General features: G+C 26.3%; 11 protein-coding genes across 59 annotated transcripts; 6 read left to right on the top strand and 5 right to left on the bottom strand.

Moving 5' to 3' along the window:
- Nucleotides 1-11,868: 11,868 nt before the first annotated feature.
- LOC129611779 (BRCA1-associated protein) lies at nucleotides 11,869-14,049 on the top strand. The gene is made up of 5 exons (XM_055525085.1): nucleotides 11,869-12,044; nucleotides 12,108-12,426; nucleotides 12,490-12,660; nucleotides 12,721-13,527; nucleotides 13,590-14,049. Exons 1-5 carry the CDS (start codon nucleotides 11,978-11,980, stop codon nucleotides 13,909-13,911), a joined length of 1,686 nt encoding a protein of 561 aa, XP_055381060.1. The 5' UTR covers nucleotides 11,869-11,977; the 3' UTR covers nucleotides 13,912-14,049.
- Nucleotides 14,050-14,078: 29 nt separating this feature from the next.
- On the bottom strand, nucleotides 14,079-14,756 carry LOC129611780 (mitochondrial pyruvate carrier 1). Its single transcript, XM_055525086.1, has one exon. It carries the CDS (start codon nucleotides 14,651-14,653, stop codon nucleotides 14,291-14,293), a length of 363 nt encoding a protein of 120 aa, XP_055381061.1. The 5' UTR covers nucleotides 14,654-14,756; the 3' UTR covers nucleotides 14,079-14,290.
- Nucleotides 14,757-21,146: 6,390 nt separating this feature from the next.
- On the bottom strand, nucleotides 21,147-42,405 carry LOC129612102 (V-type proton ATPase 116 kDa subunit a 1). Of its 8 annotated transcripts, none has more exons than XM_055525598.1 (12): nucleotides 42,249-42,405; nucleotides 33,551-33,719; nucleotides 33,313-33,489; nucleotides 33,129-33,257; nucleotides 25,429-25,526; nucleotides 24,664-24,711; nucleotides 23,628-23,754; nucleotides 22,400-23,558; nucleotides 22,105-22,328; nucleotides 21,814-22,045; nucleotides 21,572-21,743; nucleotides 21,147-21,514 (listed from the first exon to the last, which is right to left on the bottom strand). In XM_055525598.1, exons 2-12 carry the CDS (start codon nucleotides 33,665-33,667, stop codon nucleotides 21,406-21,408), a joined length of 2,592 nt encoding a protein of 863 aa, XP_055381573.1. In that variant the 5' UTR covers nucleotides 33,668-33,719; nucleotides 42,249-42,405; the 3' UTR covers nucleotides 21,147-21,405. The 8 variants fall into 8 exon arrangements, with proteins under 8 accessions (XP_055381573.1, XP_055381574.1, XP_055381575.1 ...); XM_055525599.1 differs by lacking the exon at nucleotides 42,249-42,405 and adding an exon at nucleotides 41,809-41,943; XM_055525600.1 differs by lacking the exons at nucleotides 24,664-24,711; nucleotides 25,429-25,526 and adding an exon at nucleotides 28,502-28,626.
- Nucleotides 42,406-44,274: 1,869 nt separating this feature from the next.
- Nucleotides 44,275-49,843, top strand: LOC129611842 (set1/Ash2 histone methyltransferase complex subunit ASH2). Of its 5 annotated transcripts, none has more exons than XM_055525232.1 (7): nucleotides 44,275-44,505; nucleotides 44,559-44,897; nucleotides 44,951-45,126; nucleotides 48,569-48,952; nucleotides 49,046-49,326; nucleotides 49,378-49,635; nucleotides 49,701-49,843. In XM_055525232.1, exons 1-7 carry the CDS (start codon nucleotides 44,405-44,407, stop codon nucleotides 49,803-49,805), a joined length of 1,644 nt encoding a protein of 547 aa, XP_055381207.1. In that variant the 5' UTR covers nucleotides 44,275-44,404; the 3' UTR covers nucleotides 49,806-49,843. The 5 variants fall into 5 exon arrangements, with proteins under 5 accessions (XP_055381207.1, XP_055381208.1, XP_055381210.1 ...); XM_055525233.1 differs by having other exon boundaries at nucleotides 44,464-44,505; nucleotides 44,588-44,897; XM_055525235.1 differs by lacking the exons at nucleotides 44,275-44,505; nucleotides 44,559-44,897; nucleotides 44,951-45,126 and adding exons at nucleotides 47,252-48,303; nucleotides 48,363-48,496.
- Nucleotides 49,844-49,906: 63 nt separating this feature from the next.
- On the bottom strand, nucleotides 49,907-52,060 carry LOC129611843 (uncharacterized). The gene is made up of 2 exons (XM_055525237.1): nucleotides 51,706-52,060; nucleotides 49,907-51,391 (listed from the first exon to the last, which is right to left on the bottom strand). The coding sequence occupies exons 1-2, from the start codon at nucleotides 51,821-51,823 to the stop codon at nucleotides 50,352-50,354; spliced, it is 1,158 nt and encodes a 385-aa protein (XP_055381212.1). The 5' UTR covers nucleotides 51,824-52,060; the 3' UTR covers nucleotides 49,907-50,351.
- A 1,794-nt stretch (nucleotides 52,061-53,854) lies between these two features.
- On the top strand, nucleotides 53,855-55,733 carry LOC129611861 (methionine aminopeptidase 1). The gene is made up of 3 exons (XM_055525265.1): nucleotides 53,855-54,851; nucleotides 54,923-55,062; nucleotides 55,251-55,733. The coding sequence occupies exons 1-3, from the start codon at nucleotides 54,076-54,078 to the stop codon at nucleotides 55,481-55,483; spliced, it is 1,149 nt and encodes a 382-aa protein (XP_055381240.1). The 5' UTR covers nucleotides 53,855-54,075; the 3' UTR covers nucleotides 55,484-55,733.
- Nucleotides 55,734-60,064: 4,331 nt separating this feature from the next.
- Nucleotides 60,065-79,411, bottom strand: LOC129611886 (uncharacterized). Of its 2 annotated transcripts, none has more exons than XM_055525299.1 (4): nucleotides 79,291-79,411; nucleotides 61,619-62,131; nucleotides 60,303-61,388; nucleotides 60,065-60,245 (listed from the first exon to the last, which is right to left on the bottom strand). In XM_055525299.1, exons 1-4 carry the CDS (start codon nucleotides 79,303-79,305, stop codon nucleotides 60,126-60,128), a joined length of 1,734 nt encoding a protein of 577 aa, XP_055381274.1. In that variant the 5' UTR covers nucleotides 79,306-79,411; the 3' UTR covers nucleotides 60,065-60,125. The 2 variants fall into 2 exon arrangements, with proteins under 2 accessions (XP_055381274.1, XP_055381275.1); XM_055525300.1 differs by lacking the exon at nucleotides 79,291-79,411 and adding an exon at nucleotides 70,095-70,481.
- A 2,332-nt stretch (nucleotides 79,412-81,743) lies between these two features.
- LOC129611673 (bolA-like protein DDB_G0274169) lies at nucleotides 81,744-82,458 on the top strand. The gene is made up of 3 exons (XM_055524934.1): nucleotides 81,744-81,841; nucleotides 81,914-82,149; nucleotides 82,203-82,458. The coding sequence occupies exons 1-3, from the start codon at nucleotides 81,784-81,786 to the stop codon at nucleotides 82,350-82,352; spliced, it is 444 nt and encodes a 147-aa protein (XP_055380909.1). The 5' UTR covers nucleotides 81,744-81,783; the 3' UTR covers nucleotides 82,353-82,458.
- On the bottom strand, nucleotides 82,419-84,021 carry LOC129611672 (protoporphyrinogen oxidase). The gene has a single exon (XM_055524933.1). It carries the CDS (start codon nucleotides 83,911-83,913, stop codon nucleotides 82,477-82,479), a length of 1,437 nt encoding a protein of 478 aa, XP_055380908.1. The 5' UTR covers nucleotides 83,914-84,021; the 3' UTR covers nucleotides 82,419-82,476.
- Nucleotides 84,022-86,515: 2,494 nt separating this feature from the next.
- LOC129611797 (calcium-activated potassium channel slowpoke) lies at nucleotides 86,516-210,185 on the top strand. 37 transcript variants are annotated; one of them, XM_055525119.1, is made up of 28 exons: nucleotides 86,516-86,784; nucleotides 89,384-90,005; nucleotides 93,032-93,370; nucleotides 108,146-108,304; nucleotides 110,821-110,932; nucleotides 111,195-111,346; nucleotides 111,423-111,590; nucleotides 119,398-119,489; nucleotides 145,689-145,799; nucleotides 158,717-158,822; nucleotides 165,292-165,444; nucleotides 165,507-165,662; nucleotides 166,020-166,132; nucleotides 175,942-176,100; nucleotides 177,105-177,181; nucleotides 177,931-177,966; nucleotides 189,918-189,968; nucleotides 195,088-195,108; nucleotides 199,200-199,277; nucleotides 203,968-204,000; nucleotides 204,061-204,208; nucleotides 204,578-204,643; nucleotides 204,753-204,927; nucleotides 205,848-206,352; nucleotides 206,775-206,911; nucleotides 206,979-207,121; nucleotides 207,187-207,406; nucleotides 208,080-210,185. In XM_055525119.1, the coding sequence occupies exons 3-28, from the start codon at nucleotides 93,035-93,037 to the stop codon at nucleotides 208,215-208,217; spliced, it is 3,645 nt and encodes a 1,214-aa protein (XP_055381094.1). In that variant the 5' UTR covers nucleotides 86,516-86,784; nucleotides 89,384-90,005; nucleotides 93,032-93,034; the 3' UTR covers nucleotides 208,218-210,185. The 37 variants fall into 37 exon arrangements, with proteins under 37 accessions (XP_055381094.1, XP_055381106.1, XP_055381084.1 ...); XM_055525109.1 differs by lacking the exons at nucleotides 119,398-119,489; nucleotides 166,020-166,132; nucleotides 177,931-177,966 and adding exons at nucleotides 133,726-133,817; nucleotides 171,657-171,769; nucleotides 185,733-185,813 and having other exon boundaries at nucleotides 86,517-86,784; XM_055525118.1 differs by lacking the exons at nucleotides 119,398-119,489; nucleotides 166,020-166,132 and adding exons at nucleotides 133,726-133,817; nucleotides 171,657-171,769 and having other exon boundaries at nucleotides 86,517-86,784.
- A 26,957-nt stretch (nucleotides 210,186-237,142) lies between these two features.
- LOC129611739 (RNA cytidine acetyltransferase) lies at nucleotides 237,143-240,282 on the top strand. Its single transcript, XM_055525030.1, has one exon. It carries the CDS (start codon nucleotides 237,224-237,226, stop codon nucleotides 240,194-240,196), a length of 2,973 nt encoding a protein of 990 aa, XP_055381005.1. The 5' UTR covers nucleotides 237,143-237,223; the 3' UTR covers nucleotides 240,197-240,282.
- Nucleotides 240,283-243,356: the final 3,074 nt, after the last annotated feature.

Here is a 243,356-nt window from a genome sequence, read left to right as displayed (position 1 = left end):
CGACCAGAATCAAAAACCCATATCTATTTCGGATAACAATGATATTCATACCAAAGTATATTTACTAACAAGTAGTTCGACTCTCCGTTTACATCACACTAATGCAATCACTCACCAATATTTGTATACAAAAAATTCGCTTAGTTAAAAGAGTTAAGCAGTATACCTTGTTATTTTCATTTTTATACACATAAGAGTTTTTGGGAGAGGGAAAGAGTACGCAATAGATGTCAACCTGTTTTTTTATAATGTATTTTGAAAGGCGACACTTTATTATTTGCTCGTATATAAAGAATAGGGAAAAATATTAAGAATTTTAAAAGCGACGCAATATTTTCTGTAATTCATTCCAGTACAGATGGCAAAAAAGGTGTATTCATATTATAAAAGCGAAACGGAAAAAAGTGTTTAAAAAAATTATTACAATTTATATGAAAAATAATAAAAATAAATTTTAAAAAGACGTATAATATTAAAAAAAATTTTAAGTAGTTGTGAAAAAAGAAAAATTTTTTATAATAATGGGTAAGCATTAGTTGAAGTGTTTGGGATGTAATATTGTGTATGAGGCAAAAAAGCCGACACTAAAATTTCATTTCTTGCCAAGAGATGTGGAGAGCTTTGTTCTTTTAAATGAATCGGTAATAACTATATTTCAGTAATCAGTTCAAATTATAAAGTAATCAGTATGCATACACCTTTTTTTCTTTATAAATCACTTTATTTCTATGTCACTACCTTATGCTGTGTATCTACTGTACCTGGTACATGCATGTGTACATTCATACATGAAATTTCAAACTCTTTTGCTTTCATACATTCGAATTTTTTACCTAACTTTAAAAAATGAAAAATAAATTTTGTTATTATCAAAACAAAAATAACAAAATTTTTACCTAACTTAATTTAATTTAATTTCAAATGTTCAATGTTTTTGATAAACTCGTTTGTTTACAATATTTTGTTTCTTTCTTGCCTACACAACTCTTATTACCATTTATTTCTAAAAAAAATGGAATATTTTAAGAATTTGGAAGCAAGATGCAAATGAAAACTAACGGAATGGAACGAGTCGAATTACTTATTAGTAGATATACTTTGATTCATACAATTCCCAAAAAAAAGTGTTCGCAAACAACGATAACTTCAGTTTTATTTAAAATAAAATTATTATACAAAATCTGAGATTTGAACTACGATAGTCTCTTGACATATCAGACTTAATTTATCTGATTGCGCTCAAACTTAGTGTCAAATTTTAATAAATTTACTATAATTTAAACCAAAATAAAAATCACATAATCGTTGCTTCAAACTTTCACAAAAAAAAATTGTCGCTATTTTACTTTTAAAAACTTTGACAAAGTCTGATATCAAACAAGACTTACATAATACAACTTTCATCAGACTCAGATTAAATCCATAGATTTTGTTTAAATGTAAACAGTAACTTTTGAGAAGTTGGTAAAAATATTCTTTTTCAAATTTTTGCAAATACATTTTTATAGACAAAAATTTATTGACGTTTACTTTATGCAGTTGTCGTCTTTTTCGCTTTCAGTTGTAACTGATGTTAATTATAATTGTTAAATATAATATTCCACAGTCACTTGAACGTGGCTTGAACTCTTGGGTTTGAGGAGCAGTGCCATAACCGCTGCATCATTGGCCAGGTCGACACCACAATGTAGGATAACCAAAATGGAAAATGGAGAAACATTTATTTAGAAAAAGATGTTAGTGCAATTTCTTCAATCTCAATACTTGTAATGTCCGCTTTAAGAAAAATAGAGTTTTCAAATAAAACTTTTTTAATTAGGCTTTGATTTAAGCGTCTACTTAAAATTTTCAAATAAGGTTTATTAGAATAGTTCATATTTTTTTTTCGTGTTAAACTTTTGTATCGGAGGAACTGTTAACCTTTAGCATTTGCTTCTAAACAATTTTTAACTATTATTGCAACAACGTTTTCAAAAAAAACAAAAAAAAAATTAATTTTTCCTTTTAATAAATAAAAGCTTGAGTTTATATAGTAGTTGAACAAATATTATTGGTTTATGCACATTAATATTAAACACTATACTTAATATACATTAACTAACAGAAAAAACTCAGTCAGACATACAATATTGTTCATGAATTTTGTTTTTAATTTGATTAAAATTTAATGAAAGTTCGTAAACGTTCGGACGTTATATTTGACAGATAAAACAAAGCGCATCCAAACTTTTAGTTATTTCATTTGTATCAATTATTCAAGGCGGCAATTCTGAGCTTCATTTAATTGTTTTCACATTTATGCACATCAACGCTGTAAAATTGAAGATTTATCTTCAAAATGAAGGTTTTTTGATCATATATAGGTTCTATTATGATTTCCTTTGCTCTATTATACTTTTACATTTGGAGTTGAAAAAGGAAAAATAAAAATATAAAAAATCAATTAATATAATTCTTTTTAGTTTAAATTACATTTTATCCGCACTACATTACAGATTAATAACGCCACGTGCAAAACTGCCATTGATAACTGACTTGGTAACTTGGTAATTTCGTATTTGATTTGGTAATTTTCCTAAATTCTTAATATATATTAAAGAATACTGAAATTCTTTAATTACCTTTTTTTTATTTCAAAACGGAGAGTAGTGCTGTTTGTAGATCTCATTCTTCCTAATACTGAAAATAACACCTTTTAAGTAAGGACTATTAACAAAAAAAATGTTACTTTTTAACTTCATTGGCAATATTATTATAAATGAAAATTCCATTTTTCAGAAAAAGTCCGCTGCGACCGTTCCAAGAGCTACAATATCATTAGCATAATCCTGGACTTCAATTCCCTGACGGAGCAGTTCACAAGTGCACCAGCAAACTCCACATCAGTAGAGACAGAATTCCACTCTGTGGACACTTCCTTGACGCGACCTCGAAGCTCTTCCACACCCTTTCCAACACCAGTGGATGCCTGGCCATAGTCCTGACCGAGGCGTCTGCCAGCTAAGCATCCAGATCCCCACTGTATCCCTCCCAATATGTCCGATTTGGGTTTCTAAAGGTTTCTTCTCCATTAACCCACGTAGATCAAATCGGATGATTTTATGGTCCTGCAAAGAAATCGCCTTGGGCTGTCAAACGTTGGATATCACAATACTTTCTGTGGAAGTAGTGCGGGTATTTCCTTTTTATACCCTAGTCACTTCACGATTGGATGTAGTGCAAGTACTTCCTTTCTATATCCTAGTTATAAAAGTCGGAGCATTGCCTACATTAATTATTTCCAAATTTTCCCTAGTCAAAAATTTTAGCAAAGACTAACCTCTAATGTTTGCGTTAATTCTTCCCCACGTCTCGTGATATGCCTGATGATGAGAGGTCGTCTCTTTCTGTTACACTGCTCTATCATTTTCTGTCTTTCCGGTGATGGGCCCTGATAGGTGTGATATCTTTTGTCATGACTCTTAAAGTAAAATAAACTTATTATTTTTTCTTATCAGAATGCAGGCTTCTGGAAGGTCTTATCCATAATCCCATACAACTTGTGTATCTCTAATTGACAGCTCTTTGATCTGTCGCCTCTAAACCCAGAATTCCTGTATCATTGCTATACGCAGATGTTCCTTAGTGAACATCTTTTCCAAGACAGTCGAAGCTGCCCTGATATGATGAGGGTTCACCTAGGCCATCCCAGTTCCTTCCTCCCTCTCCGTCTATTGTCTTTTGCTAGTAGGGTGATTTTCAGGTAAGCTCTGAAAGACCACTTCTTCTGGAGATGGCCCTTTAAGGAAAAGGAGAATTAGCTTTATCTCATCTGCTATCTCCGTTATCGATCTTCCAGGAATCGTTTTTCTTCGGATGTATCGAACTCATCGGACAAGCCCTCCTCGTCGCTTGTGACCCGGTCTATTTTTGCATCAGAGATTTCTCCGACCCAACAGCTGCCAGACCAATGCCATCAGCTCTGCCCGCTTTCAGCTAGTGTACGGAAATTTTCCCGAAACGATACCTCAGAAGTGTCCCACCTTTTCAATGGCGCCTGCTATGCGCCGTCGGTTCCAATCTTCAGTACCTGACTTCCTCTGTCTTTCTTCTGGCCTACCAGTTTCCAGACCCAGGTCCATATTCCCCTCTTCTGTGCCAAGATCTTGCTCCACTCTTGACCCGTCACAAAGACGGTGATGACTTGGGACTTGAGGATGGCATCTTCGATTTCTACAGACAATTCTGAGCCTTTCCATGCGCATAACGTTAGTGCCTGTCTCACTAGCAATCTGGCAGTCCCTTCGTCTACACAGTCGACAAGAATCATTCCCGGTTTGAAGTGTATTCCCTCAAACTGGAAAACCTCGTCCCAGTCCTTGATTACCCTGTCGATGATAGCCTCCTCCAACTTGGATAGCTTGTCGCCAAAACTGAAACCTTTATGACTTTGACGGCCGCAGCACAGCTGACACTCGGAGTAGCACCCGGAGCTTCAATATGCAATATTGACAGTATTTGCAATATTGTGTTTTTTGAACAAAAATTGTCGTTAACAAAAAAAATTTATTTATTTTGGGTCAAACAGTGGTAAATTCTATTTCAGGAAAAATAAAAATTAAGAAAAACAAAATACACTTTATAAAATAAAGAAAAAAAATACACTTTATGGTTGTTTATGAGTGCTTATTACCTCATTATGTTCGTCCGTGCATATGTTTACAAAATGTTACAAGATAGAAAGCTGAAATTTCATATGTGCATAGATCTTTTAATTTAATGCGTTTTAAAATATTGTCGCTTGTAATATTTTTTACCAAATTTTATTTCCGAAACTACAAACTTTTTCAAATTTTTATAAATGCAGAAAACTAACAGTAAATGCTATACCATTAACAAATATAATTATTTTTCTTAACTCACAAAATTGACCCTTAAAATCCAGCATTAAGTTAACGCCTCTCTAAATTTTTTTTTTTTTGCTTTGTTTCAAAGACTGCATAAATTGTTTATCCTAAATGTATGCATTCCTGGAAATAATTACAATCCATTTGTTTGACCCGACTTCATTTGTGAATTAGGTTACATATTATGTACGTTTAATCTGCACTCTATACTTCAAAGTTTTCCAGCGTCTGCGCATAGATGTCAATCTGATTAGGATTGGACATATGTATGTATATGTACATATATTTTTTAAACATTTTATGTATATGAAAATTGAACAGTTATGGTTTTCGTTTTTTTTCAAAAAATTTAAAATATTTTGGTATCAAATTTTTTGAATTTTTTTGAAAAATAGTAGAAGGTAAAAAGTCTTTAGGTGAGACAATCAATAGATTTAATTATGAATAAGCAACAATTAAAAGTTAGAAGGAGGAAATTTCATGGGCTTTAAAATGAGTGCCTAAAGTATTGAGTGGCCTACCTGTCATATTTTCCGAGTTATAAGGCAAAATGTGAAAATTGGACGCTTTTCATGAAATTGGAATTCATTGAACTTGTCACCTATAGTAACAATGTTAAAAATGTTTTATTATGTTTTGTTGCAGGAGTAGCATCGAGACAAGTTTCTCCTAATTCCCCAAAATACACGTATTCATAGCAAATTCTTAATTTAAAAAAACTGCGTTTATTTTTTTTTGTTTGTTTTTGTATTGTTTTATTTATATTTATCGTTTTTCTATTTTATAACATTCTTTTATACGAGTACTCTTTTATTTATACATATCAAATGTACATACGCATCACAATATTAAAGAAAATATTGTATACATTATCCATAATATGCCATTTTTTCTCTTATTTTTTCTTATGTTTTATTTGGATTATGTATTTTGAGTTATTTTTTTAGTGCCGTGTGAGGCATTTTTCAAATATTTTTAAATTGCACATTTTTGTGCATTTTTCTGAGCAGCATTTTTCACTTGCGCGTAAGTGAAATGGAAACGAACATGCTTCATCCTTTCATATTTAATATAAGACAGCGTTTAATTTGGATGGAAATTTGATTAAAATTTGATGTGTAAAAATCAAGCAAAATCGTATAAGAAAAATAGAGTTTTATCCAATTCTCATTTAACTTTTTGACATTAAAAAAAAATAAAATGGCGAGGACAGATTTTACTCGTTAAGAGTGCAGTGATAAGCGGTTTAATTGAGAGCGAGAATATCTTGCCTATATACATACATACATATATATGTATATGCTACATCTATATCTGGAAATAAATTCAATGAAAATTATATGTTTTTAATAATTTATTTACTTTGCAAATTATTTTTCCTTAGAATTAATTATGTTTGATTATACATATATGTTTCCTATGGTTTTAAATTATTTACTTTTTCTTAAAATTTTTATTTCTCACTGAACGTATTTTTATTTTTCAAATTAATCACTTTCACTTTGTTATATACTATATATCTACTTCGATAAAAAAATTAAATTTAACACCAGATTTGATCAAATAATGCTTGGTATGTAAACAGCATTTCTCATCCAATATCATAGTTGTCAAATTTAATCGTCAGATTTTCTGCTGAAACGGTATTAATTTATTGCGTTATACGTACTTTATTTAAAAGAGTAAAGTAAGCGAGTTTGCAGCAAGTAGTATTATTATTATTTCATACGAGTATATAAAACATGTACACCGACACTAATTTTTTCCAAGACTATATATTTTTATTTCTTTTATTTAACGCGAAAAAATTTCTAAAATGAGCTGCGGTATCTTTTAGCTCTCACAGAGTTTACATAATATAACAATATACTCACCGTTGAAACCCTAGTACATAATTTGAATATTTGCTCGTGCATTTATTTTTGTTTATTTTGACAATTCGTTTAACATTGTTCGACAAAATCAGAAATTAAAGGGCTTATTATGGTTCGCGAAACGAATGTCATTGTTCTCAAATTCGTCTAAATGTTATTATGGTTCGCTAGGAAAAAGTGTTTGCTGTCGAGATTTCAAAAAAATTACATTCGAAGCTATTAAAAAATAAAGGAAGTGAGTAATATGGATTATAAATATAAAAATATTTTTCATAAATTTTATATTTAATTGATATCTTAACATTTTTACTTTATGAAATAATGAAAATATGTTTTCATCGAGTGCCGATTTATTCTATTGTGATGAGTACACCAGTAATTGTAGTGAAGACGATGCAAATGCAAATATTCGAAGGACACGAAAAGGTATAAGGGATTAATCAAATTCATTGGAGTTACAAGAAACTGAGTCAGTATAATTGATTTTTTTGGAGGTCCCAGAACGTTTGACTCCATAGCAAAGTTCACATTTCCTCTCAACATACTTTTATTGAATCCAAACTTAACTCTACCGCGAGCTACGTCCTGATTGCTTTACATTACTAAAAATTTATGAATTATTATCTTATGTATTCGCAAACGCTCCTTTTGTTTTGCCATGAAAAAAACAAATATTTTTATTACTTGCAATAAATGCTGCAAAGATTTATCAAATTTTTTTGTTTTCAATAAGATTTAGATTAATATAAAGAACTAAAAATTAAAATTTATTTTACTACTAATGTTTTATCTTTTTTCACAATAACCTCCACCATAAATTCTTAAAATAATATAAAATATCAATTGAAAATCACAACAAAGTTTTAAAAATTACTTGTAATCACATACAATTTTTATTCGCCTAGTTTTAACATTTCCCTCGAAATAACTTTATTCGCTTCGCAAACCAGCAAACTATAATACCATTTAAGCGAATTCGAGAACAATGATATTCGCTTCAGAAACCATAATATTCCCATTACCCGCCTGTGTAGGAGAAATTCACTCGTACTTTATTTGGATTCCGGCTTTGTTTCCACTCCAATTGCAGCTTTCCACTCTTCTCTAAGATTCCCCTTTTTTCAATCTGAAATTCGAAAACTATTTTCATGAACTGTAACTCCAAATTAAGTTAATTTTAAGCAACTTGCGAGATAAATTGCTTGTTGGGGTGTAAAAGAAAAAGTAAAATATTTTTGTATCCAGGGTTTAAATGCTAAAAAAAATAAACAAAAATAAAAAATTTTTAAAAGAAATTTACTGTTCTTGGTATAACAAAAATAGAATTATGAGGGTAGAAATGCAGAAAAAGAAACTACTTAAGTTTTTGAGGCTTCCCAAAGATGAAATAGTGTATGCAAAGTGGTGAAAGCTTGTGATATAAATAAACAGTGTTTTTTTATTTTGTTCATAATCATAATACAAAATCATAAAAAAAAGTCAATTTTATACATAAATTAAATCATAAAATATATAATTTAATTTTTGTTTTTAGCGTGAAAGTATTTATAAATTTAAGAAATTGGAAATTTCATGACAGAGAACGCCTTTTAAGTGTACTCGTTTTTCCGTCGAATATATTCAGTAAATATACAAAGGCCTCCTTTGGAAATCTGTAATAGTTTATAAATCTGTGAATAAAATAAAATGTTTGTAACTAACTTACTTGAAACAAGTAAAAACGTTTCAGTCGGTATAAACCGATTGAATTATACCCTGCACCTTTGGTTGTTGTATACCAATTTCTCGAACCTGTGAAACCATTCTATAGAAACTTCACGGATATTTCTGACATTTAACTGGACATCCAACTGCCAAGTTTCATGAATCTGCTTTATTATTTTTCCAAATATTTAAAATTAGCTTTTGGAATTGTATGGCAAGTACCCGAACCTGTCAAGCAGTTCCACTAAAACTTCACAATTATATCTGATCTATAATTGGACACACAACTACCATGTGTCATAAATCTAACTTTATTATTTTTACAAATATTTAAAATAAAGTTTTGAACTTGTATAGGAGCTGCTCGAAACTGTCAAGCAATTCCACCAAAACTTCAGAAATTTATCTGGCATATAACTGGACGCACAACTGCCAAGTTTCATGAATCTGACTTAATTACTTTTCCAAATATTTAATATTAGCTTCTGGAGTTATAAGACAGGTACCCGAACCTGTCAAGCAATTCCACTAAAACTTCACAAATATATCTGATCTATAAGTAGACACATGAATGTCAAGTTTCATAAATCCGACTTTATTATTTTGCCGAATATAAAAAATTTGCTTTTGGAGTTGCATGGCAGCCACCCGAACCGGTGCAGTTATCCCATTAAAATTTTTAGAGCATATGTGGAATATAATTGGACGCATGTGTACAAAATTTTATATTTATACCTTTATTAGTTTTTGAAATATTTAAAATAAAGTCTTTGAGTTGTATGGCAGCTACCCCAACCCGTTGTCTGAATTAGTCCAATTACAATAGGGTTCGTCCTTGGCACAAAAGAAACAACTTGTGAAAGTTTGGCGTCGACTGCATTATTCACAAATTCTTTTCACAAAGTGCAGGGTATAAAAATTATGGTATTGGCTTACACTCCATTTGACAAATTCAATGGATTAGAGCTGTCGCTAATCTTAAATCTCTTGATCCTTAATTGTTGTTTTTTTTAATTTCATCACTACCGAAATGAGATGAATCCGTAAACCATAATGCAAATGTCATTTTTTATTATTTAAAAATATAAATATGTATACTGAAAATTTTTTTTAGTTTGAACTTTACTCGCCGAAATTTCTTTTTAAAATGTATCAATTTCACTTGAAACGTTTCATTTTCGATTATTTCTCGCACTCACGTCGCTCGACAACCAGAATACCACATTTCAAATGATGTGATAACGACAACGACAAATGCCACGTAAGTGACGCGACAACTAAAATAAGGCTCATAGGTATGCCATGTCAGACACTTTTGAATTGAAAATGTATTCATGTTTTTATACCGTTTCGTTTTAAGTTGAAAATGAAACATGTACACATATTCATTTCTGCATTTCATATTCAAATGTTAACCTTGGTTATTTTACAAGTGAAACACACTTTTAAAAACATTTAAAACTATAGAAGTGAACTTATTTAGTTTTGATTGATATTAATTGCAATTGAAAAAGTGTAACCATTTTAATACTATGTAGCAACATTTTAAATGCTAACGTTTTAAATTAACTAAATTTTCCCTGGCTTAGTAAAATAAAAATAACACAAAAAACTTTCAAAGGAGTTTTATTCGAAATGGCAAAAATGAAGATATGATGTTTTGACAGAAAACCCTAGATTTATCAAACATAAATTAATACAGTAGCCACGCGTTTATATGAACTAATTAAAGCAAAGCCAATTCATATAAACGAAGTTTTCATATAAGTGGGGGTAAATAAAAGACATTATTTTTACGCTAATTGAATGTGTTATGTTTAATCTCAAATAAAAAAAAACACAATTCATAATTTCATAAATAAAACAAAAACATTCAAAAAACAAAGTTAAACTGATTTTAACCAATACGTATGTAGTCTGAAATTTTTTTTTGAACACAAGGTGCTTGTATTTGTTTTAAAACAGCTTTTTCTCGTAACTTTCTGAGGGTTTCTATATCCTTATAATCGTCAGAATTTTCCGTTGCCCATTCTAAAACCGTATTTATTGCTTTTATTGCATCTATTGTTGAAATACATACAGGACTGGATGCGATTTCTGTTGAAGATGAAATAGCATCATCGTCTTCAAGCTCACATTCAATATCTGTATTCCATCTTTGAACATCAGCTGTAGTAAAGTTAACCTAAGAGTTTTTCGTGTACCAGGCCCCAAAAAAGTGTAGCTAATTGCTTTTATAATTCCAATTTTATTTTTATTAATGTTACATAAAGTCGATTTTGCCACATTATATTCATTTGCTAAATTAGTTACAGTTGCACCTCTTTTTAATTTTTCTATTATACACTGTTTGTCATTAAGCCTTAAAACTTTGCGTATTTTACGAACCATAGCGAAAATAATACTGACCTACAACAATATTGCTTAAAACAAAACCAAAAATTGAAATGTTTATGTATTTTTAAGATCATGTATGAACACAAAAAAACCGTTCAAGAATCAACATGCAGTTTCCCTGATAGCAAAAATTCGGCGATTTTACCAAAGCATAAAGCAAAATACAGATGGCTTTGAAAGATTTGCATGCTATCTGGGTATCAATTTCATATTCTTCATATTTTTGGTACCGTAAATTTTTATTTGTATTTATGTGATTACGATTTTAAATAGAGAAAAAAAAAATGTTCATATAAAAGAGTGTGAATTTTTTAAGTGTTCATATAATAGAGTTGTTAATGTCAAAAAATCGCTGTTCATATAATCCCGATGTTCACATAAAGCGATGTTCATATAAACGCGTGACTACTGTATTTTTCCGTTATGCAAAAAAAAAGAAAATTTTTATTTTGAACTATATAAGTGTGAAACTTTGAGAAAATCATGAGAATTCAAAAGCATTGTGAATCCATTTTCCTTATCTTATTTTATTTTTAATAAAAAAGTTGTGAACAAAAAATTATTGATGATGAAAAATTTTTTTTTGAAAAATAAAATCTTCTGACATAACTAAGAAAAGCATATGTTTTGACAGCTTTAAGATTTTAAAAAATTTTTAAAACACTAAATTTTAGTTTACAGAAACTTGAAAAAACTTTAAACATTGAGAAGATGAAAACGTCATCATTTCCTCTCATTTTTGTAAAAAAAAATTATCCACATCGATAATTAGCGCCCATTAAAGTTAAATGGTTGAATGGTATTTTTGTGGGAAGTGACCGTCAATCAGTATCATAAACGCTTTGCATGCAAAAACTTTTTTCAAGTTTTATAAGGTTTTTAGAAATTTTCTTATATCAGACAGACCTAATATCAACTATCGATATTTGTGGTACGCTATCGCAACAAGAAGAAACAAATTCTTTACTAACAACGATATCGATTCTTTATATTAATCACTCATCTCTATCTTAGCTTAAATCAGCTGACACGATAATAGTCGATAGCAATTAATTTTATGTACAAAAAAATTTTGGAAAATTCATAAACAAAGGAAAACAAATGTTGCGTCAATAAATGCCTGGTAAAATTTCTTTGTGTATAATTAAAATTGAAATTGACTTCGATTATCGACAAGATCAAAGTATAGTTAAAACTATTTTGTAAATTAAAATTTATCGACTTAATTAAAAATTTTCTTTGCTAGTGGCAGAACATGGAGCCGCATCAGTTGACTCATCTGCAAGTAATTCTCGAGCACAAAAGGAGCGTGAACGTGATAGAGGGCTGCGAACAACTTCTGGAATAATTATTGAATCTTATGAAAATCAACAAACTAACCCAAAACCGCCTGTCAGGGCTATATTACCGACAGGATCAAGAGAAGTAACACCGCTTGAAGACACAAATTCAATTGATCTACCGTTATCCGCGACTAATACAGAATTTCCAAAAGAAATAAGTTTTTTTTCTGGAAACCCTTTTGTTGAAGTAACTAATGGTATTATTCATCTTTTTAAGAAAAAGTAAAACAAGTTTTTGATTTGATGTTGAGTTTGCATGTTGACTTTAATTATTATGGTTTTTAGTGAGAGAAAGGAAGTTGAAGACATACCAAGTTCTCAACTTTGTTTATTAGCAGTACCAGCGAGTTTAAGTTGCCATGACCTGCTAAAATTTGTTGCACCTTGCCATGAATTTATACAACACATAAGAATTATTAGAGATGGTAGTCCAAATCAATTTATGGTGATACTAGAGTAAAAAACGAATAGTGCAAATCGTTACCACGCGTGTATAACAAATATATTTCATTTTAGATTTCGATCTAATAAATCGGCTCTGGAATTCTATAAAACTTACAACGGAGCAGCCTACAATTCGATAGAACCGGACTCTGTTTGCCATGCTGTTTGGGTTTCAAATATAGAGTGGGGTGATGATGGACTTCCGCCGTTGGGGCATACGGAACTTCCAAATTGTCCCGTATGTCTTGAACGAATGGATGAAAGCGTTGACGGAGTGTTAACTATTCTTTGCAATCATGCTTTTCACGCGAATTGTTTGATAAAGTGGGGGGATTCTACTTGTCCCGTTTGTCGACATGTTCAAACACCCGAACTAATGGAGAATTCTGTTTGCATGGAATGCGAAGGTAATGAAGCGCTTTGGATTTGCTTAATATGCGGCCATGTAGGTTGCGGTCGATATCAAGGAGGTCATGCTGCGGCACACTATCGTGCTACCAATCATACTTATGCCATGCAGTTGGGTACCTCGAGTGTTTGGGACTACGCGGGAGATAATTTTGTTCATCGTTTGTATCAAAATAAGACAGATGGAAAACTCGTAGCATCACAAAATCCTCATGGAAATGGGGAAGAAGATGATGGAAAGGAAAAAATTGATTCCATGCAATTAGAGTTTACTTATCTCCTCACATCGCAGTTAGACACTCAACGTAAATACTACGAAGAAAAATTGAATTCAATTGAAATGGACTGGGCGAAACAAAGGGGAAAAACTGATGAAATCTTAAGTAAATTTGTAGATATGGAGCAAAAAATTCAAATATTAACAAGAGAAAAATCATCTTTGGAAAAAAAAATCAATCAAAATCTAGCAAAGTTAGAACTTTTAAATTTCTTATTTGAAGCATTTTTGTCTTTACAATTTTATTTAATTCCAGACTAAGAGAAGCTCAGAAGCAATTGGCAGAAGAATGTCAAATGACGAAAGCGTTACAGGATAATCAATCTACTTGGCAATGTAAATATGCCATCTTGGAAAGAAAATTTAAAGAATACCAGGAGAAAAAGGAATTAGAATTGACCGAAGTCAAGGAACAACTACGGGATATTATGTTCTACATGGACGCTCAGAGCAAAATTGCTGAATCTGACATGAAAGAAGAAATAAAAGAAGGCACAGTGCTTGTTCCTCCAGCCCTAACAGATAAAAACGGACCTAGTTCAAATTCAAGTAAAAAAGGACGTAGAAAAAACAAATAGTATTCCAATTCCACCTTTAATCTGCATGATCTCTTGAAAAACGTGGATTTATACATTTTGTCGGCTTGGAAATTAATCTGACAAATACAACTGCTATTTAAAATATAATGTATGTAATTAAAAATAAAATTGCGTATATAAACGTTTAGAAAAGAAAAACATTGGCATATAAATTAATCCCCTTCTTATTCAATTTCTAATTAAATTCTATTTACATTTGACTTCAATATATAATTCAAAAAGCTACAATTAAAATTATAATAGGAAGGTGCCACATAAATTAACATTTTTACAAAATTTTCTATCTATCATTTGTTCTCCAATTATTGTATACGAGAAACAACTTTATCCGTATTTTTTGTTACTTTGTAATTGCTGATCAATTACCTTGTTTAAGATCTTTGGATGAACTTAAAAAATTATAACTTACAAAACGAAGCCCCTGTGTGGTTTGTGCTGTAACATTAGTGAGGTGGCACGCAAATAATAGCATATTCCTTGGCTGAACACACCATGCAAATCTCATAAAAACAGAGGAATACAAAATCAAAGCAGTTGTCATTTTACCACTAATAAATTTGGGATCTTTCGTAGAAATATCTGCAATTGCTGCTAGTGGTATGCCCCAATTAGCAACGGGACCCCAAAAATGTGTACTCATTAGATAGTCTCGAAATTCTTTACTTTTCAAATTAGCAAAAAATTTTTGAGCTAATCCAGAAAATTTTGGTATTTGTGACATTTTGATTCGATATATTAATTTTTGTCTTTTATTCTACTTCTAGTTACGTAAACTACTAATTAAATCATTTATCCACTGTGTGGTGTAGTGTCACAAGTCACACTTCGGCCTTTAATTTTCACATAAATTTTCTATTGTCAATTAGTTCTGTTTAGAAATGGTAGGTGGCGGATTTGACTCTGATACAGAAGAGCTGCCACTTTTAAAAAATTTTAGCCAAATTTAGAAAAAGGAACGAAATAATATAGATTTGGCAATGTCAACTCTGCGTACCCGTAAAAATGTATAAACTTATCATAGCCTTTAAAATTTTCAATTCATGAGTAAATTATTTTTGAAGTTATTTAGTAGCTATAGTAAATACTTGTAAAAATGCAGCTTATTCCGTATGTCCACACTAATCGTGTTCTTCTTCCATTACTTGAATTTTCACACTAATTTTCGTTCCTCATTTCCCTATATTAAATTTGTAGTTTTGCAGAGTTGGGATTTTTATCTTCTTTTTTAAATCCAAATTCTTAAAATATTCCATTTTTTTAGAAATAGATGGTAATAAGAGTTGTGTAGGTAACAAAGAAACAAAATATTGATCTATTTGTAAAAATTTTTAATCTTGAGCACACTTCTACGTATAGCGCAATTCATTTTTTGAACAACCGAATCTACGTTGTGGATATATAAAACACAATCGTCACACAGAAATTTTAAGCTCTTGTTCGTTTCCAAAATACTACTCTGGTATTTATCTATACAAAAAGATTTTATATAATTTTCAGCGATTTCTCGTCTTTTAGCCAAAGTGGGCATGTCAATGAGCTTTAATCTATGTTCATAAGGAAGCAAGATTAATGAATCTTCTCAGGGAATGCGACGCAAAGCGAATCTCAAGAAAGAATAGTCTCAATTCTGTTCCTGTGAACGTCGCAAATTGAAGACCAAGCTTGCGATGCGTACTCAAGATGTGAGGGAACAAGATAAGAGTAAAGAAATTTCAATGTGTAGGGGTCATTAAACTCATCAACTCTTGACCAACTAACTTTAAGTCATTCTGAAGACCTTGGAAATCAGCATTATCGGCATAAATTAGGATCCTACTGTCTCTCGACCTCGGAAACATACAATTCACAGAAATGATGAATTACAATGGCCCAAATTTGCTGTCCTGTGGCACCCCCGAAAATGCCACAAATCAAGATGAAACAGATGAACGGATAATTATGATTTTCAGGAAAACCAAGTAGTCTTAACTTTAAGATAATTATTTCGTGAGGAAGAATATTGAAAGCCTTACTGAAATCAGTATAAATAACGCCAGTCTAATATCCATATTATTAGTAAAAATTCTGGTTGATTGGTAACCACTAATTTCTTATTCAGAAAACCGTGTTGATTTTTTACAGTTAATTGCGTGCTATGTTCGTAAACGGAATCATATAACATCAATTCGAAAACTTAAGGCCCTTTTATGTATAGGCCTTATAAACGCTCCCTTTCAAAGAGATGGAACTTTCGACGAGTATGATTTATTAAAACTGAAAGCCAGGGGTACAGCCACCGATCCTGAGTAATTCTTTAAAATTATCTCGGTGACACTATCCGGCCCTGGAAGTAAATAAGAGCCAAGACCATCCAAGTATTTACATATGTATATTAATTAATACGCTTCATAATTCGTTAAAATTATTGCATATACCGCAATATGTATTGCCTAGTTAAGTGAAAGTGTTACAGAAGATTATGAAAATGCATTTTAAACACTTCATTCATTTTTACGGAAGTCAGCAAGCTTTTAGTTAACATACTTGGAAAAATGTACAATCTGGCTCTTAGTACAACTTCGTTCCACCAGTTAGTTTCGGTAACAACCAGAACTCAAATATAAAATTTAAAGAAATTCCATCAATCCGTTCCGTAGATATGGTAAATAATGCAAAATCGGCCCCGGGATTGGTTTTCCAGCCCTGATATTTCCAAAAAATGATCTATATACACTTCTACAAATACTTCATTATTTCTATAAAAATAGTTGCATATTGAATCCGTTTGAAAATTGAACGACATATACTCCATTCAAACATACAAAATCGAAATCAGAATAAATAAATCTGTTGAATACTTTCTTCAAAATGATCAAAAATGTAAAACGGGCCCCTTAAGAGGTGTAGTTTCCCAAAAATAATCTCAGATATATCCCAAAAGTTAATCAATCCGTGCCATAATCGAAATAAATGCATCCTGCTTAAAATGTTCATAAACATGTAAAATCTTAAGATAATATTTCAATTTATTAGGACTAAAACTGGGGCTGTGTTGCTGAATTCTTCCATAATGGAGTGCTCTGACGGAAACATAGTTGACTCTTTCTGTTGATAACTTAGAACTTTTTGGTTCAGCTTTTTCCGTATTCAGAAGGGACCGTTATGGGAATTTTTCTCAGAAACATGCTCCTAAGGGAGGTGGGATACTTGTTTCAGTCAAAAACTCATTGTCCGCTAGTATTTTGAGGTGGGATACTTGTTGCAGTTAAAAACTCATTGTCCGCTAGTATTTTCAATATTTCCGGTTTGGTGGTAAATTGTTATACACCACTAAACTTTAGTTCTGACGTATATTTTAAATTTTGTTCCATAGTAGAAAACATTTACAATTCTATTAGTTCACACGACGAGGTTTTCTATTTTGGAGGCTGTAATCTTCCCAAAATAACGTAGACGACACATGATGAGGAACCACTTTTGGTTCCAATAGATTGTAGTGGCGAGCTGGAGTTATCATTTGTGGATTCCTTTCACTTGAATAACTTAAAGCAAATTTCATTAGTTTTGAACCACCAATCGAAGCAATTGGATTTGGTTTTTACTTCTGATTGGTATAATTGCGTACCTCTCGTTCTGTTTCATAATGCTAAATTATTTCTTTTCTGCTTACGATTTTTCTTCAGTATTTAATATTACTGATATCGAGTCGATGACGGGTAAATTTTATGAAATCATATTTGCTGCGTTTGATTTATTCGAACTATAAGGAATAGGAATTCCCATTCTGATCCTCCATGGTTTTCTATGGAACTTTGAAGGTTGCGTAATTAAAAAAAAACAAATTTTGGCGCAAACATCTTTCTTCGAGGAGTGCTGGTGATTACAGCAACTTTCAACTTGCGTATGATATATTCAAGTTAGCAGCTAAACACATTATGATATGTATATTTTAAGAATTTCTGATGATATTAAACATAATCCTAGAAGAAGTGCTACCCAACTTTTTTGAAATTGAACGATTCTTCAAGGTGATTTCTGAATTTTTTCGTGACCTTTTCGCCGAATCGTACTCTTCTACTCTATTTGAAGTGAATTTGGATGATTTTCGATACATTAATAACCAAAAACCGCTTATTCTAATTATGTCACAAACTCGACTACAGTTGGAAAATACCTACTCAACTTAGGTTCCAGGCCTTTTCCCGGGCCTGAAGGTATTCCTAAAATAATAATGAGTAAGTGCTGTTCTTCTTTAGCGGATCCGTTGTCTTTTGTTTTCAATAAGTCTTACTTTTTAGGAATATTCCTCTCCGTTTGGAAGGAAGAATTCGTTAGACCGATTCATAAGAAGGGCAATAAAAGTGATGTGGTAAACTATCGTCTTATTGCTAAACTTTCGGCCATTCCAAAAGTTCTCGAACTAATGATATATGACGGCATTTACTCCCACTGCATTCCATTTATTAGTAGTTGCCAGCACGGTTTTCTGAAAAATAAATCAACGGTGACTAATCTGGTGCAACCTGCTTCTGTTTTTTTAAATAATATGGAAGATGGGTGTCAAACAGATGTGATTTACACTGATTTTAGCAAAGCCACACGACGTATGTAATTCTTTTGAAATTGAGGTTATATTGTTTTGCCAACAATTTTGTAAATTGGGTTGACTCTAATCTTTCTGGAAGGAAATTCGGGGTCCCCTTTCGTTCATCGGTGTTGTCCCCGCTTGTGGCTAGCTCTAGAGTTCAACGGGGCAGTCACCTGGGTCTATTGCTCTTCATCATCGCTGTTAATGACGTAGCATCCGTTTTGAATTGCAGTGGAGTGTTAATTTATGCTGATGATATGAAAATTTTCAAGAGGATTCGTTCTGCAAATGACGCAGTTTCTCTACAGGGTGATCTGGATCATTTTTGCAGGTGGTGCACTAGTGATAACTTGAAAATCAACGTTAACAAGTGCGCGCTAATGTGTTATTCCAGGTAGAGACAGCCAATAATATCAAATTATACTTTAAATGGTGAAGTTATTAGTAGGGTTGATTCAATTATGTACTTAGGGGCTGGTTTTGATAATAAGCTATCATTCTCCAATCACTACAACTATGTGGTTAGCAGGGCAAGTTCTATGTTGGGATTTATTAAACGCTGGTCAAGGGAGTTTATGACCCCTATATTTTGAAGTCCCTATATTTGTCTCTGGTTCGTCCCCATCTTGAATATGTCTGACAAGTTTGGTCCCCTTTTTACGATATTCATATTAATAGGATTGAGTCGATCCTATTTTTCTTTCCCTTATGAGGACAGGCTCAAATTGATTGACTTACTTTTATTGATTACCCTTGACTTAAACATTTATTGGTTATCCTTTTGTTTTTTTTTCGTTTTCTTCTTTTTTTTCTTTCTTTGTTTTAAGATAAATTCAAGCTGTAAAAGCTACCAGACAGATAAAACAAATTTATGGTAAGTTGGAGAACAAAACTTTTTTTAGCTGTTCTCTACTTTGCGACAAATCAATAAAATTTTTATATTTATTAACATTAACAAACATCCTATTTATTGGTTCGTATTTCCCATAATTAGTTCGATGAAAAGCCGTAATATATTTTCTGACCTAAAGCGAGTACTGGTATTTAAACTAGAATCAACAAATGTTTTAATTCTTGTAGCATTAATTTGCCTATTTTTAACCTGGATAATGAACAAAATATCGACAACAATTCATCTAGATTCAAAAGTATTCAGGCTTAAAAGTTTAAGTCGGTCTCCATACGGCGGCAGATTTAATGGATCTTGCCAATTTAAACCACACAATGCAAATTTAATAAAGTTCCTTTGAACCGCCTCAAGTTTTCCTATATGGAAAGAATAATGTGCCAAAACTTGACTTGCATATTCAAGATTAGACCCAACCAATGATATATACAAAGATTTCAGAATACAAGAATCATTCTACCCCACCTTTTTACAAACATTAAGTTGGCTATATTGATTATTGCATTTGAGTTCTAAAAGTCAATTTTCCATAAAAGACAACACCCAAATCTTAGAATAAATCAGCTCTTTCTATAAGCTCATCATTCTATAAGCGCGTATAAGTAACAATCGCACATTTCCCAACATTAAGGAACAAATTCTTCAACAATAAAAGGAACCAATTTGCGCGTATAAGTAACAACCGCACATTTGCCAACATTAAGGAACAGATTCTTGTGGTTGCATCAGGTCGAAAAGAAACCTCTTCTTGCAATTTATTATCTTCCAAGCAGGTAGTGACTTTAAAAATTTTTATATCATCAGCATAAATTAAAATTTCACTGTACCTAATGACAGAGGTACCATCATTAATTGCCATTATAAATAACAAAGGGCCTAAATGACTACCTTGCGGAACCCCTGAATTGGCAACATACGGACTTGAAATGCACGATCTAAAAGAAACATAATAACTGCGACCCACCAAATGTGATTCAAACCAGTTTAACAAATTTGGAGGAAAACCAAGTCACTTAAATAAGATCACACTATGCGGTAATAGATCGAAAGCTTTCGACAAGTCCGTGTAAATAACATCAGTTTGGAAACCAGACTCCATAGCATTCAAATAGAAAGCAGTCACATCAACTAAATTACTTACGGTTGATCGTTTTTTTACAAAACCATGTTGATTCGACACCAAAAGGCCCGAACACTGATCATGATTTGACAAATTTGATTTGAATAATGGCAAGGTAATTGTCGCATTTGGACTGAAGGGCAGCCTTATAAAGATTAAATAGATAAGCAAATTCGTTATATCTATATCAATCTTTATATTTCATATATGAATTCCAGGCTCGTTTTTTTTTGACAGGTTGCTAAAAATAGTTTATTTACACTTTCCTACCATGGAGAAGCGCATTCCCACCGAAAACTCGATATGCAAAATTTGTTGCCATCGCATAACCTACCTTATTGTATACGCAATGCGGGCGGTAAAAAAAAGCAAATTTAAATAATTCCAAAGCAATAAAATTTTTGTCAGAACAATTAAATAGCCTTTATTTACTTTACGTTACATTTGTGGATAATATTTAAAATTAATTGCACAAACATCTAATCTAAGACAAGATTTAAATCTAATTGTGATTTAAACTACAAGACTTCGTATAAGAGTTATTTATAGTGATTAACAAAAACTTTGTTTCCTTTTTTTAAGCTTTGCAACGGTATTTTTTAATATACATATTTTATATACGTGTTTACATTTTAAATGAATGAGGTAAGTAACAAAAAGAAGAATTTTTACATTATATTTTCTTAACAAAGTACATTATTTTCTTCGCTTAGATTAAGATTAATCAAAACGAGAAAATTTTATGTGACCTAATAATTTTATTTATAAATTTAAAAATTCTACTAATCTCAAATCAAAATTCATATTCTCAAAGTTTTGTCATTTTTAAACATTTATACATAAATAATTGAAAGTATTTTGCAAGACGAAGTAATTCATTTATTCTGAAGAAGCTACCTCCGAACTTCCTGTATCTAACATAACATCGAACGAAAAAGGTTGGAAAGCATACCCTTGCCCAGCGTAAAATTTACTTTGGAATTCAACCCTACAATTTATAAAGTTTTTGAGGAAAAATGTGATTATAATTTTAAAGAATCTTTACCAATGCAGTCGTAAAGTGTGCAAGAAGGCAGAAAGACCTTCCATAAGGACAAGAATACTAACAGTAAGTACAGCCCATATTGAAAAAACTACCCAAAGCATTACTCCACCTAGCCATCCTTCTTGTTTAAGTCCGATGGAAAGTACCATGCTCCACAACACATCAGCTAATTCTGAAATATATTTTAAATATTAACGTTAAAACCATAATTAAATTCTTTAACTGGAAAGGCAATTATTTACGAGCATGAGCAAGAGAAAGAGCCCATAGACGCAAATAAGATGCGGTGTGAGAAATAGAACCCAAAACGTATTCAATCGTGTGTATTCCTTGATGAATAAATATTTCAGACATTTCTTCGTTATCATGGCTTCCTGCACCATGGCCTCCTGCTTCAGCTGCCGTCGATACAATGGAATCAGGGTTCAAACCAGTCTCTGGATCACCATTTCCAACAACTTGAATAGATTGAATCTGTAAGAATTTTTTATTCATTGAAAGAATAACATAATATAAAAAAAAATAAATCTTACATTTGCTATTTTTCTTTGTTTTTTGATATGCAAAGGCTTTCCAAGTAACATCCATGGAACACAAACAAGAGCAATTAAAACAAATAAAGGTTCAAAGAAACCTTGACCAGAATAAATGTATTGATAGCAACCTGTATTTTGTGGAGGTTCTGGTTGGCCCTTGAAAAGTACCATATTTATAAATGTAATCAAAATCGATGGAGCACAATAAGCCGAATATGGCGCTAAAATTAGTTTCAAGAGTTACATTAACTGAGTATGCATACAATTCATAGTTATATTTCTTGGCTCATACCAGGATTATTTGCAGCATATCTATTCCATTTAATAAACATCAATAGAACCATATAGAAAAATAACAATACCAAAAATATCACTTGAGGAATAAATTCGTAAACGACAGCAACATGATTTTTAAAATATTTGTGGTTTTGGTAGCTCATTGCAACACCAAAAATCATGTGAATGACTCCTAGTATAATAGAAATTTTCATTTTGTAAGCATTCATAAAAATAATTTTATTTCCGGTAGCGACTTGCCAGATCGGATCTATTCCAAAAGGATACGGGTATTGTAAATAATCTTTTCCGTCAGGATTTAGTTGCAAATCCTTGTTTGTCATAACAGTTGAAACATTATAATTTATTTTCCAATTTGTACCAAAGATATTCAAAGACTTTGAGAACATATCATTGTATATCAAACCGGTATACATCGAAAATACCCCCATAAGAAATATTATATAACGTCCTCCAAAAAATATATTCCAAATTTCATTATCAGTTTTTTGTGCTGCAAGTCCTTTTTCTTTTCGAATCATCCACAACCCAAATAATGCCATGATCATACCATGTCCAAAATCACCAAACATAACAGCAAATAAGAATGGGAACGTGATTATAGTGTATGGAGCTGGATTCATTTCACGATAAGTTGCAACACCATATGCATCAATCAAAGCTTGAAATGCTTTTGTAAACTTATTGGTCCGGTTGTATGTCGGTGGGTTTTCAAAAGTTTGCATTCTATTTAAAATCGGCGGCACAGAAGAACCAGAACGTTCAGTTCCACGTCTTAAAGATAGTTGAATTGTTTCAATATCTAGGACTGGAACCCAACATTCAGCAATTAAACATTTTTGTGTCACATCTAAATTGAATAAATTCAAAGTGTGATAAATGGCTTTGATCTTGCGTACTTTGATAAACCAATTTTTGAGATTTTTAGCGGCTGCAACTAATACGCGATGCCTATGATCTTGCGTTTGCCCTAAAACTGTATTCAAATCCTCGATTCGCGTCATAACCCCCATAGCCATTTCTCGACGATCGGCTGGCGCTTCAGGACATGGATACAATGTCGCCCGAAAACCTTCACAAATTTTTTTTACGCGTGTTTTCAATTGATCTCCTTGAAAAAATATAATGAATACTGATTTGTAAACTTGGTCACCCTAAAAAATATATTGAAATATATTTCAATATTGTTCAATTTACATACATATATATGTTTAAAAACGTACATTTGATGGATCCTCAAGCGGCGCCTCAATCATAGCTTGCCGAAGAAAAACATTTCCCCGACAGGCCCGCCATAACATCCTTTCAAAAGCTGGCAATCTTTCACGTAAAATTACACCAGCAACAAAGCTGTTACATTAGAAACGGATGAAATTTTAAATTTTTATACTATGATATAAATAAATATGGCTATTCACAAAATTTATAAACAAAATTATTGTAGAGAATTATTCTGTTAGTAGCTTACAAAAGGCAATGTTTTATTCTCATACTAAGACCTTTACTCCCTCCTTTTTTTATCAATGTACTTTTTTGTCTTTATTCAAATCTTTTAAAAAACAAGTTTTCAAATCAAAATTGCTTTTCACAAGAGTGAAGTTAAGGGTGGAGTAAGGTATTGTTTTAAAAATCTAGTGACATACAAGTTTGTTTTTACTTTTTCGTTTAAAGCAAAATCCAAACACTTTAAAAAAATTTAATAATTGCTTTTCAAATGTTGTTGAGTTGTAATAAATAATTGTAAAATGCACATATTTTTTAAACAAAATAAATACAAAATTCTTTTATAAATTTTTACAAGCAAAAACAAATTAGATGAACATTTGATGCATAACAATAGGTAATCAAATTCACTAACATAGTTAAACATGATGTATACATAAAGGAATGTACTAATTACTTTATCAAATTATTCCCATGAACAAAACATAAAACAAATAAAAAATATAGAATTAAAACATTTATACAAGCAATAATAAAATTTTTCATTAATAATTCAAAATAAGTAATCGGACTCAGAAATTTATAAAATTTTTAAACATAAAACTAATAAAATAACAAAATTAAATATGGTTAATATAATATTTAATAAAATATGTGAAATATTATGTTATAAAATAACAAACATGTATTTATTAAACTCGCATTAAAAACAATAAAATTAGATGAATATTTTTTCTGATTTAAAGTTTATGAAAATGAAGAAATACACATAAATGTATACACAAACATATTCATACAGTATCGTTCTTTACCAACCATGGCAGATAATCTTCTGTAAGTTGTTCACGTGATTTTTCCAGAAAACTAAATGTTATGAAAATTTTTATTATTAGAAAACTTAATTATTTCTCTAATTAAATTTAATTATTAAAATATGCTTAATTATATTTGGAACCCACAATTAAGTTGTTGTATATGTTAATTATAAAAAAACATAAGTTAATCTTTTTGTAATTTTCATTTTTACATTTACGGCTTTTGGGTAATATTAAAAATATTTTTGTATTTTTAGTATTTTAAAATAAAAAAAAAAGTTGTCTAAAATTTGAAGTAGATACCGTGACGAAATAAGTTTAATACATTTTAATTTAAATTTTACATTACTGAATTAAGAAAATCAATATTAAAATTATTTAATGAAAGATTTTCAGTAACAATCGAAAAACAAAATTTCAAATTCGAAAAATTTACTTTACTTCTTTACCAGAAAAAAATATGAGAATAATCAAAATTAAAAGTGTGTTTCATTTTTAATTTCATTATATAAAGGGTTACATTATAATGGTTCACTAAATTACATTAAATTTATGAGCTCCGTTCTACATCTAAGATTTCAAATTTTTAAACAAATATTGATATTCCAATTTTATATTTCCATTAATTTTCATTTAAGTAAAAAATTTACACGTATTTATTTTCCTCATTTATGTTTTCCATAGAAATTGTTAGTTGTTTTTTAGACTAAATTTTAAATTTTTTATCACTACAAAATAAAATTCGTTTTCAATATAAAATACCTACCCCAATTGAACGGGACCCATAGAATGTCCTGTTCGTGCTTCATCAGTTATTAAAGCTCTTGTCATTGATTCGGTTGTGGTATTAAGACCAACCTCTTGCTACAATTGTATAAAAGTTGTAAAATAGATTTTTTTCTTGTATTTTCGATATCATAAAAGTTACGAAGTGTTTTATTTTTATTTACTCTTAATTGAATATTTTTTTAAAAAATATATATATGAGCATATGTTACGGCATTGTCTGTGTTTTTGGAACTAAAACACACGAAATATATTTATATTCAAAATATTGAATATGGGGGAGAATATTTTTATGAAAACTTCCTATTTCTTAAATTTATACATGAAATGAAAACGATGAAAAAAAATTTAAAAATATACAAGTTCTTGAATTTTTACCTTTCATATGATTTAAAAAAAATATTTGATTATGTCGAAAAAAATAACCAATTTAATGGCTCTTTTAAAGTATTTACAAGACAAAATATTTTAAAATATTTAAGCCTCATGAAAATTATAAATAAAAACCTGTGCAAATTTCTTTTGCAATGTTGTTCTGTATACAAATACATATACATATGTACTCGTATAGACGTTTAGCTTATAAAATTTAAAATATTCTTTAAACTATATTATAATAGTACACATATTTTCAACAATGAAGTATTACAAAAAAAATAAACAACTAAGCTAATGATGATTTTGAAAAGAAGGCTCTAATTTATTTATTTTTTTTTTTTTAAAAATAAAACTATTCCGCAATGTTTAAATGAGAATGATTTATTTGAAAAATTAACAAAAAATAAAACAAATCGAAAACCATGGAAAAGATAAATATAAAGTTAGTATTTATTGATAGTAATATTAATATAATTAAGGTAATGTTTTGATTAGAGTATGATTAATAAGGATTAGAAATAAACAATTATTACTTGTTCTCAAAATCGTGTTTCTAAGGTGAAATTTCGTTTTACAAGCGAATATCAATTTAAAAATAAATTAATAAAATTGAATTGCAATGAATTTGATTTTTTCACTGTATTTTGAAGAATTTGAAACCAAAACAACAAACGAATATATAAATAGGAGCTTCATATTAAAACATACATATGTAGCATGTGTTTTATTTTACAAGACGTTTGAGTCTTGCATGTTTTCAATAAATGATTAAATTTGTGATAAAAAATATATATTCTGTTTGCTGTATTAATCAAGTATGAACGAACGTGATTGTAAATAAACCTTCGCAAGAAAATATATATTTTTTCTGATCAACTCAATTATTACAAGACTTTAAATGATAAAATTTCGTGTTTACCTTGCGCAATTTTTATTTAAAATTTGCGTAGGTCATTAGAACACACAAATTTCAAATATAATATATGTATTATCAATAGGCGATTAACAAGTTTAATAATTATTTATCTGAATTTTTCTGAAAATAGTAAATTATGAATGAAGAAGTGGTATAGTTTTGACATTATAACCTTATTACTTCAATTAAACTAATATGTACATATATATATAAAAAGCAACCTAACACAACAATAATAAATTTTTAGTATTATTTTATTTAATAGTTATTACATACAGAGACTCCCACTCGTATTCGCACAGCATTCATATTTTAATTCAAACTGATAAAAAAATTAAATATTTTCCAATTATTTTAATCAAATATAATACTTTAATAGAAGTAATTAACAAACATAAAAACAAAAGTTCATTAAAACAAATTAATTATATAATTATACATACACAAATATTTAATAAATTTAACTTTTAATAATTTTCTTATAAAGTCAATTCCATAGACCCAAAAAATCAAACTGCATGCATCAAATAACCATAAATACATGACACAAAAAATATGTGCATTTTTAAAAAAATCATGTAATTAATATAATAAATTCCTTTTGTATGCTTTTTTAATATTATAATCAATCAAAGTACGTATTTATGTTGCAGACAAAGCAGATTCTGGCCGATTTTACGAAATTTTAAAAAAGGTAAGCAAAAGCATCACTTTATGAAAAAAAGTACATAGACAGCTATGTATATTTACATCAATTTTTTTTATTTTATCACTAAATAAATGTGGGATGTACTTTATTTTTTTCAGACACAATGAGTTGTAAAAAAAGCTAACATGATTTAGTTTTTACAAAATTTTGTTAAAAAATACATAATATATGTGTTCCTATATTCTAAAGGTAAATCTTTTTTCAAACCAATAAAATAATTTTCAACATAATAAAAAATATAATGTGTCATTTCTATCGGACTTTAAACATACATATGTGTTCATGTACATAAATTACCCGTTTTTTTGCATAAGGTAGTTAGTAATTTCAGAAATGATTTTTTAATTTCTTTAATTTCCAACAAAAAATTGTATAGGTAGGGGGAGGGGTGCATATCTACTCTTAATCGAGCTGCAGCCTGTTCAAAATAAAAGATACCAGATTTTTCCTCCACATAAATAAATGTTTATAGCTTCGGAACTATGCGTTCGAGTAACTCTTGCCTCTCCCGAGTATTACGTTCTAGAGTATCAATTTACGTTTATTTTTTTCTTCGATAGTTTTCATTATATAAACCCTAGAAAAAATAAAAACGCTCTATATTTAAATTAAAAAGGGAAAGGTGTCATTTAACACGCCATAGGTTTGACAAAAAATAATTTTTTTTTGATAGATTCTCTTTAAAACACAAAATTATGAATTGTTACCCTTTAAATAAAATAAGAGTATTTTTATGTATCCCTACAACAGTATGTGGTCAGACATTTAGTAACAGTTGTCACTATTAAAGCAAGTAGAATGAAAATTAATCAAAATAAAAAAGCGCAAAATAAAAGAAAAAAACACAAAGAAAAACTTTCACTAAAAAATGTCAATAAAACACAAATATTAAAACATAGGACAAACAGACTTCAAAATACATAGATGTATATAACTACATTTTGTACAAAACAAAAGCGATCAGAATAATTTCCTATATTTTTGCGTTGTAGATATGTCTTTTTTAAATTCAAAAATATTTTTTTTATGAAATTGTAAGTAAATATTTACCCAAGTTTAAGATTTTGTCCTTGTTGAGCACGTACTCCCTCTTCGCCTAAAAGTTGGACCTGCTCGTCATCATTCTGATTTTCCGCCATCTGTTGATAGCGTGTATTAAAGGTAAGTGGGGCTGTCTGGCAACACAATCGAAATAAAACGACGTAACGAAAAAAACAAAAAAAGGAACGAAAAAAACCGAACCAACGTATGCAACACAAAAGTTTTCGAAAACCAAAATTTAACAAAATTAAAATTGTTTTTTTAGGAGCGATTGTTTTTATATATAATATTGTAAGTTTTTCAGGATGTTTGATATTTCATTCATGTGTAATTGATATTTATGTTGATTTTAAGAAAAAGTAATGTACGTACGAAAAACAAAAAAAAAAATTATATTTAATTAATTAAAAAAGAAAAACAAAATATAATCTGAATACGAAAGAAATAATAAAAAGTGCACAGAATTCAACTAACAAATAAAAATAAAAACAAATATGTTACAGGATTCTACTTTTTGTTAATAAAACATGAGATTTAATTCAACCCTTAAATAAAAAAAAATATTTCTTTCTGTTAATTTAAGTATCATTTTTTTAAATCTTCGAAATTTTTCATGTTACCATTATCGGAAATATGTACATGCTTTAGCATGATTTAACAATACTTCATATATTTTATTAAAATCTTAGAAACAAATTTGCCATATTTTTGTATTTAAGGGTATAACTTGCAATTAAATTAATTACTTTTATAAAAAGCAAAATAAATATAAAATTATTTTAAAATAATTGAAACATGCATACAAAAAGAAAATAATATTGTTCAAACATATTTTAAATTCCAAAATTCATTTTTAATGCACATCCTAGCACCTTTAACAACAACAATATTGCAAAAATAAAGAACTTTATACGAGAATTAGTTAAAATATGCAGTAATTTATGAAATATTAGCCAAATAAATATGTTATTTGTATAAAAGTAAAAAAAAAAGAAAAAAAAAAGTAACTTTTCAAACTAAAAAACATGCAACATGTCTCAACTTAAAAACTTTAGAAAGAAAATGCAACATGTCTCAATTTAAAAACTTTCATAAATAACATATAACTTTATATATATATTATTATAAATAAAATTTTTGTAAAAATTGTACATTCACATTAAATAAATGTTAAGTAATTTTCAAAGCTATTCAAGTCTTTCTTAATAAAATTAAAAACGAAAAAATGTGTTATACGTTTGATCAACAAATAGTTGTTACTTTTATTTGATTTTATTTTAAGATATATAAAATTAAGATAAAAAATGTGACATTATATAATCGTAAACAAGTGATTAAATTTCTTTTTCAAAAATAATTTGATCTTAAAATAGTTTCAATCAAATAGTCAAATAGCTTTGATCAAATAGTTATAGAACGCTTCGAAATCAATCATTATGCCTATGTTAAGATTAACATTTTAGTTTTAAAAATGCACATATATAATTTCATTTACAAACGATATGTTATTTGATGAATTAAATAATTGACAACTATATTGTTTTTGGTTACACAAAATCCTAAAACAATGCAGAATATACATATGATCACGTTTTAATCAAGTAAAATTTGTTTTAAAACATTATAATTTATCATAAGAAAAAACAAAATATATATGTATTTTCGCAAGTTTCAACATGAACATCTTTGTGTTCCTCATAATATGCTGTTTTGTATTACTTAAAAATACTGGTATGCTTTACTATATTTAGTTTTATATAAAATCGTAAACTTTTTTAAGCGGTTATATTTTACACAAAAAATTAAATATACACGTAAAATTAAAAAATTTTGCATCTACACCTAAGGAAAAAAATAAAAAGATAGTACAAAAACATAGAAAATTAAAAAGGTCCTTTATTTTCATGATATTTTGTTCGAAATGCAAGATTTAAACTAAAAAACAAAACAAAATATTAAAAATATAAGAAAATTTATGACACTTCATATTAAAAAAGGAAATTTTTTCTCTAAATCTAAACTAAAATATATAAGAAAAATCGTGATTGATGGAAAATAACGACCACACTTTTTATTTATGCAAATTAAGTTTTTTTAATAATATGTAAGTATAATTATATCAGAAAAAGTGAAAATTACGCTTAATTTTGTGACTTTTAAGTTTTACATAATTAAAAAATTCTTATTTTTTATTTTTAAATATAAGCATTTAGTTTTTCCACTTTACAAAATAAACAGTTACATCAAAAAATTATCTTTTCCAAGTACACATTATTATTTATTATTAAATTACAAATATAGAGAATGTTAATTTCATTTGTGTTGTCAAGACATGATATAACTACTAAAAAAATGTTAGTTTAAAAGCAAACTTTCATTAAACATTTTTTCTTAAATATATGAGTAGAGTTATTGCAAAATGATTGAATTTGATTAAAATGTTTTTATGTATGTATGCTTTCCACCATTTCAAAGTGATATTGCGATTTCCTACAACATAAATAATATTCATATTGCAGAGTATTAAAGTAAATGTGTTTTATGAATCAGATGGATTTGATAATTTTTATATTAATATATTAATGTGAAATTTTAAAATTAATAAAAAAGATTAAATTAATAAAATAAAATATTAAGGTGCCGATTAATCAAAAAAAAATATTTATCAAATAGGCAGTTTAGATTTCGTTAAAATATAAAACGATTGAATAAAAAAATGCTATTTATAAGGTACTATTGAAAGAATATACACAAATTCATGTAATTTCGAAAATCAATGTATGTATGTATAACCCGTAAATGTAATGATTTTAACATAAGACCTAGCAAAGTTTTGAATACACCTAATCCTATCGTAGGTAGTAAAAAAAACGCTCTTTAAATAAACATTACTCGTATCAAGAAAAAAAAACGTTAATTTACGTTGATAGCTCAGTTTTAAAATATTCCAACAGTAAAATAATAAGAAAATTTATACTTATTAGCAATTTTTTATTTATTATCCAAATTTTGTACTTAATTTTATTACCAAAGAATTATTAATTTACTTTATTATTTGCAGGTAAGTACACGAAGTGCACCAAACATTTAAATTATTTATAAGCTAAAATGAATCGCCCTTAATTCAATAATATTGAATATTATGAATGTTGTGAAACAGATATCGCCAAGAGAAAGTATGCGATTATGTGATCGAGTTTTAATACGTGTATACATTTTGAGAATTAAAAAAATGTCCGTGTATGTGGAGATATTACTTTTATAAGGAGATCAGATTTATTAAAATATATTGCATGAATCAAGATATATGACATTAAATGTCAATGTCATAAACGAAAGTAGGGGTACAATCGGGAAGTAATCGATGCAGCATCGATGTGTAATCATGTAAAAATCATGTACGAAAATGCATCAATACGGTAATGCTTTAAGGTTTGGTGTCCAAAAATATCAGAAATACGCATCGTATGCGCACCATATTTAATCAGTTGTGCATCAATTTGTTATTTTGTATTGATGCAAAGTTTTTTAAATGGAAGCTGAGAAGTAAATAATTTAATATTTTAACTCAATAATAAATAAAGTTAATTATGCACGGTATTAATATTTTTAAATGTTCTATTATATTAAAATCTCCAAAACTTAATTGAAATTTAAAATTTTTTTTAAATAGATTTTCAGTTGTTAATAATTTTAATACTTTTACAGAAAACCTTTTCAAAATAGGCTCCAAAAAACATTGAAAGTGTCCAAAAATGTCAAAATAATATTGCAACAGCAAGGTAAACGCATCACATCGCGATAGCATTAGCGACTTTTGCTTGTATCGATGCTGCGTTGATGCACGTTTTTGATTACTTTCCGATAATACCATAACACTGCTACAAGAACTATAATTTTGCACTTACTTTACATCTTAATTTCAGTAAAACAAATAAATAACAAATTGGAATAAAGCTAAGAACTGGAATTCTTATATTCTTGAAAGGCGTGAAGACTATATAAAGTTTTTAAAAAATTTTTTATAAGTTAGGTAATTGAATTTACGAGTATTTAACAATAGTGTTGTTTTTTCTTTACCTTTCTCCTTAAAATATATTTGAAGAACTGCTAATTTTCTTAGAAATTCTATATATGTATTTGTATAAAAATGTTTCCATCATAAAATAATTTTAAACCAAATGTATTAGCATTTCCATTTTATTATATTCAATAGATACAAGAAAATTTTAATTACATATACGAAATCAAATTACCAAATTAAAAGGATACAAGTTTGCTAATAACTTATGTTATTTAACTTCCCTTTGCCCTTTTTTTCCATTTTTTGAATTATTATAACAATAAACTACATATTTGTCATGCAATTCTATATTTAATACTTCTCAAAACTCGATTCCTATATCGTTTCTATAAGATATTTTTAAATCCTATTTAGTTTGTAAATAAAATAATGAATGCATCGCGTTAAAACCTTTTTTATAAAGTAGTTTTTTATAAGTAAGTTTTTTAGTCTTCATCAAACAATTAAAGGCAATTAATAAAAGAAAAGTAAAATTTTAAATTAATTTTAAATACTTATCGACAAAATTGTATATATAAGATTGAAATATATGTAGTAAAAAAAGAATCATACCTCATCAAAAAACACTTGCGTCTTACGTAAAATATGCTTTAACTCAGTTAATTCTAAAAAATTTCGTTTTAAAGCTTCGGCGTTTTGATTGACTTCACGTAGTTCATTTTCTAACTTTTCAAAAGTTGCCTAAAACATAAAAAAAATGTATGTTATGAAATTCAAAATAAATTAAGTTTATTACTTCTAAATCTATCATTTCACGTGGTTGTGGTGCCTCCGGGCTTTCACCAGTATCAAGCATTGGAATACCATCTTTTTTTATTTCTTTTTCAAGATAACGTAACTTTCTTTCCATTTCATCACAACGACGAACTTCGTTAACAAATTTCCGTTGAAATGCATTAACATCAGGATTTAGCTGAAAACATACATATTTTTAAATTTGTAATATCTTTAAAATATAAAATATAAATCATTACATCGCGAAACTGAACAAGACCCAATTCTCCTAATTCTGAAACACAAGCATAGGCTGCTTCGCTTTGCAAGAAGAGTTGACATAAGGTCATTTCTTCACTTCTAAACAACGAACCCATACTAAGCGGTTAATAAAGTTTCACCCTTTATAAGTTTAAAATTGTTCTTCTCCTGAAAAGAAATAATAATTTTTAAATAATTGCAATATCTCCAAATATTTTATGTACAAGTTAAAATTTTTAATTTACTAAAAAAATTATGTTCGTATGCATATGTACATACGAATACGTGTGCATCAAGAAAAAAGTTTTTTAAAACATTTATAATTTTTATATGTTCAGGCACTGCCCTGGTAAGCATAAGGATACCAGATAGAGAGAGCAACTTTATTTTCCTTTTTAGAGTATAGTGAAAAATTAAATATAGTGAAAAATTCTGTTTTAGGAGAAATAAAAATTAAGAAAAAGAAAACTGAAACAAAAAAATGTTACTTTTAAGTACAATAATTAACAATGTAAAATCAAACTGCAAAAATTAGTAAAAAAAGGTACAACTGACTTAACTGCACTACTCATGGTAATTTAAATATTTTTGTGATAGATTAGCAATATTTATGAACAAACTTGATTAACAACATTTGTTTATGAACACAAATATAGCGCAGTTCTTGCTATATATCGCGATATACTGTGTTTATGAAAAGACCTCCAAATTTTTTTAAAAATATATTTCCTAAAATTTATAGAAAATCAAGCGATACAGACCTTCCTCATTGCCTTTTAAAAGGGTACTGAATTAAATTACGATAAAAAAATCAAAATAAATTTTAAATTTTCATAAGGCAAATTAAATAAACTCTAAGCATTGCTTAAAAATCTTTACATTGAAAATATTGGGTATTTTAAATAATCACCTTAGCAATCTGAGTTTTACCAGCGTTTTTCAGACGGAGGTGCACGCCATTGAAATGTGTGTGCAGTCCAACCTTGAGAGACGATACCGCGGTCATGAAATATTAATCATGTCGGATAGTCAGGCTGCTATCAGAGCTTTGAACTCTTTTTCAGTATCCTCTGAGGTAGTATGGGGCTGTCTTGAGAAGCTCAACAAATTGGGTAAGTGCAACCGGGTCACACTGTGCTGGGTGTCTGGACATGTGGACGTAGAAGGAAATGGAGAAACGGCGTTCGGAGCGCTGGAGGTGTTTCCAGAGCTTCGACAGGCTAAGGAGCTTCTGGGAAATTATGACCAGGGGCGCTATAGGAAAATAATGGGACTCGGCAGGAATCAGATGAGAATTCTCCACGGGGTCTTGACGGAGAATTGTCGCCTTACGGCTTACCTTAAAAGGCTTGGCCTGGGAAGTTAAGATATATGCAAGTTTTGCGAACAGGCCCAGGAGTTCTCGGCGCATCCTCTAAGGGAATGCGGGGCCCTCGCCCGCGTGGGAAGGGAGGTACTGGGGAACTACGTACTCACGCCGGCGGAGAGAAGGAGACCTTCTTTGCAATGTACAATCTGAGTTTAAAATTTGTTTTTTTAATATCTAGAATAAGCTCTTATTGTTATATACCAAGTATTCGAACCTGACAAACCATTCTATAGAAACTGCATGGATATGTCTGACCTATAATTAAACACACAACTGCCAAGTTTCATGAACCTAACTTTATTGTTTTTCCAAATATTTAAAATTAGCTTTTGGAGTTGTATGCCAGCTACCCGAACCAGTGCAGCATATTAAAATTTTCAAAACATATGTAAAGTGTAATTGGACACATCTTTGCAAATTTTGATATTAATATCTTTATTGGTTTTTGAAATATTAAAAAAAACACTTTGAGGAATCTGTCAAGTCGTTCCAACAAAACTTCAGAAGTATATGTGATGTACAATTGGACACATGACTGCCAATTTTCGTGAATCTAGCTTTATTATTTTTCCGAATATTTAAAATTAGGAGTTGCATGGCAAAACCCCAACCCGTCAAGCCATTCCACCAAAACTTCAGGGATATATGTGACCTATAATTGGACACACGACTGCCAAGTTTTTAAATCTAACATTATTATTTATCCAAACATTTAAAATAAGCTTTTGGAGATGTATGGCAGCAACCCGAACCTGTCAAGTCATTTCACCGAAACTTCAGGAGTATATGTCACCTATAATTGGACACACGACTGCCAAGTTTCATGAATCTATCTTTATTATTTTCCCTAATATATAAAATTTACTTTCGAAGTTGTATAGCAGCTACCCGAATCAGTGCAAGCGTTCCATTAAAATTTTCAGAATATATGGAGAACATAGGACACATCTTTGCAAAATTTGATATTAATATCTTTATTAGTTTTTGAAATATTTAAAAAAACCAATTTGAATTGTATGGCAGTTATCCGAACCCGTTGTCCGATTTGGACAAATTACAATAGCAGCACAAAATTTTCGTTTGCACAAAAGAAACAACTTGTGAAAGTTTGGTGCCGATTGCTTTATTCGTTTTTGAGTTATCGTACGATCGGACGGAAGGACATGGCTAAATCAACGCACAATTTTACGCTGAGCAAAAATATATATATATGTCCATACCAAAGACGACACCTTAAAGTGGTTACAAACTCCATACCAAAGTGAATATCATTCACTTTCGTGAAGGGTATAAAAAAATACGTTCGAAATTCATAGCATGTCTAAATTTCTAAAACATTATTAAGGCTTTGTTTATACATATATGCAACAAAAATATTTCAAGTTTGAAAAAAATCATAGAATAGAAATAATAGTTTCTTGTTATTGGTTAAATTTATGTACAAACATATACATAATGTAACTAATATAATTTAACCAATAAATGCGCGAAAATAAAATTTTAAACTTTAATTATGCAAAAATATATTTTTAAGATTGTAGTTAAAAGAACGTTAAAAGGAGCAATTAAATCCCTTTAATTTGCCATTTCTCTTATAATATAGGAAAACAAAAATAAAGAAATATTCAATCGATTTTTTCAAACTATGTGAAAAATAATTTCAACAGAAAATAAATTGAGGAAAAACAAGCTTTTAGTTTTATTAATTACTTTACAATAAACTCAATAATTTCCATCAAAAGAAAGTTATGCGATTTGTTCACTTCTCATTATTTTTTATATTTTTTTTGAAAAATCAATATAGTATTTGATTCTTAAAACTAATTAGAATGAGCAACTTTATTTTAATTACAGTTTCATTACATGTTATTAACAGGAAAAATTTTAATGAACACACATAATTTACTCGTTATGTCGCCGATTTATCAAAATTTACACTGCTTTCAAAGACAATGAAAAATAAAACTATGTTAAGGAGTTTGTTCGGAATCATCAAATGAAAGTTTTACGAGTTTGTCAAAATCGAATTTTTATTTCAATTTATTTTAATTTAAAAATTTCTACTTACATTACAACCTTGATATTACAAAAAATCTGATGTGATCAGCACATAACCGACCGCAACGTGTATTGTATAGTTAAGTAAAAATGTTAAAGAATATTATAAAAATGTCTGCTAAATACTTCTTCCCAATTTTTAGGAAATTAGTAAGCTTAAAGTTAATATACCTAGAAAAATGTAAATTTGGCTCTTAGTAGAGTTTCGCTTTCTGCTACTCGAATTCCCTGAAATTATTTTTTCGCCAGTTATTTTTGGTAAAAACCAGAACTCAGATATCAAATTTCAAGAAATTCCATCAATTCGTTCCGTAGGTATGGTGAAAAATAATCGGCCCGCAGATCAGTTTTCGAGCTCTGATCATTCCAAAAACTTTATGGATTCATTATTTTACCACCTCGAATTTAAATATCAAATTTCAATGAAATCTGTTTAATATTTCTCTTTATAAACGCAAAAATGTATATTTGGCCCGTAGTAAACGTCCAGTTGCTGACGCCTGATTTCTTCAAAAGTTAGGATTTTTCGTGGATGGTCGAGCGAAGCTTATATATGAAATTTCAAGTAAATCGGTTGAATATTTTCTTCAAAATGGTCAAAAATGTAAAACAGGCCCGCTAAAAAGAGCAGTTCCCGAGGCCTGATATACCCCAAAAGTTTATTAATCCGTGCCATGGTCGAAATAAATTTACATATATAATTTCATCAAAATCGGTTCAGCCAAACTTGAGATACACGCGTGCGCACACAGACCGACAGTTTGCTAAAAGTGGTTTACTTACACTTCCCTACTATGGAGAAGTGCATTCCACCGAAAACTCGATATGCAAAATTTGTTGCCATCACATAACTTACCTATTTATATTGTCGGTAAAAATCAAGCCTGGACCCTGCTTTGTTTGTGAATTTATTTGTAAAATTGCGTATGTATTTTTAGCGAAATGACATTTCTTAAGTATAATTTTTTTTTGTTGTTTTTTTAGAAAAATTACGATTTTTGCATATTTTCATTTTGAGTTTTCTATATGAAAAGTTGACTAAAATGTAAATTTTTTTACATTTTAGTCAACTTTTCATATTAGAATTAAGAGTAAAAAATGATAATGCAGTGGATAAACAATGTTAATAAAAACTTTATTAGATTTTAATTTAAGTTTGCAATTATTTGATTTTAGGTTTTATAATTATGATAGTGCATTTAAAACTTTATAATCATTATAAAAAATGCGTCGTTTCAAATTATCTCTTATATAAAAAAGTTAAAATATTATAAAGAAACTTGTATAAGTTTTTAATTTTCTGATGCGGTAGTTTAGGTAAATTAGTGAATTAGCCTTACTACCAATGTAAAAGTATTTCCTTATAAAACTAATATAACATACATACCTAAAATTTGTTCGCAAATAAATTCGGGTCTGGACAAAAAACTAAATTGTGCAGGTCTATTTGTTGATGTTACTAAAGCTTTTGACATGGTGAATCATAAAATTCTTTTGAATAAATTATTTGCGCTAGGTTTTCGTGGTTTTATATTGGATTGGTTTAAATCTTACTTAAAGTGCAGGACTCAAAGAATCAAAATTGGTAACAAAATCAGTAGTGTTCAATATGTTAGTTTGGGAGTTCCCCAAGGATCTGTTTTGGGACCAATATTATTTCTTATATATATAAATTCACTTTTTGATTTGGAATTTCAAGGTAATTTAACAGCTTTTGCTGATGATCTTGCAATTTCCTATTCGTGCAACAGTCCGCTCAATCTAACATGTGCAATCAATAAGGATCTTAGCTTATTAAGATATTGGTTCTTCCGACATAAGCTAATTGTTAGTGATAAAACAAAACTAATGTTTTTTAATCTTATGCAAAAGGAACTTTCTGATATTAATCTTGTTTTTCATTCTTCTGGTTGCAAAAGTGTTTCTATGGATAGTGATAATAACCATAATGTTAACATTGTACATTCTGGCTGCTGTAACTCCTCTTGCTTTATAGTAGAAGAAGTCAATCAATTCAAATACTTAGGTGTGTTTATTGATAGTATGTTGAATTAGTCAGCGCACACAAATGCCATTAAGTCTTATTTGCGCTCTACATTGCGTTATTTTTATCGCTTAAACAAAATTTGTTCGCAGAAAACCCTCTTGATGTTTTATTATGGCATTTTTCATTCTAAGTTACAATATGGCATAAGTTGTTGGGGTGGTACTTGTAAGAATAAAATTTATCCCCTTCTAATCTTACAAAAATGTGTAATTACAAAAATTTGCAATAGACATCGTTTATTTCATAGTATGGATTTATTTAGAAGTTTGAAAATTCTTCCTGTTAGACAACTTTATTATTATAGGGTCTTAAAGGTTTTTTTATATAAGAGGAGGTTACTTAAACAGTAGGGCTTCAAATCGCTTTGGTTTGCACATTAATCAGAGATTCTTAGTTAATGTTCCAGTTTTTAGAACAACAAATTACCGAAACTTTTTTGATATAACTTCCGTCCGCTTGTTTAACAAACTTCCACAACCAATACGTGCTATTTGAAATTTAAATAAGTTTGTCAAAAGTATAAAAGAATGGCTTTTATGTTTTGAGCATAGTGAAGTAGATAAATTGTTAAGTAGTCTAATTTAATATTTTTATTTTTTTTTTATTGGGTACTTATTAATTTTATATCTTAATTTAAAATCTATATTTTTGGTAAATTATAAATTAAGTATGTATAAGTGTATAATTATATTGTACTGTTAACTAGTATTTTTGCAGATTGAAATTAATAATTGTAATAATTTAATATTTTTTCTATAGAGTATTTGTATTATTATGCAAATGTTGATTTAAATAATAATTTTTAACAACACAATTAGGCATTTACATTATTTTTCTTTAAATAATAATGCCGTTTTCTTATTCTCTTAGTTTAAGTAAAATTATTGTAATAATTCAGAGAATAAAGTATAATAAATAAATAAATAAATAAAAAAAAAAAGAATTATGTGGACTTTTAATATAAAAATAATTCACATAATAATTTTTATGAATTATGAAGCATATAAGTTTAATTAATATAGTATACACATAAAAAATATTTAGATATATGTATATGTGATTATATCAGAAGTATGCATTTTGCGAGGTATATCGTACAAAATTAGTAAACTAGTTAATATTAAATGTACATTTTCTCAAATTTGAAAAAATACACTAAAATCAACTAAATACTTCGAAAAAAATAATTGCAATATTTTTTTTTCCTGTAGTATAGCATTTATTGAAATCTTAAAAAAATTAACGGAACCTGGAAGTTAAAAGTTTTTTTTAAATCAATTTTTTAATGTTTTAATAACACAAACTTTAAGAATGTAAGCACTAGTAAAGTAGAAAAAGATTGAATTTTAACTTTTTCTAATCTTATTATAATTTTCATAAGTTGATCTTATGGGAGATTTATGATGTTAAAAAGGGTTCTTTACAGATCCCATAAGAATACGTCTAAATTCAACGAAAAGTTCGTCAGAAACTTCTGGTAACAACTATTTATTTATTTATTTATTTCAATCTACTGGGAAATCTCCCTTACAGATTTCAGATGTATAATTAACTTAAAATAAGATAACAAAAGAATAAACTTAACAAAATATAAGTAACTAAAAATAATTGTAAAAATAAGTAACAATTTATCTCTCTCTATCTATAGTTTCCGTAGGAATTCGTCAGCCGTGAGAAAACCTTTACAAAGTTTTAAAATAACAACATCCAATTATAGTAACCTTACAGATTTTTAGAATAACAACATTATTCTAAAATTCAATATTCGTACAATATTTAAAAAAGTTGAGAAAGAACTACAGGCTCTGAAAAACCATAGTCGTTACATTACTTTTGCATTTAAGAATTGGAATATATTTTAATTTACATTAAATGACATCTTTTCATTGTAATTTAAAAATGTCAATAGGAATATAACACATCATTTATTTAAATATATGGAACATAACATAGATATCTTAGTTCATAATGTAAACCAAATTTATTCCACTATTGAAAAAGATTTCAATATAAAAAGAAAGCATTTAGTAAAATTTAACAAAAAAAAATAACAAATTCCAAAATTCAGAAATAAATTTTAGTGAAAATGGACAAGGGAAAGATAGCCTTTGATTTATCAGAACTTGTTTCTGGTTGTAACAAAAAACATGAGCAAGATGTAATAAAACATAAAATTAAAAATGAGGAGGAATTTCAATTGCTGGAGCTCTTTAGATATTTCAAGAAAGCAGATTTTCATAAAATTAAACAATGTTTAAATGATTTGAATAATGAAAATATTAAATTTACACGAATTGAAGTTCAAAGCGAAAGAGGACCCTTCTGTCAGAACAAAACCAAAAAATTTCAAGTTGCTTTGCTTACAGGTAATTTATTTCATGTTACAATAATATTAATATGCATGGACATGTGCACATATTATACATATGTATATAAATAGATTATATTAAAATGAAGAACCTGGAGTTGAAAATTAGTATTATTGAGACCAAAGTATATTTTATACTTAAAGCTTTAAAACATGTTAATTCATCTGATCAATTTAACGTAAATGATATAGAATTTCCAGATTTCATCCCAAAACGAGACAAATTAAATAAAATTGAAAAATCCAACTTAAGCACTAAGCGGAATAAAAATACGAAAGCTCTTAAAAAATTAAGGCAGAACAAAGGAAATTACGATTTTAACAATATTTTTTATGAAAAAAGACAATTATTTGTAAATAAATCAATATATAAAATTACATCAGATTGGTATGCTTAACCAAAAAAAGTACTTACATATGTACATGTTAATATAACCTTTGTCTTGCAAATAGATAGCATACAAACCAAAATTTGTTTCTTTTTATAAAATTACCATTCAGTGATTTATTTTAATATGTAAATGTTAAACCTTTACTTTTTGTGATTTAAATACGTCTTGTACAATGAGTATTGAAAATTGTATATTAACTCATGTTTTACATTTAATAATTTTTCTATTAATTTTTTGATTCTGTAGATACATAAATGCATATGCATTCATATACACATTTAAATGCTTTTACAAACACGTATACCTGCATGAATTTAGGTAGATATACATACATATGTATACGTTTAAGAGTTTTATATAAAAAAGAATTTCTAAACTTGACATTAAAATACACTTATTAAATTGCAAACTAATATTATGCTTTAAATTAAGCAAATTTTTAATTATTCAAAATTTTACTTACAAAAAATAACACTTAAATTCTTTATTAAATTTTTAAGAAGCTGCAAGAAAAAAATTTTAATGACTGATTGATAATACCAGATATACACAAAATCGTTTTATTTCTGACAATAGTAACTTAATTTTGGTCTTTTATAAAACGTGTCATTGTTTTTCTAAGCGTTCAGAAAAAAACTTATACAGACCACGGCTAACCACGGTTGACAGAAATACAGGCCTGGGCGCTAAGAGAGAATGACAGTTCACAGCAGACGAGTTTACACGTATTCTTATGGGATCTATAGAGGGTTCTTTTTAACATCATAAATATCAACAAGATCAATTTTTTTCTAACTTTGTATTAGAAAAAGTTAAAATTAAATTTTTTTCTATTTTATAGTGCTTAAATTCTTAAAGTTTTGTGTTATAAAAACATTAAAAAATTGATTTAAAAAAACCCTTCAGGCTCAGTTCACTTTTTTAAGATTTCAATAAATGCTACACTACAAGCGGAAAAAAATTATGCATTTTTTTTTTGTGTATTAAGCTGGTTTCTGAAAATTTTTTTTGAGAATATTTGAGAAAATGTTCATTTGATATTAATAACTTTGCTTGTTATGTAGAAAATGTCTCTCACAATGCATACTTCTAATATGAAATACTTAATATAATTCTAATATGAATAAAAATGTTTGTGGTCCAGGCCTTGATTTTTTGTAACGAAAGTTATAGACGGAAAGCACGAAAATATTTTCCGTCCAAAATTGGAAAACAACTGTGTTCACAATTATTTATTATTTTCTGCAAGTAAACTGTTCACTTTTATTTTCCACTTTCTAATTAAATATTTTAGTTTATTTAAATTTTTTCAAAATATTTTTTTTTAGTCTCTGCAAGTACTAAGATTTTTCAGAGCCAATTCCTTCTTAGTTGTTTCCCTTGTGAACACAATCCACTCATATCTAATTTAATTTTAATTTGGCATTAAAGCACTTTAGGAAAATCTAAAAATGGGAACTCATCTGTCATCAATTTTAGGCAGAAAATTGTTTTGTAGCGCCAGTCTAGATTCTAGATTTTATAGATTTTACATGTCAATCAAACATTGACATTCATGAATGACATTGATGAATTTTTTAAACTTAAAGTACAAAGAATTATAATCATGATTGTGATTGATTAAGTTTTTAATTTTGAAGTACATATAGAAAGATTGACTAAGATTGATTAGCTAAAATAGAACTATTTTTTTGTGAATCAAAAATTTGATGAAAATGATTGATTCTTGATGTTTAGATAGTTAATCTTCATCTATCCAATCGTGATTGTTGATCTTTGATTGATATGTAAACGCTGACTGTAACGTTTATTCTTAATATACTGTGCATCAATATACAGGTTGATTCACCGACAAGGTAGGAGTCATATACCACCGGGTAGAGGGTCAAAAATGAGTCAAACTTTTGTTCGGAACATAGCGTTAAATCGGAACCGTTTTGAAGATACATTTATTATTTCTTCGACCTTTTCTCTTTAAAGGTTTATCATTATGTAAATCATATACATATGCATTCCTACCATATTTTAGTAGCTAAAGCAATTTATATTTTTGCAATAGTGTTAACTTTAATTCATGATTAGTCAATTTATTATGTTTTTAATTAGTGAAAGAAAAAATTCGTTTTTGTTTGTTTTAAACAAAAATTACTTCGTACGACTTAATTACCTGGAGCGGCTTTTTTTCTGAGCAAAATTAGTCCGTTTTTAATAAAATGTAGATAGATACATAGGATATTTAAAGTGGATTATATTACATTAATGTGAAGTTTTCTTAAAAATGATGGCATGAAAAGAAAATGGATTAGACTTATTTAAGAAGTTTTCATTTCAAATGTTTTATCTAATTTCCGCCATCGATGAGTCATACTCAGTGTTTGAACTCATGCCGACTCACACATATATAGTTCTAACGACACATCTCTGAGTTGGAGCTTTAGATTTAGAATCTTTCGAAAACTTGTCATTCGTTCATTTGACAATTGCTGAATTTGCTGTGTAGTTGCCGGTGCTTTTGTTTTATTTTTTGTAAACTCTGTATCTAGAATTATTAACTTCAATTTTAAGTAAAAAATTGAATTAAGTTCTGAAATATTTATGTTATAAATTTCATAAAATAAAATGGATGACCAAAATAGTAGTAGTCCAACGGAGCTTTTGGAAATACAATCTGAGTATGGATTAATTGATAAATCTAGAGGAATGGAAAAATCTTGTTACTGGTAAATCATTTACTTTGTCTAGGGTTTAAGATAACTAAAAAATTTTCATTTAGTGGAAAAGAGCGAAATTTAAATATTGTAGAACTCCTTTGCGCAAATTGCAACAGATGGTTTCATGAATCTTGTATAGCAATTCAGTTAGGAAGATTGATTCCATTCATAACAAATTATGTTTTCTTATGCAAAAACTGCTCTCCAAGCGGTCTTGAAAGTTTTAAAAAAAGTCAAGCAACTATATCGCAGATGTGTGTAACTTCAATTGCTAACATGCAACAAGCTGCAGCTAAGCAAGGGGTAATTAAAACGATATTTAGCAAAGAAGAAATAATTCCATATATGGAACAATATTGGGAAGCAATGACAACAATACCGAGACGAATAACGCAGTCATGGTGATTCCTCCAACCAAAGAAAAAAAAAAGTGAAATTATAAAGTTTTTTTCAGGTATGCAACTGTCCAAAGAGCGTTATTAAAAGAGGTGAATACAACTTTTACTTATGAAGAAACAATCACCGATATGAAATATGGACTTTGTGTAGATCTAAGTCAAATCAAACCGAACTATGATTTAATGTTAAAGATTGGAACTTTGAAAATCACTGATGATGGGCACACCCAAGGTATAAGTGTATTTTTTTTTTCATGATCGTTTATTATATTACTTATAAAATTTGAATATAGAGTATTTAGTAAGTTTATTGATTATGTTTTATGGCACACATACATAAATGTATATGTATGGATACACAGATTTTTGCAATTGCGTAAACATTAAAGTTTCAAATGCATTATTCAGCCAAAGCAGATAACGCATTAGATTTCATTTGAATTATTATTCAAAGTAAAGTGAATAGATTTACCTAGCATAAAAAAGCAAAGACTATATCTTAACAAAAAGGTTGCGAAATTTCGTCACAAAATTGCTTAAACGCTATACTTTAATTTTGCCCATGACTGCGATGGTAAAATTAATATCCATAAAATAATTAACAGAAAAATTGAACTGTGATACGAAAAGTGTATTAAGAAAACGTTGTGTCCTTGGATTCGTTCTAATATTTCTAACGCCTCGTTCAGCTGCTTTGGACTCGATGAAAACCTAACTACGTAATTGTATATCTTTGAACATACGTGGAATGCGTGGAACATAATTCCAATCATCTTTAAAATATGGCGTATACAATATCGAAGCAATCAACTCTTCAGCCGGTTTTAGGGGTGAGCCTCTATTATTGAAATATCATAAAATTTTGATATTTCGTATTCTGGTGCTCCAGTAAGATATCTTTAAATTAATGACTACTCCAAACGATTTCAATGCAACTACTCCAAATTTTTTTAAATCAATGATCGCCCTTAGTGGCAAAAACATCAAACTATCATCTCCAAAATAAACATCAAACACGGGTAGGTAACCAAAAGCGCGTTTGCTAAGATATCTGGATATTATATAAAATATGAACCATACGGTACCCCTTTGCAAGTCTGTATTCTTTCACCACTTGATAACCTAACTGACGTGTTAATGAAACATTTCACAATTTTTCTCCATTTCCTTTACTCTTGTGCAAGAGTATATTTACTAGTAAAATCGATCTTTTCTTCTAAAATGGAGAATGCATTACGGATAAGCCATGCCGGTACTGATGAATCAAAATGACTATAGTCAGTCATAACATATTTCATGGTTGGACCATACTTTGTTACCTTATTATTGATCCATTCCATACCTCCTAACATCATTTCTATACCATATCCAGTGTTACGGACATATTTCGGATTGATACAGTCCTGTATTATATTATAACCGTATCGTGCCTCCTGTATTATTGCTTGCAAAGGATATGCCCAGACTGGACGGACATTATTGACATCTGGACTTGAAATATGACTTCTCGCAAATGCAACGTAATCATGAATGGATTGCGCGGGTCTATTTATGGCAACCCTATCCCAGTATTCCTTAAACACGTAGGAATGCTTCTTAATTACATCTATCTCCTTTAAACCAGATCCAATCCATGGTAATCCAGGACTGCTATTATGTGGAATTACGGCGCATGCTTCTTCAAATGTTAATATTTCAACCTTTTCTACTACCTTCATTATTGATCGTACATCCGCTAAGGTATTAGCGTAAACAATATTATCCAATCCTTTAACTGATTTTTTCAAAAATTCAACCAAATTATTGTATAAGTCGTTACATGTGATCTCCTAAACTTTCGCAATATTTGATCAGCTAATGGTTTCGAACTGTAATAACACATTGTCCTAAACACCTGGGTAGGTCTACTCGAAAACAAAAGCCCTTCGATTTTGGTAAAATGCCGCCAACCATTTTATCTGGAAGTTCAACCCTTCCAATTTCATGCAAACCAGGAAAAATGGGCGTAAAGCCAGGGTTTGTTATAACGTTTATCTACTTTAATGCTGATACCCATGTGGCACATGGGAGCAGTAGAAAACAAATGCGAATTAATATACTTCTCAATCAGCTTTGATAAAGTGCGTGTGTAGCGCACGAAATACATTAGTAAAAATAAAAAGTATTTTATTCCGAATAAAAGAGTTTTCTTTTCATACACCTATTGCGGAAAAATTATCAATCATTGAAGAAAAAATGTTGGTTTTTAAAAATCACAAAAAGGCTGCAAAATTTAAATTAATTAATCAAAAGTTATAAATTTTTAGGCAACATTTACTATAATTATGAATAAAGTTTATTTAAACGTTCGTAATAATATCTGTCAAGCATGACCACACAACTATATATTTGTTTTTATGGTGTAATTACATTTAACTTTTCAAGAACACTTCAATAATATACATTAATACATACATATGATAGTTCAATAATTGCCAAAAAGTAATTTGTTCAAAATTTGTTAATAGTTAAATTTCTAGTTCACTCGCTAAAAAGAATACGGCCTTCGAACTTACGTTGAAAATTCAAAATTGTAAATTTTTAGAAGTAATGTAACAATCAAGGTTCCCAAATTTTTATTTCATGCTCTGTAAAGCTTTCCAATCTCAACCATTTTAATTTTCTTAGCTTCAAAAAATTTTTAATTCTTGAAAAATCTTTTTAATTTAATTTTTGTTCATATTTAACGTATGAAATAAGCTATCTATTAAAAATTACGTAATAAATAATAGTTATGTAAAAATTTTAGTTAAAAAATCTCTTTTACTATTGGTTTGTAATGTAACGAAATTCGTATTATTCAATTATCAAAAACATCGATTTAATTACACTGTGTGCGCTCAAAGATGCCTCTGCAATATCTACGACTTCCTTTTAATTTTTATTTAGCTTAAAACAGATTTCACTATCTGACAACATTGACATTGTTATTTCGCTTTTACTCTGAAAAACAATTTGCTCTTCACATTGCGAGTTTTGGATAAATGTTCGTAAATATTTCTATTGTTTTCATTTTGCTTATTCTAAAAATCATATGATTATGTGAGGTTATCTTTTTTGGTGTTATACTAATAAAATATTTAGTAGTTACATATGTACGTACAATTTAATGTATAATTACTAATTTAGAAAAATTCAAAATAACTTCGAAATTCTTTTTTCTTTTCGGAGTTATCCATCTGAATAATTTAATTTTATTATTCCAATATTGAGTAAAATATGACATAAATGGATAAAATTTTATTTAGTGTTTTAATAAGTAACTATCTATTATGAGGTACATATGTATGTACGAATATAATAGAAATCAGATTTGAAGCAAGATTCTAATTTGAACCTATTCTGTTTTACATAAGTAAATATTAAATTGGTAATAATTATTTAAAAACATTCATGAGTATCTAGTAATAATTTGTATTGCTTTAATAGTGCAATAATAAAAAATTCAAAATATATGGGTCAAAGTTTAAAAATCTAGATTTGGGAAACAAACTAAAATTCCGTATTTGTAATGGAAAACAATCATAAAAATATTGAAAATGATCCAGTTTACACCGGTAAAAGTAACAATAAAAAACTAATATATTGCGTATATTTAAGTAATATGTGATAACCTAAACATTTTTATATGGCAGCTTCACTATCTAAAAATAACCGTCAATATAAGCGAAAATATCCAAATTCGGAAGCAGGTCCAACTGGAAAAAAAGGTCGCCCAGCCTCTGATGCGATTGCTACAGTAAAGCTTCCTCCTCACGGCTATCCTCTTGAACATCCTTTTAATAAAGACGGATATCGATACATATTGGCCGAACCAGATCCTCATGCCCCATTTCGTCAGGAATTTGATGAAAGTTCAGATTGGGCAGGTAAACCAATACCTGGATGGTTATATAGAACTTTAGTACCAAACTCAGTACTGCTGGCATTACATGATAGGGCCCCACAATTGAAAATATCAGAAGATCGGTTAACGGTTACTGGAGAAAAAGGATACTGTATGGTACGATCCAGCCATTGTACGTATATTTTAACATATTTAATGTGCATGATAATAATACATAAACCATAACAATTCAAAATTTTTTAAATTATCTGTGTATTTTATGAAGATGTATGCAGAGGAAAATGGTACTACGAGGCTACCATAGAAGAAATGCCTGAAGGATCGGCTACAAGAATTGGATGGGGACAAGAATATGGCAATTTGCAAGCACCTTTAGGGTATGATAAGTTTGGCTATTCTTGGCGTTCACGTAAAGGAACAGTATTTCACGAAAGCCGTGGAAAGCATTATAGCGAAGGCTATAATGAAGGGGATACTTTAGGATTTTTAATTGATTTACCTGAAGAAAGCATTGTAAATTGTTTACCAACAACATTCAAAGATAGGGTACTCAAATTTTTTAGAAATTTTATTCATTTTGACTGTTTTTACTTACAGCCGTTAGTTAAATTTAAAAGTCATTTATATTACGAAGATAAAGATAAGGTACAGGAAACATTAAAAGCATTAAAAGTTTTGCCTCAGAGCAAGATTGTGTTTTTTAAAAATGGTGTATATAAAGGCGTTGCATTTTCACATATATATTCTGGTTCATATTACCCCACAATATCAATACACAAAAACGCAACTGTTACTGTTAATTTTGGCCCAAAATTTAAATATCCGAAAATTCTGAAAAACTTTAAATGCTGTGGTGTAAGTTTACAATTACGCAGTACACAATTTTTGCAATTTAATTTATTAAACAAAATTTTTTTCAGATGAATGATAGAATTGAACAGTTAATAAGTGAGCAAACAGTATCGGATCTTCTATTCTTGACCGAAAATGATGGGCGCTTACGTTTAGATACCTTCAATATTTGACGGACAGGTTATTCATTGATATTTTAAACAAGTATTTGGTCTCATCATCAGTATGTATATTAACAGCCTAAAAACATTAGTGTTTTAAATAAAATAAAAAATTTTATATACCTATTAATTAGATAATTTATTAAAACCGATAAATAAATTTTTCACTTCAAATTACCTCTATAAATATAATAAAAGTTTATTTAAACAAATATTTTAATTTTGATTAAATTAGATGCCGATTAATAAATCTTTCAATTTTATTTTAAATTCAATCAGCTGGCAAAATATTTTTAAGGTTTTGAAAACAAAATTGTGTGGCAACACAATAAGACAGCAAATTTGAATTCACGATATTACCAATTTCAAAAAAATAATAATTTCTTCTAATCACAATTTAGGTAGGTACTCCCTAAGTAAAGTTATTTTGCTTAAAATACGTACTTGTCCCAAATTTTTCTTAATAAAATATTTTAATTATCTTAATTTAAACACAATATTTTTTTATTAATTTTGTACACAAAATAATAAACTTTTAGTGAATCAATTAACTTTAATTTATGGATGGTATTTATAGTTATTTGAAGCACTTAATGAAGGCAAATATTCTATTCTCTTTAAATCTGAAATAGTTTTAATTTGCCTGTTTCCATAATGCTTAGAATTGATTGCTGATATAGATCTTACGTCTGATCTTAAATTTGATTGCAACGGCACATCGTTAGAATGAACCGCATTTAGCGAAGGTAAATTTGGTAGTACAACTTGTTTACTAGATACACTAGTGGCTAATCGTGATACTCCTACACTACCATATCCGTGACTTTGATTAACTAAGCGATTTTGATAAGATGATTGTGCAGGTATTCCTTTTCCTTTGTGATTGTGATTATACACAGGTGGCATACGAAAGTAAGTTGCTGAATGTGGTGAGATTTTCTTTTCAATTGTAACAACTGAATTTGGATATTTTTCCAGTAAAAATTTCGCCGATTGGCTAGGATAAAATGGATGGAAATTAGGGTTAGGAAAATGGCGCTGAATAATTTTCATTGGAATAGTTTGAGTTTGTAAATTTTGTACCGTTGGAACAAATGAGTTATTATGATTTATAGAATTCCGTTTATTGCTTTTCGGAACTGAGCTTATTCGTAGATTTTTAGCAAAATTCTTGTTTAAGGTATTCATGCTTGAATCATTTATTAATTTGATAGGAAAGTTTACGGATTTTGCGGATTGTTTTTCGGTATTTCGTATTTCTTGTTCTTTGTTTTTTGGTATGTATATTGAATCTCGTAATAGGGTTTTTTTTGATTTTAAATTGTCAAAAGAATATTCAACTAACGTTTCATTATCACTTTCTAAATAATTTTCAGGTAATTTTTTGTCTGCGACTTTTTTTGTATGGTAAACTTTTTTTTTATTTGCTGCATGTCTATTTGCGTAAGGAAAAAACTTTTTCCATTCGAGAATTTCGCGGAATAGTTCTTTGTCCACCGTTGGCAAATGTTCAAGATTTTCGTTGCAAAAATAGCTTTCTACACGCTCCCATTCCTGTTGATTTTGCTTAATGGCATCTTCTGCCCAGGGTATTGAACCTGAAAACAAAACAAACTGATAACTAAATGCTTTTTGTTTCAATGTGTTCATTCAAAATATGTATTTTTACAACTGCTATTGAAATTGCAAGATTAAACTATTTATTTATCATTTGATAAAGCGGTAGAAATCAATATTACAATATTTGCGAAGCATTTTCAAAATTAAACAGTATTTATCGATTTTTATATGCATATTGTAATATACATATAACTATACCTCAAAAAGGTTTCTTCAATTTTATACAAAAAAAAGCAAATTGATATAACGCAATAAATTCGGTGGAATTCATGAAAAGGATCGTGACCCTTACCTGCACTGCTTCTATCAAAACTACGCACTTCTTGATAATCATAATCAATATCGATATCTTCTTCATCCTCTGTTGACGGCGATGAGAGTTTGCTTTCAAAATATTTTCCAGCTAACATTTAAATTTGCCCTTATCCATTTAATTTGTATATTATTATAGTCAAAATAAAAAAAAAGTTATAAACTACCATTTACAAGAAGTTGAAACGATTCAACATTAATTATATTTTATCAACTTTTTAGTGACTTTTCCTATAGATGTAAATATACATAATATCTACTCTACTCTTCCGAAGAAAATTAGCCAGAGCAACATGCGAATAACACCAGTGTTGCCAGAAGTTCTAGAGAAAGAGATCTACAAATAATATTGTAAAACCAGAACCAAAACGATGAAAAATTTCCTTTGTTTTATTCTTTCCGTTGGTAAAAAAATCAACTTTATAGTATTTTTATATAGGTTCGTCTGGAATAAAAAGGTTTTTAAAAACTTTTAAAAGCTTTTTAGTTTTTGCATGCAAACTGCCTGGTAAACAAAAATGAGAGAAAATTATCACTTTCTCAATGTTTAAAGTTTTTTCAAATTTTGTAAAGTAAAATTTAGTGTTTCAAAAACTTTTCAAATCTTACAGCTGTCGAAACATATGTTTTTCTTGGTTATTTCAGAAGATTTTATTTTTGAAAAAAATTTTATTCATCAACAAAAACTTTTTTTTCAAAACGTTTCAATTAAAATAAAATAAAATGACCAAAATGGATTTACAAATGGTTTTTTTAAGTTTCACACTTTTATAATCTAAAACCAAAATTTTCGATTTTTGGCATAACCGAAAAATATTTGTTTATGCTTGATAAATACTTTGAAATTTGACGTTTATCACCTATTTATAAAGTTTTTAAAAGTTTTTTCATGTTTTCTGTCTGGTTTATTTTTTTTTTAAGTGAGAATTTTTTTAATTTTCGAGTGAAAACTTCGTTTGGAATTTATCTACATACATGCATGTATATAATACTTATAATTTTTACTTTTCTTGTAATTATTTTGTAGTTTAATAACCAAATAGAATTAAAATGTGCAAGTAAAATCAAAAATTTTTCGAAAATGACGTTTTTAAATTCGTACTATGAAAATAGTACGAACTGAATAATTTGCACTTAAGAAAATGAAAACAAGAGCGCAACGGCAAAATCAATTAAACGGTATTTTACATATAATGGCATACACACATAGAAACAGATTATGTCAAATAAAAAACCGCCAGCTGTAAAATAGGAATTTTTAAACTCGCCTCTGGCCGTGAAGTCGCGGTGGTCCCATTTATATGTGTATTCTTACCCATTTAAATATGTATTATTCCCCATTTAAAAATGAATTTTGACAAATCTCCCTTGGTCTGTTTTTTGCTTAAAATTTTATAAAATTGTAACTCAGATGTTTTTGGCAATAAACTATTTCAGTAAGTAAAAATTTTGAATGATACTATATACCTATACGTACTAGGTGAGACCACATACTACATAAAGATTTCTTAAAATGTTTAATTTAAGGACGAAATTTGAAACTGAAATAACAAAAAACCATTTTGTATTGAAATAGAATATTTTATGAATTTTATTTAGATTTTTTCCGAATTCTTTTTTTCATATGATCCCCGTGATAGCAAAAAGGTAGATTTTTTAACGGCGATTTACTTGTTCGAAATTTGATTTTAGAAGTTCCGGTTTATTTTTGGGAAAAGCAAGACTTTGAATTCTAATTAGTATGTTATGTGCATTCGTGTTATTTGATATACTTACTTCTAAAATGCTTCTAATTACTACACTTGCGATTTTATTAAAAAATTCTTTTTCTACTCTATTTTGTAAAATAAAATGAGATAAATTTTTTTCTACTTTAGCAAATTTTTGCAGTATCCTTGCTAGGGCTTGTAAAAGTTATAATCCACTTCTCAAATTTATTAAACTCTCCACATTCCACATCCCCTTCCCCAATTACTTGCGTACAAATCGAGTAAGGGCAATTAAATTCTAATTTTGTTGGCTCACATTCTATAAATGCCTCATTTTTGTTTTCTAAAAGTTTTTAGGGTTATACGTCCATTACTGCGACGTGACGCTGTTGTCATTTCCAAATATCTACATACATAATAATTATATGAACTATGAAGGTATACTGAATAAGAAAATGTCATTGAAAAAAGGGTAATTACGAAAACTAACCTGAAAATATTTAAAATTTGAAATAAAATAAATACCTACATACACACAATAAATAACTATTTGGGAATCTAAAAGCCCAATTTTAATTGGCTTTGGACTTTCGTAAGCAATCTATGTATATATTATTCGAAAATATAAATTAATTAGAAGGATGTCTGCAGTTGTCGAACATAAATGTGAAACTCCAAATTGTGAAAAGAGAGCTACTCTGCAATGCCCAACGTGCCTGAAAATTGGTATTTTAGGATCATATTTTTGTTCACAAGACTGCTTTAAAGGCTATTGGAAAACTCATAAAGCCTTACATGGTATTGCTCAAGGGGAAGGAAAACTTAAAAATAAAAACTCTATTAGTGGCGAATATAATCCATGGCCATTTTTTACATTTACTGGAAAATTAAGACCATTTCCATTAACACAAAAACGTGAAGTGCCTGCAGAAATTGGACGACCTGATTATGCTGACCACCCGAAAGGCAAATCTGCTTGCGAGGAGGCCTTACGAGGGAACACTGCGATTAAAGTATTGGATGATGACGAGATTGAAGCAATGAAAGTCGCTTGTAAGCTGGGAAGAGAATGTTTAGATGCTGGAGCTGCTATTATTGAAGTTGGGACTACAACTGATGAAATAGACCGAATCGTGCATGAGGCTGCAATTGAACGTGAATGTTATCCATCACCTTTAAATTATTATCAATTTCCAAAATCTTGTTGTACATCAGTTAATGAAGTAATATGTCACGGTATCCCCGATATGAGGCCTTTAGAAGATGGCGATATTTGTAATATTGATGTTACTGTGTATCACCGAGGCTTTCATGGCGACTTAAATGAAACGTTTTTTGTAGGAAATGTTTCAGATAAACATAAAAATCTTGTTAAGGTAACTTACGAATCTTTATGCAAAGCTATCGAAATTGTTAGGTAAGCTTAAATAAATTCTTATAAATACAATAACGCAAATTATTATATCAAATATGTAAACACTATCTTAGGCCAGGAATTAAGTACAGAGAAATCGGTAACATTATTCAAAAGCATGTACAACCGCATGGATATAGTGTGGTAAAGAGCTATTGTGGCCACGGAATTCACAGACTATTTCATACAGCACCAAATGTACCACATTATGCCAGTAAGTTTATATTTTTAAAAAAATTTTTTATGATATTAGATATTATGTAAGTGCTTACAAATATTATATTCTTATTAAATTCTACTTTTGAATAAGTAGTGGCAATTCCGCAAGAAATCGTTCTTTAATATTATTTCTAAACCCAGCTACATCTACATATAAGTATATTGTTACTAATTTTTTTTTAGAAAATTCGGCTGTAGGTGTTATGAAATCTGGACATTGCTTTACTATTGAGCCAATGATTTCTGAAGGTACTTGGAGAAACGAGTCCTGGCCAGACGATTGGACCGCTGTTACTAAAGATGGAAAGTGGTCGGCACAATTTGAACATACATTGCTAGTGACAGATAATGGCTGTGAAATTTTAACTAAACGAAGAAATGAAAATGGGAACCCGCATTTTATGGACAAAATGTAGTTGTATTTCGCCATGCCGCAGTACGTATATACATACATACATATTTATACGTATTTTCGATTTAAATTTAATGTGTCTACACATAATATCGAATATTATAAATTTGTATTTAATTTTAACCATGTAAATTTTTAAAAGAGATTGGTTTTCTCTACAGCATGTGTTATTGAAATTAATTTACATATTTTGTACAGTTCATTTTTGTTGTTTGAGTTCATAATTAAATAAATAAATAAAATGACCATGTTGAGAAACTTGATAATTTTTCTGCAAGTTCTTCCTTTTGTTATAAGAAAATTTTAGACAAGTTAAAAATATTACTTACTCATTTTAATTAGGTAGGTATATGTATGTACTTATTTTTTAAATGAAACTTTTTCAACGCTTAATAAATATTTGGGCCACCCTAAATAACTTAATAAAAATAAGTAAATTATTTTAACACCAGCATAGTTCGTTTAATCAAAATAAAAGATCATTTTTTTGTCTTAGCTGAATCGAAAACAGTTTCAAACAAATCAAAACTATGTGGTTTTAAACGTTCTAAATTCATTATTATGTGGTTTTAAACGCTCTAAATTCATTATTTTTTTGCTTTATACATAGGTACATACATATGTACATGGTAAAGACTGTCTTTCTACCAGATATTTTAACCTAACTGAATCAAAAATTGTTTCAAACAAATCAAAATTATGTGGTTTAAAACGTTCTAAATTCATTATTTTATTGCTTTATAGGTGTATTATGTATTTGAGCTATTTGCACATTTTTATAATAGATAGTATTTTATTTTCTAATTTTGATTGTCTCAAAAAACTACTAATTAATATTAGGATTTGTTTTAAGAATTATTGAGAAAAGTAAATGGGTAAATATTTTGAAATTTTGCGATTCTGTGTCACATAAAATTATAACTTGCGAAATTTTAAAAGCATAAATATTTTAATGGCAGCAGATGCTTTATAAGTTGCTGTTCCCATTCTATGAAATATTAATTTGGCTTTTGAAAATTGAGAATGTATACCTTTCTTTAAATAAAATTTACATACATACATATATATTTTCCTATTTCACAAAAAATTATTTAGAAAACTTAAAATAATATGAATATTATAGAAAGCTATTGGCTTATACATGTGTACATATGTATGTATAAATAAATTTCAAAATAAAAAATAATAAAAAAGTTTCCAAATTTTTTGTAATTCATGTGGAACATAAAAAATTTTAAGAATTTTAGGAATTACAAATTTGGAAAGTGCAAATTTTGTAACGACTAAAATAAAAAGAAAGAAATGATAGAGGCGGTAGACTCATAGAATTCTGTATTGAGAATAAATTATGTATAGCCAATACTTATTTCGAACTACCAGAAAGAAGACTCTATACATGGACGTCCCCTAGAAGCACTAAAGACAACATCATACGAAATCAAATCGATTATGTACTTATAAGTTCGAGATTCAAGAACGCCATCAAGTCAGTCAAAACGTATCCAGGAGCTGATGTGCAGTCTGATCATAATCCAATCGTTTTCAAACTCAGAGTTGAATTCAAAAAGATGAATAAAAGTAAAAGTACTCCTAGACCAAACTATGCGTTGTTAGATAATCAAGAATTGAAGTCAAGTTTAAGCAACAAAATAAATAACTTGCTTTGTAGGAGTGCTAACGAAATAATACTAGACAATAATGTGAACAACAATTGGATAAAGTTCAGAAATCCCTGCAACACAGTAGTAAAGGACCTTTCAAGAAAATATACCAAAAGTTCTACTAAGAGCTGGATGACCAACGAAATATTAAACTTATTCGACGAAAGAAGAAAATGGAAAAATGTTAACTCGCAAAAATATAAAGAAACCAACCGAAAAATAAGAGTAAAAATAAGAAGGGCGAAGCATGAATTCTGGAGCAAACAATGCCACGAGATTGAAGAGCTTGATAAAAGTCATAAACATCAGCTAATGCACAAAAAAGTCAAACTTGTAACCAATACCACCAGAAAAAGAAATTACGGCGTACTGAAAAACGAAAACGGCGAAATGATAGTTGAAGCAGAAAAAAGATTGACCAGCTGGGAAAAATATATTGCCGAACTCTTCGATGATACAAGGTGTGATGTTCAACTTTTAAACAGTGATGAGGGTCCATCAATATTGGTTGATGAAGTTGAATTTGCCATTAATAGAGCCAAAAACAAATTAGCAGCAGGACCAGATGATATCCCGAATGAGATTTTAAAACTGCTAAATGAGAATAGCATCAAATTGTTGACAAAAATCTTTAATAATATCTACAACACAGGAATAATTCCAGACGAATGGTTGAAATCAGTATTCATCGCACTACCGAAAAAAAGTAAAGCCGAAAAATGCAGTGATTATCGCACCATTTCTTTAATGAGCCACACACTGAAATTATTCCTGAAAATTATACACCAGAGAATATATAAAAAACTAGAGGTAGATATAAGTGATGAACAGTTTGGTTTCAGGGATGCACTTGGCACCAGAGATGCTCTTTACACTTACAATACACTAATACAAAGATGTGTAGAGATGAATGTCGAAGTTCACACATGCTTTGTTGATTTTGAGAAGGCTTTTGACAAGGTGAGACACGACAAAATGATGGAGATCCTAATGAGCAAAAACCTTGATAACAAAGATGTCAGAATCATAAAAAATTTGTATTGGAACCAGGTTGGACAAGTACGAACTGTAGATGGCGTAACAAAAAACATTGAAATTTTGAGAGGTGTAAGGCAGGGGTGCATTCTTTCTCCTCTTTTATTTAATATGTACTCGGAGGAAATTTTTAAAGAATCAATCAATCAGCTCAGAATAGGTGTTAAAGTGAATGGAGTCATAATCAACAACATAAGATTTGCAGATGATGCCGTAATTCTTGCCGAAAACGTAAATGATCTGAAAATGCTGGTTAGCGAGTTGAACAAAAGCTGTGTCAAGTTTGGTTTAAAAATCAACATTAATAAAACCAAACACATGGCGGTAGGTACAAACATCACAAATGGCCAGTCTTTAGAAATTGAAGACGTAACCATAGAAAAAGTAACTCAAGTGAAGTACTTAGGCACAGTCATCAAAAATAATGCCGAAAATGGCAACGAAATCAGATCAAGGATCGAGCAAGCTAGGAAAGCTTTTGGTAACATGAGTAAAATTTTGTGCAGAAGCGAGGTAAACCTTAAATTAAAAATGAAAATTCTAAGATGTTATGTTTGGTCGATTTTACTTTATGGAGTTGAAACCTGGACATTAAAAAAGATTGACATGAAAAAATTAGAAGCATTTGAAATGTGGTCATACCGTAAAATTTTAAAAACAAACTGGTGCGACAGGGTGACAAATGTGGAAGTTTTAAGAAGAATGAACACAGATAAACAACTGCTCTACACCATTCAATCGCGAAAATTAAGCTACTTTGGACACATTATGAGAAACAGCAAGTACCAATTACTACAATTAGTAACGCAAGGCAAGATTCTTGGTAAAAAAAACAGAGGAAGACGTAAAACATCATGGATCAGCAACCTTACAGAATGGTTCAATATGCCGGCAAATAAACTGATGAGAGCGGTTAAGTCCAAAGAGGATATAAAATTGATGATTACCAATCTCCGTAACGGAGTGGCACGCTAAGAAGAAGAAGAAGAAAATAAAAAATTAAAGCCGAATATATCTAACAGGATACCAAAACTCAAAGATTAAATCAAAAATAATTTCCAAATGTGTATGAAAATAGCAAGGGGTTTGGAAGTCATTTTTGTAAAGGAAATTGACTAATACGCACATATTTTTAGACCTACTGATTCTAAATATTATTTTAATAAATTTATCGTTTCAAAACAATTAAATTTTAATAAATAAATTTCAAAACATTCGGTTTGTAATTTCCCTAGAAAAATGCATTTGGAAAATAAACTAAATGCAAGTTTGAACGTATCCCAATTCTCCTGTCTTCCAAAAAACTTTCTGTTTTTATAATGATACTGACTATTGAATTATAGAGAATATGCGAAAATTTAAAACAAAAATATTAATGCAACTATTTTCATCACAATTCATCATACATTTTAGCTGTTTTTTATTCTTTTCACGATGACTATTTTTTTGACGCTTCTACCTTTTCAGTTTGCCATTTGAATGCCCAATGCCCATATTCTGCTTTTTGTTTCTAATGTATTGACCATGTACGTGTATTTCAAGTTTCATGGTTTAGGCACCTTTTCACCTAAAATTCACGTAAATATTATTTTATAATTATTTCGTTTTTATATAAATAAGTAGATTTTAAAAGTTTAATATAGCCCCCATTTTTGACAAATGAAAAATGCAATTTTGCGGCTGAATGCAAAAAATTTAAATCTGAACAGTTTATCACTCGCATTTTTGGTTTACAATGTATGTGTATGCAGTTTAAAATTTTTTTTTGTTCGAGAATTGTTATCAACATCTTAAAAATGTCAAAAGATAGTTTTCGAATGAAAGACATACATACATAATTAATTTGTTTAAGTCCCCATAACCGGCATTTTGGAAAAAATAACTACATCTTCAAAATAAATTATTTATTAATTTAAAAATCATTAACCCTTAACACGATTAATTTTGCTACTACGAAATCTCAGTACTAGTTTTATTTCCACCTTCTTGTTCCTGTTTCACAGACTTCTCTTGTTTCTTGCTTTGTTTTAATTTTTTTTTTTCATCAGATCTTTTTTGGAGAAAGATTTTCTAAAAATAGAACTCATTAGCTTTATGGAGCTAAGTTATGTAAAATTAAACTGTTACTTGGTCATGTCCAGCTAAATCGTCATCTGGGACAAAAATTCTAAGTGGAGTAGATCCCAAATGTTCTTGCAAGAGTCTCTGATGCTCATCGTAAGCAGAAACTGCTGGTTGCGTTGCCGGTGCATCTTGGTCCAATAATTGTTGTTGTAATTGTTGTTGTCTTTCTATATTAGCTTGTGCCAAAATTTTATCATTTTCTCTTTGCCTGTTGGATAGTTCTACGTATTCTTCATACGAAGCAGGACTATTATATTCTTGATCGTCATTAAAATAATTTGAAACGATAAAGCCACCGTTGGCTACTGATTGATGCAGAGGATTTTGTTGTATTAAAGCTGCAAAAGTTGGAGAGTTCTGAGTTGATACGTCGAGAACGGCAACTGGATCAAATGTCGGGTGTATTAAATTAGAAAAATCCTTAGCTGACTGTATAATTTGGCCATCGCTAGCTACTTCTTGAGTTAGGTCAGTATTTGCATAAGAAACTGGACTTGGCTCAAATAAGTATTGATGTTTTTGTTTTTGATATTGTTGGTACAAATTTCTTGACTGAGTAACTAGATATGTAGGATCGTAAACAGCCATCGGAGCTGCTTGCTGAAGTTGGATAAATTGTTGAAAGTGTGGATGATTGGCTAATGTAATTGCGTAAGACTCTGCAGGTATGGTTTCCACTGAAGGAGTATTAGTGAATTGAACTATTGAATGTTTTTGTGGCTGCAAGTAACTATTTTGAACATCTAGTGGCAACGGCTGTCCATTGCTTGGCGTATTAAATGGTTCCGTAGCAGGCCGAATTTTTTTTGTTGGTAGTGATGGATCTGGGTCTGGTGCAAAATATTTTTGTTTTCCTGAGAGCGGGTCAACTATAGTATGATCATTGCTTTGTTCCATTTCTGTAACTTGATATTGATTGGCAAATTTTGGAGTGTTAGAAACTGGAGGTAAAGTATATAATGGTTGAATATCATGGAATATATTATTATTATCATGCTGAACAAAATTTTCGTTTAGATTCAAATTAGGTGCTGGTATGGTGTGTATTGGTACGAAATTATTATGCCCAAAATTTATCTGGCTTTTCAACTGAAAATAAAATTACAAATCAGTAACAGAGTACATACATATTATACTTTATTATTAAATTTATTAGAACATACCTACATATGTACATATGTATATGCATACATCATAAAATGAACTCGTATGTATACGATACATATCATAAAAATAACGATGCATATCATAAAAATTAAAATTAACCAGAATAGTAATAATAAATACAAATATATACGTACTTATACATTCAAACTTACCGGTAATTTTTGCGTGTCTGAAACGGAGTTTAAAGAAGGCTTTTCGTATATGTATGGTTTTTCTGAAACTGCAACATGTAAGGGTTTTGGATTTGTACTTGTTAATTTAATTTTCAAAGTACTAACTGGTGCCTTTCGTACAAGTTTTGCAAAAACTGGATTAGAACTTTTTGTCAAAAAATGGTGGTGCGGCTGCATATATGCCATCTTTATTGGTCGTACTAAAGGTCGATGAACTGACATCGGTACCGAAGCAAGTGTTGTTTGATGATAAGGGCCCCGTTTTATCATAACCGGTACTCTTTTATCACTTCTGATTTGAAATAGTAACGTTTTTTGTTTTGTGGCTGGGGCTGATAAAGCTATTCCAGACAGTTTTCCATGAGATTTATGAGTGAAATCGATTTGCTTCGACTTCGGTGGCCAACTATGAAAAACTAGTGGTTTCCTTGACGCAGAAAGTTCAGATGTCGACAAAACGGTTAAGGATGCAAGTATCAAACATTTAAGTAACTAAAAAAAAATTTCAAAAGTCAAAATCATGGAAATTGTTGAAAATTATAGAAATTTGCTCCTAAAGAATATGAATAAACCATAATAAGTATATAAATGTCTTATTTTATAGTAACTCTTTATAATATACAACAAACATAAGGTCGCCAAAATATTCCTAAAATAAAGTTTTTTTTAAATATTGATACTGTTTGGAATAATTTGTGTAATTTTAGAAACGTAACATTTTAGGAGATACATACTACTTTTAGTTTGTTTAATAATAAAATTTTTAATCTCTTAAAATTTCGGCAACTTTTTATTATCTTAATTTTGTTTAAATTGATATTTTCATAAGTAATAAATAGAGTTTTCGTTGTTTAAATTTTTACAAAATTTAAACAACAAAAGCCGGATCGCAGAAAATTAGTTAACAATCAACTAACTTCTTTTATATATAGCATACATGTTAGGATGTATTGCTTTTTATTATGAAGAATGAAATGACTTATCTTATAGTTATATTTTGTCAAGTTAATTATAACCATTTTAAAGTATCGGCACCTTTAACAACCTTTTCGCAGTATAATAATATTTTTTTTTAATTAAAACTACTTTTACGTATATGGGAATCCTCTATAATGAAAGTTTTAAACATAGTAGATAACATTATTCTGGTGCTTTTTATACCCTGCCCTTCGTGAAGGGTATATTTACTATGGAGTTTGTAACCACTTGAAGGAATCGTCTCCATTATGGGCATATATATATATATATATACTCTTGCTCAGCGTAAAATTCTGCGTCGATTTAAACATGTCCGTCCGTCCGTCTGTCCGTCCATCCGATCGCACGATAGCTCAAAAACGAATAATGCAACCGACACCAGACTTTCACAAGTTTTTTCTTTTGTGCCAACGACGGCTGTTATTGTATTTAGGCCAATTCGGAGAAGTGGTTCGGGTAGCTGCCACACAAGTCAAAAAGATTCAATATTTCAAAAAGTAATAGAGATATTAATATCATTAATAATGTAAAGATGTGTCCAATTATATTCCACATATATTCTGAAAATTTTAATGGAACGGCAGCACTGATTCGGGTAGCTGCCATACAATTCCGAAAGTTAATTTTGAATATTTGGAAAAATAATAAAGGTAGATTCATGAAACTCGGTAAACGTTTGTGTAATTTCAGGTCAGATATAACAATGAAGTTTTTGTGAAATGGCTTAAGAAGAAATGAATATAATGATGATTATGAAATAAGTGCTGAACTTATACATTTATATTTTATAACCCAGTAAGAAATTTTCAGATTTTAGACCACCGTCGAGATTGTCGCTTAAAAATCGTCTGTTATCATTTTAGCAATGTTAGCGACACAGCTTGGAATTATATCGATAGAAAGATTTAATCAAAATTTATACCGCTTTTTTATTATTGAAGGCTACAAAATAAAAAGCGTACTGCAGATAGCTTACTAAACGCGACTAATTTAATGTCCAGCGTGGTCCGAAACTGTTAACAACACTTCGGATTCGTCAGGAAACCTAAATAGATTTAGATAGATTGGAAGCGACATAATTATATAATTTCTTTATACAGGCCATTTTAGTTTGAAAACATCTTAAGCCCGGTTACACCCAAATGGTTTTTGCAGTTATCGTTCGCTATAGAAATATTAAATGTAAACAATTTGTTTAAGAAAAAGAGAACAAAGCTGTATAAATTAACGACGGGGACAACTAACTTCCATTATTTGCTTCATCATGCTATAATGTCAAATATTCTCGAAGTACGTTTTGAAAAATACGAATGCCTTTTATTTCGAAAATCATTTAGAGATAATTAAAAGAATAAATAATATGGTTATATTATGGTTCGCGAAGTGAATAAGTGCTCGAATCGAATAACTTACTCGAATATTCGCCAAAATGATATTATGGTTCGTGGACAATTTAATTCGCTAGGATGAAATCGTTGTTAACAAGATTTTTAAGAAAAATGATATTTGAAGTTATGAAAAAAGGAAACAAAGTGAATAATATAGATTGTATCAATAAATACCCTTTCAAAAATTTAAAGTTTAATTGATATTTTAATATATTTCATTAATGAAATAAATGAACTTCAAAAACCCCAAAAACATTGAGTAAAAGAGTGCAGGGAATACAATATACCCAAGTGGCGAGGGGTGAAACATAACCATACCAAAGAACGAAGAGATTTACCACATCAAAAACCTGCTGAAAACAATATAAATATAGTGCAAATGATGCAAAATATGATAAAAACTATGAACGAAATCTCATTGAGATTGAACATATTAAAAGACAAGCATGATAATGTTTGTACGCCAAAAAGAATAAAAAATGATGAACGAAGATAAAATTAGAATTGCGACGTGGGACGCAAATGACGTTCTCAATAAAAAGCGTATATTAGAAATATTCCTAAGGACCCAAAATATTGATATATGTTTAGTAACGGAGACACATTTAAAACAGCAAACAGATATAAAAGTAATTGGTTACATAAAATATAAAGCGGTGCATCCTCTTTATGAATCAAAAGATGGTTACGCAATTTTAATAAGGAATAATATAAAACATAATGAAATATGTAAAGTAGAAAGAAACGATTGCCAATTTCTTGCTGCACGAATAGAGCCTTCTAAATAAAATTTCGATGTTGGTGTTTTTGTATAATTCCAGGCAGCGCTTTGTATGATTTTATATAAACTCTCTACCTCTTAATTTAATTCTTAGTTAATTTTATTCTCTATCTCTTCTTTAAATCAACATGAGCTTGTTTCGTTTCTTGATAACTGTCTCAGTTAAATTTAATATAACTCCAGTATGATCCGAATCAAATCATAAACTAATGAAATTTGGCGAGATTTTCTTGACAATAAAGAAGTCTAGCAGATCTGGTATTTAATTTTTATCACTTGGCCAATATGTTGGTCTACCAGTAGATTGATAGTGTCAACCAGTGTTCCCACTCGGTAAGAACAAAATGTATCCAATTTCGAGAAAAACATGTACCCAAAATGTATCCAACCTCTTAAAATGGCATTTTTATACTAAGTCGTCTTATTTTGTGCAAAAATAACCCATAATTGATATTAATTTGCTTTATTCCACAATATGAGTTTTATTTTTTTTAGTAAATTTTAGTAAAGAAAGCACATACAACTTTTATTACATTTTAAATGTAAAAGTTAAGGAAAGAAAAAACATAATTAAAACATTTGTTTTAATGAATTCTTTTAATGAAGGTTAAAATATTTGCCTAATGCTTTGAAGGTGGCAGAAGTTATAATAGTCCCAAAACCTGGTAAACCTTTAAATGAGACCAAGTCTTATAGACCGATTTCTCCGCTACCAATTATGTCGAAACTTGAAAAGTAATTACTAAGAAGAGATCATTAATTCCGAATCACCAATTTGGGTTTAGAGCAGCTTTTCTGTTTTTTTCTTCTTAACATGTTCTTTCCATTTAAGCTTAAAAACAGAATTAGAATTAAAATAAAAAGAAATGTATTGGCTCCTAGGTCGCAAGTCAAGGTTGCCGTTACAGAATAAAGTCCTACCTCATAACCAAATTATTAAACCGGTTTGATTATATAGTATCCAGTTGTGGGGATATGCCAAACGGATACATGTCTAGCGAATACAAACGTTCCAGAATAGGGTTTTCGGAATATGGTGGATGGCCCTTGCTATGTGAAAAAAGGGGATTTGCACAGAAATCTAAAAATTCCATATGCAGTTGACGAAATTAAAGAAAGAGAGGTGAGACATACAGCTCGCCTGGAGCAACATGTCAATATGGAAGCCTCCCGGGTCCTTGTTATCCAGGATTCTCCTAGAAGGCTTAAGATGTCTTTGCCTTCTGATTTAGCACAAAATGCGCTTCACCAAATCGGGGAGCGTTGAATTTCTTTCAATCTATATCAAAGCAAATTTGATTGTTGATCAGAATATAAGGAGGATGTTTTGGTGGTAAAACACATAACTAACTATGGTTTGCCAGGGAATGACATTTTATGTTTTTATTCTGCAAAAAATAAATACAGTCTAACATATCATATAACTACCACTGAAATAGGAATACCCATTGGGCTCATTTTGTCCCTTTGTCTTTTCTTCGAAATACCAAAAACTAGAAAACAACAACTATATTTAGATATTGTAATTAGAAATTTGTAATTTCCACACAATTTTCATATTCACGCTCATTTACATACAAATGCTCTGTTATTTTCTCTGTTATTCATATTCTTGCTATTCCTATTCTTAGGTTTTAACAATTCTTATTTTTTTGGAATATATTCCCAAAATTGTACTCAATCAAACAGAAACGCAAAAAGAGCAAATAATAAAAAAATGAGAAATTATTGTGTAAGTATGTTTATAGATAATAAATAAAATTAAAGTTTTTTTTTAAACAAATATAATAAGAGAGACTTTATGCAAAGTCAAAAGATGATTAAGACACAGCAATCGCATTTGATTGCAGAGAAAAAAAGTAAAATAATATTTTTTATAAATATTAAGTATGTATGTATTTTGTTACTTTTTTTGTTTATAAAATAGAAAATTGACTTTTAGAGAAAATTAAATAATTGCTTTTAGGTGGTGATTGAATGAACAAATTATTTAGTGAGAATAAACGGATGAAAGTATAAAGTATGTATATAGTACGTGGTATTGATAATATGTGGAATTTTTCCAATAATTACTTTCATCGACAGTTCAGTAATTACTTACATACTTATATTATAAATATGTACATATGTATGTACATGTTTTATATACTCAAATTAATTTTTTTGCTTCATTTTATTTCTTTATAATTTTGCTTTTATTTTCGATTTGATTTTGTAAATCAGTGTTATTAAATAAAAAAGGATTTCCTATTGTAGATACTTGAATTACTCATATAATTTTCCAGAAAAGGTAAGAATGATAAAAACAAACTTATTAACTTACGAAATTAGTTGCACCTTGCATGTTAGTTATGGTAATTATATATAATGATGATTGTGTTGAATATTTGGATGCACTTAGAAACATCAATATCCATTACTTTTATTGAAAATTATTGTACAAACTGAACATAAAAGTAAATTATATAAATAAATTTACATAAATAAATTTTTCAAAGCTTAAACCTTAAACAGATTCAAATTTTTAATTTTTTACACTGCTATATTATTAATTAACAGTGATTTCTAATTAGGAAATTTTATTGATTTGAATTTTATCTTCTATAAATACGAGAAAAAAAGGAGAGTTGACCTTGTCAACTCTGTGATACCCGTACGAATTTATTATCCTATGTGCGAATAAGGATGCCATAACTAATTATGAGGCAGAGTATGACTTTAACTCGCCGTATTACCATATTAATTTATGCAAAATTTCAGTACTATGTGTTTTTCAAAATACTGTGTATGCCAAAGTACTGAAGTTGTATGGCAGCTACCAGAAAGAGCCAAGAAATTTTAGCGAATTTTATCAAGCATATTGGCCCTACTAATATATTTGCTTGTGTGAAATTTCAATATCACAGCTTTTATAGTTTCTGAGATATAGCCAAACAACTTTTGAAGTTGTAGGATAGCTACCAGAAGGAGCCAAGCAATTTCAGCGATTTTTTTTAAACACATCAACCCTACTAACATATTCGCTTGTGTGAAATTTCAATACCATAGCTTTTATAGTTTCTGAGATATAGCCAAATAACTTTTGAAGTTGTATGGCAGGTACCAGAAGTAGCCAAGTAATTTCAACCATTTTTATGAGACGCATTGGCCCTACTAATATATTTGTTTGTGTAAAATTTCAATATCACAACTTTTATAGTTTCTGAGATATAGCTAAATAAGTTTTGAAGTTGTATGGCAGCTATCCGAACCGGTACCCCGATCATGTCCAATTTAAATAAGGTTCTGGCACTTACTACAATAAATCATTTGTGAACATTTGGTGAACTTAGCTCAATTAGTTTTTGAATTATCGTTGGGACGGACGGACGGACGGACAGACAAATTTAAATCAACTCAGAATTTGGCGCTGATCAAAAACGTATACTTGATTCTATATCTAATACCGTTATTTCTTAGCGTTACAAACGGTAAGGCAAATTTAGTATACCCTTCGAACATACGTTCGTACAAGTATAATAATAAGTTTGATTATTAATATGATAATGTGGTAAACTTTATATAACTTTAAAGTGCCAGCAATTTTTTAGATTGACGGGGAGGATGGAAAAATTTAAAAATAAAGTTGGGTCAAACCAATGGTTTGTATTGTAGTACTTTTCCCTTCAACAACTAATAATATGCTTTTAAAATACAGTCTATGTATAAAATTATTTTCATTCATAAACAAAACTATTTCTACGATTGCAAATATTTAAGATCAACGATTTATGCAGTCTTTGAAATAAAGCAAAAAATAATATAAGAAGGGGTTAATATAATGCTCGATTTTAAGGGTTAATTGCGTGAGTTAATGTCATGGGATTGACCGTTAGCTTTTTGCGTTTATAGAAATTTGAAGAAGCTTGCGGTTTCGGAAATATAAGGCGTCGAAAATTCATATTTTACAAATTTCAAAAGGCGATAACTTGAGAGGGGGTGGAGATAGAAAAAAAACTTCTTCTAACGAAATAAAGTATTTATTAGTGTCTAAAATCTGCTAACGAACGGCCATTTTGTTTTTTTAAAGTTTAACTGTAGTATGTTGCGATAGGAGAAGCAAGCCACTACCTTTCTGCGTTTGCAGAAAGGACGGACTTGTTGTGCATCAACCTGTATATATGTATATAGTAAAATGATTCTTTATTAGCACTTAGGACTTAGGACTGATTAGATAGAATTTAAAATATTGAAGACAAATATTGTCTTAAGACCAGGCATGTCAAACACGCGGCCTGTTACGATTTTTGAAAATTGTGAAATTTAATTCTTATAATTTTGTTACAAATATTGATTTAGATCAGTTGGGAAGTGTTAATCAGTGCAAGTGCTGGTTTGCGGAGGTTTGTTACATATCCAAAAATCAAACTTAAAATTTAGCGAAAAATACACAGTTTCGAGAAGATAAAAGCGACTGTTTTATAAATCAAATACTTGTATATTTGAATCAGTTCAATGATTCGAATATATTTTAATCAATCAAATTATCAAAAACCAAATTTGAAAGAAGATTTTTAGATTTTAATAGACGTCAAAATCAATTTAATCTATTTATTTTTTCATTTTTGTTGATATTGAAAACTTGATTCAATTTGAATCCATATACTGTGCGATTCTGTATTAAGCAACACAAAAATTTAGAAAACCTGAAATTATTAAATTTTATAATTATTTACCTATAAATCAATTAAGCGTGTTTTTGCCATGTTTGGTAGCACATATTGGTGTGAACAATTGTTTTTGATATTAAAAAATAATAAAACGGCTAAAAGGTCAAGATTAACAGATCAACATGTTCAATCAACGTTAAAAATATTAAAAATTACAACTGCGAATTAATCTCAACCAATTCTCAGATTTAGTACTCATAAAAATGATTTTATATTTTTTGTGTTGATAACAAAAATCAAGATTTGGGTATAATTTAGTAGTTTAAGTTGTTTTATTGTTCGACCCGAAGCAATGTGTGGAAACCCTAATGGTGATGACAAATGAGCTTGACATACCTGATTAAAACCATTATTTAGTGTTTTTGCTATATAAAAGATATCAATATGAAGAAAAGATTACGTAAAATATTGGTTTTCATAAGCTTTTAAAAGAAAAAATTAAGCAAATACAACATCGTTAAGGTTAAACAATATTTATTTGTTCGATGCTTATTAAATGTAATTATTGTGTAAATTCATATTAAATTTTCTTAATGGCATAGATATTTAAAATTTTATTGCAAAGTTGTAAACACAAATTGACTTCAATACTTTCTTACCTTCATTTTTTTGTTGTATAACAGTTTTTAAACAGTAATATTAAACTCTCTTTCACTTTGAGTGTTCTCTTCTCTCTTTAAGTGTTCTAAGATTCAGAGCACTAAATATATTAAACCCGAATAGTTTACAAAACCAAATTTTTTCAATCTTTTTATGTATTTTTATTATTCTCTGTTTAATTGACTCTATTAAAACTTTTACGATTCTTACAAATAAAACTTTTCTGCTTCTTTTAGTCTGACATTGCAAGAGAAAGTATCTTTTTACACACTTTATACACATATGTATATGCAATAATCGAATAGAATTACAATTTCTTTAGAAAATCCGTACAATTATTTGTTTACACTATCCAAAACTCAAAAATACTTATTTTAAAAGTTAAAAAAAACACGTTTAAAATTAATTAAATATGCTAATTCATATTGTTTTTTTATAGCTATGTAATATTAATACACTAGTACATATGCATAAACTTATACACATATATATGTATATCTTTGCAAAATATTATTTTATCAACACTATATTTGCACACACATAATCTACGTATATACTTTAAGTGAAATGCATTCCTTAAGAGTAATAAATTAATTTTTTTGTACTAAAAAAACTACTGAAGAAGAAATTTCCATGATCTGAACGGTTCGAATGTGTAATGAAAACTGAACTACTTTGCTGACCGGCTTTGATACTATAACCACTATAACCATACCACTATTCATGATTTAAAAAATATGGTACACACATTATAAAAAATCTGATGTGATCAGCATATAACCGACCGCAATGTGTATTGTCTATTTACGTGAAAGTGTTACAGAATATTATAAAAATGTCTGTTAAATACTTCTTTCCAACTTTTAGGACATTAGTAAGCTTATAGTTTACATACCTAGAAATATGTAAATTTGGCTCTTAGTAGAGTTTCGCTTTATGCTACCCAAATTCCCTGAAATGCTCGCCAGTTAGTTTAAGTAACAACCAGAACTCAAATATCAAATTTCAAGAAATTCCATCAATACGTTCCGTAGATATGGTGAAAAATGTAAAATCGGCCCGCAGGTCAGATTTCGAGCCCTCATTTTTCCAAAAAACTTATATGTTCATTGTTTCAATACGAAGAATTTAAATATTAAATTTCAATGAAACCGGTTGATTAATTCTCTTTATATATGCAAAAATGTATATTTGGCCCGTAGTAAACGCCCAGTTTCTGATGCCTGATTTCTTCCAAAGTTAGGAATTTTTGCGGACGGTCGAGCACAGCTTATATATGAAATTTCAAGAAAATTGATTGAATATTTTCTTCAAAATCTTCAAAAATGTAAAACAGGCCCACTAAAAAGTGCAGTTCCCGAGGCCTGATATATCCCAAAAGTTGATCAATCCGTGCCATGGTGGAAATAAACTTACATATAAAATTTCATTAAAATCGGTTCAGCAGAACTTGAGGTACACGCGTGCACACACAGACCGACAGACCGACAGGTTGCTAAAAGTAGTTTATTTGCACTTCCCTACTATGCAGAAGTGCATTCCCAACGAAAACTCGATATGCAAAATTTGTTGCCATCACATAACCCACCTATTGTATTCACAATACGGTCGGTAATAAAAAAACAATGGCATAGCATTGCATTAAAATTTTACTACTGAACATGAACTACAGTAACTAAACTAACAACTTATTTAAAAAATACGGCAAGAAAAAAAGCATTTGAACCAGCCATGAAAATTGCTTTTCCTTGTCAATTATTTACGAAAGAGAAAAAAAAGAAATGAGAATAGTGGTTATTTCTGCAAAATAATTTTCAATTCAAGTGCATCAAATTGATAGATAACTTTAGTAAAAGTATAAATAAAGAAAGTAAATGACTGTGATATGTTGTACATGAATTAATCACAAAATATTTCTAAATTATTTGCATGATTAACGTACGTAAAAATTCTGGAAAATGCTAATTTTTTTGTGTTTCAGCTTTAAGTTGATTGCGACGTATTAGCTTTTGCCGAAATTTGTACGTTAAAGAAAGCGTTAAAATTTTTTCAAAATGTGACCTAGTTGAATTATTATTATTAGCAGCTTATGTTTTATTTATAGGTAGTAATAAAAAACTAATTTGTAGAATGATTTTCCGACCTCATGCATAAAAAAAAAATCAAAAATCGACATTTTTTTGCAAAATCTGGCTGTAAAATAAATATGTATGTTTTCTACATGTAATGCACATTCATATAATATGCTTATAAATATATAAGTATGTACATATTTAAATTCTAAAACAGTCAAATTTCGCAAAAAATGTCTTATTTTGGTATTAATTATTATTAAAAATTGCCACTGAAGTATCTTTGCACCTAACCGCGAGTAAAAACAAGTGAATTTTATTGTCACGCTTAGGGATAAAAAGATTAAAGTATACAAGTAAATACATATACAAGTAAATATTATATATGCAAGTAATTTTTGAATATAAAGGTAAATATGGGTATAATCGGAAATTAATCAAAAATGTGCATCAATGCAGCGTCGATACAAGCAAAAGTCGCTAATGCTATATCGATGTGATGCGTTTACCTTGCCTTTGCAATATTATTTTGACATTTTTGGACACTTTCTATGTTTTTTGGCGTTTATTTTGAAAAGGTTTTGTGTAAAAGTATTAAAATTATTATCAACTGAAAATCTATTTAAAAAAATTTTAAATTTCAATTAAGTTTTGAAGATTTTAATAAAATAGAACATTTAAGAATATTAATACCGTGCATAAAGAAATAATTAACTTTATTCATTATTAAGTTGAAATAATAAATTATTTACTTCTCAGCTTCCATTTAAAAAACTTTGCATCAATACAAAATAACAAATTGATGCACAACTGATTAAATATAGTGCGCATACGATACGTATTTCTGGCATTTTTGGACACTAAACTTTAAACTATTACCGTATTAATGCATTTTGCAACATGATTTTTACATGATTACACATCGATGCTGCATCGATTACTTTCCAATTATACTCTATTGTTTGCATTTAATCTTATAAATGTATATAAATATACAGGGTGATTCAGAAGGAGGCTCGCAGATGGGTAAAACTTTTTTCCGGTCTAGGTGCGAAATTTCAAGGGTTTCCGAGATATAAGGATGTTAACGAATTTTCACGAAATTTCTACCTATGTAAGTTTTTTTGATTATAACTTTCGTCACGAACAAGACAAGGGCTTCAAACAAACAGTTTCTGTTAGACCTAGCAAACGGATTAAAATAAACACGTTACATAATTACGTATTTTATGTACTTTCGGAATACCAAGCGTTCGAACTTTGGAAAAAATTAAATTTTTTCCTTCTTTTATTTTTACCGACCGTATTGTGTAAGCAATAGGTAGGTTATGTGATGGCAAATTTTGCATATCCAGTTTTCGGTGGGAACGTACTTCTCCATAGTAGGCAAGTGTAAATAAACTATTTTTAGCAACCTGTCTGTCGGTCTGTGTGTGCACGCGTGCATCTCAAGTTCGGCTGAACCGATTTTGATGAAATTTTATATGTAAGCTCAGCTCGACCGTCCGCGAAAATTCCTGTGTTTTGGAAGAAATCAGGCATCGGCAATTAGACGTTTACTACGGGCCAAATATACATTTTTGTGTATATAAAGAGAAATAATCAACCGATTTCATTGAAATTTAATATATGAATTCCTCGTATTAAAACAATGAGCATATAAATTTTTTGGAAAGATCAGGGCTCGAAAACTGATTTGCGGGCCGATTTTACATTTTTCACCATTTTGAAGAAATTGTTCAACCGATTTAGCATTTAAACAATAATCAGATTAAATTAGTTCAGTTTAAAAAAACATTTAAAGAAGAAATTATTATAAGTATTGATCCAAAACAATATTCTTACTTTATTGACAATCACTTTCAATCTGTGGAAGTGATATATGATAATGCTGCAAATTCGGCTTCCCAAACCTTATAATTTAAAATATTTAAATATAATATAAAGAAATTTCATCAAAAAATTCTTTATTTTTTATTTTCAATTTATTTCTTCTTTTAAGATGAAACTTGGAAAATACTTAAGATCGAGAAACAGGAAAATTAAAAGGAAAGTTAAGAAACCAACAATAAAACAAACTGAGCATGGTCTGTACACCTTTAAAAAAATATTTACGAAAAGCAAAGATACGAGTATAACACTACAAAAAATAGAAAACTTTGTTTCCAGAAGACATTACACCTTTATTAGTATATTCAACTGGAGCAAAATCATACAGGTTGTTGCGGGAAAGGGAGAATCTTTTACCGTTGGTATCTGTTTTAAAAAAATGGGCAGCCGAATTTCCAACGAAACTCGGTATGATAGGCAGCGCTTTATTCAAAAATTTAAATTCAAATATTTTAAATTTATTCAAAAATTCCAGCAACTATAATAAAGCGGGAAAATTATATATTTCATCATCCGATGAAATAAACACAAAATCTATGTATTAACTCGACAAGAAAAATGATAATGTTATAAAACCGAATATAAAAAAATAAAATTGGGCCAAACCAATGGTATGTATTGTAAGCACTTTTCTCTTCAACAAATGAACATACTGCTTTTAAAAACAATCTACGTATACCCACTACACTACTAAAATTACTTTCATTCATAAACGAAACTATTTCAAGAATTGCATACATTTCGGATTAACAATTTTTGCAGTCTTTGAAATAAAGCAAAAAAAAATTTAAAGAGGCAATTATGTTTTTTAATGGCATGGAATTTACCGTTAGCTCTTTGTGTTTATAGAAATTTAAGAAAGCTTGCGGTTTCGGAAATATAAGGCGCTTAAAATTCAAATTTTACAAATTTCGAGAGGAGATAACTTGAGAGGGGGTGGAGATGAAAAAAATTTTCTTCTAACGAAATGAACTATATTTTATTGTCTAAAAGCTGTTAAAGTTTTCGGCTTTTATAACCTGCGGTATGGAAGAAAAAAGAGATAAAAAAATTTGACAAAAACATATTTCTGATAACCGTAAATTTTGACGCCCATTTTATTTTTCTAAAGTTCAAATATGGCACCCTGCGGCAGAAGAAGCAAGCCACTGCTTTGCTACGTTTGCAAAATTTGAAAAATGCTTATAGTTTCATTGTAATAAATAGTTAAATAATGATATTTTTAAGGTTTTTAAAGAGGGGAGATAGTTAAAACTTTTCTTCTACGGAAATAAGTTTTTAGTAAAGATAAGTTTCCACGGACGCACGGACGGAAAGAGTGAAACTAATAAGTACTAAAAAGTTAAAGGCAAATTAATAAAACACATTAACTAAACAATAACATAAAATTACGATACTTTTTCATATGCAATAATACTACATTCATATAATCTTTCAGTCTCGTGTCCAATGATGTCATATACAACTGTCAATAATTTTGTACGCTGTCTGGTTTTGGTATGCAGTGGTTCAACAGCATGCATCTAAGCGAATTTTGAGTTTAACTAGAAGAATCGATAATCGACACGCGGGAATAATAACTTTTACTTATTTCCCGAGAACGAGAGAGCAATCTCATAAAAACTTATATTTTCTGGTTTAAGGGGTTGTGGAGTAAATTTTTAAAGTTTTATAATTTATTTGTTCTTTGTGATAGACACAAAATCTGCGTTTTTTGGAAGTCGATAAAATCTGCAGCATAATAACTTTGCAATTTAAACTTTACATACTTAATAAGTATGTAAATAAAATAAAATTTTGTTTACGTATACCGTAATCCAAAGTTATGATATAGGTAATAGCTTTGCACCTCGTTTTTGCTTGCCTCTTCTTGACAGGTGCAAGTATATGTACTCGTATATTATTTTACTATTAATGGCACGAGGTTTACATACGAATAAATGCACAAAAGATATACGAATAGCTCTTAAAACTAATTTAATTAAAAATATGTTAAATATTTGCACGCATAAAGCAGTATTGATACTATGCTGATTGCTATTGTTGACGTTGCAATTTAAATAAAGAGCGCCAAACAATTAATAATCTACATCTTTGTACTAATTTTTGTATTGTAAAATTACATACACATATAATTTAGGCAAATTTTTATGTATATTTTTATCATATTGAGCTATAGACCTTGTTTTAGTGTAGATATCTTCCATAGTAAGTTCATTACTATATTCGATAGTTTCAATATATTTCATGTTATTCTTGTAATTGGTGAAAAAGAAATACCTACAAAATTATTAAAAATATTTTGATGTACATAAAACCATGACACATCGTAATTGAATAAATTAATACATATGTATGCATATACATATATACATAAGGCCATAAAAATTTCCTTAAATAAACATTGTGAATTTAAATTTACTTAAGTCTGTTTAGATGTGCAAAAGACAATTTCATAAGTTTTACTATTATTTGAAGAAAGTAAATACATAAGTATACAATGTATGTATTCTTTTGAAACTTTATACCTGTAATGTAAAATCGAAAGTAATATTTAAAGAAAGTAAAACGTAAACCCAAAAAAATGTTTATTGTTTTATTAAAAATACATATTTAGTATTTCTATTTTACTTGAACATGTATATGATCATATACATATATACATACATATGTATTTCCTGTAAATTTTGGAGCTTTTCATTTAAATATAGAATTTAAATTTTCAAAATGTTAACATCCGCATTTTGCGATTATTTTTAGTTTATCATGTTTAATTTTCAGTATTAATAATTCATAAAATTTCTTTGGTATTAACTCCGACAAATATATGAAAGCTAAAAAATTTCGATCTTCTTTTAGACAAGAAAAAAAGTTACAGAAAAATAGTGCCTTGCTTTTATTTGTTCACAATGAGTATACATATTCAAACTTTTCAAAATTTAACGTGTTTTTTTACTGCAATTTTTGTTTGTATCCCTTCATTATATTTATTGTTTACAGGATTTTTTCGTTATAAGGGAACGTTATTTTTTATTATAAGATGTGTATGTATGTGCATAAATATATAATTTTAATTTCAAAATTATTTGGTGGTCAACATCAAAAATATTTTAGCGGTAATAAAAATAATTAACAGAAAATATCAATAGTATTATAATACGACAAACTGTTTAATGTTGAATATTAGTTATTAAATAAAAAAATATATTATATTTATATAATGTATGTATGTTATATACATACATATCATACTCGTATGTAATATATGTACTTACATTTCATAATACCTAAATATGTATATGTACATATGTATATTAGGTATATTCATTCTTTAATTTTAAGTTATGTAAAATGTTTGAGCTAAACATAAATAAATAAATAATAAATAAATTACATTAAATATTAGCTATAGGACTCGATACATTATATAAAATCCATATTTATATTTTATATCAGTGTAAATTTAGAACCCGTTTACATACATATCCATACATATATAAATTTACACATACATTTACATATATTATGTCAATGCAATGCCGAATTATACAAAACAGGTCATCTACACAGAAAAGTGCTAATAATGTTTTATATTTCGAGGTAATGCCGAAGTCTATCAACTCAAAGAGGTTTTTTTGAATTTTTAAAAAACTAATAGAGATATTAATTTCAAATTTTGTAAAAATGTGTCAAATTAGTTCTATATACATATATTCTGAAAATTTTAATGGAATGGCTGCATTGGTTAGGGTAGCTACCATACAACTCCGAAAGTTAATTTTAAATATTTGAAAAAATATTAAAGCTAGATTCATGAAACTCGGCAGTCGTGTTTCCAATTTCAGGTCAGACATATTTCTGAAGTTTTGGTGGAATGACTTAACAGATTGGGGTAGCTGCCATACAACTTCAAAAGTTAATTTTCAATATTTGGAAAAGTATTAAAGCTAGATTAATAAAACTTGGTAGTTGTGTGTTCAATTTCAGGTCAGATATATTTCTGAAGTTTTGGTGGAAGCCATGAAACTCGGCGGTCGTGTGTCCACTATACGTCAACAATAATATCCGTGAAGTTTCTATTGAGTGGTTTGACAGGTTCCAGTAATTGCCATTTAGCAATCAGAGTTAATTCTAAATATTTCAAAAACAAATTTTTAAACACAGATTGTCAAAGTGTAGGGTATTATTCAGTCGGTTTATTCCAACTGAAACGTTTTTACTAGTTTCAATTGCATTTTCTACAAAATAATTGTTTTGTTAAAAGCATTAAAAGTGCTGCCCCAAAGATTGACGGTCACTTCCCATACTTCCCATTTGAGTGTTTGAGTTTTAACCGATTTTTAAACTATTTGTGTAAGTCCGATTAATCTCAAATTTTGAATTACCTAAGCCCGATGACAAGCCGATATCTTTGAATATATTCAAATTACATTTCTCAGAAGTTAGAAAAAGTTTTCGAGTCTTGTGCCTGCAAATATGCTACGATGTGGAGTTTGAGGAGGGCTCAGTTCGATCGGCCGAACAACTCCTTTTCTGCCCTCGCTAACTTAACAAAGTTACGTACTTGAAATGTACCGTACATTGTTGTGTCTAGGAATATATTACAATATGAAGGTTGAGGGATGAAACTTAGTTCGAAGAGTCGCCAAATAACCCTTTTCTGCGCAGCTCTATTACAGTTACATTCCGACGATTAAAAATTCTTCGATTAAAAATTAAAAAAACTCGGTTCGTTGAACTCCCGAATAACTCCAATTACGCCAGCGATTAAATGATATAATTATGACATTATCAAATGTTGTGCCTGAAAAATTTATCTATATACATTTGCTTTTACGTAAATAAATTGGTTAAGGTCGATAGTGAGTGAGAAAGCTATAAATGGCCAAATGCTGGGAATGAAGCTATACGGTAATTGATTTTGGGTCTTCGTTGTTTCAAAAAGGACAAGTATATACCTATCTTAACCGACTTCAATCTCTAAACGGCCTCTATATTAAGTAAGTATTAAGTAAACTAAATTATTAAAAAATTAAATTATTATAATGTAAATATTTTGTATTAATAAAAAATTAATTACTTAATTTCTTATTATTCAATTTCTGAAATTTGTTGTAAAATGAAACATTCAAGCTTAATTAGTTTTGCCTGAGGTAGCTGAGTTATAGCAATACAAATTGTATTGAAATAACTTTTTTTTCTAAAATGATATAATATATTATAGTGTACTTACATCTTTCGCAATCATAATTTCTACAATGTACTCTCCGAATTTTTTAATTCTTGTAGTTTTCTCGCTTTTACTTCTTTTTGGTGAGCTTGGTGGTATTTCTGGCACTATTGTTTATATTGATGAGTAGGTTTGTCTTGTTTTTGATAGTCGTGACACTTTTGGTGGTGTTTGTGCCACAGGGGTAATTTGTGCCACTTTTGGTGATGGAGTCAGTAGAGGAGTTATATGTGGCACTTCCGGTGAATTTGAGCAGCTCATGGGTCTTAGCGGTCTACAAATTTATAAAATTATTTAATTCACTTTTCAAATATTCAAAAAATTAAGAACTTACGAAACACTTGCAGAATTTAAAATTACTTTCGCAAATTCGCCCAACTCTTCTTGAATTGCGTCTTTAATTTTGCCGGCATCAAATGTAATATCAATTTGATGCTTTTTAAACAAATGCTGTTTAAGGCAATAGATCCTGCCACCATTTTTTTCCACGTTTTCTTTTTATTATCTCTTACACACGTCAAGCAAAAGTATATAATCATCTTTACGTTCCTCTTTCTTATACCCCACATACTTCCATAACAACGATCTTTTATTTTTTTCGATACATAAATCACGAAACTGAAAGTAAATGTTAAATAAATTAAAATTTATAATTTAACATAAATAATTTAAGAAATAGATACATCACTTTCCTCGAGTTTACTCATTCTGAAAGAAATAAATCTACATAATTAGATTAGATAATTACATTTAAAAAAAATTTTATATGTTAATATAAAAATTGGTGAAATGTGCTTTTTTGGAAACCTTTAATATTATGCTAACTAATTTTTGAATAATTTGTTGAATGCTTATGAAAATATTTCTTTTTTGCTTATGAAAATTTTTGTTTCTTTTTTGTGTAAAGTTGAAAACAAAAACAAAAATATTGCACATTGCGAAAAATAACGGCACAACTAAAAATATGAACAAATTTTCTGAATTATTTTAGGTAATTTAGGATAGGTAAAAATTATGTTCTACGAAAATTAGTTTCTAGTAAAGATCTATGTAGATATAAAATTTCAGGTTTCTATCTGAAAGGGTGTAGAAGTTTTGTAAACAGACACACGGACTGACGAACGGACGGACAGGAACTAATAAGCATTTTCTTTCAAAATTTTTTTGGAAAAGTGCTAAAAATCAATTTGGAATATACATATGTACATACGGACAGAGTGAAATTAATAAGCACTTTGTTTCAAAATTTTTTTGGAAAAGTGCTAAAAATAAATTTGGAATATACGGACAGAGTGAAACTAATAAGCACTTTTTTCTAAATTTTTTTGGGAAAGTGCTAAAAATAAATTTGAAATTTGCATATGTACATACAGGGTGATTCAGAAAGTTATACAATAACATATACAATTCGGTAGAAGATCGAAAATAAGTAAAACTTTTGTTCCAGACGTAAAATCTTATTTTTGGTATATTATTAGAGCAGAAAAAGTATATACTTATTTGAATAAGATGAGGTAAGGTATTAATTATGCACATTAGAATGTTAAGTAAACACCAGATAGATAGATAGGTAGTTTGGATCGCTATCTTCGAAACCTTTTTAAAATACCTGCTACATCTAAAAAAAAAAGTAAAAAAATGTTACATTATGATAAACTGGAATCAAAGATGTTCTAAAATAAATATTAATAATTTGTTCACTCACTTTTATATACTTGCAATTTTAGTTTCTTTAGCTCTTCCTTACATGAATTAAAATATTTCCAACTCACACATAAAAGGAAAATAAGATAATATTAATGTTTGTTTGTTTATGTAATTAATTTTGTGTAATTAAATATGAAATGTCCAATTATATTAATATTAATATGTACATACAATTATATAAAATATGAAATATATTATTATCACTCATTTCATTATGAAAGAAAAAGAAATGTATACATATCTCTATGAATTATGATCTCACGAATCACGATATCACATTTTTGAGTTTTTTATTTGCAATTTTTTTCTTTATCTCTGTTTTATTCAAATGGTATGTTTTTCAGATTCAGCTCCGCTTATAAATAATAAATTAGAACCAATGGCAACAACAATTCCGCTTTCTAATTTTAATGAGAAGAAAGTGGAAAAAGTAAGAGAATGGGAAAGTGATCAAGGCAAAACAACTTTTGATAATTTTTTTGTATGAAAATGGCTTTATGTTAGAAAAATGTCGTGAGCTTTAGAATGTTGAATGTTATATTTATAAATGAAATGAGTACTCAATGAATGTACTCTGTTACTGTTAATTTACTACTTCTGTAAGCCAAAAGTGGACCTAAGTGTAGTATAATCTAAATCTGATATTTGTGTTGAAAACAAATTTCTAACTTATCAAAGATAAGAACCTTTTGATACAAAAATTTATTATTTACGAAATTTCAAGAACGTTGATAGCGTAAACCATGAAATATCAGCTGTTTGATATTGTTTGTAAGTTATTTTCAAATCATGATTAGAAATTTTATTTCTTTCGTTCGACTTAAAAGTGAAATTCCGTTTTATTCAGGTGAATAACTAAATTTTTTTTTAAATGAATTTGATAATATAATTAAAAAATATTTTTACTTTTCGAATTTAGAAGTTCCTGTTAATTTTACTTTAACACGGCGCACGGTAGGGAATAATAATATGTCAGATAAGTCTAATTCTGGACCAATTGAAAACGCTATTCGTGAGGCTTTAACTGATGGCCTCAATCCAACTCATTTAGAAGTTATAAATGAATCATACATGCATGGCGTTCCAAAAGGAAGTGAGTCACATTTTAAAGTGCTTGTAGTATCACAGAAATTTGAAAATACTCCCCTGATCAAGGTAAAAAGCTAATTCGTATTTTAACTTTTAAAAGTTAGTCTAGTTTTTTTTAGCAACACAGGATGGTAAATGATTTAGTTATGGGAAAACTGAAAAGTGATTTTGTTCATGCATTGTCGATTGTTACCAAAACTCCAGCACAATATAATCCATCATACGAAGTTGAGCCTAGTCCAAATTGTCGAGGGGGTTTTGGCAAATGAGTTAAAACTTTTAGAATTGCGCTTTTATAAGCTCTAGGAAGTATTCATAATGCGAAAAAAATAGTATAAAATTGAAACAATGATCAACATTTTATTATTAAATCAATACCGTTTACTAAATTTTTTATAGTTTAAGAAGTGAATATGCTTGAGTTTTTGCAGATAAAATTACGTCATTGATCCCAACACCATCATAAGCAGCGCCACACAATGATACTGCTAAATTGTTTTTTTCAATGTAATTTCTTACTTCTTCAATTCGCTTTTTATGTCCGACTGTGTATTGTGGAATACAATTCCTAAGAATGTTAACACGAAACATATCAGGCTTTTCATTTATATGTAAAATCTTTGCAGTTTGTTCCAAAGCTATGTCTAATATTTCGCTTTGAGATGGATTTTTTCCAAGATATTTTTCAAACCACTTTCCTCCCATCATTACAGTAAGAACGGTTCCAGACATATTGAAAACACAACTGTCAAATATAACTCCTAGAATGGGAATATTTTCTGATGGTGGTATTAATAGTCCAAAAGCGTCATTTTTTAATAAATCTTTACTACAGAATTTTAAATTAACAACAGCGACATCGACATATTGAATATCTTTTAGCTGATTATTTAAAAAAGGATGCTGCAATTTCACTAGTTCAGCTAATTTAAAACTAGGTATGGCGCCAATAATGTGATCAGTCTCAATTTCTTTTCCATTTATATTGATAACAGCACCATTTGTTGTAAACGTTATTTGTTTACATTCAGAGTTAGTGTTTACTGTAACACCTTTAGATTTTATATTACTATTCAAACTATTTATTAAAGTCTCCATTCCATTTTTAAACGAATATATACTCCAGTTATTTTTCCTTGCCGATTCCACTAATTTGGCGTCCTTAGACATTAGAGCGAAACGCTCCATATTTGACATTTTTTTAATTTCTTTTGAGAAATAGTCCTTTATCAAACCTTTTAAAACTCCGCCATGTCTCTGTTCTTTCTCAAATAGATCATTCATTATAAATCTTACACTAATTTCTTTGGCATCTCCAGCACAAATGCCACATATCATTGAACTAATGATATAATCTGCTATTTCTCCCCCAAATCGTCTTTTACAAAAATTGTAAATGGATTCATCATCTAAACTATGCTTTACAGAGGGGGCTCGGAGGTCTTGAAGAAATCCGCTTACTAAAGGTTTGGAAAATGGTGGAGTTGTTTTAAACATGTCTATTAAACTTGATGGTAAAGTACAGAGATTGTTTTTAACATATATCATTCGATTTTTAGAAGCTTCGGAAGAGCAGCCTATAGGATAAATATCTGTTTCTAAGCCTAATTGCTCCACTAATTCCATTGTGGTAGAAGCTCCTAAGCCTTTTGAACGAATTGTATGAGGTCCAAATTCGAAAACCAAGGATTTTTCAGGATGTGACTCTGAACGAACCCACCCGCCTAATCGAGTTGATTTTTCAAATAATTCAATTTTCTTTGCAAGCCTACTTGTTAAATAATAAGCTGCTGATAAACCAGCCACACCTCCACCCAATATTGTAGGCATATTGTTTCCTACAAAACAATATCTTTCCACTTTTTTATATTATAATTTTAAAAAACACCACATGGTTTACATAATTAAAAATCCTGAAGCTACATACATACATTTTCAAATGGTTATGCCTTTTATAGTGTTGATTTGTTAAACGAGTTTCACGTAGGGCTTGCGCAATAATATCGAAATGTCGAAAAATCGATTATATATCAACGAATTTTTGACTATATTCATTCAATAACTTTAGTTCTATTATATCAGAAAAATACATTATAAATGATCATTTATGTAAAGTAAAATTAGCTTTACATAAGCGATGCGAACACATCATACATAAACAAGGCAATGTACAAAATGAGTTGTCAAATTGACAGCTTTTTGGAGAGACAATTAAACATGTTTGAACTATAATCTTTGTTTGGTAGAATTCTAAGAATAAAGAGTAAGGGAAATTTTTTCAAAAAACGATTGAAAATTAAGCTGTAAAGACTGTTTAAGCGTATCGTGTTATTATGTACTATATTAAGTGTTAAAAGTCATTCAGTGATATTTATTTATAAAAAAAAATAAAAATGGGAATGTGAAATAAAAAACTGTAAAAATTATGGTTTCCTACACTTAGTCCGTTCTTGTTCAATAACTTAAATGGAAAAAATATCAAAAGAGTCTGGAAATATTACCATTTGGGAACTCAAATATTCGCCATAATATTCACAGGAATGGTTGAAAACTCCACATTGAAGCAAAAAATATAACATCGTTTAACATTCCAAAACAACTCAGAGTGTAAACTCTGTGATACCCGTACGAATTTGCTATCCTATGTGGGAATAAATATGTCATAGCTGGGACAGACTATAACTTTAAGTTACTATATTAATTTATGCAAAATTTCAGTACTGTGTTTTCAGTATTAGCTAAGATATGGCCAAACTACTATTGAAGTTGTATGGCAGCTACCAGAAAGAGCCAAGCAATTTCAACGAATTTTATCAAACACATTGGCCCAACTAATTTATTCGCTTGTCTGAAATTTCAATACCACAAATATATTTGCCTTACTAATACATTCACTTATGTGAAATTTCAATACCACAGCTTTTATAGTTTTTGAGATATAGCCAAATAAATGGTAGATATATATATATGTATAGCCAAATAAATGGTAAATGTATGGCAGCTACCCTATATTCAATTTAAATAGGGTTCTGGCATTTACTATAATAAATCATTTGTGAAAATTTCGTGAACTTAGCTCAATTAGTTTTTGAGTTATCGCTGGGACAGACGGACATAAAAAGCTAAATCGACTCAGAATTCGAAGCTGATCAAAAACATACACTTGAGTTTTTTATTATTGGTGTGAAAAGAAAACTTCCTTTTATTCGGAATAAAATACCTTTATTTTTCGTTAATATATTTCGTGCGCTACATACGCACTTTATCAAAGCTGATTTTCTTCTTTATCAGAAAGAAACTTTTAAAAACAAAGTGAATAAATTTTATATGCATTTTAGAGAAAAACGAGATACGCAATACCAAATAATTCATTATTTGGTATTGAAAATTGCATTATACAAATATAATATAAAAATAAATAAAAAATATTTTAATTACGCAACAAACAAACATCAATATTTTCCTTTTTTTCTCTTTTTGTATGAAGTTGGAAACTAAGTGTATGCGACTAATACACACTATGTTTGGTGGAAACTCATAAATTTTTATATTGAAATATGAAATATTTTGAGAATAGTGGAAGTGGCATGCAAACGAAAACTACCGGCTTGGAACGAGTCAAACTACTTGTTAAATAGATATGCTTTTTTAAACTTTAGTCTGACAATAATATATACATATATTATTTAGTTTAAAAAGTTTTATTTATTAATATGGACATTGCACATATCAAGTCTTAATACACGTATCTACGTATCTTAATACGTTTATGTAGGTAAAGTTTCAAAGTGTAAAATTCTCTAACAATTTCAAGAACGAACAATAATTTTTAATTATAAGCAAGAATTGTTTTAACATAAACATTACATTTTAAGATAAGCCTACTTTAGACGTAATCTTAAAATAGAAGAAATTTATGAAAGATTAACTTAAATAAAAATTTTGAAATTTTAGTACGAGTACTAAATAAATAATATGAATTTTAAAAAATTGTTAAAAACAGTTTTAAATTGATATATGTAGAATGAAAAGCTCTTAAATAGTGAATTCACGAATTTTTGGCGCAAATCTATTTGTTCGTAAACAAAAATACGTACTCATATTTCTTTTGTTTGAAACAATTTAATTTAGTTATTTATTTAATAATTAAGAGTATAATTTAAAATCTTATCGAAGATTCCGTATATATAACAAGCGGAAGAAATAAAAATATAATTTAGAAGCACTTCCAGTCGTTAAAAAGAAACATCACTTTAAAAATTGAGAAAAGAAATAAGGAAAGCTATCGCCGCATTACAAAAAAGCTTTCCATTAAATCTATATAGGTGCTAAGAAACTTTTCATGAACGACGTGAAAATTTTAAAATTTTCCCCATTTTTCACATAATAATTTTAGAATAGTGTTCGCCTTAATTGAAGAAGGTTTGTTCGCTCGCCGTGTATTTTTTCCTTTATATACATACTATTATACAAAAAAAAGAAAAGTGAAAATTTTTTCACTCAAATTTTCATTTTAATTTTTCTTCTCTTAAACGTTCAAAAAACTACAGAAATTAACTAAATATCTTTAATTAATATAATAAATTTTAATCAATTTACAAAATTTTTAAGAAAAAACTTTAAATATTACAAAAAATTATGCAATCAATAATTAAATGAAAATTTATTCTTTATACGATTACGATGAAAGTGTAATTTAAGGTGATTTTCGAATATTAAAAGATTTTTAGTAAATTTTTGTAATCCAAAAAACATAAATTATGTACAAGGTTTATGATTATAAAAAAAATTAATTGAATTAAAATAATAATAAAATTATTAAAATTTTTTTAAATATAACTTAAAAAAAATTATACTGAAATAATTTTCATTTACACAAATTGTACATATATAAATGTATGTATGTATGTATGTACACATGTGAGTAGATATAACATAGTGAAAAAATCGAAACTAGGCCAGTGCTTTCTATTTCAGGCCATTGTGTAAAGAAAAAAATTCTTAAAATCCTAGGATAAAAAATTATAATTTTTCTTGTGCAGTTGTATTTGTGAATTAATATATGTACATATATTATATACCGAAGAATATATGAATTATCTGTATAAATACACAAATACACATATGTACACAAATACATATGTATATTAAAAAAAATAATTTATTTTAATTTTAAAATATCTTTAAATTATTTCTAAATTATTCATAACATTTTTTTAGGCAAGAATGAGCTGAGCGGATTATAAAAATTTATAAAATTATTTGCGTGAAAAATAAATTTAAAAAAAAATTGTTGATAAATATAAACTCAATAATTAAAAACAAAAAAGAATAAAAAACCAATGAAACATACATGTATACATGAAAATAGTTTTTTAGCTTTTTCATTTTCCTTTTTCTAGAAGCTCATTTTTTGATTTACAAAAAGATAAAAAAGCTTATTGTGAGAAAATATAGTTTTTGTTTACAACAGAATTTTGACCAAAAACTACATAATGTATGTACATACATTGTTATCTTTTAATTTTATAACTTCGGGATTTAATCATGTTTTTCTGCTTTCGTGTTGATTATGTTTAGTTTTTGAACTCCCAATGTTGTTCTACAACATTTTGTTTTCCTTTTTCTACTCTTACATTATTTCTTAAAATACTTCTACGAGTATTTCTTGCGTATTTTTATTTTTTGCGAAAGCTTTCTTTCTTAGCGGGCGATATGATATCTCATATATTTTCTAACAAAATTAAATTTTTTTTCAAAACTTTAAATTTTAAAATTCAGCATGGCAAATTTTCAAAATACGATGTTTTAAAAAAAAATAAAGGTTTTTTATAGGAAACCAATCGATAACATTTTAATTAAAGTTTTAATAAAAATATGTGTTTTCATAGTATTTAAATGTTTCACTATGTGTCTGCATCTACATATATGTATTTACCTATGTATGCATATAAATATATGTATATATATATATATATATAAGATAACGAATAATATATATAAGATAACAATATAATATATATATATGTATATATGTATGAATTATTTAAATAAAGTAAATTAAAACACAGAAAATAGGGAGATTTCCAAAATTTTCTTATTCCTACATTCGCGTGCTTTATTTTTTTTGTCTAAATAAACTAAGCTGTTGTGTTTTAAGCCATCAGATTTAAATATATGTACGCATGTACATATTTCAATATTTTTTCAAACCAAACATAGGTTTCAACTCATTATATTCTGCGAACAATTATTTCTATTATCTTTGCAAAGAGTTGACAGTTGATCAAACTTGCAAAAACAAGTAGAAATAAAATTAGCATTTAACGTAATTTTAAAATATGTAATTTACAATTGCGAAAATGCAACTTTAGTTCCAAAATAAAGAGTTTTATTTATTTTATATATCTAAATACATACATACAGATATATGTACCTAAAAAGTAGCATACACATGTACATTTATATTTAAATTTAATTTTAAATTAAAATACATTTATATTTAAAACGCATGTTCGTGTATGTAACTCTACTCAGTAATTTTAGAATAGTTTAAATTAAATTTGGATTTGAGAATTATATTTATATGACAGAAATAATTCAATGAAGTTAATTAATAATTTTATATAAATATTTAAATAACACAACACAACGTAACACAAAGCGAAGTTTGAATTGGAATTCACAATACAGATTTTCGCTAATAAAGAATAATTAAGATTGTTGGATAAGGAAGACAATTTTTGTTTTTATAAATTTACGTACAAAATACTTATTTTGTTTTTTCATTTGCCACTATTTAAAATAACTAACGTAAAATAGCTTAAATCACACGCAATATGGAATTTTAATTACCTTACGTTTTTAATTTATAAATTATAAAAATAAATATATTAATTTCAAATGTTTTCCCACAAACATAAAAATAACAATATACGCATAGTTCAACTTTTCTGCGTTGTACTTCCTTTGAACGGTATTCTGATATCCTTGCGATCAGACTGAGTAATAATAATAATAAAAAATTCTAGGAACGCATGAAAATAGATTTTTGTGCGTACAAAAACATTTCATTTATTACTTACATGAAACAAGTTCCGCATTATTATGTAAAACTTTAAACTAACTACTTATTTATAGTTTAAAATAAGTATTATATACCAAAAAATGTGTAAGTGAATGATATATAAATATTGATTATATATTGATGGTATATAATAAGAAATATATTAAAACATTAAAAAATATAGATTAAATAATTACTTTTATTAATATGTACCGTAAAATATATTTTATTTAGCAAAAATCAACGAAATTGAAAACAAAGGAGTAAAATATTAATTTCTATTAGAAAACTAAAAATTACATCAAATATGTTCAACCCTGCAATCGCTTTTGTGTAAAGTACTACAAAGTAAAATAATGAAATAAAAATAACTAAATCAAGTGTTCGTTACTTTTAAAATTGCAATATACAACTGTATAGTTTTATTTTTTAAAATAAATAATATTAATGTAATGAAAATATAAATTATCAAATAAATTTAGAATATATAAATTAGGAAAAATATGTAAAATCATTGCAAATTAAATTACTCAAGAAAAACGCACAAGCATTAAAGTTAAAAAAACATAAACAAAAATTTTTAAAATTCATCGAAGCAAAATACATATTCCTATAGTTGAGAATATAAAATTGTCGTTATAAAATCCATTCTTAAAAATATTCAAGTATTGAATATCAATTTATTAAAAAGTTGTGTCATTTATATATAGTGAAAATAATTACCAAAAAATAAAATAATTAATTATTGTAAATATAAAAATAGTTTTTTTAAAATTAAATGCTATATTTCGATGAATTTTCCCACAAAGTGAATGTTGGCAGCCCTGGAGTGCCTCGGTATTGCTGCGTGTACTAGGTAAGATCTGTATTATACTATTGACTAGGTAAGGTATTTATTTAAAACACTAACGGCGCCTGTAAGTTGATAGTACTAGTGTATAATAAAAGTCATCAATTTACAAATTTTGTCTGTTTGTGTACTTTACATATGGCATTGTCCTAACAGCGCGTATACATTAGATTAATAAAAACTTCTTTTTTGAATTAAAATTAATCTTTTAATTGTACTACTTATTATATTTATAATAAATATCAAACTGGAAGTGTGCAAAGTTAAAAAAAATTAGTGAAGAAAATTTCTTAAAATACTATATTTTAAGAAAACATTTTTAAAATAATACATTTTTTAAAATAATACATTTTTATTATACTAGACTAAAAAAGTCTAAGTCTTGATATTCATTGGTAAAGAAATTAAGTTATATGTCGTTTAAGTAGCGAGCATATTATTATAAAATATGCAGCATATCACCAATATTAAGTATTTTTAAACCTATTAATAATTTTTTTTTATTAAGGATTTTGTAAGTTTTTCATTTGAAAAACATAAAATCTAAAAGATAAACATTCACTCACCGCTTTATTGTGACTTTTTGTTTCAAAATTAATAAAAGAGAAAGGAAAAAAAACTGGTATAAGAAATTCCTCGTTTATTAGTAAAGTTTTTAATTCAATACTTCATTATTTGAGAGCGATTGTACTTTCGAATTATTAAGAAATTAGATTCAATTACTGTATGTGTTCAATTAAGAATTAAATTCTATATGTGAGGTATATGTATGCCAATTTATAATAATTATATATCTTATTGTTAATTAAACATTCCACTAACATTAAATTATTTTTATAAATAACTTTGTATGCTCAACAAAATAATCAACTTTGTACATTCATTTTGAATGTCATAAAGTTCTTATTCTAAAAGTGTATCAGTCGTGTCGAAAAATATTTTAGTTTCAAAAACATTAAGTGAAATATCAAAATTTTTGAAAATTTTTCCAATAAATTTTCCTTAAATCGTCATTTATTCATATCACAACTCACTAACCTAACGTTTTCTTTTACAGGAAGTGTGGTTTTGTATTTTGACCTTGATTTTGATTTGACGTACCGTTGCAAAAATCTCAGAAATAATATTGTCTATCACGCCAAAACCTGGGGTCAAAACATTAAACATATATCTAAAACAATGTATTTTTAAAACAAAAATAAAATTTTTGAAGCTTTATTACGCAGAGTTATTCAATATCAATGTGCAACTTCTCATTAGTATACAAAGGTGACTTTACCCGTCCTATTTTCCGAGTTATTATTTGTTACCGAGTTGATACGGTTTTCAGAAATTCCAACTTTGAGGCCTCATAACTCAAAAAAGTGGATCCACAATGTCACCTAGCGTTTTTGTCCATCGAGTCTCCAACATAGTGTATAACTTGCGTACAAATTTATACATGCAAAAATAAGAATTCTATAATAATTTATGTTACAATGAATACTTATAAATTAACCACAGAGTGTATTTTTTTTTGTTCTATAAAATTTTCATATTTTTCTTTCATACTTCCGTCGAAATAGCGAATTATATTGTGATGTCATCATCAAACTGCTCTCTCAATATGGGTGATTTATTCGCGTTATACATATTCAATATCATTAATATAATATAAGTATACATATTCTTATGAACAATGTATTTTTATAATATTCATAAAATTTTATTTCATCTCATTCTCATTCTTTTTTTCTTTTTATAGTTTTTTTTAAATATTTGTTATAAATATAAAAGGGACAATATTACTTTTAAAAGTTTCGTTATATATTCCATTGTACACACGTCGATCGTGAAAGAAATTGCATGTTTCCAGTAGTGTCAGCAAGCCAAAAAAATTTTAAGCGTGTATTTTAAAAAAAGAAAAATATTTAATAAAGAAAATAAGAGTGGAAAATATAAAAAAATTATTTCGATTTTTGCAGCGTTTCGGTACGAATTTTATTCAGGTTCTTAATTTATGTGAGTTGCATAAGATGGGACAAGGTTATTTAAAAAATATAAGTGAGAGAGATGTTAATGAATTTTAGTCAAAAAAAAGGAAAAGTTTTGTGTTCGTTTTTAACAGCAAAAAAATAAAAAAATTTTCTGTTTTTATTTATTGCAATAAAAATTATAATCAACACAGAAATATTAAAAAAACAACTCTCGTTAAAAGCTGAAGTATTTAATATCTATTTTGTGCAGATAGTTAAATATTTTCAAAAATAAAAGGACTATAGATTCGAAATAATAAATAAAATTAAACAATAATAAATAAAAATAAAAAATCGTCTCAAATAAATAAATGTACAGAAATTGATGAAGAAATATTTTTCAAATATAAAATTTTTCGTATGTGTTATTGAAATTTGAACATTAAAAACATTTGCGCTTTTAAAATTTAAATTAATAAATATAAATAATCTTTTTTCCAAATTAATTGCAGAAACTAAAGCAAAAAAATTAATTACATACTTTCAACTTGTATTTTATTTATTTTTTACTAAGTTTTAAAAAGCAATTTGTATTTTGAAAGCATTACGGTGAACCTTACTAAGTTAAGGTATATATCAAATTCATCGCACTTAACTTACTGCAAAGTATTTACAATAATATTTTTGTATAAATTAAATCTATGCATAAAAGAAAATAAATATATATGTAATTCTGACACGTTATGTTATTCTAATTAACCTGTTGAAAAATAGTTTGCAAAGTAACGTAGAATGATTAAATACAAGTTTTCATAGAATATATACTAGCGCTCTGGATATTTTTTCAATAAAGAGTATTATAATTAATAAACACTGTTATATTAATATTAACAATATTTTTTTTAAGTAGAAAAAGTTATTAAATTTAAAGTTTTAGACAAATTCCATACGAAATTGAATAAAAATTATTGGTTATTTATTATAAAAACTATTAATTACTTATTTGAGTAAATTACATATTTACACTGCAGGCTATGTCGATATATAATTCAATTCAATTTTATTTATTTAAAATAGGGGATGTCGGGGTGTGACGAAACCGGAGTTGAAGCAGTATCAGCAGAATCAACCGATTCACCATATGAAGACGACGATTGTCTTAAAATACGAAAATGGTGGTGTTTTTTATTATCCAGCATTTTCACCTTTTTGGCTGGATTATTGGTTGTACTGCTATGGAGATTTTTTGCATTTATGTGCTGCCGGAAGGAACCAGAATTATCTCCAAACGATCCAAAACAGAAGGAACAAAAGGCCTCACGAAACAAACAAGAGTTCGAAGGAACTTTTATGACAGAAGCAAAAGATTGGGCTGGTGAACTTATATCAGGTCAAACAACTACTGGAAGAATATTGGTAAGATAACAGCTTGTTATTCGATTTTAAACACAATATAAAACAAACTATATTGTATAACTTTTTAATTTTAAAACGTTTTTATAAAAATTTTTTTCATTTGTTTAATAAACTAATTTTGAAATGTTTCATTTTAATTTGGTGTACAAACTTAAAAAAAAATGTTTTATTGGTTTCTGTTGTACATCAATAATTAAGAATGATATCTAATCAAAGACAATTATTTACTATTTTGCTATTTCATGAATAGCAAAAAATATACATCAAAAAAAATTTTTTGTTCATTTAAAAATTAATACTTGGTATTTGCCAATGATTATTAAAAGATCCCATTCTTACGTATCAAAATCCATACATATGGCCTAGTGTTCATAAATAATTTAATTTGAAATGAGATTATTAAATTTTAACTAATTGATTCTGAGCATGGAAGTAATCAAAACCTAAAGTTTGAGTCTATTTAAGTTGGATTAAATTTCCAAAATATGTAGAATCAAAGAAAGATATAAGTATTGATGTAGGTAAAAATCGCATATAACCAAAGACTTTGAAAATTAATTATAATGTCTTTGGTACAACTTAAATATTATAAAAATGTGTTTAAAATATGTCATTGAATATGCGTAAAATTGAATTTAAAAAGTTCATGATAATGATAACGATGATGAATGATGGTTTGTGTATAGATATAAAGAAATTTAAAATACATTAGAAGACGAAAGTTAAAATACATTAGTTTACATGTCCAAAAGCAAATTGTTGCGTTTGTAAAAGGCATTTATTATACAACTTTCGTTAATTTTGTAAAATGAGAATTTCTACGTTTATACATATCTAATGAAAATATTCTAAATTTTTTTAATTAATTGGAGTGGAATCAAATTTAATGACATTGCTGCTATTCCTTTTTACCATACAATATTAATAATTTTGTGGACATTCTATTGGGAATCTGTTTTTAGATCTCCTTTGAATTTGTTAATGTTGTTAAAATATAAAAATAATAAAAAATGACTGTTTCAAAAGGAGTGCCACGTCCTTTTTATGGACTTTTAATTTTATTCCAAAGTATAGTTTTTAATTAACTCTTTTAGAAAGAATGAAATAGAACAACTTGTCATTGAATTCACTATTAGGTCATAAAGGATTGGGAACTTAAAAAAAAATTAAACAGTAATGTAAAAATTAATCATATATTTGAGAATGGTTTCTTTTTCCTTTGTTTTAATTTAGCATTGAATATTTTGTTTTTCATTGTCAAAATTTACTTTGAGTGTTTCTTTTTAAAAGAAGCGCGCTATCAATTAGAATTATACACTTTAAGGCGCGTTTAATTATACGTTTATGAGCATAAGCATAAGTTTAAAAATGAACAAATAATTTTAGTAAAACAAACATTTATGTAATTTATATTTTTCACCTTTTTGTAAGTTACACGATTATTCTTATGAATTGGCAAAAAAATTACCGTTTTGGTTAAGAATAAAAAACTTTCGAAGATTGGAGATTTCTCTGAAAAGTTTTTCAATATAATTGAAAACAGAAAATTTTCCTTAATTTCTATTAATTATATTCTATTAATTATATAATCCTTAAATTCTATTAATTAAAATTCAACCAGGGAAAAATGCATTCTCGTTGAAAGCGATAAATGTTTAGGTATTAAAAAGAATTTTTTTTTCATGTTCTATTTATTATGCCAAAATTAAATTTATATTACGATATATTCCAAACAAAACTAAATGAATTCTATTTATAATATAAGTATCAATATTCATTGCTGCATCAGTTGTACCACTCAAACTTTAATTAAAATTAATATACTGCCAAATCGCTTGTTATATTCTTTTTAATCTAATTTTATACACTTGTGTTATTAGTATAAATTATAATTAAATTTTATAATATTGGAAAAAGATTTGTGGCAGAAAAAAAACCAATTTAAGTAAAAAATTTTTATATTAAAATAAAATCTTAACTTAGTTATGTACTATACTAAACCTAGTTAAAAAGAAAACAAAATTCTATAATTAATTTTCAACTTCCAATTCTTTGAAAGACAACCCTGCCAAATTGTTTTTGTAATAAATACTGAGCAATTTTTACATCATCATTTGCGGAGTAAAGCGTAAGATCGTTTGCAAAAGCTATACTGCGATTTGGCTCTAACCCTTTACTTAGGGAATCCAGGTGAATTATATATATTATAGGTAAATATAGGTGAATTAACCGTATCGTGTTGGGAACCGTTAACCACCGAAAATATGTTGGAGTAGATATTCCGATAAGAAACTTTAAAACACCTGTCATGTATCATGTCGTTAATAAAAAGTATCAGATGGAAAGGATACTGATACCTAAACATTTTGTACATAAATCCTTGAAGCCATGCTGAATCAAATGCCTTCTCAAAATCAATAAAACTTGTAGCAACGCTGTAATATCAAAACATGATTTGTTGTAAAAAGAATCTACGGAAATAGTTTTGTTCTCATATAATTTTACATAAATTTAGGGGAAATTTAGCATATGTAATAATATTTAAAATTTATAATTTATAAGAATATAAAGTTTTTATCACCTTTAGCTTTTAGTTAAGAAGATGATTATAAGGTGGAAAAAAATTTTCTTTTAACGAAATAAACTATTTACTAATATCTACGATCTGCTGAAATTACAGACTCTTAAAAACTGACATCTAGAAAGAACGATATCAAAAGTTTTGGGAAATCGGATTTCAGATAAGTTCAAAAGGTATACCGCAGTAGAAGAAGTCAGCCACTCCTTTTCCGCGATTGCAGAATTTAAAAAATATTTATAGTTTTGTTACAATAATTATTTAGAAAATGTAATGTTTAGGACTTAGGGAGCTATTACTTTCAGAGGGGAAGAGATAAGAGGTGAAAATATTCTTCTACGGAAATAAGTTTCCAGTAAAAATCTATGTACTTATGAAATTTCAGTTTTCTACTTTCAAGAATATAGAAGTTTTGTAAACATGTCCTTGGACAACCAGACGAATGGACGGACGGACAGAGTGAAACTAATAAGCACCTTTTTCCTGAATTTTTTTGGAAAAGTGCTAAAAACTGTCTTTTAAGTTTGATTAAAAGGCGTTGACGAATTAAAATAAATTTTGGATGTTTCTCTAAAAGATACTTGAAATTTTTCAAAAATGACGTCAATTCTTACTAAAATGTATAATAAAAATTCCTTATTTTCAATAACTTTCAAATTATTTTCGAAAAATATAATAATTAATAATTTTTTATATGTTAATTATTTGTATTAATCTCAAAAGAGTTTAACTTCATGGCTACGAATAAACGAAAAATTAAAATATTAGAATGATATATACAAATAAAGGAAAAAATCCAAAATTAACACATTCTTATTTATATGTACAGCACAGTCTTCCCTACGCAGTATTTAAAAAAAAGAATCTTATTGTCTGTTTAAAAATATACATATATGTATATTAGCATACTACATATATATAAACATATTTGTTTGAATGCTAATATGATGCATAATAATAATAAATCCATATATTCGTAATATGACGGTATGTAGGAAAGTTTATAAACAAAAAAAAAAATACAAATATGAAATAATATGTTTTTGTGGTAAAAATTCTGAGGCGAATTTTTTTTATTCCTCATCGAGAAAGCTTTTGCATAAATAATAAAGCTTTTATTATGAGAAAGAAAAGAAAGTGAAATTATTCATGCGCATCAAATACTTTAGTTTTTTTTTTCCCTACAATAGATTTTAGGCCCATGGCATAAACATGGACATATATGCCTTAGTTTTTTAAGTTTCAAATCAGTTTGTGTCTAAATTTTCATATTTGTACATACATATATTATGTATAAATTTATTTCATTAAAATCAAAATTCAGGCAATAAATTAGAAAAATGAAAGAAAGCAGCATCTTGAAAAATCATTGAAGCCAGTTGTCTTTTTCTACGAACTGAGCATTGTTCGAACTCGTAACAGGGACGTATTTATTTTATTTATATTTCAGTAGAAGTATTTTGAAACATTTATTTATTTGAAATATCTGTAATATATGTACATATCTATTTGAAATAAATTTCACATCTGGGACCTTATTCACTAAAACTGGCACTACTTTATGTATTAGTATAGTTCATTAGTTTTTTGCCTTTTGCAACAAAAACTTTGCAAATTTTTTTAATTTATTAATTAGAATAAGTAAAAATTGGTTCGTCTTGCAGAAAAAAAAAACAAATGAGAAAAGTTTTTATTTTATGAGATAAAATTATATGTGTACGTTATTGAAATATCACAATATCTTATAGTGTCCTTCGAAATGAACATATTTTGTAAAAAAAATTTCAATATTATCATTTTTACTTGAAGGTTTTACTTCATGTTTTATTCTATTATTAAGATATGTGTAGCAAAAGTAAAGTAAAATTATTTCATTCTGGCTCTTATTCTAATATTTTATGATTATTTAAATTTATAAAACATTATCGCCTAAGAATTGGCAAAAGTTTATTTACCATAAACTTTTGTAGTAATAGCAATTCCTCCTTCCCGACGTGTTGCTATAAATTAAATTTTACTTAGCAAAATTAGTTTATATTTAATTTATTAACTCAATTTTAAAACGGAACAAAGTTAACACAGTTGCATATATAATTTGTTTTAGCTATTAAAATAGATGATATTCTTATATTAAAGTATATTTTTTTTCCTACGGCAGGCTACTCACCTACCTAGTTAACTCTATGACGCTATGAAACTAGTGCATGATATCATGCACTATAGTCGTATACTCCTCCTAGGAACGAAGAAGGAAAAAAAAAAAGTATATTTTTTAAAATTTTTTGTTTATAGTAAGAGTCCATTTTTAAACTTTTTTTTTACATTTTTCAATTGTTCATTTATAAAGCATGCTTATTTTGTAGAAAATCATGAAACTTTGTTGGCTTACTTTTTATTTGACATATACTTACAAAAAAAACCCAACCAATATAATCGACTTTTAAAATATTTATGTATGTATATATAAATGGTACAAGGAAACTGATTGAAGCTTTGTCTAACACTAAATCTACAGGTATTATTGATGAAGTTAGTACTGAAATAGTAAAATATTGTAAAAATGATTATTGTGAAAATGGCAACTAATTAACGCTGCTTTTAATGAATGTGAAATGCTAAATCCTTTAAGATAAACAAAGTAATTAATTTATATAAAAATGGTGATTATAGGATCGTGAACAACTACAGAGTAATGTAAATGTGTACACTGTTTAGCAAAATAGTGGAAACATATGTGAAAAAGTTGACTGAACACTTGTAAAATATTATTAGTAAGTAAATATAGTTACGAAGTAATATAGGTAGTATGCATGCATAGGGAGTATGCCAGTAAAGTTTAGAACATTTATTTTGGTATCATACAAGGTAGCTGCTTATGCTCGACACTTTTTAATTGTTTTGTAAATAGTTTTATTTAACTTGAGCTACAAAGTAAAGCGTTCCAATATGCGGATGATTTAGCAATCATATATATGCAGAAAATACATTTGGTTTAAATGAGCAACAAAAAACAAAATACATTTGGTTTAAGTCAACATAACAATGAGAACATACAAAGAGCAGATAGCTATAAATACTTGGGCATATAATTATAGACTCTAACCTTGATTGGAAAGAGCAAATTAGTTTTTTTTAGGTGTATAAAAAGAAAACTCGCTTTTATTCGAAATAAAATACTTTTTATTTTAGCTTATATATTTCGTGCGCTACATACGCACTTTATCAAAGCTGGTTTTAAAAAAAATTGTAGATTTCGGAAAAATTATCAACCATAGGAGAATTTTTTGAGTAAATTAGTGTTCAAATTGTAAAATTGAGAGGAATAGCGCGAATATTCAGAAGAATAGGTTATAGAATACCAGAACAACTAAAACAAACCTGCCTTCTTCAGTATATGTCATAGCTCATAGATTTGTATATGGTATAATTGTATGGGGAAACATATACAAGAATAATTTGCATGAGCTACAAAAAATTCAAAATTAAACTATAACAGGTAAAAACATTTCGACTGAATAATACCTTGCCCTTTGACAATCTGAGTTCAAAAATTTGTTTTTGAAATACTTAGAAATAAATTTGATTGCTAAATGGCAATTACTTGAACCTGCGAAACCACTCGATAGAAACTTCACGAATATGATGTCTGACCTATGAAAGGGCACAAGACAGCCGAGTTTCATGAATCTAACTTTAATAATATTTAAAATTAACCTTCGGAGTTGTGTGGCAGCCACCTGAACCTGTCAAGCAATTCCACCAAAATTTCAGAAATATATCTGGCTTGAAATTAGGCACACGACTGCCGAGTTTCATGAATCTAGCTTTAATATTTATCCAAATATTTAAAATTAGCTTTCGGAGTTGTATGGCAGCCCCCTGAACCTGTCAAGCAATTCTACCAAAATTTTTCCAAATATTTAAAATTAACTTTCGGGGATGTATGGCAGCTACCCGAGTCTGTCGAGCAATCCAACCAAAACTTCAAAAATATATCTGAGCTAAAATTGGACAAACGACTGCCGATTTTCATGAATCTACCTTTATTAATTTTGCAAATATTTAAAATTAACTTTCGGAGTTGTATGGCAGCTACCCGAACTAGTACAGCCATTCCACTAAAAATTCAGTACATATCTGAATTGTAATTGGACATATCTTTGCAAAATTTGATATTAATATCTCTATTGCTTTTTGAAATATTTAAAAAAATCTCTTTATCTTGTGTGGCATGGTAGCTACCCGAACCCGTTGTCCGAATTGGTCTAAATACAATAGCAGCCGTCGTTGGCACAAAAGAAAGAACTTGTGAAAGTCTGGTGCCGATTGCATTATTTGTTTTTAAGTTATCGTGCGATCGGACGATAACTCAAAAACGAATAAATTATACAGTCATATCTAGAAAAATATTTTCCATCTTAATACACAGAATTTTTAATCACACGATTAATTCAAATACAACTATAAAATACAACTTTGTTACTTATTGAGTTAAAATAATAAATTATTTGCTTCTGAGCTTCCATTAAAAAACCTTACATCAATACAAAATCGAAAAAAAAATTTATGCATAGCTGATTTAATATGATGCGCATACGATGCATATTTTCGACATTTTTGGACACCAAACCTGAAAAAAGTATTACTGTATTGATGCATTTTCGTACGTGATTTTTACATGATTACACATCGATGCTGCATCGATTACTTTCCGATTATACCCATAACTTTTATCTTTTATTTTTAATTGGTTTTTATTTTTTTACTTGAATTGTTTTATATTTATACCCGAATACATTGTTGAATTATGTTTTTTTGAATTATATAATTACGTTGTTACTCTACTCAAACAAAACTTTTTTTTAAAGAAATGAATAAATAAATAAAAATAAATAATCTTTTAATTTCAATCTGGCAATTCTCGAAGAAATAGAGTTACTAATTTTGTAAAAAAAGTGTCCATTACTTGCAATCCATCCGTTAGTCGGTGTATCGATACACCTCTTTACAAAATTTTAATATACTTTAAGATATTTTATATCTCTAAAAATTGCAACCAAGCGTGCTCTATTTGTACTTAGAGCAATTGTGTAAAAATTGTTATGTATACAACACATTTTAAATTTTTTTTTGATGACAAAAATCATATAAGTTTTAAGTATTTAAGACATATGCATATGTCATACGATGATCCTACATTTACATACATATATAATCTTACTTTTAGTATTTCTTTCCTTCGTTAATTTAATATTATTACCCAAAACTGTAATACGATTCATACCGTAATCAAACAAATAATAAAGATATGATGACAATTGCATAATACGTGCAAATTAATTTCACATAGAATTTTAATAATTCAATTATTTTAATGAAGAAATATAGATTGACACAAAAATATTCTTGATAAAAAAACTAATTTATATAAAACAGAAGAAACCTTCATACTGTTTTTTACTTTATTTGTAAAATACTCGTATCATGGAATAGAGGGACTTAAAATTACTTGTAGAAATAAAGAGACATGTATGAACTATTATATATGTATGTACACACATACTTAATCGCGTTATTTCATAATTCATTTTGAATAAAATAAAAGCCTTTATCAATTTGAATCATTTTGAATAAAATAAAGGCCTTATTAACGAGCGAATCCGATACGCGATATACAATATCCAAATAGCGTATCGTTATCGTTTTTGTTATTTTTTTGTTTTTTGAGACGATAGAATATACTAATATGTTATAAATATTATAATATATGTATAATATATCAACGACGGTACAACCATTTGTATAAGAATTTTGAAAATTTGAAAAGTGCTTACCTATACGAATTATTTTCAAATTACAAATTATAAAATGTGTGTTAACAGGTTTTATGAATTTCAAAAATTTTTATAAATACAAAAAAATCTAAATTAATACTTTTTGTTTTAATTTTCGTTTTGTATTCACATTTCGTAGCTTGCTGTACCTACATACATACATATGTATATTAAAATTTACTGAATAAAATTTATCCAAAATGGCGTAAAAAATTTCGTAATATTAACCAAAGTATATCTACTAACAAGTAGTTCGACTCTCCGTTTACATCACACTAATGCAATCACTCACCAATATTTGTATACAAAAAATTCCCTTAGTTAAAAGAGTTAAGCAGTATACTTTCTTATTTTCATTTTTATACACATAAGAATTTTTGGGAGAGGGAAAGAGTACGCAATAGATGTCAACCTGTTTTTTCATAATGTAATTTTGAAAGGCGACACTTTATTATTTGTTCCTATATAAAGTATAGGGAAAAATATTAAGAATTTTAAAAGCGACACAATAATTTCTGTAATTCATTCCAGTACAAGGTGGCAAAAAATGTGTATTGTATTATAAAAGCGAAGAAGAAAAAAGTCTTTAAAAAAATTATTATAATTTATAATATAATTTTTACAAATAATAAAAATAAATTTTAAAAGACGTACAATAGTAAAAAGAAATTTAAATAGTTGTGAAAAAAATATTTTTTTTATAAATGGGTAAACATTATTTGAAGTGTTTGGGATGAAAAAAAGCCGACACGAAAATTTCATTTGTTGCCAAAAGATGTGAAGAGGTAAATATGTACTTTTGAAAATATTTTAAATATTTAGTGTTAGGCATTTGCAATTAATAAATAAAATAAATAAATTATCTTTAAATTTTTTATTTTTATTTCAATCTTAATAAATTTAGAACATATTTGCCATGAATAATATATTTCCCGGTAATAATTATATTTCATAAAGTAATCAGTACCTTTTTTTCTTTATAAATTACTTTATTTCTATGTCACTACCTGATACTGTGTATCTACTGTACCAGGTACATGCATGTGTACATTCATACATGAAATTTCAAACTCTTTTGCTTTCATACATTCGAATTTTTTACCTAAGTTTTATAAAATGAAAAATAAATTTTGTTATTATCAAAATAAAAATAACAAAATTTTTACTTAATTTAATTTTATTTTAGTTCAATGTTTTTGATACACTCGTTTGTTTACAATATTTTGTTCCTTTCTTGCCTACACAACTCTTATTACCATCTATTTCTACAAAAAAAATGGAATATTTTAAGAATTTGGAAGCAAGATGCAAATGAAAACTAACGGAATGGAACGAGTCGAATTACTTGTTAGTATATATACTTGATATTAACACTGCAAAATATATCGGAGATGTCGTATATCGAGCGCCTGTTTTTACCAACCTTGCATTGCGTGTAATATGGGAGTTTCGGTGGAAACGTACATTTCCATGTTATAAAGAAGCGTAAATAAACTATTTTTAGCGAGATCTCGATCTGTCGATCTGTGTTTGAATATTTAATATTGAAATTGGAGATGTTACAACAATGAACTTATTAACTTTTTGGGAATATCAGACATTTTTTGAAATATTATATTTAAGTTCTGTTTGCTATCACAACTAACTCACGAACTTCTCACAAAATTCGGAATTCATAATTGTAAAAACATAAAACGGTGAACGGCTACCGCAGACGATTTTCGTTGCTAACCTAGTATAACAGCGGAACGGCAAAATATGTTATGCTTCTCTAGTACAAAAAAAAACTTGACGATAACGTAAAAGCTTCAAATAAAAATTTTACATTATTTTCTTTTATTTAGTATAGAGGTGATTTACTTGTGTTGCTAAAAGATGCATGAAAAAGGAAAATGTGAACGAAATAGTTGGAAAAGTAGAAATATATACTATGTATATTTTTTGTTTTCTTATTGAAACGATTGACGCCAATATTATTAACTAGGTCACTCTCTGTACACAATTGTATATTACGCACACAGTCTCCTGTTACGTAGTACTTTTTGCTTATACTCGTAATAAGCGATAATTATATTGATGTCTATGTATGCACATATATAATAATTAATTATGAAAAATCCCCATGCAGACGTAATAACTTTAAGTTAAAAATATTTACATACCCAGCAGGAAATTTTTAGAAATAAGACGATAAATTGTACCTGCGATATTTTTTAAAGATTGCCTGCTATTATTTTGAATCACTTTACTATCATCTATTCTATATGAAACAAATAGAGAATCGCTTACGAGGACCATTTAATATTTACAATTATTACTTTGATAAGATATTGACATTTTTTGCAAAGACTGGGCAAAATGCATCTAAATTGATACAGAAAAATTAGACTAAATACAGGTCTTCATATTATCTGCATTTTTTACTTCATTTTACCCGTACGAACGTATGTTCGAAGGGTATACTTAATTTGCCTCAACGTTTGTAACGCTAAGAAATAATGGTACGAGATATAGCCTGAAGTATATGTTTTTGGCTAACATCAAAATCTACCAGTCAAAAGTTGCAAGTATTCATCAATAGATGCCTCAGAATAATATGCCGCATATTCTAGCCAAGACAGATAAGCAACAAAGACCTCTGGATAATAACAGGCGAAGAAACTATCGGAAGGCAAATAAGAAGAAGAAAGTGGAAATGGATTGGGCACACTCTAAGAAAACCCGCCAATAATATCGCTAAAATGAGCTTAGAGTGGAACCCGCAGGGTTCAAGAAGACCTGGACGCCCCAGAAACACCTGGCGTAGATCTGTAAAATCAGAATTAGAAAACGCAGGTCTAACATGGAGTCAAGTCAAGCAAATAGCCCAAAATAGAACAAGATGGAGATGTCTAGTGGAAACCCTATGCTCCCAAGAGGAGTAAGGAAAAAAAAAATAAGTTTTTGATCAGCGTCGAATTCTGAATCGATCTAATTATGTCTGTCCGTCCGTCCCAACGATAATTCAAAAGCTAATTTAGCCGAGTTTACAAAGATTCACAAATGATTTATTAAGGTAAATGCCAAAACTGGTTCGGGTAGCAGAAATTATTGAAACTATGGTAATGAAATTTCGTATTTAATAAAATTCATTAAAATTGCTTGACCACTTCTGGTAGCTGCCATACAATTTGAAAAGTTTTTTTGCTATATCTTAAAAACGGCTCAACCTACACTACTCAAATTTTGCAATATCAGATGTGGTAAAATTGCTGAGATTTCAGAGCACTTGTGATAGCTGCAATATAACTCCAAAAGTTATTTTTTCTATATTTTAGAAATTATCCAGAGCATAGTTTTGAAAATTTGTACAAACAAATATTTTGTTATGACGGTTATGTTTTATAAAAGCCGTTGAAATTTCTCGACTTCTAGTCAACTCCAAAAGTTATTTGGCTATATTTTAGAAATTATCCAGAGCATAGTTTTGAAAATTTGTACAAACAAATATTTTGTTATGACGGTTATGTTTTATAAAAGCCGTTGAAATTTCTCGACTTCTAGTCGCCATATAGCTTTATAAGCTATATAGTAGTTGTCATATAATTTCATAAGCTGTTTCTTCATAGCTCAGAAATTATTGAAGCTACAAGGCGGAAGTTTTAAGGGAACGAATTTGGTGATGTGGCCATCACTTTAAATAAAACTCTTTTAGATTGTATGCGTTTATATGGTAACCACTATATACACAAAAAATAGCACTAGAGGTTGTATGAAACCGTATGTCAATAATTTTCGACATATAAAGTTATTTATTCGTACGAGTATCATAGAGTTGACACGGTCAACTATATCTTTTCTCACTTTTTTTTGCCTTTGTTTGAGCTTCGTGCTTAATTTTCCGAATGAAATTTTAAGTAAGAATCAACAGCATCAACATCAATGAATTAAAAATATCTTGTCATTGGACAAAGTGTTGGACAAAAAACTTTATTTCACATGCGCATTTCAACCTTTATCACCCCATTTGCATGGTTTCTCCTTATTTTATATCACGATATAACCCTTCCGATTGTATGTTTAATCCATTTCCATTTTCTTCTTTTTATAGTGGGTTTTTTTCTATTGTCGCCCAAATGACATTCTTGCCATTTTTATTCTATGCGTGATGTCTTCATCCGCTCCACCCTTTGTGCTAATGATACTAACAAGGTATTTAAAGTGAGCGATATCCTCTATTGGGCTTATGTTGACTACAAAGCTGCCCCAGTTATCTACATTTACGCGCACGACAATTTTAGTTTCACCTGATTGATTTTAAGACCACTTTTTCGGCTTGTTCACTAAGTTTGGGCAACTTTGCAAAAATGTCTGGGAAGGTACGAGACAGTAGGACTATGTTATCTACTGAGTCAAGGCCCTCTAGGTGATGTATAATAGAGCATATACCTCTTGGAGACGCTAATGTTTTCTCATTACTTCATCAAGTACTATGTTGAACTGTTTGACACACTTTTCCATTCTAACTGGATCGCCAAGTACTTCATTGTGTAGCACTCTGGTGTCTGTATTTCTCTACATTTTCTTTATTAGTGTAATTAAGAACCTTATTTGCGAGTGCTATCCATAAGGGAGTTGAATTCTGTGAATTGTTCTATTATCAACTGCAGGTTCTTGATTACACTAATAAAGGAAATGTAGAGAAATACAGACACCAGAGTGCTACACAACGAAGTACTTGGCGATCCAGTTAGAATGGAAATGTAATTTATGAAGTTCGAGTTTCAATAAATAAAAGGAGTTTGCTGTATTTCCCACAATATTAAATGGCTTTTATATCCTCATAGCGCTTTTGTAGAAGATGTTACACGCATTCCATTTTCACACATTCGCAAAAAAATAATATTTTCACCAAATGAGTATCTATATATATATACATACACGCATGTATGTATATATATGTAGATACTCATTTGAGCACGTATGCCGGTTATATATTACATATGTATTTGTGGAAAATATGTAATAAATAATTATATGTAAATATATATAATGAAAATATAAAATGAAAAATATATAGTAACATAGTAAAATATTTTGCACATCGCGATGGGAGCAGGCTAAACGCAATATGAAAATATTTGTGAACGCCTCAATCTGACCCTTAAAAGGAAGTTTATAGAAAAATAAAGGCGATACTCAATACAAGAAACATGTGTTATAAAAATTATAAAATATGTACATGTATGTACGCACATCATGTACTATATAAACAAAAATTATATTTTTGTACATTTACATTTATATAGGCCGAAGCAACGTTTTTATAGCACGGTTTAAAAGGAATGACCTTTGAAAATATTTTTTCTCAAAACGTTGTTGTATTTTGTAGGTAAATATAGTCAAACACGCTTAGGTTGAACTCTGTTTATTCTTCAAACCTCGCTTAATAGAAAACTCTCGTAATTCATAAGCTTTCTTAAAATCACGTAATTTTCGACATCATAATGTCTAAATTCGTTCAATTTCGCTCGCTTAAAATCACATAATTAAAAATTGACAAAAAAAAAATGCAAAAAAAAATTGAGAGGCAACTTCTTAACTTTTTAAAGTGTAAATCTTTTTAGTTAAATCTTTGGCATTTTTTTTCAAAACTGTTGAATGTTTTTTACCGACCGCATTGTGTATACAATAAGGTAGGTTATGTGATGGCGACAAACTTTGAATGTCGAGTTTTCGGTGGGAACGCACTTCTCCATAGTAAGGGAGTATAAAAAAACTATTTTTAGCAACCTGTCGATCTGTCAGTCTGTCGGTCTGCCGGCTTGTGTGAGCACACGTGTATCTCAATTTGAAATGAACCGATTTTGATGAAATTTTATATGTAACTCTATTTCGACCATGGCACAAATTGATCATTTTTTGGGATATACCAGACCTCGAGAACTGGACCTTTTAACTGGCCTGTTTTATATTTTTGATCATTTTGTAGAAAATATTCAACAGATTCACTTGAAATTTCATGTATAGGCTTCATTCGACCGTACGCAAAACTTCCTAACCATTGGAAGAAACCAGGTGTCAATAATTGGACGTTTACCACGGGTCAAATACATATATATTTTTGCGTATATAAAGAGAACTAATTAACAGATTAGGGTAACTGATCTACAAGACGATTTTACATATCTTGCCATATCTCCGGAATGAATGATGGAATTTCTTGAAATTTAATTTCTAATTTTCAATATAAAAATTATTTCAAAAAGCTTTTTTAATATGTATAACGTTTTATAATGTTTTAAGAGATAAATTTGTGTTATAATTTGAGTATAATTTTATATTTCACTAATTGTTTGAACTATTGTTTTCTTTTATTTTAAGGTGGTACTCGTTTTTATACTCAGTATTGCTTCGCTTATTATATATTTTATTGACGCTTCAAACGAAGAAGTGGAAAGATGTCAAAAGTGGAGCAACAATACCACACAACAAATTGATCTCGCATTCAACATATTTTTTATGGTTTACTTTTTTATACGGGTAAGTAGACATATTATTAATTTTTTAGTTAATAATCATTAATAATTTTTATACTATTAATTACACAAATAATACACATAATAAAATATGTACATAAAATATTGCCAACTTTAGCCTATTTCATTGTTAAAAAACTACAATTTCACATTCAAGAGCTACAATTTCCTGTTAAAGAGCTACAATTTATGTGAACGTCATGAATTTTTGTGAAGAATTTTTGAAAACTAATATTATTCAAATTTTTTTAACCGAAACCTTAATAGCTCACATTTACGAATGTGTATTTCATAATAAACTAAATACAGTAGAAATCTGCTCGAGTGAACATAATAAAAACACAGGCTGTTCGTTCTATTGAACCTGTTCACTGTATTAAATGTCAAATAAATTAAACTAAAAAGTAGTTTTTAAAGCTTTATTGTTTAGAAAAGTATTCAGTTACTTTTTTTTGAATTTTTTTTTTATTTGAAATTTTTAAAACAATATTTACTCTTGTGTGACTTGGTCGGTTAACAAGATATCGTTGTCTGCAGCCCATTGTATAGTCTTATTTAGCGGTTCAAGGGCTTCATAATCAGAAATTTTTGCTTCAACTGTTTCTATCACATTTTCGGTTAAATTAGTAACCGAATTTGGCTCTTTAACTTCATTTTTCTGCTATTAATCGCGTACACGGTTGATTTAGCTATACCAAATTTCTTAGATAATGTTGTAACACTTACTCCTGACTCTAAAGATTTTATAATTTTAATTTTTTCATTTAAATTCAAATGTTTTCTTTTAATATTTGTTTTCGGTATTTTAAAAAAAAACTTGAACACTTTTATTTTATCGAAATTACACTTTAATTGAATGCCATTACCTAACACAATGTATGACTTATATGTTAAATAAACAAAATAATGCTCTCTTTTGTAATTCAACTTGAAAAATCCCGTTACGATGAGAAAAATAAAAAGAATAATATAAAAAAAAAACAGTTTTGTAAAATTTGTTCACTATACTGGGCACTTATAAAAATTTTTGTTCACAGTGTAAGGCAGTCAATGCTAAAATTTTCGTGTTCACTCGACTGGGAAGTTCATAAAGTCGGGCGTTCACTAGAGCAGATTTCTACTGTACTTTATATTATTTATTCTTGTTTAAAAAATTTGTTTCGAAATTTCTTTTAAAACATTTTTATTAACAAGGAATTTTCTAATGTTTTAAAGCTTTTCTTATAAAAATATATTTCATAATCTTTTCCAAAATTTCTATAATTACGTTTATTGTTACGATATGCAATATTATAAATTTTGGATGTCAATAAATAATGGCTCTTACAATATTGTGAATATAATTCTATGTATCCACAGAGTGTTTCATACAGTGGCGCATTGACACAAATTTTTTTATTAAAAAAAAACGACGCTTTTTTTTTAAATTTCATCTTAAATTTCGCTCGTAGACACGATATTCCTGAAAGTTTTAGAAATATTTTGTAGAGAAATAAAGGTATTGCAAATGTCTTTCATTTTGGAAAAGAAAAGATACATGTTAATAATGCATAATACTGCGAAATAAAGCTTAAAGAAATTTGTTTTTGTTTGAAAAAATTCTATTTTAACAAATTTTGACTTTGCCCTTGAATATATCTGAAACTAGAAAAATCTTTGAAACCGCTGAAATACCGTTTAAATGAGGATTTCATTAGCTTTAAAATGAGTCTAGAAAGTTAAATTTATCTGTCACATTTCCAGAGGTGTAAATATAAATATGAAAATCAGGCGGTTTTGGCGTGTTACAACTGGCCCCATAACTCGAGAACAAAGGCCCAAAAAGAAAAATGTTACTAGGAGTTTTTTATTCGTCTACATGCTTTCTATCACCTTGCTTCGGGAATACCATTGAGTTCCAGACACCCTGCATAAAAGTATACAAGTATACTTTTAGTTTATACGCTAAAAACGTTTAAAAGTGGATTTTTTAGAAATTTTCTCGCTTATTTTTTAATAACGGTATTTTTCAGGATGATGTAATATTGTATCTTTTCAAAATTTCCCTGGTGCAAATTAGTAAATTTTTTAGAATTGCAACAATTAAAAAGCAATTTCTCTATAACTAGGAAGGTTACGACTATGAGTGGCATGTTGACAGAATGTTTGGAAAATGCGCAATTTGTTATTATAGAAATTTCCTGGAAAATACCGTTATTTAAAGAAGGAAAACGAAAATTTTCTAAAAATTCATTTTTCAAACGGTTTTGACATCTTACTTGCAAAGTTCTTTGCATGCTTGTTGGATAACCTATTGTAACCTATTTTCCAACGAATGTCAAAAAGTACCGCTGTTTCTCGCACAAATAGATACAACGGTACTCTCCTTCCTAAACAGAGATCGTTTCCTAAACAGGTTCCGAAAGAGGCCTGCTGTAGAGTAATTTTTTCCTTAAACATGAAATTTTACAAAAAATAAACACAAATACTTTTTTGTAAATATTTTTTGTTGGCCAATTTATAGCATATATATATTTTCAGTTCATAGCAGCGTCGGACAAACTTTGGTTTATGCTAGAAATGTACAGTTTCGTAGATTATTTTACAATACCCCCGTCCTTTGTATCAATATATTTAGATCGGACATGGATCGGTAAGTTTAAAAATTTATTATAATAAACCAAATTTATACCTCTTATTGAACCAAAATAGCTTTAGTTGAACCAGATTCTTATTAAGGATTTTGTTTGGTATACATGAAAGCACATTGGTGTATTTCAATTTAATTTACACCAATAAATTTGTCTTTTATTTTCTGTTACTTTTATTATATATATTGAAAAATATATTTACGTTATATATATACTTTTGCTCTAAATCAAATTAAAATTCGTTATTTATAATTATTACTCAAGGTCTTCGATTCCTTCGAGCGCTTCGTCTTATGACAGTTCCAGATATTTTGCAATATTTAAACGTACTGAAAACATCGAGCTCTATACGTTTAGCGCAATTAGTCTCAATTTTTATATCAGTATGGTTGACAGCGGCTGGGATTATACATTTGGTAATTTGAATTTTGATTAATAAATAATTTGTTGTATGAAATATGACAGTACACAATGTTTGTTTAAAATTTTTAGTTGGAAAATTCTGGTGATCCATTCGATTTTAAAAATCCTCATCAATTATCCTATTGGACTTGTGTCTATTTCCTAATTGTGACCATGTCAACGGTAGGATATGGTGACGTTTACTGTGAGACTGTATTAGGTAGAACATTTTTGGTGTTCTTCTTACTCGTCGGGTTGGTAAGTATAAAATGTTTCATTTGCAAAAAATAAAAAACCGAGTAATTTCAATCAAATAAATAACAAAAACGGAAAAAGTATCGAAAATTATAATTAATTAATAAAAAAATTAGTTTTGTTTAAAATTTAATTATATAAATTTAAAAAAAGGAATAACATATATTATTACAACTACATTTTTTTGTATATATATATAAATTAAATAAAATAAAAAAGAAAATGAAATTCAATTGAAAAATTTAGCGAAAGGTTAAGGTGTGAAAACATTGTGTATTAGGAAGAACCTTAAATTCTAAAAGTAAATATTTTGCGGCTATTTATTATATATTTAAGGTAAAAAAAAAATTAATTAGAAAATCAAATTGCTAATTTTTAAAATACAAAAGTATGACTTACAAAAGGATGTGAATTATAAAATAAATATAGTGAAAATTGTTCACTTTTATTATTTTACTTACTGTTTGTATAGACTAATCTATAGGTACTCGAACAGAAATAATTAATATACTTGTATATTTTAAATTTTTTTCAGCATTGTTTATCTTGTTTTTTTCTTTTTCCTATCATTTTTTGTTTTTTTAACAGTTTCCTTAAATGTCAATAACATTTTGTTATGAATAAAAATATTTTCTTATCATTTCCGTCATAGTTTTTCATCTAGTTTTTTAATAATTGTCTAAAAAGGAAAAACATTGTAAAAATTAGAAATATTGTAATATTATTTATAACAGTCTCCTTGTGTTGATATTATCATATATATATATATATATATATATATATATATATATATATATAAATATATATATTTATATATTCACAAATACATAAAATGTATATAATATATATAAATATATATGTATATATATATATATATATATATATATATATATATATATATATATACATTATAAATAATATTTATATATATATATACACGTTGATTCAGTAAAGAGTACAATATTACGAGTATATATCAATGTTTAGGGCATCAAAAATTTTTAAAATGTTTTTTTGTAACTACTTGGCAAAACTCCACGATTTCCACGATACAGGGATTGTAATTTTTTCTTGCCCAAGCTTTTTTGCTTATAACTTCCCTTCTGAAAAAAATAGAAGTTTCAAATGAATAGTTTTTGAAAGGGCTATTAAGGGCTTGAAAGCCCTTATAAAAAAAAATTTCGTGAAAATTCGCTAAAATTCCTATCTCGGAAATCGTTGAGTTTTGAAAACTAGTTCCAAATAAAAATTTTACCCATTTTTGATATTCTAAACCGTAGACAGCAAATCATTGGCACGCGTGCCAAGCTTGGCACGTTTCGAATATTCTATAGCAGGCGTGGAATTGAACATTTTCATATTTTTATTTTTTAAAAAATTTTAAGGGAAAAATAAATTAAAAATTTAAAAATTTTTTTATGTATAAAATTTTAGGAAAAATTGTTTTAGCTTGTTTATCACTTGCATTTGTTTTAATAAAAGCCTAAATTCGTCTCCGGTATGGAGATGTATATATTTTTTTGGTCAGCGAAAAATTATGCGCTGATTTAGACATGTCCGTCCGACATGTTCGAGTAATTGCCATTTAACAAAAAAAGCTAATTCTAAATATTTTAAGAACAACTTTTTAAACTTAGATAGCCAAAGTGCAGGGTATTATTCTATCGGTTTATATCAACTGAAACGTTTTTACTTGTTTATTACTTAGATTTTGCAAAATTGAACTGGTATATTTTTTTTATTGAAATAAAAATTATTTGATGCTTAGCCAATTTTTTACAATTGTTATATAAAGTTATTTTTCAGTTTAATTCCCTGATAAAAACTTCGCGGTACGTTTGCATAACAAAATAAATAATTTTTAAAAATTTGGCACGCAGGTTTCATAAGTCTTGCCACCTAGGCCCTAAACAATGGTATATAATATTGTGCTCATTACTGAATCACCCTGTAAATATTTTTATAAGTGAGTATATATTTATGTATTATTTACACATACATAAAAATCTATTTTAACATAAGCATGTAAAATATAATATGTTTAAAATATAATACAAACATATTATGTAAGGAAATGAAAATCTAAATTATGTTCACAATTTTTAACTTTATACTAAAGTAAGTTGATCTACATACATACTTTCGACTTTGCCTACGTACCTACTTATTTAGCTATCTTATCTACTTACTTTTACAATAAAAAAAAATTTTTCATTTTATGTGGCTGCTATCACCGAACTTTGTTAATGAGCTTTTTGATCTGATTTAAATTTAAAAAAAGCTGGATTTGTCTTTGGATTTTGTTTGACATTAGATTTTATTGGATGGAAAAAAGAGGATATCGTTCAATTCCTATCAGATTAAAAATGGCGGAAACTGAAATACACTTTAATTCAGATTAATATTCATTGTCTCCAAAACGAATAGTTTAAAAAAATTTTTTTTGAATGGCGAATTCAGCGTGAGTAATATTTTAGGGAAAACTCGTTTTTAAAAATTTTTTTAGTTAAACTATAAACTTTATTCCCAACTAAGAGATAACACATAAATTGCATTCTTTTCTATATGGCACCAAATACGAGTTATCTCATCCTCAGTTTACTTGGTATTTTTGTGCAGCTATATTTAAACCCGATATATATTAGTGCTAATATCGATAGATGGTTTCTGGAAAAAAAAAAAAACAAAAATCAATGCTGTTTTGAATGAACAGAAAATTAATTAAAACTGAATAAAAATATGATTATAAAAATTTCATAAAAATTTCATTTGATTTCTGCGAATTGTTGTTTACATTCATTGTAAAATTTACCTTTTTTATATTTATCTTAATTTTCGAAAAAGAAGATGTAAATAAAAAAAGGTGTAAAATAAATATTTAGCTGGTAATTATTGGAAAATTTAAAATAAAAAAAACTAAACCGAAGAGACTTAAATTGAAGTTAAAGTGTATTTTCTGTATTATCTTGCAGGGATGGTGAACAGAATTTGGATTTTGTTTCATAAGAAGAAAATGATCAATGTTTGATATATAAATGTTGTCTAAGGCAATCAAACATTGTTAATTTGTTTTTGGATTTCGTTTGATGAAAAAAAATTAGATGACCATCCAATTCTTATCAAGCAAAATTCATTTGAAATGTTTGATGTTTTGATGTTTAACTGACTTCAGCTTTATTAATCAACCTTAATTGACTTTTTATTTCATATAATTTTACATTAATTTTTATTACATTTTAAAATGATTTTGTCAAATGATATATAAGTAACACAATTATAACACATGTAGTGGGTTTGGGTATTATAAAAATGTATCGGGAAGAAGAAGGGTATTAAATTGCGGTTATTTCATCCGTATTTCACGTATTTCGTGAAAGGTATATTCACTTTGGTGAATATATAGTGGTTCAAACTCCTTCAAGTGGTTTCAAACTCCATACCAAAGTGAATATACCCTTTACGAGTTTCATGAATCTAGCTTTAATTGGTATGGAGTTTGTAACCACTAGAAGGAGTTTGAACCACTCTGAAAGTTAATTTTAAATGTTTGGAAAAAAATTAAAGCTAGATTCATGAAACTCGGCACTTGTGTATCCAATTTTAGATGAGATGTAACCCTGAAATTTTAGTGGAATAGCTTAACAGGTTCGGGTAATTACAATAGAGCTCCAAAAGCTAATTTAAAATATTCAAAAAAACAATAGAGTTAGGTTTATGAAATTTGGCAGTAGTATGTCAAATTAAAGGTCACATATCTTCTTGAAGTTTAAACTTCTACACCCTGGAAGATAGAAAGCTGAAATTCTACACGTACATAGATCTTTACTAGAAACTTATTTCTGTAGAAGAAAATTTTTACCTATCTTCCCCGCTCTTGAAGTTATACCCCGCCAAAATCCTAAAAATGCCATTTTTTAACTATTTATTGCAGTGAAATCATAAGCATTTTTCTAATTTTGCAAACGCAGAAAGGCCATGTCTTGCCTCTCCTATCGCGGCATACTATAGTCAAACTTTAAAAAAACAAAATGGCCGTTCTAATTTACCATTATCTAAAATCCTTTTTTCCAAATTTTTGATACTGTTTTTCTACACCCCAGGTTGTAGGTTTCTGAAATTTCAGCAGCTGTTAAATAGTTCATTTCGCTATAGGAAATTTTTTTTCCATTTCCACCTCCTCTCAAGTTATCGCCTCTTGAAATTTGTAAAATTTAAATTTTTGACGCCTTATGTTTCCGAAACCGCAAGCTTTTTCAAATTTCTATAAACGCAGAAAGCTAACGGTAAATTCCATTCCAGTAAAAAATATAATTATTTTTCTTAACTCATGCAATTAACCCTTAAAATCGAGCATTATGTTAACCCCTCTTCAAATTAATTTTTGCTTTATTTCAAAAACTGCATAAACCGTTCATCCTAACTATATGCAATTCTAGAAATAGTTTCGCAAATGAATGAAAATAATTTTATCAGTGTAGTAGGTATACATAGATTGTTTTTAAAAGCAGTATTTCCACTTAACCCAACTTTATTTAAATATCTAGCTTTCATTGTTGTATACCAATTACTTAAACCTGCCAAACCATTCTATACAAACTTCACGTATATGTCTGGCTTCAAATTGAACACACGACTGGCAAGTTTCATGAATTCATTATTTTTTCAAATATTTCAAGTTTCATTATTTTTTCAAATATTTAAAATTTGTTTTTGAAGTTGAATGGTAGCTACCCAAACCTGCCAAGCCATTCTATCAAAACTTCAGAGATATATGTGACCTAAAATTGGACGCACGACTACCAAGTTTCATGAATCTTACTTTATTATTTTTCCGAATATATATAATTATCATTTAGAGTTGTATGGCAGCTACCGAACCCGTTGTCCGAACTACTCCAATTGTAATAGTAGCCGCCGCTGGCTGAAAATAAAGAACTTGTGAAAGTTTGGTGTCGATTGTACAATTCGTTTCTCAGTTGTCGTGCGATTGAACGGACGGACTGACGGAAATGGCTAAATCAACGCAGAATTTTACGCTGAGCTAGAATGTATGTATATACATGTCCCTTCACGAAGGTGCAGGTTATAAAAAAACAAAATTATAATATTAAGATATTATTTTGTAAGAATTTTGAAAATTAATGGTGGGACGTCTTTCAAGCGTGATAATTATAAACGTATATTACTTGTCAATTCAAAAGAAGTGCATACTTATTTATAATAATTATCGAGGTAAAAAAATATAAATCATTTGATCTGCAAAAAAAATTATGTTTTTTATTGATTTTTGCCTTTTTTGAGGTTAGATTCTACAGTCCAAATTGAGTAACATATTATTATCAAAATATACGTAAACAGATACATTATTGCAAAAAAGTTTAGAACCCGTAAATAAAGTTGAAAAAATCCTAAAATTTTCATATAGTCGTATGTACTGTAAAATGCATTTTTCTTTTATAGAGACATTCTTTGAATGTCTTTATAACCTACATACAGGCATAATAAATTTAAATGCAAGTTTTGAATTAAAAAAAAAACAATTGTGTTCTATTTGTCCAATTTCATTACATTTTAATGTAATACATCTTCTGCTGATAGTATAATTCAAGTCTTGTGCCGATAGTTCTTAATTTACCATTCGTTGTCCAAAAATTTTCATTTTTTCTCTTTTGAAACTTTATTCGACTTATAATATATAGTATTGTTTTTAAATAAAATACACTTATCATAGTTCAATTCATTTTCATGAAGAAATTCATTGCATTATTTCAACTCTACAACTTAACTAACAAAAATATTCGTTTTCCTCTTACTCTTATATAGATTTTTATTTTAAACTATTGATAAAATACAGAAAGCGAAGTGCTGTGATCGCACCAAATTTCATACGTTCACTTTTTAAAGAAGCATTATTTAATACCAGGTATCGTCGGCGTATTCAATTTTCGGTTTGTCAGTCTGTCGTATATCTTAATTTCATGAAAATTTATATCTGAATTAATTTTTAAGACGTAATGACTATTGATTTGAAGTTTGTAAAACAAAATTTATCAATTTTACTTAAATTTAAATATTAAATATTTTATATGACTTTAAATTTTGCTTCCTGTTAACGTAAAACTCGAACGAAATAATAATTGCCAATTATTGCTAATATCTGTCACTGAAGAGAAGGTAATTAGTGTTAGTGTTACAGAAAGAGAAAATGATGTAAAGGAAAACGGGCTTACTAAAAAATATTACGGCCCTAATTCGACTGCGGACTATCTTTTTTCCGAAAAACTATATAGCTTAAAATAAATACATGTTTTAAAATTTGACTAGTAAAATTGATAAAACAAAAACAATAAATTAATAAAATCTTTTCAGTTAAATTTCCTTTGCTTTTTTTCATTTTCCCTTCAAGGTTTAAAAATTCCCACGAAATGGGAAATTTCGCACGATTTGACAAAACTGGTTTACATTATCAAACTTTGTTCATGAGTTTTGTTTGATTTCTTTAAAATTTGATTTGAGATTGAGAACGGAAATTTTAATATACATGTTTTTTTTTAGTAATGATTATTAACGTAAATAAAATGTAAGATATACACATAGTTAAATTAGTTAATAATTAAAATAATATATGTACCTATTTATTATTTTGTATATACACATATCAAATTTTAGAATAAGAAAGTATGCGTCTATACATGTTTTTTTTGCGTGTACACATACGAGTATGTGTGTGCCTAATCATGTAATGTAAATATCTATTCATAATTTGAACATGTATGTATTCACATATATGTGCATATAAATATTTTTAGGAAGTCGTTAAAAACTGAAAAAAATTTTTTAATGAAAAATCATATTAGTTAATTATCCTCAATGTATATTGCACCAGTTATAATATAGCTATAATAGATTTATATAGTCAAATTTCATCTACAATGATTCACTATTCTTCTACACATGTATAGAGAAATACTGTAAATATGGCTGTTAGAGTAACAAAAGCATTAAATATATACATAACAAAATTTACAAAGCAGATGATACTGGATATGAAACTTTTATCCATTTCAATAAAAAAATATTTTTCATCTAATTCACTATTAATAATATCAGAGCATCTTTCAATTATTTTCATTAAATTATTTTATCGATAATTGTATAAAGTGAAATTGATTCAAATGCTGGCTGCTGTATAACTTTTCAATTTAATAAAACACATATGTACATTAAATATACAAAATTGTTTATTATCATCATTGTTTAAATACATCATTGTTTATAAGAGGCTCTTTGATGTACTAATTTAGGTAAAAATCTCAATATATGTAGCTTTCATGCCGTTGAAATGATGCAGTGGTGAAGCTTTCTTAAGCTTAAATTTTCAAATAAACTTTTGCGAAATTTAAGACTTATTTAAAAAAAATTTAAAAATAGTTTCATAATTATAATTATACCTTAACTTTATTATTATAAAATTTATTTTACCGTCATTAATTATTTATTCCTATAAATAAAAATTATCTTTCAAACAATATGTTATATATGTATGTACATGATGTAAAAAAATATTTTAAACAAATTTTGATATTCTTGTTCTAATATTTATAGTGTAAGAATTTTAATTTTACTTTTTTATTTTTTTTTTAATTTCGAAAATTTAAAATTTTTTTTCCCATAATATAAATAAATATTTTATTTATAAAAATTTAAATTGCATTTAAAAATAACATTAAACAATCAAGTTACAAAAACCAATAAAATTCGTTTTAAGTTTTAAAGACAAAAAATCATAAATCAAATAAACTAATTTTAGGCAATGTTTGCCAGCAGTATACCAGAGATTATTGAACTAGTTGGTAGTGGTTCGAAATATGGTGGTGAACTGAAAAGAGAACATGGAAAGAGGTAGAAATTCCATAATAACTATATAGCTATATAAAAAAACTTTTCTTATTGAATAAACTTACAAATAACATTTAAAAAATTTAAAAAATCTGAAAAATTTTTTTTATTTCAAAAATAAGTATTTTTCGATTCACAAAAGCACTTAACAATATTGTAAACTAAACTATTTTAGTTCTTAATTAGAATTTATCATTCCTTTTTCTTTTCCTTACATAACATCTATGTGTATAAATATAAATGATCACAAAACTATCTATGTGACATACATATAAAAATTGAAATTCCCTTATATTTCAATTCCCCTTGTTTCAATAAAAATTCCTTTATATTCAAACAAAAAAACTTACTTTTTGTATGCTTAATGTGAATACAAATACTCATTAAGTCAATGTATGAATTTTTTGAAGAATTTTACCTCACACCGTTACGAAAAGTCTTCATTATCAAAGTTTCTTATCATATGTATACATATATTTTGAATTGATCTAATAAATATAAATTAAAAAAATCTATGTTATATTATATAATTAATTCTAATCACACAAAATGTATTTACAAGTCAATATATAAAGGAAAATTTTTGAATTATATATTTTGATTTTGTGTATAATTTTTAATTTTACGAGTACATACCGTACGATTTCCTATGCAATTCCATCTATTATAATTCCAATTTTAAGCATTCGAAGCTTAAATTTCAAAAAAGATATTTTGACTATATCGATTATTTTATGTAACAAATTTACTTACAAATCGATTAAAAGATTAATCAATAAATTAATTTCCTAGTTGACATTTAGTTATACCTTCAAAGAAATACGTTATATGTTTGAGAAGAACATAATTTTTGATTTTTTTATATACTATTCTTACTTTTATATATATGTATGTACATGTAAACCATTTAAATTTTGAATATATACACATTTCTATTGTATAGTTTAATTAACGTTAAATATTATTTTAATTATTTATTTTTATTCATTTTTGTGTACTTTTTTTTAAAGAGAAACATAGTCTGTTACCCTATTTGTTTATTCCATATAGTATATTGTATCATTTTTGTTTTGATTTTCTTTTAGATTATAAATTTTTAAGCCAATCTCAATACATACATATTTTTATTTCAACTATATTCAATAAACATGTTAAATAACATTTTGAAAAAATTATAAAATAAAATTTATAAAATAAAAGCCAGAATTGTCAAGAAATTTTTTCGAAATAATTCAAAATTTTGCAAAATGTAAAAATGAAAATAAATTTAAAAAATAGCATTATTAAAGACGACAACAAAATTAAATTATTTTAGAAGTCAAAAATTATCCTCATATCGTAACTAACAACAATTAATTTATGTATATTTAATCATTTTAATATTAGTAAACATTAATAGTATATATATATTATATACATATATATACATACATACATATATATATATATATATATATACATATATATATATAAATAACTAAATGTTAATATATAAATATAAAATACATATATTTATATTATATAATATAACGGTATTTTTTAATAACTGTTCGTTCATTTGTTCTTTAATTTTTGTTGACGTTAATTGATTAAATTAAAGTATTAAATATGCACCAAAATGATCATTAGGATTGTAGAAAATTCATTAAATTGATTCAACAATATGGAAATTACATTTCAAGACGAAAAAAAATTGATAATTTGATTTATTTTTGTTAATGATATTGTAACATTCATTCATTGCATTTCCGTTTCGCTTTATCTTTTAGAAATAACTCTAAAATCAAGTATAATTACATCGACTTTCATCGTTTTAACTTGTTATTATCAACTAAAAGAAATATTAAAATGAATTTACAATATTATTGTCTTAAAATTTGATTAATAAAGCATTATTCTGGAATTTTGGTCACTTAACTGTAAATAAAATGAAAATATTTCGGTTATTATGTAAAAAAGCATCAAATAATGGTGCTTTATTTTCATTTTAATTTCTTGTAATCATAACAATGTGGGAAATTTAGTTCAAATAAATGAATTATACTATCTAAAAACTTTTTCACTAAAATGATTTCTCAACGATTGACTTTGTAATTTTGCGTAAATTGTTACTAAATTAAAAATGTCGATAAAGAATTATGTAAATGTTAAATATAAGAAGCGAATTAAAAAATATTTTAAATAATTCGAAAATTCTTTTATCAGTTATTTGATTAATCCAGAAAGTGTATATTGAAAAAAACTAAAAAAAATTTTTATTGTTCATAATTTGTTTTATTATTTTTTTTGTAGAATTGAATGATAAAAGTCGTTTATTTTTTAATAACGATTGAAATTATTTAAAACTTAAATGCAATAAAATAAATTTTGATAACTTCATTATAACAAAAAAATTTGATATCGAGATTTAAAATAAAATGGAACATATTTTTGTTCGATGATTGAAGTGTTTGTTTTTATATACATATTGTCATTGTATATCTTGGCAGTTTATTCACAATAAAATATTTTTTTTTTGATTATTTAATTAAAATTAAACAGTTGTTTAATGATACAATTTATGTGTTTTCCTAAATATTTCATTGTTATTATTTAAAAGTTTACAAAAAAGTAATTCAAAACTTTATAAATAAGTATATTTTGGTTAACTTTAAATTAAACAAAATTAAATAATTTTTTTCTACTCGAAATACTATTAAGCTTTCACTATTGTGAAATTTTGAATTGCTTTCTTATTAAAATTAATTTTTTTTGTTAATTTTAAAATAAATAATTTTAAAGTAAAAAAATTGAAAATGCTGAAGCCACCTAATTATAAAAAAAAATATTTTCTTTTTAAAAAAATTGACTAAATTTTTTTATATTTTTTTTTAATCGGAAAAATTCGCTAAATTTTAATTTACATCGAAAATGAATTCGTAGAATAAATTGTAAATTATTATTTTAATTTCTAAAAATCTTATTTGAAAAAAAGGTTTACTGGTAAATATATTTTTGTGAAATTCAATGTTTAAATCAACTCCAAGCAAATTGTATTAAATTATTAGTATAACGTATACATTTTATTTATATAGAGTGTTACATACGAAAGTAAAATTCAGATAAGAAAATAAATTAGTATAATATTGTCTTTTTAGTTAATTTAGAGTTAAAATTTCATTTAAATCGTTGTGTTATCATATAATTAAAATAACGCTACTAAAGTTATAATAAGCAAAGGAAATCGCATTCTGAATTCAAAAGTAAAATAATAGAGCAACAGCTTTTTTTTTTATAAAAGTTGAAAAGTATTAAAAAAACATTTAAGTTAGTTAAAATATAATGAAAAAATAGAACTTATTTGAACGCAATGTTCTTAAATGTATGTTCAATTGAATTGAACTTAAAAAATAAAAGGAGAGGAATACCAAAAATTAAACTTATGAATGGCTTAATAATGTCAAATTGTATAGGTATCTAGAAGTTTTACATAGAAAACAAAATAAATTTTTAAAATTTAGGTTTGAAATATATGATTAAAATATAAGAAAAATGTTTACGGAGAAATATGCACAAATAATTGTATTTTAAAAAATATATTAAAATCTTAAAATGCTTGTATAGTCAACACGTATGGAAATGAAAAAGAAAAAAAAAAAACATATTTTGAAAGATCATAAAAAATAATTTTTTTAAGAAATATCGAAAATTGAACTGGAACCTACATATACTCTATATATGTATAATTATTAGGCTGTGTTCGCCAGTTGGATACCAGAAATAACTGAGCTGGCCGCCCAGAGGAGCAAGTATGGTGGATCTTATACAAAGGATATAAGAAAGAGGTACACCATTTATGATGTACCAACAGTTTACTTACATATTTATACATACATATAAAGTTTATGAAAATTTTTATATAACTCTTTTATTTTTTGTAATTTTTTCGTTTTTTAATAATTGATTAATTTGGTTTTTATAATAGTTAATACTTATATAATCTTATATTATTTTCATTTAATAATATTAAAAATCAAAGAAAACATTTTTAATTTTGACTTATAATACGTTGATTGCTTTCTGGAATAGCTAAAAAAATAAAATTAAATTTTTTTTCGTTTTTATTAAATTTTTTTTTAACTCGCGGTTAAAATTTTCCAATTTTAAAATCCCAAATCGATTTTTAATTGTTTTGAAATCCGCAAGTTTAATTAAGAAAAGAAATTTTAATGAGAAATTGCAAAAATTTGATTGAAACTGCAATCAACTTGTATTTAGAACGAAATTTTAAATAATTTTCCAATATCTTTTATAGAACTGTTTATATAAAAAAAATTATTTGTTTTTTAATTTGTTTTTTTTTTCCTTTTTTTATTTACTTATTTTTTTGTTACAAATACTAAAGATATCATGATCAACTTCCATTGTGTTTTCAAGAACATTTTGAGAGTATTTAATATAAATGTATATACATTACTATCAATTTATATATATATAAAATAATTATTATAAAACTAATAATTATTTTTAATATACAATAACAAAGCATAATTTATGAATAAATAATATTTGAACAAATTTTAATTATGGCAATAAAAAGGACACTAATTGCTATATAGTATAAATAAATATAGAAATTTTTCATTTATTTTTTTTTCACTACCTCGTTATTTTTGAATTTTTGTACTTTTGTTTTAATACAATATTCTTCTTTCATCATATTCAATAATTATATAGTTGAAATTTAATTTACATTATTTTGTATTAATGAAAAGAATGTTTTAGGCAAACTATTCAATTCACTAATATTTTAAATTATTCTATATTTATACATATATAAAAACATTTTTATTGGTTTGATTTTTTTATTACAATTTTTTTTAATTATATTAAAAATCGAACTTCAATAGAATATTTTCATTTAAATGACTAATGGAAAAAATTAAAATTATTACAGATGTACTCGTATTTAAGATTTTGCACTTTATTTAAATTGAAAATGTTAGCTTTATTTTGGCTTCGTTCTTGGAAAAAAAAGAATATAGAATACAAAGATTTCAGTTAAAAGTGGAATTTAATTGGCTTCATATTAAATATCAAATACTTTTTAGTTATAAAACCATTAAGATAAAGATTAAGATTTTTAAAATTAAGATTTTTTATTCTTAAAAGCACCTTGGTTTCAAATATACCATAAAAATTTTCTGATAGTATTCACTTTAATATTTTATCAGGTTATTAAAGGAATTATACTTTTACTGTTTATCAGCAATTTTTCTCATTCAATTTAGCGCACCTAGTAATAATTTATTTTCATATGTTATATAACAGATTCTGAAAACATATTTCATTGCATTAAAACTTTAGAAACACTGCTATTCATTTTCTTATTATATTTTATTAAAATATAAGAATAATATTGTATACGCATGAACTCGTATGAAAGATATTTTTACTTTTTTTTATTTTTTCTGAATTAAAAAATTGATTGCTTTAAAAGCTCATTCCACTTTTAATTGACGTTTTTTATAATTGTATATTGCATTTAATATATTTTTGAAAAAGGAAAATTCATAAAAAATAAAGATTCGAAAATTGTTTTTATATTTGCTAAAAGTTCAAAGAGTTTAAATTTTACAAATCGAAATTTAGTTGTTTTTTTTAATTAAAAAAAAATAGAGTTTTCATATAATTTTTATTTCTGTCTTTGCAAAAAAATTGGAAAAATAATTTTGTTTTTTAATATTTTTTTTAATTTTATAATATATGTATATTTTTTAACTATAATATATAATTTTTAAAATAAAATATAGTCTTAAATTATGTCACGTTTTTTATTAGAATTTTCACAAAATCAAATTGAAAAACTCTTGTATTTGTCAAAATTTAGTTTTTTTTTTAAATATATAATATATACATATATACACATATATATATATATATATATGTATTATTAAGATTACCAATAGTTTTTATTTTTCAAAACATATAATATAAAAAAGAGATTAAAATATTTTTCAAAAGGCATTGGTTTCTTGGCGGCATATTATTTATATCAGCTCATTTTTTATCTATTTTATTATTAGTCAAGCATTTGATTAATTAATTTTGATTTTTCGAAATATATTTTTATACTTAATTCAGATTAAAATTGATTTCATTTCATCACTTAAATGCGAAAAAAAGTAATTTTCTTTTTTGTAATTGTCAAATGATAATATATATGTATATATATAGAATATAGATTTAACATAGACATCATACATATATAAATATATATATATAACAGATATATATAATATATATATATATATATATATATATATATATATATATGTATCTACATATATATATGTATATGTATATATATATATATATATATATATATATATATATGTATATATCTAAACTTAACATTGGCGTAATATATATATGCATATATACATCCATATATGCATATATATAAATATATATATATAACAGATATAAATGTATAATATATATATATATATATGTATCTACATATATATATGGATATGTATATATATATATATATCTAAACTTAACATTGGCGTGATATATATATGCAAATATACATCTATATATACATATATACATGGGTATATATTTACCTATATATATGTATACATCTATATATATGTGTGCATATATATAACCATATACATATTTACATATACACATATATATAAAACTTATAAAAATAGTTTGAAAATTAAATTTAATCTATTTTAAATTTTGGTTTGGTTTCTTACATATATTTCTTATATATATTGTATTTTTCTTATTTTATTCGTATTCTCTCCTTTGTTAATTAATGAATACATTAAAACATTTTAATCTTTTATGAATAAGTGATGTTGAAATGTTATTTATTTTCTGGAATTCGAATTTCTTTATGATATGAAAAACTGAAACGCTAGCAAAGATTAAAATTATGCTTCCATCAATTCTGCTTCTCTCAAACATTAGCGCATTTTTAGTTTGTAAGATGTATGTATGCGAGAGTCCCCAGATTGTTGCGTCGATTCAAGATTGTGTTTAACGCATTAAGGGGAAAATAAATTATGAATTTAATTATATAATCGACTCATAAGCTGGAATAATGCTATATATGCACAATGCTGAAACCAGGAATTCCTCGAAAAATAAGTTGTAAAATAAAAACAAGATCATATTTACTTCGTATTTTTCAAATCAGTCTAATTATTTTTATTTGCAATTATAGACTACTTCTTGATTTTTGAAGATTAAAAATTTAAATTTTCATTTTACTCTTAATGAAATGTTCCCTTTAGATAAATTATTCTTCTAAACTTGACAAGTATATGACACTGCATAATCAAATGATTTATTTGCATATTGAGAAATATTGATATTAGCAAACAGTAAAATATAAAATTTTTTTAAATTAAAATAATAATTATTTTATCGTATAACATGTGATTGGAGAAGGATTATATCTGTTCATGTGCAATTAAAAGGGACTTAATGTAATTAAGGGATTGGAGTATATTGTATAAAGTGAAAATGTAAAAAATTTTCCAGACTAAATTTATTTTTACCAACTATACAAAAGCCATGTTAAGTAACTATAAAATTTTGCAATAAAGTTCGCAATTTTTGATTTTAAATATAGAATTTAGAAATAAGGTTACCTTTTCATCATTACTTTTCGAAAAAAAAAACTAAATTTTAAAAACACAAATTTATTGACCTTGCATATGTTAAAGCACATTTATGTGTACTTTAAATTAAAAAGTCATAAATATTAACTTGCACAATAAAGAAAAAATTTTAGCATTATAATAATATATTTTATTATAATAAAAGTATATGAACATTCATTTTACATACTTAACGAAAACTTTTTGCTACACTTATAATATAGTAAATATTTTTCTTATATAAAACAATGTTGTCTACGATCAATGTATTTTAAAAAATACTCTAAATTTCTGTAAGTAAAATTAAAAAAAAAAACTTTATATTTAAAATAAAAAATTAGACTTACTATATTTCCAGTTAGCATTTTAATCAGTTTGATGTTTTAGACATTAATTTGAAAATGAGGAATATATTGTTGAGACCACATTTTTTAAATTAAAAGTTTTCAGTCTTTTTAAATACACTTTCTTCTAAATCTATAGTTGCAAATATTTCAGAATTGGATAAACACATTGTGAATTCTTTTTATAGATATATGTCTTGGGTTTTCTGTCAGAGCATGATATCTATATTTTTGACAAAAAACATTATAACTAACCAATTGTTCCAAAAATTTTTTTAACAAAATTAGATATGTATCAACAGTTATTCACTTCTCGAGATCATATAATTTTCCAAGAAGTCATTGAAATATAGATATGTCTCGTTATACACTTTTGAAATGAAAATTTATTCTAGTTTTTTTTTACCGTTTCGTTCAAGTTGAAAATGAGACGTCTGCACATATTCATTTCTACACTTCATATTGAAATGTTCAAATTGGTTATTTACATATAAGTGAAACACACGTTCAAAAATATTTAAAACTAGATAAGTAAACTTATTCAGGTTTGTTTGATACTAATTGCAATTGGAAAAAGTGTATATCTCATTTTGCATAGAAACATATGTTAAAATTTTAACACTATGTTATATTTAGTAGCAATATTTAAAAATGTTAACTTTTTAAACCATCTTCATAACTGTTTTAACCATCTTCTAAATATTCGCCAATGCTTTAGTTAAATGCTGTAGTAAAATAAAAATAACCTACCTATTTTATTCACAATACGACCGGTAATAACACAAAAAAAATTCAATTGTATTTTATTCGAAATAACAAAAATGTAGATATCATATTCTCACAGAAAACAATGATGTATTCAAATAAAATTAAAGTTGAAAGTAAAATATTCAAAGTTTATATTTAATATTATTTAAAAGGAAATGCCATTCGAAGGTAGAAAAGCAACGTTACCATATTTATATATATATATATACATATGTATATATTATACTATATATACATATACATATATACAGATAATTTTTTAAACTATTAGAGCAATTTTCATAAACACAATACAGTAGAATAATGCCAATGACTAATGGGTTATAACAATTTCACTGTTTTGTTGATTGTTGATATGTTTATTAATAAAATTGTGGCAACTTTTATTAATAAACATTAAAATCGCACAGTTCAGAGCCTTTCCGATGTTATATTGCGTTTATGTAAACTTCTCTCATTTGATTTTGTTTTTAATTTAATGTTCATTAAAACATTTATATTATGCGACACACGTTTATGTTTACAAGAATAATTTTAAAATAAAAACTGATATCAATCAAATATACACTTGACAAAAATTGTACATGATTTACCACAAACATTTTTAAAACCATGTCAACCAACTGATATCAATTGTATAGTAAATAATGTACAAAAAACAAACATTAGATATTTTTTTTAATTTCTTAATTTTTATTAATTATTTTCTTTTTTTTTTCAATCTATATCTTTCTCTGTTTCGAAAAAAAATTCTTTGACCATACTTGTGTAAAACGTTTATTATAGTATTAATATAATATTTAGTTCATACAAGTTTGCCATTTTTGATCAACAAATAATACAAAAGCATTTTGCACTCAACATACATATAATTGAATCCCGTCCCTACACTTTCCGTTTAATTTCGGTAAATTCCAGTATTATGCATTTCGTTTGTTTTCTTATATATTTTTTATCTTGAGTTTTTAATTTTTCGAAATCCTAAAATCATAATTGGTTTTAGAATTTTAGAATTTAGAAGAACTAAATTGCTAAAATATCAAAAAGAAAAAAAATTTTTGCTTAATTTTTTAACACGTGTTTTATTTTTTGTCTTGTTTTTTTAATATTTTAATTATTTGTTTAATTTTAAATGAAATAACATTTTATTTCAACATAGTAATTATTATTAATACAAATATTATAATTGTTATTTATGAGTTTTCAATACGATGTTTTTACGATGTTTTTTTGTAAATGATCAAAACATTAATTTATTTACAATCATTTATCTATAAATCACTATTTTATTTGAATAAAAATGTTTTATATATACTGTTTATATTTATTAAAAAAAGAAACTTATTTTAGTACAACGTTGTATGAGAAATGTGGCTTATTTATAACCTAATATTCAATACATTGGCATAACAATTTAAATTTCATATCGATATTTTATTTTCATTAAAATTAGAATTGTTAGTATAGAAAAACTAAACTGAGAGACAAATTCCTTAAAAGTGAACTTCTATATACGATAATTCAAAAAATATGCAAAATTTTAAAATTAATAAAAGAAACATATGCATACTGTATTATGCATGTACTGCATTATTTATTGTAAGTAAATTTTTATTCTTCTCTCAAAATAAGTCATGTTTCTGAAACAACTTCCTATATTTTGCTCACCTTTTTTTAATATTTTTTAACATTATCTTTATTTTTATATACAACCTTTGGTCTATTTTTGCATATTGTAATATTTTTATATATAAATTGAAACATAAATTTATAAAATATCAAAGCAAAATTTATATATTTATAACATTTATTATACATACATACGTAGATTTTATATTTTCTTTTTATAATTATATACAATATAAAAATAAAATTTATATGAAAGTTTTTTGCTTGCACCAGCCTGTATGCCGCAGCCACGCATATTAGAACAAATTTTTTTTCAATTTGAAAAATTTTTATAATGAGAATAGTTTTTACTATTCCTTTTTTTAATTTTTATATTTTATCGTTTTCATATAAAAATTAAATTTTATTTTAGGTTCTACTTTTATTAAAACCAGAAACGTTTAAGATTAAAAAAAAATATTAAAAATAATTATATAAAAATTTAATTTAAAACAAAAATATATGAACAACGAATAAATTTATTTTATTTAAGACAAAAAGAAAATAATGATTTTAATTTAAATGATATTTTAGTAATAAATCCCAGATATTAAAAATTAAATAAAACAAAATGTATTGAACACTACTGTATAGGAGTAAATGTTATTGAAAATTAGAAATATTTTTAGGGTATAATTTACTTTTTTTTAGTATTTTATGTCTAATTACTATATTTGTAATATAGTCTATTAAATAATTATTAAAAACAATAACATTGAGCTTTTCTTTTTATTTTGTAACTGAAGTTAAAAGAAAACAGTGCCTTAAATCCCATACATAAATATAAATAATATTGAAAATACAGTTGAGAAGTAGTGACATAAGTCGTATATAATATAAATAATGTGTATGTAAATGTTTTGTCCCAAGAAATCAACGCCTTCTATGTTAAAATAATCAAGTGCATTTAATATTATAGATTAAAAATTAAAATTTATCCGCCTTGTAGGTTTTAAAGTAAAACAATTAATTATGTTTATACATATATGCATAAATAGTCAAATATTTGTATAGATATATATATATATACATTACGCAAAATATATGTTACATTATATATACTAGGTAAGACTTATGTTTATATGAATAAACATACTATACTTATAATATATATATATATATATATATATATATATATATATATATATATATATATATATATATATATATAAATATATATATATATATATATATGTATTTCACAGATTTGTTTTAGTTTTATGCTTGTCATATAATTAACAAAAAAAAAGATAAATATTTTACATATAAATTTAGAAAAATATTTTGACAATATACAAATTTAGTAAGTCTCATACTTTATACATACATATGTACATGTTGTTCAATCAATTAATTTTTGTATTAATTAATTTTTTTATAAAAGTTTACAAATAAGTAATTGAAGAATTTTTTTTTTGTCATTGAAAGTTTTTAAGTAAACATTTTGATTTTGTGAAAGTTTTTATAATAAAAAATTGTGTTAAATATTTTTACGTATTTGAATCATATATGTATATATATATATACATATACATATTTGTACGCACACCCACACACAGCCACGCACACACAGTACACACACACACACACACACACACACATATATATATATATATATATATATATATATATATATATATATATATATATATTTATATATATATATATTTATATATATGGGTGCGTGTATGTGTGTGTTGAGTGCGTGTGGATTTGTGTGTTTATACACATAGATGTTTATATATAAATATTTGTATATAAGTATTTATATATATATATATATATATAAATATATGCAAATATACATATCTATATATAAATATATACATATATACACATATAAATCAGCATAAATACATACATTATATGTACAAATATGTATTCTAAGTATACGAGTACTTTATAAATAAATTTCTTGACTTGAAAACTGCAAAAAAATTTAATTGGTGTACAACTTAGCAATTACAACTAGTAAGGTGAATTGTTTTTAACACACTTATTAACAACGTGTTATTGCAGTTTTGATGTCAGAGATTATTATATATATTGAATATGTCTATACACAAGTATACCTCTATACATATATATTTGTATGTATATATATACTTTTATATGCACAAACACAATATTTTACAACAAATCTTCTCAAAATTGTTTTTGAAAACCTTGATTTTCTTGATTACAGCCTGTTTAGAATAGATAAAATTGTGGATATTTTTGTTGAATGACTTTGATTTTGAAAACAATACTACAATTTTGTCTAAAAATGTTAAAATATTAAAGTTTATTAATTTCCAGCTTATTCGAAATTTAATAAATGACCGTTTATTTCTAGTATTTCCGGTAATTGTCCCATTATCACTCTATGATTCGAATTCGGAATCATAGAAATATGAAATACCTTTATTTTTATTAAAGAAAGAAACTAATTTTTCTACACAATTTTTTTCATTTTTCTTTCATGATACCAAAATAATAATCTTAAAAATGAAATATTTTTCTTTACAAAAAGATACGTAAAAATTTTTTGCACATACTTTAAAAAATGTTTTCTTTAAAAATACAAAAGCAATAAGTATATAAAGAAATATTACTAAAAATATTATTTCAGTCGAATAAGCAAACTTTATATCAATAAAATCTTTAAATACAAATTTTGGTTTTATATTAATTTCATCTTATATTTATTGTAAATCATATTAAAATCTTAATTTTATCTTAGTTCAGTTTTATTTAATGTTTTATATTACATTATACTTAGTTCCTTTAATTCTTATGTTTGAAAATTGCTGTTTGTAAGATTTTTTTTTTAATTATGAAAATAATATTTTGCATTTTAAGGTCAAAAAAATTATAAGCTAAAACAAGCAGAATTTCAAACTATAAAAACTTATTTTATGATTACAAATATTTAATTATACAGCATTAAAATATTCTTATACGCAAGTTATCATCTCAATTTCAAGCTGTGTGCACCCAAAAGTGAGTAAGAAAATCATTTGCGGCTTTCATCATGTACAACAACAGTATAAATGGAAATATTTTAAAATAAAGTATTTCCAACTAAAGAAATATTACTTAGAAGAAAAAAGAATGTAAATATTAATGTTATTATAATAAACAAAATGAACGAAAATAAAAAAACCTATACAATTTGCTGTAATATCGTCTGGATATGAATAAACCAATCAAATTACCATTTCATTTTTCTTCTGATTTTAAATCAAAATTTTAAAATATTAATTCCATACCTAATAAACATAAATAATTTAAAACAATGATTTAATAAAATAATTTATTATAAATACAAATAAAACTCATCATAACTACATACATATAATTATTTGTATATATATATATGTATATGTATTTACATATATGTAATATACATATGTTTATATATAATATATACATACATAAATATGTATATTTATATTCATGCATAAATATATGTATATTCACATTCGTACATGAATGTATTTCTACATAAATATATATGTGTAATACATATGCATATACATATACTTTATACATTTATAAAAGAAAAACAAAAAAAACATAAAAATCTACTTCGCAGCCAAATTTTATCAGCCGTTCGACGTCATAAAATTGAAAAACAATATTATGAAAATTTAATATAATGTATAATTTAAGTTCAAATTAAATTTATTAAAACAAAACTAAGAATTTTTTACTAAATTTTTATTAACCATATATGTACATAATTTTGATTTAAAAATAGAATAAAATTGAAATTTTTAACTACAAAAATTACAAATTTTAATTAAATGACAGGCGATATTTGCAAGTTGTATACCAGAGATTATAGACTTGATTGGAACTAGAGCAAAATATGGGGGAACATTAAAAAATGAAAAGGGTCGAAGGTGAGAGTCTATAATGCAATATAGAAAAGAAAAAATAGTTAATATTTATGCATAATTATATAAAAAACTAAAAATAAAAATTATTTAACAAAAAAGGTATATCGATAAAAAATAAATTTTGTTTTTTTAAATAAATATAAAAAAAAACAATATTTATAATTTCTTTATTTTTAATTTTCAATTAATTTATGAAGAGGTTTTTTATTATCTCATAAAATAAACAATTTTATTATGTTAACCATTTACCAAAGACATTTTTGAATTGCGAATAATATTTAGCTTAAATAAGTGCCATTTATCGTCATAGATTTGTGTGTCATTTCAAAATTAAAGCTAATTTTTCCTACATTAATATAAAAAAATGCAATTGCTTTTAAAATTATAGTAAATTTACTGCATATAGAATTTTGTTGCGATTTTGTAGTAACGTATGTATGTTTTCTATGCAACAACATGTTTGAACTTAAATTAAAAGCTTCGCTCATATTCAAAAATGGCTTTTATATACATAAAAAATAAAATTTAAAAGTAAACTTATTCTGAACATATGTGACACAAATTTTGTTATTAAAATCTTAGAAATTTATCATTGCCAAATATTTGACAATTAATTACTTTAATGGAATCTTCAAATTATAAAATTTATCATTAAATTTGCATAAATTCTTGCTGCAATGAGACATAAACAATTTTATTTGTGGCATTAGAAAATTTTTCAATGACATTTTATAGTCAAAGTCAGAAAACGTGTTTTCAATAAAAAATTGGTTGCTCAAATAAGTATACCTTAAGTTCAAAAGTGCAGTGATATTATATTAATACAGGTTAAAAATTATATAGCTGAATTGTGTACTCGTATTAATATACACTGAAAATTTGAAGTACTCGTACTTAACAAAGACATATGTTATATTATTTTTTATGTCAACTTTCATACATGTATTAATTTTTTCCAAACCTAAATAAGAATCAAAAGTTATTTTTCAAATAAACACCAATTTAGAATGATGAAAATATGGTATAAAAGAGAATTGCTTTTCGAAATTTTTTTATCAGTATTTTATTTTCGTTTTTAGATCTGATTCTTAATTTCGTTTGGCATTCCTTTATTATTTAACCTTATTTTTTTTAATTTATGCAGAACAATTTTTAAAAATATTAGAACAACATCACCACAACAAATAAAACTACAAACATAAAGAATTAATTTTGCTTTTATTTAAAATGAAAAGTTTTTGAATTTCAATTAGATTTTGTAATTTGGTAAAAGCTTTTCTTTGCTACTTTTTCTAATTTAATATTTAATTACAGTTTGGTTTTAATATTTTATTTAAATTTTTATTTGATATTAGCTCTATGAAATATAAAAATAAATTATTATAGTATTTCACAGGTAGCTAACATTTATATATATGAAAATCGTAAAAAAATGGAAAGAGAATTTTATTAAAAATAAGTTTATATCTTGTTAAAATCATAATATAAGTCTACATAATTCTTTACATTTCAAGCAAGTATTTTTGTTCCTACTTTAAGTTGGTCAATTAATTATGTAAATAACTTATAATAATAATTTTCTTAATAAAATAATATTGAACTTAGTCTCTTGATGTAGTAATTTTGAATATGCATTGCATTTTATTATTCCAAATGCATATGTAAGTATTACAAAAAGCAAACAAAGAGGTAATATTTTTAGTTTCTTGCGCCTCTTTTTTTTTGAAATCTTGACATTAATTTCACGTTTTAATTAACTCTTCCTCTTTTTTTATTTCGAATAAAAGTTCCCACATAACTATGTGGTTCTTGATAAATACGTAAGTCGTAAATAATATCATGAAATATCTTTCTTTAAGTTGGTAACATAAAACAATAACAAATTTTACTTTTGATAAATATGCCGTTGCAATGATGATATTGGAGGTTCCGTCACGATTTTAACGAAAATTTCTTTTTGATGAAGCAAAAGAGGAAACATTTTAGTTATGTTACCAATTACATTTACGTTATGTAACTCCGAAGAAGCAGCCAACCGAATTACTAAATTTTTTTTAATACGGAAATTTAAATAAGTTTATTATTTGAATAAAATTTAAAACGGAATCTATTTGAAAATAAATTACATTAGAAAATATTCTAACACTTTATTCTATATTTTACAGTTCTTATAAATAATTTTCGCCATTTTGCATTTTGTTCCGATTTTTACTAGATTTTTATTTTAAGCTTAGTTTATTTTTACCTTAACCCCAGTTAAAATTATTTTGCTGCCTAATAGTTTCGCAAATTTTTTAAATTTAATAAAAAATAAATATGTAGAACAACAAAGACTCGTATATAAACTAAAAAACACTGTTCACTGATGTGCACGCTTATTTGTGTTTCTTTATGTTATTAAAATCTTGATTATATTTAAAAAATATTTATTTAATACAATTATAATACAAATAAAATTAATGTTATAGACCAAAATATAGATAATATTATATACCAATTACTGGATGTATTATAAATAAATTATATTTATTATTATAATTATTATAAAGAATATGTACATAATATGTAATATGTAAGTAACATAGAATAAATTGCAAAATTTAAGGTGTACAATAAAAATAAAAATAAAATTAATATTGGTTACTACAATGGTATATGAAAAGCATATACTAAATACAAATAATATATGAAAAAAAATTAAAATTTTTTTTATTGTACAATCATTACACTTATATTTTGTAATTATGGCAATTAAATATAATTGGTGTTTATTTACTCAAAAACTATTATTATAGGTTGTCTCATTCTTTAAAAACAAAATTATGTTTTTCCTTTTCATACCATTAGTTAACTCCTTAATTGCATAGTAATTTTAATTGATGTTTTTATTGACCAAAGAAAAAGCAATCATAAGTTAAAAATTCTTAAAACAATGAACTTGCGATTTCATTGTTCGGGAATTATTTGAACCAGATGTTTGTAAAGGTGTTTAAAGTTGTTTTACTTTAATTTTAAATAAAGAAATTTAAAAAACAGTTATATCATTCTAAACATACAGAAATGAATAATGTACTACGTACATTTAGTACGTCCTGTATATTTGTACATATTTTTAAACATGTTTTTCGTTTTGGTGCCAAACATTTTTTAAAGATTCTACTGTAAAGAGTTGGATTTTCTATGGCAATAAATTCCCTATATTAATTTTCACAAATATTTTCAAGAAAATCAATGCTGTTTCTAAGCATTTTGTTTAGCTGCACGTCTTAGACTGTCAATAAAAACATCATAGGTTTTATGTTAACTACATTTCAATATTTGTACGTATCTTATTTTTGATTTTTGTATAGGTACATGTAAAACTAATTTTTTTGTTAATTTTTATTTTCTGTTTCCGATTAATATTTAAATGGAACTTCTTTAATTATAATTTTTATTTGGTTTTTAAAAAGTAGACTTATCTTTTTAATTATAAATAAAATTCTGTGGCTCTTTTGAAAATATTACTATTCAAACTAAGATAATTAACATAATTTTTGTGTTATAATTGAAATTTTAGGTTGGGTTATTTTTATATTTTGTTAATTTTTTGTTATTTTATTTTATAAGTAATAGCGAATAATCATTAATCAGTATACTGTGATTTTTTTTTTGAAATAGAAAATTTTCTGTATTGAGATCTAAAGTGAGACATTTGAACAATTTTATTAAAACGAAAAATCAAGAAACATTTCTATGAAAAGTTTGTTTTGTTGTATGATATCAAAAGTTTATAAAAGTTTATGTTTTTAGTTATAATTAAATTTTATGTTAAGTAATTGAAGGGCATTTACAAGAAATGTTTTAAAAACCAAATTAATACTTTTTCCATAAAATTATATTTCTCGACCAAGATTATATTCAATCTTAATAATTTTAAAGAAATCAACAAGTATTGCTCAAAATATTTTTAATTTTTTTTATCAACTTTCAACTATGCTGCTTTTTGAGTTTTCAAAAAAATTAAAGCCTCTTTTACTTTTTGATATTAAATAATATATGATGAATATATGTATATTTTTCTTTAACTTTTGAACCTTTAATAATGAGTAATATTAATCATTGGGGTTTAAAAATTAATTAGCAAATTAATGTAAAATTAGCAAATAGCTAAACATTTATTTAAATTGACAATCAATCTTTACCATTTAGCTTACAAATAGTTTCATGCAAATATCGGCTACGACTGCAAAAAAATTTATTTTTTAAAACTCATATTTCCATTTTATACGCTTAAAATAAACAAGGAAAAGATCAAAAAAGAAAATTTGCAAAATTTATCCACAATTCTACAGATTACAAAAATAAAAAATCAAACTACTTAATAATAAAAATTTATAACATTTCTTGTAGATATCTTATATAAAACGTTGTTTTGAAAGTAAAATAATTTTAATAAAAAACAAATTAATTATCAAAATAAAAAAACAGATTTAAATTTAAACTTTGCCGCTTTTTTATTATTTAAACAAAACCTTTTAAACCTAAAATAAAAGCGTTTTTTTTTAAATAAAAAAGAAGTTCTTATCTATATTTTATTCTAATATTTTGTTTTATTTTTAAATTTATTTTATTTCAATTTTCCCAAAAATATTACTTTAAAAAAATTTCTTTTAATTTTTTGGCGAATCCTTAAAAACTTCCTTAAACTATATGACTGTATCGTGTAATTGTGGCTATATTTTTCTTTATGTCATAAATGTAAATGTATTTTTATGTAAGTATTGTATAAATGTCCTAATACAAGTTAATTATTTAATAAATATAAATAAAAATAAATCAATATGTAAAATGTAAAAGAATGAAAAATAAATAGTGTCATATAAGTATCTACATATATTTATACGTATATATATATATATATATATATATATATATATATATATATATATATATATATATTAATTTAATTGTTGTGTCCTATTTGTTCACTTTATTGTAATTATATTACATATATACATATTTTATAAAGTTCTATATTGAATAATAATAATTGACAGTAAATTTTTATAAATTCATTGATACTTGTGTGTAGAATGAGTAAAGTACAGCTATATAACATACATATGTATATTGTTTACGTGTGTACAATAAGTGTTTTAAATATAATAGTAAATATTACTTTATATTTTATTATATTAAAATTTATTAAAAGATTAAAATAATTAATATAAAATGTTCATATAATTTACAACATAAATTGAAAACATGAGGCATTCGAAATGTTTTGCATAAACCTTACATACATACTTTACGTCACTAATGGAACATAGCAAAATATTTTAACATACATACATATTCATACATATATATATATATATATAATTATTTCATGAAAATTACCGGATTTAAGAATGGGATTTAAATAACATATTGAATAGGTTGCAGTCCAGAATATTTTGAACAGAGAAAATTCTTTGAAATTTTAAACAATTTTTTTTGTTAATTAGTCTTTTGTTAAAAAGCTTACACGCTTATGGTAACACTGCACAGTAAAATATTACACTAAAAATTAAAACTATAATATAGTGTACATAACTATGATTTTGAATTGAATTATGATATTTTTTTGCCGAAATACTTTTATGTATAACATACATATAATAATCATAGTTATTTAGCTACACAAGGACGTTATATTTAAATACAATTAACCTTTCTTTAATAATTATAATTAATTTTTTTTCACATTGGTATTTAAACGTCACATTTAAAATAGTTATTTTTTTTACATGCCCTGTATACGCCAGAGTAATATATTAGTGTAGAATATAGTTTTAAAAAAAATGCATTTTTATATTGCTTCCCATTTATAAATCAGCATTAAATGATTTTTTGCACATTTAAAATATTGTGCCTTTTACATTTTTCCAGAAAATTTAAAAAAAAAGTGCTTATTACTTTCACTCTGTTCATCTACCCGCAGACTTGCTTACAAAACTTTTACATAATTAAAAAGTTGCTCCTTGTATCGCGGCTTAACCCACTTTAGCATGAAAATAAGGAAATGAAAGTAACCGTTATGTGAAACCAATTTTTTTCAAATTTTTAATATTTTTATTTTTAATGGAAAAAGTTTCTTCTAGACCATAAGTTCTTTGAAATATTATTAAATTATTTAATTTGCTTAATTTGAAAATTTTCTCCCCCTTCGAAATTCGATAAATGCAGAGAGTTGACGGTAAATTCCATGCAATCCAAAAATATAAAAATTTATCTTAACCTACGCAATCAACCCTAAATTCGACCACGCCTCGTTTAATTTTAATAAATTCATGAGTTATTAAAAACAAAAAGAGTATTTTAAATTCTTGAACTTATTGGAAAATAAAAATTAAGTATGAATTTGAGGTTTATGCAAAAACATAACTCTCGTATTTTTTCATTCTTATAATATTATTGTATATTGTTAGCACAATGATATATTAAATAAATGTGAAAATATTATTTAGTTATTTTAAATCAATATAATATGTATTTTAATAGAATTTTCTCGCAACAAAAAGAAAATTTAAATATAATATGTAGAGAAACTATTCTTAAAGAACAAAAAAATTCAGAGAAGTTCATAATTAAACTAATATTATGTACATATATTTTTTATATATGTATTTATTTATTTAATTTTATAACATAATATATAAAAAAATCTCATATAAATTTTCAATTTAATTTTACTTTTCACACTCAGATTTTCAGTATTAAATTTTATGTTATATGTATGTATATATATATATATATGTATATATATACATATATGTATATATATATATATATATATATATATATATATATATACATTTATACATACATATATATATGTATATATATTTTTGTTTTTTTTTACTTCACAGATTTGAAGACAAACTTATCATTATTTTATAGTTCTTAATTTTTTTAATGAAATTTCTTTAAAAGTAAAATTCTAAAAATTCAAAATTACCACAAGAGAAAAAATTTTTTAAATGCGTGGCCAGGCATAATTTTTAGTAAAAGAACAAAAAAAAAATTCAATCATTAGACATTCATGTTTTATTATGTGTTTTTCTTTTCTTAATTTTTTAAGTATCAGTTCGTGTTTGATCTTTTTTTGTTTTTGTATTTAGAGTTTGAATGACTTTGAAGTTTGGTTTCTTTTTCGAAATTAGAAGTTTTATAGAGATCACTTACAATAACTTTGATAGTTTTGTTTACAGAATTTGAATATTTTTTTTAAATAAAATTTTTGTTATGAAATAAGTATATTTACATTGTTTTTTTCCTCATTTTAAATAACAAAGTTTTAAGTCCACAATACTACGAAAATTTATGCATTCTATAGTTAAAAATTGTGTCTTATTTTTTAATTTGATTGACCATTACTTTTTATTTTGAAACTTTTTGATAGTAAATTTGAAAATTTACATGCAAGTCGTACTTGAAAATTTGTAATATTTTTTTTAATTTGGCCAAAGTAAAGAGAAAACTATTTGAATTAATTAGCAAAGAAGTAGTAATTTTTTGGCTATATGTACATATGTATGTACATATAAGTTACCATTTTTATCGTACAATGATTAATTCATATTTTTATTCTTTTTTATTCAACTTTGGGCAAAAAATACCTTTAGGATGGATCAAGAAATTTTTTTTCAAAAGTACTCAATTTCAAAAAAAAAATTTAATTATTCTTTTCTGAATAGGTGACACAATAAAATATTATTTTCTTACAGAAATATGTAAGTATTGAGCCATTTATTTCTTAATGACGTTTAAAATTAAAAAAAAATTCTATGAGAAAAAGACAAATTTTAAATTTTTTAAATTAAGAGCCTATTTATTTAAAGGTACTTTTTTCCAGCAAATTACTAGAAAAATAAGCAAAAATTTAAATTTCGAAAAAAAAATGATTATTACGAGTAATATGTAAAATAAAAATGAAATTAAACTCAATTTAAAATAAAAATTTTTTTCAATATTTTTAATGGAATTCAAAATTTAATTTTTTTTAAATTGAAATTTTCTTTTTAAACATACATATGTATGTAGCTATTACAAAATTTATTTTTTCTTCGACTTTATTGCCTGAGTAGAAAAATCGAGGAAAAAATTTTGGAAGATTGGAGAAAATAGTTTTCGAATAAAATTTTCGTTTTTTTATTTGGGTTCGAATAATCTGCAAAAAAGTGTTTTTTTTTAGGCAGCTATGTGTCCTTAATATCCACATTTGGAAAAGCGATTTTTTTTTAAATTGAATAATTGAATTAAATATTTGAAAAAAAAAATATAATTTTTTTATCAGAAAAATTTTATATGAAAAAAAAAATATTTTTTTATTTATAGACTGTGTATAATTAAAAGTCTAAAACTTCTTGAAGAAATAAATACTAAAGTGATTTGTTAGGCTACATTTGTATTCCTTTTCAGTGAATAAACTTAATTTTAAAGTAAAAAGTATGGAAAATTTTTGCACAGTTCAGTTTAAAAGTAATAATTGTTAAATTGTACAATAATGATAATAAACCTAATGATTGCCCATTGGCATAAGAAAAACTGTACTGAATAACATATAAATTTAAATTTTAAATAAAGTATGCTTTTTCATCTGTAAGAAAAAATAATTACACCTGTTTTTTTAATAGTACTAATAATATGTAATTACCAACAATATGTGAACATAAGGTATCGCGTTTAAAATGACAATGGTAAAAAGTTAATTCGGTTTGATATTGAAAATGGTTCAATCAAATTTGGTATATTTATTGATACGTGCACATTAATAGCAATACACAAAATTCATCCACTTTTTATGAAACTATTGTTGTATTACTGAAATATTTTAAGTTTTTTTTTTGTTATATTTGATATTTATAAAAAAAAAAGTAAAACACCCCAAAAACATTAAAAAAATTTTTTTAAGTTTTCTATTACTTTTAAACATTTTTAACTGCAAAATAAATAATCCTCCATATTTTCATCTCTGTAAATAAATTTTTGGTAATATTTTGTAGCATGTTGTACGTCCAGAAAAGTTAATATTTAATTGAAAGTGGTAGAAATTTGTAATATACATATACATTCTATATATAACATGTAATAGAGTAAAGCATTAAAATTAAAAAATAATAAATTACTTTTCCCAAATTTAAACTACGTTATATAGGCATAAAATATTATAATTTTCTTACTCTTTTGCCTTTTGAAAATGCCTCATAAAAAGCTATGAAAATTTGGACAAATTACTTTGAATTAATATTTATAATCCTATTATAAATATATATGTATGTATATGTACATCATCTACTTCTGCATAATGATTTTAATAAAGAGTTAAAAATATTTATAAGTACTGCTAAAATTAATTTATTACATGTATGTATATCTTTTTCTTTCTTATTGTACTCATAACATTACATAACTATAAATATATATAACACACATATATGTATATATAGAGTATGGTTTTTTTGACATGTTTTTAGATGAATTTTGCGCACACTCACTTAGATTGGCTCAAAAGTATTGCAATCGTACTTCTTAAAGGGTTTGATCTGTAATAAAAACATTTATTTAAATATTATTAAAAAAATTATTAAAACAAAAATTAAAAATTCTTTTTTACGTACAGAATTTTTTTTGTGGTATTGAATTGTGATAACATAACAGTTAAATGTATTTAAATTAAACATAATTTCTGCATGTTTATTTTTAGCAATTTTTTTTGGATTTAGATGTTTACGTTGATTTATTCATTTACCCATTTTTATTATATACTTAAGTAGCAAGAATGCAGTTTTCATAATTTTGATTTTATACATATTCAAATATATTCATATTTTTTTTAATTTTAACAATAATAAGAATAAATAATATAAAAACATTTAAATTGATTGAAATTTTTGATTATGTTAAAAACTAGGAAATACATAAATGTGTGTTAATGGCAATTGAGGGTTCACTGGTTTTATAAATTTTTACGTTTCTTGCTGTTTCATCTAAGTACAATAAAAAAGTTAATAAGAACATGAATTATTTTTTATTAATCTTAGAAAAATTTGACAAATGATAAGGATTATAACAAAGCCAAAGTATTAAGTCAGTGCAAAATTGTTATTAAGAAACAAAGACCACACAACAACAATATTTAATTTACTTTCAGCTTGCCGCTAACGAAGGTTGCTGTAAATTAATGGCAACAATTCAATTATTGGAATGTTATTCTATACCTCAAAAAATTATTCTATACCTTTAAGCTTCTTAATCCAAAAACGTTGATTACAAAAGTTTAAAATGTAAAAGTGTAAAGTTATTGGGAAAAAATTTTCAGCACAAACCTTTTTAAACTGTACATTATTTTTAATTGATTTAATGCTATAGGAGTGATAAACGTCGTAGCCAATGTCATGATTAAGCAATGATTGTAAATTTAACTTAACTCATACATATATAAACTCTTTCTTGAATTTAAAATTATTTTTTCAAACGAAATTGATTGTACATTGTTCACATCATGTGCATATTTATGTATGTATTTTAAACTTGTTAAAAATTTCATTCAACTTAAAACAAAACAATTTTATAACAAACTGTGTAATAATAAAAATATGTTTCTAACTTTTCTATTATTGTAAATAAATGGGTAGCAGACTAAAATAATTAATACTTAATTGAAAGAAGCGAAAAATGTTTGTGTTTCATGTCATGAAAAAAAAAAGATAAAAAACACCATAAATAAATTTTATGTTTTTTTTGTTTTGGTTCTTCAAATATGAGTTTAATATTATGATTTTTAAATCACGCAATAATATTTAAAATATTTCAATTAATATTTTATTTTACAGTCATTTTACAAAAGTGTAACAAATTTCGGAGAGAAAGAAAGTTTTCTTTTATATTTTTTGAGTTCGTTATGCTTTTATTTTTTAAAAATTTTATGAATAAAATTATATATTTTTATAAATTAGATATTGTTTTATTTTCTTTTTATTTTTGTGCGTATACAAAATAATAATATAAAAATGTTTTAATTTAGAAAATGTTTTTAATAATGTTATAATTTTATTTAAATAGAGCTCGACTTTTACCTAAATAAAATTCCTGAGATTTAGTTTAAAAGAAATTTAAAATTAAAGTACTTACTTTACAATATTTATCGAACAAAATATACATACGTATATACATAAGTAATTTACAAAAGCTCAATCAAAATTGTATCGCTGCATAAATCAAAATGGCGTTAGATCCCAATTTGACTAAAAGCAAGGTTCAAGAAAAGCAAGGTTCCGACTTAATTAAAACAAATTTATTAAAAAGATATATTGAAAACTAAATACTGAAAATTAGCATTTGGATGTTATTAATGAATATAAGTACATAAAAGTACTCTAAAATATTAATTTAAACAAACTTTGCGTCCAGAATATTATTCTTTTGTATAAATGCACAAAATTTGAAATATACATTTAACTTATTGCTAAAATTTCCATTTTAAAATTTTTCTTTTATTTCATACTTACATAACTTATAAATTTCCATCAACATATGTATACAACATAAAGCTGCATTTACTCTAACAAAAATTGTTTTTAATTATTAAATATGATTAAACAAAATTGTTTTTTAATTTTAAGACACAAAAAAATTTATTTTATAATTACATACATATAAAATTCAATTTTAAAATTTATAAAATATCTTCCAAAATAATTTTTGAGAAACGCTCTAATATTGTTTTTTTTTTGTTTTTTTTTTTTTATTTTCACTTACATCTGAAACATAATAACTAATCGTTTACATTTCTAAAATGTGAATGATCAAAAATATCATGTGAAAATTTGGGTACATCTTTATAAATAGACATATTGTTGTATGCGGTCATATAACGTATGAATCAGTGTCTCATTTTTTAAAAGACTTTCTACACGAAGACAGAGAGGATGTGGATGTTGAAGTGGTATTTTTACATCGGTAAGTTGTTGTTTTGTTATTTAAACATTTTATTTTTTTTTATTTGAATTGAGTTGAGAAATATTTGAAAATAATTAAAATAATTTAATTAACTTAATTAATTTAATTTAATTAATTTTACAATTAATTGTTAAGTAGAATATAAGAAATCTTTTTTTTAATATGTTTAGAATTAGAAATCGATTTGAGATATGAAAATTATTTCAGCATTCTAAGAAAATAAAAAAAAGGAAAAAATAAAAAAGTCTTAACATGCGAGCAGCATGTTACAATGTAAATTTTTCAATTAATAATTAAGAAATAACACTTGATACGCAATTATACAAATAAAGAAAATTAGTATGTGTTAAATAAAATCAAAAATATATATACATATATACCTTAAAGTATATAATTTCATTAATATGTACACATGTTTTTATACATAAATACTTGTTACAAATATACCAATGGTATATATTTAAAAAATTACTAAATAAAATAGTGTAATTTTGTATCGTAATGATTTATATTTGTATATATATGTACATATGTATGTATATATAAATATATTCATATACATTTATAAATATATATATGAACATATATATGTATATATATACAGGGTGATCGGAAAGGTATACAACAACATATACCATTATTGTTTAAAAGATCAAAAACGGATAGAACTTTTGTTCCAAACTAGGTGGTAAATCTCAAGGGCTTCCGAGTTATAGGAATTTTGACGAATTTTCACGAAATTTCTGCTTGTACAACTTTTTTTGCTTATAACTTTTCTTCCGGAAAAAAGAAACTTCAAACAAATAGTTTTTGAAAGGAATTAAAAGTAACGTATTACTTAATTTTGTATTTTATGTACTTTCGGGATATAAAGTATTCGAACTTTAAAAAAAAAAAACATTTTCCTTTTTTTTTATTTTTTTTATTTCCTCTAACCCGATAATTTCGTATCAAATTTTTAGGAACTTTTTTTACAGAATTTATCCACTTGCTTAACTTTTAATTTAAGTATTTAAATGTTAAAAAACCTTTAATGGTACAGGAGATAAAGAAAAAACCATTCATAGCTTAAGATTCTGAAGGCCTATTTTTAATTTTTAATAATTTTAAGTGCTTTAATTGTTAATTATTCTGATTTTTGGTCAGAATTTATTGCTAAAAGCTCTATTGTTCAAGCTAGAAATTTTCTGGAAAGCAGTTCAAATTTTTCTTAAAATTTTTTTAAAATTTGAACTGCTTTTAGAGTGACTATTTTGATCAAAAATTATAACAGATAATTGCAGGACTTAAAATCAATAATAATTAAAATAGTGATAATTTTTTGAATTTTTATATTTTGTAGGCACCTTTAAAATCTTGACATAGAAATGTTGTTTTTACTACCGTTATAAGATTTAAAGGATCTTATTACGTTTGAGAGCTTAAATTAAATCTTAAGCAGCTGAGCAAAGTTCTGTAAAATAAAATTTCAAAGTTTCAAAAAATTTCGTACAATATTATCGGGTTAGAGAAAACGAAAAAATAACAAAAAGGAAAAAGTTTATATTTTTTTAAGTTATGCTTGGTAAACCGAAAGTGCATTAGGTACAAAATCAAGTAACCTGTTGCTTTAAAGTGTCCTTTACTAGCCCTTTCAACAACTGCCTATTTGAAGCTCCCATCTTTCTCGGAAGAGAAGATATAAATCGAAAAACTTGGTTAAGCACAAATTTCATGAAAATTCTTTGAAATCCCTATAACTCGAAAACCTTTAAGATTAAGATAAAATTTTTACCCATTTCTAATCCGCTAAACAATAGTATATGTTCTTGTATATCTTTCTGAATGACTCTATCTATAAGCATATATATACATATGTATAATACACAATATCGATAGATATATATATATATACTTGGAATACTTATATTGTGTATTTTTTTTTAATACTTATATTATGTATATATAAATGCGTACATGTATAAAAATGTTAAATAATTCAAAATCAAAACAGAAAGGAGCCTGATCTGGAATTAGAAGGACTTTTAAAACGCCACTACACAACGGTAGCGTTTTTTCAGGGAACTATGATGAATGCTGTGGATTTGGAAAGAGTTAAGGTACACATACACATAAACGTTCACATCCATTAACGAAATATAATGTAAATTCATAAAACCGTAGAAAACAAATTAAAAAATATTTTCTATTTTATTTTTCTCCCTCTTTTTTTGAACTATATTTTTTTTTATTTAATTCGAAAATTTTATAAAAAGGGTGCAAACATATTTCCATAAATAAACCTTTTGATGATATTTTTTTAATTTTTCTTACTTTTAATTAAATTAAAATCACTTCTTTCAATAAAATATTCACAAAGAAAAAATACAAGTTGAAGTTATTTTACATCCCATTTGACCTAAATTTTTTTGACAGGGTTGTACCATATATTTTATTTTAACTTTATATAAATTATTTAAAAAAATAATAAGAAAAAATGATTTTCGACTGAATCATTTCGTGCTTTATAAAACTCTGTTTGAGACAGGATTAAGCCTTTATCTCGCACATTCATATCATTTTTTATACTGTAGGCATCTTTGAAGTATAAAAGCATAACTTTTTTAACAGATTTTTTAAATAAAATTTGAAAAATCCACAAATTTTTACCCACATTAACATTCTTTCCAAACAATAATTTTACCATCTCTATATAAATTTTTTTGTATATTCATTTTTATTAATTTCTTGTTTTTGGTTTATGAATTTTTATTAATTTTTTGTTTTTACTTTCTCGCGTTTCTTTTGTTGTTCATAATTACTTAATTCGCGTTTATTTTGTTGTTTACCATTAATATTTTCAATACATTGTAAAAGTTGAGCGAAGTTAAAAAATAAAAAAAAACTAAACATTTTGGCGAAATTCTTGATTTAAATTTAATTTTAGCTTCTATTTCTTAATTCGAATTAAAATTTTTATCTTGAACTTCCATAATTTATACAGGATGAACCTGTAATATGATATAATCTCTCGAGGGCAGAAAGGTAGACCAATTTTATTAAAAGCGAGAATAGATACAGTTGACCGTGTCAGCTCTGTGATACTTTTACGAACAGATTGTTTTAAATGTCGGAGATAATTGACGTACAATTTCACACAACCCCATACATACATATATGGAATTTACCATATAACGCATATAATCTCAAGAGCTTTACTGAAAATTATGGTCAGATCACCAAATACTTTTGTTCAATATTTCAGCTTTGTAGCTTTAATAGTTCCTGAGCTATGAACAAACAATTTATGAAGTTTTATGACAGCTACCAAAGTAGTCAGGAAACTTAAACGGCTTTTATCAGACATAACGGCCATAACATTATATTTGCTTCTGAATATATTTCTAAGATGCGGCAAATAACATTTGAAGTTGTATAACAACCATCACAAATGCTCATAAGACTTCAACAATTTTTAACAAAAATATATGTAGCTGCCATTCTACCACATTTGTTATTGGGGAGTAACGATTTTGCCGAGAAACCTCCCAATTTAGAACCGAATTATTTCGGATAGAAGGCATCGCACAGAAAAAAATTATTATGAGGTCAATTGAAAACCAACTCAAAATCTTTCAAATTATGAAAAAAAAAATTGAATCGGATAAATTCTTTAGTAATTGGTCATTTTGTGAAAAATGAAACTTTTACTTATTTCTTCAATAACTTTTTATGTAATACCCCAAATGACACACCTTTTTATACCCGTACGAACGTATGTTCGAAGGGTATACTAAATTTGCCTTACCGTTTGTAACGTTGAGAAATAACGGTCTTAGATATAGACTCAAGTGTATGTTTTTGATCAGCGTCGAATTCTGAGTTGATTTAGCTTTGCCTGTCCGTCCATCCGTCCCAACGATAACGCAAAAACTAATTGAGCTAAGTTCACCAAATTTTCACAAATGATTTACTGTAGAAAGTGCCAGAACCCTATTTAAATTGGACATGGTCGGGGTACCGGTTCGGGTAGCTGCCATACAACTTCAAAATTTATTTGGCTATATCTCAGAAACTAAAAAAGCTGTGGTATTGAAGTTTCGCACAAACGAATATATTAGCAGGGCCAATATGTCTGATAAAAGTCGTTGAAATTACTTGGCTCCTTCTGGTACCTGCCATACAACTTCAAAACTTATTTGACTATATCTCAGAAACTATAAAAGGTATTGTATTGAAATTTCACATAAACGAATATATTAGTAGGGCCAATGTGTCTGATAAAAGTCGTTGAAATTACTTGACTCCTTCTGGTACCTGCCATACAACTTCAAAAGTTATTTGACTATATCTCAGAAACTATAAAAGCTGTAATATTGATATTTTACACAAGCGAATATATTAGTAGGGCCGATGTGCTTGAAAAAATTCGTTAAAATATTTTGGCTCTTTCTGGTAGCTGGAATACTAAAAATTTTTCAACTGGGATTATGGGAATTTAACATTATTTTGCGACCATTTTTCTGCTCCGAATGACTATAGCACGTTACAGGTTCACCCTGTATACCGCTGCTGGTTATACAGGCTGTAGTCTAGCAAATTTTTTATTTAAACTTAAAATCGGAAAACAGTAATTTTTTTTCACCATAATCTTGTATATATATGTATATAATACACAACTAAATCTTATATATATATATAATACATAATTTGTTTGTAGCCAGATTTTTACAAAAAAAGAAATAGCGTACAGAAAATATAATATGGATAGAAAAAACAGAAATTGAAAACAAATTGTATTTACAACACAGCACAATTTTCATTTCTCGTACATCGTATTTTATGTACATAATATCGTGTTCGTATCCTATAGTGTACTGTATTCAGTAAAGCTTTTCCTACATAACTCTTACAATTTTTAGCGTTATGTTAATGCTTTCATGTTATGCAGGTTGAATAAGCCGCAGCACAAGAGATTACATATTATTCATTCTTATTGGCGCCATTTGGGATATTGAGTTTTGGGTGTATACGCACTTCTTATGATAGGGAAGCATAAATAAACTATTTTTAGAAAAATTTCGGTCTGTCTATCGGTCTAGTTACCGGTCTGTGTGCGTAAGTGCGTATCAGTGTTGTTATTTTTAGTACTTTTGTACTTTTTTTATTACATTTTGAAGTTCTATACTACCATAATATTGCAAAGCCATTTCTACTACTTTTTGCATTTATACTAAAAAGTGTCATTATTTGCATTTGTTTACGCAAATGTCAAATGTATTGTTATGAAAATGGAATTTACACAACAAAAACAACTTGTTCTACAAAAAACTAAGTTGAGGACCTCATTATTAAAAACGCTACGCAAAGGAAATTTCAAATGTTCAAATTTCATATTAGTTTTCATATTAATTAAAACTCGTGATTGTCATTAATACGAAGTGTAAACGTGCAGTTTTGAACGCGAGCACATTCAAAGATCTCTGTTCATTGAAATTTGTTTTGAGTATAGTTCCGTAAAATCGTAATTAAAATTTTGTATACAGCTAAAAAATATATAGAAAATATATGCACTAGTTAATTTATAATAATAAATTAATTGAAAATTTTATTATGAATTAATTTTTGGAAATAAAAGTAAATTGAATTATATCCTTCCATCTATTTGCAATACATACACATATTATATCCTTGTTATTTATTCCATTTTTTCTCCTGTTAATTCATTTCAAAATTTTGTTTCAAAGATGTTATTCTTAATTACAATAAGAAAAAATTCCAAAAAATATAATTGTTTTCATAAACGAAGTTTGATTTAAAATCAATTTTAAACAAATAACTGATTTCAATTTTTGAACAGCACGGTTGCTGCTCGTTTTATTAAATTTCGAGTTTTCTACAAAACAGTTGATGAACGAAAAAAATTTATATGGAAAAATAAAAAATAGAATTTTCTTAATCTCATGTCAAAAATCTTAGCTTCACAAAATCCATATTTTTTGTTTAGTGTTAATACTACGCTAAAGCTCTGCGTACTACTTTTTCTGAAAGAAAATGCTGCTGTTTTTTTTACAAAACACATTTTCTCAAAAATGAACAAAATTTGTATAAGCTTCGTTCGTAAGAGAAATAACCAACCGGTTTTCTTTTAAGTATAATATTAAGTTGAGGGTGTTAAAAAGTTAGCTTATAAATTTTTTGGAATGAACAAGGTCAATTTTACACTTTTTACCGTATCTAAGGAACTAATTGACGGAACTTCTTGAAATTTATTATTTGAGTTCTGTTTGCTAAGAACAGAACTAACTGACGAACTTCTCGGGGAATTCAAATGGTATAAAATTTAACAAAAAAAATTGATTGTACTTGATAAGTTTAAATCACAACGCAAGTAGTAAGGAATTTTTCGTTTCTAAAAGTTTTTAAAATAATTACATAATATAGTATCTATCTTTTGAATAAAGGAAAAATGTAAATCGAGAGTTTTTGACATTTCAAAAGAAAAAGTATATGTATATGCTTAAAAGAGTTTGTTGTCTCTTTAATTTGATATACAGTGTAAAAAAATAGGCAAATTAGGTGCCGCTAATAACTTACTTTTCTTCACTTCCATAAACATGTTTGCTATATGGATAAGAAAAGAGCAGTTGAAAGAAAAACTTCAAATTTATTAGGTAAGATAGAAATTGTTGAATGTATGTAGACGTACATATATATATAGTTTAGTCATGTTTGTTTGTCCGTCTTATCAATAACTGAAATTCAGAATCAAATTTAGTTACGAATAAGTAAGAAGCAAATTTTAACGTTTCCTAACAAATTTTGTTTATCCCGGTTGATTTTGTTGAAAATCTGATAACCGCAATATGTGACTTTATGGCTCTATGTATGACTTTTGTATTTTTAAAATTCAGATTTATTTCAAATTCATACTCATTTTTTAAGTGCAATGGCTTCTACTATGGTATATGGATGTAATTTTTTATATTTCATAAGTTGACAGCTTATTACCAGATATAATTCTAAATTTCTTCCTGCATTAAATGAATTATTTATATATTATGTAAATCGTGACGCAGTTTTGTTTCAATGTTTTCAAACATTTAAATTTAGTGCTATTCACTTTAGGCGCATTTAATTTTCTATAATAGAAAAAGATAAGAATTTAGTATGCAAACATGTATTTGATGCATGTATTAAATTGAAATTTTATTAGGACAGGTTATACGTAGCTTTACTTGGCAAAAGTTTTTTAAATACAAACATCTGAATGATTTATTCGACAAAATTACAAAAAAAGTATATCATATGGTTTGCCTCCTAAGAGCCTAGAAGGAAAATAAAATTACTGTTTTTCCATACATAAATTTAAGTAAAAAGCAAATTTAACAAAAATGAGAGTAGACACTCTCTATGCAGAAGCCTAAATAACCATCAATGCACAATCAATTTGTTGAACAACTAAAAAAATTGAATTTTTATTTAATCCTTTTGATTGATCATTATTAATTAAAAGAAAATTTGTATTTGGAAAAAATTGTCATTTTTTATCGTTTATCGTACCTAATTAGTTTAAAATTTTTTAAATTATTTGGTTTCTTTATATTCTTATAATACATAAAAGGAATATTTGGTCAAACATTTTATTATATATAGTTAAAAATGCTTCAAAAGTAAAATATTTTATACTTTTTTAACATTATACTTTTGCATTATGTAAAAAAATGTGTGAATTATTTAAGCAAAATTTAAATAAAATTCTGAAATGTATACATATATGAATATATATTTCCGTATATATTTCTATAAAATGTATATAAATATATAGTGTTTTAATTTATGTCGTTCTGTTTTATAATCTAAGTAAGGATTTAACGGGAATTTGACTTATTCGGCAATAGTATTTTAATTATTGAATGATTCAAGTTTACAAATTTGCGTTTGAGTAGATGGTCATTTTCGTTCCTCACCCGAAAGTTGCTTTTTGAGTGATTTATAGATCATTCGGAAAATACTGTGCTAGCTTCTTAAAAAAAAATGGTTTTTTAGCATTTTTCCAAAAACAATTTTGAAAAAAGTGCCTATTAGTCTCGTTCTGTCCGCCTTTTCGTCCGTCTGTTCGTCCGTCCGTGGACATGTTTACAAAACTTCCACACCCTTGATGATACAAAACTGAAATTTTATATATACATAAATCTTTACTAAAAACTTACTTCCGTAGAAGAAAATTTTTATCTATCTCTCCCCTTCTCAGAGTTATAGCACCTCAAAATTCTAAAAATGCCATTTTTTAACTATTTATTACAGCGAAACCAAAAGCATTTTTAAAATTTTGCAAACGCAGAAACGTACTGCCTTGTTTCTTTCTACCTAGACATATCATACTTGAACTTTAAAAAATCAAAATGACCATTAAAATTTACCGTTATCTTAAATTTGTTTTTTCCAAATTTTTATAAATAGTTTATTCCACGAGAAGAAAATTTTTTTCCATCTCCCCCACATCTCTAGTTATGGTTCCTCGAAATATGTAAAATTTGAATTTTTAGCACCTTATGTTGGGGAGATGGAAAAAAATTTTCTTCGAATTTAATTTAAAGTTCGAAACTGCAAGTCTTTTCGAATTTCTGCAAGTGCAGAAAATTAAAGGCAATGATCCCAAATGTATGCAATCTTTGAAATAGTTTCGTAAATGAATGAAAGTAATTTTATTAATGTAATACATAGCTAGATTTTTTTTAAAAGCATTATTTTCTTTTGTTGAAGGGAAAAGTGCTAAATTACAAATAATTGGTTTGACTAAAATTTATTATATACTAAAATCAGCAAACAGAAGAAACTTAAATAACTCACATATTTATTATTATTAAAAATTTAGAAAACAAATATTTTTTGTATATTTTTCTTTCAAATAATGTTATTAAATTTTTAACCAAGCAAAATTATTGCACAATAATCGAAATTAATTTAAAAGTAAAAAATAAAATCAAAAACTAAAAAAAGAAATATTGAATCAACTAGCGCATTTTGGCTACACACTTTGCGCTCTTTTATATAAATATTTTTATACCTGTATTTGCTGTGTGTACATTTGAAATTGACATAAAATTTTTAATTTTTTAAGTTGTAGGCACAACTAATATAGAACATAACTGGAAGTTATTTACCCATTTTTTACAAAAGTTTCTATAATCAAAGCAAATCGCTGTTTCTATAATCAAAGCAAAGCAAATGCTGGCAAAAGTTTTGTGCCATTCCGGAATCAATTTTTAATTAGTACAATAGTGTACAAATTCAAAATTTTAAATATTAAGAATAAGTGTATACATATATAAGGTGCCTCGTATCAAAGTGTACCACTACATACCATTGTATAGACCCGCATGAGGAGACAAATTTTTTGTATGGATACGATGTTCACAGCTCAACAGATTCCGAGTTACAGTGACTTAGAGTCGAATCCGCTTACTTTAAAGTTTTTTTTTTACTTTGAAAATTTTAAGCATAACTCCGGTGCGAAATAGATGCGTGACAAAATATGATTTGAAATCCTCAAAAAAGTGCTATCTAATGAATTAGTTCAAATCTTTTCAAATTTTGAAGTGACATGACTTTAAAGTTTGAAAATGTGAATTTTTAACTTTTCATTTTTAAAAATATGTTAATTTTGTGTGTAACTTAAAATTAATTTTTTCTCTAATTTTACCACAACTGGTAGATCTGCCTGCTGAGCTTTAATTTAATATATCAATAATTTTCATTCCTGTTATGATTTGAGAGTTATTGAGAAAAATGAAATGCTTCAATTTGTTTTTTGACGATTTAAAAAACACAAATTTAAAAATTTTGTTATTTTAAAAATTTTGTTATTTTAAAGATTTAAAAATTTTGTAAGAATTCAAAATATTTATAACAAATATTCAAAATGATGTCCTTCTTCTGCTTGATAATTTTAGTCGATGTACTCGTACTAAATTTTTTTGAACCTCTGCAAATATTGAAAGTCTAGAACTCATAAAATTGCAGTCTTCATTGATACAGTCGCATTATTCAACTCTGGTTTCAACATGTTTTTTATAAATGATGTTTTTCAAGTGACCCCATAAATAAAAATTCAAGATGGTTAGATCGGACAATCTTGTTGGCCATGGAAAAGTTCCTCCTACCATGTACAAGCAACATTCTTCTCAATAAATGAAGTGGAATGTTGTGTCATTGATTTCTTTAAAAATTAAAATTTTTCGAACTTTAAAGTCATGTCATTCCAAAATCTAAAAAGATTTTAAATAACAAAGCACGGGAACGAAGATATATATAAAATTTTAAAAAGTATGTAAAAAAACTTTCAAATTTGACTTTAAGCCTCTGTAACTCGGAACCTATTAAATTTTGAACATCGTTCACATACAAAAGTTTTGTTTACTCATGAGGCTTTATACAATATTATATAGCACTGTACTTTGATACGAGACACCCTGTATATACTTATAAACGCATATATAATACACAAATAACGCACAATCAATTATTTGAAAAGCAAATTATCGATATTGCATATGTTACTTTTCTCATAATGTAGAGAATTTATGATTATTTTTTTTAATTACAAAATTTTTGTATTTGAAAACAAATTTTTTTACAAAAATCACCTAATTGCATTATTCTAAAAAGCATGGATCGATTTACTTTTTAATACAAGAGGCATGTTTTAATTTTATTTTACAAATTTATTTTGTAAATAATGTAAGTTGAAAATTTAATAATTGCATTTTTTGTATTGAACTAAAATATTTTACATATTCGTTTATTATATAAATTGTAGTTAAAGTTTTTTTGTATACTCCAACTATTTTGTTAGCAAAATCAATTTTAATGTGTAAGAAAAAAAAATCAAAGTTTAAACAAACAAAATGTATAATATTTTTTAAAGTGTTAATTAATGTCTATATTTTACTTTTATATAAATAATATGTAAATTTAATAAATTTATTGTTTGCACATAAAATGGGTTAAAAAGAATTATTTTTAGACATTCATACGATTTAATTTAAGTTAAGTATATACAAAAACAAAAATAATTGTTATAAAATGTCAGAAATTCTATATAATAATTCGATGTTGGATTTAAATAGAGAAGTATTCTTCAATAAGTCGGGTAAATTCAAAAGTAATCGATTTTATTTTTGCACGAACTTTTAATAAACAACTAGTTCTTAAGAATAAAATTTTGTATAAAGAAATTTCAGGATTTTAAAATTTGCAAAAATATGTAAATATTTGTATACTTATATTGTAATTTCAAATAATCCAGAAATAATTTCCACAGCTATCTTATTTTTAATCAAAAAATTGCTGCTGTTAAAAATATTAACAGAATACACTGGGTATGTAATTTTTTGCTGCAATAAAAAATTAAGAACATAATTTTTATTTGTTAAAAAGTTGATAGATGTTAGATCGATTGTTTCTAATTGAAGTAAATGAAAATTTTCCTTCATAGCAATTCTGTTTTATTTGTACAACAAAACAAGAAAGTTTTAAACAAATGCCAATAGATTTGGTTTTTCTTCTGTGTTAATGCACAAAAATTTATCCAAAAATTTGAAAAACTTATGATTTCCTCATTTTTACTGGCAATTTTAAAAGAATAAATTTTTTCGGGATTCGAAAATCTATTCACAATGAAAACCTTCTCAAAACAATCAGAAATCGAAAAATAACAATTTTTATTTAAAGATTTCTGACAAGAAAAATTTTAAAATTTTGATGTGTACATGACACAGAATTAATCTAAAATTAATACTGTATGACAATTATACCCGTACGAACGTATGTTCAAAGGGTATATTAAATTTGCCTTACCGTTTGTAACACTAAGAAATAATGGTCTGAGATATAGACTTAAGCATATGTTTTTTATCAGCTTCGAATTCTGGGTCAATTTAGCTTTGTCCGTCTGTCCGTCCGTCCGTCTGTTCGGGTAGCTGCCGGGTAGAAACTATAAAAGCTGTGGTATTAAAATTTCACACAAGTAAATATATGAGCAGGACCAATGTGTTTGATAAAAGTCGTTGAATTTACTTGGCTCCTTCTGGTAGCTGCCATACAACTTTAAAGGTTATCTTATAGCATCTTAGAAAATATTGAAAACACTGTACTGAAATTTTGCATAAATTAATATCGTAATACGACAACTTAAAGTCATAGTCAACTATGGCATATTTATTCGCGCATAGGATAACAAATTCGTCCAACTTTATTTTTTCTTATTTTTCTTAATTTTGAATATAAACATTTTTATAAACTCATAATGAACATAAAAATTTTCATAAATACTTTTTATAATTAATTTTTGACATTTCATTGAGTTAATAAATTTATTTTAACATCAGCGTGTAGCTCATTTTAAAACATATTTAATTATAACATATATTGTTTTAATCTTGAAATTTCTTAATTACCATAAAATTATTTAAAAAATTGTAATTAGCCATAATTGTAAACTTAAAAAACAATTATTAATAATTGAACATTATGTTTTAATATTTTATTTAAATAAGTGTTTAGCAGCTTTTAGTTATATGAATTTCTAATTAACGATAAAAATATTTTTTTCTCTATTTTTCTCAACTGTTAACTTTTTTTCTACATAATATGCAAAATAAATATGAAAACATTTTGTAATTCGTTACGGATACAAATTTGAATTGAATATTTTCAATCACGTCTTCATCCGCTCAAATATTCGCTTTAAAAACTAATCGACCCCTAAACAAAAATTTCCTATCAACCATCAATAAAAAAAAATATAAAAAATCTAATTTTTAAAATTTCACAACTAAAAAATTGGCCTACAACTCACAAAAACAAAAAATCATACAAATAAAATGGAATTTCTAAAAATTATATGAAAAAAATATTTTATTCAAATTGAAAAGAAAACCTCCTGATTTGGAACTAGAGGGTCTATTCAAAAGACATTTTACTACAGTGGAATTTTTCCAAGGAACTATAATGAATCCAATCGATCTACAAAGGGTTAAGGTAAAAACTGAATACATTTTTCTTTTTAGTTATTGTTTTGTTATTACAATTTTTTATTTTTTAAAATATGTTGTTAGGATTTGAAATAACATTCTAAATAGTAAAACTGCAAAATTAAGAAAAGTTATCATTGTGTTAATGTTAAATTTAATAACATTTTTTAATAAAAGTTAACTTTAACTTTGGTAAAATAATAAAAAGAAAGCTCAATATAGTACAATTTTACGTGACGCGTTGAATTTTCTAAAGTAGAAATTTTAGCTGTCTTACCACGTAGCTACAAAGTTATTTAAATTTTTCGTAAATTAAAAGTTTTTTTATGTAACCTTAAGATCAGTTTTTATACTTTTTCTGTAAGTAAGTTTTTTTATGAAGTAAAAAAGTTTCTAACTATTATCTGTTTATTTTGAGCTCAATATTTTTATGGATATTTTATGAAACAAGGGTTTTTTTTTAGTGAGATTTTTGATGTTGTAACTCTCATAAGACGAGAAAATTATAGCGTCACTTAAATATCAAAAAGTAATTTTTCGGCTTTAAATGTAAATATTATTTTGGTAAGATGAAAATCGAATAACGAAGAAACAAATACTAGTCCTGTTATAATTTTTTTGGAAACAAAAAAAAAATATTTTTTTCACTTATGTATTGATTTATATTACCCTTTGCCATAACTCAAATATTTACAATTTCAATAAATGTTAAAACGTAAAGTTTTAAAATATTACTATTACTAAAAAATTTAAATTATTATATAAATTTATCTTGCCCAATTGAATCAAACACAGTATTTTAACATTAAACGTTATTCATGGATTTTTATGATAATTAAGTAAAAAAAAAAAACAAATCATACACATAATTGTTATACATACATATATAATACTTTTGTCCTGTTTAGTTTTGAATACAATATAATAATTTATAATAATTTTTCTAAAAAATCTCCTTAAGACATTGAAATATTGTATTATGAAATTTATACAATGCATAATGATATTATGAAATATGTAAATAAAAAAACAAAAATCAAATAAAATTTGGGAATAATGTTTCATAAATTCTGATTAAAAATAAAATAATGGTGCAAAGAAAAAGATATTATTTTATTTGCATCGAATCTATATATTTTCGATAAACTGCGCTATTTAGCTACCACTATTCTAACAAAAGCTTGCAATATTTCTCAAATTATCTATTTAGAATGCATTTCAAAAATATAAAAAAATTAAATTTTTTCATAAAAGTTTTTGAAAATTCTATGCTATTGAATAGAAAATTACATCCTAGTTTTATCCCTTTAAGGATATTCGTAATTTATAAAATATATATGAAAATATATGAAAAAAGTCTTAATGTATTTTGTTTTCTTTTTTAATTTTTAAAACTTTAATTTAATTTATATTTTTTATCAACTTTTATAAATATGATTTTCGATGTTGAGAAATTTGTGTTAAACTTTTATGTTAACAAATAAAACCGTTGTTCGTTGTTTTAACAGCAAATAAAAAATAATAATTATTAAGTATTGGGTATTTGAGCGTGAAAATTTGCAAAAACAAATCTCATATAACTTATATACACTCACATAATAATATTAAAACTAATCACCGCATTAAAACATAACAGAGTAGTGCCTCTGACACATCATGACAATAGAACATAAACATAATATATATAAATTACCAAAAGTTAATTTTCTTCGAAGCAATTTTATTTTTTTAAATCAATATGAATGTTGTCGAATTATAGCAGTTATACCTAATTTTTTTAGAACGATGTGTTGCGTGTGAATAAGTATGCAATTTTTAGTTTAACTATCACTTCCAAAGTCTTTCTTTTGCCCTTTGTTCTTCAAATTACGTTTTATTTCCAGAAGACAATCTTAATAACTTAAATACATGATTTATTGTATAATACTTGCGTTTCATGTCATCTAAATACCTCGAAGTAGTTGGCTGTGGTTGGATGGAACGCTCGATTGTATGGGAATATATTTACATATGTAGTTTGCTCATTTGTATAATCTGGTATGTAGAAGTAAAAGCTTACAGATAAATATAAGTATTGAATATATCAATAAAATAAAGTCATCTAGGGGAATCGATGTAATAACTTTGTAAAGTATAATGAATTTTATTCAATTTTCGCCATATTTAACTCTTATTCAAATAGTTCAAAAATACTTGTATGATAAATCTAATCTCATTAAAAAGGAATGCTCTAATGGTGTTATTAACTAAGTTTATGACAACAAAGATGTTGATACAATCATATGATAACTAAATGATGACTGAGTGATCTGCTACGCATTCTTATACTAACTATATACATATGTATATCCTATTATTGCTTAAAAATTGTTTCTGTACATTTCTATAATTTTAAACATTAGAATCGTTGGTTTTCAGTTTGGAATTTAATTGAAAAAACCTGATGTAGTCATCACATAACCGACCGCAAATTATTAAAATTATGAAAATTTCTAATCATAAGTAAGTAACTGCTAATAAGTTTTTAGTTCCTATTTCTATAAAAATAGAAATTTAGCTCCTAGAAGGGGTTGACTTTATGATCTCCAAATTCCCTAAAAAATTGGCCAATTAGTTCCGGCTGCAAATAGAATTCAAAAATTAATCTTCAAGAAAATCCGTAAATTATTTTTTACAAGATATTGTAAAAAATGTAAAATCGGCCATAATGAAAGTTCAGTTTCTCAACTCCAATATTTCAATAAAATTAACTGGTTCATTGTTCATATATGAAATTCCAATTTAATCTGTTGAATTAGTCCAGTCGCAATTCAGATTCAGATCTGTATAGACAGATTGACTAACAGACATCACATGGTCGCTGAAAACGAATATGTTACATTTCCACGGAAATCCGTATCTCAATTTCGAAAATTTATTACATTTTCTTCATTTCTTTTTTAAAGAAGCTCGTAAAGCTCATTTCCTAAATTTCAATAACAAAACCATAATAACTTATAATGGTTTTTGGAGGAAATACACTTTTACGCGGCAGGAAATTGTAAATAAACCATTTTCAGATGTGCAAATTCGTATCTCTAGTTCGGTTGAACCGATATTCACGAAAGTTTACATCTGAGTTTGTTTCGAGGATGGGACGATTTAATCAACTTTTGAAATAAGTCAATTCTCAGGATCGGAAACTTTACTACGGACCAATTTTTCGTTTTTTATGATAAGAAACTAATGCACAGCATTTCTTGAAATTTTATATATATGAATTCTGTTTGCTACAGGAACTGTTTGAGGAATCTTGCAGGGAATTAGGGTGGCATGAAGTGAACCTCTTTTAAGATCTAAATTCCCATTTTGGTAGGTATGATTAAAAGCTTACTAGCGTCTTCAAAATATGAAAAAAGGACATTTCAAAGAACATTTTTATGATCTAGTGCAACATTTTTGTCATAACAGAATACATAACTGATGTGATCAGCACATGTGCTGATCGTATCAGTTTTTTCAAGATAAAAAAATGCATTATACACAACTCACGTTAGGAGTTGTTATTGAATTAATGCAGTTTGCAAATCTCGCTTATAGTTTTACTTCGGATATATAATATGTTTCGAAAGGTCTTCACTTATAAATTAAAAATTTTCAAATTCATACTGGTTAAAATTAAGAAATTACTATATATAAAATTTAAAAAAGAAAGATAATTATGCTTTCACACTAACACATCTATGTACATAAAAGCTACAATTTGTCCTTAAGTGTGTTATACAATTTTAAAACAAAACTTTACACTATATTCTTTTACACCTACACATTTTTAGTTGACACTTTATAAAAACTGTTTGATGATAAATTATTATATTTTTTTAACATGATTATTTTTATTCAATTAATGTTGTGTTCGCCTATTAACGTATTTTAAATATTTATTTAAAAAAAAGTCACTATTTATGTATGTTTCATCACCAAGCTCTTTATATGTATGTTACAATTATCAAAATGTCTACATAAATCCTTTAGTGTGAATTTTGAACTAAGTAAAATTCCAAAGCAACTGTAATAATATTGTATTATAAAATTACTTTATTGCTAATTTAATTTTTATTAAAACTATTTTAGTAATTAATATAAAACAAAAGTAACGAATATTTAAAAATTTCATCGTAAAACTCGTTGAATTCTGATCAGGAGTTTTAAAATGATGTTTGAAAGCAGCCCGTAGCAAATCTTAATTAAAACTTATTAAGAATCAATAACAAATATATATATATATACATATGTATGTATATATATATGTACTTATATGGACGCAAGTGCAATGTTTGACAAATCGATTGTCGCTTAAGCAAAGACAGCTTAATTGTTATGGAACAAAATACATATTTTCTACATTCACGACCTAGAATATTTTTCTGGACTATGATACTAAATCTTTTCATTTAAATTATTCAAACATTATAACCACAGCTATGAATAAAATAACGTATATATGAGAGCTCACAGTTTAATATGCAGCAACGCCGTGCTTTATAATTAAGTGTTATGTAGAAAATAGTACGGTAAACATGTTTTTGTTACAAGAACAAATCTAAAAGTATATTTTATGTTTGTATAATTGATTTATAAAAGTAAACATTATATGTATATGGTAGGTAAGTGAAACAATAAAAAATAATAATAATATAAAACGAAATATATAAGGAAAATGTAAAATTGAAATATGAAATTTGTAACTAAAAAAAAAAATTTGGAAAAATTTTAATAAAATTTACAGATTTTGCACTAATTCTTAAGTTAATATTTTTGTATTTTGTTGTAACAGAATTGTAACTCATCTTATGCATTTATGTTATGTTGCATGGCTATGTAAAATTTTTTTGTCTTACTATAATAAGCAATTTTTGGTATTAAATTGTAAGTGTTTGCTCAATTATCATTGATGTGTCACCTGTCATAGTTTTTTTAACGTTGCTTTTTTTTATTATTTTCTTTATCATTTAATTTTTATATTTACATACATAAAACTAAAAATTTGAAATACAAAAGTAATCTTTTTTGACTTACCAAATAAAAATATATTATAATAAGAATATATACATATATATATTTAATTAAGAATAAATAATGTATCAACTTTTGTAATACAGAAGGTTTTTGTAAAGAGACAAAAACAAATCAGATAAAACTTAAAAGGACGTTAAAGAAAAAAACATTGTTTTCGGATACCAATGTGAAGAAATACTCTCTCAATCATGATGATATTGATCAGTCATTTCTTTCCGCCATTATTCTTTACACAGCTTCAAGCATTTATCCCTTTTATCTAATGAAAATTTGTCTTTTAAAAATATATTTTTCTTTCATCTACATAATTTGAAATGTTTAATATTCAGCTATTTTTGAGATCGAAAAGTATTTTGCATATAAAACTTTCACATTCTTGAATTAAAATTAACATAAGCTTAAGGAGGATTTCCACTCACGCCCGGAAAAAATATTAACCAATCAATCAATTTTAATTTTACTAATACATATGCAAAACTGAATTGGCTGGACAGTTGATTGGTCCACTTTTTTTGAGAAAATTAAAAAAAAAAACAAGTTTTGACTGAAGATTCATGAAGATTCAGAGCTATGACACAAACACATTCTCTAGACGTGTTAATTTGCTTAATAAACTTATAAGCTACCGTGAATACAAACAATATAAGCTATCGTAAATATAAACAAAACCCGAAATAGAAGGGTTTTACATAAACTATAATGTTTTTAGAAGCTGGAAAATCTGAAAGACTTTTAGAAACTGGAAAGCGTTACAAAAAATATTACTGGTGAAATTAATGTCATACATATGTACATAGTCAATAGTCAATGTGACTACATTATTTTATAATTGTTCGCATTCTAAAAAATATTTAATCAGCACTTTTTGCAAAAGATTTAAATGTGTTTAAAATTAGTTCATTAAAACCTACAAACCAATTTCAATTAACATTATTAATTTTTATAAGACTTAAAATTTAGTTTGTAAATTATTCATAAACTTCATTGTTATAGTCCCATTCGAACTTTAGAATCTTATATGCTCTCTATGTTAAATACTTTTATCTTAAATCTTAAGTTCCTTATGCTATTTTATATTACAAATTTGTATTTTAGTTAACTTCTGTATTAGAAAACACAAAAGTTGAAAAATTTTTGATTACACTATTTTTAAATTGCGAAGTTTTTTACAGTATTCATTTACTGAATATTTTTTACAATATTCATATAGAATCATATCAAAATAATCTTAGCCATATTCAAAATATTCACTTATCCTATATGAAATATCCTATTCCTTAAATTACCATTATGATCACTTCTTTGATTATTTTATATTTCTTTTTTATTTTAATCTAAAAATTTATGCTTTCATTACTTTATATTACTTTATTAATTTATTGTTTTTTTGTCGTTATTATAAATGTGTACATATCAAGGTTCATGAAGCTGATGCCTGTTTAGTTCTAGCCAATAAATATTGTCAAGATCCTGACGCCGAAGATGCTGCCAATATAATGAGAGTAATCTCAATTAAAAATTACAGTGATGATATTAGAGTAATTATTCAATTAATGCAATATCACAACAAGGTAAACTTAAATACATATATACATATGCGAATTTCAAATTTAATGCTTCATTAATATTTTAGGCATATTTATTAAATATTCCTTCATGGGACTGGAAACAAGGTGATGATGTTATATGTTTAGCTGAATTAAAATTAGGTTTTATAGCTCAAAGTTGCCTGGCGCCAGGTTTCTCAACAATGATGGCCAATTTGTTTGCTATGAGATCATTTAAAACGGTAAGAAAACGCGTTTTAGAAATTTTTTTAATTTTTATGCTAATAATTATTAAAAAGTTCATAGTGAAAATATATGAGAATATTAATAAACTGATCAAAAGCATTTGAAAAAATTTTGCGTATCGTTTATATAACAATGAATTCGAATTAACAATATGAAATTGTTAATTACATAAATTTTAGAGGCATAAAATACTATAAAAAATTTTTGAGGCATACATACAATCGTATATAAAATTGTACAAAAATTCTTACAAAATCGTCTCAATTGAAAATTCTATAAATTTTATATTACAAATGTATAATAATGAAAACTATATATGTATGTATATAAATGACTTAAAAATAAATATTTAGTCACCAGATATGCAAATATGGACAAATGATTATCTACGAGGAACCGGAATGGAAATGTACACTGAAACTTTGAGTCCTTCATTTATTGGAATGCCCTTTGCTCAGGCTACTGAGTAAGTTCTTAACAAATGACTCCAATATAAAATGCAAAACTGAAACATTCTTCGAAATCAGTATATGAAATTTTCCTATGCGAATGCAATAAAAATTTCATTTCGGCACACATATATATGTATGTATATATATATATATATATATATATATATATATATATATATATATATATAACTAGTTAGTTACATATATATGTATATGTGAGCTAGCTAGTGTATATACGTATATATATATTTATATACATATATATAGATACATATATATATATATATAAGTGCATATATTGAAGGATCCTTAACAAACAATTTGATGTCAATTAAACTCCTTATATTCAAAAAATACACTTTCATTATTCTTTTGTCTTTTTGTCGTACTTTTAAATGTTTTTATTTTATTTTGTTACAAATTTTTTATTTTATTTTTTTATTTTCGTGGTTTTTTTTTGGAAATAATTTTCAATGTAACTTGTCATTACTATAACTTTTTTATAAAAAAAATCGTCAAATATCTTGCGAAAAAAAAATAAAAATTTCAAACAAAAAATAAATCCAGTGAAATTTTATAAATTTTAAATCGCATTTTTACCTCTGTTAATTAAATAGAAGATTGTAATTCTCGGAATTAAAAGATTATTAGTCTTCAATATTTCAATTATAATTTTCTCTGATTTGAAAATTGCAGTATCAATACTATAATAATGCACAATTCAGCAAATAACAAATAAATAAACAAAATTGATTTCTAAATCTACAAATCGACATGTGTCAAATTTTGTCTTTCGTCGAAATTATGTGAAACTTCTGTTCTAAAATTAAAAAAAAAATTGTTTTGTTTTTAATGGTTTTTTTTCATTATATGGAAACTATCTAGTCAGAGGAAACAGTTTATATAGTACATAAATTTAAGTAGTGTTTATTACTTATAATATGACATTTTTTATCAAAACAAATAAACTAATAGCCAGTCATGTAGCATTAACTTGTGGTCCATAACGATAGCTATTAAACAATAAATAATTGTACATATTTATTATGTGAATATCTTAATTATAAAATTGAGCTGCTCGTTTGTACAATTTATTTTGTATAATTTCTACAAGTGATTATTGCTCAGCTTTTTCTTTTTGTAAAATAACCAATTCTAAATTGTCCGAGTACAAAAGTTTTTAAAAATTGGCTAAAAAACATTACGTTTCATAAGCATTGTTGCATTTCGTTTTGATAAAACGGTGTGTTTTATACTACTCCGGTTACCCTGCAGGTATAGAAACTTTATTTAAGTTTCCAAAATAATAATGTTCGCAAAATTTTTGTATTCCCAAAAACAAAAAAATTTTGAGAATTATTATTTTGAAATATTACATGCATATTCACTTTTTTTCTATATGGGCCGGTAAGTTTCCCTTCCTTTTATTTTTGATTTTAAGGCGCTAATTATATGGTTATAAGAAAAATGAAAACGAAAAATTTTGTTTTTTATTTTAAGTTAATGTTACAGAGAATTAACATTTGCAATAAAAGATAAAAACAATACTTTCATTTAAAGTTTTAGAACTATATTTTTTATGAGAAATGTAAGAATATTTTTTTTCGATTCAAAATAAGTTTGCTGAACAGCTGATTCAAAATGATGCGAAAGTAGTAAAGCTTTTTTAAGCACTAAAGCTTTTTGTGATAAATTTATCAGAACAAAAATTCTGGTGCAATTTAACCAGAAAAATTGGAAAAATACTATGATGGAGTTTCTAAGATTGTTACTATAAATAGTTTCACTAATAAATTATCATATTCCAATTGCTTCTCATTTTTCGTATGAATTTTTCTGATAGCCGTAATAAGAGTCTAACATTTTTTAGTGTCAATGATTTTATCCTTAATATTTATAATTTATTTTATTTATGCTTATATTAATTTGATTTGTTTTATTGTTATAATTTACAAACGTTAGTGTTTTTTTTATATACAATACATAAGTTAGTTTATATTTTTACGATTTGGGTTCCTTTTAATTTTAATCGTCTTATTATATTTAAATTACTAATTTAATCAACTCTTTGCCAAAATTTAAAAATATAATGCATTGAGATCATGAAATTCTGATGTCATAAAATAAGAATAACATACGTATTTGATTTTATTTCTCTATGCGGAATTAATTTTTCGACTATATTCAAAATTATTAGAAAATTAGAATGGATAAGAACTATTTTAAAATTATAAAAAATTTTCAATATAAAAACAAAAATTTATAATGACTTCAGAGGATTTAGCTTAAAATCTTGTTTAAGCAATTAAAATTCAAAGTAGGCGTTAGATCTGCATTTTGACACAATTAAGTCTAATTAAAATTTCGTTTTGAATTTTTTTTAATAATAAATAATTCTTTGTAAGACAAATGAAATCATCTACGGTAAAAATTTTTATAAACATTCTTACGTAATGGCATCCCCTATTTTTTTTTAAATATTTGTTGTGTCTAAACCTAAGTACAATCGAAAAGTTTTTATTGCACCTAAATTTAATTGTAAACAAAATATTTCCTTTAAAACAAACATAAGAAAGCTTCTCGATGTTGTAATGTTTCATTGATATGTAAGATAATATTTTATCAAAAGAATAACTTCCTCTTCATACATTTCATATAAATTATAACATTAATTAAAACAGGTTTTTATAAAATTATGTAGACCAAATAAATATAAAACAATTAAAACTATTCAAAACAATTACAATATAATAAATTGATTTCACATCAAAAAACTTATCAAGTTTTTAATAATAAAATATTTTTGAAAATAATAAACGCGTTTAAAATTTAAATGTACTCAAACTAATTTTAAAAATTCATACTTTATTTGAAAGAATTTCTCCTTTTTAGTTTTTATTTTTTTTTTTAATTTTTGTTTCGAAACGTTTAGAAAAACAACTGAAAATGTTTCAGTATCTAAAATTAGCTCTCATTGTTGTATGGCAATTCGCCAAAACTTCAGGGGTATGTCAAGTTTCATGAATTTAGTTTTATTATTTTTCCGAAAATTTAAAATTAAATTTTGGAGTTGTATGGCAACTACCCGAGCCAGTGCAGCCATTTTGGAATTGGAAACACCCTTACCCCTTACCCCTTAGGTTTTGAAATATTTAAAAAAGTCTCTTTGAATTGTATGGCTAACCCCGTTGTCCGACTTGATCTGATTACAATAGCAGCCGTCTTCTGCAAAAAAAAAGAAACAACTTGTGGGAGTTCAGTGATTTTTATACCCCTCACGAAGGTTCAGGGTATAAAAACTCATATCTTGAGTTAACTTACCCTATGAGAAAAAAAAAGCTGTTCACTTAAAAATAATGAAATGCTTTCAATACCAAAAAAAATGTTGAAGTCGAAGGTTGTACTTGTAGTTGTTCCGTTTTTTTGCATGTATTTCAAGAATTTTAAAATAATTGTGAATGAAAATATTATTATATTTAATTGATTTTTTAAATATATTTTCGGAATGTTACCTCATTTATAATAAATATTAATTTATTTTGTTATTTCTTCTCAAAAAATAGCCATTTCGATTTAAAAAAACCCATATAAAATAAGGTCGTGCTTTCAAGTTTCACTCTTAGCATTGGGACTTGTAAATTATAAAGACATTAATGGCACACATGGTCATTTTTGGAACAAAAAATAAAAACACAGTTTCTTATATTCTCAAATTGTTTCCCTTCGCTCATATTGAGAGTTGAAAGTAAACTAATTAAATAATTTACAAACGATTTTTATACCCGTACGAACGTATGTTCGAAGGGTATACTAAATTTGCCTTACCGTTTGTTGTGTACTCAAGTGTTAGTTTTTGATCAGCGTCCCATTAATAACTCAAAAACTAATTGAGCTAAGTTCACCAAATTTTCACAAATGATTAATTGTAGTAAGTTCCAGAACCCTATTTAAATTAGACATGATCGAGGTACTGGTTTGGGTAGCTGCCATACAACTTCAAAATTTATTTGTCTATATCTCAGAAACTATAAAAGCTGTGATAAAGAACGAATACATTAGTAGGGCCAATGTGTCTCATAAAAGTTATTGAAATTGCTTGGCTGCTTCTAGTAGGTGCCATACAACTTTAAAATTAAAGGCTCTCAGATACTGTAAAAGTTGCGATATTGAAATTTCGCACAAGTAAAAGTATAAGTAGGGCCGATATGTTTGGTAAAACTCGTTGAAATTTCTTGACTCTTTCTGGTTGCGGCCATACAATTTCAAAAGTTATTTGGCATTATCTCAGAAGTTATTGAAACTATAATATAGAAATCTCGTGAAAACAAGGGTATTATTAGGGCTGTTATGTGTGATAAAAATCATTTAAATTTCTTGACTCGTTTCACATAGAAAATATTGAAAACACAGTACTGAAATTTCGCATAAATTAATATGGTAATATGGCAACTTTAAGTCATAGTCTGTCCCATTCAGCTATGGCAACAAATTCGTACGGGTATCACAGAGTTGACACGGTCAACTCTATTTTTCTCGTTTTTTAATACGGTTGCTTTAAATATGTTTTATCTCATTTTTAAAATATTGCTGGACAAAAGTGGAACAAGTGTGCACTCAAAAGGTTAACACTAACTACGGTTACTTTTTACCAGCGTTAATTATTCAAAAAAACATAGTTATTGATAAATCAAAATGTCATTGACAATTATTATTTCTTAAAAAAGACACACCATAGGTTGTGCTCATGTTTGCAATGATAAGCTGAAGTTCCTGAACTACGTATTAATTATATTTCCAATTTTGAAAAAATTGAGATTTGAACAAATTATTCTATTCTGTATCCCAATTTTTCAATTAACTTTTGTAGTTACTTTCAAGTCAAAATTCTCATTTTTTTAATTAGTCTCATTATTTTTTTAACTAGACGCAGTAAGATTGTTCATTTTTTCAATTGAATCGCTCTTGAGAATGGTGACTAAATTTTCTATATATTTTTGGAAAAAGTATTTTTCTCTCTTGAATAATTACGTTCGTTATGCAAACTTATAACATTCACTCAGTTTCCTGACAACTAGGGAGTAAATTTTTGTTCAACAGTATTTGAATTGAAAGTACAAACCAGCGAAATATTAGATTTACTTTAAAATTCGTCAATATTTTATATATGTTTGTTAAATAATGTATACATTTATTAAACTACTGACAAATTAAAACTTAACCGCTTTCCCAATATTAATTTTTTGTTTTCCAATATTGTTTCTCCATATATTACGTATGTGTGTGTGTACATCCAGCAAACAAATGCCAAAGTGTACAGTTCCTCAACAATATTAAAAATGGATGTAAATTTGCAATTCAAAAACAATAAATTATTGTTTTAATGCGATACGATTAATTTTTGATAAATTGGCCTTGAAATTATAACATAAAAATAATAGTAAAAATTATTTATATAAACTTTAATTTAATGTAAATACATTTAAAATTAAATAAAATTCACAATAAAAAAACAAGAAAAAAAACAATAATTTGTTACAGTCTCCAGATACCCAGGCTTGGCAGAATGATTACCTGCAAGGTACAGGGTGTGAGATGTACACAGAAACCCTTTCACCTTCTTTCACCGGTCATACTTTCCCACAAGCAAGCGAGTAAGGATTTAACTCCAAATTTAACATAGAATGAAAATATTGTACCTCCTAAAAAAAGCTAGAATTTTTTTAAATAGCATAAAATTCATTTTTTGTAATAACAATAACGTTCTTATACATATACATTTTGTTTTTGTTTTTTATTCGAATTTTTAAGTAGAGGTGATTCTTAGAAAATAACTATTTTTCAATAGGAGATAAGAATGCTTTTAAATAAAATTCCTTTTTATCCTGTTACTTATGATAAATTAGAGAAACTAAAAATGCATTTTGCTTTTTAATGTCGTCAAGAATCACTTCTCTTTTTCATATACATACATATGCAACAGATCAACAGTTTTTACCCATATCATAAATTGTTCACTTTAAAATTTTTTAAATTTTTTTAACTTATTTTAACAGCCAATCAAACAAATGTTACACTGTTTAATTAAAGAAAAATAATAACAATTTATCATCACATCAGATGTCATTTATGTATATTTTCTCATTTTATATAGAATTTGTTGTTAGAAAATGCATTATTGGTTATGACAATTATTGTTACGAAAACTTTACATTTTTTGTTTTAAACATAGAATGAAAATTTTTAATTTAAATGATTTTTTTTAATATTAACTAAAAATATTTTTATTCTATATCTGTTGATAAAAAAGTAGACAATGTGCCTTTTTAAGTTGACTATATTCGAGACATGTGTATGTATATTTGTACTAATTTTGCTTATGTAAGTAGTTTTAATTATTTTGATTTATTTCCTCCAGTGAGTCAGAAAATATAACACTTGAAAATTTCTGCGAAGAACAAAAAGTTTTCTGCGAAAAAAATATTTTATATGTTACGTTTTGAAAATATTTTATGACGTTTTTTAATAGTTAATACTAAAAAAACTCGTGATTTATAACATTCACAACTTACATATTTAATAAGCATGTACAATTTCCTGAATTGCAAAAAATAAAAATTGTAGCAGTTTTAGTCGAAATAATAATCAATGATTGCAATTTACAATCACAAAGATTTTAAGTGTCACAGGAAGAAAACCACTACAGTTTTCAATATTATGTTATAATCTTTATGTTTAATAGTTACTATTACCACAGATATTGAAAAATATTTTTGATGAAATTTTATATGTGGGTTTACTTCGGCTATGTAAAAAATTTCGAAGCCTCTGCGAGTATTAGGACCTTTCTACAGTCATCTTATTATTACAGTCACTTTCTACAGTGAAAATTTGTTGTTAAAATAGTTTTGAGATGGGTCTACAAAATGAATTATTAACAAAATCATAAAATGCGATTTTATATACGTAGTACTATAAAAAAATCTGATGTGATCAGCATACATAACCGATCACAATGTGTTTTCTGTTAAACAATTTTTCCTACTTTAAGGACGGTAGTAAGCTTTCAGTTAACATACCAAGAAAAATCCAATATCGGCTCTTCGTAGAATTTCAATTTTTTCCATCCGAATTCCCTGAAAATAGAACTGAAATATTAAATTTCAGGATATTCTCCCAATTAGTTTCGCAGATACGAAAAAAATGCCCAATAGGCTCATATTTCGGTTTCTGAGCCCTGATATACCAAAAAACATTCCGATTTAATTTTTTTAACACGCTGAATTTAGATATTAAGTTTTAAAAAAATTAGCTGATTATTTCAATTTATTTGAGCATTGATTATTAAATATTAAGTTTTAAAAAAATTAGCTGATTATTTCAATTTATTTGAGCAAAAATATAAATTCAGCCCGTATTGCTGATTTCTCTTATTAAACGAACTTTTATAAAACCTTTAATAAAGTTAATATGTTGAATAATTCCTTAAATATGATAAAAAATGTGAATTTGGCCCTTAAAAAGATGCGGTTCCCAAAGCTTGATATATTCCATAAGTTTATAAATCCGTTACATAGCCGCAGTAAACTCACATAACAAATTTCATCAAAATCAGCCGAACGTGAGATACACGAGTGTACACCCAGACCGACTCTTTTATGAAAATAGTATTTATGTAACGCGGTTGGTAAATATTTGTTAGTACACTTACTTATAAATTAGAAATTTTTTATGACGCAAACTGTATCCGAAATCACGACAACCACACTTTATAGCTAATTCTTAAATAAATGTATTTCGCTCCCCTTTACTTTTACTTTGAATATAATTCAAAACAGCTTTAGAAATAAAATGTATTCAAATTAGTTATATTTTTGAACCATTTATGAAAATAATTATCTAGTTAGAATAAAAAAAAAATTGAAAGAACTACAATAATTTCGAAATATATTTTTTAGTCAAATTCAAAATATTTTTTTGAGGAATTGAGAAATGTTTAAAGCACATTACTAATAAGTAGTTTCTTATTTGACGTTTTTATTTAAATACCGTTAAACTTGTGTCCATCAAAAGATATTTTGTTCAGCTACATTTTATTTTGAAAAAACACAAAAGGACTTTTACTAAAAGAGCTGTTTATATACCTTTATTACAACATTCATTTATTCAGTGTATCTATCAAAATCTACAAACGCTTCAAATTCATACTTTTTTGTTATCTCATTTGAAACTAATTCGACAAAAATTTTTGATATTATTAAAAACAGAATATATAAATCGAAAATTTATACATACATTAATAAATATGGGAGCATCGTATTTATGTACTGAAATCGCAGAAACTATGATATTTATAACTTAATATCAACACTGACAATAATGGTATGGTGATTTGCCTGGAACAGGAGATCTAGATTTTTCTTTTTTTTTTCTTAATGAGCCAGACCATCTTTCCGTCACAGTAGCCACTATAATCGATCATTAACATTTTATGTAAAACTTTTATTCTTATGAGATTTATGTGCCGACTTAAAGTTTCAATTGCAACAATTTTTAGTTTTGGGATAAAAATATATTAAAAAATTTTATTTCGACTGTTAAAGTTTTGGAAACTTTAAAGAACTTTTTTTTACCACAATTTGCTTTGCGTTTTCAGTACTTGAAAGATATGTAGATGTAAAAAACAAATTCACTTACAAATATGCTCAACTAACCTTGTTAAAAATGGAAAATTTCTAGCCTTGATAGAGTAGAAGAATACAGTGAATAAATTGAGGTTCGAAATTAAACCTTCACATATCAACAATATAAATACAACATGGTATGTCTTAGTTAAATATATCATTGAATATATTACACCATAATGGAAAAAACATTCTGTCATCTATACAGTTTTTGGTTTAAATTTTCTTCTTTTTACGTAATTTGTTTACTTTTTACTATTTATTTATTTTCAAAAAGTATGGGTGAGGAGATGATAGGAGGTGATGGCACGTACGGTTCAAAAATTATTTTCTGTATAAGACCAATTTCGATATTTGGAATTCTATATTCAGCACCTCATTACTTTTGAATATCCCATCACCTTCAGGCATACATTTAACAAGTTATGGATTATTATTCTACATGCTTAAACTAAAAAAAAGTATTTGTGGTTGCGAAATTATTATTTTGAACATATTCAATTTTTTATTTTAATTTTGAGTTTCTTTGAAGTTAGTTACTCTTGGTTTATATACATGCTTTTTATTTCATTTGACTAATTAAATTTTAATTTAACTGCATGTTAACTGGATTTCGTACTTTTTATATTTATTTAATTTTAATTTTGATAAATATTGTATTTCTTATGAATTCTTCGAATTAATCATTTTGAACATTTAGTTTTGCATGGCATTTGTACATACATACTTATGACACATGTATTGTGCAAATCAAAGTTGATACAGAAAGTGAATGTTGTTTGATATTTGCAAAGTTTTACAAAATGAAGATGTGAAAATACTGCAAATATAAAACAATGTTCACATCTTGTTTAAGGTATTGATAATTTAACAGTAGAGCGTATGTAATCAGTTATAATATTTATGTAAATAAAGTTAATGTTTTAATCCTTTTTAATTTATGTATATACACATATATTAACACTTATTACAATTTAAGTACGTTTTTTACAATTTAAATTGGAGCATAAAATTATTACTTTGTTATTTTAATATTCATCTACTCTGACACCTGTTTTAAATTTATTAATTTTTTTTATGACTTTTTCCCCCTATTTAACAAAAAAAAACGTTTAAAAAAATACAAATTTCTTATGGAAAAGACTTTGTTTTACAAAGTTAAAATTGCTACTACTGGCGATTGAAATTAAAGCCACTGAAGAAGGTGCTGACAGTAAAATATCAATAAATCCACGAGGTGCCAAGATTCAAGCAAATACTCAAGGATTCTTCATCGCGCAAAGTGCGGATGAGGTCAAGAGGTAATATTAGCTCTTAATAATATATAAAAATATATAACAAATTTAAATTATTACTAAATTAAACACTGCCCTGGTTTGTATTAATATCAAACACTGTGTAAAAATACCAATTCTCATTTTCCTCGTAAAAAATTTATAAACTTTATAAGAAAAATTAATTTTCACCGTCCTTTAATGCTTTAAGGTATTTACACAGAAAAATACTTAAAAAGAAATTTATATATACAAATATGTAGTTTAATTTTAATATAAAACAAATATAAAAATATTTTAGTTAATCTGAACCGACTGAATCATGGCCTGCACTGTTTGAGTTTTTGAAATATTAAAAATTAGCTTTCATAGTCGTATGGCAGTTACCCAAACCTGCCCAGCCATTTTATAAAAAGTTCAGGTATATGTCTGACCATAATTGGACACACGACCTTAGTCATGAATAAGTCATGAATCTGACTTTATTATTTTTAAAAATATTTAATATCTACTTAAAATTAATAAAATTAATATTTAAATCTGCAAAAATACGATGATTGACAAAAAAAAACAAAAATTTAATAGAATAGTACTATAGTAAAACTTTTAAAAAATGCAAATAAAACACATTTTCTTTCCGGGAAAATGCATTTTCATCTAATATATTATAATAAAAAAATTGCATAGAGATCTACATATATTGTCTTTTATGGCGAGAAAATTTTCTGCCTTAAAAAAAAGCACAATCAGGCTTAAATACAATCAGGCTGATTTTCTCTCCCTAGTGAAATCTGAATTATAGTAGATTCATTCTTCTTCTGTTGTCTTTGAATTAGAACCTCATTTAATTTAGAATATTTTAAATCCTTGTATCATTTATTTAACGCATTTATTACTTTTAATAAATGCGTTAAATAAATGTTAAAACGATAATAACGAAAAACCTTTTTTACTTTATCTGGTAAAATTATTAAATTAAGTCAATTGCAAATTAATAACAAAAAAAATGAAAATTTCATTTATACTTTTAGAGCCTGGTTTTATTGTAAAGCTTGCCATGAAGATATAAAAGACGAAACTTTAATTAAAAAATGCAAATGTAAAAATTGTAAGTATAATTATGTTTAATTTTTAAGAAATTCTACTATATAACAAATCACGTATAATACAAATTTTAAATAAAATAATTGATTTTTATACCACGTACCTTGCAAACTTGCAAACGAATAATAAAATTCGAGGTTATTTTTATGTTACATAAATATTATGTAGACAATAACTAAACAAAATATTTAAATTAATGAGAAATTCATAAATAATTAAATAAAATTATTAACAAAAAACAGTAAAAAGTAAGTTAATTACAACATGTTATCATATCATTAGCAAACAATTCTAACGAAACTACTATACCGTTATCGAAACTTAAATAGATACATAACATCCTCTTATTTATTTAAGTTAAGTTTTGATTAAGTTCTTAAAAAATTAAAAAAAAGCAAAAGAAAAATAACACTATAAAATACTTTTAAAATATAATATTAGTTTTAAGATTTAATGATATTTTATATATAAGTTTTAAATTAAATTATAAATATTATATTATATTTTATTTACTAATAATGTTTTTTTCATATATATTTTCTTACGATGTACTAAATATTTGTTCTTTTTACTTTATACCAAAACATATAATTTGAATCGAATTAAATTTCTTCGATCGTCTCTTCCAAATTAAAACAAAAAACAATATAAAATATTTATATATAAATGTTAAATGAAAAAAATGCCAAAAATTTATGTATTTCATATTTAATATTATGAACGAAAAATAACAATTTTAAAAATTATGCACAGTGACTGCACAACCGAGGAACAAATTTGGTGATTTAGGTAAAATTCAAACCCCAAAAAAATATATTAAAATAACTTAAAAACAAATGTTTTATTTTTTTCGTTCTTTTACACTGTATTTGTTTTTTAATTTTCTTTATTTTGTCAACTCCTAATTTCTCATGCGATATGTTATATGAACATTTTTATTCTAATAATTTTTCATTTATATTATAATTACATTAATTTTGTCTTTATTTAAAAAGGGAATGTTAACCTTTTCCATTTCAATAAACAAGCTCAATAATTTTGTAGATCAATTATACTACTCCACCTAACATAATAATTATACATTACATAACTAACTGTCAAATTTTATCATGAAAATATCTACTAACAAAAGTTGAATTTAAAATACTTTTAATCTAAACAGACCGAATTCAAAAACTATTAACCTTTTCAAGCCTTGACGTTTAGTCATTTTGATTATATCGTATTAAATTTAGAATTTTAAAATCAATAAAACAAAAATTTTAATCGGTTTCTTTCAAATTATCGTGGACTATGCGAAGTTTTTTAATAAAACTTTTCTTAAAGTTTTTAATATACGAGTATGTACATACATTTTCTTTGCATATTGTTTGTCAGGTTTTAAAGGCTTTACAGATTGCCAATTGAAAAAAATTAATTAAATCAGCGACAAACACCATGCACTTAATTAGCATTGAATCAGCACTAAATTGTAAATATTTTACTTTATTTATGTATATGTATGTCATTTTCAAACCGTTTCAAAGTAATTGCATAAATTGATAAAAAAGTAACACAAATTGAAATTAAAGTTTTTTTATTCTTTTGTTTTAAAACTATGAGGTATTTCTAGATTTCTCTCCCATCATCCACTCTAATCGTAGTATATTACAAACAACCTGATCGGATGTTGAATATGATGGGAGTTGAGTTGTATGGAGTCTCTTTCGCAATTGCGTACAAATATATGTCATTTTTCTTTTTTGAAATGGAAGAAGTTAAAAGTGGTAAAAGTATTTTAATATAGCATTTCATTTTAGTTTATACTTTTCAAAACCGATTACTTACGTTCTAATAACTTTATTTAAATTACAATTTTATATGAAATTTTTAGCGTACTTTATTTTCCTTATAATCACTTATACATACATTTAATGTTAATATATCTATGAAATTGATTCTTAATTTATAATTTTATGAGTTTTTGCATCTTTTGTTCCCTTTTTAAATTAATTTTTATAATAAAAAAAGTTTTCATTGGATATAACCGCACATTTTTCGTAATATTTATTAATTCACTAAGATGTATATTTTTTTTGTCAACTAATAATAAATCGGGCAGATAATTGTACTATGTTTAATTTTTTACGTTTATTTTACTTATTTCTTCAAGTTTTGTTTTATTGTTAAAATATGTATATTGTTACTAAGAAACTGTTGCTTACCTAAACAAAATTTTAATATGCTTTAAGTTATTAAGAAATAAATCAAAGAGTTTTGCGCAGTTTCTGTGTCTACTTATTTATTAATCCTTTTCCAAACGCATTTTTTGAAATTTTGAAAAAAATAATACATTCTAGGCAAAGTGTAGAAAAAAGTGCCATACGATAATCGCCTTTACTTCCAAAGTACAGTATAAATTTTTTTTTAAACTAACCCAAAAAAACAACTAGCATAGCCGAAAAAATTATTTTCCTTTTTCAAATTCATTTTTGTATGCGATATAAGCATAATCGCTTTTACAGTACAAAATTATCTACTTAAAAGAATTTTCCAAAAACAAGAAAAATACCCAACAAATTTTTTTTTTTAGATGTATGAAGAAAAACTCCCTTTTCTTTGGAATAAAATACTTTTATTTTTGTTAATATATTTCTAATTATACTTTTGTTAATAGTGTGCTACATATGCACTTTATCAAAGCATATTATCAAAGATGCACTTTATCAAAGAAATTTTTTTTTTACCAAACAAACATTTTTCGAACATTTTCGATTTTGGTGAAAACAAAAAACATCTTGACATGTTGTGCTTATTCATTTTCTAGAGAAATGCACTTCTCCGTAGTAGCGAAGCGTGCTTAAACTATTTCTAGATTTATTTAATTAAACCTCTGTCTGCCGGTCTGTCTGCTAGTCTGACGATTTGTTTGCTTGTCTGTTTGCAATTAGTTGCAGATCTCTATCTTGACTCAATTTTGTCTGAACCGGTTTTCACGAAAAATTATATCTGAGTTTACCTTGGTTATATCAGTTTTTGATCAACTTTTGTGTTATGTCAAGTTTCGGGAGCTAGATCTTTACTACCGGCCGATTTTATATTATTGGTCATTTTTAGAAAATATTCAACAGATCAAATTGTAATTTTAAAAGTAAATTTTGTCTGATAAAACCTAGCTTTTCAAGAATATCAAGTGTGAGCAACAGGACTTTTATACTTTAAGCCAAAATTACATTTTTACTTATATAAGGAAAAATAATCAACCAATTTCCTTCAAGTATAGTATTTGAATTTATACTATTAAAAAAATGAACTCATCAATTTTTAAAGAATATCAGATTTGGAAACCTAAATTTAACATTCTTTATCATATCTAAGAAACTAATTTATAGAATTTCTTGAAATGTAGTACATATGATCAGTTTGCTCCTGGAATTAATGTGGAAATTTTTCAGGTAATTCGGATGGTATGAAAGTATGAAAGTACAAAGGTACTAAAATATGAAAAAAGTGTCCAATGAACATTATTATAATCTTGTTAAACGTTTTCGCCAAAACAGAAAATAAACTTTGCGATAAGTTATATGCTGATCACATCAGATTTTTTTATTTAGATATTGTGAATCTTATTTCTAATAGATCAAGACACAAAAAGAGATCCTTTTGAATTAAGTTACGGTAGTCAAAACTGCTTTAAAACTTTTTATACTGTTTTGGATGTAAGCGAAACTATTCATGCAAATAAATATTTTTAAATAATAGTAAATTGTATACATATTATGTACATTGTTTCAAAGCCTTATCGTTAAATTACATATAGTAAAAGTTGATGATAATACTCGTAGTTCTCCATACACAAGCATTTACTTCATAAGAAATACCACTAGATCTTTGACTTATATTTATTTGAAAAGTACTTTTAATTTATTTTTAAATTTATAAGCTTACTTAACTTAAGACAAAAATGAAGAAGAAATTCTGCCGCTTGCAGGTAATTTATTTCAATTACTTCCTAGCATAAATTCTTTGCAGTAACCATGAAGTAGATCTTATTAAAAATGTTTGTTCTTATATTACTCAAAAAATGCGTTTTTCGATACCAAGTTGATTAACAAAAACATTTTTTTTTATTAAATTTTATTTCAAAATTTCAAAATTTTAATTATATACATACATACATATAATTTTATTCGTTTTTTAATATAACATAAATATTTTTTTCTACTTATTTATCGCCTTTGGACTGATTTTTAAGAAAAGTGCGCTATAATTTTTTTTCAAGCCATATTTTTTCTATATAGTAGTTTAAATTACAATAACAATTACTAAATAAACAATATAATAAATAAATTGAAAATTTATTTGACACTATATAAGAAGAACTAATTTTTAACTACAACATTAAAAAACGTTTTAATTTTACATTTAAGCTGAACTTGTCTGCAAAGGTTTATTATTAGAACTCCTACTATCTATATACATATATTATATATTCTTATATTTAATAAATATATCATAACAAAACGTAAAAATAACAGTTTTTCAACTTTGATTAATGTTTTCTTAGTTATTTTTTTATACAATGATATTACAAAATAATATTTTCTAATTATACCAACAATTTCTTCTCCACATGGGTTCCATTAAAAATGAAAAAGCTTTCAGAAAATCATTTATAATAGAATAAGCAATTTCGTAAAAACTCTATAAAAAGAAAATTTATAAATTACGGCAACGCGCATTTAAAAGTTGATGTTTTTTATGTGGAACGTGATTATTTCTGCTGGACTCTAGATTCTAGATTTTTGAACAAATTTTTTGTTGTGTTTACAATTGGTAAGAACGTTTTCTAAAAGCATTTTCGTTTTTATTCTGTATATATGTTTGGACGGGATGCATTTTCATCATTTAAGTATTGCAAAGTGTTATTTCCAAATTTATCAAGAAAAAAAAATACTTTTAAATTAATTTAAAAGTATATATGCCAAATATAGCTTTTTGCAAAGTAAATTCAATTTTAAAATTAAATAATTACAATTAAATTAATTAAAAGTGAATTATAATTCCTTTAAAGAAAAGTGTAAATTATTTTGGTAGCAATACACGTACAATGGCACGTTAAGATTAAATTTACTTTCATTAAAAAGCATTATCCAGCCATGTTAATAAAATGTATGAAGCCTTTTATTATAAATTTATTATACGTATACGTATACCATATAACTGTTATTTGTAAACTCATTTTGTCATCATGTACATTGAGGCTTATTTAATTTAATGTTTTCATTCAGTTGACACACTTAACTGTTTATATAGTATCGATTATGTGTTTATATTATGAAACCGAATATGTACAAATGTGACGTTATTGTTTTGAATTTTGGAAAATTAATTGAAAACTGATTTTTAAAACAATTAAATTAATTTTTTTAAGTTTTTTTTTTAATTCCAGAATTATGAACATTAAAATTAAATAGCCCTTTTCAATATATATATATTATATACCTGCTATATATTCTATATAATTAGTAACAAAACTTTACTTCAAATTTGTGTTAAAGTATATAGTACATTACGTGTTTTAACAAAAAAAATCTTCAATTAATTGTTTTTCAAACATAGTACTATCCCTCTAATAATATTATTGCACCTTAAGATTTCTTATAAAAAGAATTTAATTTTTAGTGAAAATTTTTCAAAAAAATTTACTTAAAATAAAGCAATTATTTGAAACAATTTTGAAATTTATTCAATTATTAAAATTTAAATAAGGTTCGACAGTTTTTATTGAAACTTATGCTTGACAATAATGTTACGTGTATTTTGTGTGGATTTTTAAAATTATGGAATATTACTTACGTTCATTTTAAAGGAATATAACACTCCAAACTACACCAAAGAGTATAGTTTGTAGATGAAACTTTTATTTGTATGGAAATCTTTTTATACAGCAGTAAAGCGGAATCTACAATTTTAAATACTTTTATTTTCTATATGAAAATATTAAGTTGTTCACTAGAAAAAATATACGTAACAACCCGGTATACCCTATGTATAGGTCGTTGTAGTTTAAAATGTCAGACGCCTAGAGTTTTATATACTACGTATTTCAAGTGCTGTATACCTTTAATAGAACGTATAAAACTTACGCATACTTAATTTTAAGTAAATTTTATATAGTATATGTATGTATATGTATTTATGCATATACGTATAATTAAATTACGTTTACGTATGCATGCATACAGTATTAATGTTTGACATTATTATACTATTAACATATCAAATAGCGCCAACAAGTGCATGATTTATGCACATTTCACTTAAAAATAATGCAGAGTCATTTATGTATTAAATTATATTTAACGTTAAATATTTTAATATGATATATTATGTAGTTGTTTAGAAATTATAAATTGCATAAAATTTAACATATATTTATACGGTAAGATTTCTAAGCAATTCTTTAAAATAATTTCTAAAACTAATATTGTAGGTTTTTTTGAATTTCTTCTATTTATTATAATTTTTTTTACTTTCAAATTATATCTTTTCTTCATATAACACAATACTTCATTATTTTCATTCAATTCGAATTCAATATCAAACTTAAGAATAACATTAATTATGTAAAAAGAATAAATAATATATAAATGGTATATCATTTTAAACCTTAACAAGAATTAACATGACGAAACAGACGAAAATACTTGTTCTAGTAATAGAATAACTTTGCGTTTTTTTTAAAAGGCCGCAAATAGAGGCGGGTTTCTCTTTTATTCATGTTACTTCTTACCCGTATTGAACTTATATCATTTATTAAATAATAATGTTTCGTTATAAATTAGAGTAATTATAGGATACGTAAAATATAACAGAAAGAGCTGATAGATAAAATACCCTGGGTATTTATAAAAAAAAAACGTTTTTGAATTTTGCTTATAAAATGAAATGGTTAACAAAAGATTTTAGCAATGTGTTACGAGTGTGTGTAATCTAAAGATTTAAGTGCTTACTTATTTTCATATTATGCAAAGCAGTATGTTGATGACACGAAAATGCTTGTCCGATCAACAATACTTGACTACCCCTAATTGTTAAATGCAACAAAGTCGCTTTTAAAAATGCGTTACTTTATAAACTATATAATTGTAATTTTTTTAATTCTAAATTATGTTTTGATTTTTGCCTTTATAATCAATAAGAGTATACCGAACTATTAATAATTTGTATCTGAATATTTTAGATCAAGTCTCTTAATAATTTGTATCTGAATATTTTAAATCAAAAGCAGCTTAAATAAATATTTCTAAAACAATTGTCAAAAGTAGCAAATAACGATTTCATTGTAAATATTGGTCATCACAATTTGTAAAATTTTAATTTCTTTGAAATTTTATATATACAATTTATTTAATTCATACGTAAATATATGTACATACATATATATAATTTCAACAATTTACATTTTGTACCAACAATTTTATTGTGAAAAGTTAGAAAAATTATAAAAATATGTACAACTTATACAATATTTTCAAAAAAAAATATACAACATAAATTTAGTAAGTGATAAGATGCACTTATGTATATTTGACAACATTCAACTCCCAAAAGGTAATCATCATTTTATCCAAGGTCTAATAATTTACTAAATAAATTGATCTTTGTAAGAAGAAAATATAATTGAGGAGCATTGAATTACAGTTCAAAATACAAGTTAGTGTAGAACGCAATAAATTTTTTTACGCTTACCTAATTTTAATATTATGTAATTCGAAAAGTACTGAATTGAAAAATTTAAAAAATTTCAATAAAAACCGTTTAATTATACCAAACTACAGAATTTTTGAAATTGTGAATCCTTTACTACATTTATGAAATACGATTTCGTAGAAGTTTCATTTTTTACAGCATTTCCACAAAGTTGTATGAAAATACAGCTGTAGAAAACTTAAATTTTTGTCGATATTTTCGCCAAATGCATGCATGTAAAAATACCTAAACTATTTTCAAAAGAGAATTTCAAAATACTGCACACGTGCATAAATATTTCTTTTACCATAAAAATAAATTTTTTAACTATATTGTTAATATGTTTCCCTTTCGAATGCATAATTGAAACATTTGAATTATAAAATTTAAAAAAAAAAACAATTTTTGAACAATTGAAAACAACTTGTCAAACAATTCAGCTATTTTATGCATTAATAAAATTTATGTTTTACACGTAGAAATATTTTTTGCAGTATAAAATGAAAACATAATTTAAAAATATTAGATATTATTATAACAAATTTGTTTTACAAACTTTTTTAGTGTTTACTATAAATATTCAGAACTGTAATACTTCGTTGATTTTAATGAAGCTAGATGATACGACACAAATGACAATTCCATTTTTTGAATTGCAATTTTTTTTTGAATCATACAAAACTTTTATAATATATGAGAGTTAAGATAATTTTTGGGAATTTTATTAAAATATCTATTAATTAATGAAATAAATGATTTTATTTAGGTATGAATAAGAGAAAAAAATATTGAAAAATAAAAATACTAAATGCGACTTTCAGATGTTGGAATGATTTTAATGGAAACAGGAATGGTTAAACAAGGCATGAATGCAACAACCATACAAAATAGTATCATTGATGGTACGAATTTCTTAAAAAAAAAAAACAAGAAACTTAATTGCAAATTAGTAAACATTCACTTTTTAAATAGTTTTTTAAATTGTTGAAAAATATAACTACATTATCATTTAAAGTGGCTAAGCTTTTGCTTAAAATTAAATTAATTTTAAAATAGATTTATTAAATTTTACTTTATATTCAAAATAATATTTCAAATTTACAATTTCAAATTTGCTTAGATAATACGTTTGATAAATTTGTAATAAAATTACTTAATTCCGATTTTTCAAATTTGTTGAGATGTTTTTCAAATATTGTGTTTTTTTATCTACATACATATGTATATGTATAATTTTTAATATTTTATTTGATTTCAAACGGTATAATATATGTATATAAAATAAGTAATGTGACCGCCATATGTGGTTTCACATAATTTTACATAAAAATATGTTACGGATATGAGTCAAAATTTCATTTTTTTTTTCTCCACGGGGACCGAGATCCTTAGGCCCCCCTAACATCGACCCATATGATCTTTTGTGATTTCCATCCCCCCTATATTAGCTCTATTCCTAGGCCCCTGAGAAACCGCAGTATGGCAGCCATATCAAGCTGCGGGATCCTCCTCGGGGCCACAAAGCCTCCCCCCGAAGCATCTCAGTCGCAGGCGAGCAACCGCCTCGCATTCACACAGTAAGTGCTCCATGGTTTCGTCCTCTTCCAGGCATAAACGGCAGACCTCATCCGCCACCCTGCCCATCCTTTTCAGGTGGACCCTCGAGAGGCAGTGTCCAGTGAGAACCCCCACTAATGTCCTCAAATTTGGGCGACTGAGCATGGTCAGACCCAGTCCCCCCAATCCAAGGGGACGCATAAATTTCTTAGAGTGCGACAGACCCAGGCAGCTATCCCAGTGTTCAACTCTGCTCCGGCCGCCGCTATTTTGTGAGAATCAATGGGCAGCGTCCGAGGTCCCTTGATATGGTTACGTCCTCACCGTACACATCCACGCCCATCCTTTCATTGGTTTTGGACCCTTCCGCATAGAGGACCACGCCCCAGGGTCAAGTTGTGGTCCACCTCCCCCATCCCAGATCCGCCTTTCAGCTAGATCCACAACGTATGGCCTCACTATGTTTCTCTCACTCAGACCAAATTCCAAGGTCATCCCCATGTCATGTAGGCCACCGACCTCCGCAGTGATGCTTAGATGGCCCCTAAGATCACCCGGTTTTGGCTCCCTGTATTACCTTATCCGCAGTGCCCCTTTCATTGCCTCCCCCTTTAGGTGAAGATGAAGCGGGGCCAAGCCCAGGAGAGCCTGCATCGAGGTCGTTGAGCACGTTCTCATGGCACGCGTTATGCCAAGACATGCGAGGAGCTGCAATCGAGTGAGAACAGCCCGCGCCGACGCCTGCTAAGCCTTCTGCCACCATATGACAGAAGAATAAGTTACTATTGGTCGAACAATTGTAGTGTAGGTCCAGTAGACCATTTTAGGTCTAAAACCTCACGTTTTTCCATATAGTCTCGTCGAAGCCCATAGAGCCCGGGGGGCCCTAACTATGACTCCATCAAGATGAGGCACCCAGTCAAAATATGCTACTAATTTAAAATAAAAATTATAAGTATAATAAATATGTATATTTTTACGCTTACTACAAGTATAAAAATATTTAATAATTATACAATACATTATTAAAGAAAAATATTAAATACTAAAGAAAACGCTATTGTAGTTTATTTTCAGGGAGTGTAAAGCATATAATTTAACATGCTCAAATTTTGCTAATAAATGTTTTAAAAGCTTAACATTACTATCATTCTTCATAAAAAATAATATTTTTACATATTTTGCTATGAGTCTATATTTATTGCAATCGTCTAATTGCTGCTTACTTAAAAATGTATATTAGTATGAATTCACATTTTTTATGAATTATTATCAAATGTATATTTATTAAGGAATAACTATTAATTATGTTTAAAGTCAGTAATAAAACTTGTGAAAGTTAATTAATTTCAGCTAATTTTATTTTTTGAATTTTTTTTTATATGCATTTTTTGAATTTTAATATTTTTGATTTTTGTGAACTTCTCTATTTGTTTTAAGTCAATAGCCATGAATTTTAATAATGTTAAAAAAATGAATAAGACAATTTTACGCCCAGGGTATTAAGTTGCATATAATAAAAAGTTTTTAAATATGTAAGAGAAATTATATACATACATATATTTATAGTTTAAAAAATTTTTAACTAATGAGATACTCGTATACAGCTAAAGACTTTAATAGTATAATTTAAAATTGAGTAAAATTGATACGAAACTAAAATTGATATGCGTTAAATAAATATGACAAATAAAACTTTCTATACACATACTTTTGAAATAATTCTAATTACTTTTAACAGAGTCTAAAATTAAAGCCTAAAATAAATATTGGAAATGTTTCTGTTTTACAGCACTTAACATTGAGTAACGTTTTACAATAACTATGAAATCAAGTAAATTTCCCTTGTTCATAATTAATACGATTTATTTATCAAATAGATTTGTCATATTTATTTTAATAAAAAGTATATTGAAAAATTAATAAGTAAAATAAACAATAATCTAATTTTTAAATCAAAGTTGAAATTACTTTGTTTTACTTCATCTTTATTTTGTTCTCTCATAACTATTCAGCGTTTAAACAACTCACATATTTATTCTTAGTTATTGTTAACGCTTTTGATTATAATTATTGCTTCAGCGAAAAAGTATACATTCAGTGTTAAGGACAATGTTATTAACTATTTACTGTGTTTCTTTACATGCAGTTTTATGCAGTACATGTATTTACTTACATTACAGTATATTTATTTAAAACTGAAATGCTGGAATTCTTAAATAAAAATGGAGAAAAACTAAAATACTAGTTTTGAAACTAACACGCCAAATAAGGTTTTTTTGGAAATTTTAAGCAACATCGCATTTTAGTTTGTGCAACTGCGACAACTTATTCGAAATATCAATATAATAAATATTCGAAATAATAAATATCAATAAATATTCGAATGACGACATTAAAGACCAGCTAGATCACTTTTTTTTATAATTGTTATAATTAACAATTTTTTATAATTGTATTTCAAATTTTAAGTTTAAATAAATTCTTTAACAAAATTCACTTTTATAATTCATAAAAAATTAATAATTAAAATTGTAATAATAATTAAAATTGTTCCTACAGGTTAGATTAATAATTAAAACTTTAATTAAGCATTGTCAAAAATAAAAAAGTTCTTTTTAAAAATAGCTTGACTTACGATTTTTAAAAACTTTTTACTTAACAAACATGCAAAAAAGTTAATTAAGTTTCATTTAAGCTTACTGCAATTCGAAAAAGATCCTATATTAGTAGCTTTAAATTATTAAAAAAAAAAATTTCCCCGGCAAACAAAAATTACAGTATTTTATTTTTAATTATGACCAGCATTGTAGTGAATTACATAGGAGCAATTTTGGACAACTTTTTATTATAAATTAACTCTATGGAAAATAAATAATTGTTTAACATAATAATTAATATACAATTTCACTATTAATAACGCAAAGTATAATTAACAATTTTTAAGGTGGTCACTAATAAGCATTTATTCTTATGCTATACAACTTTTTTGGGACTCAAATGTTCATTGATGTAAAATCAATTGTGCTTATATACTAATTTTTTTTATTAATATGAAAAGGTAATCTTGTCTTCCAAATTAATCATATGTTATATGTTAAAATGTCAATTAATCATATGTTATATGTTAAAAAAACGTTAAAAAAGTGAAACTCTTATTGACAAAGTTAATGTTAAATACTAAAAACAAACTAGTTTTTAAAATAACAAAGAAGCAAATTTGGAAGTATGTACTACCAGTTATCCTGTTTGCTCTTTTCACTAAAGACTAATAATACCTATTACATATTTATATATACATAATGTGTAGTACATATAATAATAAAATAGCAATGAAATTTTTCTTTTACTTATTTTTTTCTAATTGCCTTTACCTTCACATTATATTTTAATTTATATCTTTTACGACCCTAAATTTGTTTTTTAATTATTATATCGTGACAACACAGTGGCAACCTTCAGGAAAGGCGTCCGTGCCGTTCAATTGGTAGGACGTGCAAGTACGTATATATATATATAAATATTTTAAATTTATTAAAATTTTTATTTTGTCTTAATTGGTTTCTTTTTGTTTTTAAAAAAATGCAAATCGTTCAACATTGCAACTAGTAATATAAAAAAAAATTATTTTTATTTTGTTCATATTATAACCATTATTAAAAAACACTGTAACATTACAAATACCTAAAAAATGTTCAATAACAACTACTAAAACAAAATTTTTACTTAAAAGTTTCAAACAATATTTTATACTTCCACAAATACATGCATACACTTTTTTTTATTAAAATTAAAAACTATTTATGTATACATGTATAAATAATATATTAAATTTATTAATATATTTATACACAATTATGCTCTGCAATTAATATTTTATAGCAGTGATGCTCTAAAAGTATGTACTTATTACACACAAAAACTTAATTACCAACAAACAGCATTTACACATTTTTTGATTCTTCACATTTCGCATTTCCACATACATAGAATAAAAAATCATTCCTTAAAGAAAAATGTGTCCAACTTTTGATTAACCAAACTAAGCGCTACATACGTAACTTGCTAAAAATAAATTTCAAACTTTCAAAATTAAAAACTTTGCCTCTAAAACAATATACTTAAGGTTTTTAATTCTAAATTAAAAATATCGTTCCTAAATTAAGAAAAAAATGTAATAGATTAAACCCTATATAAATAATTATTGACACATCTATAAATTGACACATTTCTCTTTAAAAATCAAAGCCTGGAATTTACTAACGAGCTAAGTAAGTAATGAAAACGATTCAGTGAAAACTCTTTTATTATTTACCATACAATTTTGCATAAATTTAAGGAGATTCTGGACAGTTACAAAAAATTATTACTTCTAGTAAAACTGATCGTCCAAAAAATCTTTTAGTAAAACTGATACTCCGAAAATCGGCGGAAACAGATTTAAGATTAAGATATGATGATTTGAAGGTCCTTGAAGAATAATTCAACAGTGACTTTCAAGTTTAGTATTTCATGACAGTAGAAGTGTAATATTTCTGCATTTAAAAAATTTATAAATTTTTTGAAGACTTTGAAGAGTTATAATTAGAAAAGAGGGATAAGAAATAATTTTATTCTAGAGAAGATACATTTGTGTACAAAATTTCATCCTTTTACATACGGTGCAAAAGTTTTGCAATGTGATGGATAGGCAGATAGATGGACGGACGAACACACAAATTAACGAAACAAACAGCCAGTTTAAAACTAGTACGCACATTTTTTCAAAAAATTTGTCCGGTTATATCATTTTATTGTTATTCAAATAAATAGTATTTAACAAAGCAAGTAAAAGTCCTGGAAAATTTTAATATATAGATAACAATATTTGTATAAACTCATTAAAGTAAAGACTTTTTTAAAAATTTTAAACTCGCTTATTGGTTTGCTCAATTTTGGAAGGCTTATCAAAAGTGACTTAAATCCATTTTAATTAAAAATGAAATATTGCTTCGTTTAGGTTTAAAGTAAACAAAAATTCGGTTAATTAGGTTTTAGATTATATTCTTTATTGAATATTTATTTTCGTATCCGACAACATAAGTTCCAATTCCATCTGTTGATATTATCATTCCTTTGAAAAAAAAAAGGTTTTGGAATTGCAAATGGATTTAGACCACTTTCAAAATAAACCATCCATGCACTTACACATTTTTCCTTAAAGAAAAAAGAAACACATTGTAAAACAAAAGTTTCGTTGTGAGAAAATTTCTTGTGTGTGAGGTAGTTTTGATGATTGTGATTTTATGCTTTGACTTTACAACATTTTAATTTTATGTTGAAATACAGTATTTTTCTTTTCTATTTTATTTAATTTAATATTGCTGTACTTTTTATAATTCAAAAAAAAAATATTATTAAGACATTTTTAGTAAAACCAAAAGTATAATTTGTTAGTAAAAGAAAGATTTGTAGGTAAAATTGTAGTTATACATAATATAAACCTCGTTTATATGGCAGCTTGATAAATATAAACCAGCGTTTATATGTTAGTCAACTTGAAATATTATTTGGCTTCACTCAAGTCAATCAAAAAATGTTGCTTACTTATTAATAATGTCTTGAAATATAATAGCCAAACATAATTTTCGGTCTTTCAAGCTGACATAATAAAAACGCAGGTCCAGTTTCGAGATGATTTCAAGTCAAGTACTCAAGTTGCCTTATAAACGAGGTAATAGATTGGAATAAGATCATTGTTTATATTTAGAACATTGAAGAAATATTGTAATTTACTGTAACTGCCAAAAACCGTATAAGCTTAGAGCGTTTTCCAAACATTATGATCTAACGTCAACTTTACTTTTTAAGCAACACTCAGTAAATCTCAATAAATCGCATTTAGGTTGGTAGGTAAATAAATAGCCTGACTCTTACTTCATTTATTTAAAACAAAATCGATTTGATCATTAAATACAAAACAAAAAAGCAAACGGTCATTTTGTTTTACTTTATTGATTTTGAAATGTCAGATCCTTAAAACAACAATGTTAATCAAAATTGCACATTACAAGCCAAAACATTTCCTTCTGCAAACATAGTAATGAAATCAAAAATTATGGTGATTCTTTTTAAAATTAAATTGTATAGGAATTTAAAATTTAAAATTAAATTGAAAATAAATTAAATAAGCCAATTTCTTTTATGAGATATGTATATAGAAGCGTATACATATACATTCATATATATACAAAAAATGTATGTACTATTTCAGTGATCCAACGATATTTTTTTATATTTGCGTTTAAAGACTGATGATGCTGTCAAAACTCAATTTTTCTAAAAATAGCCGTAACCATATTTTGATATAATCAAAAATTTTAAACACGTGCTATGTATGTATATAGATAATTTTTTTGTGAATATAAAATTATTAAATTTTTTTAATTATTTCTTTGTGTAACCTTTCTATAGTTTATAAATAAATATTTTTTGTTTTCAACATTTCATATTAAAATCTTATACCAACATAAATAAGACGAGATTAAAATTAATTTTCTTTATATGTAATTTTTACATTTTTTTAATAAATTTAGTAACTTCTCTTCTTGGGGACAGGATCACTAGAACAGGTTAACAGCTAGAATATAAAATAAAAAATATAAAAGCCAATAAAACTAAAAGTTTAAAAATTTATTTTTAAAATAAAACTATAATTTTGTGTTAATTATTATATAATATTAATAATCTCTACCTTTTAAAATTATTAAGTAAAATGGTTAAACCCGAGTTGTATTTACCCGTCTTCGCAAAAAAAAATTATTTTTCAGTGTTCATTGATGTACATATGCATATATGTATATATATATATATATATATATATATATATATATATATATATATATATGTTTTTGTATATGTATATATATATATATATACATATACATATTAAATTTAAAATTTTTGGTTACAGAACCTTTGTAATTATTATAAGTACAAAAAATATTAAGTGTTGTCGTTTTAAAATCTCCTCGTATAAAAAGAAAGAAAACTTTTCCTTTAAATGTCCCTTTACTGTGCACTTATTTACTTTTTATTTTTAATTGTATGTGTAAATGTGTGATATAAATTTTGTGTGTTAATTTTACTGTTTCATATTAAAATATTTATAGTGTATTCATGTACATACACAAAATATATATTTATATAATTTATCCATTTATACTCAACTTAATTTTTCTTATGCAAATTAAATCCATTGCAAATTTTTAAAAAGATTTACTCTTTGTATATGCATACATATATTTTTTTATAGATATATACATACTTATTTCAATTAAAATATAAGCCTTCGTTACACAAACACAAAAGTTGCTTTCAAATAAATATGTATTTTATTTTCAAAAATTAATGAAAACGTCAACTAAGAACCTTTAGTTCTCGCCATTAAATTACTTATATGTATGTAAGTACGTACGTAAAAAATTTAAATTTAGTGCTTTTAATTTGTCCAATTCAAATTGTAAGCTTCCTTTTAGTTAAAGATCCTATAGGGAAGCGAAATTTCTTATCAATTTTTCCATTGCAGTATCTTTCCTATTTATTATTTTCTCTTCGTTCATTTACATTTCTTAATAATCAAGTAAGGCTCATTGCTAGGTATTTACACTCACACATTATAGGAAATCTTGTAGGGAAGCGAAATTTCTTATCAATTTTTCCATTGCTGTTTCTTTCAAATTTAACATTCTCGCTTCGTTCATTTACATTTCTTCATAATCAAGTAAGGCTCATTATTAGGTATTTACATTCTCACATTATAATTTTAATTTAGGCATAAAATTGTGACAAATTATAGCTCAAATGAAGTACAGAACTGATTCTTACTTAATTAAAACATTTTTCTTATCGTGTATATCAATAAAGTTATGACGTAAAATTCAAAATCACCAGGCACAGCTTTAAAGTTAAAATACAGTTAAAAAAATAACATGAATATGTAATTGAAAAATATATATGTATTTATGGCGCACTGGAATGTGTCAAGAAAGCATTTTATTACTTTTGACACTTAACATTATTTTTATATTTACTTTTAACTTTCATCACTTTTTAACAGGGCTTCAAAACTTTACGAATTGTAAAGTTTACGTGTAACAAGCGAATGTAAAAATTAAAAATACATATACTTACACATTTTAATTTTTAATATAAAAATTTATAAAAAAGTACATCTACCTAATGTTTCAAATTTCTTGTTACTGTTTCATAGCATTCATTATTACAATATTAACATACATGTATCTATTTTAATTTTAATTAAACTTTAATTTTTGTTTAACCAATCAAAAACAAGTTCCACATAACCATACAGATTTATTTCTATACAGAATTTATTAAGAAACTTATTTTTTATACATATACATTCATACAATATATATTTACATATTTAAACTATTCATATATATACGTGTATGCATATTGTGAATATGTTTTGATAATATACATATATAAAATATCCAAATAAACAAAAATCGAACTAAAATTTTTTCAAATTGCTATATGGATCCCTAATTTAATTCAAATGTTATACCCAAACATTATTATAAAAAAACTCCTCCACTGGATAAATCTACTTAGGCGATGACTACATAATTTCAAGTAAGTTAATTAAGTAATAAAAATCAATCAAACGAAGTACATTCTTGTACATATAAATTATTGTGTTACATGAAGTCTTATTAGTTTTTTCACTATTTTTTTTTTGCAATTTTTTCAAATTATTTTTTACAAGGAAATGCAATTTAAATTTTGTTATCGTGAATTATGAATTTCATTATATACTTTTTAGTTTTTTTTTTTTTAATATATTATAAAATAAAAGTATGTGTGTATATATGCACACATATATACATATGCATGTAAATACACATGTATATTTTCATACATATATAAATATTGCTAATGCAAATATTATATTAAGACTATATTAAAACTAATAGAATATTTTATTGATTTTTAGTCACATAGAATATCATTATATTCTTTTATGCATTTTGTTCGTTTTCCTAAAATTGCATATTCAATATTATACATAATAGTAGACACGTCGTTAAAAATGATATTGTAGACCCTATACTTAATATCAAATCTGTTTAAAAACCATCATTCACTGCGCGTTTGTTAAATTTTTTTCCCAAAATGCAAAAAAAATAATACACTTTAAATGGATTTGTAAATTTAACAATATTGTTTTTATTGAACAATTTTACAAATATTCAAATAGAACAGTTTGATTACAGACTTATTTTCTTAAGTATGTAATTTTTAAAAATTTAGATAATATTTAATTTTAAATAATATTTAAATATTTTTGTTTAAGAATTCAGAAGTACCTAAAATGTAGACAATTCCTGGACTTAATGTTCGAATTATGAAGTACGTATTCGTACTTAGATAATAAAAGTAATATCTTCTTCCATCTTTAGTTTTTTCAAACTTCCAATATTATTATTGGTTTTTTGACTTTAATTGTGCTTAATTTTGCTTTAATTGTGCTTTAATTTTCGGCGTGTTTATTTTAAAATTAATTTTGAAAGCTTAAACATTTAATTAGGATTACATAATCTTACAAATTATGGCTAACATCTTTTAATTCAATTAGAATAATAAAAAATATTGACAGTACATGCTTAACAGTTTGAAAGCATTAAAATTGCTATTAAAAATTCTTGAAGCTCATGTTTTTATTTGAGTATCGCTCAACAGTCACATATAGGTTCACCAGATTCATTTAAAACTCTTCCATTTTTGAAATTAATATTGAAAATTGAATGCATAAATATGTCGTTTTATTAGAAGTAACATATAAAACGAAGTTATTTTGAATATGCCTTTCTTTAGTTTTTTATTTTTGAATAAGTAAATTTTTTTGTTTATAAATTATAAAATAAAAATATTGAAATACTTATGTATGTATATCAAATAAATAAAAATGATTTTTGTATATATGCTTTGTAATATAATTATGTATAGTTCAATACATTACTTATGTAACGCATAATCAAGCTTAATCAATTATTATGTAGATATCAACTAAAGAACAGCAACAAAATTAATATTTCTACTTTTCAAGAATCATAAATCACCATTGCATTGGTTTAATCTTGAATTTCTATCAATACTCCTATCTTTAGTTATTTTATTGTTTTAAAACAAATATGTATTTACTATGTTTTTACATTTTTTACATGAAATATGTTTGCTTTTCTTAAAAAAATCAAAATTAACGAATGAAAATTTTTCATTTAAAAAGGCTATTGAATATAGACTGTTACGTGAAAAGAAAAAAGAAATCAATTGCAAAAAATTCACTCAAATAATTAGAAAGACCATAAATAACACAAATTTTACATAAAAATTCAACATCAAATCTTAACTCATAATAAATAATTACTATTGCCGATTTTGATCGATGTTGTTTTATCTTATAAATATTTACTTTCTTTCTTATAAAAATTTTTCATTTAAAGCTCATGAAACAAAAACAATGAATATGAATATGAACAAAAATAAAAACCAAATGTTTGAAAAATGTTTACACCAAACTTTAAATAAAACTTAATATACGTAAAATACACATTTATATTAGTATATATACATATGTTAATGAAAAATATTTGTCTTTATATAATTTATATAAAACAATTGCCCAATATTTTGTATTTTGAAAAATCATTAAAATTGCACGCTGCTTGTATTATTAAAAATTAAGCAATACAAAAACTAAATTTTGCTATATAGTTTAATTTCAAATTAAAGCACTCTCAATTAATACACACATATAGCACCAACATGGAATAAATAGCTTAACAAATCCAAAACTCACACATAAATTATAAGACATCATAACAACCAGTTTTATTTTATATTAAATAGCATTAATTGAAAAAATGTGAATCATTCACACACTAATTATTTAATTGAATATAATGCATATCTATGTATTTAAAAATAAATACTATAGTTACATAAATACAAAGTGAATTTATATTTCATTTTAAAATGTAATTACACAATTAAGTGGTCAAAAAATATAATATAATATAAAATAATATAATGTAATATAATATAATGATATAATGTAATATAAATAATAAATAAAGTATTATATTAGTACAATAACAGTAAACGTGAAGCAGAAACACAATATGACCGTTCATTCATTTCTGTAATTATTTTTTAATTAAATCACTGCTAAACATTAAAACTGTGGACATATTGTATAATATTATATATAATATGTTATATTGTATTATATTATATTATATATATTATTTATCATAAATATCTTTCTATTTTAAATATTTCATTATTATACAAAAAACCAAAGCCAATTTTTCTCACTTCTCTCGCAGTAGCTACGCATGTTTAAGCTTTGCTTTGTTTAAATTGAATAAGTGTAGAAACTTACTGTTTTTCTTAGAATAAGAAAAATGAAAAAAGTTTTAAAATAGCTTTAGTTGTAATTTACAAATAAATAGAAATCATGTACGCGTAAAATTTTTAAGTTTATTAAAAATATAAATAAATAAAAACGTATTTACTTTAACAAACTGTTATTTTTCTAAAAAGGTGGAATATATAAAGGTGAATGAAAAATGAATAAAAATATGGAATTTCTATACAAATTGAATACAATGAATTTTCATACCACTTATATGTGGTTATGTGTTATTTTATCCAATGTTATATATCGTTATTTTAAATTGTAAATGTACATAAATCTTTTATAAGAGTTATGTTATATCGTTATTTTAAATTGTAAATGTACATAAATCTTTTATAAGAGTTATTGCAATTTCATTTTATTTTAACATTAAGGAAAATTGACAAGAATTTTCGTAGTAAATGGCTTGCCATCTTATTCTTCACGCTTTGCTTTCTTCACGCTTAAATTGAATAAATTCTCATAATTATAAATTATTATTGGAGTTGTGTATTAACGCCGACTCTTGTAAAAAAATGAAATTCAAATGACTTTCAATCACTTTTAGAATAACATCCCAAAACAAAAAAAAACATATTATGTACATTTTGCTTAACAATGCAAGTACATTTTAAAATTTCACGGATTGCATCTACATATTAAGTTATATTATAATCTAGTTTACTAACCGTTGTAATTTAACTGTTTTTTTAACAGAATGTGTTTTGAAAAGTAGTGGTTTTTTTTGATTTTTTTCTTAGTATTAAAATATTTAATTTAATGAACTTTTTTATATTTTGTTATTTTTTTGTTTTTAATTTAAAATTTATAAAAGTTTAAATGTATTTTTCTAAGACTGTTGAAAAATTTATGAAAATGTCAAGCTGCCAAAGTTTTAAACTACTTTAAGTACATAAATTTAATATCCTGCAGCATTATATTTTGCTTGTGAAAATAATATAATTTTTCTAATTTTGACCTTTACTTTTTTTATTTGAAATTTTTCTTAGTTAATTTTTTTTTCCTTGAAATATTTTACTTTTAACAAAAGTAAATTTTTAATTTAATTTAAATTTTTTTTTATTTATTTTGATTTTATTTTTATTAATCTACTTTTACTTTGAAAAAATGTTTAAATTTAACAAAATAAGAAATATTAAAACAAAAAAAAACAATATAAAGCATAATAAAATATGAATATTAATTTTGATATAAAAATCAATTTCCGACGTTTTGGTTAATCTAATCAAAATGTTTTCCACAGATGAACATCATCCCGCACCCACATTTACTCCACCAGAACTACCAAAAAGGGTGCATGTGCGTGGAATAACATCACCGGGTAAAAATGCTTTTGAAACTAACTTTAAAACTAATTTTAAAAAAATCAAAATTCATCATAAAACAGCTATTTGTTATGAAATAAGAAATTTTAAGAAAAAAGGCAAAAATATAAAAAGAATTAGATACAGAAAAAATACCATTAACAAATACATACATATTCATTTATATACACAAGGATATAATTATATTTATATATAACTTTTTCAATAATAATAATTTTAAAACATCGCAAAAAGTTAACCATAATCCTTTTATATAAAAGATTTCTTATTTACGTATACATACCTGAAATGGTTTCACTTCATAAGTGTTCATAAAAATAAAATTTTGGATAATTAAACAAATTAATGTTGTAAAACTGATGCTTTTGGAAAATGGAATGAGAATTAAGTTTCATCTTAACTGATTATTTATTTGTTTTTTTAAGTACAAAAAGTACAATACATATAAAATCGATACATGTATAAGCAAATACAATAAAATAAATTATATACATAAGCTCCAAAAGAAAATTTTTTAATTTAATATGGGTCCAGTAGAATTTTGTTAAGACCTTTAGAAATAATTTTCTTATTACTTATAATTATATTAGAAATTTCATTTACAATTTAAAAATTTCATTTATAAACGTTATAAAGTTTTAGTTTTATTCCAAAATAATTTAGTTAAGGCATAGAGAAAAGTGACATTTTACAAAGGGGATCAAAAATTCAAAAAAAGAAACAACTTTTGTTTTAGAAAAATAGTTAAAATATTACAAAAGTCTATTTATTTATACATACATATGTATGCACAAATTTTGTGTTTTTGAATTCAGTTTGTTTATTGGGCCCGTCCATTTTTAAGGAATTTTTATATTGTTTTTGTTGAACAAAACTCATTTTATCTTTCTAATAAGTATATTTTCTAATTTGTATAATGTAGATGCGTTCCCAATCTTCTGTCAGGCTTTTCTTCAAAAGTCGTAAATCGTCATATAAGTTTTACAACATTTAAGATCTTTTTCATGATCTTGAAATAAAAACAAAAGATAGGAATGTATGCTTATTATAACAAAAAGATAGGAATGTATGCTTATTATAACTTATTATAACAAAAACAATTTTTACCTTTTCATATTTTAAATTCTAATTTGAATGAAGCAAAAAATATTTTCAAAAAAAATTTACTTAGTAATTTATAGTAAACAAAAAAACAAGAGTAAAGATTAAAAAAAATCTGTTATAAAAAATTAAAACTTATATAAATGTATATATATATATATATACATACATATATTTGTATATATTTATGTATATTTAATAGAAACTCATAGACACTAACATTGCTTTTTACATTTTATGTTTATTTTATTTTTCTTTCAATTTTTTTTATAGATATAATTTTTACAAAATTTCGTATTTAATTGATTATAAGATATTCAAATATTTTTAATTCTTGTATTCTTACAGTTAAAATATGTTTTTTATATGCATAATAAATAACTACACTAACTTTTAGGGACTATATTCATGTACAAAGATTTATAACGGTCAATGAGTATATGCTCTATGTGTAAATTAAGATATTTACTATATTAATAAAGTAAATGTTGACTAAATTAATTTAACTGCGTAAATTTGATAACAATCAAAGAATTAGTAATATCTTAGAAGCTTTAAAACCAAAAAGTATAGCCATAAAAACCAAAAATTAGCAAAATTGTTTATAAAAATTTTATCGAATCTCTAAATCGAATCTCAAATCTAATTAAAATTATTAAATACAAACATATTCCCCACAAAATTGACAATTTTTGTAACTTTGTACTTTTCATTTCAAAACTTTAAGAAAAGAAATATTCAATACTAATTCCCATTTTATTTAAACTTCCTATTTTATTTAAATATGTTTCCAATAAGAAAACCCGATAATATTCAAAATGAATATACTTATCATTAAAGAGTACAATTGAAATATATACAAAGAACAAGTTTAAAAGGCATTAACCAAAAACAAATGATTAATTAATTTTATAATAAAAATTAAAATAAGTATGTTTTTATATTTAAAAAAGTTGAAACGTTATATGTCAATTTAATTTTTGAGCATGTATAACCATAATACCAAACTGTTCTTTTATTTTGTAAATGTAATAAATATTATGTAAATTATGAAAAATAAATTTACTTTATTTAAAAAAAATATCCAATTCTAAATACATTTTTTTTCAATATAAAACAAATATAATTTTAATTTTTTCTTTCTTTAATTATACTTTTTTTATTATATTGATTTTTTTTGCATATAATATTGTATATTTTCTAAACACATCCCTATAATGAATTAATTTCATAAAAAATTTTTTGTTTAATAGAAAATTAAAAGTTCAAATCTTAATTTATATAAATAATTATTATTAACTGTTTTATATTATAAAAAAATACTTATTCTTTCTATAATTTAATTTATAATTAAATATTGTTATTAAAGTGTATAATTCTTATTTACTATTCGTGTTAAATAGTTTTATAAAACAATAATTATTCTCTTTAATAAGTGTTGTCCAATTATATTAAATCAAAACTAAATAATTATTTTGTACTTGTAAACTGATATTGTTTAAAACAAAAGAAAAAAGTTTAATTAACCAAAAGAGAACTTTTTTTCAAGATGTTCTAAAATAATTTTCAAAAGAAAATTATTTGTAAATAGATTTCTTATTGACTAGATGGTGTTTATATAATTAAATAAAAATTTCTCAGTATGTCAAGCGTTTGCAATTGACGTTAGACATGAGTTGTAAGGCGTCATGACGCAATATAGTTAAACTAATATACGTTACTTATGCAAGCGACAATCAATTTTAGTTTTTTTCTACATATTTTTTAATATTAATGGGAAAATAATTAGAAACACAATTCTAATATAAAAATTGCAAAATTAATTACAGATGAATGTCATTTGAAAAACGAGAAAAAATAGAGTTGAACGTATCAACTCTATGATACCCGTACGAATATGTTGTCTTATGTGCAAATAAATATGCCATAGCTGACTATGTGACAGACTATTACTTTAAGTTGTAAGAAAGAGCCAAGCATTTTCAACGACTTTTATCAAACACATTGGCCCTACTAATAGAATCGCTTGTGTGAAATTTCAATATCACAGCTTTTATAGTTTCTGAGATATAGCCAAATAACTTTTGAAGTTGTATGGCAACTACCAGAAGGGGCCAAGCAATTTCAACGACTTTTATCAAACACATTGGCCCTAGTAATATATTTATTTGTGCGAAATTTCCATACAACAGCTTTTATAGTTTCTAAGATATAGTCAAATAAATTTTGAAGTTGTATGTCAGCTACATAAACCAGTATCCCGATCACATCCAATTTAAATAGGTTTCTGGCATTTACTATAATAAATCATTTGTGAAAATTTGGTGAACTTAGCTCAATTAGTTTTTGATTTAGCGTTGGGGCGGACGAATGGACAGATGGACAGACAAAGCTAAATCGACCCAAAATTCAACGCTGATCAAAAACATACACTTGAGTCTATATCTCAGACCATTACTCCTTATCGTTACAAATGGTAAGGTAAATTTAGTACCTTTCGAGCAAACGTTCGTACGGATATAATAAGACAATCTACGTCATTAATACGATTGTTAAATATTTGATACACAGGCATTCGGCTAATATTTTCAAAATCTATTACTGCTCTTATGAAATACTACTTGAACTATTTGTTTTCCCAGAAGTAGTTTTAAATTTGAAAAGTATAAGATACATAACTTCAATTGATATAAATAAAATCCTAAACGTCATCTAGTAAATAGAAATTGTAAATGATATATTTGTTTGAAGTTTCATTTTTTTTTGTACTATAAACTTTATTTTAAAATATAGTTTGTCTCTTACTATTTCTATTTATAAATTTAACTTATATTATATAATATATTTTAAATATATTACGAGATCATTAGAACAAACCTTTATTTTATGACCTACTTTTTTCATTTCTCTATATTTATTTAATTTTAAAGAAGGTCACAACGAAACCACAAAAACATATTAATTTTAAAATTTTTAGGTCATATTATGTATGATTAAAAAAACTCATTAATTATTTTATAGAACTAGTGTATACATTCATACTTAATTATAAATTAAACTTTTAATTTTTGTTAGCAAGTTTCATTTTTGTCAAAAAACTTTTATAATTTTATTAAATTTTTTTTGTTTGTGAAAAAGTGAACCATAGAAAAAAAACCTTTTTATTATAAAATGTACATAACGCGTGACGTGCAAATTGCATTTATGCGTTGATACATAATTCAGAACTCACGACCCGCAAACTGAATTGTGTAATAAAATGTATTGCTGCAACCTGGAAATCAGGAAAAGTGTTATAATTAAATGCAAGGCTATGAATAGTGCTATTAGAACTTCTTTGTTGTTTCTTGTTCTTTTAATATAACGCTGTTCCTTTTACTGCTCCCATTTGTGTACGGTATGCTAAGAAAAATCTTTTCAAGTTAGTTTTACTAACACGAAAAAAGATTTTCCTTCCGCAGATTTGTTTAAATAAAATATTTTTATGATTCACTTTTTTATAATTATATACAATAACTATTTTTGATTTCAGTCTATATTTTGTCGCCAATATAAAACATAGACCTTTTAAACATATAATTTCAGGTGAATTAGTAAGAGATCGTGAGGATATGAGCTGTAAGTTTTTTAAAAAATATTTGATTTTTTCCTAATTGCAATTTGAATTCCTTTCAACAGTAATAAATAGAAATAGAAGACCACCTAATGCCACAAATGGTGGCTCAACCTTGCAGCTCAATAATACAATAAAGCAAGTTAACAAAGTCAAACCAAATGTCAATCGACAAGGAAGTGACAGCATCGTATCACCTTCAACGTATAATAGGTTAGTTTATTTTACTCAAAACAATTTTGATGTCATCCTTTATTAAGATTTCCTTAAGTTCCATGATGTATTGAAACGACTTGTAAATTCAATTCAAGCATATATATTAGACCTGATTTTAGCTAAGGTAAATCGGGTTTAAAAATTGTACTGCAAAATCACAGTCAGAGTCTGTTATTACTGTTTTTACCGTAATTTAAAACCATTAATCGCAAAAAACGCGCAGTTTTGCTACTTATTTGAAGATATTGTGCTTGCACAAAATCTTTCGAAATACCATTATTAGTGTATACTTGCAGAATATTACAAATACAACATTTTTTGACAAAAATAATCATACCAGTAACAAATAATTACTAACAATTACAGAGCTCCTGAAACTGATGCAAATCCTTATGCCGGATATCAGCTCGCCTATGAAGTGAAAAAATTGATGTATGATTTGATATACTAACAACATTTAGCTAATTACATTAAGTTTAAAACATAATTCAACATTCATTTTTCAATTTTGAAACCTTTAACGAACCAAACCGTTTTTTAGGCCAACCAGCCGTGGTAGTGGTTCAGGAACGCAAAATCAAAATGGTGTTTCACTACCTGCAGGCATTGCTGATGATCAATCAAAAGACTTCGACTTTGAAAAAACAGAAATGAAATATGATTCCACTGGAATGTTTCATTGGAGTCCAGCTAGGAATTTAGAAGACTGTATTTTGGTAAGATGAAATATCCTAATTTGAGGATATAAAGACTTGTAAAGACAAGATAGTTACAAACTTCTAAGAACTCAAAAAATTTTTGGCGCAAATACTTTAATTATTATTATATTATAAAACAATTTTTATTATGCTTAATTGTAATCATTTAATTATTTACTCAAAATTTCACAAAAAGCTATTTAAGTATATTGCTTCCGACTAGTTTCGAGTTTGTGTCATACTTAGAACTAATAAGTATTACTTATTAGTACTTAGTTCCCTGAGGATGACAAAAAAGTCGAAACTAGTCGGAACCAATACATTTAAATAATTTTTTATGAAATTTTAAATAAATATATGATTACAATTAAACATAATAAAAATTTTTTAATAATAAATTAATAAAATGTTTCACAATAAAATAACGAGAATTTCTATAAATAATACTTCAATTATTAATTTTTGATTTTCACAGTTTTTCAATTAATTTTAAATTTCAAGTACCGAACATTAGCTCTTTATTTTGCTCAGTGTTTACTATTTGAACTTTGTTATAAATTAGAACTTCAATAACTTCTGAATTTTAACTTTGTTACAAATTTTGTTGTTTCCGTTGATTGTAGTTAATGTAGAATAGTACTTGCTGCAGAAACAGAAAGCTTGAAAACTGTACAATTATAAAATAGTATGTGTTCGGTAGATACAAGGAAGTTTGCGTTACCCTTGTAGTAATCGTTGTATTTTTACATACATACTTTTCTATTAGTTTGTAATTTATATATATTTAAATGATAATTGCGGACATATTTATGTTTAAACTTATTTTTCATAATATATAATTTACTTTTTTAATAATATTTTTTTTAATTTTGTTTTCTAATTGTTTTCTTAAATGCAATACACAATTAATCACTAAAAACGACATACAAACTACACAGGATCGCAATCAAGCAGCTATGACAGTTTTAAATGGTCATGTGGTTGTTTGCTTATTTGCTGATCCAGACTCACCATTAATTGGATTAAGAAATCTAGTGATGCCCTTACGTGCATCAAATTTTCATTACCATGAACTTAAACATGTTGTTATTGTTGGTTCTGTAGATTACATACGACGCGAATGGAAAATGTTACAAAATTTACCTAAAATATCTGTATTAAACGGTTCTCCACTCAGTCGAGCTGATTTAAGGGCAGTCAATGTTAATTTATGTGATATGTGCTGTATTCTGTCGGCAAAAGTTCCTAGCAACGATGATCCTACATTAGCCGATAAGGAAGCAATATTAGCATCTTTAAATATAAAAGCAATGACATTTGATGATACAATAGGTGTATTAAGCCAACGTGGCTCAGAATTCGATAACTTAAATACTGCCGGCAGTCCAATTGTTTTACAAAGACGAGGTTCTGTTTATGGTGCAAATGTTCCAATGATAACAGGTAAGAACAATATTAAAAACTAAGGCGTCATCGTTACAATTTGCATGGAGAGTTGCCTTGTATCGTTTTAAAAACGCGTCTTATGACATATATAAAGAGAATAATATATTGAGTTTTTCTAATCCTAATTAATTTCAAGTTTTGATTTTAAAAACCATAATTAAATTATTTTCTTTGTTTATGTTAATTATTTAAAAACGAGACAAGTCCTCATGCAAGAGCTGATTTAGGATCAGCGCGTTTGTTGTGAATTTTTGGTTGTTGGACAGCTTTGTATCACTATAAACAATGTAAATATAATATACTGCCCAAAGTTTCAATTTGAACACAAATTACAACTTCAATGTTTTATAACTTGAAAATTGACTAAAAATTATTCCAAAATAATGACTTCAAACCAAACACAAAACACGAATTTTCAGAACTAGTTAATGATAGCAATGTACAGTTTTTGGATCAAGATGACGATGATGACCCAGATACTGAATTATATTTAACACAACCGTTCGCATGCGGTACTGCGTTTGCTGTTAGTGTCTTAGATTCCTTAATGTCAACGGTATATTATAAATTATAAATAGCTATACCAAACAATATATAAACATATAAATACTTATACATTGCAGACATATTTCAATCAAAACGCCTTAACACTTATTCGATCACTTATTACTGGCGGTGCTACGCCGGAATTAGAATTGATATTAGCTGAAGGTGCTGGTCTGCGTGGTGGATATAGTACAACTGAAAGTTTGAGTAACCGTGATAGGTAACTGCAGTGTTAATAAAATTTTTCCTAAAACGTGTATGATACACTGAGATACTGCTTTACAGATGTCGTGTGGGGCAGATATCATTGTATGATGGTCCTTTGGCACAATTTGGTGAATGCGGAAAGTATGGTGATTTATTTGTAGCAGCGCTTAAATCATATGGAATGTTATGTATTGGATTGTACAGATTTAGAGATACAAGTTCTAGTTGTGATGCTAGTAGTAAACGATATGTAATTACTAACCCACCCGATGATTTTTCATTACTGCCAACAGACCAGGTAAAATTATATAATACACAGATGCGTTAAACACAAATTTCTAATTCACTTAAGATGTTTTAATTTCCTTTTATATATTTTTACTTATCAAGTTAACGCCTTTTTTGGCTCTCGTAGCGAAAAGGGGATTTTAAATAATGAATTCATACTTTATATTGAATTCATAGTCTATTATAAGACAAGAAACTTTTGCTCCACCACGAAAAGGACCATAAAAAATTAATTCTCAAAAACTTTAAAAAATTATATTTTTTAAAGCATTAAGGTTATTATTAAAGCCTTAAGGTTCAGTTAATGTTTAAAAAGTTATCTTTTACATGAGGTTCTCATGTAGTTTCGGAGATATAACGGTTATAAAATTTGATAACTTCAATGGTTTGAAAAATATAAGTTTTTGGAAATTTAAAAATATTTTCCTTCCTTTCCAAAAAGTCCTTTTCATCCTTCAAGGACGTGGCTAAAAGTGGTAGAACAAAAGTTTCTTGTTTCACCTTATTACTACAATCCCCCAAATTTTAAATTGTCTTTTTTCTTCTGATCATAAATTAATCATAGTATTTGTACTTATTTTTATAAAAGAAATTTTTTTGTTATTTATAGTATTTTATTATTTTTATGTAAGAAAATTAATTAATTTGAATTTGAATTAAATTTTCGTCATTTTCTGTTTTAGGTATTTGTTTTAATGCAATTTGATCCTGGCTTAGAATATAAGCCACCATCAGTACGAGCACCATCTGGCGGACGTAATGCTAATACACAGGGCTCTGGGGTTGGTGGCGGTGGTTCTAATAAGGATGATAACTCCTGATTGTTACTGTGTAGCGCCTTAACTGATGGTCCTTATTCGTACATATGAACGATGGAGAATTCAGTATTGTACAAAATAACGCAATATTGGCAACAAATATTTCACAAAATCTTACAATTTATATTTAGTTTTTTTCAAAGATTTTACGGTGGTAATGTCGAAGAATTTTTATAAAAAAGAAAGTATATAACTAAATGGTAAAAATCATAACTTGCAATATAATTTTACCGATTAAATGATGAAAAATAAAATTTTTTAGTAAAACTTTTATTAGAAAATTTAAAAATTATCTTTTTATATGGACATTTATATTAAATTTGGTTAAAATTAATTATTTAAAAATTTAATTTTGTAAAAACTTTACTTCTGTATGTATCCTAAATGTATTAATCAAATGCATACATATTTTTATTTAATTTCGACCATTGTAGTTGATTTAAAAAAAAAATTGTTTTTCATTTTATTGTTTTTTTGCAATTTTATTTCGAACAGATTTGGTAACTTTATTAAATTTTTAACGTAGAATCATTTTACATCTGGTGAAGGTCTTGTATAATTGATATTACAATATTTATTATTAATGTTATCTTTAACTTTTGATCGCATCCAGAATTTATCTTTATTTTACCATATTTTTATTCTGTGTTATTTGTTTTTCGTTTAGTTAAAAAAGTTTTTGAGAATTATCAAAAACTCAAATCATTAGGTCAAAGATTTTTGATTTCGTGTTTCTTAATTCTTAAATGATTTTTTTTTGCATAAAAGAAAGCCGATAAAACTCTATATATCACTATTATACGTAGTACATGGTTTCGATGCAACACATATTCTGATACTACATAAAAATTATATCAAAAGTCACTGGTTGCGCCATGAAACAAAATAAATAGTCTGCACGAAATTTTTAATAATAAATTACAACCTTAGAAAACAAAGCATTCTCGTCGCGAATCGCGACATTTATTTAAAATAGATAATTTTAATAGAAAACTTTACTTTCACCATTCCAAATTGAAAAATAAATTTTATACATTATGTAAAATATAAATGTCTTCAGTCATAATGAATTCTTTTATACGATAATGAAGATAATATGCACACTGTTAAAATATTATTTACAAGATTATCGGTATTCTTTTGTTTAAATAAAGAAATAACCCTTCATTCTTCACTATATAATTATATAGTAAATATTATTTTCTGTATATTAACTCATTTGTTTTTTTTTAGTTAGTTTTAATTATAAAATAAATATATCGAATAAATATGCGTTATTTTGTACAATATTTATAAAAAAATTTTGAGCCATTGAAATATTATTTTTTTTATTTTATTTTTAAAAGTTTATGGAATTATAATTATGTAAATTATACTTAGTTTCTTTATTATAATAGCTTAAAAGAAATAATTTTTTTTATACTTATATTCATTTTATATGAGATTATGCATAAAAATGTTAAAAGATATAACGAAAAAATCCCTCTAACTATTTCGAGTATTGTTAAAATTAATCACGAAGATGTTATATATGATTTTATAAAAAAAAAATCACAGAAACTGAAAGAAATAATAAATTTGATTGATGAAATTTATGTCAATGGTTCAAAATTTTAAATGAAAGATATTTACTTTTTTGAAATGAAATCAAAATTTAATTACTGATTTCAACTTTAAAGAAAATATGTTTCATTACCATATAAAGAAAAGCTTTGCAAATTAAAAACATAAAACATCCAAAATTCCATCTTTCATATGTGTAAAGATTGCTTCCCACACCATTCCGAATGCTCTTTAAAACTTTTTCTATTTTTTGTTATTTTATTTTCTGTTATTTTAAGTTTATTTTGGTTTCATAAATGTTATTTTTTTTACATATAAATATGTTTTTAATTTTAAGTTTAATTGTTATTATTATTTATTTGCTTTCAATTTAAAATATATTTGTTAATTAAATACAAAAAAGCGGAATATATTAATTGTTTAAAAAACTGACTTTAAAATTACATTTTAAGTTCTATTATGACATACAGTACCAAAAAACAATTTATTTTATAAAAGAATAAAAGTGCCATATAAATGAAATCTGTTGTGTTTGATGAAAACTGATGTTGTTTGATGAAAACTAAAAACAATCGCCGTAATATGCGAAATGCTTTAAATGCAAATTGTAGGTTCTTCCTACAGTTATGCAACCAATATACAACTATTTTATTACTATATATTTCCCGCCTTTTTTGAAAATTTGCAAATTTAAAATTTCTTCACATTCGATTCCACGACCAATATTTTTGTTCACTTAAAAATTTGGTACTTTCAGTAAAAATATTTGAATAAAAATATATGAATTTTCACTAAAAATATTTCTAAGCCCTAACACATTACGTAAACGTTATAAAGGTTTCTATTAAGTTCATATATATAATCATGTATAACCATGTTTGTTTATATTTTTTGGTTATAAAAATCTGTTAAAAGTAACATAAAAATTTTAAATTTGTATTATTGAAGATGTTAAAATTAGTACAATAATAACATTTTTATTTACAAGCGAATTTTCTATTTAATATATTTTATTTTTTTTATTTTTTTAACTGTAATAGAAAAAAAATTTTTTCGTTTTAGTTTTTTTAGTATATAATATATGGAATGTAATTCAAATGTTATACGTTTGAATGTAATTCAGATGTTTTTTTTTGTAATTTCGAGTTTTGATGTAAGTATATACATATATATATATATATATATATATATATATACTTACATATATATATATATATATATATATACATATATATGGGTTGATTATTTATTAATGTTACTTATTTAAGTGTTAATTATAGAAACACAAAGCTTTATATAAATTATACATTAAAAAATACAGAGACTAAATAAAAAACGTGTCCAATTAAGAATTAAAGAAAATTTTATTTTCATATTTTACTCACACTTCAAAATGGTACAATATTTTCTAAAACGAAACGTTACATACTATGCTAACAATAAAAGCGCACAAATATTTAAGCACAATATTTCGAACAGGCTATAATTGGAAAAACTTTATCTTAACTTTATCTTATTTTAAAAATCTAAGAAAATATAATGGGTAAGTTAACTATAATGTTTCGGTATAACTACAACTGGAAACCGTTTATCAAAATTTTATAAAACAATCTAATAAAGATTCCCATATTTAATTACTCTCCTTTCTAACTGTGAAGTATCAAAATCAATACATACACATAAATACATACATCATTATATTATACGTGTATGCACTACTCGAAGTTTTTCAAATACATCTAATATAAATTATAGTATAAGTTTTCTAATAAAAGTATTTCTATAACATAAAAATTAATAAAAATTGGTACAAAAACTTGACAAATGACAATGAAAGCCTAGAGACATTTTTAAACTGAGTTTCTGAAAATTATTTCAATAGAAAATTTTCAGTATTGCAATTCAAACTTTTTGAATTTTGCAATATTTTATAATAATTTTAAAATTTATTTATACAACTTTAACTAGTTTAAAGTTAGTATTTAAAAAACAAAAAATACCGTTTTTATGTTTTGTGGTTTTAACTTTTATTTGCCTTTTTTATTTTAATTCTCTTTTCGTTTATTCCTTTGAATCGATTTTTTCATTATTATTTGAATCAAAAGAAATTTCTAATTTTTTTATTTTTCTTTTATGTTATACGATAAAAAAACGTGCCATTCATAAAATTTTCATCTTTAAATGGTGTGATAAGCAATTGGGAGCCATCAGTGAGGTAAGCTACACAATAAACATGAAGATCCTATATTTTCTTTATTTATCATAAAATATTTTCATATAAGACATACATTTTATAGAAATATATTTATACATACAAAGAGATATATTTGTATTCAATATAAGACACAATATAAAATATATAAATTTTAAAGCATGTAAAAGTATTTGTTATAAAATATTATATTTATAAAAATTTTTAGAAATGTAAAAAAATTTTTAAAATTCTTTAGAAATTGATAATATTAAAAACCACAATGCGTCTGATATTTGTAAAATAAACTTTAATATTAATAAGAAATGCTTAAAATAATCAATTTTACTAATTTATATCTTTGTATTCTAAAGCAAGCAAAATATTATAATTGAAAAAAGAAAGTACTAAACAAACATTATATAATTATTGCAACCAAATTATTGCAATGCTATTACAAAATTTGTATTCAACGTATAAAAAATATTAATAATACATAACAAGTACATTGATTTAAGTTGAATCGAAAATTTTTGAAGCAAAGCGAAAGTTGTATGTCAAACTTAGCTTCAGTGCTTTAGATGTTCATTCATTTTCAAAAAAAAGAAAAAAGAATATGTGAAGAAAAAATAAAATAAAGGGCAAAATAAAAAATTGCAAAGAAAAATCTTAACACACATTTCATTTGAAATTTTATTTTCATTCTCTGAAAACTATTAACCAGATAAAGAAAAAAACATTTATGAACTTAATTAATTTAATTTTTATAAAGACAAATAAATATAAATTATTAAGTAATACTAGAAAAAACAAACCCAATAATTTATATTGTAATTACGCTAAACAAATCCATATTGAAAAATTTTGTAAAAATAAAAATCATTAAGCAAAAAATCAATAACAAAATATGAGATTTTGAATTGTCGAAACAATTTAAATGAAGACAAAGTAATATTTGTTAAAATAGTAAATTTCATTATTTGCAAAATAGTATAATTGTACTAATATATGTATGTATATACGTTATAAATAAAAAAAGCAAGCATAATTACAGAAAAATATAACTATAGTATTTGAATACGAAAATAGGTAAATTATAAATTATTTTTTATTGTAATTAAAATATGTAGAAAGCAAATAAAAAGAAAATTGATATTAATGAAATATGGAAATATAAATATAATTATGCTTCAAGATGTGAATATTCTATGTTTAGACTAAAACTGTATTGATTAAATTTGTATATTTATTAGAAAGAATAAGGAAAATAAAAATGATTACGTTAATTATTTTAATTTTTCAAATTAACTTAAAATAAATTTTAAATAAGTAATTCTGGCCGAATTCATAATTTAATATTAAACTTACATTACTCTGTTAATAAAGTCATTTTTTTATATAATCGATTAAAGGAAATAGAAATTTATACAACTAAACCTTTTAAAACCCGACATTTCTTATAATTAAAAAAACCCATAAGTAATTTTGTAAAAGAACATAATACATACAATTTTGTAAGAGAACAAAAAAAAAATTTAAATTTGTTTCCTTTTAAAGTGTGTTAGCAATTTTGTGAATAAAATTTTTGTATATGCTTCTTTTTCTCACAGACTATTTTATACACTCTTTGAAAAATTGTTCATACATTCATAAATTTGAAAAAAAAAAAAGAAAAACTACTTGTTTTAAATGGGAAAAATTTTGCACTATGCTCTCTTCTAACCTCAAATTCCATGGTGCAGGAATGCGGTTTTCAATTTTAAAACAGCTAAAAAAGCTTAAACATAAATTTCTGAATTGGATTCGGAGCTAAAAGATATTTTTTGTTTTATGACAGGATCTAATAATCAGTTTTGCTTTCTCGATTTATTATCAGTATAATTTTGTATAAAGACAATTGTCATTTATAATTTTATACTCTTGTAATTTAAAGTAAACATAATAGAAAGCTATAAAACTTCAAAATTTCAAGTCAAAACTTGTATAGTGAGTTTCATATAAAAATAAAATAGAATCGGCATTAAATTAACGCTTTATTTTACTAGCAACAATTTTAAATGATATTTCCATATTCACTTCATAAACAAAACAATAAAAAACATTTAAATAAAAAAAATAAAAAATTATTATTAGGATTATAAATTACATACATATTTAAAAAACAAACCAAAAAAAATTTTTTAAATAATAACAATTTCAAGGAGAACGCCAAAAAAAAACAAAAAGAATTTTTACAGCTAAATAAATTTATCTACAAATAGGTAATTATTTAGATTAGGAAATGTACACGCAGCAAAATATAATTTTAAATACCTATGTATATTTATATAATATTAATAATTAATATATATTTATACATAATTATATATATATTATATATACGTGTAAATTCATAAATGTACAAGTGAATAAATTTAAATTTAATTTATAAATTAAAATTAATTTGAAAGTATATTATAATATTGTATAAATTTAAAATTAAATTAATATAAAAAAATGCAATCAAAAATTTAATATGTAACAACGTATTAGTATCGTTTTAGTACCATAATATATTTATAAATATTTATTTCCATATAAGCACGTATTATATAGGTATACATACATACATCAAATTCACATGCTACAACACATTATGTATCATATATGTATATACGAAAATATAGTATGCATATAAATAATTTTAAAAATTGTGTTTATAAACAAATTGACTAGAAAACGGTTGTTTCAAAAAAATTAAAATAACATTGAAAACATTAGTATAGTATAATATGAAATCCATGAAAATTAATTATACAAATAAATTCTCAAAATCATAGACAAAATAAAGTAGAAACCAAAAAAAATAGAAATAAACAAGGAAAAGAATTACAAGACATAAGACAAAAAATACAATTTATAATTTTATGTTCTTAGGTTTAAGATATTAGAGTAAAAGTCGTCAAATGAAATACAAACATTAAATCGAAGTTAAAAAATTAACAATCTATCGTGCAATATAAAATTCATACCTCTACAAAAATCCCGAATATGTATGTATTAAACAATGCATAAGTTGTCGCAAAAAAAATAAATTTATTAATTTAAATATATATTTACATTTTTTTTTGTTTTTGTATTTACATATTAAATCTAAATTAAAATTAACCAAATGATATATACATAATTCAAGTATGCATGAAAAGAATTGAACGGAGTGACAAATTATTACAAAAAAACTTGTTTGAAACAAGGAAACATGTTCAACAACATATTATACTTTAAAGTGTATGAAAAATTAATACGATTCCAAAAACAAATAACTTACTAATCAAAAAGAATCAGTAGTACAAGTATTAACACTGTATATGTAGATGGATATGTATGTACTTCTGTTTTCCAAAAATGAAAATTTTTAACTTCAACATTATGTTTAATTCAAAACAAAATAATTACGCTGTCAATCGCTCTCGACTTGAGACATAATGGTATTTGGCTTATTTCTATAAAACCTAATGATCCTAAAGCCCCTACAGAGACCTTAAATGGGAAGTGCTACATTCAGTTAGTCAATCTTGCTCACTATCCCATCAATACCGATCTGCTTGCAATAAAAATCTTCAACTGTGCCAAAAAGCAAGTACTTATCGCTTTGCATTCTTAAGCAAGCGGTTCCAAAACAGACGGACATAGCTTATGGTACTTATAGCCGTCATGTTATACGCCGTGACAAATTATATTATGTTCAAAGCAAAAAGTTGAAAAAATTTAAATTTTTCTAAAGCTCGAATAAACTTTTTAATGAGAATACATCACTAACAGAACAAGACGACATCAAACCTTGTAATAGTAATTTGAAAAACTATTTACAAAACATAAAATTTCCTAAAACTTTCTGAAAATCTCAGAATCTCAAAAGACTTACCCACCTGAGATCCGATCCTGTGGCCAATGGTTTATCGTTTCATACCTTTCTTTGTCACCCTATATTGGTTAGAAACTATTTTTCTAAATATCGAATGGCGATGTCATTCTAAAACTCCATCAAATATTCTATAGAGCGAAAAAAATATCTCAGTAATATTTTGAAAAATTGTTTACATGATATTCAACCATATATCAAAATAATATTGATATACGTTACATGGGATAATACTTTTTGAACAAAAATGAGAGAAAAAGATGACATTCTCATTTTCTCAATATTTAAAGTTTTTTTAAGTTTTGTAAAGTAAAATTTAGTGTTATAAAAACTTTTAAAATCTTACAGCTGTCGAACAATATGTTTTTCTATGTTACGTCAAAAGGTTTTATTTCTGAAAAAAAAATTTTCTTCAACAATATCTTTTTATTCAAAACTCTTCAATTAAAAATAAAATAACCTAAATAGTATTTTTGTGGGAAGTGACAGTAAACCGTTTATCATTCACTAATTTTTCTTTGGTAAAAAGAAAATAAAATTTTATGACTCTAATTATACATATGTACATAGGTCCATATACATTCATATGCATATACATACATATAACAGACTGCGTCGAAAACGATATAATATTTTGCGGATAACTTATTTACAAATGAGTATAATCTTATGGCATACACGTATATATGTATGTTTACATATGTACATAATTTCGTACATGTTCAATGCATACGTTTATTTAATGCTTCTTACTTGAATAACAAGTAGAGCTGTTAATTAAAAAAGCTCAAGCATATTTTCAATAAAAATAGCTCCATTAAAATTAATAGCGGTACATCCTCAAAAAATCTTTTGGTTCTCCAAATTTATTTTGATTTAATATTTTTGTGCTGGTATATGCATACATAATATTATTCTTTGTATTGAGAATATGTAATTACACCACTGCCTTATTTTATACAAATGGTGACAGTGGTCGAAGTGGGATACTCAAAGTGGTGGGATGGTAAAAAAAAAGTATTTTAGTTATTTTTTAAAAAAATAACTAAACAAAATTTACCTAACTTTGGAAGTAAACTAACGAGAATATTTATATTCAAAATTAAATCAACTAAAAATTGAATCAAAAACTGTGCAAATTGTTACCAAAGAAATGCATAGACTACTATGTAGTAACGAAAATTTCATTAATAGAAAAAAATTATGCGTTACTATTTGAAATTGGTTAAGAAAAAAATTTAATTAAAAAAAATTTTTAAAATTCATTAGAAAATTTTCTTAAATTTTAAAAAACATGTTCTTTTCTTAAATTTTAAAAAACATTTTTCTCTCCTATTAAGTAGTGGGATGGATTTCCAATTATTTAAAAGTACTGGGATGGCATCCCACTCCATCCCACCTCACTTCGAGCACCGAATGGTGACAAAATTAACTAATACGATTTGTTAAAAGCAATTCATATATTTCCCCCCCCCCCCCATAAAAACTTTTTCTCTAATTTTAACTAATCTGTGAAAAGATATTTCATCTTTTTTGTAAAGAAAATATTTGTAATAACATATTATTTTATTTACACAAACAATATCAAACAAAATATTATTATATGTACACATACATATATGAATATTTTGTACGTAAATTATGTTATTCAATATCAGGTAGTTCCAGTGACAATATTTTGTTTTTCCGAAAACAAAATTCTTCTGCTCTTTTCGTGTTTGTATGTCCATGATTAAATTATTTACACGAACATAACTTGTAGATGTTTTATTTTGCAGCACGTAACCGAAATTGACGTAATGAATGCAATATTTTCAGTATAAGCCTAAATAACGTCATTTATGTGTCATGAACATTCAAAAAAAAATTTTAATTTTTTTTTGTACAGTTCAAATGTTACGCAGTATCATTTAAACTCGCTATTTTTATTGTATGAAATTATATTGTAGTTTTATTTATTGAAAGTGTTTATTATACATTATATTATATTATTTATTTGTGACCATTGATGAAGCATGTTAAACTATTACAATTTTAAGCTAAGGTAGAATGCAAATATTTATTGAGAATTCGTTAAGAACTGTCAAATTTATTTTCTATTAACTAACATGGATTCTACTTGTTAACAAATAGTTTTTTTTAAAAAATATTAAAAAGTAGCAATTTTTAATTTCCAATTTGATTATAAATCAAATAGCAAACTTATTTTTTAGATCATGACGTTTATATTTACTAATATAATAACTATTAATTGATTTAGTTGAATATTTCATTCTTATAAATAAACACGAGCTGAAAATACTGGTAAATTTTGTATTCCCTTACAAAGCATCTTAACACTGTTCCATTTATTAAAAATTTGCTGAACTTAATTATTACCATTATCGGAAGAGAAGTATATTAAAGTGATTAACTATCATCGGAAAAATTAAGGATATAGGAAGTAAAAAAATATTACTTAAAGTCATAAAAATTATAACTTAGATAATAAAATAAAAATAACACAAAAACTAAAAAAAAACTCAAAAAAAAATTAATCATAGCAATCGGTAAAAATAATTTTTGTATAGATAGATAATAAAAAAATTAACTGAATTCATAGAAAAAAAATCCAATCAAAATTTATATGTAAACCAAAATATTGTTAGTATTTGTATTAAATTATTACATATAATTTTTTATTATAAAAAAAAAAATAAAATTTTATCGTAAATTTAAGCAACATCGGCTTTTAATATTAACGTATTTTGGCTCATTCAAGTGCTAAATTTAATATTTCACGAAAATAAAAAGAGATACATACATATATGTACATAAATTTTTTTAATACATAGCGGTAAAGTTTTTTTGAAATTAGAAATATGTATGTATGTATGTATTTAAAATTTTGAAGAAACAAGGCATTAACAATTTCGTAATTCCTGAGCAGCGAACTTTAGCACACTCTTTTTTAAAAATTTTAAATTTAATTTTGTAACAATCAATGCTAAGTACGATTTCATTAAGCATAATGAAAAACATCATTTAGCCTTATAGTTTGGTCAATGTTGCTATTTACTAAAAAATTAAGTTTCGAGTTAAGTTTGTATTCACTTAATATTAGTATCAGAAATTAATATTAAAGAACAACATTATTTTTATATTCTTCTTATTTAGTTTTCTGGGTTTTTTATAAGTAAATTATTATCAATATATAAAAAAAATAAATCAATTACTGTAATTAATATAAAATTTAAATAATTAACAGAGCATAAGAAAAAAATATTAATGAATGAATAAAAACTGGAAATAAAATTATACTTGAATTTTTAATAAATAAAAGTAAAAAAAAAGAAAAAATGTTGTTAATGTTAAAATAATTGTTAATAAAAAATCATATTTCAAATAAAAATATGCAAAAAAAAAAGCATTTGTTTGTATTTTTAATGAAACAAAAAAAAATTAAAATTATTTTTACGAAACAAAAGTAAAATAAGTATATATGAAAACAAAAATAAGAGGATCAAAAATGGGAAAAACTTTTGTTTCGGAGTGGAAACTAAATCTCGAAGGTTCCCGAAAACTCTTTGTTTTAAATTCATTGTTTGTAAGAGATTTCCAACACACATTTTAAGTCATTAATTTGTGTTTATAAAACTTAATATCTAAAAAGACGAAGTTAAATAATTCTCATAATTAATTAATTTTATTTTTGTCAAGCAGAAATACATTTTTGGTTAACGATTTCTATTTCATTTTCGCTTTTATAGAAGTTCAATGGTGTTTATAATGTCCAAAAAACCAAAAATTTCTATTTGAGTAGGATTTGAAGGTAAATAACTTACGAAGAGAAAGGAGTATAGAGAAACTTTCTTTCAAATTTTAAAACCAAATGGTGTGAAAAGATGTTGATCATTTAAGACATATTGGCGCAAAATATGTAAGGCATGAATGTGTGCAGTATGTACATAGTACATGTGGAAGGTTTGAAGATTCCTTTTCATCCAAAATAATACTTCGTATTTTAGTCTTTAATTTTAATAATAATTAAGCTTTATTTATACATAAAATATTTTGAATTTAACAATTTACAAATTTAACATTTACTAAAACAGAGAAAATTACGATGTTAACGCACCAAAAACAAAACAAGTGTCTATGCAATCTATGTTAGCAACCAAATGCTATTCAAAATGTCAGAGGATTTTACCAAAATTGTAAAGGGTTGCTATGAGCGTATAATAGTATGACAGTTACCCCACATACATAGGTAACTAATTTAATGAAGGAGAGAAAATTTAAAACTAAAAATAATCTAATAAACTAAAACAAAACTGGCAACTCCCTAGAGAAAGTATTGTCTTTTATGGAGTTTAAGAAAATATATGGAGTTGTTTAGAAAAAAAAATGTCCACTGTCATGTTTTAAGTTATTTGCATAAAATAAAAATACCTAAAAAAATTTTTATATGTGTAAATAAATTTTGCAGGTTTATTTTGATACTCGTACTTACAAAAAAGAAAATTGCGGAAGTTTTCGTTCAAAATAAATTTTCTTAAAAATATGTTTCCTAAAATTTACTAAGAAATCTGCCAAAATAGCATGTTTGTAAAGTTCTAAAGCTTCGTTAAAAAATTTTTTCATGCTACAAAAATATTTTAAATTTAAAAAAAATCGAGGCTTAAAAATAAAAATTTGTTGATATTGGTTACATTTATGTATATAAGTACATATAACAAATATAATTTAACCATAGATCTGCAAAACTAAATTTTTCTATTGAAAATCTATAATCATACAAAAAAGTGTTCTTAAGATTTTAGTTAAAAAGCCTAAAAAGGAACAATTAAATGCCTTTAGTCACTCTTTCTCTTATAATATACATACGTAATCAAAAATTAAAGAAAAATATTTACAATTACTATAAAAAAAAATATTACAATAAATAAAAACAAAAAGGACCTAGCTCTTCAAGTCTTCAATAGTTTTTTGAAATTAAAAAATTTGATGAAAACTAATTTAATAATTTAAATAATTTTAAATTATTTATTTTTGCTTTGATTTAAATTATTTATTTTACTTTGCAAATAAATCACTTACACTTTGACATATTCATAATATATATAGTTGTACCTCCATATAAATAAAAAAAATATTTGTCACTTTTGGTGATTTTGCAACAAAATTGATAACCTTTGTTCGTTTGGTTACACGGCCCCCTTTTCTCCATATTCGTATTTGTTCATTTCTTTGCTCATTATATTATTGCTGAATCAAATATAGGACACTTTTGGTTGGTACTTCTTACATATTATAAATAAGTTATATTTTACAAGCATGAAATGTTTAATGGCATTCATACCTAAATACTATGACTAGTATGTATAAAATCGTACTTTCATAGAATAGCACTATTTTTTTAGGTTGTTTTATTACTACAAATGCATTTTAAAATTTTTAAGATATATGCGCAACAACTAAATTTTGATTTTACTGCTACGGAAACTATTTTGTACTTAAATTAAAAATAATGTCGGATTTACAGGATTTATTAGAATAAGTTTCTTTAAAATTTTGTTATTTCTTTAATAAAAAAATTAAATTTATATTTCAATGAATTGAAAATAATAAAATATTTAATTTTGTGGTCTCATTTTTGAAAATTTCAAAAACCTAGCAATCTTAGACTTTCACACCTAAAAGACATTTTTTATGGTAATGTCAAATTTGTGTGTTGTCTAAGTTATTTAAGTTCTAAATTAGAAATGCGAAAGCATATTACATTATCAAAAACACCTATTTAAACCGTACTAAAACTTTTTATAGTTTTTGGTTAAAATAAGTTATATGACAATAAAAAGGTACTTAAATTATATATGTACATACATACATATAAAAACTGTTTTTTTTTTTAACAGATTTTATGCGTTTTTTTCTATGTTGCCATATTTCTTAGATTTTTTCGCGAAGTTCTCTGTGAAATTTCGCGAAGAATGCGAAATGAATGTGTAAGTATGTGTAACCAATAAGGAAATTTTTGTTTATTTAACGGCTAACAGATAATGTCTTTACTCTTTATATCTAACAAGTCCCAATACTCAATTTTTTTTACGAAATGTTACGAATTTTTGGCCTCGTTGTTGGTTTTTTCTTTAAATGCCACTGATCGTGTCATATTTTTTATTATTTTTTTCTTTTTTTTTACGTAAAAAAGAGATTAATATTTTAAAAAATCTCAGGATATTATACACATTTTTTAAAAAGCTTCCCATTTAAATTCTATTGCACGAAAAATAAAGAAAGGTAGGAGGAAAGAAAAAATGAAAAAAAAAATTCAAATTCATATTTCAGTATGGTTTCAAATGTTAATGAGGAAGGATGTATGATTTTTTATGCACATTTTGTATTTCCCAATAAGGTAAGTTGAGTAGTGTCGGCTAACAAAAATGTTATTAAAAGTAATATAGGTTGACACATTTCAACAATTTGAATTATCTCATTTCGATTATTCATACGTTACTTATAAAATTGTTCCAAATAATTTCAGTTAGTTTTTAAATTATTAAAAATAAATATGTATGTACCTACTTCCAATAAATTTTTTTTTAAATAATTATTTTAAAACTATTTCAAACATGTTATATTGAGTGCTTCAAAAATTTTGCTGTGCTCTTTTTTCATATTTTATTAGCAGGTAAACAAGAGCAATCTATTTATAAAATGTCCCTGCATGTGTATGTATGACCTATCTTAATTCTAAACGGAAAGAATTTTAAAATACCTGAACAAAAATTTTAAAATACCTGTTATTTTACAGTCGGAATTTTCGAGTCATTTGGGAAAATACCATTTATTTCAAAAATAGAAAAATATTCAAATCCGGTCATAAAAATATATGATTGTTTTTTCCAAACATTTTAAATATTTTTTTTTCTTAGGTAATTGATATAAATGATAGTAAGTTTTTAATATTTTTTCAAATAAAAATAGAGGTAAAATTTTGAAGTTTGTATAAAATTTGTATTTAACAAATAATATTTGATTGTATTTTAGATATTATTTTCTAATTCCCTCTTCAAATTTTTTCTTTACTATGTATTTATATCAATATTTAAGAATTATCTTTCATTAATTATATTTTCAACTTGACACCACAGGTACTTCCCATATCTTGCGTTAACTTACCCTATGAGAAAAAAAAGCTGTTCACTTAAAAATAATGAAATGCTTTCAGTAACAAATAAAACGTTGAAGGCGAAGGTTGTGTTTGTTGTTTTTCCGCTTTTTTTTAAATTTTAAAATAATTATCAATGAAAATATTAATATATTTTTTTGATTTTTCAAATATATGTTCTAAATTTTACCTGCTTTATAATAAGTGTGAATTTATTTTAATATTTCTTCTCAAAAAATAGCCACTTCGATTTAAAAAAGGCCATATAAAATAAGGTGTGCTTTCAAGTTTCTCTCTGAGCATTGGGACTTGTTAGATATAAAGACATTACTAACAGAAATATAGGCCTGGACCGTGACATTACAAAAAATCAAGGCCTGGACCTTGCTTTTTTTATGAATGTATTTGTAAAATTGCATATGTAGTTTTGGCGAAATGACATTTCTGAAGAGCCATTTTCTTTTGTTGTTTTTTTTTTAAATTATGATTTTTGCCTATTTTCATTTCGAATTCTATACGAAATTCTATGCCTATTCTATACGAAAACTCGACTAAAACCTAAAAATTTTTATACTAACATGAAATTTGGAGTTTTCTGAACTTCATATAAAAATTTCACATTTCAACTCAAAATTTTAACTATAATTTTGATTAAATATATTTTCGAGTTTTTTTCCTCATTTTTTTTGTACCGTCATGTCACACAATATATCTGAGAGAATTGAGAGTAAAAAATGATAATACAATGAATAAAAAAAATTTGGTGCTATATTTTCTAGTCTAGAATACACGACTTAGTATAATAAAGTTAATAAAAGTTTTATTAGATTTTAAGTTCGTAATTATTTGATTTTAAGTTTCATAATTATGAAAGTGATTTTATAATTTTGTAATCATTATAAAAAATGCGTCCTTTCAAGTTGTCCCCTATATAAAATAAAACAATAAAAGTTTTATAAAGAAATTTGTATAAGTTTTAAAATTCCTGATGCAGTGAATTCGATATTACTAGCAATGTGAAAATAATTCCTAATAAAATTATAATCACATACATGTCTAAAAAATTATATATTAATATAAAAAGAATTCACATACGCAGTAATTTTTATGAATTATGAAGCATATAAGTTTAATTAATGTAGTATACACATGAAAAATATATACATAGATATATATGTGATTATATAAGAAGTATGCATTTTGGAAGACATATACAAAATTAGCAAATTCGTTAAAATCAAATGTTTCCTCAAATTTAAAAAAAATGCACCAAAATCAACTAAATTCTTCGAAAAAAAAAATTTCACTATATTTTTTTCCTGTAGTGTAGCATTTATTGAAATCTTAAAAAACAGGAACGGAACCTGGAAGGTTTTTTTAAATCAATATTTTAATGTTTTAATAACACAAAACTTTAAGGTTGTAAGCACTAGTAATGTAGAAAAAGATTGAATTTTAACTTTTTCTAACAAAAAATTTGAAAAAAGTTGATCTTGTGGGAAATTTATGATGTTAAAAAGAGCCCTCTATAGATCTCATAAGAATACGTTTAAATTCAACAGCTGTGAACTGTAACTCTCTCTTAGGGTCCAGGCCACGGCTGACAGAAATACAGGCTTGGACCCTAAGAGAAAAATGTTCACAGCTGACGAATTTACACGTATTCTTTTGCGATCTATAGAGGGCCCTGATTTTTTGTAATGTCAAGGTTTATTTGCAAACTTTTTGTTTTTTTTTATATTTACTATAGTATTTTTTTTTTTTTGTATATTATATTTCATATTTTGATTTAATTCTTTATTTGAAAATAAATTTTACAGCAAGAAAATAACACTTTAACTTTTTCATTTACATCACTATTAACCTTTTAAAAGGGTTTTTAATTTTTCTATTTCGTTTTACATATGTACATATATGTATTAACAATAAAATATATACATTAACAATATTTCAAATTGTTGTTTTCTATGGCCATTTCCTTTCTTCAAGCAATTGCTTCTAGGCTTTTTTTGAATATTCGCATTGTTTTTCCAAATTGAATACTTGCACATTCAAAATTTGCTATAAAATTTTTAAGTATTTTAGATACTACTTTTTGAAATGTATCACCAATTGTAAAAACTTACTCTGTTTGAATTTCAATATTACAAGATCCAGAAATGTCACAAGGGTTACAGAATCAGTTATTTCTTGACTAATGCTAAAAATATAAAAACAAAACTAAATTTTCGCATTTGCTTATACATGTGGTACTGGTACTAACAAATGTTGGAAGCAAAGTACTGAGTTAAAAAGATAGCAACGCTAAAAAATATAAATATCCTATATTTGTAAGTAGCTGATTCAGTTACTTCCTGCTTTGTTGATCTCTTAATGTGATATGTCACTCTGAAGGTTTCTATTGATTTGGTAAATATAATTTCGGGACTACTGTTTCTTTCAAACTTCTTGCAAAGGTACATTTATTAGATATTGTTTAGATCATTATCGTTTTTACATTGTTTATTATATAATTTCAAACTTAATAATCAAACAGTCCCTTCACATTCATTGGTAGGTGACATAAAAATAATATAAGATAAAGTCATATTTTTTAAGACTGGTAACGGAATAGTTGCTGCCTATTTAATCACTACAAAACTTGCAGAATTGAGAAGATATTGTAATATTGACGGAAAATATAAGTTATTAAACTATCTTGATTCGATTATAAAAAAATAATTTTATTTCACACAATGTCACAACTATTACTTAAAAATTAAATTTTACAATTACTTAAATTCGAATTGATAGTTTAATTATAATGTTCTATTCTTATTAACACCAATTTTAGACTAAATCATATCTTAAAATCTAACAGTATTTATAGTAATTAAAATTAAGTTCATTTCCGGCCTCGTGCAAAATTATAGACGTTTCGTCAGCATTTTTGATGGGAACGATAATTTCGTAATTTCTTCATGTTTAAACATGTTCGATTGCAGACGCTGTGTCAGCAATTTTCATGTGAACAGAAATTAGTATCGTACTGAAGATGTAATTTGATACCACTTGAATATGTAACTAAAGACGGTGATAACTCCTCCCCCTTCAAAGATCTGCGTCCCGTAGATCAAGCTGGAATTTTGGTGCTTCTATGACTGAAATTTGCGGAATCTCTATAGTAGGAACCACTGTTGGAGTGCGTTTTCTCACAACCTTGCTGATGTTTTTCTTGATGACCCAAATGATGATGACTGCAATGATGACGAGTCCTATAGTAATATCGGATGCTATAGAGAGTTGGCTCCTTGGTATTAGCTTCTGAAGTTGTTTTGTGTTGCTGATATGAAGATCGTGAATGTAGTCGAGGCTTAGCTTGATATCTCCTTCTTTTAAATTTTCTTGAAGAACAGGTGGTAAAACTTGCGACGTGGTGGCAGATTCGCTTGTAAATTTCTGACCTTTTATGTGAACGGTTTCGTTGGTATGCTGTATCATAAAGCTTCCAGTTAAGTGTTTGCTCGTGTTGCCACTTGTTAGCTCCCCATTGAAATTATTGAGAAAGATGATATTTTCACTTATGGTTTCTATGATTTCTTCCTTATTGTATTGAAGGCTGCAACTGGCGTTTATTCCCTTTAGCAGTTGATACATACAGTGTCCTTCGTCCAGTTTTCGAATTTTACTTCTTTCGCATATGGTGATGTTTCTTAAATTCTCGCATTTTGTCGATATGCCATATACGTCATCTTTCACGAGAAGTTCCTGATATTCGAGGTAGACTTGTTGGGAGTTTCGGATTGTTGATCTCGCTATAATGTGGTCATAGTACTGGTTGCCTGTCTTCGGTATTGATAATATGTAGAGAATTTCTCGTCCATTGGTTACTACCTGTGGTTTTGCGTATTCTATTGCCTCAATTTCGTTGACGTAGGGTAGTGTATCGATCTCCTTCAGTATTTTTTGGATTTCAATTATGCTAAGAAGATTTGTGTTGACAATTCCATTTTTTGCTAATTCTGTCGCTAACACGATTTCTCCCAAGGCTTCTTTTATGATTCCAAGTTTGTTAAATATTATTTGTTCGGATCGATGATCTAAGTTCCCTACATGTTCCAAAATGTGGTTAAATCTTTCTACTACTTGGTTTGTTATCCTCATAACTTCACGATTTATTTTGTACTGTTGATTATTATTTTGTATCAGCTTGTCTTGGCTTGTAACGATGTTGTCCCAGTCTGTGGCGTCTGGTGTTCCTGCCAGCCATTTCCATGCTGTACCAATCCAATTTATTGACCGTTGAACTCTTGATTTGCTGCTTCTCAATTTAGTCAGAAATTCCATTATTTGAGCCAGTTGGTGTTCTAACTGTGGTTTCATTATGCTGGTCGAGTTGATTCCATCAACCAAAGGAATGATTTGTTGTATAACCTCGTCATAGCTCTTTAAATCAATGATGTGCACCAAATTGAAATTTCCTTCCAAGATTTGACCTTGTCCTTGTTTAATGGTTGCTATTGCGCCTTTGAATTCGAAGATTTTCGGAAATGCTGTAATTCTAGTGACTGCTAGTCTAAAAAGAAACCTAAGGTTTTGATTATTAACATAATATTCTAATGTTATATGTTCTTGATGTGTGATTTATGGATTCTTTTTCCGGAAGCGGTAATAATAGTAGCTTTATTGTTTTTTGCCACAATCTCTTTCTTGTATATCGGTTTGTGCTTTGCCTTGATTTGCTTGTCTCGAACGTAAATTGTTTCACCTATTGGATAGTTTTTAGGTTCGTCTCTTTTGTTGTTTTCTCTCTTTAATTTCGTTTTCTGATTTTTCTCGATGCGTTCTGTGAGTTCGTTATTAATCTTTATTCTTGCTTCGATGAGATTCTGATAGGATGTTCCACTTGGTCTGCCGAAAAAAACGTCGCTGGGCTTCATTTTTGTTACAGAGTGTATTGAATTGTTGTAGCGATCTACTGCTAAGTTGATGATTTCTTTTTGGCAAAGTTGCGGGTATTCTTTCTGAAGACATCTTACTATTTCGATAATAGTTGAATGCACCCTTTCGATTGTCCCGTTTACCTCGCTTTTTTGTGATGGTGTGGTGTAGATTTCTATTCCCAAAGCCCTGATGTAGTTCAGTGTTACAGGGCTCACGAAGCTGCGCTCATTGTCGAATATAATCATTTTCGGGACGGTAAAATAGTGTAATACCTTCGTTATTTTGTCCCTTAGATGAATAGCTGATCGATCCTTGATTCTGAAGAATTTCGCAAATTTAGAGAACTTGTCGACGCATGATATATACTTCTCTCCCTGTATCTCCATCAAGTCCATGTGCAATATCTGTGTTGGATATTTAGGTACTGGAGTTTCTTGCAACTGCGGTTTATGTGGTCGCCTATCGTATTTGTTGCTGCTGCAGATATCACAAGTTTTAGTATATTGTTTTATTAAACTGCTCATATGTGGGAAGTAATATTTTGCTAGTATTTGCTTTCTGTTTTCCTCTGAATTTCGGTGTGCTCGCTTATGTTCGCTCTCGATTATGCTGAATTTCCTTTCCTCTAGAGCTACGTCTTCCACTATGCTTTGCGTTATACGGATTTTGAATCTGTTAAAGTGATCCTTAAAGACCTTCTGCAGTATGCGGATGTAGCATTCTGGGATCTTTATTCCATTCACGAGGTTAGGATTTAATCTTTCTTTCAGTATTTTCGTGAGGGTTCCTTCATTTATTTCTGGTAGATCGATGTAATGCCTGTGGTACCTTGGATGTGGTTCTTCGTGTGCTTCTATGTATTTTCCTTGTCTTATAATGATTTGATTCTGGAAGACATTTATCGGCGTCTCGCAGTGGGGTATGAGATCAGAACTGTCCTCCTCGCCACTATGTGCTGTTTCCGTTATGCTGTCCTCATCTGAACTGCTTGCCGTTTCGGTCGAGCTTGTTGATAAGCTGTTTACTTCGGTTGGCAGCCTGGATAGTGCATCCGCGACAACATTTGTTCTCCCAGGCTTATATATCAGCTCGTAGTTATATTCCTCAATTTTTGATTTCCATCTTTTGAGCTTTGCATTATGATTCCTATTACTCAAGGTGAAAGTGAGTGGTTGGTGATCTGTAAGTATCTTGATTTTGTTAGCCCCATACAAATAATTTCGCAAGTTGTCTAATGCCCATACTATCGCCAACATTTCCTTTTCATTTGTGGCGTAGTTTTCTTCCGTGGTATTGAGCGATCTGGAAATGTACGTAATTGGCTTATCTTTTCCAATCTCACCTTGTGATAACACCGCTCCAATAGCTGTGTCGGAAGCATCGGTTGTTAGAATGAACGGCTTCTCGAAATTTGGAAATATTAGGACTTCTGAAGATATAAGTAATTCTTTCAGCCTGTTAAATGCCTTTAACTCTTCTGCATTCAATTTGATTCCAACTTTCTTAGATTGATTGGCCTTTATTTGTGCGTTTTTGCCTCTTGTTAAGCTCGTTAGTGGTTTCGCCACTTTTGCAAAATCTTGAATAAATCTGCGATAATATGATGTGAGTCCCAAGAATGATTTTAGGTCCTTCAAATTTGTCGGTGGCATGATGTTCTGAATGGCCGCCACTTTTCTGGGATCGGGTTTGATTCCTTCGCTTGTGACTATATATCCAAGAAATTCTGTCTCGGTGTTGAAGAATTTTGTTTTTTCCAGGTTGACCTTCAGGTTAGCTTTTTCCAATATGCTAAAAATCGTTTCAATGTTCCTTAAATGTTCCTCCTCCGTTTTTCCATATATGATAACGTCGTCGATGTATACGTAGCAGCTTTTGCCTATCTGATCCTTTAGAACATCATCTATCATGCGTTGGAATATTGAAGGCGCATTCCTCAGCCCGAATGGTAGTCTTAGGAATTCGTACTTTCCATTCATTGTTGAAAAAGCCGTCTTGGGAATGTCCTTTTTGTGCATCATGATTTGGTGGAATCCGGATGTCAGATCTAATGTTGTAAAGAATTTGGCCTGGCCTAGGCTTGCTAGTGTGCTTGTAATATCCGGTATAGGATATGTGTCTGGTACCGTTACTGCGTTAAGTCGTTTAAAGTCGATAACCATTCTATACTTCTTCACACCTGATGAGTCGGGTTTCTTGGCTACTACCCAGATCGGTGAGTTGTAAGGGCTTTTCGAAGGGCGGATAATTCCATCCTCTAGCAGCTTTTTGATTTGTTCCTCTACTTCCTTCCTCATATTGGCTGGGTATGGATATGACTTGGTGTATATGGGATCATCAGTAGTAGTTTTAATTTCTGCTTTCACTTGTGTGTCTATTATTTCCCTGTCGTTTATTCGGCCAAATATTTTCTCGTATTTCCTTATTATTCCCATAATTTTTTCTTGGATTGCCTTCGGTAAATGGTCTGCCCCGATTTCGATGGTGTTGACTTGAGCTGATGCCTTTGCCTTTAACGGAATTTTTATATCTGGCTTGATCCTTAAGGTGTTGTTCTTTCTGTCTATAATGGCTTCGAGCTTCTTAAGCGTGTCGTCTCCAATTATACCATCAAAGGTCTTCAATCCTGGCAAAACAAAAAATTCAATGAAGGTGTTGTTTCCCAGACTCTGAAAAAATCTTCCTCCGATCTTCTTGGTGATTGTTATATCTCCTCCAGCTGAACGTATCTTGAATGGTTTTGTTGTTGGTTTGGCATTTGTCGCGATCTCTTCTCTTACAAAATTTTTATTAGCTCCTGTGTCGACTAGAAATTTTAGGAGCTGGTTGTTTTTTGTCTTGAATTCTAAGTAAGGAACGCTTGAAAGGCGTCCGTCATAAAATTTACTTCTTGAACCTCATCATCTGCATATGCTGGTTCTTCGTCATATTCGCTGCATTCTTCTGGGTGGTCATCTACGTCGTCTTCAAGTGTTTCCATATTGAATAGCCTTTGGTGCTTATTGCTAGGCATGTTGCCTACTGATGGTGGCCTCTTGTATATTCCCCTGTAGTTGTCTGGCCGGTTCATATAATTAACCCGACGTGTTTGTATGGATCGGTCAACGTCCATCTTCTCTAACGGTTTTGGCGGTCTAGGTGGAGGTTGCGATTCTCTCTGATGTTGAATGTTGTAAGCCAAGTTCCGTTGTTCCACTGTTAATGGCTGTTCTGGTTGATACGACCTTGGGTTCCCAGCACTTGGTTGTTGTCGTTTCATGGACATTTTGTTGAATGGTACAGTGATTCTGTTGCTATCATTCCTGTTGTGTATAGTGAAGTTTCGGCAACTATAGTTCTGGAGCTCTAGACACGTTGAATATGCTTCTGGCAGAGTTGACGGTTTCTGAAGCATCAAGTACCTGGACAATTCCCCATTGAGCCCTCGGATAAATACGTCCAGTGCTCTGTTTCTTTGTGATTCTATCAGTACGTCTATAGTTTCTTTTGTATAATTCTCGGTCTTGATCTTATTGATTATGAGGGAGAATTGATGGTTGACTCTGGCGTAGAATTCATCTATGGTTGATCTTCCCTGTGTCAGTGTGCTCATTTGGTGCTCCAATGTGCGTATGTCCCGTTTGTCGGCATAATGCAGGGACAAACACTGCTTGATTGCGGCCCATTCTTCGTCGAACAGGTTGTACGATATTAGAGCTGCATCTGCTCTACCTCTAATTTTTCCTCTAATAGCTTGTAATATTGCTCTGTATATGGGTTTGTTTCTGACAACTTCGTAATCTCGTAGAATTGATTCTACGCTGTGCACTCATGATACATACTGCACTGCATCGCCATCAAAGGTTTGTAAATCTTTGACACAGTCCGGAAGTCTCGATATTTGTTTCAGGTCGTCTTCACTTTTCGGTGCTGCCAAATTTGTTACCTGCGGTTGTGGTGTATTGAACTGAGCCTCTAGTTTTGCTAGGCGAATTTCAAACCGTTTGCTTTGTTCAATTTGAGCATTGATGGCTCCATTTAATTTTTTGAGCTCTTCCATTATTTGTTCCATTTTTAACTTTTTATTAAGGTAATTTCACTAATTAAATTATTCTATTACGCGGTTTTAAACTTTTAAATTATATTTTTCTTTCAAATTTTGTCGATTAATTTCAAATTTTTTGTTAAATTTAAGTTTTTAGTTGGTTAATCTTATTAATTTTTCACTGGTTTTATTTAAATTTCTGATTACTTTTGTTTTATTTTTTAATTAAATATTTCTTGGTAATATAAAATTTAATTGGTTAATCTTATTAATTTTTTACTGGTTTCATTTAAATTTTTAATTACTTTTGTTTTATTTTTTGTATTAAATATTTATTGGTTAAATTTTAATTTTTCAATTTATTATCGGTTAATTGATTAATTTTTCAAATTTTCAATTTAATTTTCATTTATCACTTCAATTTTTTTAAATCTTAATTTTTTTAAAATTAACGAAGCTTCTATATTTTTAAAGCTTATTCAGTGAGATGCAGTTAGTTTCCCTCAGTTAAGTTTTTAAGATTAAGTGTAATGAAAAACTACTTACAGGAAAAAAACGTAATTCATCTGTTTGAGTCTTGGTGAGTAATGCGAATAGCGGTTGAGTTGTGTTTGTCCTTTTTAGACGTGAACTTTTATTCTCGTAAACGTCCTACTGCGGCACAATCTTCAACACTTTTTTGTAAGTACGGTTTGCTTCAGTTCCTTTTTCTTTTTATTTCACTTCGGATTTCCACAATACGCGCACTATAGTTGGGTACACTTTTATCGCGATATGCTTATTTTTCTTCTTTTCTTTTAAAATTTAACGAAGAGTTTTGCGATTTCACGATTCAAGTCACGTTGGGCGCCAGTTATTAAACTATCTTGATTCGATTATAAAAAAATAATTTTATTTCACACAATGTCACAACTATTACTTAAAAATTAAATTTTACAATTACTTAAATTCGAATTGATAGTTTAATTATAATGTTCTATTCTTATTAACACCAATTTTAGACTAAATCATATCTTAAAATCTAACAGTATTTATAGTAATTAAAATTAAGTTCATTTCCGGCCTCGTGCAAAATTATAGACGTTTCGTCAGCATTTTTGATGGGAACGATAATTTCGTAATTTCTTCATGTTTAAACATGTTCGATTGCAGACGCTGTGTCAGCAATTTTCATGTGAACAGAAATTAGTATCGTACTGAAGATGTAATTTGATACCACTTGAATATGTAACTAAAGACGGTGATAACTTATATAATTATGTAGTTTATTTGTTTTTTTTACTTATCTTTATTACTTGTATTTATTATTACAATGCCTTTCTAAAATCTTAATTGGTAGAACGGACTATCGTATAGTCGGTGTTCTTTTATTAAAGAACATCAAAGCCTTTAAAAACATATTCAAGCAAGATAATTATCAAGTTTTCTGAATGTGTACAAGTTGGAAGCATTTACAAAATCGAAATTTATAGCTGCAGTTATAGTTAAAAGCTATAATCGAAAAAAACCTGAATAATGGTTTCAAATAAGTTTAATAAAGGTCTCGCTTTAAATATCTTCTTAGTATCCTCTCAAATCTTTTAAGATATAATACTTATATAATCATGCCGCCACCTTTGCTAATTTCTATTTTTCTTCAAGAGTTACATAATATATCACATAAAATTGTATCTGATCTCTGATATATCCTCAATTATAAAGAACAATCCCATATCCTAACTTATATTCAATCATAAGTAGAGTTACCACGCGTCCTACTTTCGGTAGGACAGTCCTACAATCACGTAATTTGTCCTACGTCCTACATGAAAGCAAAATTGTCCTACTTTTAAACTTTAAACCATTTTTTTACCCGATAAATGGAGTATTATTTTAAAAAATACAATATCGAATAACGATAATATTTAAGCATTCCAGCTTCATCGTCGTTTATTGAACGTGTTTTTTCGATTATGAATAATAAGTGGACAGATGAAAGAAACAGGTGTTCTTCTGAACTTATTAGAGCAGAACTTCTAATTAGTGTCAATTCAAAAATTAGTTGCCTGCAATTTTATGAAAAAATACAATATGACACTGAGTTATTGAAATGTGCAAAAAGTGATAAAAAATATAAGTTCAGACACAATCAATAAAAATATTTGATTTACAAATAATACTGACTTTTTTTTTTGTTATATGCCCTACTTTGAGCCTGTCATTATGTGATTTTTTTGTTATATGTCCTACTTTGAGCCTGTCATTATGTGGCAACCCTAATCATAAGTATCGTGTTATCAATTTTCTGTTGACCACTTTAAAACTATTTTTTTCTTAAATTGTATTTGTAATGATTTTTTTTAAATTGTTTTTTAAGCATTTTAATTTGACTATCACGGGATAGCACACGTATACTAGTCTTCCTAGTTTTCCTTGGTTTCTTCTTCATTGAAAACTTATTATTCTTTTGATTTAATTTTAAATCAAAACAACTTAAAATTGACAAGAATTGGATAAAACTGCTGTGCATATTTTGTAGTATATATTTATTAGCGTTTGATTCATAAAAAAAGTAATGGTTAATCTAAAATTGTATACCAAAGCTGCAAATCATAAAAGAAAAAGTCCGCAATGAATAAATAACAAGAACCAAATGAATTATTTTTTAATTTAATTTTAATAAAATAATTCATAGTTTACGATATACGTATTTTCTATTTTGTATATACATATGTATTTTCCATTTACAAAAAATTTTTTAGACTTTCTGATAGTTTTATGAATACATATATCATATACAATGTAACATATACAAAACTTGGCATCGAAAATGCAGTAATTTTGTGTTAATACGGAATTCAGCAATTCATACTTATAAGCTGAATTGTGTATTAACACCGTATTTTAGAAGTTAAGGTATCATAACAAAAACATTTCTGTCCACTGATTTGACACTATAGGTTGTGAACAAAGTTAACTTTATTTTGAAATTTGCGTAACATATTGAAAAAAATGAACTATTAAAAAAAATGGATGTAAAAAAGCGAACAAAATGTTGATTCCGCTATTACAAAAAAAAATTAAACCAAAAATAATATCTTTAGATGTAATTATTTCATTTTTCATAACTAAATAAAATTAAAAAATGGCAGTGAAGGTAAAAAATTTGTGAAAATGATATTTGCTTAAAATTTATTAACATGTAGTAAATGAAAATATTACTTACCACGTACTAAATTTTGATTAACGAGAATCGAATATTAAGATAACAAAATTTATGTTGACCAAATTTAGCAAAATAGTTTATGTTTAATAAAATGTATCATATACATATACCATATTTAAAATGAACTTTTTTTTATATAACAGTTTTCCAAATTAAAGAATTTGTATGGTGAAATTTATTTAACGCAAAATGCTTTACTTAATTTTGTATTAATACATGTACATACGTAATAAATATTTAGTAATGTATGTAATAAATATTTTTTTTGAATGGGAATTGTTTTGTAATATTTCTCCATATGAAGTAAAAATTTGGTCAACAAAGAAATATAAAAAGAAACCGTTGAAAAAGTTTTTGGTTTTTACTCCAAAAAAAAATTTTTAACTTATCTTACAAATTAAACATATTTTATAGTAGAGGTCGGATAAGAAATAAAAACTACACTCCTGTTACGACTTTGATAATACTTAGAATAAAGAGAGAGACAACTAGAAATAATTCGGCTTCATTGTTTTTTCAAGACGCTCTCATTTTTAGTATTTCTAGTTCGTTGGGCTTAATGAACTAGAAATACTAAAAGAAGGAACATCTTCGTTTCTATCTCGCTTACACTCCTTAAAAATCGTATCTTAAAAGAAATATAGTGAAGCCAAAAACTTCAGGTAAGTCTCTTTCTTTGCTCCGAGCATTGTCAAATTGAAATTAACATTAAATACCAAATACGAGTATTCTTGTTTTTTTTTTCTTAGAAAATTACACGCTGCCATTTAAAAAGTAAACAAAGAAAATTTTGTTTTTTTTATTTATAAAATTAGTGCAGTTTGTAAATAAAAAATTTTAAAACATTTAATAATAAGTGTTAAAAAATGAATATTATTTTATAAAAACTTATAACAAGTAAAAAAAAGAAAAAAATTTGTTGAAAAAAAAAGGTGTATAGTTTAAAATTGTTATTCTCATTTGCAAAAATAAATAGTTTTTTACGCCATATACATGTGAATATTATACATTTCAACAATTAAAAGGAATATTTATTCAATAATGCTTTGGTTAATTCACAATTTCTAATTTTATTAAATTTTTAATTTTGTAAAAGAAACATATGTATGTTTTGTTTTAAATTAAAATTATCTCGGATGCCATAATTTTACCAGGACCAGATTTTTTTTCTAAGCAAAAGTTTTTCTAGTTTGCATTTGATAAAATATAGTATACATACCATATTTTAATTTGCCTTTTTTTATATAATTACAGTTTTCTTAGAAGTAATGAAATGAAAAGAAAATGAATTGGAATCATTAATAAAGAAGTTTGCATTTCAAATATTTTACCAAAATTTATAATTTTATAATTCGTAAAATAAATTTATTCAATGAGAAAAAAAAAATAATGAGTTTTGTTTAAATTTGAATTTTTTTTGCAGATATTTAAAATGGAAAAATGTTTTGAAATATGTTGTAGTTTCAATTTAAAATAAAATAAATACGCTCTTGTTACAACTTTGACTATGCTCGGAGCAAAGAAAAAAACAATCAGAAAAATTTCATTGTTTTTTCAAGACGTTTCTTCCTTTAGTATTTCTAATTCGTTGGTTGGTTCTGAGGCAAAAAACTAATACAGATCTATTTTTTGGCAAATTTGAATTTGCTCTAAAAATGAAGGAAATGTCAATTTTCACAATAAAATTTTATTTTGTCGAATTAGCGATTATCTTTAATTTCTATTTGCAAATATCTATAGTGTAAGCCTGACTTACAAATTAAATAGTAAGTAAAAGTATACAACGAAATGCAAAAAAAAAGTAAACGACTGAAAAGGTTTCCGAAAAGCATTAATTTTAAATATACAGTAAAATTCGTCGACTGCCTCGATAAAACGTCTTGCAAAATCTTTTTCAACAATCACAAATCCTATAAATGCCAAATCATTATTTGACAATCATGTCATTTTTACATGTCAACTAAAATATCAAACACGTGCATTTCATTTGTTTATTTTTAGAAAACATTAAGTATTAAAAATCTAATTAAAAATAATATTGATTTAAAAATGGTAAAAAAAAAAATTGATAATAGAATACGTGTTATGATTGAAAATGGGGTTAAATTAGGACATCGGACTATGTTCTTTATTATCGGGGATAAAGCCAGAGATCAGGTACCAATCCTGTATGATATATTGTGTAAATCATCCGTTAAATCTCGGCCAATAGTTTTATGGTGTTATAAAAACAAGGACGAGGCCATTTCAAGTCACGGTCAAAAACGAATAAAAAAAATCAAGGCGGGCAAAATAGATATAAACGATACTGATATGTTTGACGCATTTAGAGTTTCCACAACTATTCATGGTCGATACTATTCAGATACACACACTATTTTAGGTAAAACATATGGAGTATGTGTTTTACAGGACTTTGAAGCTTTAACTCCTAATCTGATGGCTAGAACAATAGAAACTGTCGAAGGTGGTGGTATGATTATTTTTTTGCTTAAAACAGTACAATCTTTAAAGCAGTTATATACAATGTCGATGGATGTTCACAAAAGATTTCGAACTGAAGCACATCAGACTGTTACGTGTCGTTTTAATGAAAGATTAATACTTTCTCTAGCAGAGTGCAAACGATGCTTGGTGTTAAACGATGAATTAGCTGTTCTCCCAATAAGTTCTAAAACTATCGAAATTCAACCCGTAAATGTTGCTATAATTAAAAACGAAAAATGTGATATGTTAAAAGATCTAAAAGAAAATTTAAAAGAGGTAGTTCCAGCGGGACCTTTAGTAAACTTATGTAAAACCTATGATCAAGCAAAAGCAATTATCCAGTTAATAGAGCTCTTAGCAGAAAAACAGTTAAAACCACCTACATGTGTAACAGCAGCAAGAGGTAGAGGTAAATCTGCAGCTATGGGATTAGCAATAGCTGCAGCTATAAGTTTCGGTTATGTAAACGTTTTTGTAACATCACCACATCCAGAAAACTTAATAACCTTATTTGAATTTGTGCTAAAAGGTTTTGACGTTCTTGAATACCAAGAACATATAGATTACACAATAGTCCGCTCTACCAATCCAGATTTTAGAAAAGCCATTATAAGAATAAATATTACTCATGGAAATAAACAAACAATACAATATTTTTTGCCAACTGATGGACATCTCCTCAATTCTGCAGATTTTGTAGTGATTGATGAGGCAGCAGCTATTCCGTTACCACTTATAAAAAAAATGCTAGGATCTTATGTTGTTTTTATGTCGTCTACCATAAATGGTTATGAGGGAACTGGTCGATCATTAAGTTTGAAATTATTTAATCAATTACAAAAAGACAATAATGCGCCACCACCCATTAAACTTAATGACTCCATAAGGTACAATGCAGGTGACGACATTGAGGAATGGTTGATTTCGTTGCTTTGTTTAAACGCCGCAGATTTGCCATTTATTGAATCGAGTTGTCCATCTCCAGATACTTGTGAGCTGTATTATATAGACCGGGATGCATTATTTTCATATCATAAAGCGGCTGAGTTATTTTTGCATAGAATTGTTTCAATTTATGTCGCTTCACATTATAAAAACAGCCCAAATGATTTACAAATAATGAGTGACGCTCCTGCTCATAATTTATTTTGCTTAGTAGGACCTGTGAAAAAGAAGGACCAACTTCCAGAGCTTTTATGTGTTATACAGATCGCTTTGGAAGGAAAAATTTCGTCCAAAAGCGTTAAGGAATCATTTTCGAGAGGGAAAAAAGCTGCCGGAGATTTAATACCTTGGACTATAGCCGAACAGTTTCAAGATAGTGAATTCCCCAATTTATCTGGAGCAAGAATAGTTCGTATCGCAACACATCCAAACTATCAAAGAATGGGATACGGTAAAAGGGCTTTGGAATTGTTACGTGATTATTATGAAGAAAAATTTACTAATTTAGATGAAAACTACGAGCAATACATTGTTGATGGAATTAAAGAAATTGAGGAAAATGAAGTAAATTTACTGCAGGAAATTATTAAACCAAGAGAGAATATTCCCACACTGCTTAAACGTCTAACAGAGCGAGCTGCTGAACCCTTAGAATATTTAGGAACTTCTTATGGATTAACAAAGGATCTCTTGAAATTCTGGAAGTCTCAAAAATTCATTCCAGTTTATATAAGCCAGAAGGAAAACGAATTAACAGGGGAGCATTCTTGTATAATGATATCCGATCTTACAAAAGGTGGTAGTAGCACTATAAACGGTAATTGGTTATCGTTATATTTCCAAGATTTCCGGCGGAGAATCATTAAGTTATTATCAAGCGCTTTTAGAGGCTTGCCTACTCACCTAAGTTTATCAGTATTAGATAACAAAGCAGTTAAAATAGATGAAATAAAAATTGATGCAACCATTTTAAATATGTACTTTTTACCGCACGATTTGCAAAGATTGGAAGCATACGCCAAAAATCTAGTCGAATATAAACTTATAGCTGATTTGTTTCTTAGCATAGCTCAGTTGTATTTTGAATGTAAATTACAGAGCATTAAACTTGATGCCTTACAAAAGGCAATTTTACTAGGCATAGGATTACAAGGTAAAACAGTTGATAACTTAGCCAAGGAGATGAATTTAGCTGGGAATCAAATATTAGCTAAATTTCACGACTTATTATCGAAAATCAGTAGAGAATTTCATCAGATTCTTAAAGGGCAAATTGAAGAAACAATAATTGATCATACAAATTTTAGTGAAAAAATCAGCCCACTAAAAGATTCCTTAGGAGATGAATTAGACGAAGAAGCAAAATTGTTGGCTAAAAAACAAAAGGAGCAATTAAGGGCATTGAAAAGAAGCGCTTTGCAGAAATATGTAATTAAAGGGACTAATGAAGAATGGTCAAGTGTTCTACAAAAATCAAAGTCATGTGTTGTTTCTTTAAAAACTGGTGCAAAAAATTTGGACACTGAAAATGAGAAGGAACCGCCCCAGCCAAAGAAAATGAAATTTAAAAATCAACGAAAACATAAATAAAACAAGGAAAAATATCAAATTATCTGTCTTTTGAAATAAATTATACCTTAATTATCTATTGAAATAAAGTAATTTTTTGACGAGAAGACAGATTAGTACGTAACTTTTTTCAACGTATGGTTTTATGTTATTACATGCACTTATCAAATATAAGTAATTTTTTAACCGATACTTTTATTTATTAAAAAAAGAAACAAATATCAAATTTGTATACACTTCGATTTGTATGTATTTCCTCAAATTCAATATAAATTCAGTGTAGTAAGTTCAGTGTAGTAGTAGTTTGATTTCAATATTAATGTATTCTGGGCGAGCTTCATAATAGACATACTATTCATGAGCATTATACAGGTGCTAAAGCGTTACGAGGAGACGTGTAAAGATTTTTATATTTTTTGATGTATAATCATTTCAAATCAACTACAATGATAATTACTGCGCCGGTAAATGGATATAAATTTTGCAAGTAAAAGCATTATTATAATGGGCAATGACAAATTCAATGAGATAATTCTTTTTTGTGTTGACATAAATAATATATAAGTATGTATATAATTTTGCTAATACTTCATTCATATACATGGTATGTACATATTATGTTAAGCAACAGGCCTATTAGTTAAACTTATAGGTCCTTTTGTTAAGCGTTGAGTTTCTACGTACATATGTATGTACATACAAATATTTCCACATAAAGAACACATGAATTGTGAGTAACAGTAATACCCTTTCTATAATCCTATGCCCTTGATCTTCATTTTTAATATTTTCATTACGTTATATTTAATACATATTTATACACACGTAACGCAACCCTTCCGTAAATTATACTTCCTTTACTTTACATACAACTGTATAGCCATGATATAAAAACTCGATTAAGTAAAACAGGGATAGCTATGTTATTTTTATTTTATTTTCATAGAAACAAAAGATTCAGTATAATATCAGTTTGGTATTAACCGAGCAATGAGATGGTTGTTGTTGTATTAAGGCTACAAATATTTGTTATTTGTATTTTGTTTTAATTATTGCTTTTTCTAGCTCATACAAAAATACATTGGTGTTTATGATTGTTTGAATAATAACGATTTTTTTTAATACCTATTATCTGTGTAATACAAGTAGAAATTGATTATTAAGATTATATTACAAAAAAATTTTAACAGCTTAATTTGGAATTAAAAAAAGGTAGTTTACACAATATGTAAAATAAATGTATCGAGAATTTTATGTGAAATTAACAAAGTGAAAAAAAAATACTTGTACTCATATAACATAATAAGTTTGTATGTATACAAACAATGTGTTCATAAAAACCATGGTTGGTGACAATGTGCATGCATGATATATTTAAATTACAGCATATAATCATAAAGCTTCTCAGTTTTTTATTTATTCAATTTTTTACATATAAATTATACAGGTGAGATGTGTAAATTTTTAAACGGTCAAATCTTTAAACGACTGAGTTTGGGTATAACGTTCTATGAACATACATACGTGTATGTGCAAATATAAGTACTCATGTTTTTTGAAACTAACATTTTTTGAAAAAGGTAAAATTTTTATTTAAGAGTAGGTTATTGTTTTGAAAAAAAAAATTTAGAAAGCTTCGCGGAAGTTCTATTCGTACATATAGAACATACATTCATATGTATGTAGGTAGAAACATATGTATTTAGGCACAAAAATTTCTTTGTAATTAACCGTTACTTTTATTATTTTAAATTATGTATATTTTCATAAAACACGTTTATTAATTCTATTTATAATATTTTTGCGGTTAATTGAATATTGACTTTGAAGCTAATGTACTTATCAATTTTCTATTTACGTTATATGTAAATAAGTCATTCCTTTGTGGGAACTGAATCATATGTACATATAATATAACATAAATGTGTATGTAAAAATGTGTTTTTTTCAGAGAGCTGAGAGAGCAATTCATTTAAATTAATTTTATTACGCTAAAATTAAAAAAAGACGTTACTAAAAATTTACTTTCAACGTCAAGTTCTTAAAAAATATATATGTATGTAATTTTGTAGGTAGGTATATGTTACGTTTTCTATAAAAGAATGTATTTATTATTTATTAAATAATAAGTTAAATATTAATTTTTAAATTATTTAAATTTTTGCATTAAATTACAAGAATTTATTTACGTCAAATCTTGAATAACACAAAAGTATTGGTACTTCAAATTAATTTGAATGAGCAAATTATAATAAATTATGACTTTAGTTTGCTAATCCATTACTTTTGCAACATTGAAATATGAATTTTGTTCTTGAAAATAAAGAAACAAAAGGAAAGTATCTAAAACATCATCGCAATTAATGAAACTTTTAAAAAATATTGATAGCTGAACAAAATTTTCAAAAAAATATTTTATTATCTTAATTACTCAATAAATAGTGTTAAGTTGTACTTCAAATCAAGTAAATTGACTTTTAAGCAAAGGTTATCAATTGGAACTAAAATATTTTCGATGTGTTTTAAGAAAAATATAATATGTATGCATGTTTTTTATTTTCAACGTATTGTATAAAAAAAATAAACAAAATGATTCAAACAAAAAAAATGTTCATATTTTTGTATTGTACTCTTGTTAAGTATTTGGGTACCTAAAGATCTTATAAAAGTCTAACGTATATATATACATAAGTATATATACAAATATATAATGGGGCATTCGACTCTACCCTAAAGGTATCAAGGTGCTTATTCTCTTTATTATTTTTCTATTATCAAATTATGTAGTATTATAGTTCTATGTTTTTTAATTACTTCAATTTTTTTTAATTATAATAAACTTTTATATGGAATTTGCATGTTATAAATTTCCTTAAATTCGAAATAGATAGGTAACTTTATTTTTGCCAATATAAATTTCGTTCCTAGCATACTCACCTTATAAAAGCTGATTTCCTTCTATTAAGACAATATTAACATTATTTTAGTTTAACTGAGAACCTTATTTTACCTAGCGCTGCCTATATAATTTTTTTTTTACTTTATTTATAATTAAAAGACATGTTAAGATATCAATTTTTAAAGATAGGTTACCGTGCTCTCGTAAATTCTTGTATTTATCCTGTATTTTTTTTCTAACTATTTGCATAAATTTTTAGCAACCTCAGATACGAAATTGTCG

Source organism: Condylostylus longicornis, unplaced genomic scaffold, assembly GCF_029603195.1.
Source record: "Condylostylus longicornis isolate FDR11 unplaced genomic scaffold, ASM2960319v2 ptg000055l, whole genome shotgun sequence".
In the NCBI taxonomy this organism is placed as follows: domain Eukaryota; kingdom Metazoa; phylum Arthropoda; class Insecta; order Diptera; family Dolichopodidae; genus Condylostylus; species Condylostylus longicornis.
This window is presented reverse-complemented; position numbering and strand designations above follow the sequence as displayed.

Bases quoted from the DNA above. Each gene is read 5' to 3' on its own strand.
- LOC129612102 (XM_055525598.1), bottom strand. From the start codon at position 33,667: ATGGGTTCGTTGTTTAGAAGTGAAGAAATGACCTTATGTCAACTCTTC. The intron at 21,744-21,813 runs GTAAATAATTGC...AATATATTTCAG, and splicing joins TCTTTCTCTTGCTCATGCTC to AATTAGCTGATGTGTTGTGG. The intron at 21,515-21,571 runs GTAAAGATTCTT...TATAAATTGTAG, and splicing joins CACACTTTACGACTGCATTG to GGTTGAATTCCAAAGTAAAT.
- LOC129611780 (XM_055525086.1), bottom strand. From the start codon at position 14,653: ATGTCACAAATACCAAAATTTTCTGGATTAGCTCAAAAATTTTTTGCT.
- LOC129611779 (XM_055525085.1), top strand. From the start codon at position 11,978: ATGCCTGGTAAAATTTCTTTGTGTATAATTAAAATTGAAATTGACTTC. The intron at 12,045-12,107 runs GTATAGTTAAAA...TTTCTTTGCTAG, and splicing joins CGATTATCGACAAGATCAAA to TGGCAGAACATGGAGCCGCA. The intron at 13,528-13,589 runs GTTAGAACTTTT...ATTTAATTCCAG, and splicing joins ATCAATCAAAATCTAGCAAA to ACTAAGAGAAGCTCAGAAGC.
- LOC129611672 (XM_055524933.1), bottom strand. From the start codon at position 83,913: ATGCCTACAATATTGGGTGGAGGTGTGGCTGGTTTATCAGCAGCTTAT.
- LOC129611797 (XM_055525109.1), top strand. From the start codon at position 93,035: ATGTCGGGGTGTGACGAAACCGGAGTTGAAGCAGTATCAGCAGAATCA. The intron at 165,445-165,506 runs GTAAACTTAAAT...TTAATATTTTAG, and splicing joins TAATGCAATATCACAACAAG to GCATATTTATTAAATATTCC. The intron at 177,182-185,732 runs GTAAGTATAATT...TGCGACTTTCAG, and splicing joins AAAATGCAAATGTAAAAATT to ATGTTGGAATGATTTTAATG.
- LOC129611673 (XM_055524934.1), top strand. From the start codon at position 81,784: ATGATTAGAAATTTTATTTCTTTCGTTCGACTTAAAAGTGAAATTCCG. The intron at 81,842-81,913 runs GTGAATAACTAA...TTTCGAATTTAG, and splicing joins TGAAATTCCGTTTTATTCAG to AAGTTCCTGTTAATTTTACT. The intron at 82,150-82,202 runs GTAAAAAGCTAA...AGTTTTTTTTAG, and splicing joins AAAATACTCCCCTGATCAAG to CAACACAGGATGGTAAATGA.
- LOC129611861 (XM_055525265.1), top strand. From the start codon at position 54,076: ATGTCTGCAGTTGTCGAACATAAATGTGAAACTCCAAATTGTGAAAAG. The intron at 54,852-54,922 runs GTAAGCTTAAAT...ACACTATCTTAG, and splicing joins AAAGCTATCGAAATTGTTAG to GCCAGGAATTAAGTACAGAG. The intron at 55,063-55,250 runs GTAAGTTTATAT...ATTTTTTTTTAG, and splicing joins AAATGTACCACATTATGCCA to AAAATTCGGCTGTAGGTGTT.
- LOC129611843 (XM_055525237.1), bottom strand. From the start codon at position 51,823: ATGTTAGCTGGAAAATATTTTGAAAGCAAACTCTCATCGCCGTCAACA. The intron at 51,392-51,705 runs GTAAGGGTCACG...TTTTGTTTTCAG, and splicing joins TTTTGATAGAAGCAGTGCAG to GTTCAATACCCTGGGCAGAA.
- LOC129611842 (XM_055525232.1), top strand. From the start codon at position 44,405: ATGGATGACCAAAATAGTAGTAGTCCAACGGAGCTTTTGGAAATACAA. The intron at 44,506-44,558 runs GTAAATCATTTA...ATTTTCATTTAG, and splicing joins ATGGAAAAATCTTGTTACTG to TGGAAAAGAGCGAAATTTAA. The intron at 49,327-49,377 runs GTACTCAAATTT...TTTTACTTACAG, and splicing joins CAACAACATTCAAAGATAGG to CCGTTAGTTAAATTTAAAAG.
- LOC129611886 (XM_055525299.1), bottom strand. The intron at 61,389-61,618 runs GTAAGTTTGAAT...TTTTATTTTCAG, and splicing joins CAGACACGCAAAAATTACCG to TTGAAAAGCCAGATAAATTT. The intron at 60,246-60,302 runs GTAACAGTTTAA...TTCTATTTTTAG, and splicing joins ATTTAGCTGGACATGACCAA to AAAATCTTTCTCCAAAAAAG.
- LOC129611739 (XM_055525030.1), top strand. From the start codon at position 237,224: ATGGTAAAAAAAAAAATTGATAATAGAATACGTGTTATGATTGAAAAT.